The sequence below is a fragment of the Hirundo rustica genome, chromosome 2 (genome assembly GCF_015227805.2).
Source record: "Hirundo rustica isolate bHirRus1 chromosome 2, bHirRus1.pri.v3, whole genome shotgun sequence".
NCBI classification, from domain to species: domain Eukaryota; kingdom Metazoa; phylum Chordata; class Aves; order Passeriformes; family Hirundinidae; genus Hirundo; species Hirundo rustica.
Genome location: NC_053451.1, coordinates 93,627,714 through 93,871,962, shown reverse-complemented (window position 1 = coordinate 93,871,962; position 244,249 = coordinate 93,627,714). Strand labels below are relative to the sequence as shown.

General features: G+C 40.6%; 1 protein-coding gene across 4 annotated transcripts; it reads left to right on the top strand.

The window, feature by feature from the left end:
* The first annotated feature begins 10,646 nt into the window (after window positions 1–10,646).
* ARHGEF7 (Rho guanine nucleotide exchange factor 7) lies at window positions 10,647–127,801 on the top strand. Of its 4 annotated transcripts, none has more exons than XM_040090624.2 (22): window positions 10,647–10,850; window positions 25,714–25,800; window positions 56,114–56,198; window positions 60,383–60,513; window positions 62,939–63,140; window positions 71,964–72,052; window positions 78,862–78,956; window positions 79,237–79,332; window positions 85,333–85,455; window positions 93,922–94,060; window positions 94,924–94,983; window positions 96,223–96,369; window positions 98,271–98,357; window positions 101,782–101,860; window positions 103,227–103,366; window positions 103,996–104,220; window positions 105,222–105,315; window positions 108,137–108,226; window positions 111,396–111,572; window positions 120,765–120,864; window positions 121,505–121,559; window positions 124,696–127,801. In XM_040090624.2, exons 1-22 carry the CDS (start codon window positions 10,686–10,688, stop codon window positions 124,816–124,818), a joined length of 2,589 nt encoding a protein of 862 aa, XP_039946558.1. In that variant the 5' UTR covers window positions 10,647–10,685; the 3' UTR covers window positions 124,819–127,801. The 4 variants fall into 4 exon arrangements, with proteins under 4 accessions (XP_039946558.1, XP_039946566.1, XP_039946585.1 ...); XM_040090651.2 differs by lacking the exon at window positions 10,647–10,850 and adding an exon at window positions 25,485–25,622; XM_040090632.2 differs by lacking the exon at window positions 111,396–111,572 and having other exon boundaries at window positions 10,648–10,850.
* The last annotated feature ends 116,448 nt before the right edge of the window (window positions 127,802–244,249 follow it).

Below are 244,249 nucleotides of genomic sequence, written 5' to 3'. Positions count from 1 at the left end.
ATCCTTCCTGGGAGGATGTTAAGTACAGGTTCAGAGGGTTGTGTCCTCACTGGCACTGGTAAACAGTCCAGTTCCTCTTTTCAGGCAACAGCAGCAGTGAATGCTGTCTCTAACTTCTCATTTGCTGATTCAGAGCTGTATGAATGGCAGGAAATGGCAATGCTTGCCTTTTCCTTTGAAATATTTCATATATGTATGGAAGTTTTGTTTAAAAAACTAATTTTGTATTTGTTTGAACAAAAAGAGTACAGCTGTACAGGAGTGACAGTAGCCAATGGCATTTTTCTCCCTGCTGGTTTAGAAAACACCTCCAAACTTGGAGTTAACTTCTGATCAGCTTTCTTGTCAAGAACAAAATGTTAAAACTGCACAGGGGAGCCCATTTGTGAAAGACCTGCTTTCTGAACTCAGCCTCACCTGCATCATATCAGTTAAGTTGTCTGAGCTTGAAATTAAAGGTGGAATAGAGGTGCTGAAAGTTTGTCTCTCATGTGTCTGCTTACACAGGTTTATATGATCAACTCCTCAGCCTGGGAAACTGCACCCCAAAAAATTATTTTTTAAATATTATTCAGCTATTTATAGAATGGTTTACTCTCATCCACAGAAGTTGCCACAGTTGAAATTTGTCTGCTGCAGTGGCATCTTTTGAATAAATAATAATATGAGATTTTATACTTCATGTTTAGGACGGTATTTTTCTTTTTGTTTTGTACTGAAATTTAGGATAGAATAAAAACCAGAAGTGGGCTTTGAATTTTTTTGTTACTTCTTCCTCATGTAAAACTCCTGTTTATTTAGTGCAAATTTGCTTGAGCATGAACTTTGGTGTTTTGACTTCTGTGTTAGCTAATTAAATAATTCTATTTTCAAGAAGGACTTGACCGGTAGGCACTAATCTTTATAATGTAATGTAGTGATGTAAAAGTAATCATTACTGGTCCAGAGAGTCTTGTGAGTTTGGGTGGAAGAAACTCATGAGAAAACAGTGCGGGTTTGAAAGCTTCTCTTTCAGAAGCTTTTTTTTACCTCCACACCAACTTTTTTCTTTCTTTCTTTCTTTCTTTCTTTCTTTCTTTCTTTCTTTCTTTCTTTCTTTCTTTCTTTTTTTTTTTTTTTTTTTTTTTTTTTTTTTTTTTTTTTTTTTTTCCTTTTTCTTTATCTCATGTCCTAGTATATATTTGGAAGGTTAAGTAGGTGGATCAAGTTATTTTGGTGGTGCTATTTCTTCCCAGTGTCATTAAGCTGTGACATTCAAGCCACAGCAGAACAGCAAAGGAGCATTTGAGCATCTCTGTGTACATTATCTTTGTCAACATCAAAGCAGAAGGCTCACATTTAGGTCTGACCCCTCCCATATTATTAAATTTTAAGATTATGTTGATACTGTTGGGAGTTAAACATAAAATATAAATTGGTTACAAACATTTCTTAACGTTAAACTACCTCAGATTGCCTCAATTGGTGTAATTAGAGTGTGAATGTAATTTACATGTTGAACAGTAGAAAAATTCTTCCTTGTACTAACGAGGATACGTTGAACAATGTCTGCAGCAAATTTCCTTCCCTTAACATCCTTTGCTTCTTAAGTTATTGTTTAATACACTTCCTAATCTTAAATTAGTGCTGGTAGTACTGATTTAGTACTGTTTGGCATTGATGCATTTTCTTCTGACAGACATACATGGTAAGGAGATTTTAATTTCTGAAATGAACAATTACAGACTTGTTTTGCTGTTGAACTGAATATGCAAATAATTATGAGGAAAATAGGCAATGCTCCCAGAAAAGCCTCTGATCTCCAAGTCCAGTCCAATTAGTTAAAAAGGAAGCTTTTTTTACACAGCTTTTATCTGTTTTCACTGATCAGATAGAGATTCTTGACAGAGATGGGACTGAACACTCTTCAGGTTGAAAGATAACTAGGCAGGGAGTCAATCCATTATATTGATTACTGATTAATCTAGTACAGGTTTATAAATATCGTCACATCAAGGCATCACACGTAACACGCTGAAAATAGAGAGATCTGCAGTGCTTTGAAGGTGCCTTAGAAAATTCAAGGTAAACACTGAAAAACGTTGTTAAATTAAAAAAACTATTTTGTCTTACCTATGCAATGTTCTTCCTTTCTGTAGCTGTATCCAATAAGCAGCTGGAATATGCCTTCTGGAAATTGGCCTGAAACGCCTGGCAGCAATGGCTGCAGAGCTGTCTTCAAGGTAGGCTTTACATGGATACAGAAACTCTCTGTTGGGAGCATAGAAAACATGGACAAAGAAAAACAAGACAAAAATTTCAGGCAATCTTCACCCCAGGTTTTTTTTCAATGTTTCATAGCTCAGTTCCTGTGTTTAAAAGCAGGAATATCCCATTACTTGGTTGGAACATAAGATTGACACAAGGCCATCGAGTAATGAAAGCCTGACACTCTCCTTATAAGGGACATTTTTATATGGGGTAATAACTTCAGTAGGATTACACCTATAATCCTACAATCATGAAACCACTATGGTTGGAAAAGACCTCCAAGACCATCAATTCCAACCTTGGGTTGAATATCACCATGGCCACTAAACCAGATTGTGAAGTGCCATGACTACTTATTTTTTGAACACTTCCAGGGATGGTGACTCCCTGGAAGAGAGCCTGTTCCAAGTCAAATAGGAAAGATTGTAAGGAAAATATGGCATGGGAGAATATGGCCTATGAGGAAAGACCTTACAGAGAGTTTGTTTGCTAAATGGTGGTGTCACTTGAGCTTGAGAACTCTAGGAAATTCAGTACATGAGTGATGCCTATTTCTCCTTTCAAATCAGCTCTGGTGTAACCATATGTGCACCTTGGCTTTTATAACATTGTAGATCTTTAGGATTCATGCCTTCTGGAAGACTCTGGTAAGATGCTTGTCAAGTAACTACTAATTTATCAGAGTATACTTAGTAGTTTTATTCGGACAAAACTAAGAGCACTGAAAGTTATAATCACTGCCAACTATAAAGGACTATAAAGACCAAGGAAAAATACACAAGGTTAATGTCCTTAAACAATGGGAGCTTAAAGAGAAAATGGCAGAGAGCTGAGCCAAATAATAATAATAATCCATATTCGTTGGGTGGCTGTAGTTTTAATCAGCAAAAAAGAAATTAGCCACAGGTGCCCAGAGATTCCAGGGCAAAGCACAAGATTTCAGCTGTTGCCACCTCTGTATGTTCTGAGAAGCTTCCACAACTGGCCTTCCACCCTCCTCTTGGTACCTGGTGACAGCACCCCTGAAAGCCCTCAAGTGTAGGGAGATGAGGCTCCCATAAGTTAGGTAAGCCTTCAGCAGGACTTAGTATTTGGTTTCTTTCAAAAGGAGCACTAGAAGACCACCTTACTACTGATTGAGAGTGTCACAATTAAATCTGAAGTCAACTGGTGATGATACAAAGGTCTATAACCTAAACTGATATATTATATGATATGATATGATATGATATGATATTTATTATTATATTATATTATATTATATTATATTATATTATATTATATTATATTATATTATATTATATTATATTATATTATATTATATAACATAAATACAGGCTGGAAGAATGCAGATGCTAACTGTAAGGCAGATGGTGACATTTATTGACTGTAACATCTATTGATGGATCATTAGAAGGCTTCTAGTGCCTTGGCCTTTCAGTGCCTACTGCACAGGAAACAGCCACAGTCAACAAATAGTACTGTAGGACTAAAAATAACAGCTCCATCAGCTCACATGGTCTCTTGCAAAAGTGGTCCAGAGAGCTCTTGCAAGCCTGGTCGAGCCGTAGATGTTCTGCCGAGCGCTGCTGCGTGCCAGGCTGGGGCTCCAGCCAGGTGCCAGGGGAGCAGGGTCCCAAAGCCCTCCCCTCAGTGACAGCAAGTGCAACCCCCACACCCAAAAAAGTGCAAGGGTGACCCAGCAGGTGGTGACACTTACTGTGCTACAGGGAGATAGCAATTTCCCCTGTGAATGGGGACAGTTTTACAGTTTTATCAAATGTATCCAGTAAGTTGACCACTCATACAACTGTGAATAAGAATTCTCTTGCAAACCTCACCAGCTAACCAATCCCATCAAAATCAGTTCTCTTTCTCTTTACTTGAGTAAAGTGTGGAAATCTTGTCATAAATACACTGATGGAAGACCTATATATTTTGATGCTCCTGCTTAATGCATTGACTAAGAGCTTCTATCACCTGTGTTCTCTTCCTCTCTTTCATTCCCTGTGCTACCCTTCCATCCTCCCGCACTTCAAAAATGTCTTCAAAACTGTTTGTCTGCTGCCAAAGATTTTGGAGTAAAGAGGAGGACAGGCGGTGAAGCAGCAAGATGCTACTTCAGCCTGGTAACTGCTGTGTGTTTAAAAACAAAAGACACATAGATCTATTGCAAAACTTTTATAGGATTGAAAAAGTTGACTACAAAAGGGCTCTAAGAAACCATCCAAGGGTCACTACTTGTAGCCTCCAACTCTGTGGGCCTATATCTCAGAGAAGAGGGATTTCTTCCATTAACCTAGTTTGCTAAGCATATTTTCCAAGCGGCAGTGAGCGAGTGTCATTAGCATTCACTCAGAGTGAGAGAATGGCTTTGACTGTGGTTCTGCTTATTTGACTTCTCTCACTAAGCCTTATCCATCATGATGAATGCTTGGCCCACTTTGATTCTGGTAGGCGTAATGCACAGTCTGCTGGGGAACGGATCCTGGGCGATGTCCAGTTCCTGCTACTGCAGTCAAACCATAGAATCACTGTAACCTGCACGTTATACAGCCCTCTATAAACAACTAGGTTATTTGCCCTGCTCTTTCTTATCAGCATTGAACATTTTTATGGCTACAAGAAGCAAATATATTTCTCTGATTTCCAGCATAAATTTATTCAGGACCAGTTTATATCCCTTCGCTCTTGTGCTAGCATTGTCCTGAAGCTTAAATAGCAGCATGCCTATCTGTGATATTTACCCACTGGTGTATTTATAGATGGGCCTCCTGTACCCTTTCTCAGGCTTTATTTCACCAGGGCAAACAAGCGAGTTCCCATAAGATCACTGTCAGTCTTCTAATGACTCTATTGCCATGTGATTTTGTTTTTCCAGAGAGCAAGTGTCCAAGTTTCTGTGCTATAATCCAAACGAGTTTCTACTGATGACTCAGTAATACTCTTACATTTACTCTGCCCAAAATTCTTCATCAGATACAATTTAGAATTCAGTTTACCTTTTTTTATGGATCATCATGTCAGTCCCCTGCGATCAGAGCTCTTTGCAAATTGTTGAGCTCGCTGTTTAAAAATGTCATAGATTCATCAGCTTTAGGGTAGCTGTGACTTCCACCAGCTGGGGATCTGCATCTGATATTTCAGCTTGCAGGACGCAGCTCTCTCTGCGTCTGGCCTGAAACGGTGGAGCTCACTGCCAGCTCCCCTCCCCCAAGTCCTTCCACGGGGGAACCACTGATTTGCTTCTGTCCAGCCTGCAATGTTAAAAAAGGACTTACCCCAACTCATGCTAACAAAATATAGGGCAAAATGTGGAAAATACTGTTTGCTCATTATGCATTTGTTTAAAAACATCCAAGAATTTCAGCTCCTTTTTGTTTGTTTAAATTCAAAACATTTTCATTCATTTTAGTGATTTTGATTCCTTGCCGTTCAGTTCTTGTCCTTCATTTCTTTCTCAGACCTTATTAAATGTGAAAAAACCTTTTGAAATGGCAATTAAAATAGGTTTCTTCACGTGGAGAGAGCCTAAGTGTGACTGTGCTGCTGCCTATTGTCCTGCTTCATTTCTTCCTTTCTCAGGTCTATCCTTCATCTTCCATGATCTGTGCTTTAGACTGAGCCCTCTGTGGCAAGGACCTTCATTTTATATTCATCTCTGCTGAAAGCAGTGACACTTACTGGTTTCTGAAAGTATAAAGAATGTAGTGGATCAATTCCATTATCCTGAGCTGCACTTGGAAGACAAAAGCAGCTCTTGAAATAATGTTCTCTGGAGCGCAGAAGCAGAGCTGCATTTTGGGCTACTGCAGACTTGCCAGAGGACTCTCAGTATACTTCCTAAATATCTTAGCCAGGGTGAAAGCTACAAAAGCATGAGTGACTATGATAAAGCTTGTAACACAGGATTGCCTCATCAAATCAAGCAAATGCTAACAAAAAATTTCACTGTTAGGATTAAGATAACCAAAGACTTGGCAGCAGCCTGGACTCTGATCTCAATCAGAGCAGGGTGTCAATAGGTTGCATTGATTTAATGTAAAGATGTAGTGACACTATTTCAGCTTTTGAGTAGGCCCTAAGGGAACTTGCACAGGAAGCAGTAGAGCAAGTACACTAGATCCTCGAGAGATTTGAGATCTGTGATCGGGGGAAATAAATGAGGAACTAGATCTCTGGGTCATCTCTCTCCCGGCTAAAAGTTTTCATGATGCTAAGCACCCCTGTTTTCCCTCAAATTCTGCAACAGGTGCCTGCAGCCTCCATGAAAGAAAGAGGTTTTAAAGCATATTATTATTATTATTATTATTATTATTATTATTATTATTATTATTAATTTCCTTTTTGGAGATGGCTTGGACGTTGGTGTATTCAATGCAGTGCATTGTGTGACCCCTGTTTGAGAGGCCCAAGACTGCCTGGGCACCCATCATGCTGCCCTGGAGCTGAGCACTGCAGTCCGGAGCATCATGCTGCTGTCACCCTTGGTCAAACATCTGCTCTCAGAGCCCTGGATTTGTGTTTCTGCATCAGCACTGTAGCTGCTCCCTGGATGGTACTCATTTATTTATGCTTAATTGACAGGCCTCTCAGGACAAAAACTTTGCATCTGCCTATTAAAACACGTTGCAACTTAGAATATAATGAAATAATTTGCACTGTGGTGTTTTTTGTTTGTTTGTTTGTTTTCTTTTTTGTTTTCTTTTTGTTTTGTTTTGTTTTGTTTTTTGGGGGTGCATTTTTTTTTTTTTTAATTCATTGACACTTGTGCCAGCACCATGCAGTTCACTGATCTGCCTTCCCGAGTTCACCAACACAATCTTTGGTGTATGGGTTTTAACTGACGCCTTCAGCTGACAGTCAATCAACAGCAGAGAGAGATGGTGATACTGAACTTGTGATAGCTGGTTTCAGGGGTTTCAGGAACTGCAAAAGACTTGCTCCGTTACAAGCCTTAAGATTGTTTTGAAAGGTAGGTTTAAATGACATGGAAATACTTCTCTGAGGTTAACACAGAAGTGTGCTTTGTTGGGGTGAGGCTTCACTACAGAGAGATGTAAACCTCCCTAGGCTAAAACGACAAAGATAATTACATATAGCATGGGAACCCCAGCATAGCAATTGATCCAGTATGACCCCTATCTAGCTAATTACAGATTGTCAAGGCAATTTCTGTTCAAGCCAGACTGATAATTAATTAGTCACCTCCACATTGAAATCCTGACCTTGGCTTGGCACAGGGGAAACAGAGACTTTTGTATCTGGCTAAAACATGCTGGCCAGGAGCAGGTAGACAAGGTATGAACAGCTGAGAATGGAAAATGGCAAATGAGAGTCCAAAATGAAAGAGCAGCTTTCTTTACCTGCTCTTTCCTTTCTCTCCTGCTCTTCCTCCTCCCAAAACAATTGTGCAGGTTAAAAGAATAAATAAACCCCATAGAAGTATAACAGTCTTTTGGAGACTTTGAGTTAATTCATACTGTAGAATAGAGAAAATATCTCTACTGGTAACTTTTTGGTCAAATTGCAAACTGTCAATTTGTGGTTTGTCTTTCAACCACGCACTAATTCATGGCAGAAATTTACCTTCTATCTCATGCCTACCTGGTTTCCTTAGTAACTTCTCATAAGAAAATGACAAAATAAATTGTCAACTGCTTAATCTTTATTTAAAGAAAAGGATGTATTGTTCAATCTACTAGATCTCTGCCAAAGCTGCCTGATGTACTTCATAGAACATTGATTTCCTTCTTGTTCAAAAGAGGTCCAGATATTATTAAACTGAGACACCTCCTCCTCCCGCCTCCTCCCAACCCCAACCAAATATAAGACACTTTTTGCTTGTGTGAACAGATTTAAGGCCTAGAAGTTACATGAACCTGTATACATGGTTAATATATATCCTTTGTTTATGAGAGTCAGTACCAAAACTACTTTTTCAGCTTTGCATAAATTTAAAATGTTTTGCAGAAAAAGTTGTTTAAATCACCCCTCTATGATGCCTTCAGAAAGAATTGAGATTATTTAAATACTAACAAAAAGGATGCTTGAATAAAGATGTCATGAATTTATGATCTAGAAGCAACAGTGGAACCAGAGTCAGGACACAAGAGAATCAGAACATCGCCTTGCCTTTAACTGTGAAACAGGGAAGAAGAAGGAGTGTAGACTTGCAATAATCATATGTTTGATTGTTTGTGTTGCTTCAAAACTCCCACCATGGCATGGGCTCCACTCTCCAGATAGTGTAGAAGCAAAATATCTGTCTGTCCTACAAGGCTGCAGTGTAAATTGATAGTACTGGGACATGCAGGAGGAAAGAATAAAACAAGGGAGCTGTGCAGAGAGTTCAGGTGCTTTGCAGTGAATATCTTGTAGGGGAAAGTCTGACAAGAAAGGAAGCCAGGAAGGGAGTGACATGCTCCTAAATCTTTTGGGCACTTCCAATTTTTTTTTTTTTTTCCCCCTTAAAAATCTGGAAATAGTTTCCTGACCTGTGTCAAGCTTCCTTCAAAAGTCTCGAGGCAATCCACCCACATGGCTTTCCAATGGCAAAGAATTGCCATGTTTGTGTTCCTCATAGCTGGCAAATCATTGGATCGGAAGCTGTTGCTCAAAATAAATATGGAAGGGTGTACAGTTGAATGCAGAAGAATGGTGAGGAGATAGGTGATGGATGTCAGTCAGTGATTACCCAGACACTGCTTATAATGAAACCCTTTATGCATTAACATCACTATTCTGTAATATGTTGTTACTTCCATTGCCTTTGGATGGGTTTTCCCACAACGTCACGCTCTCTACCATAATTACTTTGTGTTTTTCACTTTGTTCATGTACTCATCACATCTCTCACGTGAAACTCATGCCCATTGTTTTCGGCCATGGGCCAGTGCCAGGGATGTCCCCACTTGCTCCTTACCTTGCTCAGGAAGCTACTGGGGAACCTCTGCGGGGGATGCCAAGGCAATAAATGCCTTCTGACCACTGCGTGCATTGTACTTGTTTATCCCATATTGCTTGAGTCCAAGTGGGCATTAATAATGGCAGAGGCCAGTCTACTGCTCTCACCTTGACCAAAACAAGGAGCAAAAGGAAAAACAAATTTTGGAAGAGAGATCTACCCAAAGTGTCAGGATTTAAGAAAATATGCACCTAATATGGGTTAGAAGGAGATTAAGTGTTGAAGTTCAATTATCTTGTCTCAAATCGAAATGCACCTCTGTCTTTCTGGGCTGGCCAGTGGTTTGCGAGGAGATTCTGGGTCAGAAGAACCTACCAGAGCTGCTGCTCAGGGATTGCGGTGGTGCAGGATGCAGTACACCAGGTTGGAAGCAGACCGGCAGAGATGAGTTTGGGCTAGCATTATTCCCTCTACCTCTGCCTTGAAGGCGTTTTGCCCCTCGAGGGGGTCAGGTGGGGCGAGAAGGGAGAGCAGGGGCTGTGGTGGTATCGCCTCTCCTGGCGTGCGTGCTGCATTAGGGAGGCTGATGGCAACAGCGGGACCCTGGGAGCGCACACCAGCCAGCTCCTAACAAAAAAATACTGATTGCTCATGGTGTCCGGTCCAAGCGAAGCCTTGAGGAATGGTTGTTGACAGAGTAAAAGGCACAGGAAGGCTCTGCTTCAGGTTAGCCTTCGCAGCCCTTGTGAGTATTTCCGCTGGCTTCCCAGGCGGTGCCGCAGACCATCGGGGTGGAAGCTGGCGGGAGGCGCTCCGGGGATGGAGCATCCCGGCAGGCGCACGGCGGGGATGGCGCGCAGCGGGGCGAGCCCGCGACCCGGCCGCTGGGCCGAGGCTCCCGAACGGATGTCCTCGCGCACGGGAGCGACGGGCCAAGGCAAGAGATCGCGTTCACGCGGCCGGTCGGGCCGGAACCCGCTGCCGGTGTTCCCAGAGGTAGATGGTCCGGAACCAGTCCCCCCCGAGCCTGGCGCCGAAGGCTTGTGGGGGTTCGTTTCCCCGCGCCGCGGCGCCGTCCGAGGAGGAAACGAGGGGCCGGGGTATCCCGCAACTTTTCCCCGCCGCCGGCGGTGGCCGGCGGCTCCCGCTCCCGGCTCCCGCCCCGCTGCGCGCCCGCGGAGGCGCCGGCCGCCCGGCAGGGGGCGCGCGGCGGCCGCCCCTCGGTGCGCGCAGCGGGCGCGGAGCGGTGCGCGGGTCTCCGCGGGCGCGCGGCCCCCGCCCGCCGCCGCTGCCAGTGATGTCATGGGGCGGCGGCGGCGGCGGCGGCGGCGGCGGCGGCGGCGGCGGGGGGGCGGGGAGGAGGCGGCACTGCAGCTGCATGTGTCTGTAGCGGCGGGGCCGGGGCGTCGTCATCTGCATTCACGTGGGGGCGGCGCCGCCGGCCTCCGCCTGAAGCCCCCGCCGGGGGAGACGCAAAGCCCACGCGAGGCGCGGGGCGCCGCGACCCCCGCCCGCCGCCGCCATCGCCATGAATTCGGCGGAGCAGACCGTTACGTGGCTGATCGCCCTGGGCGTGCTGGAGTCGCCCAAAAAGACGATCTCCGACCCCGAGGGCTTCCTTCAGTCCTCCCTGAAGGACGGCGTGGTGCTGTGCCGCCTGCTCGACCGCCTGCTCCCGGGCACCATAGACAAAGTAAGTGCCCGGCGCCCCCCGCCCCGCCGCCCTTTGTGAAGCCGGGCCCGCGGCCCCCGGCCCCGGCCCCGCCCGCGCCGTCCCCCTCGCCCGAGGGGGGAGCCCCGGGCCCAGGGAGGACGGCGGGGGGCGAGGGGGGCGGAGCGGGGGCCGGTCCCCGTCGGGGGCCCGGGGGAGAGCGGGGAGCGGCAGCGGGGCTGCAGGGGCTACCCCCCCGAGGGGCCACTGCTCTGCAAGTGTTTTACAAAGGCTCCGCTCCCCAAAGCGGAGTCCTGGCTGTGCACAGGAGACGCGTTAATTTTGGGGGGTGGACTACGGACCCTTTCTTGAGTGCCACGAGCCGGCTGCAAACTTATCTACGCAACTGCTGAAACAGCCGGTGCCTCACCTCGCTTGGGAGGTGATTCAGCTTATGCCTTCCAGCCTCTGAAGGACATTTTAGCGTTTGATGCTTCATTTTCTTGAAGGCTGTTTTAGTGTTATTTGGGTCCTTTACTGTTCGATAGCCTGTGGAAAAAAAAAAAATCTCATCCTTTTTTGGGGGTGCTGAAAAAACGCGTTGCTGCTCTAGTCTGCGCTGTGTTTGGAGAAAACGTACTCTGTCAGGTAACTTTTATGTGTTCTGTGTGAGTGCATAATTCCCGTCGTAGCTCAGCTAGAGGGAGAGGGGTTTGGTTGTGCCTCAAAACTTGGGACAGTACTGTTGTCTCACCTGATGTTCAGTAACGTAATGCACACAGAGATCCACATATTGACAAAAAACTTTCCTTGCGTGCCAGTCCAAGGTGGTGAGGAGAAGATTGATGAAGGTCATCTGCTATGCTGATGGGATGACTTCTTGCTTGAAAACAACGCCGTATTTTTCACCTTTTGCGGTTGGCAGAGCACTCCAATTGTTGGAGCCTGCTGACAGTGGGCTTTAGTTACCTTTTGTGGCTCTATTTCAAGTACTTCTCAGATCCACAAAGTTGAAACCTGTGCCTTGAGCTCGGCAGGAACACTGGGCTGGGCTGTCCCCCTTCAGTTCTTCAGTTTGCAACCCCCTGGGGCTGTTACTGATTCGTGTTGTACTCTAGCATGGAGGTCTTGGCTCTGGACTGGAGTCCCATTCTGCAGATGTAGTAGATCATTCCTGTCTCCCAAATTCACAGGTCCATTAGGAGGTGCCATGGGGATATGGAAAGCCCACAGGAGCCCGCGGTGCTATTGGCAGGCGATGGAAGTGATGAGAGCGGGCACAGTGTGTCAGTGGCTCTGTGAGCACTGGTCACTCAGGGACCACCATGGTGGCCAGTGGGGCTAGCTGGGACAGCTGAAGCCCCTGCCACTGCTGCTGCCAGCTTTCCCTGCCACCATTTTCGCCTGAGTGGCTGTTCAGGCTGTAGAGCTGAAGAGGATGTCCCTGCTCCCAAGGGGCTTCAGCTTTGTGTAGGTTGTACATGAGGGACAAATTGTCCAGTGCACTGGGCTGCGAAGTGGGGCGCCAGAGCAAGTGAATGTCCTGTTCTGCCATCCACGGTGACACATGTGACGTGGGGCAGGGGGGACTCTTCCACCTAGCTATTCACTGGCTCTGACAGGCTCTGCCCATGCCTCCTTGTCCCCAGGCTCTTTTGCCTGTTGGCTCCAAGCCCAAGGAGGGTTTTGGCAGCCTGTCCCACACTGCTGCTCCAGGCACGCTCCCTGAGCACCTCTTGCACTTTGGCTTCTGAGCTGTAGGGCAGAAAAGGTCTTTCCCTTTCGTGTAGATGTCAAACCTAGCAAAATGGGGTCCTGCACTCAATCTGGGAAAGAGGCTCTACTGAAAAACAAAGTAAACAAAAAAGTGTAACAGAAATAAGCATTGAAAGAGTGTTTCCCAACTCATGTTCTTTCTTGTTACAGTGTAGTTGGGGACAACTGAGTAACTGAATGAAAGGCTCTCTTTTCATCTCAGAGGAGCAAACACCCCTCATGTCCGGGAGGGGGTCCCTTCACAGCACCCACATGCAGAGGAGGCTTTGCAGAGGTGCACAGCTCCCCACAGCTAACAAGGACACCAGCCTGGCGTGCAAGGAGCTGTCAGTGGCACTTCTCGTGGAGCTGGTGGTGCAGCCGCACGGGGTTTGCCGCGGGTGGTGTGCAGGCTGGGATGGCAGCCAGGGCGGCAGGAACACTGGCACCTCGCAGCCCCCCACCTCCCTGAATTCACCCCGTGTTGAGCAGGCTGCTGGGACGGGCGGCCACCCTAGACATCCCTGCTGACCCCGTGTGTCTCCTCTGGCTCTGACTTAGTTGTAAGTCTGGGGAGAAAGAGCCCTTTAAAAATTTTTTTAGGAGGATCTCTGGTTTTGTGAGGTTAATTGTACTTATTTCCATGCACCATGCACAAAGCACTTTCTAATTCATAGATGTGTCTGACAGATTCACAAACTCATTTTTCCATCTAACTCTGTAAATATTTTTCTTCTGTAGACTCAGAATTTATACCCCATACATCTTTCACGTTCTCATCTATGTTATGTCTGAGCTGTTTCCGTGTTGCTTTGTTAATTTTCTTTGTTAGTAAACAGATACAGAATTTACATCCTTTCCTGTTCCATGATATTTTTCCAAATCTTTTTGGCTACTGCTGTTTGTTACTTTTTTTTTTCTACTGAGTGCATTTAAAAAATGAGTCTTTTTATTCCTTATTTGCCCTAAAAGTCTCCAGTTAAAACTGGACCTTTTTGAAGTCTAAAAGATGCAAGGTTTGTCCCATGGATGTAGACTGATTCAGTTCTTAAAAATCATTTGAGATCATAACTTTCTATAAATATCTGACATTAGCAGACACTTTGAAGACTCACAGAGCTCATTTTTTTCTGTAAATAAAAAATAGTAACTAAACCCAAAGAGAATATTTAAAAAAAAAAAACAACACCAAAAAAAACAAAACAAAACAAAACAAATTATAAATATGAAGGAATGTTTATCAGCTTGGGATGCTTTTAAAAATGTTTTCTAGAAAATGTGATAAATGTATTTCTTTCTTTAAAAAACAGATTAGAAAGAGGATTCAATATATGCAGGAATGTAGTAATGTATTTTTTGGCATTTTCTGCTTTTTAGAGCCTCTGGTTACCTGGAGAGTAATTAGTAGGAGATTTTTAATAAATAAAGATGGTGCGACCATAAAAGGGATCAAGCCCTTGAAGGTCAAAGAACAGAATATTCATAAGTCGATAAAACAAATTGCTGGGTTTCAAGGCTGATTAATATATTCTTTCTTTAAATTGTATACCAGCATTCCACAGAACAACCTACAGAGCTTCTTGCCATGAAGTTTTGGCTGAATTTTTTTGCATTACAAAATTTTCTATCTTGAACAGGAAAGTACAGATATTAAATTCACTGGATTTCTGGAAGTCAGAATGAAAATACCTTGGAAAGTAATGTTGCTACAGACTGTTTCTTATTTTTGGGCTCCCATTTAATGTCATAATAATTTCTTTCCATTTTGAAAGAGACCATGACAGGGTAAAACAAAATAGTTGGGATAGGCAGTGTGATGATACTGCACAATAGTCCTCAACACAGGAAATGAGCAAAAGTGAAGGCAATTATTAAAAAAATAATAAAATAATAATAATAATAATAATAAAAAAATCAACAAAACTGACAACAGCTTCCCCCTGTCCAAACCCAGCCATGTCTTAGTTTTTAAAGCATGGAGATCTGTGCTGAGACATGGTTAATTTGTTCTAAAAGACAGGGAATTGCTGAATTTAAGTAATTGAAATAAAAAGCCATAATTTCAAGTTACAAGATTTCAACCTTGTGTGGTAAAACTGAATTACTTTGATGGCAGGGAAGGGATCCCCGTGGAAGCATTGCAGTGCAGTTGTCTGCCGCTTAGATGTTTTTTTTTTCTCTCCGAGATCATTTTCCAAACAGATTCCTCCATCGCAGACCCGTTTGACCCACTTTCAACGCTGTAAACAGAGATCAGAATTGGAGCGGGAATTTTCCTTGCCATACGAGGCTTCGCGCTCCATTAAGTTTTGTTCGTACTTTTATTTTTGGTCAGCTGCGCGACAGAAAGCGTCGTTTTGAGGACAGCTTTGTTCTTTTTTGGGGGGAAATAGGGAAGAGGCATCTGGGAATGCGATGCGGCAGCCATTTGACACCCCGGGGTGCCCCGCTCCCGTCGGGGGCTCCTGGAGGGCGCAGAGCAGCTGGCGGGGCGCTTTGGAGCGGGGCGTGGGGAGCCGGCCGGCCGTGCGGCTGGGTCGGACGGCCCGGCCCCAGCCCTTGCACCGCGCGTGGGATTGAAGAACCCAGAAGCTGCTCTGCTGAGCGTGGGAGGCTGGTCCAAAACACAGCCGCTTCCTCTTGCTGCTCCCGCGTCGCCGAGGTGGGAGACGGACCGCGCAGGGCTGGCCCCCGGGAAACAGATACAGCTCTCTCTCCTGCTGGATGAGACCTGGTGCACGGCTGAAAGGAAACGTCATTCCTGTTCCCTGTGGATGATTGGGTACCGGCGTTGACATTAATTTGGTTATTAATTAGGGTAGTACCAGGTCTGATGGCAGCAAAGATTAAGAGCTTTGTACAAATACCTCACACATCCGTATGATTCTCTTCTTAATGAGAGAGGTCTTTGACTAAATGAGGCATTCTGAATTGTAATTTAGGAATAAATTAACCCTTTGGGATTCACAAGGCAAATGAATTGTTGTGTACGAGCACAAGCACTGAGAGTATTCAAAGGGAGGGTTTGGGCTGCCACGTGTGGCAGCCATGTCACCAGCCTTGTCCCCGCGATGAGTGTGTGCGCCTACGGCTCGGGCAAAGGGAGATTTATGCTCACTTATCTCTGATTTCACACACGTAAATATCAGGGCTACGTATGCTTTTCTCCTGTTGTGACAAGGTGTGACCTGAAAGTTGTATTTCACATGTTGTGAAGGAAGAAGAGAGGAAAGGTGTTTTGGACCCAGAATTAATAAAAAGTGACAAATTTTGTAGCCCAGTATCATTGCAGAGGGTACAATGTTGGCTGTGAGCTGAATGTGGAGCCCAGACAGAGCTTGAGAACATTCTACCAGGAGTACAGACATTACTCCTAAGCCAGAAATTTCCAGGTGCTAGTTACCTACATTTGGGAAGTTCTGGCAGGATGTTCTCACCCTGAAGCCTTGGTGTGCTTGTTGGGGGTCTGCTTGGCTGATCCCAAAGGCTGTCCTGCCTTCGCTCACTGGATTCTATTGGGAAGGCATTGTGGTTGGAGGTATTGTAGCAGCAGGTCATCACAGGACTAGACCTGGGAGGCAGGAAGCAAAACCTGCATTTTAATGTGCATATGCTCTCCTCCTTCAGCAACAGTCCTCCCAGGGAGATTATTGTGCTTCTGGCAAGAATAATCTGTGTCTGACAGGTGTGCCTGCCGTGGCTGTGTGCTCGGGGAACGCCGGTGTGTGTATGAATGCTGTTGCTCCAGGGTGGAAGCACTGCAAGGACGAGCTGAGAGCCTGGGGAGAAGTTGTCCCAAACAAAGTCATTAGAGTGCCTTTTTCCTGAATACCTGCTGTTCTTATCGGCGATGCTGTGAGCTTTGTAGGATATTTTGGTCCTGTTGACTGTATTACTCCTACTGCCTTGTGAGAGCAGGGATGCATGAATGCTTTGAAGGAAAATGCCCTTGCTTTTCCTGTCTATGTACTGGCTCTGTAATTCTGGTGATTAGGATATTATCCAAAGAAATATGGTCTGCCTGTGCTCACTGAGGAAGCAGAGGACTGGCATCTATGTGTGCTGCTTTTTTCCTTGAAAACCAGATCCTGTCAATGCATAAAGATCTAGACTGAGTTAAATAAGCATGTGCCAGATCCCGAGAATAGGGAGTGGTGATTAAATTTTTTTTTTTGTGAGAAAATGTGGAAGAATAACGTAGTTCTGCTTGTCTTACTCTCATTTTCACTGTTTTTATATGCATTCTTTCTATGCCCGTACATAATATGGACAACAGAAAAAGTGATTCTTTAGCCCTCAGGTGCCCTACTGCTACCCAGACTATCCTCCAAATGCTGCATCTCTGTGGAGAAAGGGAAGAACTGTGGGGATGCCACCAGAACACTCCCTTCTGGTTGCACTGCAGGCTAGTGGCTGATGGCACTACATTGTTCAGCTGAAAACATTTAATTCCAGCCTTAGAAAACTGGAAGTCTGGCTTTAAAATTGAAGTTTGCAGACTAAGTATGTATGTAAGTGTATTTATACATGCACACACACATATATTTATATATTATATTTATATATAATATATATATTATATAATATATGCATACATAATATTAAAATCTGGCTATGCATCACTGAGGGGAATTCAATATGCATCTTCCTTAAATAACCATTTTAATTAGTAGTTATCCAGTGGCTGTGATTTGAAGACCTGGAACCTTAAAATATTTCAAGCATGTCAGGGCTTGCAAAAATACTGTGAGCTGGCAGCATGGAAGCAGTGTCTTGCACCTTGGCTGGCTGAGCTTTACTCCCTGATCCTCAGCCAGTGTGACACTTCTACTCTCGCCTTCACTTTGCTGCCTAGAGCAAAGCCGTTTTCTCTCCACATCTCTCAGTACGATGTGGTTGCTGCCATTACCCACCACCAGAGTCATAGAACCATAGAATGTTTGGGTTGGAAAGATCTTCTAGTTCCAGCTCCCCTGCCATGGGACACCTTCCATCAGACAGGTTGCTCAAAACCCCATCCAGCCTAGCCTTGAACCCTTCCAGGGATGAGGCATCCATGACTTATCTGGGCAACATGTTTTAGTGCCTCAGCACTGTAATCATGGTGGGGAGTTGAGCAGGGGTGGCCAGCTTCATCTGCAAGAAGTTTCCTTCATGTCACTCTTCATCACGGATCACTGAGACCCTGTGGGCAAGAGGCTCCTGTCCCTTCTTGGCCGATGAAACACTGCTTGGGTCTAAGTGCATTTAATACGGGTCTCCATTTTCCTGCTCTGCAGTGAGTGCTATTGGATGATGTTGGCAGCTTGCCCAGAAGAGAATCCATCCCTTCTGTAGGGCTTTGGTAGTCCTATGGAACATTTTCGTGGGGTGGGGGGAGGGGGAAAGCAGTAAAAATCATATACCCCCCACTGGTGCAGCTGTGCTGTCAGAGAGCTGCTTTTGTTGGCTTTGTTAATGTCACTGGGGGAAGTGGTACTGTTAGACTGGCAGAGGAATTCCCTCTCTGGCATATGTTACATCCACACTGAGGAGCGATGCCAGCATATCTAGCAGCAGAGCTCTCCCAGTGTAAACAAACCCTGAGTGATTGGACTCCTGAAGCCTGAGCTTGCGCTGCATCAAAACAGCGATGCTCCACAGGAAACGCTGCAGGGTTTACGTGACAAGGGGTGCAAAATCCTTCCCCATCAGCTCTCCTTCATGAGGGAATCTCTTTGGTTCAGTTCCTGCCAAGCCCACACCTGGAGCTGCACTTCATTAGGCTTTTTCCATGCACTGACTTTGGGGAAATACACATCTTCCTGTGGACGCTAAATGCTGGCACTCCTGGAGCTCTGCAGCCTGAGGCTGATGATACTGCTTGGGGTTGGGGTCAGTTGTGTGCTAGCTGATTTCCTCTTTTTCTTCAAAATAGCAAGAAAATAAGCAAAACCACAGGAATTAGGAATGTTCTTCACTTTTAGGAAGGAAGGGAAAGCAGATTACTGCTGCAGCTGCAACCACTCTCTTATGTGTGTATATCACATCCTTCAGGCACACTCACGTGCATGTGTTCTGGTAGGACTCCTGCCTAGTTCAGGTCACAGAGGGAGGGCCTGCAAGGATCCTAATAGCAGTTGAAAAGACAGCTTGTAAGTTTTACATGCATGGAATTCTCATTTTCTTAATGCTGTGTCAACCTATGTTTTCTGTATGAAATATAAAAATTTGATGGAAACTTGAGAAAACAAAAGTACTGTACGGACTTCACTGGTGCCCTTATAGACTATCATGTTTGCATCTTAGGGTTGGGTTAAAGCCTGCCTCGTGGGAGTCAGTTTATAGACTTCCACAAAATCACAGAATCAATTAAGTTGGAAGAGACCTCTGAGATCATCGAGTCTTTGACTGAACACCACCTTGTTAACTAGACCTTGGCACTAAGTGCCCCATCCAGTCTTTTCTTAAACAGCTTCAGGGAGGGTGACTCCACCACCTCCCTGGGCAGCCCATTCCAATGTTTAATCACTCTTTCTGTGAAGAAAAACCTCCTAATGTCCAACCTGAACCTTCCCTGATGCAACTTGAGTCTATGTGCTTTGATGAGAATTTAATCAGGGTCCAAGGGAAGTGGCAAAAATTCTGTACTTCTACTGCAAAATAATGTACTGTTTTCCTGAATATTGTTTAATTCAGGTGCATATCTGAAAAGATGAGCTCAAACAGCTGAATCAGTTTTACAGAGTAATTTTTGGAGGGCAGACTAATGGAAAAAAGCAGATCAAATTTTTGCATAAGGTCCCATTTAGAAAGGCTGCCACAAGTCCCGGCTGGCATTTTAACCAAACTGTACATTTCATTTGCAAACTTAGCTGAACTTAGGTTTTGAGGAATATTACAGTAAAGAACTGAAGCAGCTAAAGCAGAGGATTTGTGTGTTTGAATGTAGGTCACTGTTAATGATGGCTAGTCAGGCAGAGGAGCATTTCTGAACATGTGCAAAGGAAGAAATCAGAAGAGCTGGAGGAGTCTTCAGACAACCAAATGTGCTCATGGTTTCAGATAGCATAGTAAAGTGGAGGCTGAGGGAGCACAGAGTGGTGGCTGATGAGTTGGGGAGGCCTGTTGGACAGTAAGGAAAAGGTGGTGGGTTATGTATGTGTGGCTAAATGTGGGATTAGATTTGTTGGTTTGGAAGGTGATGGTGTGTGGTCCGAGGTGGGAGAGATGGAAAGATGGAATACAGGGACTGGTGTGGGGATGTAGAATGTAAAGTAGAGGAGTCATGCTGATGGCTTTGGAACGAGGCAATGAGACCCAAGAGCTGCCTCTGTGGCTGTCACCAATAGAGGTATCCAAGGGCAAGAGGTTTGGGAACCTTTATGCTCTATTGTTAATAAAAAACGGACACTAACCTCTTTTCAGAGAGTTCTTCCAAATGACACTCAAAGAACTCTTGTAAGTCTAGGAGATGACTGGAGTTTGGGACACTAAATAAATACTGCTTTTACCTTCTGCTGTGTCTCGATTATCTTCCTGGCTGGGTATCCTTTTCAGCAAATAAGAATTTTAGGGCATATTGTAAGGCACCTTCCTTCCTCTTTGTATTGTATGAAGAGCCTAGGTTAATTGTGGAAGTATAAAATTTTGGCATCTTAGTGCATGACCGGTAGGAGCTTCAGTCTTTTGCTGGATCTAGCCCTTACTATCTGTGTGACTGTCTGCTGCTGTGCTTTCAGAGCATGGGTTCCCTCAAGCCAAAATACAGGTGTCTAATCCATGCTGGCATCTGTGCAGATTATTATTGAAAAGGTTGTAAGTTGCAGGTTTTGTAGGGTAGGAAAAGTCAGTACTGCAGAAACTGTCATGCTGAGGTCTGGTGCTCTCTCAAGACACCTGATTTTAAAACAAAACTGCACTTTGTTGAGAATCCTGATCTGTGTTTTAATTTAGTTCTAGCATCCTGCTAACGTGCCATCAGTACGATGTGCAGCGCTTTATGCGGTCGGGCTCGACTGCAGAGTGCTCCTTACTTAGAGATGTGGAAGATGCGATCCTGTGAAGCGCAGCTGTGCCTCCTGCTGTCCTGGGAGGAGCACAGGGCTCTGTCTGCAGTCCTCTCTGCCCACCTGCTCAGTGTCTGTGGAGGAAGTGCTGCACCTGCCATTGGTCCCTAGCGGTGGATGCTCCCTCGAGAAGTAGCGGATGTCCCCCCGTGTAGCTGTGTAGCCACTCTTTCTTTCCCATCCCTGCTGGGTGCGATCTGTGAGGGCCGATGGTCTGGGACAGAGCAGGACACCCGAGCGCAGAAAGGAATGGGCCCTGCTGGGCCTGGATGGAGGCGCAGGCAGCAGGCAACAGCTGGGAGGAGGGGCGGCGAGGGAAGGAACCTGCAGTTGTTGGACAGTTAATCGCCTGCAGCTTCGCCACCCGGGCTGGTGTGAGAATGGCCAGGCTTCCTCCTCATGATGTTTTTAATCTCGTTTTTATCCCTGAACACAAACCCTGGCAACAGCCCCCAGCCTGTAGTGCTTGTGCAGGAGGTGTTTGCCCCACTGGAAGATCATTTGCCCTTGACCAGTCAGAGGGACTGGAAGCAAGAGAAACACAGCTGCTGTGAGACTGAACGTGATCAATAGGACCCTTTAGTTAGCTTTGCTGCATTGTGCAATTATGGTAATTTTACTGATTAGTTTGCAGTAATACTCTGTGTGTACAAGGTGTTCTGAAACATGGAGAGAAAACTGTTTCGTGCTGTGGGGGGAATCTGATGTAAAAGGCTTTAGGCAGGATGAATAGGCTATCACGCTACTTAAGGGCTCAGTCTTTAAACTTCAGGCTCGAGCGGCTGTACACCCGAACAGGACGTTTTTAAGTGTCAGCTGAACTTGGCTACAAGCTTGCAGTTAGTGTTACTTTTCCTGTTAGTTTCTGCTTTCTAGTAACTGAGATAGTCTCCTCACATAGTAAACCATGTTGCACTTATTATATGTTGTGCTAAGTAGATTATTGATGTAATTTGCATGTAGAAACTGTTGTTACTTAGTCCATCTAGTATATTCCCGTTTCTCTATAAAGACGTACACTTCTTGCTCTGTCATCCGGTTTGTCAACTTGTTCAGCAGATGAATGCAAGTAAATAGCTTATTTCCCATACATATAGCTGAGGATGTCTCCTACTTTTTATTAATGTCTCATGTTTACTCGAGTTTGCAATCAAAGATCTGTGGGTTTGCTTTTTTTTTTTTTTTTTTTTTTTTTAATTCATTTTTATACACATTCGTTGCTTATTTTCTTCATATAATTTCCCTGTCTGAATGAACTAGCCTTTTTAGTTTTTTTCTGAGACCACCCCGTCATACTTTTTCCTGATGCAGCCTCTCTGCATTGCCCTTTTTTAGCCACTTGTTATGTTGTTTAAAACCAGATTTAAAATGATCAAAAGGGATGTAACACTTAACTAGGTACCACCTATTTGCATTGCACAATGTTCCCCACTTTTTCTGGATGGTGGGAAATGTACTCTGCTCCTTGATAGCTGCAGTGCATCACATATGTGTCCTCAGTGAACTAGCTGTGGTTTCTAGCACTGCTCCCCAAGAGATTAAATCTTAATCAGAACCTGTCCCTGAACCACAAAGAAGTGGTTTAAACAGTGGCTTCTCTGCATATTACCTTCCTCTCATCTCTTTGGATTCCACTGTGGCACCACGGTCCCTAATTAAGAATCTGTCATGCCCCTCTGGAATCTTTTTCTTTTCTAATTACTATTAACCTTTTTTATTTGTATTAGTAGGGCACGCAGTGGTTCCAGTTGGACACTGAGGCCTCTTTGTACTAAGAGCTGTGTGTACATATAAGAAGTAGACAACCCCCATTAATGAACTGATGGTGTTGGTCTAGGAAAAGGATGAAGGAAATACTGGAGAGGAAAATACATAACCTCTTTATTTCACTGACTTTATGTACATGCAACCAATTTTTTGTTAAGCTAAGTAATTTGGGAATATGACCCTACTTTAATTTTGTTTATCCTTTGTCTCTGAATGTATTTGCTGCCTTTCAGGCAGACTAGGACTTACCTGCCTGCGGTCTGCTTGCATGACGTTCTGATACATTTTGAATAGTCTGTGAGGCTATAAATGCGATCTGTGTGAGAGGTCATGCTCCTGAGTTTCCTGTGACTGTAAAGTATATCATGTACCATGTGTGTGATTTTATCAGGGGCCTGGCCCATATAACTGCACTTTAACATTCTATCGCAGGGCTGATGTTGTTCTTCAGGTCCTTTACTGTGTTTCTCAGCTGTCTGTAGAAGGTTGCCAGAATCACATTAAGATTTTCCAGGTAAATAACGGGTTTGCTTCATTTTATGGGATCATTAATGCTCTACATTCCTGCATTTCTAGGATGCAAATGCTAAGATATTTTTAAATTCTTTACCCATATGCTTCTGTCTTCTGTTGTATAAAAATGCCATTGTAGCCACAGAGCTGAGAAAATACACCCTGCTTCCTTTATCACTCCAAAGTATTTTCCCTTGTTTTGAAGGAAGAAACCGCATTTCTAAAGATTTACTGTAACTTATTTTATTGAGGAAGATGATTTTTAAGTGGAAACATGCATCAGTATGCTGGTGAGGCTAAGGTCTCAGTGGTGTATTTGGCTTGTAATTTTAGTTTCCAGACCTAACAGGGAACAATTTGCAGGGTTTGGGTTTTCTTTGCTTGTTCTTCTTTAATCTTCAGTTGAAAGTTTTTGCCATCGCTAATCATGTCTCACCTTACCCTCTTCCCTTTCTCCCTCTCAACCTTTTTTTTTTTTTTTTTTTTTTTTTTTTTTTTTTTTTTTTTTTTGCCTCTTTCCATTTATTGTTCAGACTTTCACGAATTATGTGCAGCTTCTTATGAGGTGTTTGAAGGACAGAAGTAATATTAAGGTTTCTGAGAATGAAATGAGGTCTTGATGAACAAAGTAGATGAAAAGAAAATGGTGGTCTCAAAAAAGAGGGGTTTCTTAGAATTACTGAGTTTAATTTGTTGGGGACTTTGGGACATTATGTGTTAATGTGGGTTACGTTATGAGACAAGACATTTGCTTCTTTTAAGAGAAACCTGGATTTACTGTGATTTCTTGGGAGATGTTATTCGTGTTTGAAGAGCAGAAGCAATGTTAAGGCTTCTCAGAATGAAATGTGGCCTTGATGAGCAAAGTAGATGAAAAGAAATTGGTGGTCTCAAAAAAGAGACAAGGAAGTAGCATGTGTGAAAGGAGATAAACCCCAGTTATTATTCAGATAGTTTAAGATAAAACAGTTATAAATTGCAACTGTATCACTGTTGTGTGAATATGAAGAACATATAGGAGAGAGCATACTGAAAGCATCAACATTGAAAAAATTTCCCAGCACCTTATTCTAACAAGGGATTTTGGCATGATAGCTTTAGATTTCTTACTAGAATTAAGAAATAAATTAATGCAGCAATCAAAAAGTATTTCAAGCAAGAGACACAAAGGTCATGGTGTTTTCAGGAGAGCTGTCTCACCTCTTGTGTCCTTCAAACTTACTGAATAGATCTTTTGGGCTGTAGTATTTCCATGGGGCTTTTTTAGGATTCCCTTTATGTTTTAGCGTAGTAAAGGGTAATTCTTAACCCACAGTGATTTATTGTAGTACCAAACAATTTGAGGATTTTGGAGGGGTGTGTGTATGTGTGCTTTCCTTGAGGAAAGGAAAATTCTTCAACTCATATTGTTACCAAATTCCTTGTATTACAGACTAGTGGTTTTCATTTAAGTCTCATCTGAATTTTGTTTAGAAAATGATAGTGACTTGTGTTTTAAATTTCTTTATGCCAGGTTCACCATGTCATGGTATCACATTTGTTAATCTTATGGTATTATGGGGTCAGAGGTATCTTTAATATCTTATAATCATGTGGGAAGGCACTAGCTTGGTTTCAGCTTGATGGAACATTTGGAGTCAACCTTATGTGAAGTTTCCAGTACTATGCAAGTGGATTATGCTGTGAGTTTGTGTAAGCTTGGCATACATGTGTGTTTAACAAAACCTCCTCTGAGTGTAATGCACAATCGAAGGCCGTGACACTGTGTGTTGCAACACCTCCAGTGCACTTCTGTACTAGGCTTTCCCCTTCTGACAGAACGAGGTGTCCAGTTTGGGCAATGATTTGCTTGCTAAACTACTTCACAGAAATCAATGAATTTATCGTGAAACGATGCCAATGTGCACACAGAATTTAGTTGAGCTGAGGTGAGTTAAGCCGTGTCCCTAAAGTTGCTTTTCCGTGGAAGTTTGCTTTCGGGGTAGACAGAGGTTGAGCTGAAGGCACCGCGAGTGCGGCCGCAGAGAGCAGACGGCTGCCTTGCCAAAAACTGTCTTAGATTCAGTCAAGGTTTTCCTCTCCGTGAAGCCGTTTTTCTTCTGGGGTAGGAAGGGGCTGTTTAATAAACTACAGATAAAGGTCGTTAACATTAGACCCTGGAATTGGTAGATTATTAACTCCGGGGGCTGGTGTTTCCCGCGGAGGTCTTCGGAGCATTTTTGATGCATTTCCTCGTTAGAAAACCGATACCCAAGGGTGGTCCGGAGTCAGAACGAGGGCACCGACAGGCCCCACTGGCGACACCGGCCCCGGTGCGCGTTGTACCCTGTGCGCGGTCACCGCTCGTCCCCAGGAGGGGCTGTCCCCGGGCTGCCCGCCTCGTCCTGCGGCCAAACCCGTCCGGGCACCGCGGTCTGTGTGTCAGCATCCCGAAAAACTGCGAAGCCCGGCGCGGCGGGGCCCGGGGCCGCTCCCAGGGGCGCTCCCGCCCGCAGCGGGGCGGGGCTGGGGCGGGCCGAGCGGGGCCGCGCCTCCCTCGCTCGCTCCCTCCCTCCGCCCGCCCCGCCGGGGCAGAGCCGCCCGCGACCGCGCCTGGCCGGGGCACCCCTGCCCGCGCTCCTGCCCGCCGCCCCCCGCCCTCGCACGCCATTTCCTGTGCTCCGTGTTTACTTCCCGGTTCAAACCCTCCAGTGGGAGCGATCGGCGCCGCTGCCTGCGGAGGGAGCGGGAGGTGAGGGGAGCGGCGGGGTGGGGGACGCCGCCCCGCCGCGGTGCGGTCCCGTCTCCTCCCCGCGCTGAGCCGCCCGCCTCTTCTCTTGCAGGTGTACCCGGAGCCGCGGACGGAGGGCGAGTGCCTGAGCAACATCCGCGAGTTCCTGCGGGGCTGCGGTGCTTCCCTGCGCCTGGAGGTGAGTCGGGGCTGGGGGCGCCCGGCTCGGTCCCGGCGGCGGGGGGTGGTTCTCGCCCTCCCTTTGTGCCCGGGGACGCGGCTGACAAGATGGTGGCGGCCGCCCCTCCCCCGGCCGCGGGTCCGGGGGGCTGCGGGGAAGCCCTCGGCGTTGTCGGCGCTGCCCGGTGCGGCGCGGTGCGGCCGCGCCCCGGCCGAGCCGCGTGGAAGGGCCGCGCCGCTCCTCGGCCAGCGCCGGGCGGGCAGGGCGCGCCCCGCGCCTCTCGCGGCGCACGCCGAGTGCCGGGGACCGGGCTCGCCCGGCCCCGGGGCGGCCGAAACCGCTGCCGTTCTGTCCCAGCCGATTCTTGGTGCGTATCGATTGCGTCCGGTTTGTTCGTGGAATCGCTTTGGAAGGGCAGCGGTCGGCTCAGAGAAATTAAGATGCCTACAGCCGAGTGAAATGCTAATCGAAGAAATGGCAGGTGCCGTTTCTTCTATTTAAATTTGCGTTACATAAAAGCCCAGCAATCTGCCATCTTTTCTGAACGTATGTTCGCAGGGTTGCAGATTAGGTTCTCGAATATTGCTGGTATATTTAGCTGTAGCAAGTACGTAACTGCTGTCGAGTTTACTTGATGTTGGTGTGTGGGAAGGAACTGATGAGATTAAAAACAGGTTTCAGCTTCTCTGCATTGGAAAGTGAGAGGTAATTTCAGTTCTTGGAGACATTTTTTTGGGGCGAAAAGATTGGTTTCTAGTGCTTCTGAACCTAAATTAATATAGTATTGCCTTAATTCATTTGCAGGGTCTTATAGTGTATCTCTGGTCTTGCCTATGATTCTGCCAAGCAGTAACTAAATGTCATTTAAAAAGGCTCTGCTTTCCTGAGGCTGTTACACAGTGAAATATCATCAATGAAAAATATCATACTTGCAGGACTTGCCCTTAATCTTAGGTTCCCTCATGGATTAAGATGGAAATTAAGACTGCTTTTAGCACTCCTCTTGTGAATAAGTCCTTACATTTTTACCTGCTTTCCCTTCTCCCCTCCAAATACATAGAAAATCCCTTAGGATTTCTTGGGAGAAAAACCAAATTAAATTCTGAAATAGTCAGAAACCAGGTTCTGGGGTGAACAGTGCATAATGTCAAGCATTCTTTTTTGCTTTGGAGCACCTGTCACTCCCATTTGTCTTTTCTTGGGCCACAGTGGGGTTTTTTATGTTTTGAACCTTCATGTGTGCAAGCAGATCTGGATTTCAAGTGGTAGACATTCATGAGCTGGGGAGGACTGGGGGAGGAGGTGCTTCAGGTCTCAATGCAGAAATAAATTGAGTGTTGTAAATGTCAAAGAGGGGGAAAATAGCATTAATATCGTCACCTCCCCTTTACTAATTTCCTTCATCAGGTCTCTCACAAAGCTTGGAGCTACTGCAGTTGTGACAGGCCGGGAATACTTATAGCGTTGCAGTTTGGTCTCTTTTCTAGCTGCAGAAAGCTTTTGTCAGCTCTTTTCCTTGGGATGATGAGAAAATGAAGAAAAGTGATTAAAAGAAAAGATAATTTTGGCCTTGTTCTGAGAGCCTGAATATTTTTGGGAATAGTCAAATTGTTAACCTGGCCTCAGGGGCTTCTCAGCAAGACTGCCGGAAACACCTTTCTTACGTGGAGGTAACTGGCAGCAGTAGCTTCCAGCTCAGCATGTTGGAACAGGAATTATTCCCAAGCTACCAGAGAGTTCAGAAGCTGGCAAGAAGGGGCACAAATGCTTGGGCTAATGGAGCTTTTGTGCACGTATTTATGGTTTGTATGTTGTCTGTTCCCTGTTGTTTTCTCATTAATTTTTTCAAACCCCTCACTGCGGCCAAAGATGAGAGCAATGGCAACCTGGATTCAACCAGGGAGTAGCTGGCAGGGGCCTCTTGGCCATCCGCTACTCCTGGGCTCTTTCCTGTCCCTCTGTTAACAAGGTGTGAGTCAGCCCTGGAGAAGCTGTGCCTTCCTCTCTGTGGGAGCTGGGGAGATGGCCCAGCTCCCCCGTGCAGGTCTGTGTAATGCTTCCTGAGTCGCAGTCGAGGGTTAGAGATTGCGTTGAGCTAAGAGTGTGAGGAGCGGAGCGTCTCTGGAGCTGCTTTAGCGGGTATTTTCAGAGAGGGCAGGGGAGCTAGCAAGGAGTTAGTGGTGAGTACAAATATTTGACAAAGGGGTGGATGTGTATGTGGTACCTTCAATAATAGAAACATTTGGACAATAGGAGTATCAGTGGAAGCTCTAGGGTGGCGTGGGGAGATGTGACATTATTCTGTGCACTAATGTGGTGCTTTTCCTAAAAAGTATTCCACAATGTGGAGTTTTCTGTGACCTGTAAGAGTTGCACTTGAGCCTTACATTGAATGTGAACTATATGTAGCTGGACCAGATGATTTCTCTGTGTGTAGTTTTGTGAGCCGGGTGACAGCACGGTTGTGGTTTGACTAGCCTAAGATCAGCATTGCACAAGCACTTTTTGTTCCCAGATCTGAGCTCATCTTGGAAGCGGTGGTGGTGTATTTTTATGAAGCCATGTCGCAGCTCCTTGCCTTGCTGGAGCTCTGTAGGTCTCCAGTTTTGGAGACTTTTTTACGGCATGCTTGAATTTGATAAACTGCTGTGATTAATGGAAAGTTGCACAGCAGTAGATGGCTTCTTAGAGATGCTTTCATCTGTGGATCCTTTTATTTAGAGGACATGATAACTTTGGTTGTTTTTCTACATATAAAATAAGGGGCAGAGATGAGAAAATCTGTTGATTTGGAAAAGTGCTGGTGTCTGAAATTTGTTCTTATTTTCTTCCTCTTGCTTCCCAGTAAGTTTGGGTTGTTAGAAAGATAATAAAACATTCAGAAAGGATATTTCAAATTCTAATGAGGAGGATTGCTGTTCCTCAGAGGAAACCAATGGCTCCCTTCCCACACCCCCCAGTATTTTTTGATATTTAAGTGTTACAGGGAAAAGAGAATACTTAATTTGGAGCTTGCAGCAATCTTTATAACGCAAAACATGATTCCAGAAATAACCAGAAGAATGTGCTGCAAGTATTGGGTTTTTAAAATTATTTTTAATACAGTTTTCTTGTATGCGGATACAAGGAACTGAGACCTATTAATGAAAAAATGTTCCTAAGACCTCTACCAGGGACTGAATTTCCATATTTTTTTCCCTTCTGAAAGCCATTAGTGCTTCCGTAGAATAATTGTAATATTGAGTAGTTTATTCTACTTTGAGCCTTCAGTGCTGTTGCTGAATGTCTGTGTCAATGGAGGGGACTGTAGAATAGTTGCCTGTGTTTTCAGTTCACATCTTACAGTTCACCTTTTCCTTAGGCAAATAGAATATTTGCTATGTACTGTTCTTGCCATTTTTGCATTAGGGGCTGTTTTCCCACCCAGTTTTCTCTTTGGGTGGGAAGACATTTAACTGTACTCGCTTCTGAGGAGCATCATCTGCTTTTCAAAAAGTAATGGCTTATTTCTACCTGAGCTCTGGGAAGTTTGGCCATTATGATTATCTTGTACCTGTGTCATGTTACTCTAGTTTTTTTCTCTTTCAAAGGAGCTTGAGCTTCCTGAATATAATGTTGTCTTTTCATATTCTTTGGCTAGAGCTGTTTGACAGCTTGCAGGACCAAAAACAAGCCCTAGAGAAATCACTGTATAGTTCAACAGCAGTGAAATTTGTTGGGGGAGCAGCTGAATGTAGAATAGTAAACAAAAACAGGTTAATAGAAAACCATGTTAGTATCTGCTGCTTAAAGGGCAGAATGCTTGATATATCCTGCGAACAATGTCACAGTCTGTATGATCAAATTCTGTAACTAGCATCTTGCAGGATTGTTTTGCTGGCTTTCATCAGCAAATAAAAGATTAATGCTTGCTTGTCTGCAAATATCTAATGCTAACAGGTTTCTTGAGCCCAAAAATATTTTGTATTTCTGACTTCTATACTGATGGATAAGATAGCAACTGCTTAATGAAAAAAGAGAAGCCATGGGTCTGAGAACCTTTTCTCTACCTGCCAAGAGACCTGCTCACCTCTAGGATTCAAGGGTGGTCATTTTATTACAAAGGCAGCAATGCCAAACTCAGGACTTTATTTCTATAATAAACTAACCAATGAAGAAATAAAGCAAACCTGGCAGTCTTACATAGTCTGAGGAGATCCTGCATTTGTATATTATAAAATCTCTTGTACAAGAGGGATTTGCCCTTAAGGTTCAGAACACTGCATGCAAATTTATAAAATATAATTCACAGCACTCAGGATTTCATCAAGATATACAAATATCTGTGAACGTCTATACTGGAGCTGTGGCCTTGCAGAAAAGTCTGTAAGGGGTTCTGGTGTCACTCTGTTAGAGCAGGTAATCTTTTGGGAGCAAGGGTACCTGTCTGTTTTTCCCTCACACCCACCCCTAACAGCCATTCATCTGTCAGGTGATGCTTCTTTCCCCTGAGCCTTGCCCACTTTAGATAGTTATGGCTAAAATCCTACTACCAGTGTGGACTTGGACAGGTATTATGCCAGTTGCCTTTCAAAGACCTGTTGGTATAAGGAAGGTGCAGAGCTATGCTGCTAGCGTGGATGGACTTGGCTGACATTTACTTGTCATTGAATTAGGAGTAAATAGGTTTCTAGTACTGAAGAGCTTTATGCCAGTCTTAGGACGATGATACAGAAATTAAATCATCCACCTATTCCTTTCAGCCCTTGTTCAGACTATCATCTTTATTTTGTCAAGAACATTATTCCTCAGGTTTGCTCCTGAATTTATTCCAACACAATGTCTTTCTAACCCAGAAGGTGGGCTGCCAAATACCTTCATGATTCTTAAATGTCATAAGCATTTTCCAGAATTTTAATATTTTAAAGTTACCATTCTTTGCTTACATACCACACATTGTGAAGTTTTATTTCAAGGCTGAGATCTTACTGATATATTTTTCAATGGGGAAAAGTTGTATCTTTTAATTAAGATGTGTCTCCTGTACTCGTTCCTCCAACTCCCACCCTGATTTCTACTTGTTCACAAAGCTATTCTGAATATATTTTAGATATTGCTTACAGTGAAGTGTTGCTGCAACTTGTCTTGTACATACATACCTCCAACATGTGACTGCTTCCCTCTCCCTCACGCCCTCAATTTCTATCCTTTTTCTCGTGTGTAAATGTGTTTTTAAGACAGGGAGATGCTGTTACTTGACTTACATTATTTTCATAAGAATGGCTTCTTGTGATACAAAGAATTTTTATGATGCACAGAGTAGCAGGCCTAGTACTGAGACTGTGTTTCATATGTTTACCAATCCTTTGTATTCCTATTTAAGAGAAGCCTTTGAATACTACTTTAAGGGTGTCTTACAGACAGAATGACGGAAAAATATTTTTTTTTTTCTGAGATTAAGCCAGTTCCTCATCCTGTGTGCCATTTGTGCATAGTGTCATGCTAGCTGAGAAGGTGACACAGAGAGGCAGGAACATATGGTGTTGGACAGGGAGGAACGGTAGTATCAGAAATTTTTACAGTTTTATTCAGTAAAACCCAGTCTAAACCACAAATGCACATGGTAGCTTCTCAAATCCTTACATGGTTCCCTTTTCACTTAAGCCTTCCTTCTCTTTCAGTGAGGATTTATTTCTTGTGATTCTGCCTTGTGTGAGCTTGTTGCATCAGCAGTAGCATAGTATTGTGCTATCACCTCTTGACTAAAGTGATTCCAGTGGCTGTCATTAAAGAGGAAGAATAAACCTCCTTATTAGGATACATACTCAAAATCACCCGATATATGGTGATTTTAAAAAGACTTAGAAAAAAGCTATATAGAAACAGGTGGATTTACAAACGTGTCTTTGTAACAAATAATGTAGCAAATAGCTGGGGAACATGCAAGTACTTTCTTTGCTACTGGAGGTCTATGTTCAGTACTTTCCAAGTAAAAAATAATTTTGAAAATTTGAATTCAACCATGAGTATTTTAATTCCTGCCAGTTCTTTTGATTGCATGATTTGTGGTGCTTTGAGCACAAACATATGAGACAGCGCATGTAGTCTGGCACAATGGATCTATCATGGGTGCAGATTCCTTTCTTTGCTGCATGAAGCATACGTGAGGGTGAGTCTAGCGTGTCAGAATATGTTTCAGTCGTGTCTTGGTGGTCAGCATGTACAAGGCAGGTTGCAGTGACCCAGTAAATATTAACTAGTCCTCCTGGTTTTGGCTGGGATTGAGTTAATTTTATTCTTAGGAGCTAGCATAGTGCTGAATTTTGGATTTAGAATGAGAATAATGTTAATAACTCACTATTTTAGTTGTTTCTCAGCAGTGCTTACCCTCAAGCAAGGACTATTTAGATTTTTGTGCTGTGCTGCCAGGGAGGAGATTGGGGGACAGGAAGCTGGAACGGGACCCAGCCAGGACAGCTGATCCCAGCTGACCAAAGGGATATTCCCACACTGGGGGAAGGTGGCCAGGGCTTGTCCACCTGCTGGGGACTGGCTGAGCCCTGGTCAACAGGTGCTTGTGCATCACTTCTTTTCTATATGCTCTTATTGTTATTTTCTCTTCCTTTTCTGTTGTATTAAACTGCCTTTTTCTCAACCCATGAGTTTAACAATTCTTTCCAATTCTCTCCCCTATCCCACTTGGGAGAGGGCTGGGAGATGAGTGAGTGATGGCTCAGTGGTGTTCAGCTGCCTGCCAGGATAAACCACAGTTCTGGTATAGATCTGTTCAGAACAGTTTTGCAAATGAGTTGCTCTGTGGTTTGGGAGAGGCTTCTGTGTAACTGCTTCATTTGTGGTGTTTGTTTGGATCTTGAGAATAAAATGAACCTTCATCTAGCAATTAGAATGTATTGCACTATTAATTGAGAATGCACAGAAGACTTCCATGTTATGCTCAGATATAGCAAACAGTTATCACAAGAAGATTTTATTGCTTCTTTGATAGAAGAGGAGTTAATCATCTGAGGAAAGGTGTGGAAACTAGGAAAGTTGGGAGAAAAGGGCAGGTAGAGAGAGTTGGAGGGTTTTGAGCAGAACTTTGGAGTCCTTAAGGCTTAAAAAGGGAGAGGAGTCTGCTTCCTGATTACACACTGTTTTCCTGACTTGTCAGAGGAGTTCTTGCTCTCTGGTTTCTTTAGCCCTCTTGTGCCCTCCTTTGTTGTGAAGCACAGTAAGGAAGGGCTCATCTGCTGATTTTCTGAAGGGTGGGAGCTGGGGCAAGGGGGGCCCTTCTGATTAGCCCTGAGCAGGGAGCAAGCTGTGCAGAGGGAGGGGGTGTGAAGGCAGGTCCTGGGAGCAGAGCAGGGGAGCTGCTCTGTCCCTCTCAGCAAGAGAGCAGCAGGGACACTAGAGAGGGATGGAGATGGCATCAGGACAGTGGCACCTGCTGTGTGCTCAGTGCTCAGCAGAGAAGTGCATTTCAGAAGTGAGGTCTTGTTCCTGTCTGGACCTGCCCGCCTTTTTACTTCCCAGAGGGAGGCTGTGGTCTGGTTAGTTGCTGTTGTGGTTTTCACGAATGCCTTGTGAAGCTGGACTTAGGACGTCTCAGACTCCCTACATGCATACTTTTTCTCTTGAATAGTTTTGAAGAGATTTTTTAGCAGGCAAACATACTAAAAATAGCAATGTAGATAAATCTTGCACTAAATATAGATAATCTTGAGCTAAACAATTGCTACAATTGTGTATACTGAACACAGCTACATTGTTATTAGGTGTCAGATTATTTCCCAAGAGTGTGTGTGACAGAGGAGAAGCAAAAAATACGCAGAATAGGTTATAGGTGGTGGTATATTGTGTGAAGAAAACTTGAGTACCTCAGACCTTAGTGACATAATGTTGTATTTTCTTAGCATATGCGTTTGGACTAAGAAGGTCCTTGGAGCTGAAGTGCATCCTGCAGTATGCGAGATGATGGTGCTCAATCTCTTCAGGAACCTGGAAAACTTTCTCCTCTTGTGACAATGACTGTATTGCATCATTTTGGCAAGGGAGGAATTCTGGCAGAACTGTTGCTTTGAAGCTTACCTCAAATGAGGACTATGCAGAAGAGAGTCCAGCCTGGCAAAGCAGGCTGCTCCTTTTGTTTACTGTCATCTCGCCAGAATACTTTGATTTTACTTTGAACTTAAGAGCCGACATAAATCACTTCAATTATCTGTTAATGATGGAGTACCAAATCTAGGTCTTTTGTGAGTTGCTCTGAATTTTAAAGTGCTTCCAGCTTTGCAACTGTTCCTGACTTCTACTTGCATGTAAATATTCTGGCATGTGTGGGGAAGGTGATATGCATTCTGCTGTGGAGAGTAGTTTTCACAGGCTTGATTTTGAAAGATGATGTTGATGAGAGGGGAAAAGCACCTTGCTCTAATTAAAAGAAAAATATTAGAATATGATGATTTCTCCATTTCCTTAAGGGGAGTTGTCTTACTGTGCTCAGCTGAATACACAAATGGCTCTAGCACTTGCATGTTTCAGCTTGAGCCCTCTATTTCACTATAGTTAACTGAGTTTAGATGGTTCATCAGATGCTGGGCTGGTCCTGTCAGTATTACTGAGAGCTGGAGTTTGCCTGTTTTTCAGGAAATACTGAAAAATTCTAGGTAATGGGGAAAATTGTCTGAGGCTGAAAACCTCGGACTCTTGTTACTGAAAAAAAGGTGCCTGCAGCTGTGTACCTCATACTCCATCTCTTGGATGAAGCCAGCAGGATCCAGCTGGTTGGGTAACTTGTGGGCAGGTGAGGAGGGAGATTCAGCTATGTGGGAAAATGATATGGTGTTTTCAGTAGGTGGCAGTCCTTCTCTGAATCAGTCCAGGGCAGTGGTGAGCCTGGTGACAGAGGGAGGCAAGGGAGAGAGCTAAAAAGAGGGAGCAAAGTTTTTCTGTCAGTGCCATCTTGTGGGCCAGGTGTAAATACACGAGCCTGAGCAGTGGTGCCTTGGGAAGAAGAGGGATGGGGTATTCCTTCTGGTCCAGGGCTGTCTGCCTGAGTGGTGTCCTGAGGTGGCTCTGCCTTGCTGGCAGCTTTTGCTGGGAGCCTGTGTGTGGGCAGCCCAGCAGCTGCCCTCTTTACTTTTGGCGCCAGCGGGGAGAGGGTGAAGCACTCTTGGGGTACCCTTTGCTTTCTGAAGGGCTGGGGCTAGAGGCTTATCTTTAGTAGATGAAATCTACTGTTTAATTCTTTCCCCCCCAAACTTCAGCTGAAGTCATTGCCTTGTTCCAGTTTTTTGACTGTTGTTGGCCACGCTTCTTTGAATGGAGTGTTTAGAAACTGTTAAGTAGCAGTTGCTTTTGAGTTCCGTTTACAAATAAAGCATTAAATACTGAGCCAAGCTCCTTTGATACAATTACTCAATGCTGCTTGCTTCAGCCCAATGAAACATAGTAGCGCAACCTTAGGCTGTGAAATAGTGAAGGAAAAACTAGAGGTGGGGGAACCCAAAAACAAATACATGCTATTACTAGCTGATGTAAGGCTATCCTCACAGATCTTCTCCTGCTAGTGCTGAGTGATTTTTTTTTTTAATATCTTGATTTTTAAAAAATTGTCCCCATGCTCTCCACTCTTATTTTCTACCCTCTACCCCTGACACATTTTCCTTCAGGAGGGTAGAAGTCTTGTTGTCAGAGAAGGGACTAGTGATGGTTAGTGAGACTGTGGTGATGATATGCTTAATAGTTTTTGCCAGATATATACTTGTTAAATAACTTGCAGATCCTGCCTGATCAAGTTTTCTCAATGTGATGTCCTCTCTTGCTTTACAGCAGTCCCTAGGCTGTTTTGCACAATGTTTCTAGGAGAGTTGGCTGGAAGTGCCAGCAGAAGCAGTTGTCCTAGGCAAGTACTGCTGAACACCAAACCACTGCCCTAGCTTTAATTAAATTATCTCTCCTGTTTCCTCCCCTCCCCCATTCTTTAAATTCTGCTCTGAAATGTTTCATGAATTGATATTCTGGGTATCTGTTTTCTTGTTGCTCACCTGCTTGGCAGTGACTGAGTGTGGCAGAGAAGGGCGCACTTGTTCAGATCAATGGGAGTTGCAATGGAATACCTCTAGCAAGGTATCAGTTCCCTGTTTTACTTTCCTAACAGAGTTCTAAACTCTCAGCAAGTGTGTATTGTCTGTGTATTATTTTTACATTGTCTAGATGAGTTTACATTGTGTTTCATGATTATTTATACAGAAATATGAGCAGGAACACCATCTTGCTTTGTTTTCAGATTATCTGACAGACTCCCAGTGAATTGTCCATTGCTTCCCTGCCATCTATGTGTTAGATTTTTCTTCCCGTTGTAACTGACCCTCAGAACTGGATCGGTTGAGTGGTTGGCACAGAGGACACAGTGGAGAAGGGAGGAGTCTGGGATCCCTCTTTTGACAGCAGCAACCTGATCTGAAATAAATAGACTTTTACCTACTTTTTTAGCTGGAGCACCCTGTTCCTCAAATGTAATGACTGAATGAACCTCAAAACAAAGCAAAGTGACTGGGAGAGGGGGTGGAATTTAGCACACCCCCCACACTTGTTCACTTAATTAATGAATAAAAATTAGGTAAGAAAAATACAGTTCTGAATTATTAAGTCTCTTAGCAGGAAGTGCCTGGAAGCACTTGGTTTTAAGATGTCAAACACAAAAATTCCTACTTGTTAAATGAACTGGTTTTCTGTTCAAAACATACTGAAGTGCCTTTTTTTTTTAATGTTTGTATGTTTATTAGCTTCATAGTGTGCCCTCAAAATGTAAGCTTTAAGCAATTACCATGCTTTGTCTAAAAGCAAGCTTCTGCAGAAATCATGATGTAGTTCATCATATTTTGTTGTTCGATCAAAGTCTTTGTTGTTAACGCATTTGAAATCAAGTTTGTTAAAGCATTTAAGTGTGTGGAGAGAGAGTAATCGCTCACTTTTTTTCCCATAAAAATTGATGCCAAATGTTTAGGAAAGTGCTTGGATTACATGGAACAGGATGTTAATCTATACTAATCTAATCATTATTTGAATAGGCCATTTAAATCCATCCACCCTGTGGGCTTGGGAGCAGCATAAAGTAAATTAGAAGAAAATGCATTTTCACACCCTTTGCCTTAGGCTAGTTCTTCACCCTGGTGTCACATGAACATTTTGCAAAAGATAAATTTCATGGATAAATGCAGCTCAAGTTATTTTCTGTACTTGGCAATAAAACTGAAAGAGCAATTCTTCATTGTTAAAATATAAAGTTGTAGTAATTGCCTGACTTTGATATTGTAAACTGCTGATAGTTAAATTGACCACATCTACATATTATTTATGGCCTAAGTTAATTAGTTGGCTTGGAGCGCTCAGCAGTTTTGGGGATGCCAGTCAGCTAGTTGTTTTCTTTCCTGCCTGTACTTGTTTATTAAGATGGCTTATCTCTTAATATTTTTGTTAATATTTCTTGCTAGAGGTATTTCAAATGTCACTATAGCATTCAAAACTAAGTGAGTGAGTGTAATTTTTTTATTTATAGCTGTTGTCAGCAAATGCAGAAGAATGTACATATGCCTTTAGAGCACTCCAAAAATTCTCAAGTCTTGGGGAAGTACACTTTGAGACTGAAATGAAAGACTGTTATAACTTAGAATGCTGCAGTCTGTTGCCCTCAATTGACACACTCAAAAGCATGTAATTTAGGGTTGTTTTGTGCAGGTGTAAATAATTCAGCTTTTGTATTAGTTTAGTTTAAAATAGGTAAGTAGAATACTTATCTTTGTATTGCAAAAGCATTGCAAGACTAGAACAACTGTAGGCTTAACTCTTCAACACCACACTTTCCTCAATTCCATTTTTAATGTGGATATTTCTAAAGAAATTTGGTCTGTTTGATCAAAGTTATTGCTGTGCCAAGCCCAAAGAGCGTTATTGGACCCCCTCTATATGTGCATTGTGCTTAGTAGGTAATTGCTCCATTTTTTCTAGGAACCTTGCCTGGTTCCAGCTGGAAAGCTGTTCATTGCCCTTCCTTTGCTCTTGGATGGTCTCAGACTTGGATTTAAGTATGAGTTTGGAGGCAGAATCAGCTGCAGTATGAAATGTAGTCCTTCCCACAATACTTTTTTTTTTTTTTTTTTTTTTTTCCTCTGGTTTGGTTTCTGAAGGAGTGGCATTACCCTTGTTTCACAGTGCTTGAGCTGCAGCCTCGAGTGTCTGTGGTTTGAGACAGCTCCTCTGGGCCTCAGTTGGAGCTGTGAGAGCAGAACATGGCACAGAGCAGGCTGAAGCCAGGCTGTGGTCCTAGGGTAGATAAACCACTGTGGCAGTAGAGCAGCAGTGACACATGCCATCACTTAGGTATTCCTTGCCCATCCATCAACTAGCATGGATGCTTGGCAGGCTCAAGGTGAGATGGAGCAGGAAGGTCAGCTGGTAGAAATAACCCTGCTAACCTGCTTTCTTTCCTACCAAATTGACCTTGTGGAGGTCAAAAAGGAGCCGGGGCTGGTATGAAGCGCGAGGATAGATTATTGTACAGTGAATATGTAGATCGTCTTTAGGTGATCTTACACTTCAGGAAAGTGGGGAGAAAGGAAGTTCTCTGTGGCAGCTTGGTGATGTGTGGGTGATCTGCTGTGTCTACGTCTCAGCCTCTGCACCTGAGCTGTCAGCTTATCTGCCAGTGGTGATAAGCTCAGGTTTCTGCTTTGTGCTGAGCTAGGGAGAGATGGGCATGTTCTCAGCTGCTGTGTTTTCTAAGTGTTGATAGCAGAGGGATGATACGACTTGGCTTCTACACCAAGTTCTTAGTAACTGTTTGTTTCTCCTCTCCCATTCTCTCTTTCTCGTTGGCTCTGTTTTTCTACTTGTGTTTTAAGTTCTGATCTTCCTTTCTACAGTGTTTTCCTACGTGCCTTGCCTCTGTTTCTTCATTCCTGTTATTCCTAGCTTAGCATCAGCTGTCTAACCCTAATTTTCTGATGTTTCCAAGGTCAGTGCTGTGTCTGGTCAAAGAGACAAATATTTTTCTACCTATTGCAACTGCTTACTGTAGACCCTCTGTGGTGCTGGTCAGGTGCTTGAAACACTGAGAACTACTCCAGGAAAAAAACTGCATTGCTTTAGTTTTCGGCCAGTTCAGTTTGTTACAGCAAAGGGGGTGATGGGCTCAAAAACTTGTGGGAAAGGGAGAGTGCAACTTTGTAGCTGAGAGCGTAGTCAAAGCAAATAGGTTTTGCTAAGGCTGCAGGTGTCTGTAACATTACGCTTTCCTCCCCTTGGCTTCAGCGCGTCTCATAGATCCCAGCTAAAGTTAATTACAGAGAGGCTTCCTGTTACAGTCAACAACAGGAGCCTCTCCAGAGGATAACCTATAGTGGGTGAGATTAAGTCTTTAGGGATACAAAAGAAGACAGCATTGACCCAGACATCCAAAAACTACTTCCCTAAATTTAGGTGAAACTTATTATTGGCAGTGTTCTTTGTCTGGGGTGCTCCCCTTCCTCCTTTCCCAATGTAGCTTTTGTTTTACATAGTTTGAATTGGGCCGTTCCTTTCTCTTGGAGGTAAAGCTTGTCAGACTGCTACTTGCACCTCTTAAGAGACTCTTATCTGTTGGGGCGATGTACTTCAGTGCTCAGTCCTTCAAACACAGTCTTAATTGTTTTACTTCACCACTGGAAGTGCTGAAGCTGGATTGAATTCTAATTGCTGCCTGTAATTGCTATCAAGTTCAGTCTGTTCTTGGTAGTATTAAGGCAGGTCTCATCTAGGAGCGTCCTCACTACCTACTGAATACTAATAGTTTCACTAGATAAACAACCCAAGGGAAATAATTATATTTTCATGGCAGTGTCTACCCTCAGGTAACTGTGGTGATGCTTGAAGTGAGATACACTGAGGTTTGTTTTAAATAGTCCTGATTTTAATATTAAGACAACTTTTTCATCTTTGTGCATTTTTTTCTTCTGTAGAATAGGGAGGCTTTGTAGTCCAAAAGAGGAAGCCTTGGGTGCCCTTCTTGTGAGTTAATGAAGGATGTGAAATCACAGCATGAAACTCTTTCCTCCTTTGTTTTCCTGCCTTTTAAAAAGCCTCTCTGAGGGAATTTATGCAAGCAAATGCAGCATCCTCACAGGCAGTGAGCTGTGGCTTGTTTGACATTCAGAGAACTTGCTCTCAAATAGCTTGGAGGGAGCACGGCTGCTCACCTGCTGTCATGGCTTGAAGAGTTTTTGACAGAATACCTTGACCATTAGTTGGGGTGGCAGGGTGGCACTGGGAAGGAGATACTCCTATGTTGGAAGAACCAGTGGCTTCTAGTTCTTGGAAATTAAATTGTTTAGAAAGCACTAGAATCATGGAGTTCAGGGTGGTGAATTGCCATGAAGCAGGACTTGAATTGCTTTGGTACAATCCAGATATTGCGTTATGGCTTGACTCCATTTTAAAAGGCGGCGTGAAGTTTGGCATTATGGTTTGAATGTCTGTCTGAAAGGAATTGTGTGTAAAAGATAATGTGGAAACCACTGCTGCAGGCTTTGAGCACAGTCTTCATGGGTGGATTTATTGTTGGGGTACACTAAAACTAGTGAAGTTGCAGGGCACAAATGTGAGGAGTGTGTGCTGAACTTGTACAGTATATGTGTATTGTTTTATCAGATTGTATTGTATTGTTTTATCAGTGTTGTATTGAGCAACAGTCCAGTTGGTGCAAAATAAAGCAGGCTCTTCTAGAAGCCTGGCAAAGGCTTGGGCGAAAATAAATTCTGTTTGGCAGATTGGCTGTACAGAACAAGCGTATTCAGTCAGTTTTTAACAAATGAGAAGTGCTTTTTAATAGTTACTTTGTGTCAGATTTTTTAAAACTATGTTTTTTTTCTAGAGCTACTGTTACTATTTAGAGGTTAAAAAGAGTGTTCTCTTGATACTGTTCACTGGGGGTTGTGATCTGTTGGAAAACTTCAATGTTGTCCTAACTCATGCTTTGTTTGCTTTGCATTGTTTCTTGCAGTCTATTTGAAAGGATTTCTCATCCACAGATGGTGATTTTTTTTTTTTCCCCTCCATTTTTTTTGGAACATGAGTCACTTTCTTGATGATGTCGTCCGTAAAGATAAGATGCTGGCAGTACCATTTTGAGTAGTAGTAACATTTTGGGGGAACTTCGCTGAAGATTTTTGAGCAATTCCACTTTGTTGGAGCCATGTCTTTGCATTTCTAAATGCTTCTGGAGCATCCAATTGGAAAGATTTGCTTTTTTGTTTAACCTGTTTCTAGAGTGGCACATATTCCATTATCCACACAGGATGTGATGCTTCCTTTTGCCACACACACAAAGCACCTCTGAGTGTGCTCCTCTGAAGCTGGATCTTTGTGATCACTATCCTAGTTACTGCTTTTCTATTTTGTGGCATTGGCATATTTTGTGCTGATAAATCAGTATGCTTTGAAGTCTGCTTGTCTTGTAGAAGTTAGATTTCCAGTGCTGCATGACTCTGTAAATAACTGGATCTCTGCTTTGGTGTCACAGCTAAAAGGTTGATGCCTAGAGACTGATGTTAGTCACATTAGTGACCTCAGCAGGAATTTTACGTGGGATTTTCGGGGAGTGTAATGGAAATAATAATCTGAAAAGGGTTTATGTGTCCTCTTAATTTGGCTTTTTCTGAGACTTGTGTTGAATGCCAGTGTTACAGCTGTTTGTGGGCTTTACTGTGATGAATTGTTTCTGAGGATGCTGTAGATCCATGTGGTTTGGTTGGTATCCTTTTATCTGAAATATTATGTAAATCACAGTTTCAGTTTTAAATGCTTCCCTGTAGGGGTTTCATTTTTACTTGAAGCCTCATCGTTAACTCAGCAAACTTGCAACTTTGCTTATTAGAGAATGATGGGCCTCCCACAGAAGTCCCATTAGCATCAACTTCACAGTATCAACTGTGAAGATGGGTCAGTCAAATAATCCATAACTTGTTCTTCTAAACTAAGGCTGACTTTTTTGTGGTATTTAAATAGCAAAGATTAAGTGAGGAGAAAACTCCTACGTGTTAATGTATCATGTGACATTTTAAAAACAAAATGCTGCTTCTGTACCATAACTTTAACATATTGGTATAGTGATATTTGGAGCTGTTTCTTCTTACTAATCTCCTTGCTATCATTTAAGCCTAGACAAAATTGCTAACTGATTTTGAAGTGGTGCAAAGTTATGTCTGTGTTTAGGTGGTGCATTTAGTGGTATTAACATTACAGTGTTTGTCTCTCTTAGCAAGGTTTGTTGCACATCTTTTGCTGCGGCTATGGACTGCTGGTGTGAACTTGGGTAATCCCAAGAGTGCACAGCCTTAGACACGGCCCTGCCACTTTCTGTGGCTCACCCAGTGATGGTGTGATCTGTGACCAGATCCCACACTGGAGAGGTGTGGGGGGCACACCTGTGGGAGGCATTGAGTCAGCACTGGCCCTTGGAGTAGCAGGGTGCAGTTGGACTCAGCTAGGTACAATGTTCTCTATCTTCTCAGAAGAAAATCCTGTGATAATGTTTCTGTGTCTTCCAATATGACAATTTAATTGTCTAGCTCAACTTTTAAATCCTGTAGTAACTGTGAAACAAAATTTGGTGCAAGGTTTTGAGAATTTGGGGAATAAATGCTAATTACTTGTACTCAAGCTGCGTTATACAGAGGACTTTTTGTAGTAATTACACTAGCACAAAAAACTTCTTAGTTAACTTGGTTTTGGACATTAAAAATGTAGAAATAGTCTTACTGTCTTCAATGACCTAAGGATAACTCTGCAAGTTCAGATCAAAGGCTAGCTTATGTTATCATGTGAGATGCAGGTCTGAAGTAGTTACCTGGAAGAAAAGGTGAAAAAACCCAGACAGGCTGGTAAAAATAGAGTATGATACCTGCTGTCAAAGCTTTCCAGCTTCTGACAGTCCATAGCTGAGGGGCTTCTTGTGGAGTTGGGGATGTATCCCTACATACTTAACAGCTCAATGGACCTCCTTCTATTGCTTATTTAAATAGCTTTCTAAACCTATTTTGAGCTCTCTTTACCTTCACAGCATCCTATGGCAGTAAATTCCATTACTAAATTATGCATTTTATAATAATTTCCTTTTGTTTGTTCAGCTGCTGCAGCTGCTGGCAGTGGGTACCTTTGTTTTTGTGTCAGAGTTGTTCTCCATGCTATATGTGAGTTCATATGGCATTAGGGTACTGCACTACATCCCATCTCTTTCCAAGATGAACACATTTAGTTTATTTTTTTCCTCAGTTGAATACCATTGCATTAATTTAGTTGGTTTAAACAGTTTGCATTTCTGTACCCTTTCTTGTTTTGTAGTATCACACTGGACCACAGCTGTATTTAGGCTGTAGAAATACTGTGGAAATAGTTTAAAAGTCTGTTTGTTGCCTCTGTCTTTTCTAATTTTCCAGTATTGTTTTTCTTGGAGTTCATGACTTGGCTGATTAATGACCTGAGGCTGTTACCTCACTGTCTTCTTTTACCTATCAATGTAAATAGCTGAGAACTCATTTCTGTGCAGGTATAATGATGGAGTTTGGGGGTGGTTTTTTCTATTACTTTGTCTTGGGGTAAGCTTTGCATTTATTGACACTGGATTTCATCCTCCACTTTATTGTTTGGCAATTGACAACATTGTACGGTGGCTGTTCTGTGAGTTCAAGCTCTGACTAATTCAAATAATTCCATATCCTCATCAAAGTTCTCTCTTGGTGCCTTTTGTGAAATTATGGGTACGTTGTGTTGAATAATGTGGCTCCCAAGTTGGATCTCTGTGGGTCACTTGTGATACTCCCTTCACAGTGAAACCCAGTTGTTTGTATACAGCTGTTGTTTGTTTCTCCTGTAGCACGTCTGAATCTTCAAGAGGAGTCTCCTAGCTCAAATTACCTTTGTTTAAAATAAAACCCTTGTTGTGTTGTCTTTTCAAAGGATATCCAGATATATTGTATTAACTGAACTACCCTTTGTTTAGCTAATTGCTTTAAGATGCATAGAAACATTTTGTAAAGGCTCCTTCCTTCTACCAAGGCAGTGTTAATTCTTTTCTATTTCCCTATTTATGCAAACCTCACCAATTTTTTTTTTTTTTTTTTTTTTTTTTTTTTTTTTTTTTTTTTTTTTAAATCACGTCTTTTCTCAGTTTACCAGGCTTAGGCACTTGCTTTACTGGTCTATAGATCTCTTTATTTCTTTCCTTCTTTCCTTCCTTTATCTTTAAAGGCTTGGTTCATGTTTGCTGCCTTCCATTCCGCTGCTGCTGAGGCTGTGCCAAGTATTTCTGTTGCTTGCTGTAGTTAAAATTTCAGTTTAGTGTCTGAGTTCTTTTACTGACAGGTGTCATGGAGTCCTAGCAGATCACAAAGATGCTGTGCTTGGTCACTCACTGTTCTGTGCATTATAGCATCAAGATGAATTATATTTACAGCAGTGCCTGGTAGAAATGCTATATTTAAAGGAAATGGAATAAGTCTGCCATTTCAAGACTTAACAGAACTTGTTACAAGAAGATGAAGGAATTGAGTCCATATGAAGTGCAGATAAATTGACTCTTCTGTGAACAGAAGAGATGAGTATGTGTGGTCAATAGGATCTTGGTAACAGGCAGCATGGAGAAAGTAGGAAGGTTGTTTTCTATTTCTCTTTGCACAGGAGCTAAGGGTAACTCAGAAAAAAACAAGCAATTGGCAAGGTCATAACAAATGAAAGGAAGTGATTCTTCACCCTGTAACTAAGCTGTGCAAATTATTTCTGTGATTTTTTTTTAGAAGTTGAAATTGCATCATTTACGAAGTGACTAAAGAAATCTAAAAAATCCATTTAAGGTCTTTACCTGCAGATAGTCCCTGAGACAAACCACTGGAAAAAACCTTGAAGTATTACTATGTAATATTTGCCTTCATCTATTCTTCCTTATTGGCAAATCTGAGATGCAGGTTTTGGGCCTGAATAGGCTGTCACTGATTTTTCTTAAGTGCTTGTCCTGGTTCCACACATGGCATCCCTAGCTGCTGCTTGGAGGATTGTATGGCCCTCTGCTAGAAATTCTTGCTCTCAAGGAGCAGCAGTTACATTAGCAAAAGAGCTCACACCAAAGCAATCTTTGCCAGTCACTGAACTGCTGTAACTCGTAAAAGGACAAGGTAGCATACCTGAGTCTTCCACCAGATTCCAAGCTCTTGTGCCTGGGGACAGGCACATTCCTGCCCATATGGGAATAAACCAAGGGCCTGGACTCCTCGGCATTGGGTGCCTGCATTCAGCGATAGGATGGGGATGTCTCTGTGGTTACCAGTGAGCCGATGGTGGCCGAGGCTCGCTGTAGTGAGCCCAGGATGTGCCTGCTGCATCGGGGCCCTGGATCAGGGCCCAGCGGCACTGTGTGTGTTACCTGTGAGAGGCTGGACACAGACTCTGTTCTGTGAGGGTGGGAGTGGGAGCAGTTGTGTTTTGGAGAGGGCATTGAAGTTAAGGTATCTGCAGTGTGGAAGGTGACGAGGCTGGAAGAGCCCTGGACTGTGGAGATGAGACTCTTAAGAAGGAATTAAGATAAACTGTCAGGCCTGACTGCTCACAATATCACCTCTAGCTGCCCTTGTCAGCTTGGCTGCCCAAGCCCATCGTATAGTGGATCACCTGATGAACCAGAACTATCAAATTCTTGCAATAGCTAGTTTCTTGAAGGAAGTTATCTATCTTTCTTTCCGATTGAATTCCCAGACATCACTATGAATAAGCAGAATTGATGTGGATTGAATTTTTGTGTTTGCTTGCAACCTGCTGGAGGGCATCTTTTATTAGTTTGGAATGGGGAAATTTTTATAGGTATTCCCATTAAAGTTTGAATTTCTTACAGAAACTTACTACTGAATGATGCTGGATGATTGACTGTGGCTGGTCTTGTCTGATTCTGGACTGGTTTAGCTCATGAAATTCGCAGCAAGCTTTCCACTTGCTGGATAAGTTTTCTGTGAGTTCACTTTAATGGCCCCCTGAGTGAAAAGAGTATAAGGTGATGTGAGAGAAAGTCTGGGAGATTTTACTCCTGAAATCTTGCACTGATCTGTGAGCTTGCAAAGCCTGAGCAGGTGTGGTTTTACCTAGATGTGTGCTGCATGTCTCTCCCTGAGGTGTCTGCCTCGTCCTTCAGAGGGATGATTTGTCTGCTGGCCTGGCAGCTGCTGGATGCCCTCAGCTTACAGGCTGTTGCATTAAATTGGTTTCAGTTTTCTGTCTTCCTTGGCCGGTGACACTGGGTCCCACGGCTGCCCAGGCAGCTCCACCAGCCCTGCCACGGCAGGAGGGGTTGGTCACCGCAGCAGGTGATGGTGAAGCTTGTCCCTGTGCCCTGGATAAAGTCCTGTGCCTGCTCTTTCAGAATGAGCGCTAATAAATGGTGGAGGATGCTGGATCACATTGTTGCAGGTACCTGCCAGAGAGGGAGAGATCCAGCCCTAGGCCCCTTTTGAAAGAGTATTTGTACTGGCTGGAGTCATAGTGCTAACCTATGGATCAAGAAGGGTGTGCTTGGGAGGAGCTCAGGGATTTGCCTACAGCTTTGTGTTCTTCAATTGAGTTTTAAAGGGGAAGTATTGAAATGAATTTACTCTAGTTGAAACTTGAAGTGTTGGTTTTGGGACTTGTTCATTTTTGCTAACTACTTGAGAATTACTTTTTTTATTTTGTGATTCTAAATTAAATGAAAGTTTCAACAACTATATGAAAATTGAGTAAGCCTTTATTCTTAATTTTTGGCACTTTCCACAGTGTATTAAGGAAGCAATTGAGATTTCTGATTAAATCCCTTCTTACCAGAAGGGTGTAACATTTCTTTTTTTCCTTTTTTTTTTTCTTTTTCTTTTTTTTTTTTTTTTTGCCCCCTTCTTCTTGCATTTCTTTGTTATCTTTATTCCCCTCTCCCAATTTTTTTTCCAGGTACTTAATCACGCTTAGTCAAATTCTGACTGTTGTCAGAATACCAATTCCCCCTCAGTCTTTCTTCTTTGGCTAATAGTACATATTTAATGCTAAAAGGATTTTCCTATTTCTTTTGTTAATATGTTTATTTTAAAAAGTATGTGTGCACACAGCAAAATGAGACTCCTAAGCTGATAAGCAGTGGGGGAAATAAGTGCACTTGAGGTCAGTGGGTCTGTGCTTCTGGCTCGTGCTGTCTGTAGTTCATTCTCCATTGATGCTGAATCTGTGCATCATCTGATCGCTTGGCTGCGCACATTTGTTCCAGATGAAATGTGAGCATGTGATGGCATTTAAGTTGTGGTTGGAGCACGTGGTGGTGTAGTAAAACAGCCAGCAGGCTATTTTAGGGGGGAGATGATAACCTCGTGTAGTACAAAATCTCCTGCAAGAGGATGCCTCCTTTCAGCCACCTCCACCTCTTGCTCTCTGACATGCTCTGGGTGTGCCTGTCTCTGAACACTGCTGTTCTGAAGCAAGTCTGTCTCAGTAATCCTGCTGTGTGCCTGTGGTACTCGGACTTCATGGAAATCTGCATTTGTTTTGCAAATGGAGATTTGGATTGCAGGTAATAATCCCTACTTTGGAAGCAGGTTTTCCTAGGGGCTTTTTTTGGTTGTTTTTTTTTTTCTCTCAAAAATTTTCATTATATAAATCAAGCTTTCTCCTTCATTATGTAGGCCTCTCTTCATCTCTCCATACATCTCTCTCTTTTGAAACTAAGCTGATACTTCAGAAATTAGTTGAGAAATGCTGGCAGAATGTGAATCTAGACAGAAGGCATCTGAAATCAGTTGTGGCAAGCCATCCTTCCTGTGTTTTTAGGTGAGAGTATAGAGATGTTCACAGTTTAACTGATATGTACTTTTTTTTTAATTTTAGAAAATAAATCTACAATTCAAGTATGCCAGAAGCAAACTCTCCCTTCATAATGTTTGAAACCTAGTTGAAAGTTTCCTGAATATATCAACTTCCTCTTCCTTAGGAACTGGTTTAATCTGAGCCTTAAAATATTTATTGTGTCACTACTCAGTTCAGCCATTGGGAAAGAGATGATTTCGACTGCTTGTGTTCAGTAACTACCTCCAGACCCTGGCCAGGCCCTTTGGGCGTCCTGTTTTGGTAGTCTTAAGCACTGTCCTGTTGCTCTCATGTCATTTTTGTTCCTACTGTGACTGACTGATCTGTTTCAGGTCAGTTTTCCTTTCCAGTGCTTCCAATATTTTTACTTAGCATGAAGTGTTGGTCAGGAGTTTTTGCCAGAGACCTTTTTTTAGACTGTTCTTTTATCAAGGCTTTTTCCTAACTTGTTTCTTTTAAACTTGCTACTGAGCTACTCCCATTACTCACAGTTGTTCATGTCTAAGAGGGATTGTAGTCTTGGGAAAGTGCCCAGTTGATAGCGTTGCAGACATCACATGGATTTGGAAGACCAAAATCCACCAAATCTTCTGGTTTTTTGTAATTGCAAGTTATTGACAAACTTACTCAAATAGATCACCAACATCTGTCTTTTAGGCAGCCCTAAAAACTGACTTTCCCAGGCTTTCTCCTGCGAATTGATCTTTAATGAACTATTCCTACAAGAAGGCACTGGTTTCATGAAATAGGTGTGTCTACTCTCAGAATCAGCATCACAGTCCTGGAGTAGATGATAGCTTTGTTCTTGTGATGGGTAGGGTTGAGGGGAGAGTAGTGAGGCTGAGAAGCTGCTTTCCTTCTCTACAGTCTATTTCATTTGGGAAAATCTTTTACCATGTTCATGGGATTTTCCCCGAGAGAATGACTATTAAACCATGTTCTTACTTAAAAGATGTACTGGCAGTGTCTGCCTTGTGCAGTTACTAGTGGAAATTAAGTTTTACCATTTTTAAAGACTGTTTACTCTGCTTCATAGAAGCATTTATTTGTTTATGTATTTATTTCCAAATGCATACTTGTTTTTTCTTTTTCTCAGTGCTGGGTGTCTTCTTACTTGGACACATTTGTTCCAGATGAAATGTGCATTTTGGGCTGGATTTCCACAGCTGTGTTTCCTGGAATATTTTAGTAGAGTAGCTTACATAGTTGTAATTGTGTATATCAGGAAGAGAGGTGGGTTTTTCTGGGCTGAATCTTGCTCAGGGTATGTTTCTGGCCAATTTTTCCTCTTGAGTTGCCTCTGTTCATTGGCACTAGAAGGTGCTTATGCAACTGCTCTGTTTCAGCCAAGCATGTAGGTATAACCTGTTACATTGGGAAGACCTGAGACATCTGAACTTCAAGTCCCGATCAAATTTTCTGTGGTAATTTAATTCCAACAACTTTTATTTTTTGCCTGTAGTTCCAGGAGTGTGAGCTTTCGTAAGCCGTGGTACTCAATTGTGTATTAATACTGTGTGCTACTGAATGTCTTTCTCTATGTCACATGAGATTATCATTTTGTGATATCATCTATAATCCAAAACCTCCAAAGCAATTTGAAAGTGTTTTAGGATGAAGGTGTGATAAATGGAGTTTTTGTTTTGCAGTGCAGGTAGAAATTTGGAGTAGGCTTGTTCTTATGTTTTCATACTTACACAAGTGTAAGCAGTACACTTGCTTACACTAATCTGTTTCTGCTTTTTAAATTACATCTTGCTTTGCTACTACTAGGTGTTTATGCTCAAAAATACTAAATTCCATGACGTCTTACAAAAGAATTTATTTGAGGATACTAACTTGCGGTGTTACATTCTAAAAACAGATTTGGAAAGCTTAAGAAATTGTAGAGTTCATTTCCAAAAGGAAACATAGCATTTCTTTGTGTTTCTTTTTGTTTTTAAATGATGTTTTTCTTGTGTTGATGAAAGCCAGGTTGTGTATGTTTAGTTTCAGGAATGTTTAGAAGTTTACTTTGAAGCACTTTCTTAGGTGAAATGTTGTTTAGTATTTGAAATTAATGTTCTGTAGAATCCTTAGCGCTTTGATGTGTCTGGTTTGGGCAAAAATTCTGAAAAGCTTTAGGACTCTAAACCAGGTTTTTTTAACCTTTGTCCTCTTTGGATTTGTGTTTTAAATGTGTATTTGGATGCATGCATACACAGATGTGCACACAGACACTACAAACTTCCATATACATTTTTACAGCTGTTTCTGCTTGTTTTTGTAACATGTTATGTGTTAAAAGTACTACTAGTTGCAGGAATTAAAGCTTTCTAGGTGATGTGGTGGTTTTACTACAGTTATTTACCTTTGAGGATTAGATTTATATGAGCAGCAAAATTTATTTCAGACCCCTCTTAAGTTTTATTTATTCTTTACCACTGATGTTTTTCTTGTGAAATGTTACCAAATGGCTCAGAAATCTTGTACTGCAGGTCTCTTCTTCCAGTTATTTGCAAACCTTTCCTTTTATCTTACTCTTAGTTTTTGAAACAGAATTTGTTTTTTTTTTTCTTTTAGCTCCCCTTTGTGCTGTGCAGTGCTACATTTGGGCAACAGTATGCTCCACAGAGATTTCCAGAACATTTGTAATCATCTCTTCTCCCCTCACCCCTTCCTTTCCTCTCAGTTGTCATAGTTCCCTGCTTTTCTTATCTCTCCTTTTACTGCTGCAGCTTTCAGATGATAATGCACAGCTCGAGCAGCAGCTGCTGCATAATAGCTGCAGCACCGCTTAGAGCTGACCTAATCTGAGAATAAATGAACAAATCTGTGATTTGCATGTGGGTTTACCTATGGGATCTTTTTTCAGCTTGGGTGTACGAGGTGTCATCACTGGAAGGTGAACCGTGGGTGCCCTCCGTGCCTTCCTCTTGCCAGCTGCTCCAAGGATTGTGCCACTCTGGGGGTGGTGGCACAACAAAGCGATGTGCTGGGATCCTTAGTGGTTTTTAAGATCGCCTGTTTCTAAACATGAGTTGCATTTTTTTTTTCCCCTACCACTCCTTTATTCATGCTACCATGGCCAAAAACACAGTGGCGTGTGCCGTAGGAGCAGGTGGGGCGACACGTTGTCGTGTCACGCTGTGCTTTGTCGAAGCCACTCTGCTCATTTCCTTTCATTTCCGCCGGGTGAGTGAGCCAATGTTCCCCTGATGTGCTGTACGAGGGGCCCGAGGCTGCCGAACGGAGCTGGTTTGGTGCACGCAGCCCAGGGGTGGCAGCTCGTTTTGGGGCTGCCTGGTGAGGTTAGCAGCAGCTATCAGCCCTATCTGTGCTGCACAATGCCTGGGCTGCTCCTAGGTCAGCTCCTCAGCTGCTGCAGCTGATGCTGCAGTACTGCAAAGAGAGCTCACACCTATTTTTGTCGGATGATTTAAGTGTTAATACTCACTGGGAATATACTTGTGTATATTCAAGGCAGGAGTTTACAAGGAAAAACGTTTCTATTTTACTCTATTCTATTCTTAACCAGTATATGAACTTTTCTCCTTAGGACTCTTAGATCCAACCTTACTGATCCTGGTCTCCTTAAACTGCTGGTTTAAGGAGACAAGCAAGTTAAGGTTTGTAGAAGACATATTTGAAGAATGTGTTTGTCAGAAGAAAGCTTAACTGAACTACCCCTGATTTTTTTTTTTTTTTTCCCACCTCCAGTTGTAGACCTTGCTTTATCAGGTGAAGTACCTTTATTTTAAAAATACGTCGTCCATAACTGGATTCTGACTTTAAAGTCTAGAAGGGGGAAATAAAATAATGATTTACATGAGGCCTTAAAACTGACTGATTTGAAAAAAAGAATCCTACTGCATGCTGTAGTCTGCTCTCACCAGGTATATTTTCAGCTGTATTTTCTTATTTCCTTTTTCTTTCATCAAGGTCTCTGGTAGTGTTTTTTGTTTTCAGTGGGTACTGGTTGTTGCAGGGATATGAGGGATAAGCATTGTTATGTTAATCTTATTTCCTTATTGCTATTAGATGAGAAACACTGAACAGAAGTCTCCATCCTCTGTGGGTTAGATGACTTAAAATAGCCCTAATAATACATTGTGGTAGTTTCAAATGTTGTGGAGTTTAAGCAGATCCATGCAGTTTAGTCTTGTTTAAAATCAGAGGGCGGATGTGGTAGTTGAACAGCCAGTACGTGGATTAAATGAATCCTGAAGTTTTGTTTGGTATTGAGGAAATGTCAATGATGGAAAAATGAAAATGGCTCTCATGAAGTGAGGTTTAAAAACTGGCTTATTAATACACTTAATTATCGCTCCAAATGCAGAATGACCATCCAGTGTATATCTTGTTGTAGAGGTTTTGCTAGGGTCATAAAATTGTTACCAATAAAGTGTATTGAAATCTGGGGGTAGAAAATGCATGTGTAGTTGTGGGAATCCAAATTTGTGTGTTTGGAATTAGTGTGGTGTGTGGAAGGGAAGCCAGGATCCGTGGGTGGGGGTAGGCAATTGGCAGGCCTTGCAGTCAGTGACCAAAAGTGCCAGAGTGCTCTTATTGCTTTGCATAGTGTTGTTTATAGGTCCCTGTTAGCCTGGTCTCTGCCTTTAGAACACGGTATCCATCTGGGATATTGCTGTGCTTCGAGCCCATCCAGCAGCACAGCTCAAGGCAGCCACACTCTCACTTTTCCCTGGTGGGGTGCGGGAGAGATTCGGAAAGGTGGGAGTGAGAGAAACGTCCCCAGCTGAGACAAAGGTGGTGTAATGGGCACAGCTGAAGCTGAACAAGGAATGGATCCATTACTTCCCATGAGCTGGCAGATGGATGTTCAGCTATCTCCAGGAAAGCCAGGCTCTATCGCTCCTAGTGGTAGCTTGGGAAGACGAACACCATCGCTCTGAGCGTCACCCCATTCTCCTCCTCTCATCTTAGTGCTTGTGTAATGCATATGTGCATGTGGGCAATTCTATGGTATTTAAAAACAAAGGTATGTCAGTTAAATAGTTTGTTCAAAAGATTTGGCTTAGCTGGGTCCTCATCTGATCTGATCTATGATGGTTTTATTGTTGTATTCCTGCCAATGTTTAATCCTGCCTTGGTGGAAGGAAGGTAAGGATTGAATGAACAAGAGGGTGAATTAGTCACGGGTAGAGTCTCTACAGAGACTAAATCTTGTTTGCCTGAAAATCAAGGACATATTGGAAATAATTTTTTTCATAAAGCATTGTTTAATGCCTAAGTATATACCTGTTGCATACTGTTCAAAAGACAAATCTTAATATTTGCAGAGTCATACCTTTAAGTGTTTGTGGTTTTAGGTTTAAAGAGCAGTAAGGATGTGCAAGTTTGAATTCATGTTGTGCCTCTGCTGTCATTAGAAAAGTGGGTTATTGCCAGTATTATAGAAGGTAATTTAGCATGCGGACCTTATTATTTGGTAATATATTGTGTTATAAAAATAGTTTTGCTTGATATTTGGATCTCAAAATTCAGCTTTGATTTTTGCAATTGAGGAATTGGGAGTGATGTATGGTGCAGGGGAGTTGGTTGTCATCCAGTTCACTGAATGAGAAGTTATTCTTTTTAACAGCAAGATAAATTTCGAGAGTCAGTTCTACAACTCATGTGTCCATAATCTTCCATAATGAAGATTACATGCCACATGTAAGTCAGACTTCTCTTGAAAACAGTCTGGAGTAGACTGTTTTCTCTGGCTACTTGATGCTCTTACTCTGTCAAAATTTTCAAATATATTGTGAAATGGACAAACTGCCACCAAGATAGAAGAAGGGTGTAAGTGGTTGGCGGGGGGGGGTTTGTTTGGTTGATTTTTAGTTTTGTTCTGGCAGGGTCTTTTTTTTTTTTAGGGGTTCTTTATTTGACATAAGGGTTTTATAATTGAGAATTAGCCTCAAAACTTTAGAACACTTACGCTATTTCCTCACCTTTTCCCTCTCTAGGTTAGCTATTTCTTAAACATTTTCTGTGTTAGGAGAAGATCCCTTTGGAGGGTGTCATGTCCCCCTCCCCCTTTATTGCAGGCTGCTGCTGAATGTACTGGCTGTGAGCTGCTGATGGTGGCTTCCTGTCAGAATTGCTTCATGTAAAATCACAAGGAAGCAAATGTTTCTTGCATCCTCCCATTGTGTTGTTTCCTGTGGAGCAGACTGGATGCATGTCCTGGATACTGGTTTTTTATGGCACTATACGTGTTGGGATGATCCAATCAAATTGTTCTTGGTATCCCCTATAGTCAGAGCATAGCAGGAAACGAGGCTTCCTCTCAACCTTTTGTTCTCAAGTTAGCCTGACTTTGGAGAGCTCTCTGCTCTATCAGAATCCAGAATGAAGGTGAGCTTAAAATGGATTTAGGGTTGGGTTGTTTTTAAGTTTTTGTAAGTTCAAGCTATAATTTTTAACCTTTTAAAAAAATGTTCCTTTGCTTAGTCATCCTCTTTTTCCCTTGCTGTCGCTTTCTGATCCAGCTCTGGTTTCTGCCTGAGCACCTGTCTCATGTATTTAATTTTTTACGATCAGGGCTAGGCTTTTGTGGTTCTGTTCACACTTCAAGTTTACTTGTTTAAAAACTACCACAATAAGCATGTAGTAACAATGGAAATTTCACACTCTTAATACTTTCTTGTTCCATAGCAGCTTAATTTTTTTCCCCAGTTTGAGCAGTGGTTAAGCTGATCTCCAGCCTGGTTTTGACTTTATAAATTATGCTGTTTATAAAATTTATCATGTCTTCTTGTTAAATCAGATTATTTTTTATTTCCTTAATGCCTTTTTTTGTGTACATAGTCTTTTAATCTTCCTTGTGTTTGAGGAAAAGCCTTACAAAATCCACGTCCAGGCAATTCCCTGGAGCCTCTCCTTATTCCTTACAGCTTCAAATAACTAAGAGAAGTCTTTTAAAATTATCTGTAGTCCAGTGAAACTTGTTGAAATAGTTATTTTACCTAATTTATGTGAGCAATAACTGCTTGGAGTATCCTGGTGTGTGTGTTGTGTGGCGTTGCTTTTCTGAGCTGTGTAAATGCTACTCAAGCTTGAGAGATGTTGGCACCTTTACAGCTCAGCTGGAACTGCTGCTTTCTGGAGAGATCCAGAGGTGATCCTCAGCCTGAGGGGGGGAGAAATGAGTGTATTAATGTATGCAGATACCTCAGATACTGTGGATGCATTGGCAGGTATTTTTTTTTTACTAACATGGTCATTAAATGTTTCCTATATCTGTTCTACCTTCACTGTGATATTACATCACCAGTCAGAACTGGCCTGGCAGCCCCTTGTATGGTTACTTGCATAGCTATTGTTAACTTTTTTGCTTCTATTGGGTTAAACTTGCCCTTCTTTGTTGCTTTCTTGCTTTTCCCCTGGGTTTGAGTTTTTCCCCTCCTGTCTGTGAAGGCTGTTTTCTGGGGTAAGGGCTTTCTGATAGTGTCTGTGGGATGGGTCTGTTACCACGAAAGTGAACAGGGTTTTGTTGACTTTTTAGATAAAAACTGCTGCATTGCAGAAAATGAAATCTCCTTCTGTTTTTTAAATCAGTTGGAAGAACTGTAGCAGCTGTCTTTTATTGTCAGCTTTGTAGTCTTGCACAAAGGAGTACTTTGAGTCCTTTCAACCTATGCAGAATCTATTGCAAAACTATGATTTTGAGACTTGGGATGAATGTTTCAGTTTCCTCGGGCAAATATGGGTTTGTGGAGCTTTTTCCTTTATTTAAAAAATGTCCTCTTTCCCTCCAAAAATCCAGATGTTTAATGTAATCACCCAGTGCTTGCAAGTTGCTGGAGTGTTTTCTGCAAGATAATTCAAGGTTTGGATCACATTACCATAGTTAAAAAAATAAAAATAAAATAAACCTCTCTTTTCATCTGTCCCCTTCCTGAACTTCATCCTTGATCTAACCTATCCAGCTATTCAGTTCTTTTTAAAATTCATTAATGTTCAGGAATGCTGCTTTCCTCTGTGTCTTGTAAAGAGATAGCATGTAGATTGTAGTGCCTCTTAAAGTATTTGTAGTTATTTTCATAGTACATTATGAAAAATCCTGTACAATGCCTGTGCACTGCTACAGAAAAAGAAGAGTATGCCAAGAGTAATGGTACCCAGTAACTTTTTTTGGCCAAAATGTCTTAGGAAAACTTCTGATACTTTTTATATTCAACTTTCTTATAACTTAAGTGATACTCGATATTGTTATTTTCTCTGTTCTTCTTTTTTTCTTAAATGCAGCTGTTGCTATATTATCTTTCCATTTAAAAGTGTCATAGTTTGTTGGAGATTTTGCTTTTTTTTAAAATAGAAAAAAACCCGACACAGTTTTACTGGTTCATAACATCCACTAAAAGACTGATGCCTTGATTATGCAATCGCTTCTACAGTTGTGGTTTGTATGTCCAAGCTTAAAGGCTTGTTTCTATGACTTAACTACATGTTTTTTTTGTTTTTTCAGACTTTTGATGCAAATGACCTGTATCAGGGACAGAATTTCAGCAAAGTTCTTAGCTCTCTTGTGGCTTTAAATAAAGTGACTGCAGGTAAGTAGACTGTTCTGTCTTGTGCTGTCTTACTTCTATTTTCACCTTGTATTGGTGTGTGTTTATACCTATGCTGTACCCATGATGAGGTGAACATATGCAGAATTTTAAAAGAGCTTTTGTTGAAGTTCATGTTTTTAAAACTTTGCAGTGGCTCTGGGTTCTCTAGTCCTGTGTTCTGCTGAGGGAGGACTTGTGGTGGAGCTAAGGCTAAGCCTTTAGGCTGGCAGGCAATTTAGAAAAAAGGCCTGGTTTTTAGGTTGTTTTTCTTTTTTTTTCCCCACGTTTGAAATACTAAAGTTGACTTTTGCTCCGTTCTGTCATTCTCCTATTTGCCTCCAACTTGGCAACATTTTTGCCCTCCCCAGCCTACATTTCCCAGTGCTATCCTTTCTTGCCAATAACAAAAGGATAGCCAACATCTTTGATCCCTTAAGCCACATATTTCATTTATTTAGCAGCTAGAAGTCATGAACCACTCACCTCAGGTTCTTTGGTGGGATGGGAGAGAGCTGTAGAAATAACAGACAGGTGAGAGCTGTCCATCCATCATTGTAGGGTGAGGCTGTGCTAAATTATGCCAGCTGGACCCTGGGACACTCAAAAATTTTAACATTGGTCTGTTTGGTTTCCTCCTGTTCCACCATCAGCAGCAAGTTTCAGTACTGCCATCAGGTCAAGGTCTGAGAGAGAGTCTAAAATTGAACCATATGTGTCAGTTTTTGTGTGAGGAGGAGAAGGAAGGTGATAGAAAAGTCAGTGTTGCATAAGTGTTATCTCATTTGTATTAAATGAAGTAAGCATATTGTCACATTTATAATACTTCTCTGATCTGTTTCAAGAGAGATTTTTTTTGTTTTGGTGGCTTTTTTCCTTGCATTAGAAAGCACCCCTTAAAATAAAGTTTTGCAGCCAAATCTTAGTTTTAATGAATGGGCCTGGAGAAATACCTTTGACTTCTTTGAAGCTGTTTAGACCAGTTGGAGATGCTGTCTCTCATCTCAAGTGTAAGTGCAAATGCAGACCAGTGCAGTGCATCCTTAAAACTGCTGTACACTGGCCATTGCTGCCTTTGCTGTGGTTATAGTGGAGAAGAAGTGTGGCTGTTTTGCCCAGATGTCTATGGGTTAATGCCCATGTCAGAAAGCCACAACTGCACCTGGTTACAAGGGACCTGGCCTGATCCCTTTCACGGTGGGGGCAAGTGGTATGGAAACCAAAAATCAAAACCCCATGCAAACAGTGATGTTGTCTCATTCCTAGGAACAAGCATAAACCTTCTTGTTCTTCCTGACAATTTTCATTAACTGGGTAATTGTGTAGCAGGCGTTTTAGGCTCTGTCTCTGTGCTCTGGTGTTGGAGGATGGCTTTCAGATCCCCATGTGGGTCTGAAGAATTTCAGGCATACACAGGTTCTTCTGAGACTGGCCTTCCTACAGTATGAGGAATGTGAGTAATGGGCATGATTACTGATGAAGGACTTCTGTGGGTTTTCACTCCATCAAAGTATTAATTTCTGGAGTGGTGCGATCAAGGAAGCAGTTGTTGTTTGTAGACAGATAAGGAGAAAGGAACTGGTATAGAAAAGTTGAGATAGTGGTATGAGGGAGAAAGGGTTTTACAAACACTATAAATCTTTAAATGGATGGGAAAATGAAGCTTGTGAGGAAATGATCAAATTAATATTTGTTAAACATGCACATTCGGTTGCCATTCAAGATACTTTGAGTTTTTAGTAGCAGAGTTGATTTTTTTACAATAATACCATTGAGAAATTAATCAAAATTGTTTATTAAGTATTTTAATAGAAATTTAATGGATACCTGGAGTCTGTAAGCCTTTTAAATGTATCAGCATTTCAGATAGATTTGAAAGTATTCAGATATTAATGGTGGAAATACTTTCAATTTGCATGTGGCTTGTTTGTAGTAATTTTGTTTTCACCTCAGACACATGCAGTTTCTAATTCATGCCTAAAAATAAGATCTTGATGTATTAGCTCTGCTGCTGTGAAATTAGAATATTTCAGGAATCATTCCACACTTAAATTTTAGAGAGCGTTTTAGAGTTGCCCAGAAGCTGCAACACACTGTCATAAGCCAACTTGATCCTGTTTTTCTAGGCAAGCTATATCAAGGTATAATTCTGGATTAGGTGGCTGTGTGTCCTTGGACTTGACTACACTTAGGAAACATAGAAAATGACATGGAGATGTTTCAGGTTACTTTTAATCCTTACACTCTATTGCGTAATGAGGGTTATGGCAATTTAAAGGTTTCTGGGAGCATTAGGGTTGGTCATATAGTTATGATTTACAAACTAAGCCCATAATCCAGTCCCACTTCTCTCCTGGTAGTCTGTGAAAATATGTCATGTATGACCTTTTTGTAATGGACTATAATCACCAGTGTTTCTCTTAATACCATGGCCCTTAAATGCTTTTAGGAACTCAGTTTCACAGAGAGTGATGTCTTTTATTACTTTGATGTATTAAGGGATACTGCAGATACAAAATACTCAATATGTGTAGTTCTAGTATTGCACTTCTTGACTAGGGAGTGTCGATTTATAGGGTTTTTTTTTTTTTTTTTGAAGAATGATGATATTTGAAGGACATCAATGAGTCATTTAAAAAGATACAGCAGGGAAGTTGTTTTCCTCTCAGTGTAGACTTGGATCATCCTTTGTCAACACTGCTGTTTGTTCTCAATCCCAATCCCTTTGCCTCCTCCTGCATCTCTTATGCTGTTGGATGCTGTGCTGGAGTTTAAAGATTTGTCGGTTCCTATGGATTGAGTGGTCTCTTCAGGTTAGTTGTGGAACAGGAGATACACCTTATTCACTGGTGTCCATGGATCTGAGCCCTGTGTATGTTATTTCCTTTGGACAAAAAATAATTTGGATTTGCAGAATTGTGGTCTACTTCAGTCTGAAAGTAACTATTAGGGACTACAGCTGTGTGCTTACCTCACTGTGGATGAAAAGCAAACTACTAGGAAAGAGAGTAACAAGCCAGGAGAGCAGTTGGGAGTCTTGTGTAGTCTGGTGAAAACATCTAGGTTTGGGACAGAAAATACCGTATTGCTTTCGGGGCTTTTTAAGCTCTGATGCTCACTGAATAATTTCCTTGTATGCAGAAAACATGAGAGAAAGAAATGACTTGCCGTGCTTGCACAAAGCTGTTGAAGGATCCTGGGAGCAGCCCGCTCCTGGGGCTCTGGCTGTGAGGATGGGGGAATGCTGGTGCAGCCAGGAGCACCCCCTGTCCCCCTGTGACCTGGGGAGAGGCTCCCAGCAGGGCTGTGGGAGGCTGCAGCCAGCACTGAACGTGGCTCTTGGGGGCTGCTTTTGGTGCAGCCCGTGGCTGCCTGAGCCACAGGGCACAGCGCCCTTGTTGGCTGGCACCATCCCATCCCGGGGAGGTGCCAGCCCAGTGTCCAGGGCCGGGGCTGCCCTGGTGGCCCCAGCTGCCCCACTCCTGGCTGGCATGGTGGGATGAGCCCTGTGCTGCTGCTCCCTCGGTGCCTCCCGGCCCACAGGGGACCGCAGCTGCCCTGATGGCACACGGCCCTTGGGGTGGATGTATCACATGGGTGTGCTGCTCAGGGGAGAGACAAATGGGAGAGGGGGGATGTTTTGGGAGGGTGTTGTTTACTCGAGGTGCAACATTTTCCTTTTTTCTATTCCTAGTCCAAAGAAGAAAAAATAGCTTAGTTGGCAAAAAGAAAAACATGGGATGAGGCAAAGGAATGTAGGAAAAAAAGACAGTGGAAGGAATGTTTTAATTGAGAAGATGGGGGGCTGTGGGAAGAGCTAAGAAACAGATGTGGCTGGCTTCACTTCAAGCAAGTTTTATGCATTCAAAATTCTTGGCTGCTAGCTAAAATGATGCTTGTTAATTACATTTAAATAGACTGGTAGTGAGTAGGAATAGAGAAATACAACCCTAACCCTCCTCTCTAAACAGGCAATGTCGTTTTCTTGACTGTGTGGGGAAGAAATTGTTGATGTCTCAGGATTTTAGATTATTTTTTTGCTATCATTTTTTAAATCTTGAATTATTGAATAACTGCAGATAAATCAAATCTGCTTTAAGAATGTGAATTTTATGGAGGTAAGCAGAAGTTATAGATGAAGATTTTTAAAATTCTAATATTTGCTTTTTTCTCCCACCCTCCTACAGACATAGGACTGGGCAGTGACTCTGTATGTGCACGTCCCTCATCTCATCGGATAAAATCCTTTGATTCTCTGGGATCCCAGTCTTCACACAGCAGAACTTCAAAACTCTTTCAGGGACAGTATCGGAGTTTGGTAAGTTCTGGAAGAATGTAACATGCTGTGGTGTGATATTTTTTTTCCCCCTTTCTTTTCCCCTTTTTTAAAAATGAGTTTTGAAAGTAGATTATAGTGTAGTAAAGTACCTGTTTTCTCTCTTTCAGTTCTGTATTTTTAGCCTGTGAGTTTGTTTTTGCAGCTTTTCATATGATGTTTCAAAAATACATGCAGCTTTTTGTGAACTTTGAACTATTTTTTCCTCCTTTAGTGCTCCGTGTTGTCTGCATAGACAGTATCTTCCTGGATTTATGTTTTTTCCTTTCAGTAAGGACTTGCTTTTCCAAAGGCAAAAATCTCATTTTCTCTCTGAGTTTAGGGGTGATGATTGAAGGTTATTCAAACCTCTGTGAAGGTGGTATTTCGAATGTTGGCAGTAGTGGTAGTTGTTTCTGTTTTCTGTTATATTTGGAAGTTAATCCTTCAACTTGCCTTTGGGTAACTGAGTCGTATGGGCCATTGCTTTATTGTACAGCTGAAATCAGGGTTGCATACCTCATGGAAATTGTGATAAAACGTATTTTTAGTCACTGAATGTTTGCAAGGAGGGTTCCAGATCCCTAAAGAAAGCTGCTTTATCTGTGGCTTTCTTAGGTGTGGTGTGATGTGTTTTCTCTGCTAGCAGAGCCTGTGCAAGTTTTTGCCCTAGGCCACTAATTTGAGCTCCCATTCTGCTGTTCACAGCCCACTCAGTTTTGCAGATGCAGCAGCTGGTGGGATTAGCTGTTGCTGGATCACTGAAGTAATCAGAGTTCTCAGTATTTCTGTCACTTTGGTGATCTGAGTTGCTCTATGCAAAGTTAGTGCAGAGAAGTGCAAGAAGGAGGGAAAAGGAGCTAGTGTCCAAACCCAGGAAATTTCTGGTTTGGTTTTGTTGGTGTAGATGATCTGTTTGGAAGCGCTCTCACGGAGTTTGTACTCATTTCCTCTGCTGGAAAGCTGTACTGGCAGAGCACAGGGTTTGTAGTTGATCTCACTGTGCAATGTTTATGCTTAACTTGTGGCTTTTTACCGTTTACTAAACCAAAACATCTTCTCTTGAAATTTAGCGGAGAGGATGAAAGCGCATAATATACAAGCAAAGGACTAAGGCAGAGGCACTTGTATGAAAATGTGCTGATCTAATTGTCAGACACTGGGACTTAGACTATCTTGGTGCTTTCTGCATGTTTTCAAAGTTGTGATTGCCCTAGTTTTCCTGTAGTTTCTCAGCTGCTAACGCTGATGAAAGTCATACTGAGTTGTGATACAATAACGTGATTTCTGGGGTTATGAATTAAGCTGACATGTTGTAAGTTCCTAGTGACAACATGCAGTCTTTTCATCATCTCACCTATATAGGCAACATGTAGGTGAAATTCTTCTACCTGGATGGCTGACTAGGACTGCTTACACAGTCATTTTCTCACTAAGCTACTTTTTTAGCTGTACAGGTATTGATCCTTAGTTAGGATAGAGACAAACATGATTTGTAGTGCTATGCTCTCCGTTCCAGTGAAATGTTTTTGAAGTTGTCCAGGTATTGAACTTTTTTTAGCCCAAAGGTTTGTCCAAACTCTCATGAAATGCTTGAATGGTGCAGATACCCAAAATTGACATCTGAGGACAAAATGCTGAATTTGAAAATCGTTAATGTGAAAGGCTTATTAGTTACTTTAAAGAACATTCAGTTGTTAGGACAGAGTGATAATGTGCCTTCACATCCGTGGTAGGGGATGAGGATGCATACATAGCATATATGGACAGCTGCAAGTCTGACCTGCTGCAGGCTTCCAGCTTTGCTAACCTTGAGAGAAATGATTTAGGAGTACTTACTCAAGGTAAGTTGCATAACTCTGTGGTTGGTTTTGTGAAATAAGACTCCTTTGCTGGCAGGCCATGGAGACTTGTATCTGCAACTGTGGAAGCCACCAACCTGATCTGTTACAGGAAGAAATAAAAGGAAAAGGTTTTGAGCTGCAAACTCCCTATATATCCAAAATTAAATTAAACCAAACTCAGTATCTCCTTCCTTGCAGCACAGAGAATTTTAGGAAAAAACTCTCTAATGTAAAGCCTTTGTTTCTTTGTAGTTGTCAAAAGCAGTTTTGATTTATGCTAGTTATAGAAAATGTATATGTTTAATTATTGCTCTCACAAAAAAAAAAAAATCTCATTTTAGCTCTGTCAACCCCTTGTGATTTGAAGGGGTAATAAGTAAAATACTTACTCCCATGGCTGATGTAAACCTATAGATTAAAAATGTCTGAAGTACTGGAAGTGCCAAATCTCTCCTTATAAAGGCTTTTAAGTAAAAATGTGTGGAGGAAAGGCTATTTCCATTTTATGGACATTTCTGTTTTGCTCATGGAAATATTGTTTAAGTCTCTAATGATGATTTTTATTCTTTGTTTTCTCTTACTAGGACATGACAGATAACGGCAACCATCAGTTGGTGGTCAGAGCCAAATTTAATTTTCAACAGAAAAATGAAGATGAACTTTCTTTTTCGAAAGGCGATATTATTCATGTTACAAGAGTGGAAGAAGGAGGCTGGTGGGAAGGAACTTTAAATGGAAAAACAGGGTGGTTTCCAAGTAACTACGTACGAGAAATTAAATCAAATGGTGAGTTTTGAAGGGCAGAACAGTAGAACATATTAGCAGAAGTTCTTGCTTTCTGTAGAGGTTGATGGTTGATTCATTAAAACTTGTAATGCTTCTTGTTTAAGCTGGATTTTATTTACTGAATGTCATTTACAGCAGTGATTAATGCTCAGGAACTTGCAGTTCCCCATCCCAGCTCACTGTATAGAGTGGATTCTGAATTAGCAGTAAGTGTGCAGAAAACTCCTCATTCTCTTTGCTTTTCTGTCACGTTTGAGCTGCTCTCACTTCCTTGGTCTGAATTCCTAGAATGTGGGATTTTGACTCAAATGTTGACAGACTTTGAATCGGTGCTTTGGGTTGGGATAGTGAGATACAACAACCAAAAAAATGAACAAGAAAAAAACTCTAAACCAAACAAAAGTTTACTCAATACATCTCATTACTTAGAAGTAAGCAACTGCAGGAAAGAAACCCAATTCTATCAAAATCTACTTTTGAAAGATAATCTTTGTGATTTTTCTTTTCCTTTCTTGTTCATGTGCATTCAGCTTTTCATACTGGCTTTACCCTTCCACTGAAGGTTTATTTTGAGCTATATAAAGTGCCTTCTGTAAATGTCATCTGAATATCAGAAGTAGCATTCCTTTTTAATCCACTAGGATGTTGCTGTGGGTGACATAATTTCTTGGTCTCCTTTATTTCCTTTTTTTTACCCCATGTCTTTCCTTGTCTTGGCTTATTTTCAGAGATTAGGGATAAGCCTGGTAGGGTAAAATTACCCAGGGTCTCTGGAAGGCTTTACCACTGTTTCCTTTGTTACAGCTCCAGTGAAAACACGCATCTTCTGGGGCCATGCTAAAGTCTTTGGCAAGGCTTTTCCCCCCCACCCCCCTTTATGAGGCAGCTTTTCAGATGACTGATTGCAGTGAGGTTGTGGGAGAAAAAGTCCTTTTAAACATACCTTTTTTCTTTTGGTTGCATCCTCTTATTTTTTTCCTTGATTTAATATCTCCAGTCTGTTGCTGCAAAATGCTGGTCTTAGATCTGCAGCTTCATTATCCTTTTCAACCAACTTCTCTCAGACATAGTCACGATGTAAGACTTGGCTTTAATGTTCTTTAGAGAATCTCTCAGATGCAGCTTATCCTGAGAAGCATTTCTTGAAGCCTGTTTTTGGTTTGTAGTGTTGTAGCATCAGCCATGATGACCCTCTTGTCTCATTGTTATTCATTTAAATCCTTGCTGCTGAGATTTTGTTTGAATTTCATCAGTTTTGACCTCTTCCAGCTTCTGGAACGTGGGTAGGCAATTAAGCTCCAGAACAGAAATGCTTTAACAGTGAACATGCAGAAACCAGAAGTTGCCAGTAACCAGAATTAAGTGGTTCTCGTTTTATTAAGAATGCTGCACTTGGGTGAAGTAACTCTTCTGAGGAGGAAGAGACAAGATGTAGTGTACCAAGTGCAGTCTGATGCTTGTGACTCCTTGTAGCCCTGTCTGATCCCTGGGGCTGACATGGCTTTTACTTTTACTTCTTGCCCTCTGACGAATTTTCTCCTAAGTCCTTTTCCCTCCACTGTATAGTGTATTCTCTCTGCCTTAACAGTTTATTCCTTCTGGCTTCTGCAAAACTTCCTGTGTTCTTGAACCGCTGTCTCATGTGTTCAGTTTCTTCTCTGGGAGTTTCTTCTGTTTGTGCCCATGCCTTTCTCTTCTCAGGAAGTTTAGTTCATTGAGTATTACAGAGTCAAAATGACTGGGCTGTAGCTCACTAGCTTTCTCTGTTTTCCTCCTCCATTTTAAAATTACTGGGTTTGGCTTTTTCCTGTGCTTTATGGAACTTCACTTGTCCTTTCTGGTTTCAGATATGGCTATAGCTAGTTCTCTTACTATCAAATCAGCACAACAGGTACTGTGTAATTTATCAATAGTGATTTTAACCTTTTATGCATTTGTAGGTATACGTTTGAGTTGTCTGAAGCTGACTTTTCTATGAGGCAGATAGGGGGTTGGTGGAAGGAAGCATGACAGTTTCTTAGTGTGTTAGTAAACTGGATTTGCAGATTAGCTTTACCCCTTCATGTATGTATGCATGCTGTGGAATGCTTTGTTGCTACTACCCTCATGACCATGTTAGTTGTATTTTTAATGGTGACCTGACTTGTGCTTACTTTTGCTTCTTTTTGTGTGTTGGTGGTCAGTGTAGCTATTTGTGATATTTGCTCCATGTCAGTTTCCATCCACTTTTTCTGTTCTTTCTTTATCATGCCTCTAATTTTTAAAGGACGTGCCATTCTTGTGAGCCTTTTCTGCTTATGTTGTTAAAAGTGGGGCTTCTTCTTTACCTGTATTTTTAAGTTTACTGAATTCTTCTTACTTGAAGTTCATTGTTGTAATTTTGCTGAACGTTTTTTATTTTATTGGTTGTTTCCATGAAACTTGTTTATTGAAACTTGAATATTTTTATTTTCAACGGAGTTTTACTGTGGTGGTGCAGAACTTTTACTTTATGGGTATTGTTGAAGATCTTAAAGGGATGGCTTTTCTGGAATTCTCCTCCCTTCTGTATCCAAATGCATTGCTGCTGTGTCCTGCTGCTGCACTTTCTTTGTTCTGCTGTCCTTGTTCAAACAAGGATGTAATGCTGTTTGTCACAAAGCTCTGAAGTTACTTAACTAGGTGAGTGTTCATGAGAAGCTTCATCTAGGTTATATGCAATTTCTGTTGCCTTCCTGTGTCCCTGCTCTTCTTAGTTCATCTTCATTAGGAGGGTTGGCATTTCTTGAGTTCATAATCTTACACTGTCCATTTTTCTAGACTTCCTAGTAACTAGATATGTACCTTATTTCAGGATTTTCCTAATTCAGAAGTATTTTAAGTGCCTTCATGCCTTAAGCATAAGGTTGAAATATAAAAGTGCTCTTTTTTGCCTTATGTATTTTAAAAGTAGTTAGGAGAACTTGCAGCCTTGCTAGCTTAAATTACCAAGCAAAACAAAATATGTTTTCTGTCAGTGTTACAAGAGATTAATTAAAAAAAAAAAAAAAACAACAGATAGGATTGTTGAAATACATGCTCTTGATTAAGGTCTCTGAAAAAAACATTCATCCTGGACATCTCTCTGTTTTCAGAATACTCTGTAAAACGTTCTGGCAATTGGCAGAACGGCACTTTTTTCTCTGAAATGTAGCTGAAAATACTGTAAATAGTTAGAAATTTTGCATAGGATGATGCATTATATGGAGAGCACCCAGGACTTGACTAAATAAGCTCCTGGTTTTCACTAAATTAAATATCCTCAGTCTGCTGCAACCTGGCTTCTGCAAATTGAGTAAAAGAAGAAATGAGCAAAGTTACTTTTATGCACGTGTTTTTCTTTTAATTCTCACAAATCTCATAGGCATTAGATGTTTAGATAAATTGATTTTGTTCTAAATTAAAATCCTCTTGTGTAAAAAACCTGTAGATATGTAATCTTAGCTTTTACAGAGGCTCTGAAGTTATATATTCAAGGAATGGAAGAAAGATACGTGGCAATGGAACTGCCTTTACCCACATTGATTTCTTGAAGAGTTTAGAAGAGAAGAAAGCTGCATTACATAAATTACATCAGCAGAGCATATCACATTATAAGGTATCTCACAGTGGTCGTGCTCTGGTTGTTTATTTAGCTGTGCCCTAGTGATTAGAGCTAGCACACAGTGCTAATGTATGTATGAGGTGAGCTGCCAATGGTTGTAGGACACATACTGAGATTATTGAGCAAAGCACAGCATTTCATTTTCTTAGGCTGGACAATGACTATTTTGGGGAAAATAAATTTGGCTGAGATGGAAAACTGTTTTTGTTTTGCTTTTGAGTGTGTATTTATTCAGTCCCTTTCCCTGACCCAAGGGGAAAAAGAGGTTATATTTAAAGTTATGATAGTTACGTTCAAACATGTAAATATATTTTAAAAAAGGTAGTATTTTCTATTCAGATACATGCTTGCACTGTGAGCTTCAAAAAAATGGTCCATTTGTCTCTCCCTCCCCCCTGTGGCTGTGTTTTCATTTCCCTTTTCAGACCCTGTAGCATCTTACATTTTTAAATGTTCTTTGGTCACTAGTTAGGAAGTACTTTGAAGTGAAAGGATTTCTTTTTTTTATCCTGCTCTACTGTTACATGGGACAGAGGGTAAAAAATAATGTGTAAACTTGTTAAGATGCTTGACAGTGGGGCCTTTCTGAGGTTGTTTTAGCTTACATAAATTGGAACAGGAAGGGGTGAAGGTGTAGGTGGAGTCTTGTCTCTTACAGTGCTGCTTTTGTCTCACACAGTGGTTAGAGATTTGGAGACCTAGTTTTGAGGGTTTCCTTGCAATGAAAAGAGGAGTGGTTGGCCAGAATGGGATGCACTTGCTTAGCTACTGTTGGATGTTAATCAGATTTTTAAAAAAATATCACATGATCAGTTACTGAGTTTTATCCAAGCATGATCCCTTTAAATGACATGAGATTACACAGGAGGGAATATAACTTTGTTAAAACTACATTTGATATGTCACAAATTCTCTGCAGAAATCAATGTATTGTTACTGCCCTGTGCTCTGTTATGCTTTCTTGACAGTTGTTAGTATCAGGCCCAGTGCAAATTACAGTGATAGTGTTTCTTTTGATTGGATGTTTAAAAACCGAAATCAGTGTGGGGAAAAGGTCAGAATATAGTGGAGGAGTAGAGTGTCAGCTGTTTCCATCTTGTGGTGTGTGAGGGAATGAGAAATTACACTTTTGGCTTTAAAAAAAAAAAAAGGAAAGGGAAAAATAACAAAACCCCATGAAGAATGTTAGTTTTTCTCTCCCCAACCACGTACACTCGGAGGAGTATTGTGTTCGCTTGTCAAGTGTAATTCTACAGACATCAATAAAATAGAGGTTGGGAGCAGGGAATACTGTTGGGGCAGAAGTGTTGGTAGTGTCTGTATTGCAGAGTGGAGCACTGCAGCAGTGCCTGAACCATCTTGAGAACTGGGAAGAAGATTAGGTCTGCCCTCCGGATGCTGGACCTGAACTGATTAGTCTAGGAAGATGGAGTTTGCTTGTAGCGCTTTGCTGATGGGGACCACATAGCTTTTGGTGCTCGTGTTGGCACATCTTTCCTCCCCTAATATAGGATGAAATAGCCCCAGTTGGATTTTTTTTTATCTAGATTATGCACCATGCCACAGTAATCACTGAAACACACAGGGGTGTTCTTGTAGCAGAAGGGACAAAGAGCTTTGGTCAAGTATGTTCTGAAGGGAATAAATACTCTGTGGAGTTGCACGAAGTAGTGTTGCATGAAAATGAATATGGTATAAAGTGAAGACATGACAGAGGAGAGAATGTGGGAATATCAAGTAGTTTGAAGGCATGTAAGTTAAAATAGAAGGAAACAAAGTATTGGGAAGGATTGGGCAAATTGTCTTTTTACAGCCAATAAATAAACATATGTAAAGAATAAGATCGTTTCATTTTAGGGAGTTTGTGACATCTTCTGTTAAATATTGCTTCCACTGAGGAAAATGATTTGGTGGAAGAGTAGTGTTAAAAAGCCTTTGCTACCCCCATTCTTCACCCAAAGATGATCTGTTAAGTGAAGTCCATCTGGTTCATCACTAGACAGTGCATTATCAAGCGTGGCTGAGGGCAGTTGAATGCGATGTTTGATCACAAGAGAGAGGGACAGTGGTAACTCAGCTCTCGGTTTCAGTCACCAGCAGGATACCATCTCTTCCTGCACTTGAGCAGATGCCTGCCAGCTTTGGATTTGACCATATGCTGAGCCATTTTCATTGTGCCTTCAGTGTTAACATAAGGGAGTGTAGCTGGGAGAAGAGTGGGGAGATGCAAAAATCTTCTGTGTGGGAAAAGCTGGTGTCTGGCTCAGGTCACTCTCTTCCAGGGCTTTGAGAAATAGAGTCTCTGTGGAGTGGGCAAGGTGTTAGGGTTTTGCTGCTGATTCAAAAACCTGTGGACTTTATATATAAAGAGGTAGTGTGCTGAATGGGGGTGGTACCTCGAAATGTTTAATGGAATATGCTCTGTTTGCAAAATACTCTAGTGTTCTATTACCAAGGATAAAAAATGACACTTAACTTAGCATAAACAAAGAAAATGATTTCTTATGTGCAAGATCGGGATTTTCTTCTGTGTAATGCATTGTGCAATAAGTTAATTGCAACAAGACTGTTTCTTATTCCTCCTTATGAAGCAAGGCACTGCTTGAAGGCAGAATACCAGACGTCATAGACAGCTGGACTAATTTGCTGTGTCTGATTCTGCATTTCTGCAATAGAAATGGCCTTTATATTTTAAAAGCTAAATGTTGATTATGACTGTTCAGGCAAAACGATATGAATGTGAGATTCTTTTTTTCTGTCTTGTCTAAATCTGAATTTGGACATGTGAGTGTCTCTGATGGATAACTGAATCAGCTTAACAGCTGGGAATATAAATGACTATATGTTTCAGCAAAAAAAATCTCTCACTTTTTTCAGCAGCTTAAGGGAGGAGAGGTATTTTTGCATCCTTTAAGATAACAAAAAACCAGAAAGCTCTGATCAGCCAGCTTAACAATGGTCAGCCATCTGTATTATGATAAATTCAGTGACAAGTGTTTACTTTTTCCTTACATAATTCTGGTTTCTCCTTTCATGCTTTTTGGCACATGATTAATAAACTTTAAGGTATTTAGTGAACCTGAAAGTCACTAGAAATTGCAGGATAAGTCCAAGAGCTTCCACAGAGAATGAAAGCAAATTACCGCGTCTGTGGGAATTACATCATTTTTATAATTCAGTACAAAGAAAAGAATTTTAATTGTCCCATCTAGAGTAGCATTATAGATGAATATATGAATGAGTAGCCATACATATGACATGATTTTAGATTCTTTCACACTGAGTGTTTGATGGCAAATCTGCTTGAGTTTACAGCTTCATTCTGAGGGGGTGGGAGGAGTCCTGCCATTTGGAATTACTTGGCTGTCTAGCAGAGCACATATGTATTGCAGGGCTGGTGGCTGAGAGTATCAGTGTTCCCAGCTGGATAACTGCTGGGTCTGATAGCTTTTGTGCTGTCAGCTTAGATCTGTCCTGAGGTGAGTAGGCAGGGGATATTAACCAAAAGAGTTTTACTGTCACCCCTGAATCTGGTAAGGAGAATATATATTTTTTTTCTTTGCTCATGTTTGGCAGTTTTAAGACTCTATTTTATTTTTAGATTAGCTTCTTTGAGGTGAGTTCCAGTGCAACACAGAGCAAATGCCCTTAAAGATACTTGTATTTATGTGCTCCTGGGGCCTGAGCTGCCCTTCATGGGCTGGTAGCTAAAGCCACTGGCCTGCCAGGCTGTCCTGGTACTGGAGATGAAAGGGTGACCTGCAGCTGGAGTCAGCTTGCTTGGGATGGCATCATCCATGGGGCAGCAGCTGGCAGCCTGAAGAAGCCCTAGATTGCTCAGGAGAGGCTGGTACCACAGGGAGTGTTGTGCTTATGATGGTGCTTCCCTGGTCACTCTGCTGTCCATGGGAATTTTCCGTAGCTGACCCTTAGCTCGGCTGACTAGGCTTCTCCTGGAAAGGTGTTTGAGACTTGCATAATTTATTCTTAGCCTGAGGTATCAGGTAAACTAGAGTTAAATTATTCATATAACTTTATTAGAATGTGTTTGAAACAGGAGCTTGCTTTTAAAATAAAGGTAGAGCTTCAGTAGGCATGTCTCGGTGATACTTCTGTGGTTTTACTTGGGGCAGTTCAGGTGACAATTTGCTTTTTTATAGCTTGGATGCAAATTACCCCAATGCTTATTTGAGATTTGCATATTAGACAAGCCTGATTATTTAAGAAGCACACAAGTGGACAAATCTAAACACCAAAATGTCCTGATAAACACAGTCTCACAAGCATTTTCAGTTGGTTGAGTGCACAGTCAAGTGCGAGAGATCGAAAAGAGATGCTGCAAATCTTTCTTGCTGTTTCTGAAGCATGCAGCTTTTGATTTTCTCTCACCTCATGTTTTGCTCCTCTGTGATTGACTTAGAGGAGTGGTAGTGGTGGGAGGGAAGGCTTTAGGAGTGTGTTTTCTCTGCCTCTCTGTTGTGGGCCAGCACTTGGGTAACTCCCAGGACTGTTGTTTTGATCTTGCAGATTAATGTTTTTCTAGGAAGACCATACATTACTGAGGGATAGATTCCCTATGGGTTATAGGAAGGATTTATTGTTATGAATAACCCTATTCTCAGGTGCATAAGCATTTTTGTTCTCTACTTCACTAATAACAAAAGATAATTGTTTTGAAAGATGATTTTCTGGGCATAAGGTAAGTCACTACACTAGTGTAGTGTTTTGAGACTGAGTGTAATGTCTCACCTCTGGAGTGTTCAGCTTTTGATTGGTCAGTTGCTTTCACAGAGTTCATTAAATCGGTATTAAAACTTAATACTACTTTTGTTTTTAAGTGCATATATGGTTTGGAAATGCCTGTTACTGATTTTTCTTTCCTTATTTGTTTTTTTTAATTGCAGTCTATGACAACATCTTGTTTTTAAAAAATAAATTTGGAAAGGCCAGTTTTATTAACTGATTTTCTGGTTCCAGGAAAAAGAACAGGAGTTTTTCTGCTTGCCTTCGATGAGGCTAGAGTTTCATTCATTGTGAACCTATTGATTCTTTACCAGTAATTTAAAGTACTATTATGTGTGTTTCTCAGTGAAGCACCATTTTCACTGTAGCTTAATAAATATTTTAAAGCAGTTTGTTTGACCTCTAGTGTTGAGCTGTGAAATTGCACCCCATTGACCCCAAAATATCTTATATTTCAGAAAAACCAGTCTCCCCCAAATCAGGTACCTTGAAGAGTCCACCTAAAGGTTTTGATACGTCTGCAATTAACAAAAGTTACTACAATGTGGTGAGTGCTCATTTCTTCTTCCATGTGAGCTATTATATACAGTAGAATGTCATTTAACTAAATGCTCTTTATTTGCACAAAAAATAGGCAGTCTTGCCAGGAAGTACCAAAACTAGATAGGGGTATTGGTATATTCTCATATAAACAAGATTATTATTAGTTTAATAGAATTTCACGTATGTGGATTCTTAAACATGCTGCAAAAATTATTGCCTAAAGTAAGTGAATGATTGGGATTTATGTAATATGCTCATTTTACTTGTTTTGCTAGTTGTTAATTTCCTTTTTCTCTCCCATCCCCCACATGTGCCATCAATATTCTCCAATCTATGAGATAGTGAAATTCTGCTGTATTAAATTGCTTGAGTATATTTTTGTCCTTTTTGTTGAATAAGAGATAATTTCAAAATGTTTAATTAGCTTACTTTGTATTCATGCTTGTAAATCAACTCTGTTGTTAACTTAAGAAACCTCTCCCTTACACTGGTGAGTAAATTTCACAGCAAGGCAGTACAGGCAGAGTGAGCCTTTAGCACACTCCCAGGAATTCTTAACCTGGTACTCAGACCTGTTTAGCAGATGCATGTAAGAAACATACCCAACTCCCTCTTTAAGCGTAGTGTAACCATGTTGAGAATCATTTATTTATTGAGTAGATACATGGGAAGCAAAAAAAAATCTTACTGTTTTGGTTAAGCACTGCTCCCTGCTGGTATAAAACCAAACCACAACCTTTCTTTCCCTTTTCTTCCAAGCAGGCGTCAATGGGTTTTCATTTTATGTGTCAGTTTTTAAAAAGGATCATAAAGTATCATCTTCTCTTTTCATCTTGTGTGGTTGTGGCTTGAATAGCACCTGGAAGAATGGAGGTGTTTTGTCTGTAGTCCCTAATTGAAAGCTATGAAGAAACCTCCTGCTCCTCCATCTGGCTCTGTTCCTACCTGTCAGTAGCTGCAGTTCTGCAGTCAAGGGAGAGCTGCAGTTCCCTGGCTACTGCATCCCACAACTGCTGGTCACAATGGAAAGTACCCCTGCAGGCACACCCTGCCCTCTAACTGCAGCAAGTAATCATCTTGCTGTGGTATATCCAGTGACTAAATAGCGAATTGATATAATTTATTTTTGTTTTTACTGTATCTCTTTATAGTGTTTTTGGTTTTTTGTTGAAGTTATTATAGTGTGTGGATGCAGCTTTGAGAGGTGAAAGTGTACTTAAGTGAAAATAAGAGAATGTAAATGTTGAATTTGTTCAGGCACCTAAGTTATACCGTACAATTTTGAAAGATCACCTTTGGTTTGTGTAATTTTTTTAATTGTGCCCTGGATAACCACTTCTAATTGTGGAGGCTCAAGCTACTATGCTTTGGGGAATTCAGCTGTGGCTGACTTTTAAACTAGTTTAATTAAAAAAACAAACAAACAAAAATACCCCCAAACCCTAGCGACCATCATATACCTGCTCTTAGGATTAGTTTATTTTTCATCTTGCTCAGGTGCAACTTTCTTGGTACAATTAATGTGATGTAATGAGATACCAACTGCTTTGACCTCTAGTTACTTAATAACTGTTGTAGGGGTTGAAAATGTGAAAATTGTAGGGGATAAAAATGACCAGTTCATAATAGTATACAGATATGTTGTAAACTACGGCACTGACCCTAGTGTGTTGTTCTTAAGTCTGTTTGAAGTGAATTGTATAATTGCCTTGTTTTCACATTTTTTTCAGTGTGGCACAAATACCTCTACTTTTTTTTTAACTCACCATTTTATTCTTCTGGTTTAAAAAGTAAGAGGCCGTACTGTAGCATGCTCATTGTTTCAGGGAAGTAAGACTGTACTGCTGTGTCTGAAACTTAAACCAGATATGTTGACATTTAGACATTTTGACATTTTATTGAAATACGTTATGTGCTTCTGATGGCAATATATCTACAAAATACTTTCAATTATCATTAAATAGGTATGGTTTTTAGGTGTTTTACGTGTAGATAAGACAAACAGTAAATCCCTTCGCTGAAGTGACCTTGTGAATTGAGTTTTTGTTCTTAATACCTAAACTGCAGACATGGGCATCATCAGTCTGTACTGATAACAAGTTGAGGAAAAAGCAGAAGAGCTCCAAAAAACACTTTTGGCAACTGGTAGCTGAAAGGATGTAGCTTGAGTGAAGGAGTAAATGTTTAAATCTGTGTTTAAGGCTCTCCTGGCTAGCAAGCTTGAGTACTCTGGGACTATGTATTATTTTTGAGTTGTGGCTGTCCCCACATAGGGATGTGCTGAGACTCTGTAGTCCTCACGGTTATTTATTGCTGTTTACCCCAGGGAGGCAGGCAGCACCTGAGGATACCTTTGTTGGACTGAGGACAAAATCAAAGGGCAGTTCAGAGAGTGTTAGGAGAGGCTCCCTTTCTGGGAGGAGGACTGGGATAGGCTAAGGGAAAAGTTCATAATGTAACGAAGGAGACTGCTTTCACTACCCTCCTCTGCTCTTCACCCCCTTGTAAGCATGTTCTTTATTTCTGTGGATTCATGGCTCAGTCTGGAGTTCCTGAGACAAATCACATGCCTTCTAGTCTCAGTGTGCTTAATTAATTGCTCCTTGCACTACGTGTTGCTGACAAGACAGACATTTGTTATGTATGTATTTGGCTTGGCTCAGGAGTTCAGGTTAGTAGAGAATGCTGAGGTTTTGCCCTCCATAAAATGGTACATGTCTGTAGTAATGTGTATTATGAACCAGACTTGTGATGAAGCATTTTTCATGTAGATGTAATTTAGTAGCCTATTACTGAAGTGGGTGTATTGTTGCACATTATTCCCTGAAGACAGAGCAGTCCTTACTCTTGAGTTTTATTTTTATTTCAGATCCCTTGAGAGTTTATAACTTTGTATCCAGAATAAAATCATTTACAGTTGCTTTAGTTTAGGTAGCTGTTCTAAAAGTAGGTGAAGAAATGGGCAAATTTCTCCACAGTTATGAGTATTTGGATGACCTTGTTTCCTTCTAAGTGTTTGAGAAGTAGTAGAAAATAAACACTCCTTTTGAGGCCAGGCTTTTAAAATTGGATCAAGTTGTCTACTGAAGTTCTAAGAAGTTTTTGAGGACCCTCAAGATATAGTATACTTGTGAAGTGCTTTACACTGCCTCCCCCTCAAGGGCCTGTTTTAAGGAGTTCCTCATGCAAATTCTCGTGATCCAGGACAATCACATACTGATCATGATTTTGCTCAACTAGGTGATGTTTTGTTTAAGTGCCATAGTACTGTGATAAAATGTGAATGTGCTACAGGATCACGCCCAAGTGTATCTCTGGACTCTGCCTTTTCTCCCACCAGCTTGGAAGGTGATCATCTTCACGTACTGACGCCAAGATTTTGGCGCAGCTTCGTTGAAGACCAGAAGCTGGGGAGTTGTAAAAGTAAAGTCCTTTGTTGCATGGCTTCATCAGGCTCAGGAAGGCAAAGGTGTTACAGTTCGTGCCAGTATGCATAAAGTGCCCGTGTCCCAAACAGAAGCAGTTGTGTCTTAGCAGCAGTGACAGTGCCCACAATCTGTGTTCCATGAGCGTGCTAGCATTCTCAAAGCAGTGCATTTTATTCTATTTTTAACCAATCTGGTACAAACACGAGTCTACTATTGCCTTGCTGGACCTATCCTAAGCTAAGATTGATGTGCAAAAGTAATTGTAATTTCTTACACAAATTCTACATATACAACTCTGTCTTGTTCTATCTAGGAGTGCTGGCAAGGCCACATTGTTTTCATTATGTCTAGAGTTTAGTTAACTTAGTAAAAGGTAAAGCTACTGAACTTTAAACTAGGTCTTAGGTCCTTTTCTTACGAATTAATTCAGTCTCTTATTTGCTGAAGGCACTTAAAAATTCTCTACTTATTTAAAACTAAACTTGCATTTCTACCTCATGTCTTCGTGGATTTAGGTATTTTAGTTTCTCTGAAGGTTTTAATTCAGCCCTCACATTTCTGGACACCCCTGGGCCTGTGTGGATGGGCCCCAGAGGGATTTGTGTCCTGACAACGTAGGTAATTTAAAATCCATTTTTGAGTGGTAGTTCTGACCTTAGGGAGAAGGCTGAGGTTTTGTGCGATAAAATTGTTAACCATGCTTGAATTTTGTATGCCATGTGATTGAGAGAGCTGGTGCTGTATGAGCTCAGTTGTCTGTGCCTGCCATTCATCAGTGTTACAGACTGCAAAGGCAGTCACTTCAGTGCTGCTCCTTTGGTACTCGGTCACATCTGTGCAAATGTTGTGGTGGAGTTGTGGAAACAAGGTCTTCGAGGTCTCATGGGGTCCTGCAGCAGCCAGAATGCGCAGAAAGCAGGAAGGGGAAGAAAGGTGATTATTAGATCATGTGGACAAGATGTGGATATGAAGAATGTGAGGGGTTTCTGGTGCCAAAATACTGAGTTGCAGTAATGACTACTTGTCACTTCAATGCACAGTCCAAGAGTTTAATCCTCATAACTTCTCAGTAAGGTAGGTAAGTCAACCTGGAAGAATGCAGGATATCACAGAAATTGTTTTAGTACTATGTAAGCAAGGTTATTCTTTAAAAGATAGATTCAAAGCTAAAAAAAAAAAAGTTATATGCAGTGAAAACGGTACTTGTTAAAAAGAAAGGGTAATAGATTTAATGTGTTCTGGGGACTGTTGAAACTGTATATATCTCAAGTATTGTATAACACTGTGAACTGCTAGAATAAAACAATGTGCAATTGCATTTGGTGCTCTGCACAGGTTTTGTAGCATAGCTTCATTTACAGTGGCCTTAAATTTCCTTTTTCTCTAATTGTTGTGTTACTAATTCTAGTTTCTAAGCTTTCTTGTTATTACCTCCCCCTGCCCTTAAGTTTTTTTCCTTTAATCCCATGTTCTCCATATGGCAAAGAAAATCCTCAAAGAAAAATCCCAGAATCTCAAACCAGAAAAATTCCCAAACAAGGAAAATAATGAAGTGTGTCCAACATGAAACTAGTTTTATTTCAAGCTTTTCAGACAGCTGTTTATAGCACAGAATGGAAGTAGTCTTTGAGAAAATGCAATAGTGGTGCAGTCTTTCAAGATCTTTAGCAAATTTGTTGATTTTTGTCTTTCAGTGTCTTTTAATACTGTTTGGTTTTTCATCAGGACACTGTGGTTTTGTCCCTGGCTTTTAGTCTCCTTTTCCCTACTAATTTTTCCTGCCAGTGTAACGACTTTGGGCTGGAAGATTTTTGGGGGGAAAACCCATATTGAAGAAGATTGGTTTTGCACTTTGTTTTGAACCTCATGGATGCCAAGTATTTTTACATTACCACTAGAACGATTTGCTTTCTTTGTTTTATATATATGAAAGAGAATATGGGGGTTAGTTAGTGCTACGATTGGCAGAGGTATTTTATTTCCCTGGTCTAAATGGTCAAAAGAACCCCTTAGCTTTTAAAAAAATTGTGTGCCCATATTGTACTTTATGCTGTAATTTCCCAGTTAGTAGCCATAACTTTGCCTGTGACATTCTTCTGTCACAGTGTTTAGCAGAGAATGGAGACATTTTAATCTTCAGTTCAAGATTCAGACATGCAACAAAAGAATGGACTCAAAAATGGTTTCTCTCTCTCTCTCTCCCCCCCCAAATGAATAGAAGCATTCAAGGAATAAGCAGAATCAATGACACCAATGAAAGGAACAGTGAATTCTTCATTGACATACTGAACTATTTAAAGTTATTTCATCAGGTTTGCATTTAGGAATGAATGGCTTTTTTTATTTCCTAAGAAAGAGTATTGACTACAACAGTGAATAATGCACTCTATTACAGTCATTCCTGTAAATGCTGAAATGAGATATTACTGTAGGCTTGACAAATACAGCGTGTAACAAAATGAGGTTTGTGGTGTGGCTTATGAGCAGTGAATTGCAGTAAGTTTTCAAAGTTCAACTCTGTTCAAAACTGCATTTAAGTCTGATGATTCTCTTCCTAAATAACTTTTTGGAGGCAAAAAATAAGTTTCCTTCTAAAAGCACAGTAGAACCTGATACGATTATATTGGAGGATATCCTAAAGCAGGCTCCCAACAAACGGTCCAGTGAAATGTTTTCCTATGTGTACTTAGGGTTAGTCTACTTGTTTGATTTTTATTCAGCCAAAACCCAAGTGTGTGCTGTATTTTACAAATACCTGGCTTTGCATCAGTCTATTGTAATTTTTTTATGGTAGTGTACTCCCAGCATGAGGTTAGGCAGCACTATTTAAAAATAATGTAATAGTGCTAATTGTATTGGTAAGTGAAGTTGGAAATTACTTGATCTTTGTAGATCTGTTAATAGTCAGGTATTCTAGCAGGTTATTTAGTGCATCTGAACACTCCACTAGCAACATTAGTTGTAATGTGTTGTAATTGATACTGAGAAAATGACACTGTTCATTTCTCTTGTAACTTCTATTACGCTTTACCATCCTCTGATCTGTGGCTGTTCTGAAGTACATAGGGGGAATAATTACTCCTGGCTTTGGAATAAAGCTCTGTGTAACTCGAATTTCACAACAAAATGTGTAGTGATAATCCTGTCAGCTTACCATTTTTTTTGTATATAGCTAAAGTATAGCTCATCTTGTGTGTAGTGTTGTTTTTTTTCCCCCCGTGAATTTATAGCTGTATACTATTCAGTGTTTTCTTGCTGATATTTGCATTTTTAAAGTAGGAACTCTCATTTAAGTTTTTCTCATGCTAAATAAATTTTAGTATGCTTTAAAACTGGTATTGATATATCTTAAAAAGTACCAATTAGCAATTGTCATTTATTGTAGGTGCTACAAAATATATTAGAAACAGAAAATGAATATGCTAAGGAGCTACAAACAATGCTTTCAAACTACCTGCGACCATTACAAGCCAGTGAAAAGTATGTGAGTTTGTCCTGTGTTTTCAATTGAGCTTGAGATCTCTCGTGTATTGGGGAGGGTTAACATGGTCAAAATGTCGATGTCAGTGTGAATTTACCTCTGTGAACTGTGTGATTCTTGAGGCAGGGATTGTTTTTATTCAGTTTGCTTTCTGACTGAAACAGTCTGGTCCTTGATCTAAGAACCAGTAAGCGTTTTCTTTTAATGCAATAGATAGTGGTAATGCAAAATTAGTCAATAGCTGCAAACCTAAACATGTTTTATTTGCTTTGGCTCCAGGTTAACCTTGACAAATACTTCATACTTAATGGGAAACCTGGAAGAAATAAGTTCTTTCCAGCAAATGCTTGTACAGTCTTTAGAAGAATGCACCAAGTAAGTACCATGCATACTGGAGAGAGTAAATGCTAACATGCAAATATCTTCTATTACTTTACTTGTTGCATATTTTTTGGGGCATAGATTTTTGTTTGTTTGTTTTACTTCAAGAGTTGTTGCCAGAGCAGGACAGTAGTAGATGTTGGGAGAATATATTGATTGTTTCTACAGATACATATTGGCCCTAGCATGCAGCTGCAAAAGTAGAAATTTTGATAAAGCTTAAAAGAAATTTTGAACTTGCATGATGCAAAGGTCTACTAGTAGGAAAGTGGTGGGTTTTGGGGGCATGAATTTTAAGTATTTTCTTGAAAGTAAGAGAAAGAAAGAAAGAGCGGTGGAACCTTATGTGATAGTGGAACAATGGAGAAGGAGGTAAATGACTTGGATGAAGGACACTGTACGAGAATGCTTGTATCAGTATTCTTCTGGCCTGAACTAAATTGGTCATCAAAGTAAGCTGGGAGAAGTCTGCAGGATGGGCAAAAAGAGCAACCTGAATTAAATGAAATCCCTCAATTCTTGTCCTGCACCATATAGGAAGCATGGAGCACAGAAAGAAGGGCATGAAGACACTAGTCTTCCTTCCATAATTTAGGTTGAAGTGGTAACTTGGTATTTTTCAGTTTATTACCTCAACACTTGGGTATGTAAGAAAGAAGGTGGTGATATAGCCTTTGGATTGTCCTAACAATTTTCTGAAACTCTACTGAAAGTGTAATTTACATTGCTAACCTCAGTTGTCATTTTCCTTGCCTATATTGTAGTTTTGTCTGACCACATGGTGAGTTAAGGTAACTTCCTAACCCAAATTTTCTTGGTTCCTGCCAAGTTAGTAATTTGGATTGCTACTGAGGGCTTAACAAGTTTCATTTTGCTGTGAGAACAAATTAATGTCTTGGATGGAAGAGAAAATACCTCTTTTGGCAACAGTGAGCTTTGGATCGCCTCAGTATGTCTTGTTTGGACCTCTCCCTCCTCTCCCCTGAGCTGCTATGTGTGAAGAAGCAGCCATGTCATGACAAAGTATAAGCTGAATCTCCAATAGCAGTAACATATGCCTGGTACTGTTGCTGACTTCAGATCCCATGCCCTCCAACCACCTGCCTTCTGTCCCTCTCTCCTGCCCCTAGATAACTTAGACCAGAGAGAGGGGAAGGGAGGGTGGTGTGTAGGTCAGAGGACGATTTAGTGGTGTAATGGAAACGTTCTTGAAATGGTCTGTCTCTCATGCCATGGGAAAGAAGGATAGTCATTCTGGCAAGTTTGACTTGGTCAATTAAATATCTGAATCTCTGAAAATGTCCATTTGTCATACTGGACATACTCAGATGTTTCCTTTTGTTTCTTGTCACTGCTCTTTGTTGTCTCATTTGCTTGCTACCATGATTGTGTGTCTTTGTATCAGAGGTTAGGGAAATTAAATGGAACAGACTGTCATCTTTTAAAACTTTAAGACGGTCTCAAAAATGAGAGGAAAAGAGTATATACCTTTAAACAAATATTAATGCAAATTGCATTTTAACCTGCAGTGTAGGTTAATGTGATATTATAATGGAGCTTCAAGCTCAAAAATCTTCATTAATAACTCTGGCTTAAATTCTTTTAAAGCACCTTTACATAATGTCCTTTAGTTCTTCTTTCGCTAAGTGAAATATTACTCTATAATAAACTAGGAACGTACTGGATGCTAGTAGGTGGGCAGAGAAAGTGATGCCCTAGAGTTACTGAAGTGTTATTGCGAACATATTGTCTTTTATTCGTTTCGTAAATATGCTCATCATGCGGAGTTGTATTTTCAGTTTAATTTTCATCATAGCGCATTAACTGGAGCATACAGCATCCTCCTGTTTGGAATCTAATCCACTAATCCATCATGATTCCCATCGTGTAGAAGAATGCTTGCTCTGGTGCCTTTTTATTTTTTTAAAATTTTTTTTTCTGACATTTTGCCATGGTTTTTTGGCTGGCGAACCAGTTCTGTAAACTCAGACTAGCTCCTGGGCTGAAAATAGATTTATCATTTTATTTTGTTTTTGGCAGAGAGCTTATAGTTCCATCACTGAAGCACTTCATATTGCGACATCCGGTGTGGTGTTTTATTCTAACTTGACATATGAGAATGACCAAATGCTGTCATCCTGCCAGTTGTAATGCTACCAACCTACCCTGCCTCACAGATTCCTTTTCTTGGGCATGAGAGTTAAATGTTTTTTGAATTCCACACTCACCTTGAGACAGTTTGTCATTTGAATTTTCTCTTTAACAAATCCTGGCATGTACTTCAGTGGCAGAAACTTTCCTATGCTTTCCTCCTTTTTGCCTGCACCACTTCGGCTTATTTAATCCTTGTGATGTAGAACTTTGGGTTGTGGGTCTTTTTCAGAACATATCATGCTGTTGTGGGTTCTTTCTGTGTTTTGGGGGAAATGGTTGTTTGGATATGGTTTGGGTTTAGTTGTGTGCCACCCTCCCACCCCACCCATAGCCTTGAAAATCTTCCAGTTCATTGCTAAAAGTTTGTCCTCTTTGAACTTGTCCAGGTTGGCATTATTTCCACCTCCATAACTTCTCTTCTTAATTTACTGAACAAAAGTGGTGCATGGAATGAATCTAACACTGAGTGAGAATCTTCTAGCTAATAGGTTACAAAGGCGCTTTTTTTTTGGCTGATCAGCTTCCACTGCACTTGGTTCATGGATGGAAAAGAACTGTGACAGACAAGGCAGAGAGATGCTGTTGGAGTATTCAGTTGTGAAAGAGCAGATTTCTGACAGTGAAACATAGCAAGAGTGCTCCATGCTCTGGTCTGTTGAAGACAAAAAGTGGTCCAGGTCTCATTCCACGTCTGTGGTCCTCTGCTGAAGATCAGTTCTGCAGTAGTTCACAGAGCAGAAGAGTCTCTGAACAAAGTCGGTGTCCATAGGGGATCTCTGGCCTGATCTAAATGATCTCTATTGGAAGTGTTGCTCTATTGGTATTTTTGTAGCAGGAGAGTGAACTTGATTTGATCTCATGCTCCAGAAAAGATTCTTCCATTCACTTGGAAGTAGAAGCTGTCATTCCATGGCTGTATTTCTCAGTAAGGAGGGGCACATGACACCCAGCTGGCTGGTGACACCAGCCTACATGTACTCCTAGACAGGATCTCTGTAGCAAATTGAAGTCATTTATGTAGTATCACAGGCTTACCTCCTTGCCCTGTAACAGCCATAGCTGGGGTTTGTCCTGTCTTTCCCTCATGTCCCTTCTCTTGTAGTCACAGCAACTGTTGTCTTCTTCTGTGTTTAAGTGCAAGCAGATACTTCATTTTTGGGGATGATCCCGAAGTGGAATGGAGTTTAAAAAAACCCCAAAACCCAAGCAACAGAAACAGAGGGGAGAGGCCAGAGTGTGAGGGGAAGACTATTTAAGTCTAGTCCAAAACTCACTAGTATTTCAGGTTTGGTTTTGGAATGTAGATCCAAATTAGGTTAAGTCCTTTTGGTTATCCTTAGTCTCAACAGAAATAATGCTATTGATATTAAGGGAATTTGAATGCAGTGTCTTTAGATATCCTGAAACAAACATGCATAGTGACTGATATCTGAGTGCTGAGACAATTAGACAATTAGTGGATGGTGTGGTAGTAAAGGTGGTGAAAATTAGACTGAAGGATTGTGAATAACTTGAGCAGTGCCTCAGTTTGTGCAAACAGTAGCTCAGAAAGTTGCCAAGCAGCCCCTTATTTCAGTGACCTTTTTAACTGAGACGTCTCAGGAGACAGTATTTTGTTTCCTCATAAACTACACCCTTTGGAGATCAACTGCACTTAGTTTTTATTTCTTTCTTCAAATTGCCATGCTCTGCATGCCCATTCTAAGTCTGGAGAATCAGAACTGATAGCTGTTGGATGCAACTCCAACAAGCAGACAATGTTAGGTAGTTTAGAAGTAGTCACATTCTGATTCCTCTAGCATGTGTACAACAGCAGAGGCTTTGTTATGGTTCCTTCACATTTGCAAATAGAATTAAAACATGTATCTAGCCTTTTTTTTTTAACTGAAGTGGGTATAACTTAAATATATGTGTAAATATTTAAATGTGATTCCTTTTTAATTAAAGTGCCAAATATGAGAAGAATGTTGGGAGGATAACTTCAGAATAAATCATAAAATAACTAAAGTCTTTACAGGACACATTAATTACTAAAAGGTTTATATGATGTGGTGATAGGCATTAAAGTGTTGGCTTTTTCATCAGGTAAAGGAGATATAGACAGTTTATCTGCTGAAAATAGTAGAGCACTTGCAACTAAAATGCATGGATTAGAAAAGTCAAAGGGGGTGAGTTACCACCCCCTTACAAAGTCTTATTAATCATCTTAATTCAACAAAGAATGTGCAGTATAAAGTGGCAATGCATGTGCAACATGTGAAAGAAAATAATGTCAGTCTTTGATTCTGCTAAAAGAGCAGCAGACTGAGAAGACACAGATGTCTGCTTGGTGCAAACAGCCATAATTCAGCCTCCACCCCCATCACTACAGTATGAAATGGGAATTTAACCATTTTTAGCAACTGTTTATTGGAGCCTCTTGCTATTTAATACCGAGTTATATGCCTTGAGTATGTCTTCAGAGTTTGAGACTTTGGCTGCATCTATTACTTGAAGAATGTATTATTAGCTCATGCTAGATTTAATAAAGGGGGCCAGCTGCTAGGCAGGAAATGCTGCTTGACAAGGCTCTAAGTGTGCAAGGGAATGCCCTTGGTTTTCCCCTAAACACCTGCAAAAGCAGCCAGTCTATTGACTTCAGAATTAGTTTTTTTTTTTTTTTTAAATGCAAACTTAAAATATGAGCCCTAGCCTTTGATATACGTTGATACTGTGACCTGAGTGTGTCTGCTGTGATGTGTTAGCTGGGGATGCAGCTGTCATTTTCTGGGTCTGTAACAAGCGTTGCTCTCAAATCAGGGAGTGTGTTTCCTCTGACTCACATTGGGAACACCTCTACAGTCAATTTTAACTTCATTTTGGGTAGTCTTCCCATACTGTGCTTAATAGGAGACAGACTTACTCTTTTGGCATTTGCGGGAGAATTTCTTGGAATGAACTTTGAATTTTGACTGCTGTCAGCAAACCTAAGGACTGGGACAAGATGGCTGTGTTTGAGCAGAATGGGAACATCCCATGCCTGCAGGAGTGGTTGTCCTGGAAAGCTGAACAGTTTCTTTCCTACTGAAGTTCACTGGAGCATCTCTCACTTTTTTCTAAAGGGAATGCTGAATATTGATGTTTAGGAACTTTATGTACATATCTGGGACAACTAGAGAAAATACTGACTTTAAAAAAATAATATTTTCAGGAAAGAAAATATTCTTCAAGAAAGAACTGTTGGAACTAATCTTAGAATGAAGCTCTTGACCTGTGCGAACAGTATGTGCATAGAATACTCAGTGAGGGCTCATTGAGCTTTACAGGTGATGTGAAGAGTGAAGTACTGGTTTGAGGAGTGGGTAAAAAGATTAACAGCAATAGTAAAATCCATTGTCATATCTTGCAAAGAAGCAAAAATTCAGCATATTTGTGTTAGGCAATGCAGCCTTTATGGAAGGAGAGCAAGTGCATGGAGAAATTGTAACATTTTATCTTGCACATGTTGTACAATGGTTTAGACAATGTGTCAGGAATAAGTTTGTAATCTAGGACTGATGAAAACTAGTGCCCCATCTTCTGGTTAACTTCATCGTGGGTTATACAGTTGGCCCTACAGCCTTCTGCTGAAGAGGCTTAGTCCTTCAAGTGGGAGCTGCTCTGTAGAAAAGAAGAGTTTCATCCCTTTGTTAACGTTATTGCACAAATCCAAAACATGCTCCCCTACCAGCCACTGTGAAGAAAATTAACTCTACCCCAGCCAAACCCAGCATACAATATACACTGCTTTTCTGAGCTTTAATTTATTTCTCTGTCTGGATGGTATTACAGTATTTTCATCTTTATTTGCTCTGTTTTTAGGTTGCCTGAAGCTCAGCAGAGGGTTGGAGGATGTTTTCTAAATTTAATGCCACAAATGAAAAGCTTATACCTTACATACTGTGCCAACCACCCATCAGCAGTAAATGTTCTTACAGAACACAGGTATGTTAACTTTCTGGTCTTTTAAGTCTGATACAAAAATGTATGTAGCATACACTTAGGTTGTAAAGCTGGGACGTCTCTTTTGACATGTTTGGTGTAACAACTTGTTGGAGAAAAAAAAATTACACTTTTTAAAAAAAGACAGAGTGCTCAATAAAATAAAACTGTTTCATGTGATCAGGACAGCTTGTCACTTTTGGCAGTGTCTTATCAACAATTTGAGATATTTTTTTCTTTGAAAGAACCCGTGCTGGACTCTGGATATGTAAGCCAAACTTGTTGTCTTTGTTTTAAAAATGTTGAGATCAAAACAAGTTTATGAAATTATGGCATAACTGACACGACTTAGGCTTTTTAGACAGTTGGCTTGTTGTAACTTAGCCCTGTAAAAGCATGTATGTACTTAACTTCATAATAGTATTGTACCCTTAGCTTTACTTTTGAGTGTTATGAAAGAGGTGTGAGTTTTACAAGATGATTGTTTTCTTTAAAAAGTAGGATGCTTAGTTAGCATGATGTAGGTTGCTCAGCTTTTGGACAGACCTTAACTTTGGATAGAGGATACCTTGTGTCACCTTGAGAGAAAAGTACTGAGGCGAGAATTTGATGAAAGAAGTCAGCTTTCATAACTTCTTGGAGGTTAGCTGTAGGATACATCATAGCAGTATATGCATTCTTTTTTGCTTCACACACCCTTCTCCTTTTTATCTTGTTGCATTGGATTAAAGTAAAGGTATTTTGAATACTCTTAACACATAGAAAACAAAGAGGATCACAATAGATTTTTTCCTATAGTGTTAGCTTCTTTCAGGAACTCAAATTTCATTTTAACAGCTGTGTATTGGCATGTTTGTGAGCTTTACTCATAGTATTATGAAGGCAAAAAACCTTCTAGTTACCAAATATTCTGAACTTTCGCTTGTTATTAATACATGAGCTATGTTCCAATTCCAGATGCAATAAATCAAGCTGCACATTCATAGTACAGTATAGGCAGAAAGAAGGTAAGTTTTTGTCATTAAAATTCAGCAAGACAAAAGTATTTTTAAACCCCCCTGTGAAATCCCTAAGTGTTTGCTTTCTTTCAAATTACCTTCTTCTTAATACCATTTTCTGTGAATGGTTTTGGATACTCTTGGGCTTAGAATATTTTTTCTGTTGTTTGAGTCTTTGTGCTCTTTCCATACAGAGGTCTGAGATTTAACCTATAGATGGAAGATGGCATGTGATTGCAAAGTGATCATCTACACTTCTTTTGATTCAGGGATATCTGTAAAGGATTATCTCAGAACTCAGAGAAACAGTGATAGAAATGTGAGAGAGGAAAGCTGTTTGTTTTGTAAATGGAGAAGAGAAGCATTTCTTCTCTTTCATGTTTCTTTGTGTGTAAGATGTCCTGAGAAAAATTCAGCTTCAGGTCTCTAAAGTCAGCTTGGCATCAAATCCTGGTGGAGACAATATAGGTATCATAGAGGAGTTAAGTAATTTGGTTGTGGAAGTTTGTTTGTATCAGATAGCTCAAGGGAAGAGTAGTTGAGATAGACAGTTTTTTGTCTAATGCTATTGTGTCACTAGGCATGAATCAACAGAATTGCATCCTATCCTTTCTAATTGCCCCTATTTTATTATTCTAATACCTTAATTCTTGTTTAAAATTAGGTAGCTGTAGGTAGCAAGTGGCCTGATTGAATATTTTGCTTGAGACAACTGTTATAAAGAAATCAGAAGGTGGCTTTAAGCAGTTCTGAATCTCTTCCTCTTAGAATGCTGGGAAACTTTTAATTACATTGTTTCAAAGCAGAGAGAAAGAAATAACAATCTAGTTTGAGACATTGAGAAATGTAAAATACTCAGAACTGTCTCTTTGTTTTGATGAAATGATTTTTAGTGTGTAAAAAATCCCCTATAAACCTTAATTTTAAAATTGCCATGAGGTTTGAGGATGACCTTGACTGTAGTAATGGTGAAGCAATTACACTGCAGTTTATGCTGGGTAAAATACGAAGGTTTAAGGTTTTTAAGAAAGGGCAATGTTAGTTGACTGTTTTGTCAGTACAGTTTTAGAAGAGGGTCCAAACCCATGTGTTTTAATACTAGCAAAAATAGGGCAAAGAAATATGTGGAATGCTTGGACTTCAAGATCATGTTTGTAGCATCTGTGCTATTCAGTAGCATTTTAAAAATGAGAAGGGAACTGTTTAGAGCAGTTTGATTTGGAACATAAATTCTTACTGTCTACAGAAGGTTGTTTCTTGCCATAAGCTCTGTGCAATTCATAAACTGAACACATATGCAATAACTGTACCTCTGAAAGCCTTTTTTATGAAAAAAAACCTAGCAAATGTCAAATTCTTATATCACAAAATTAGTATTTTCTACTCAGTTTATTAGGCTGCTTCTTTTTCTGGGAACAGATACCAACAAAAAGAAGTCTCCTAGATAATTGCTCTAGGTGAAGATACTACTTTTTTTTTTTTTTTTTTTTTTTTTACTGTCACTGGCTTAAAAATACTTTTGGGAAATTGGCTGAGGCATTAACTGTACTCTTTCTTCAGAGTGATTGGATTACTTACATTAAAATTATAAGCAGTTGTCTGGTTTGGTGGAGCATTATACATGGAGGTTTTATATGTCATTTTCTGAGCTATCCAGGGTGCTCTTTAAGTAGTATTCTAAGACCTATTAAAATGTTGTTGACACCTTGTAAAGGCTCTGTGTGTATGTATAGGTAAAACTCAATATTAATGTGCTCAGAATTACTGTGCACTTCTAGACAAAAACTTCCTTTGAATAGCATTCTTGTGCAGGAGATTCTAAATAGCAGTCCTAGGGATGTGGTTGGAGATTTAAAAGGGGCATTCAGCTGGAATGTGACTCTTTTTTTTTTTTCCTTTCTTTTAAATGCCATCCAGTATGAATGCAAATCTGTTTTCATGTTGTCTTTTGCCATTTGTTTCTTGATCATATGCAACAGCAACATGGGGACTTTTATTCAATTAATATAGATTAAGGGTTTTGGTGTGCATGTATGTTCATGTATGTTCGTGTAAATACAGTTGGACTGAAGGGTATCAGTTATGTTATTTTAAGAATAAGATATTTATCATGTTCAAATCTTCAGAGCCACAAACATCTTTCATTTCATTAAGTTAAATTATTAATAATCAGACAGTTAAAAGACCATTAAAATAGTAGGAGACCTGAGCATATGTGAACATGAAGAAATGGGAGTGAAGCTTAATGCAGCCCATACATGAGTTCAGGTTTCAGAGCTGTGTATTTCTGAAGTTGTATTTGCCACTGATAATCACAGCAACAACAAAATCTTTCTGTTAAGCTTGGGAACAGATTCTCTTTTTGGCTCCAGTTGTGGCTTTGTAAGTTTTACCCAGGTGTTAAAGTTGGTACGCAACATAATTTCTCCAATTTTATACTGTCTTGAAATTTGGTAGGTACTTCTTGTCTCCGGAATTGTTTTGGAGCTATTGCATACTTCTTTCCAGAGTTTAAATTCCTTCTGCTTAATGAATCAAGAATTTTGAAGGATTAAGTATTTTTTCCTCAGATCTGTCATTGTATCTTGTAATTGTGTCTTAAGCCACTGGCTAGAGCTGGAGAGGTGGAGTTTGCTGGGTACCGTTGCGTGGTGCTCTGGCAGAGCTCAGAGTTTTGCATAATCGCTTCTCATAGTGGCTGTAGTGCCACTGTACACCATCCCTATTTCATTTACTTTATTCCACAACAGTCCCACCTTTCTGGCTCCATTGTATCAGGTTTGGCTTTACTATTTACAGTTTTGCTTGAAGATCCCAGTTGAGGTCTCGGGATAGGTGTTCCAATATGTGGTATTATTTTAGGAGATAATTTTGCTTGCTGGTGAGACCAGTACTGCCTTGAGGGTATAGAGTTTAGTCAAACTAGCACTGTTCCTGTGTGTGCTTCTGATCATAGACATATGCTTGCCTTCCAGTAAGAGAAGGAACAGAATGAACAACTGAAGGCGTGAAAGAGTGATTTTCCTGCAGATTAAAAAACTCAATTGGATACAAAGTACAGAAATGGGTAATTGCAGCAGGATAAGGAGTGCCAGGATCACGAAATGTTACCTAGCTGGGAGAGATCACAAGCAACAAAGTTCAGTGGAACAAGAAAGTCTAGCGAAAGAGCAGGCAGAAGCTAGGACTGCAACTTTCTATGGATTGTATCCCAAAATGGCAAGAGAAAAGACATTTGAGTATGGGATTTACTGAAGGTTGGATAACATAATTAAAAAAAAATAAAATATATGTAACAGGCCCCACTTATCTGTGGACAAAATTCTTTTGAGGAAATATGGACAGACCCAGTGTAACCAGCATCAGGTATGTAATTGGAGGGGTAGAGTGGGGAGTTAAACTTTTTTACTTTGTTTAAACAGCAGTATATTTATTTTAAAATAGGCAGAAGAAAAATCTTGCCAGATGAAAATTTAATTTGATGAAAATGTAATTGAAAATTGCTGACACACACCTGCTTTTTTTTTATTTTGCAAAGTGGCAAATAATAAGCAGCAAGAAAGCTATTCACAAATCTTTACTTGTTGAAACATTAATTTTGCTAGATTTTTCTGTTCTCTCGGATAACACGTCCCAAACATATTCTACACTTGCATCACAGACCTAGCGGTCTGGATAAAATTTGTGGAGCTGGAACATCGCAATTACTCCGAGTAACTGGAGCATGGAATACAGATCAGCTTGACTCAGAGAACTCTTTGTGCCTCCCCCACTTTGGTGGATCCCTGAGCCTGCAAGTGTGCAGGCTGATGTCATACGCCGAGCAGCAGTCCCTGGGAGAGGAGCTTGACTGGGAGGTTTCGCCCTAGGGAATTAGAAGCTGCAGCTGAGGGGTTGCTGAGCTAAGCTGTGTCACGACGCTCTCAAAATGCGGTGCCTGTGTGCAGTCCTCAGGCCCCTCAGCAGTGATAGCTCGTGCTCCATCTATTACAAACAGAGACCTCCTTCAGAAGTGTAAGTTGTGATTTTAAATGTATGCACTTTTAGTTCTTGGATCCGTTTTCCTCAAGGTTCAGTGGCTTCTCTTTTTTTCTTTCTGTTACTTGTAGGCACATCTGAACTTTGTTTTCTTCCTTCTTCCAATGTGATTTGCAGCTTTTGAGGCAGCTGTTCTGAGAAAGATTTGAATTAGTTAGTAGGGCTTAAAGACACTTTTCATGGTGACCTTTAAAATATCTCAAGCTGTGAACCAGCTCTAGTCTAGAGTGGGAAGGACTCTTCAGCTTGAGATTTCAGAATAAACGAAGCGCAGCACTTTCGTATGCGTCTCTACGTTTTATTGAGGAAAGTGATGCAAGTAGTAAATTAAAGTCTCATCTGCCCCTTTCTGAAAAGCTACTTGCTTAGGCAGTTGTGACTGAGTTGATGATTTCACTGTTCAAAAGATTTTCCTGTTCAGCTAAATGATAGCTTTTTATTAAAACATACCCTTAGCTGTGGGCTGGAGTTTCATTTAGGGTGTACTGCCTAGGAGACTGTGGTACTTGCAGCCATCAGTTGAAATTGTGACATGAAAGAGCCATTGTCTTTGGAAAGCAGCTGACACAGACTTTTTTAATGTTGCAATTAATGAAAAAACGGTTGTGAGCTGTTGCCATGTTCAAACAGTATTTTAACCCGCTCATATGTTTTTGAAAGTAAAAGTAAACCCTTTCATTATGTCCTGTACTCTGTCTTTCATGACTAAATGAAAGATACTCGCTTTGAGCTTAAGTAACGTCGACATTTTGATGGATATTTTATGTCCACAAAGCTGCAGAGGCAGTGGTTTGGTATAGCATGAGCAGAATGCCGAGGTGGTCTGCACGATGGAACTGCTCAGACAAAATTTTGGGTACTGTTGTATTAAGGGGGTGTGTGCCTGTGTTCAGACTAGAGCTTGAACAAGCAGGCATGTCAAAACTTGTCAGAAGGAAAGATAGAAATGTATGAAAGAAAACATTGTCCTCTTGGGAATGTTGGGAGGAACGTCATTCTGTTTTAATTACACCAATTTACACTGCTCCCTGTTAAAGGCTTCTTGATGATGCCATTGCTAAGCCTGTTTTTCAGGACATTTGTGTACATTTCAAGCGGGCTGAGGTTTAAACTCGCTCCACAGATTCCTATATTGTGATAAAGTAAAAAAGGCTATGATCAACACCAATTGTCACTTGAGCAGAGAATGGCATAACCACAGAATGTGTTTAGTTAAAGAGATTGCAGAGTAGACAGTGAAAACGATACCAGGTTTTATTTCAGGTTTCCAAGAGGTCAATTTTAATTCAAGCTATACTGAATTTTCCCATTTTTTCACACATCTCTTTCATGATGCTGAAGTTGAAGAAACAGAACAATGATAATGAAAATTAGCAATGTGAATATGGGTGAAATGGTAACCAAAGTTTCTCCTACACTAAAAGCATTGAAATAAAAAAAAAAAAAGGCAGGGTGGGGGAAGTGCAAGCATTGTCTGGGTGGATAGCTCAGCAAATACTATTTGTAGAATGCATTTTTATGCACCCAACAGTAAGGAGATGGCTGAAGTAATTAGGAATGGGGGGTTTTGCCCCATAGCAGTCTATGAGGACTGTTCAGAACAGTGTTAACTTGAGTGGCCTGTGGTATTTGAGATTGGTACTTCCTATGGAAAATGCAACTTTGTAGTAGTGAAAGAGAATCTATGTAATACACTTGTGGATTGTGCTGCTGAAATGGGGAAGAGTAGTAGATACTGTAAAAGGGCAGAGTTGGTAGAATGAGGCAGCAGGGCTGTGTGTGACTGAAGCAAACAAAATGCACAGAATTAGTTTAAACAGCTACTTTCTCTTGGTTCTTGTAGGAACTGTCTTTAACATTAAGAAGATAAGGTATGATGAAGTTCTGTGTGTAACCTGGCTTTACTGTGCTGAAATGGGTGGGGGCAATGAATGGACAAAGCAGAAAAGCAATGCATGTGCTCAGTGCCATGTACACACGGAATTGAAATTTAAAACCAATGAGTGCCTTCTGGCAGGAGGGCTTTCTCAGGTGAACTTTGGTAAAGCTTCCTGTGTAAACTGGGTGTCATACCTTTATTACTTACTGGAAACAGTTTCTTTCCTTTTAACTGAGTCAGGAGGAGAGCAGGTGCCAGCAGGCTGTAGCCATGCAGTCTGTTTCGGAGAATTACCCTGAGTGCTTGACCTTGAAGGATGCCACAGTAAACGCAAGACACAGTTACAAGTCAAAATCTTTCGTCTTGCCCCATGCCCCATGTTTGTGTTCTTGTTCTGTTGTCTTCATCTATTTGGACAAATGACGTTAATGAGTGGCATCACTTGTTCTGAAATGGGAAGGGGTGTATGTGTGTCTTGAATGCAGTAAGTTGTTACTTTTTAATAAATTACTTTCTGTATTTCTTTTCTTTAGATTTTTGCCTTTAGAATTCTGTGTTCTTTGGCAACTTGTATTTTATGAAGCCTGGCAATCAGCCCAGATGCTGCCATATCTTTGATTCTGAATGGAGAGGGTTCATTTTGTTCTTGGTAGTTTAAACTACTGAAAAGCTAATCTTCTAAAATCTCTGCATTATAAGCAGTAGATGTAGCTGTTTTGTTTCCTCGATAGCAAAGGGAGCTGAAATTCTCAGATCTGGTATTTTAACTGAGTTGCTGTAAAAATTGAGGTGCTGGGGCCAGTTCTGAATTATTCAAATACCAAAAAATGTCTGGAGAGGGGAAGTAGCAATTCATGATACATGGAGGATACATGGAGAGAATGGATTTTTTACAGTGGCTTTGCTGTGAAAAGAAGTGTGTTTAAGTCCACACTTAATGAAACCTTAGCACATTAGAGAATAGACTACATGTAGATTATTTCTGCAATTTGTAGGGAATTTTTTTTTTTTTTTTTTTTTCATTTACACCTTGGATGTGAGGTGAGGTCATTAAACATGTAAGTGGGGGAGAGAAAAAACTTCTGAACTGTTCTGTCTTCTTATTAGTGTCTGACACCATAAAAATACCTATATTTAATTATATATGAAGCATTTGACTCTTGTTTGTATAATGCTTGTGTAAACCACCTCTAAGGTCACGTGTAATTTTACTAGAATAAAGAGCTAAGTAATAAAATTTATTCTGTAATTGTTGGTTGAATGGTGCAATATTTAGGAATTGTCTTTGAGAACTGGTTTTCCAGAACAGTGGATTTGATCCCATGTATGTTTTTCCCTGGCTGGATGCCAAATCTACACATGGCTTTGTTCCTGTATTCTATTTAATACACAACGGGTCACGGCACTTAAGTTGTACTTAAATTAATTTTTTTATTTGGCCTCTTGTTTTATTGGCATACTTCATTGCAGGTGAAAGACTGAATCGTGAATCCAGTGTAATTTATTTGTTTTGATGATTTAATCTTAATTTGCTTAAATATCTTGTGTACACAGTGAGGAGCTAGGAGAATTCATGGAGATGAAAGGTGCAAACAGCCCTGGGATCCTTGTACTGACCACGGGCCTCAGCAAACCTTTTATGCGTCTGGATAAATACCCCACGTTACTCAAAGAACTTGAAAGGCACATGGAGGTATATCTTATCAGCATTTATGTTCCAGCTTAATGATGATTTGACAACAATTATTTTAAAGGTACATGTCCATCATGATGGGACCCAGAATTATGTTTGTTTGATCTTCTGTCAGCCTTCTAAACTACAGGCTGCAGGGGTTTATGTAAAAGTCATTGCAGTAAAACTTCCTGTAAAAGCTAAACATTTAAAGTAAAACTATCCAGAGAAGCTAATCCTTCCTAGAGTAGTCTTAGCAGGGGCTCTAATTGACTTGACATTGAATGTGTCTACTGCACACTATTTGAGGCCACTTTATCTTGTAGAGGGAGTACTGCTTTTCACCTTGGCACGTCCAACACATTGGCAAAATAGTCCCTCTGACTTCTAATGAACACTGTCCAAAAGTGATCTTTACAGGACTAGAAGGTGTTTGAGGACCTACTTTTTTCATCTTTGCTTTTAATAGGTTAGATGTATGGAGTGTGAAAAAAAGAAAGCGGGAGGGGGTCTTGTCACACAGATTGGTTTGTCAGCCAGTGGCAGCAGAACATGCTAGTTAGTCTGTAGGGAATCACCTTTGTGACAAAGCTAACCTGCTAAACAAAACTCTATAAATACTTTCCTCTTGGGATTTCAAAATCTGTTATCCACTATGTCTTATAAAACTGTATTTTAAGTATAACTGGGATTGTGCTAAGTAACTGCAGTTTTACTAGAAGCCAGACCCACCAGTGTTTGATATAAGAAGGCCATGAAGAGACCAGATTAGTCTACCACTTCAATTTGCATAATTTTTTGGTTTTAGTTAAGCCTCTAACATTTTTTAAAATTAATTTTGCTAGAGCTGAACCTTTCATGTATGTTTTCTCCATTGTTTTTAGGATTATCATCCGGATCGTCCAGATATTCAAAAATCCATGACTGCCTTCAAAAATCTTTCTGTAAGAGTGATAAAAGAATAGATTATATATTTTATATATTTTACATATTTTTAATATATTATATATATATATTAGTAGAATGCTTTCTAGTTTTATCTCCCTCTATTCCTTAAAAAAGTGAAGCTTTTTTGTAAACGTGTACTAAATTTTTAAAACCCTGGAAATTAATGCTGTATGTGGGCAGAGCTAAGGAGGATAATTTGCTGGGGCGTTATAGCAGATAGACTTTTGGGGTAAGAGCTGAGCAAGCTATTCTGCACCTCTGCCCTCTCATCATACTTCATCTCCCTTTCTACTAGTGCTTGCATGACTAGTGTCCTGAAGAAGCTCTTCTTTACAACAAATGAGTACATGTTCTGATTTTTTTTTTTCGAAGTGCATTCCTTCTAGGGGAATGGTGTTGGTTTTGAGAGAGAGGGATTGAAGAGGAGAGTGCTAGTGAAGTTCAGAAGATGCAAAATTTCTAGCAATAATAGGAACAGGAAGCCTAACTTGAACAGATAAGCTGTCTGCTACAGTATTTACAAAAAATGAAAATCTATGCCTCAACTGTGACAAGCATATAATTAATACAGTCTCAGTTACAAAAAACTGTGTTGTGCTTCCTGTTAGGAGTGTGTGCTGATGATAACCTGGCATTTTTAAATTTTTTAAACCAGAAATTGAGTGTTATCAGTGTTCAGAAGAGTTTTATGTTCTACATCCTGTTGGGTGCTATACAAACAAGAGGAAAGAATTGTGTTCAGAAAAATGTAAATGAATCGAAGTAGAGCAGGTTGGAGTTAGTTTATAAAAGTAGTAACACAAAGTTCTAGATACTCATGGTTTGCATAGGTGGCATGTCTCCTTTTACTGAAAGAAGATGCTTTGTGGTATAGGCATGTATTTCTGACAGCTGTGTTACTCTTTGCTGTTGAACATGTCCATTTTTGGTGAGTCATACCAAGAATTGAAATACAAAGGAAGGAGAAATTTGAGTAGCAGAGCCATGACTGCATTTGGAAGGGTAATTGAAGTCAGTGTATTGAAAAGCCGTAGTATTTAAATTAGTAAAACTGGCTTATCAAAAATATTGGTAATAGTCATCTAAATGAAAATGCTTCAAGTAAAGTGTATTCTTCTGTATTACAAGCATTGCATTAAATACAACTGTAGTGTTATTTCTAAGGGCATTTCTACCCTTAACCCTTCCAATGTGGTAGAGTTTATAGAGATGATATTTTTCCCAATGTTTGTTAGGCACAATGTCAAGAAGTACGGAAACGGAAAGAACTCGAACTGCAGATACTGACGGAAGCTATTCGTTGTTGGGAGGGAGAGGATATCAAAACACTTGGCAATGTGATTTACATGTCCCAAGTCATGATTCAGTGTGCTGGAAGTGAGGTAATGTCCTTCTCTTCTTTATTGTCACTCTTCCAATTTTCAATAAAATTCATTATGGTCATTGTACAACAGAAATAAAGAGAACGCTTCAGAGATGGTTGTCTAAGCTAAAGTCTTTCACTGTTGATTTAAGGCATTTTTTACAAACCCTGAGCTAAAATTCCTTGAAGATGGATGGTCTCATCTGTAAAATTTACTGAAAAGTGACTGAATACAGCAGTTCTAAATATTGTAAGATGATTTTTGCAGGGCTTTTTTCAAAATGCATAATTAAACAAGATTTTCCATGTGTTGTTATGTTACAGGATCATTGTGCATAGCAGTTATTACAGTGTGTTTTAAATAGCAAAAAGTTTAAATTTTTATGTTGTAAGGTGTCTGAGACAAACTCTTTTTTGACTGTTTTGGGTACATTGCTCAAGTAGTAGATTTTGAAATATACAAGCTTGAGTACCAAATGATCTTTGAGAAATAGAATAAGAAGATACATTAGAAAGTTAAAAGTGACAAAGTCAGGTGATTTTTTTTTTTTCTAAACAAAGAAGTAAATAAAACATAAAGAAAAACTTGTCCTACCAGAAATAAGGTTAAAATAATCTTAAAAGCAAGTGCTAACAGAAAGGCAACATTATACAGGTTACTGAGATGTTTTTGTTTGTTGTTCTCCTGAAAAATCAGTGAGGCTTTGAACCTGATGAGGGCTTTTGAATTGCAACCTCATTCAGTCCATTTCTTCCCTTAGAACAGAGGTCCATAAATATGAAGAAAAATAAAAATATTTATGCAACTGAATATTTAAAAGTTAGTCTTGATAGACTTGATATCTTTTCTCTCAGGTATTTTGTTAGGTGCTAAAGTAAATCGATAAGATTCTGTAGAGCTGATAGTGCGTCTTCTGCATTTATGTCTCTTTTTGAAGCCAGCAAAACAATTCTCCATCCCCCCACTCTCATCATGAGGTAAAATGTCAAATGCAATGGACTTCTAGAAGGTTCTGTTTAGCATTACAGCTTTTTGGTGAAATACAGGACAGCTCCATTTGTGCAACAGCAACTGGGCTTGGTTTTGTCTTTCTGAAAATGATACAGACATACGCAAATGTTTACTTAAAAACATTAAAACTTGCTAAGGACTTGTAATTTTGCAAAGATGCTTGAAGTTAGGATGGTGGCTTTGTCAGTTGATTTACTTATTTTGTCATTAAACTCTTACACTTTAGTGCTTCTCCCTTTTGTTGTGTATAGCAGCAGATTCAGGGTAAACTTATTCCTCCTTCCATAAAAATACCCCAAAACAAAACCACAGTGGATAACTTCATACATGAAACCAGCAAATTAAAACCAGAGCAAAGTAATGAGTGCTTTTGTTGTGACTATAGCAATTACTCCTTTGCTTTTTCTACTTCTGGGCATAATCGAGTGTTTAAAAATCTGATCTCCAATTTGAGAGACCACAGTCTCGATACGACTGTAACAGTATCCATCTAAATTATAGGAAGAAATAGATCCAGTATGTAATTTTGGTTTTACTGAAATTGGCCAAACAGTTGTTATCGTATTAAACAAGGTCAGTATTTCACCCAGACTGTAGAATTTCTGTTTTAAAATATAAGGCTGTACTCTTCTGGAAAAAGTATACACATGTGTTAGTAGCACTTTTCAAATAGAAAATAAGTAATTCTGTTGTTTTTTTTGTTTGTTTGTTTGTTTGTTTGTTTTTGTTTGGTTTTGGGTTTTTTTGGTGGTTTTTTTTTCTAAATACAATGGAGAGAGAGTTTTGCACTGAGCAAATATTTGTGGAGTAATCATCCAGTTATAATGCTGGTAACTTTTAGTAATAGAAAAATGGGAGAAGGGACTTGTGATGGTGTATTTACTTTTTCATTTTCTTCTTTTAACAAGGAAAAGAATGAAAGGTATCTTCTTCTCTTCCCTAACATTTTGCTAATGTTGTCTGCCAGTCCAAGAATGAGTGGGTTTATCTACCAGGTAAAGTAATACATTTACATATGTGTACGATTATGTTGGGGGTTATGTTCTTTCCAAATGATATTTCATAGGAAACTTGGAAGGGTTATTAAAGTTTTGCATTTATAAAGATAAAAGGTAATATCTGCAATAAGAAGTGTCATCTGTCTTATAAAATTCTGGCCTAGAAGCCCTCGATTTGATTTTCTTTGTAGCTGTGACTATCACCAAGGAGACATTGTTTTTTTACCTTGTTAGCAGTAGCTGATGAGAGGAAGTATTGGTAGCTTTTTAGGTCTGTGTGGTAAACCAGTGTTGCTGCATAGGTTTGTTAGTGCTCTTTGACTGCTGCTGAGACTTAGCAAAATTGCAGAGTCCCCTTAAGCTTTTGTTGGTGTGAATTAACAGTGTGAACTGTTACCATCAGTTTTTTTAGAGGCTTCTACATTAGTGTTTTATCTTGGAATCAGTGGCACACTTTTAAAATTCATCTTTTTGATTTTTTCTGTTTAAGGAGCACTGAGTCACAGAGTAGAAGTTGTTTTGGGGCTGACAGACTAGATTCCCTCTGGATCAAGTTGAAGTGGAAGGCACACTCCAAATGTGTATGCTTGATATTCTCTAACTATGGGAAAAGATCACAGGGAATGCCATTCAGTCCCTGGCCCCAGCCTCGGGCTCCCCAGTGTAGCACCACCTGAAATGCACAGTGTGGCCCTAGGACCTTAGCACCAGGTGTTTCACTTCACAAATCCTCTGCTCACAGCTGGTAGACACAGTCTTTGAGCTCTCTCCCAAGTTTCCTAGCTGAGTGCTTGTGGCTGTTGCTCTACAGGCCTGTTCCAGAGGTAGAACAGCTGCTGTAGTGCAGGAGTGCCATTTGTCTTGGCTCCCCTGTAGCTCTAGTGTTTCACAGAATCACTTGCATCTTGGGTATATGGTTTCAAAGACTCCTCAGAGAGGCAAATGTGCAATCCATGACTTCCAAAGTCTTGTAAAATTTCAAGTAATGCCATGCGGGTTTGGGATATCACAGTAAAACACCAAAAGACAGGGAAAAACTGCCACAAAGTTCTAAAAGGAGATAGAGATTTCACCTACTAGAAATACTTCTGTAAAACAGACACTTGAACAGTTCATTCCTTTCTCCTGAGCAGTGATTTGCCTGCTTCAAAGGAATGCTGAAGATAGGTCATTTGGTGTTCCCATGTGATCAACCACAGTCAGTCACAAAATGTGACTTCTTTTTCTTTTAATTAAGAGCAATTAAATTCCAGAATTTGTTTGGATTCATACCTTACCTACCACAGTTGTAGATGGATTTGTCTGAAAAGCTGCTGCATTAGGTGGTTCAAGTGGACAGCCAGGTTTGTTAACTTTGTGCCACTTCAAATTATCCCAATGTTGATGGGAAAAGATACTAGAAAAGGTAGGGTAGTACTGTGTTCTAAGTGGCCCAGTCAGAATTTCTGGTGAGGATAGATTCTTCTGTACTGATTAAAAGGCAGCTGACTGTAATTTAGGATGTTACAAGCAACATTAAATTAAACAGTCCGTCAAGCTTTATTTTTCCTCTCCTATCACTTGCATTTCTTCTTCTTCCCACCCACTTTATTCCCTAGGTGCACAGCATTATTCAATATATAAATAAGCCATTTTCTGTGATTTGTCTTCAGCTTCTATTCAGAATGGCCACAGCCCTTTCTTAGTGTTCACTATCCAACCATCTCTTGAAAGCAAAACTCTTACTTTCCTCACAACCTCATGTGTGGCAGTCCCATTACTGAGAATGTCTCAGATTTAATGACTACATGTTCACAGCCAGGTGAAATTGTTTCATCCCTGTGTGAGTCTGAGATAGTTCCTCAGAATCCATGTCTAGAGTGCACGATGTGGATCTCCTGGATGTTTTTTCCTGAGGTTCAGGTGTCAGAACTGGAACGGATATAGGCAGAAGATGATGCAGTTCCCTCAGTCATTCTTGGGGAAATGATGCCACTAGAGGCATCATCCAACATAGCACCTTCCCTGCATTTCTGAATAGCCCAGTTGTTGCCAGGCTTCAGATTTTCTGGTTGATAATGCTGATAGCTACCATGTGAGCTAATGGGAACAACTTTTATCAGTGGTAACCTGAAGTCACAAGGAGCAAGGATCATACTTCTTAGGAGGGCTACATAATTGTTTGTTAAAAGAAGGGAAATATAGATGATTCACAAGTTCACTTCAGTTTTCTGCTTTGCTGACTTTGTACTTTTCCTTGCCGTGTGATTCAGGGGATCTCTATCACCAGTGTACCAGTGACACCTGTGTCATCAATTCTTGCACATCTCTCTTGTTGTGGTGGTGGGCTGTGTTATTCATGAACCAGGAAACACTGGAAAAAAGGGAAAAGAGCAAATTTTAAGCGTGTTGTATAGTGCACATGGCCACCATGTTTCCTGCAGTGGGGAAGCTGCCACAAGGAAAGTCCTCCTTTCTCTTTGGTATCTTGGGCCTGAGCATGCTCTGTGCCCGCAAAATACCAAGGGATTTTTCATTTTCAAGCTTCTAAGAAACCTTTGTCCATTCTGCTGTCTTTAGGAAAGAAGAAAACATAAGTTGTTTATTATTCTTTTTGCTTTGTTGGAGCCAAAATTCCACAGTACATAGTATTTGTGCTTTTGCCAGTATTTGCTGAATAGTGTTCCTGTGCAGGAGAATACAGGATCTGTCTTAAAGAACTTTTATTGAAGTTTCATTTTCATCCCCAAAATACTCTGTTTTATTTATCTTCCATGTTTCTAAAGGGTCAAAAAGTTATCCTAAACTGACATTTTTTTTTCCTGTTTCACTGGGTTTAAAATGGGATCTTCTGCAAAATTAGTATGTTCTTCTGAAGAAAATTTACATGAATTTAAATGAAGGTGTTCACGGCTTTTTTTCCCCCTCAAAGTGTTTCTGTGGGGGAATTCAGTAGTGGCATTATTAGAGAAATAAATCTTCAGTAAGTAATTAATGCATTTATTTAGTGAAATACTACTTTATAAATTTACTTGTTCTACAGACCTTATTCTGGGAGCTAATCAAACAGTTTGCAAACAAATGTGCTTAAAGAAGAGTCACTATTGCCTCCAGTCATGTAATATGGATGATCTGAAGGTCTCAGTTTCAGGAATCCGAGACTCAGGAATGATGACTGTTGTATTTGTATGGATTTTGTAGCCTGAGTAGGTATCAGCTAGATGTGCTGACATCACAGATGTTGTTTGCAGAAGTTGGACAAATGAAAAACTCCCGTTGTGAGATGTTTGTATGGATTTTTGAATGTTTTTAAACCCATTGGGGTGTATATGTCAATTTGCTATGAATGTCTTTTTTCAGAGCCTAAAGTTAATATTTTCTTTAATTGGTAATGTTTCTATGTGTTTTGTATTTAATGTCAATGTTACCGTTTTTTTTAAAGGGAAAACTGCCTATGACGGGGATGACTATTACAAAGCTAGAAGACAGTGAAAACCATAAAAATGCGTTTGAAATATCAGGTATTGCCCAGTAGTATTTTTATTTACTAGTTATTCCAGGATATATTGTTTCAAACATCAAATGCTCACTCTGAACAGAGGAATAAACTTTTTCATTGTGAGGGTGATCAAGCACTGGCACGGGGTGCCTGGGGAGGTGGCTGTCCCTGGAGGTACTGGAAAGCTCCCTGGCCATGATCCCAGGAAACCAGCTCCAGGTATCTGTGCTTGAGCAGTGGGGAGTGTGACCCACGGAGGTCTCTTACAGCCTCAGCCATCCTGTGGTTATACAAACTCCGTAACACAGCTACCCAGGGCCTCACTTGAAGGCTGCTTTTTAATGCTTCTCCTAAGCAGTTAAGGAGCTCTTTGCATAGGATTCCTCCTGGAATTTCTGTATCTTAATGAATGGAGGCAGTAGCCTTGGAGAAGATCTTTTGTGATGAAGCAGTTCAAAAGTACACTGTTTACTGAAAGAGTAGGAATTCAAGAGGCTCTGGAACAGCTTTGAGCAGGAGTTCTCTTCTAGAAATTTTCCACCTCTTTCCTGAGAAAATGAGATGTTCCTTTAGCATCTCTGATGTTAATGATTGTTGCCATTATGTTTATATTGGTTAATTTCTATCTGTTTAGTCATTCATTTCATTCTGTGTGTCCTAAGACAATTTAAAGGACAGTGCAGGGTCCCCATGGTGGAGTTTCATATCTTCCTTCAATTTCTGGATCAGTTCTACCTCCAAGCAGGTTGCATTTAAATAAATTAATTTTGACTGTCTCAAGTACGATATCAATGCCATGAGTCACTGGGGAAACGATTGTTTATGCTCAGAAAAGAATGTTTTTTTGCAATAATTGCTGTGAAGCTGACCTCAAGGGGAATGCGATGGGTTAAGTGGTGTTAAGTGCAGAAATGAAAATTATCTTTGGTTGAGATTAAAGTTAGGGCAAAAGTCACTTGGAAATGTAATTTTATGCCTTCCTCTGAGAGAAGATTGGTGAATTCTTATTTTATAACTTTTCCTGTGTTGTAGTGTAAGGAGTCAAGAATGACAGTTTAGACTCTGTGCTGGCTTTACTGGGGAAGATGGAGAAACAGCAGGGTAGTAGATGAGGCTGTCTCCTACTCTTGTCATTTAAGGTTGTGCTTAATTACTAGAGCTAGGGGAAAAAGGTAGAGTTCCTGTGCTTGGCTAAGAATAAATTCATGGAGGCGATGTGTGTTACAACCTGGAAAAGTGGGATGCTGATGCACTGAAAATACGATTTAAATTTTTGCTTAATATTGACAGGGCATAATCTTTTAGGAAATTACTGTCTTTAAATCATGTCAGATCAACTAAATTGTTATTTTTTTGTTCCCTATGTCTTTCTGGTATCTATCACCTAGGAAATATGATTGAAAGGATATTAGTATCTTGTAACAACCAACAAGATTTGCATGAATGGGTGGATCACCTGCAGAAGCAAACCAAAGTCACAACTGTTGGGAATCCCACCATTAAACCTCACTCTGTGCCATCTCACACGGTAAGAAGGAGCTTCTGGACTGAAGTGAATGAGCAGAATTTTGATGCCTGGCAAATGTAACACCATGGAAAGCCTTTTTATTTTTAGCCATTAGTAACAGGAACTGAACTGTGTCACTGTAGTTTAATAGGTAAAAAGATAATTCTGTTTTTAATTGTGTGAACAAAGAATAAAATGCTTAAAACTCTGTGTAACAGTTTAATGGGGTGAAAGAAAGTTCATTATCATTACTTTTTCTGTTTTGACCAAGTGCATATATCACCATCTTTTACGTTTACTTAGAACAGTAGGTTATAATTGGTGATGTACTTCACAGGCTGTGAAGAAACAGTAATTTCTTTTGAGTTCTGCATTTGAATTGTTGGATATGAATGGTTCTAAATTTAGCTCCACCCTTAGTGGTGAGAGAAGTGGGAGCAGTTCTTTAGTTTGTGCTCCATCTGTGGTAGACAATAAAAAAATGTTAATCTTCTTTTTTTTCCTAAAAATAATTTAGTGTAAAATTTTTGGAAGGCCAGCTGTAATAAACAGAAATGCTATAGCAGGTGGAATTATTTCACCAGTCCTTGATGACACAATGTCTCCATTATGATAATATGCTTTCTTTCCTTTCCCATCATGTTTGACAGCTTCCTTCCCACCCAGTGACTCCCTCCAGCAAGCATTCAGACAGCAAGCCGATACCACTGACTCCTGCCTACCATACTCTTCCTCATCCATCACATCATGGGACTCCACATACCACAATAAACTGGGGACCACTGGAACCTCCAAAGACGCCCAAGCCTTGGAGTCTGAGCTGCCTGCGGCCCGCACCTCCACTACGGCCGTCAGCAGCTCTCTGCTATAAAGAGGTGAGATACAGCAGCCAAGAAAAAAAACAGGGTGGCAGGCCTTCAGTAGAAACTTGTGAATTTTTTTGTGGTGGCTATGTCTATCTGACTTTCCTTTAATTTTGTAAATCTCCTAATCAACAGGGAAAAAGTGAGAGTTGATCTGCAATGCGAGATTTATATTGAGACTTAACTGCTAGAAGAGGTTCTTCTGTTTGGTTGTATCAGTTGGCTGTACTATATGCTCATTCTGTAATTTAACTTAAAATCTTTTTATGCTTTCATGTGTAGGCCACTAAATTCTCCAATGTATTAAAATTTCAATCCTCTTTATAGTGTTCAGCATACAATAACATTCAAAATCTATCTTGATCATCTTTGGTAGGTCCTGCTTAGTCACCTTTTTACTTTCTTGTTCTGTATTTTCACAGAAGATATATTATATCCTTCAGGTAAAGGGTAGACCAGCATATTCCTTTTGCTCCTGAAACTTAGTATTGTTCCTGTAAATTATCATGACCACATTTTGAGCAGAAATACTGCTGGGTTTGTCATTTGTTTGCTTGTAGACCTCTGTAAAAACAGACCTAAACTTTTACAAATTTTGGCTTTGAAGAGTGTAGTACCTGCCAAGCTTCTTGTTAGGTCCTTTTTTCTTGCTTCCCAGTAGACAAGTGAAATGGGTTGTCTCTTCAACTGTTCAGGAAAAAGACCTGGTAATATGTTCCTGCCCATTCCTTTCATCCTTCACTAGCTCCCAAACAGGCTGAAAGTCTTTGCAGCAGGTTTTATCTATATTTCTGTTAATAGAACAGATAAAATACTTGGCTGTGTGTATAGCTGGAGAAAGCATAGAGAAGGAATCAGCCAATTCAGGCAAATTGAACATGGCAAAAAATATTAGTAAACTGAATTTTGGTGCTGTTAAAAGGTTTTTAGATAGTAATTCCTGTGTGCATCTTAGAAGTGAAATTCTTGAAATACTGTCTAGAAGCTCTACTCTTTTTATTTTTCCTGTACAGGATCTCAGTAAAAGCCCTAAAACCATGAAAAAGCTGCTTCCCAAACGCAAGCCAGAGCGGAAGCCATCGGATGAAGAGTTTGCACTGAGAAAAAGTAAGAGAGACTTGAACAAATATGTGCATAATACAAAGGGTGGAATCAACATCAGTTTAAATTCTTTACGAGTTAGGTGTAACGTGTAAGCAAGTCACCTGGTTTCCTCTCTCATGTCAGGGGAGAGGGATAGGATGGCTTGTTATGCTCATCTTGTGCTGCGATGGCTTGTTATGCTCATCTTGTGCTGCGATGGCTTTGTAGAGCTTTACTGCTTGCTACAGTGGATGTCTGCTTGTGAAGTGCCTATTTCTGTTTGTTACAGAGCCATGTGAAGTTCAGTGAGGTAAACCTGTCTTTTAGGGCTGTAAACAACAATGTGAAGATACTGAACCAATGTTGCAGAATACTTTGTAGCTATGTTCTTAAGCTGGTCTTTGTAGGAGCTTCTGTTGTCTTCGGTGTTGGAAAGCTGGTTATTGCTGCTGATTTGAAGACAAGCTGCTTCCGCAATTACTCCTTCTAGGATCCAACAGTCTTCTCTTACCTCCTGTAAACACAGTAATTTGCTCATGTCTGTATCTAAATAAATTGCAGATATTTAGGCTGCCTGAAGTCTGAAGAAAAACGCTGATGTGAGAAAGACTGAGTAATGTACAGAAAGAGAGAGATCAAAATCTGGATGTTGGGATAATTTGAAGTGGAGGGAGCTTTAATTGTTATCAAGCAAACACAGTATTCACTTAGTTGTCAGTGTTGCTGTAATTCTTCCTTGGAAATTTGTGTGAATGAATGATCTAATTACTTGTATCAATAAAAGACAGGGTGTTTTGTTGGACAGATTTTTCCTGTAGCGTTTGCTTCTCTGTGTTTGTCCTTTGCTCATGGGCTTTTTAAGAATAGAGTCTGTGCCATGAGCGTTCAGTGCATGAAGTGTGTTATTGTGGCAGTTGTCTCTCACAGGCTTATATAGAGTTGGTGAGAAAAAGCTTTTCCTCCAGGTGCTCTTGGTTTATCTGAGGTGTTAGTCCTTCTGAATGTTCTGTGAATTTTGTGTGGCAAAGGTTAAGGTAGCGAGTAGAACAAGTCTTTGTTCATGGATGTGCAGGTGGATGATGTAGTTGAGGATGTTTTATCCTTACAGGAAGGCATCTAGGAAAAATGAAAGTACTGTAATGCCATATCGTTTGAGATGCTGGAGAATGGAGATTCAGTTGTTGTAATGATGATGATGAAGCTGTCAACTTGAAGGTTTAGCAGTTGTTAAAGAACACAGTGGGAAGAGTTAAGAGTTCTTAGTTGGGGAAGGAAGGAGTCTGTAGCTTGCAAATATATTGTTCTATTCCTGATTTGATAACTTTTATTCAAAGGGGTTTTTTTTTTGTAGCTTTTAGTGAAAGAGTGTTTCTTACAGATTCTTGATATTCATCTTCCCTTAATCAGTAATTAGAAGTTTCTGTTAGTGTTCTTTCAACTTTCTCAACTTTTTTGTGGAGCTATAAAAGTTTCCCACTTGTATTGAACTTAAAGCATGTTGATAGAGAGCTCTGGGTTTTGTTACTTCCCTTCTCAGGAATCTAGAGGATCTATGTTTTGAGATCTGCTGTGTCAAATGAGCATTTCAACAGACAAAATAACTGAGATGTTTCAACTGAGTGTCCTCAAAATGCTGTTACAGAAATGTAGTATTTGCCCTGCTGCTGTAATAATATGGTGCTTCATTCTAACTACAAAATCCAAATATTTTTCCTGCCTTGAAAGAAGGATAACCCATACTTTGGAGTTCCTACATCTCTTAAACTGTAGGAAAATTATATTGGGTCAAGATAATTTCTGCAGTAGCTAGCGTGTCCCAACAAATGTTTGGAACGTTGGCTTTGTTCTGGTGATAATAAATCACAAAACCCAAGAGGATGCATTGGCTGGCAGAGAATACAGCTGCATTGTGATGTTGAAGCCTACTCAGATTCATGTAGCAGGAACTCTTCAAACCTAATTATCTCATGGGGGAAAAGAGGAAAAATGTTTTTAAAACAACGAATTGTCTTGCCTTGTGCATAGACTTCTGGTTTCATCTAAACTAATAATGGTAGAGGCACCTCTAGATTTCTGATTGTAATTTCACTCTACTGCGAGTGAACAGTTTGACAGTATTTTTACTGAATCACTCAATGAGATTTGCTGTGGAGCTTTTACCTTTTGGAAAATGCTGCCATGTTAAGCTTGAATAGTTAAATTTGTTCAGTAGTGCTCTTTCTACGTTGAAGTCTGAGTAGTTTAGAGTAGTCACTTTTCACAGATATATGTACACAGTAGTGGTAACTTTCCTTCTGCATGCTGAAGTTACGCTGTTAATTCTGAGTTTTACTTTCAATTGTGTGCTGTTGAAAGGGGTAAATCTGATTTTATATATACACACATTTATATGCACAAATGCAAAAAGATTTCAAGGTGCTTTCTGTGAATTAGTATTCTGTTTCTTGATTTCTTTGGTTAAATAGTGGAATCGTATGCATATTGAATTGTATGTTTTTATATAAACTTGAGTATATAGGGGTTTTCAGTAAAATGACTGTTTTAGAATAAGAGTCTTCGCGCTTCAAAACACATTCTGTCCAACATTAGATGCTCAGAAAATTTCTTGAATGTGTGTGGTTACTCTGAATTGAATTTTTTCTAAGCATTTCAAAATAGTATTTGTCTTTTTAAACTGTTACTTTTGTTCATTGAAGTTTGATTTTTAAAATGGTATGATTAAAAGAATTTAAAGGGTTAATTAGACTGAACTTTGGACCCAACTGAACTGTACTGATTTATAAAGGCTTTTCTATATTAATAAATATGCCCACGTTTAAAATTCTATTTTCCTCATTGATTCTAGGTACAGCTGCTTTAGAAGAAGATGCTCAAATTCTTAAAGTCATTGAAGCATATTGCACAAGTGCCAAAACACGTCAAACACTAAATTCAAGTAAGTTAGAAAGTACTTTAAAGGGTAGAAATGGCTAACTAAAACACAAGTAATATTGTTTGCAAAAGAGAGTGCTGTATATTCTCAGGCCTTTGCAAATAGCAAGTTGGACCTGCAAATAATAATAATAATAACCTCTTTCTGGTTTAACATCAGTGCCAGGTGTTTATGTATTGGATGCCAAGGAGCATGGTTAGAGACTATAAGTTTTTCAGTATTTTGAAACAATCTGAAACAACAAAAACCCAAATGTGACTGCTTGTCATGGTTTAAAATCGTACTAAAACTTCACCAATGAATAAAGGGTGTCTGAACTGAATATAACAGCTATCAGTACGCTTTTGGATAAATTTCAAGAAGTAAGTAGGTAAGTAGGAGGAACGAAGAAGTCATCGTAGTTTTGTGCTGTGTTCTGTTCAAAGACTTTCTCCATGGAAAAGTAACCTACACCTGTTAAAATTTATTTAATTTTATTGCCACTAGTTGTTTTTAGTATTCATTACAAATTTTTATCCCGTCTCATAATTTCAGGAGAAATTGTTCTCAGATGTGTGTTGCTTAAAGCCATTTTTAGTTTCTCAGATCAATACCTAGCATATTGAAAACCTGTAACGTGCCTCTGGGGTCCTACTTCATTTAATCCAAATCAAGGTTGCCTTGTGGAGTTCCTCTGTATTGTAAGTAAAACATTGCTCAAAGCAGGGGAGTCCACCAGCATGTGTTCCATTTACACAAGGAAGGAGAAAATGCTGTTGCGTTTGTTCCTTTTGCACTGTTGAATACAACTTTAATTTGGAGATCCTTGGAACACAGTATAATGATTTTGAAGTACTTGGCTGGTTTTGCTGCAACTAGAAGACTGGATATCATAACTTCTTGTCCACTAAAGCTATTTAAATTTTGCAATATTGATCACTCTTACTGCTGCCTACAGTGCTCTAGGCCCATTTTGCTTCCAAGCAAAAGCACTTCATGCTGACAATTGAAGTCTTAAAATGCAATTGTGGACTTAGTTCTTTGATTTTCCTAATACACATTCATTTGCTATTGCCACCTTGAAAAAAACACAGCTACTTTGCATTCCCATGTAACTTACAATGGGAATATGGCAGCTATATTAGACTGTAAAAACTTCTCAAGTAACAACAAAAGCCTTAATTTTAATTTTTCTGTCTTAATGAACTGTAGATCTCCAAGATCACAAATTCAGCTACTACTATTATTTTTTTATTAATACTAATATTTTTTATAGCCCTACAGTCATTACAGTAGTGTGTTTAATTGAATAAAGGGAATGAATGAGTTCAAAGTTCTGAAGATATACTGTTGTTCCAAACAAAATCAAATGAGATGATTGCCGTTTAAACACCTCAACTGTGATCTGTTATTTCCAAGGATAACATGACAAGAAATGGTTGGGAAAACATTTGCACTTGCACAGTAGTGTGTGTGTGTGCAGATATGAAGTGAACACAATTTTTTTTGCTTGCCTATTTTTCCTGTCTATGTATATTTAAGAAATATACATAGTGCTGTGGGTATCATTTGCATACATCAGAAGTCAGCAGCTTTTATTTGCTCTTAATTGCAGCAAGAAACAATTTTTTATTGATTAGGCACACAGCTGCTTTGTTTGGGAAGCGTAGTGTTGTCACCTAAGACTAGGTTTCAGAAGGTTCATTTGTAAACTGGAATTGGGAATGGGGAAAGAACCAATAAAGCTGGAGTTGCTTCTGTTAGGGCAGTAGCCAGTGTAGAATAATAGAATGAGAGAGTTGCCTGTCACCTGTGCAGTATGGTGGTTTTTACATACTCCATTCTTACCTCCCTGTTAATATTCTGTCCGTCCCTCTCAGCACCCACTGGGCAATTCCCCTACCTGCACCTTAACCTGCTGCTTTTGGCAGTGTCAGTACAGCAGAGCTCTGGCACCAGTGTAAACTGGTAAGATGTGGCACTAGAGGTAGCAGAGCAGCTTTTTATCAGTTGTTTGGGTGGGAAAGAAGTGGGATTTAATTTGGGTAGATAGATGGAAATGAAAGAGCAGAGTCTGACTTTCTTGTGCTTTTTGAACACTGATCTTATTTTGCATTTCTGCTTCAAATGAAGACTTAAAGTCCTTTGCAATGTCATGTGTGTGGTGGCTCATAACATGGCCACTTACATGGCTTCAGTCCTTGGATATTGCCAGGCCTTGAAAAATAACAAACCTGTCCTTACTAAGTTTGACCAACTACCCTGGCGATCTAAAAGTATTTAACTGGGGGGGTGGACTCAGGTGTGAGGGGTCAGAATGGGCTAGGCTGTGTCACTGTTAGGTTCTTGGCCCTTTTTTTCTGTGAGGTAATTTACCACATGGCTTAACAAATAACAAGGTGTATAGGCACAGAAAAAAATGTACTTTGACAATCTCCCTTCAACGGTTGCTCAAGATGTTGCTGCTGATACAGTAATCAGCAGCCCTGCTCTGCATGAGAACCTTTGCTTTTCTTTTTCCCCCTTCATTTTCCTCTTCATAGTGGTGACACAAGCACTTCTGTTGGCTGTGTTCTGAGCTGGTGGGAAAATTATCTGCTTGAAAAAACTAACCCTCCCAAAGATTTTTTTCATCTGAAGCTGTTTCCTGGCTTGGCTCATGAAGCAGCTGTACAAAAGACTGTGTCATTGCAAGGGAGGGAAAGGATGAGGTACAGATATGTGATGGGGAAGGGGCTGTTGCTTTTCACATTGGTGCTGGATCATGCTGGCTTACTGTGTTTGTTTACTGCTCTGTGCCCGGTCAAATCCTCCCCAGACCAGAACTGACTCTGCTTCTAAAGAACTTCCTCTTCAAAAAATTCTACTTTCAGACTATATTTTGCTAGTCAAAATTCTCAACTGAGACTGCCTAGAAACTTAAAAAAACACTTCAAAATTGTATTGTAACCGTTCAAACATTTTTATGTGCTAAGTGTAATTTATACCTAAACTCCAAACAAAATTTGAGAAAAAAAAAAAGAAAAAAACCAATTTTGGTGCCTTTTTAACAATATTTTCTCTTTTCCTTCTCTTCCCATCACCTTTTTGCTTTTATTTCATGTGTTTGGTTGTGGCTATTCCTTACGTTCTCCTCCTCATCCCACCTCTGCCTATCCACATCCACCATTTCATTTCACCTATACATCCTTAGCATGGCAAGGCACTGACCTGATGCATAATCACGTCTTGGCTGATGATGACCAATCAAGTCTAGACTCCTTGGGTCGTCGCAGTAGTCTTTCTCGTTTGGAGCCTTCAGACCTCTCAGAAGACTCTGACTATGACAGTATATGGACAGCCCATAGTTACAGAATGGGGTCTACATCTCGTAAGAGCTGTTGCTCATATATCTCTCACCAGAACTAATGCACTTCTGAGCTTTTTCTTAACAAATGCTTGTTGTATCACAGCCTGCTTTTCTTAGATGTTTTCTTGCTGTTCCTTGTCTCTTTAATGTGATATTTTAACAACTTCTGAGGGAGCTCCTGAAACTTCAGTTATACCTGGTGGAAGGCTCTATTGTCAATTCAGTACACATACAAATAAGTCATTCTAAAAAGTGTAAATCCTGTTAAGGATGATACTTCTTGAGGGTTTTTTTAACTGATAGATGTTAATTTGTAGCTCTGAATGGTCTTTTTTTTTCTTTTGACTTTGTCAGTGTAGTGACAGGTCCTTTATTTTCTTTCTTTTGTTTTTTTTTTTTAATTTTGGATAAGCGCATTTTTATATTTTGTACTGAAACCATACTGGTTTGAGAGCTGAGTGCCAGCTATATGGAAATACCTTAGTGGTAGTGGTTGAATTTTCTACATATTATTAAAAAAGTACATAGCTGGTAGCATAGGTGAAACGCAGCTTAAAAGTAAGCAGTACAAGAGCTGTAAAATCATTCAGATATTCACGTATCCGGTCTGTTTGTTTGGAAGAGCGTTTGCTAATCCATAAAAATTTCTGGTTTTATACTGCTGTCTTTTGCTCATTGCTTAAAACGTTTATATGAAGGACCTCACTGCTCTTTCCCCACCCCAGTCCGGCAGTTGTCATGAAAACCTGGCAGTCCATGCTCATTACATGCAGTGTTTTGGTACTCCCATGTTGCCTGTGGTCATACTGTCACTTTACTGTATGCAGTAGTGTGGCAGAAAGAGGGTTTAGATGTTTACATGCCTGTTAAAATACTGTCAACTGTCAACTCTCAATTGACCATTCTTCTTGAAAAGACGAGATGAAAATGATTCCCCTGATGGAAGCTCCAGTGTTCAGCGTCTGAAACTCTAGGTACAACTGTGATCAAATTGGCTTGCTTGAAGTTCTGAATAATAGAATGCTTGGATTTTGGGTTGTACTGTTTGGAGCATGTCTGTGACAGATTTTACTGTGTCTTGTAACTTCTCTCATAAGCAGGTTTGTTTTCAGCAGCAGCTCTTCACTTACAGTCATGCTGGCTTTTTCAGAGAACTGTGACATGCTGTGCACAGCTGAAGGTCTCAAACCTGCACCTGGGGCACTGCTGGGGTGAACTCTGTGTGTGTGTGTGTTCTGTCTTGTTGCTAACGTAATTGGCATCAAAACAAAAATGGCATGTTTTCCAAATCTCTGTAAGCGTTAGGGAAAAGTGTGGTGAAGGCGATGAAAGGACAGAAACAGTTCTCAGTTTCGCCGGGGTTCCCAAGTGCAACACCCTTATCACCCTTCACTCAAGCATGTTATCCAGCGTTCAGATACTACTCTATGAATAAGTTCAGGGTAATCATGATGAAATTTAAATGCAGCCTGGGAACTTGATCACACTGTTTAAAAGGTAATCAATACCTTTCTGCAGGTTACATGATCAGGAAGTTGCATTTGCTAGAGGTGCACAATTCCAGAATGTGGTCAATGTGGAGAAGATATTTCAAGGCTGTTCATGTCTTCAATTTACATCCAGTTGTTTGATCCCCTGCTTTATCCTCTCCCACTGTTGTTTGCATTCTGTAATGTGACCAACAAAAGCAGTAGTGCTTACCAAGGAGAGTTTTCAGGGGTACATTTTACTGCTGGTCATATGTTAGTGTAATGACCAGGAACTTGTGTATGTTGAACCTTTTGCAAATGGAGGAGTCTTGCTTAGAGAAATGAGATAAGTATACGTGCTCCATATCATTTCATAGCACATTTGTAACCCACTTCACTCCCTTCTTCTTTTCAGTCAGTTCTTTTGTTTTGTTTTATTATTATTATTTTTTAATATATGGATAGTATGGATTTTTTTTTCGCCGTGTTTCTTATGCTGTGGTGTTCTAGTTAAATAATGTTTTCTGCACTGGATAAATGATAATTCCTTTATGTCTGTTTCATGTTATATAGTGTAAATATGAGTTTGTAATACAGTTGTTGCACTTGAACTTTCCTTATCACACAGAAAGTTTTGTTATCCAGATCTGAAGATTTTGACTTTCTATGCACCAAAGCTTTGACAGTTTACCACCATTAAATATTGTAGCATTTAAGTTAAGTACTATCATAATTAGGATCTCTCATATTGTGTATTCTCATATTAACATCACAGCACATTTAAAACCATTCTACGTCTTCAGTGTTACAGGCTGTAAACTATTGTGAACTAATCAAGGGTATTAATGCAAAATGCTTGAAACAAACAAACAAAAAAAGGCAAATGTGAAAATGGTGGTATTCAGTCCAAAGGTTCAGTGTTTCTATTTTTGTGGAACTTTAGTCACGGTAATAAGAGTACCTTCTGTTTATGCAATTCTGTAAATTGTATGTGTACAGTTACAAATACACTGGAAGGAAGGAGAACGTGAATCAGAAGGTAGGTTCAAGCCATTGTCAGGCCTTTTCTCATGGCTCATGCAGTGTTTCCACAAAAATCAGTCCTTACCATAAACTGAAGCCAACCAACATTGATTGGGTGTTTTGCATAATCTTGCCAAAACACAGTAATGTGTATATGGTGACATAAAACATAGAAAGAATAATATATATTGTGCACTTCATTTGTGAACGGGAGAAGCCATCTTTAGTAGGTGACTGCCTTTGGAAAATACAAAAATGGATGTATATCTGAATGTCTCATTGTACTGTACAGTATGCATATTGTTTGTGGTTGCATATATCAATTAAGTGTTTTGTTTTATATGAAAAGGACATCTGTTATGTACAGTTGAAATAAATTTTGCATTTGCTAGACTGTGACTTTAATATTTAATTATTACACAGGGGGAAAGGACAGCAGAACTTGTAATTTGACACATCCTCTTCTCCCTCTGTCTCCTTTCTCTTCCTCCCTTCTTCCCAGAGGAATCAAATGCTGCCGTTAAAGACCTTTTTTGACATAAGTGTGTAATCTTTGTTTGATGTAGTTGACATCTGCAGGAAATTCAATGTAATGTGAAGTATGTATTCTTCTGTATCCTCTTTTTTGTTAAAATTAATTTCAGAGACACTACCACCTATAGATTGTTTTTCTGTTACCATCCTCTCCTGTTAAATTGATTTTATTTTCTTCCTTTTAGGTGTTTGGGGGTTTTTTTGTTTGTTTGTTTTTGGCTTTGATTGATATATTCTCAGTAAAAGCATGGGCTGGATTATTGGAACAATCGAAAACCTACTTCTGAAGGTCTTATAGCCAGAGAGAAATTTTATGAATATACTAAGGGTGTATGTAACCTTATGTGTTTTCGTGATTTAATATGGCAACATTTTTTTTAAAAAGCAAGAGTTATCTTTAATGTTTCTACTTTAAAAATGCTTACATATGAGTGAATTTAAACAAATCAATAAGCTAATTTATCTGCTAAATTGTTTACATCGGAATAAATTTAATAATCACTCCTCTCCATTAAAAGGTCATAACTTTGTTTTGCTATGATTGTAGCAACTCTAGTCCTGCAGCCATCTTCTTGGAAGTTTTTGTACTGGTTAGCTAAATACAGGCAGTTTAGTGGAGTAGCTCTTTCTAAATGTTGTCTTAGGCATCTCCCATGTCTTCAGGTGGTGTATCTGTTTTTTCAAACTATTCATTCTGTTCTTATATGACTAACACATAATGAAGTTATATTTCGGTCCACTGTAATGGTTTCTGTTTTACTCATCTAAATGTATTGCTGTAAACTGCCTAAAAAACAGTCATCTGAGTCATGTGGGGTTTTATTCCTGTTTGTGTATCCCTATTAGTTAAAAAAAAAAAAAAAAAGACAAAACAACTTCATGCCCAAACCTTTTTATTATTCCCAAGAATTTGCAAACAATGGTGTATCTTATACAGTGAACTAATGTTTAGCTGAAATTTGGGTTCTGATTTGTGTTTTATTTACAAAGATAGTAAAGGATACCCTTTTGATTTTGGCAGATACATAGCGCAGATTTTTCCAGTTTTTAAATCTCAACACATGCAGAGTCTGGGAGCAGCATTTTTAGAATTCTTTTTATTAGGACCTCATAAAAATTTATCAAGAAAAAGAAGGTTAATTTTACAGGTCTGCTTTAACATCTTTAATATAACAAATGCAGTGAAACACTGAGTATTTAAAATGACAAGTAATTCTTTTGTGTAACATTTGCTTCACTAGGAAATGTACATGTCTGTACATGCCAGCAGTTAATGGTAGATCTAAACAGTTCTGTATACACACACTTGTTTTTCAGTGACAAGTCACACTCCTTTCATTGAAACTCATTTACTTTCATTGAAAGTAATTTCTGAGAGCTTCTTAGCCTGTAAAGTTGGTGAAAAACAGAACTGTATATTTACAAGTAATATTTCAAATTTTTGACCTTTGTTCCTGCCTTGTTCCACTCCTTACCTGTCCTAATCACAGTAAAGGTAATAAAGAAATGAATAAAACAGCAATACTTAAAATCTGTGCATCAGAGTCTTGGCTCACGGCCTCAGATAATGCTGTTCACCTCTTGAAATTGCCACTATCTCACAAATCTGACTTCTATACCTTAAATTAGGACGTTCATAGTCTTCTATGACTATGAGCCTTCTCCTCCCATTCACCAGCTGGAGGAAGCTGTTCTTAGTTGACTGGGGAGAGCTGTCTTTTAACTGATGCCCTGAAATTAGCTACTTGAAGCAGATGATGTGAATACCCACCTCCATTTTACTCTTGGCTTAAACGGTTCCTGGACAGACAAGGTCTTTGAACATAGGCAGAGATTTAATAGCCAGTTAAAGTGGAAAGGTTTCTGAATTTCACCCCCCTTTTCTTACTTCCCTCCTGCAAAACTTCTGAACTCCCTTCATATTTGTCTGCCAAATTATTCAAAGCAAACGACCGGATTGTTTACCACTACAGCTCATTCTGAAACCTGGTTTCTATCAGGAACCAGCGTGGTGCCATATAAAAATAGCATGGTGCCCAGAGAAATTGTGGATGCCCCATCCCTGGGGGTGCTCAAGGCCTGTTTGGATGGGGCTTTGAGCAGCCTGGTCTAGGGGAAGGTGTCTCTGCCCTCGGCAGGGGGGTTGACTCTGTATCAACCATTTTGTAAAGATGTCATGCTCCTTTTGGGGGAAAGTGAATAAAAGGCTGAGGTTGTGAGTTAGGATTGCAAACAGACCTCAGTGAGAGCCTCTGTGACATTCAGTCTCTGCTATGGTATCTTCCTGGTTTGGTGTTGGGACCATGCTCCAGGGCTAGGAGTGATACTCTACCTGTTTTAGGAAGGTATAAAGTGAACTTCTGTTATGCAGTCTTCCAACCATGTAAATACCCAAACAGGTTTCAGCTTTCATTATTTCTAGAAATGCTCAGAACTTCTTGCTTGTTTTTGACCGATTGATTTAGCTGGAAAGGGGCTCAGACACTGAAAACCAAAAGCTGGGGGCTATTCTTGTATTTCAGGTGTTCTACCACATCATGTAGGGGGTATTGCTAAAGGCTGTAGCCCTGGTCTGAATGTCAGGTGGGCTGTATTGTTACTGGCTTTACTCTGGAGGCTAAATTTGCTAAACGTACAATTTAAGGTATGGTTTTCTCAAAAAGTATTGTAATTCTTTATTCTCTTCTCTAGAGCTGAGAGGTGTTGATATTGAATAGATATCTTTATTTTTTTTCATGGAATTTAATTTGTGGAAACTTAGTTGAATCTTGATTGTAGGGGTCAGTAGTTTGCCTTAATTGTTCAACAGACTTCTGAACAGGGGGATCATTCTTCCAAGACCCTGGATTTGAGAGTTCCCTGTTGAGAAGTTATGGCAACTTACTTTGGCCTTAATATTTGTTTGCTAAACCTGAAGTAATTGTTTGTGTTTGTCGAACATACTTTCTTCTCCCATCTACCTTACTTCCCTCAATAACCACCCCCTCCAAAAAAACCCCAAAACCAAATGAAACCCTGTTTTGTGTAGCTTGAGGTACAGGGTGTCCATATTAAAAAACAAAACAAAAAACCAAAAAACCCAACAGAAAAAAAATCCCACCCCAAAACAAACAATAAAAAAACCCCACCTCCACACCCAAACTAAGCTAAAAAAAACCAACAACAAATCCCCACATGAAAAACTCCAACAAATAACTGACTAGTACTTGTGGTTATTTCTCTCAAGGTGGATTAGGCAGTTGTTTGATGTCCATTTAAATATACTCATTTGGCCTTTTTGACTTGGAATATAGTGTCTTGTAATAAAATTCAGTGTGGAACTTGGATGCTTAGGGTTGAGGAATAGCAGATATGGCAAACTAAAGTAACTTGATTCTTCCACCCTATTGCATGAAAATGTGGAGTATGTGGTGTTTAGGGTTATCTGAGCTGTACGAAATTCCTAGACTATCCTTTCAGTATTATTTCAGTGGGAAGTGCCCACTGTACTGTAACACAACCCTCTCTTCATGTCCTAAAGCTGCAGCTTTTGCAGAGGGAAATGGTTACACAGAGGGTAGGCATAAAGAACTTGATGAAGGCACAAGGTTGAATTTAGGGGATATTGCTGAGCACCAGTGATGATTCTGTTTGAATTTACTTCCAGGTGTGTAATTGCAAAAAAAAGCACCTTAAAATAGAAAAAAGGATAGCTGCTGGTGTAAGTGGTGCAGAAAAGCAGGACTTTGAAATAGCTTCCTTTTGCCTTTAGAACTTGACACCTCCTGTCTGATGCTACTGTGCATGTACTCATTTGATGACTGGATCGTTTGTAGCAGGTTAGATGTGCTGTGTGTTTGTACCTTTGATACTCAGCAAGTGCTTGTGGAGTTTAGGAAAAAACATCTACAATAAAGAAAAACTCTCACAAAACCCAGACCATGGTCAAGGAGAAAGTGTGGGGGTTTTGGATAAGTACACACCATAAGAGCAGCAAGAGTTCTGACATGCAAATAAGAGTTTGTGTGACCAAGGGTATTGGAGCAGTGAAGGCAAGAGTGAAACTTGTGCTCCACGGTAGTTTCTGTCCTGTGGCACAGGAAGGTCAGTGTTCACAGCAGTTTTCCTTTGTGTTTGTGTAGTGTGGGGTCTCCTTGTGTGGATAATGTTGTTGAACTGCTTTGTGTGTCCCTGCAGCGTTGTGTGCTGTGCTCTGCTGTACATTCATCAGGATGTGCTGCTGTAGACATCTGCTTCACGTGCATGAGTGTGTATAATGGAACAGCTGGGACATTTGTTGTCAGGCTGTCTCCTCCATGCTATTTGTGCTTTGCAAGGACCTGTGTTACCCTGCCCAGGCAGACAGTTGGATGCTGCTCTATACAAAGGGAAAGATAATGTGTGCTCCATTTGGGTGGAGGGAGTCACGGGTGAGAAATGTGTGGCAGTTCTCTCCCCTTGGCCTGTGCTGGGCTGAGGTGTGTTCCACATCAGTACAGAGACCCCAGAATGCAGTGATCTGGTAGCAGCTGCTGCCAACTAATTCCTAATAGAACATTTAATTCAGTTCTGTGTTAGCTGCAAGGCCAATAAAGCTGAGCAGTAAGCAATTAACTGAAATAAACGTGAGAGAGCTTTTTACAGTTAGAGATTGACAGCGCAAACAGGGAAGTGTCCTTGAGCTCCCTACAGAATTTGGATGTGTTTGTTTTATAGGTTGTTCCTCCTGGAAAATAAGTGGAAGTGTATTAACCCTTAAAAGATTTCTTCGCTCCGTAAGAAGAACTTACAGCTTTCAAGGACAAGATTCTTTCTCAAATCTGCTGTTCTCTTTATTCTATATAATTTTGACAATCACATACTGATACATTATATCTTTACTGTAAGCTTAAGGAAACTTTTTTCTTCATTTAAGACATTTGTCATTGCTTGCTAAAATAGTTAAAATAGCTAAACATGTACAGCTAAGATAGGGTCCTTACAAACTCACTGTTCAGAACTCAAGACTGCAGCTGTTTGGGAAGCTAGTATTTTGTAATAAGTGTGGTTTATTCAACATTTTTATTTACTTGTTTATATTACAAATTTTACCATGAACCTTAAAAGAAAAGCACTGTTAGCACAAAGCAGCTGTTCAGCACCTAATTTCTCTGGATAGGCATTTGCTCTGTAGTACCAAGTTATCAGTTCAAACTCAATGAGACTTGAGAAATTCCTGGTTAATGAAAGTTCACTACAGTGAAGTGGTGGGCAGGTGTACCTTGTTTGTTAAAACCGATGTCTTAGTTAAAAAATGTAAGAACTTTAATGCTTTATCTGCAGTGTTTGAATTCTGAACAAATGCTTAGACACCAATTTATTTACAGACCTTAAAAAAAACACCAACCTTGTAATTTGTTGCAGCCTAATTGAATAATGTTTATAGAATACGTACCTATGGGTGGATGCACATTTCTGAGTTGTAGCATTTCTAGTCAGAACTGTTTTTATATGTTTTATCTTGATGTTATAAATTGTAATGTGTGGAATAAGTTCTGAAGATACTGGAATGTTTTAAGTTTTTATCATCAAACCATGAAGTGTTTTTTAAAACATTTATTAAATACAAGGAGTGTGTGTCATTTTGTAGGAATGTATTCTAGGACTAAAAGGCTATCTGTCAGAGTATTTGCATGTACACGTGTGCACACACAAAGTGTTTTGGGGGAAAGGGTTTCTACTTCTTTTTCTTTAATTGCTGTGTCATTTGATTCCACTATTCTGCTCCTTACTGAGAGAGTAATGGGTTTAGAGCAGAATTATATCTTGGCTTTGTATCAGTGTGAGATTAGAATCTGTCCTCGACGCTTAAATCGCTGTTACTTAAACACAGCTACGTCTTTCTCAGTCTGCTGTGGGGAATTTGCAGAGCTTTTACTGGTGGTTGAAAAGTACGCTGCTCCTTAAACAGTGTAACTAACATCTCCATCAGTGACTTGGGAGTGATGTCACCAGTGGGATAAGAATGTCAGACAACCTTTTGTTGTTGTAAGGCTGTGGTTTCAAAAGTAAAAAATGTGTCAGCATCTCATGTGTACAGGGAAGGGGGAAATGGACAGTGGTATACCTTGGTCATGGGGGTGTGTCATGCAGTGAATGAGAGAATAATCTTTAAAATGCCCCACTGGTATTTTGGAGTTGCTTATTTTGTAATTTATTTTTACAACAGGTTCCCGTAAAGAATCAGCTCCTCAAGTCCTGCTTCCAGAAGAAGAAAAAATTATTGTAGAAGAAACTAAAAGTAATGGTCAGACTGTTATAGAAGAGAAGTAAGAAAACGTTTAATGAGTGATGAATTAAAGTAGTAAACTTTGCACTCTTCTTCCTCCTCCTGTCTCCCATTATAGTAGGGTGTATATGGTATGTTTGTAGTTGGAATAGAGCTGTTTGGAGTATGCTGCCAGTCCTCAAAGGGCAGCTGGCCTTCATTTGAATGTCTGGTTTCTTTGTATATGCTGTGCAACCTATTCCACCCATGCCAAGAAGTGATGTGCTTCACTTATAAGTAATTTTTCCAAGTGCTGTCAGATTTCAGTATTAAATTGGTGTTCTGCTTTTAGTTAGCATGTGGTATCGTTCTACTTTTTTGGGAAGGTGTATGTTGGAAATGAAACTATGTATGTTGTGTTGTTGTAGGAAGCTGTAATACAGAAACCAGTAGAGGTCTGTAAGTGCTTGAGAGGTGTTTCTTGTCACAGAAACTGGTAACAAGTCCTTGCCTTACTGAATATAAATAAGGATTAGAAACAGGTTGTATTTTTTTTCTTTTAACACTGATTTGAAATTAGCTATTAGGTGTGGGGTGGTTTTTATTTAATTGCATTTCATTAAATTGTTTTTTCTAATAATAGATTTATATGCGTATTTCTGAAAACTGTTGTTACAGATGATCTTCTTTTTTCATTTTAGAAGCCTTGTTGACACAGTATATGCATTAAAGGATGAAGTACAGGAGTTAAGACAGGTTGGTAACTTGCTGCATTTATAGCAACATGGAGAAAGAAAAGATGGAAGGCTTGTTATAAAACTAAATATGGCTTGCAAGTTCACTTTGATAGTTACAAACTTGAATTTTGGACTAGATTTACTTTTAAAAGTAAAATATAATTTGTCAAGAAGCACTCCCTGCTGTTGTCATCAGTCTTTTGAGAATAGCATTGAGGATTGCTTCTCTGAAGTGAATTGTTAAGCTGGTTTTGGATGTTGCAGTTTCTGAAATGGTGGAAGTGTTAAGCAAATTCAGTTGTGCTGTATCACCAGCAAAGTAAGCTTACAGAGACTGAGAAATCGTAGTTTCTCAAGAATGCTAATAAAGGCCTAAATAGAACCAGATATTTATAGTTCTAAAATTATAGAATCCTAAAGTAACTGGAACACCTCTTATGAATCAGTTCTTAAAACTGCTCATTTCCAGAGACAAAAGTCCTTTTCAGTGCCTATCTGATCAACAAATCTAATGTCCACATGGCTTTTTTTAAATGAGGGCTTCACAGTAGCTCTGGGTGCTTTTTGTCACTTGTTCTAAATATCCACCATGAATAAACAAAAACATAATCTTATCAGGATGTAGCTTGTTTTAACCATGTTAATGGTGCTGTGTGTAGTCTTTGCTTAATCTATAGGTGAAAAGAAGCATTGGATTTTCCTCACTGTGCAAGGTGTGAATTTGCTTACCAGTCTGACTTCTGGAAGTTGGATAAAATTTATTGTGTTAATGTAAAAAGGATTTGTATTCAAATTTCTTCAGGTCTGGTGCTATAAATGTAATTTTTTTTTTTTTTTTTTTTGCCATCTGTAAGCATACCTAGTATTTCTAAAGATGTCCTGCATATCCCTTGAAACAGGGCAGCTGATATGTTGCATACTTAAATTCTGTTGTGTTCAGGACATAAAAAAATTAGTATCCCAGGTTAGATCTGAATTTGGCAGTCTTTTAAAAACTACAAGTCATATAATAAAAGCAGCAATTATAGCCCACTAATACACCTGTGGCTTCCTGCTTTTAGTACAAAGAATAAATGTGCTGCCTCACTGCGGCTCTGTACAGCTCCATGACCCTTAAACAAAAAGTCACCTTCTCCTGAGCCTCATGCAACAGCTCTTTTTTGGTGCCTTTCCAAATAGATGTTCTTCAGAATCTTTTATCTTCCAAGCCAAGGCATATTAAAGCCTGATTTTATTTTCTTATGTATCAGGAATTCAGGAATCTTAAAAGCATTTATTGGTCTGCTGCTGTGATGCTGCCAACTAGAGAAGTGGCAGAAATAATCTGAGCTGGCAATGGCTTTTTGGATAAAGGCTCTCTGGGAGTACATAGTGTCCTGGTTGGTGTAGACACCACTGCAAAGTGGGATCCTTCCTATAGCAGCTTCCATCAGTTATTCATAGCTGTAGTTCCACAGGCAATACACTGGAACTGGTCCTGAACTGGCAGACTTAACAACTTAAATCTGTTCCAAGATAAAATAATGAGCTTTCCGAGTTTCTCAACAGACTTGAGGAGGGCATGAGGTTAATGAGGTGACCGACCATGGTGGTGTGTATAGACTGGGGAACGAGAAGCTGCAAAGCAGTGCCACAGAAAGGGACCTGGGGATCCTGGTTGATGGCAAGTTGAACATGAGCCAGCAGTGCCCTGGCAGCCAGGAGAGCCAACCCTGTCCTGGGGGCATCAGGCACAGCATGGCCAGCAGGGCAAGGGAGGGGATTGTCCCCTCTGCTCTGAGCTGGGATGGCCTCACCTCAAGGGCTGGGGGCAGTTTTGGGTGCCACAATAAAAGTACGATACTGAACTCCTGGAGAGCGTCCAAAGGAGGGCAACAAAGATGGGGAAGGGTCTTGAGGAGGAAGCCATATGGGCTGAGGTCACCTGGTTCGTTCAGCCTGGAGAAGAAAAGACTGAGGGGGGGATCCCACTGTGGGGTGGGAACCCCATTGTGGTCTACAACTTCCTTGTGAGGGGAAGAAGAGGAGCAGGTACCAATCTCCTCTGGCAACCAGTATCAGGACTAGAGGAAACAGGATGAAGCTGAGTCAGGGGAGGCTTAGGTTGGCTATTAGGAAAAGGTTTTTCACCCAGTGGGTAATTGGGCACTGGAACAGGCTCCCCAAGGGAGCCCAGCACCCCAGGTCACAGCACCAAGCATGTCTGTATTCAGGAAGCATTTGTACAATGGTCTCAAGCACATGGTGTAATTTTTTTTTTTGGCGGGGGGGTGTCCTTTGCAAGGTCAGGATATGGACTTAATGATCTTGATGAGTCCCTCCAACTCAACTCAGCTTCTGTGATTTTATGATCCCATCCTATTTCTAAAATGTCTGTAAATGACAGCTAATGGGAGTCCAGTTGGACCCATGGATTGAAGGCCTGTGTTTGTTAAACACCATTAGACTTGTCTTGGGGTCTTAATTCAATGTTATTTTACCTTCTGGTTGCTTCCCTACTGTTCCCAGCATCACCTTGACCTGTATAGGATTAAATAGTGTAAGCATCCCTGTGGATTGGTCCCTGTCATCCTTACGGTCCTGTTGTTCATTTATTTAATATTGCCTGATGGCACTAAACAGTGAGAACTCACGTGTTAGTATATGTGTATAGAGATGGTGTTCCTTGAAATTCAGACTCCTCTTAGACTGCTGGTAGTCATCAGTCTAGTTTAAAATTTAGTCACAAAACACTTTTCAGAGATTGTAATGGTTTTCAGGATACTCCTTTCAACTATATACATTCCTAATGAAGCGAGTTAATTTGCATAAAGTTTTAAGAGGCTTTAGCAACAAATATATTCTACTCCTCATTGATAGATTTGAGCAGAAGAATTCAAATCTGTTAGTGGCCATCTGTTACTAGCACTTGCTGTATAAAAGTCCCCTAAAGTACAAATAGGAAGTAGCTCAGTTTCCATTTGGTAGCTTTTGTTGCATTGTGTGAAATAACTGTGTGTAACTTGTGAAGATTCAATAGAAGCTTTGTTTTTGAACAACTAATATTGGTTTTACTGAGAAGAGCCTTCAGAGTTTGTAACTGACAGTGTATGTGTAGTCAGATCTGTTAAAAGCCCCCAAAACAAACCAGTAATATCTCTGTCTCTGTTAAACAGGATAACAAAAAGATGAAGAAGTCATTAGAAGAGGAGCAAAGAGCTCGCAAGGACTTGGAGAAGCTTGTTAGAAAAGTTTTAAAGAATATGAATGATCCATCTTGGGATGAAACCAACTTATAACCACTTCTTTTTTTTTTTCTTTTCCTTCTTCTTTCTATTGAAAGACCAGTTGTAAAACTGAGCTGGGAAGCCTTCTGACATTAGTCAGTGTTGCATCAAGAGCACTATAAAACAGGATTTAACTGGATCTAGTGATTTCTTGCTCTGAACATACAGAAAGAGTCAAGCCATTTACTGAAGCAATCTGTACTTTAAGCATGGAGACCATGGATCCTGAACTCTACTCAACTTAATTTGTTCGCATCCAAATTACCTCATTTTGCAGGAAGTGCAGCACCTGACTAAAAGTCCATGGTTTTCAGTGGCTTTTTAATTAAATATATATTTTTCATGTAAATAGCTGTAATTTAGAATGCATATGTGATTGATGTATCTGGGCTGATATGTTGGGGTTTTTTTCTTGTGTTATTATAACGGTCACAAGTGTTAGAAATGATGGCAGTACTGTCTTACCTAAGAACGGTCAGAGTTCTTTGTGGACGATTATGAATTAGTTCCAAATTACCTACTCACCACACATGCAAATTTAAACCCCTATTTTTCCTATTTACCACTATATTTAAATCCTTTACGGTTACCTGTTACTTTAAACAGTTTATGGTTCCTTGAGAACAGTATTAAAATACAGGAAATTGTTTATTGACAGTTGAAACAATTTTTAACAAATCTAATGTCCACAATTTACGTTCACATACACTTGTTTGGCAGACTAATCTTGTGCTTTGGCCATCAAAAGACTGATGTACCTGCCTGCTTTTTATGACTGTGATTTTTAGGTGTTTCTGTACTACATTTTCTATTGTTGTGCTTAAACATATGGCTGGCTGATGACAGATCATACAGCTTCTTAAAGGAAAAAATCAATCTAATCCAGATTTTTGTGAATAAATTGTTGCTATTTATATTTTATGTTCACGGCAATTAAATTTTAGCTAACCTTTGTGCATAAGACACATGGGCTAGGCCAAAATTCGTTCAGAGCTTTGTTTCTATACCACTATATAAGACTCTTTGTTTGGAGTTCCCATACTGTGGAAGCAGTCCTTCCTTTTGCACCCTGTTTTTTTTTTTTTTTTGCATGTTGCTGATTTCTGTCCTGCTAGGATTTAAATGGAAAGAAATGTGGAAGTAAGATTTCTTTTTTTAATCGTACTGTAACTCATAATTTGCACTGCTGACAGATTTTAAATTACATAAAGAAACATGAATTCCCTAGTCTGATAGGTGCAATCCCTGCAGTTTCTCGTATTTAAGATAGATGATACATCACTGCAAACAGTGAGCTTCAGATGGAGTGCTTAAAATACTAATCCCATTAAAGCTCATTGTTTTCATGGATTTCATCAGACTTTCATCCAGACAGTGCTGCTTTCTGAGGGGTTTGTGTTCAGTTGAGTCAGAAGTGCAGGTATAGCACAGACTTGAGTCACACCTTTTGTCATTCTGATTTTCTAGTGCCCTTTAACTCCTGCTAAATGTAATGCTCAGACTTAAGCAAATGTTTGTATGAACTTTTAGTGAGTTGGAGCCAGGATGATTTGGGTTGTAGGAATTGTCATGCACATTTTGAATCTAATGAAAAATCTACTTTTAAAGCTACCCACTTCTTTCAGTCAAGAACAGCTTTTGTTAAATAGGAAATTCTGTCAATGATTACATACTTGAGAAACAATTCTGTGGGAATGGATGCTTCATAACCTGAGTAGATAAGTTGTCTCTTTTAGAAAGCTGAATATATTTGTAGGTGTCTTGTGTACCTGCAATTTAAAAATGTTTTCCTTTAATTCTAAAGTAGGAGAAAATAAAAAACATCTACATGAACAGAGCCACATATATTCACAGAATTTTAAATTTATTAATTCTTGATACCAAAATATTTCCTTGATGTTTGCAGTTACACAAAATTGTGGACTGATATTATATTTATCTTTGCAGTTAGAAAACATCCTCACTAAAAACTAAATTATACTAACCCCTGAATGCATATTATCATGGCCAAATTTAGACTTGGGAAAGCCAATATAATTAGAATTTTGCTAACATTTTCACTTTCTGACATCCAGGGTATTTTCAGAGTGATTTTTAATTTTCAGTTGAGCATATGTGAAAGGATATTCCAGAGGAAGAAGTATAAAAGGAAAACATTAACCTTAGCAGTGTTTAGCAAATTTTAACTCAGGAACAACTTCCATCATAACAATTTGTGTTACTTTATATTGTAAAGAGTGGTGTTGCCATGTAAATCTGCTGACTCTTAGTACCTGTGATACTATAATTTCTGACAGTACCCCTACACTGACATCTAATGAACATGCCTTAAACACTGGGATGAAGCAGTTGTTAAATATGACCAGGACTTGGGGACTTGTTTTATTCAAGGTGGATTGAGAGGACTAATTTTTACACAAACACACACGCAAAAATAAAGAGAGACAAAACAGAAAACTGACCTAATGTTGTAAGTAGCTTTTATCTCTATAGTGCAGAGAGCAGCTTCTGACTTTTGGGAACCAAGAAGTACCTGAACTTGTTTTCATTGACAATTTGTTACAGTGTATATAGATTGTAAATGTCACCATGGACCTTCTGAATTGTTGGAACCTTTAAATAAGCATGGATAAATGGGGCACTGTTTATTTAACCTATTAAAGGGTTGTTTGTTTGCTCTCATCATTTAGGGATGAGGAGATGAAGCCATTTCTTATCCTATAGATGTGAAGCACTTTCAGTTCTGAACTGTCCAAAATGTAGCATAACATTTCTCTGTACTTACTGATGTATGTGTGTTTGTCATGACATCCTAAAGATTGAATACTGACTGCTTTTGTATAAACCTTTTTAATGCAAATCATTTAGGGAATTTAGAGTATCTGTTTACAGTGTCTGTGGAGAACTCTAGTTTAGATGTCACAATAATATCCTGGTATCCACTGCTAAAGCGTTTATGCTACATTGTAATTAAACCATGAATTTTTTTCCCCTACCATATGAAGTCTTATGTTTCATCTAATATGTGGGCTATGAGATAAAGAAGGGAAATTGCTTTATTTTTTTTTTGCCTTTCATATGACTAACCACCTCTCCAATTTAGTAGCTGCTATGCTGTCTTGAAAGAGCTTTTTCATGGTCTTTTATAATAGTAAATTGATGCCTGGGGAAAAAAAAAAAAAAAAAAAAAAAAGGACAACAACAAAAAAGCAAGGGTTGTTGAGAGGAGGGGTGAGAAGGAGGATCTTAACTGTCTTACATTGAGAAATGTTCGCTTTCTTTTGCAATCTGACCTGCGCAGGTAATGTAAGAAATGGAAGAAATCAAAGACACAAAATAGTGGAAGGAAAGAAAGCAAGAAACACTAGAAACTGCATCAGTTGAGTAAAATATGCCTGATTTATCTGAATAGACAGAAATTAGTGATGTGTGTGTTACAGAGACTTTTTGTGGTTGGTGCTGCCTGAAGTAGGGGAGAGGGATGATTTTTATGGCAGCAAAACCGTCAGTATGGCTTTATGCCAGATGGTGGGATGGGTTAAGGAAAGTGCAGGGAGCCACTTGTTTGAAAAGATGGTTTCAGTCTTTGGACAAGGCATTTGAAGGGATTAGTAACATTTTGGGGGTGTGAAGTGATATATTTATTCCAGCTTAGTTCAGCAAGGAGATATACTTAGAACAGAGGACTTTAATTGAACTAGTTTATAATTATTCTCAGAAGTCTCACTTTCCAAATTTCTCTGGGTTTGTCACTGTAAAGATGGGTATTTTAAACAATTTGAAATGCTCATTTCCTTGTCACCTGAAGTGTTTCGAGGATTTTTCTTTTTGAATGTTTTTTATTGTGGTGGGTTGACCATTGCTGGCTGCCAGACCCAACTGCTCTCCTATTCCTCTCCCTCAGCAGAAGACGGGGGAAGGAATAAGATGGAAAATCTTGTGCATTTAGATAAAAACCACGCATCTCTTAGCGTTAACAAACAAAAAGTAAACCACCTTTCCCTTACCCTACTTCTTAGGCTGAACTTGACTCTTCCATTTCTGTTGTCCCTGTCTTCCCCTCTCCCCCCACCAAGCAGTGCAGGAGTGTAGGAATGGGGATTTGGGTCTGTCTATAACAATTCCTCTTTGCTGCTCCCCCTTCATGCTTTTCCCTGCTCCAGTACTGGTCTTCTCCACAGCTGGCAGACCTCCAAGGATAGGTATGCTCCAAGGTGGGTTGGTTCATCCTGGGCTGCAGTTCCTGCCAATGATCCTGCCCCACTCAGGGCTCACTGTGCACTGCAGATTCCCTCAGTGCATCTGCTGCAGTGTGGAGTCCTCCATGGGCTGTGTTCTCCACAGGCTGCAGGAGAGCCTTCTCCAGCACCTGTGGCATCTTGTTCACCTCCTCCAACCCGGGTGTTCACAGGACTTTTTGTCACACTTTTCCCTCACATCTGTGCTCTGAAATGGATGTTCCTCAAGGCATGACCATGTTGTCTGATGCTTAGCTGTGTCCTGATTGTCCAAGGGATGTCTCAGTTCATCCTGTTGGACCTGCTACACCTACCAGGCTCAGAAATTCAGGTGCAGAACGCTGTTACCCACTTCCAGTGGACACCTTTGCTCGCTGTGATAGTCATGAGAAGGGAAAAGAAGGAGCAGTAACCCTTGATTATGGGAGTGAGAGACTTACAATAGTCGGGGTGGTGTGCTTAATGTGTGTGTGTATCTGTAGATAATTCCCTGAGTCCCACAGGGCTGATGCTGAAGGGTCTCAGAAAAGGGGGGTTTGCACTTCAGAGAAATGCTGAGATGAAATTTGTGATGAATTTGCTCTGCAAGACATGCTTTATCATCTGGAAAAGGGATGAAGGCTTGCCATATTTTTACCTTGTGTGCTCTGCACTTGAGCTTTCTCTTTAATACACGAATCAAATACTGTCTTGGAAGGGGAGCTGAGCCTGGAGTTGGAGCTAAGTTAACCTCAAAAGCTCTTCAATAATTTGAGTGGTTGCCTTAAAGGCACTGTCCAGGCCTAAATCTAAATGTTGTGATTTAGAAATGAGAGCTACAGTTCCGCAAGTTACTATGAATAGTTACAACTGTGATACCAAGCACTTAGTGCAGGTCTTCACAGTCCAAAATTTGCTCAGGTTCTCCCATTAGTTCCTGCATGTTCTCACTGATCTCACTCCCTTTCTCTGTTGAACGTGCACAGGCTCTCCTTTGTGCATGGCAGAGCTCACTTCTGTGGTATGCTTTTCCCCATCCACTGTCTTGGATCCGTCCCATGCCCCGTTTTTGTGGGTGTGCACACCTGCAGGCATATCTGCTGGCTTTCCAATAACATGGCACTGCTAACCAGCCCGGGCAAGGAAGCACGTTCTGCTGAATCCAAAACTTCGCCCTGTACCAACTAATGAGAAGAAAATGAGCTCTGTCCCAGCTGAAACCAGGACAAACCTTCTCCTAATGTCCATTCTGCTGTCATATGTAGGCCTGGCAAGATTCCCCAAACAATTTATTTTTTTCTTAGTGTATTGCTAGCTACCTCTTGTTAGTCAAGCAGCCTATGATAGCTGTGTGTTTGCAGTAGACAGAGATGAACAATACAGAAATAGCATGTTTTTGCAGTATTTTTCCAGCAGGGGACCGTGTTAGCTTCTGCTATGTCAGACGCTACTCACTTTGCCTGAATTTGTTAATATTTCTACTTTTGTATGCATTTATAAACAAATGGAGTTCGATTTTTGTATATTTTGGAGCAGCTTTTCAAGCTCCAGGAGGTACAGTCTATTAAATACATTTTGTCCTGTAGTACAGAGGTAGACAGTCACAGTTGAAAGTGTTAATGAGCTGTGCCTATGGGATTTGTGTGGGTTTTTAACACTTCCCCACAGCATGTGACTTATTATAGCATCTGTACATTCAGCATCACAAGGGTTCTTCCAGCATAATGCAGTGTTGAGGTAACACAGGATCAGGTTTATCGTCAGGAATTTGTGGTCACTAACACATTTATATCTCTGGCCTTGCTCTACAACAGGCAGAATTTCACAGGAGCTGAGCAAAATCTACTGCTACAACATCTAACACATGAAATCTCCATTCTGAGACTGAATTGAGAAAACACTGGGGTGATGCAACGCACACTCCATCCACTGCACTTGATTTCACCACTGCTGGGAATTTGATATAGGACTATTATATATATTATGATATAAGGCTATTAAAAGTGCTGGGAAGGGCAAAGAGCTGTGCATTGAGGGAGCATGATAACTTCCCTGTGCTTGAAGATAAGCATTTGAAAATACAGGTTCAAGAAAAAGCATTCCTACCCTGCCATGACCACCAGATTTTCAGCAGGATTTCTGCCACTGCATCCAGACCTGGCTGCATGTTCCGCTGTCTGTCTCATCTTTACTTGTCATGTTCCCACTGAGCCTTCTTTACCAGGCCAAACAGTTCCAGCTCCCTCAGCCACTCCTATGGTTCCTTCTCCAGAACCTTCACCAGCTCTGTTGCCCTTCCCTGAACACGCTCCCGAGCCTCAATGTCCCGTAGTGAGGGCCCAGAACAGAACACAGGGTTTGAGGTGTGGACCATCACTGTCCTGCTCCTGCTGGCCACACTATTGCTCATGCAAGCCAGCCTGCCATTGGCCTTTTTGGCCACCTGGGTGCTGCTGGCTCATGTTCAGCTGCTGTTGACCAGCCCTCCCAGTCCTTTTCTCTCTTCTTCCAGCCTCTCTGCTGTGCAGCACTGCCTGGGGTTGTTGTGACTCAGGGGCAGGACCTGACACTTGGCCTTGTTGAACCTCATACCATTGGCCTTGACCCATCAAACCAACCTGTCCAGATCCCTCTGCAGAGCCTTCCTGCCCTCCAGCAGATCAATATCCTGCCCAACATGGTGTTGGCTGCAAACTGACTGAGGGTGCACTTGAAGGTATTAAATACAACTTGCCCCAGTGCTGAGCCCTGGGGAACACCACTTGTGACCATCCAGCAGCTGGCTGTAACTCCGCTCACAATGGTTCTCTGGGCCTGGCCATCCAGCCAGTTTATTGCCCCTGGAGCAGTGCACCCATCTGTGCCACGAGCAGCCGGTTTCTCCAGGAAAATGCCGCAGGAGACAGTTTCAAAAGTTTTACCAAAGTCCAGGTAAACAACACCCCCAGCAGGGATGTTGGACTAGATGGCCTGCTGGTGGTACTTTTAAATCTTGGCCTGTCTGTGAAATGATGGAAAGTGTGTCAATGAGGGCTTCCATCAGTTCCCCCAGTATGCTCAGGTGATCCCATTCAGCCCCACAGACTTGTGTGACTAAGTGGTGTAGCAGGTCTCCTCAGATTATGGGAGCTTCCTTCTGCTCCCCATCTCCCTCTTCTCATTTTGGGTGCTGGTATTTTGGAATCTGGTTAGATGTGACTTTAACACAGTTCAGATGAACTGGGTTCTATTAGGGAGTGAAAGAAAACTTCAATGCAAGAAATAAGGTAACATTTCAATGCGTTTCCATGTATTTCCCACTAGTAGGGAAGCACTGGATTAAAATAATAAGCGTAGGCTTCTCTGGCTATCCTGAATGACATCCTGCTCATTAAGAGCATCAGATTTTATCAGCATCCACCATGAAATACTTAACATGAAGAGTTCTGTGTTCTGCAAATCCGTAGATAAAGAGCTCAGATGTGTCTGTGTAACTGCAGAGGCACTGGTGTGTGGCAGGAGGAAAAGCAATTTCTGCCTTAATCATTATACATGTCTGTAGGGCTGGATTCACGTGCACTGCCTGATGTGGTGTGTGCCACAAGGATTCTTCTCAGCAGAGACTTTTAAAGGCTAGTTCAACCACCCCGTGGAAACAACAGTCATGCTTTGAGCTGCACTCCAAACCAAAAGCATGGTAGAAGTCGGTTTGCATGCAGGTAAAGTAGGCAGCCTTGTGCAAAGGTGTGCTATGAAGGGGGAAATGACAAAGGAAACAGGGACCTGTGACATGGGCCTGACTTGTAGCATGAGAAAACCACAGTGAAAATGCCCTTGTCTCATGATCCTGGCAGGGGAAATCCTGATGTGCTCCTTCAGCAAGGCAGCATGTCCTGTGTGCTGTGCACACTATGAAGAACAGAGTGTGAAAACTTGAGTGGGGAGTGGCAGACAAATTGTTGCTTGGCATTACTGAAAACCCTGGCTATTGGAAAACATTGGGGTGGCAGGCTTTCTTTGATGGGGAAGCAGGACTGAAAACACTGTGCAACTCACAGGCATTGTCCCAGATGTGGTGGAAATTTTGGAGGGTTTTTGTCCACAGAATATGAGTTCTTCATTCTGCTCTTTTCTGCTAGTGTTCTCTTCTATATTATGCCTCCCACGTCCATGTGCTGACAACTATGATGCTATGTGGAACCTCACATGACCTCACTGAGCATCAGCCCACATTGTGGGGAAAGAAGAGTGAGACACAGGTTTTGAGCACCTGGAAAAGATTCTACCCCTAAACTTCAAGCTACTGATCTTGGCTGCGCTGAGCACTTCATTTTTTCTCAGCCACATTAGAATTCCTTGTTTTGCTTTTCTGTTTAATTTCCAACTGAACCCATGGCTTTCCAGAATCTTCTCCTCATAGCTTTGTAAACAGAGTCAGCAGACTGCCATGAAGAAGCACTTTTTGTTAGTGTGATTCCTCACAGCTTCCCTTCGGCTTGCAGGCTTGGCCTCTCCCTCTAAGTCACACGTCATCATTGACCACAAACTCACTGTCTGTGTTCAGGCAAGACCTCCACAGGGGAGATCTGGATCTCTGTCTATAGGGAAGCTTTTCCAGTAAGATTAGAAAGCAGAGATGTCATTTGCTCTGTGATTCACGCATTGTGCAGGCAGTGAGTGTGCACATTGTAATACACTAAACTACTCAGTGAGCTGTTACTTTGTTCTTAGGCAAAAACATGCTCCTGAAAGACTGTTCTCCATCTTGCCTTGACTGTGTCTTGCAGCATTTGGGAGTGCTCTGTGATCAGCCTTAATAAGGTGGAATCTTTTCCTAATCTTGATTTAAGGAGAATATAGTGGTTTTTGGATCTAATGAGTGTTGGTTTATGGAAAATTAAAGAACTCATTCCCTTTATCACACATGGTTTTGACATGATGAGGAACCTCCATCAGGAAGTTCAGAAATCGTTCAGATTTGGAGTAAGGAAAGCAGAGGAGTTGGCCATTTTTGCCAGATTTTATGGCTTTTGCAGGTACCTTAGGAAAGTGAAATAAAAAACTACATACAGACTTGTAATGAATCAAGTAATTACTTGTCAGCCTTGAAACAAGTGAAAATTACATGATGAAGCAGGGCAACATCTGACATCTCTATGAGACACTGGAACAGGTGGCCCATAGAAGCTGTGGATGCCCCATCCCTGGAAGTGTTCAAAGCCAGGTTGGATGGGACTCTGAGCAACCTGGTCTAAGTGAAAGTGTCCCTGTCTATAGCAAGGGCTTGGAACTAGATGATCCCTAGGATCCCTTCTAACCCTAGCCTCTCTATGATTTTATGGTGCTGGGCTGTGGGTGCCTATGTGGTAGTGGCTGCTGCCCAGCACAGCTGCAGTCTGCCAGCTGCTGGAGGCTGTGCCTGTGGACAGCCAGAAGGTTATGTGGATGTTTGCAGTTTTGCTAAAATCCTCTTTATAAAGCCAGTAACACTTTGCTTGTTTAGTTGCCAATTTCTATTTTAAGAACAGCTGCCCAGCAATTTTGGAATGTTGTTGCTGGACTTCTGTCCCCCTATTCAGAGGGAAGTAATGCTATGGATATGTAAAGGAAAAAAAAATATATATAAAATTGAGGCATATTGATTGAGGGAATTCCACTGACTTACAGAAACTATCTACAATTTGAACAAAAGTGACTAGAGCAAAACTAAACTTCTAAACCCCCTCCATGAACTTGTCACAGACTTGCACCCTCTTGTCTCTGGTGCATTGTCCCTCCTGCTCATGGCTCCGGGTCTGTCTCTGCCATCAAACTCTTTCTCCCTCTGATTGCTGGCTCTTGACTGCACAGAGTCCATGCATTTTGTGCTGGCTGATGTGGTCCTGGACAAACTCTTTTATCCAGCTCAATGCCTCTGCAGGAGCTGTTCTCCAGGCAACCCTCATCAAATCACTTTCTGAACCTGCCTCTTCTTCATCTCTCCAAGAAAGCCCCTGGTCTGAACCAAACACGCACAACTGGCTGCTTAGATGCAGTCCTGGAGCAGCAATTGTGGGGCATTGTTTGGGTGTGTTCTACAGTTGTTCACAGAAAAATATTTTAAATTAATCTGATTAAATGGATATGAAATAGACATGACTGTCCACATTAGGCTGAGAAGTGAATGAAATGTTGTGTAAAACAAAAAATAAAACCCTTCCTGCGTGACAGTTCTCTTCTTCAGCCTCTGTTTTGTGAGGTATTGTTTTCTGGAAGTGATACATGTACAGGTGAAAACTGCAAAAAGGGAATATTTGAGGGACTGAATCTAGCCATTTACTGTAGCTGGTACTGGTGTGCAGGTAAGTATTTCCCTATTCTCTGCCAAATTTGGGATACTAAAACATACCTGGAATAAAATGACTGACAATCCTTTGACTTTCCCTTCCTGCCAGGCTTTGGAAATGCCTCAAAGTAAGTTATTTCTGAGCCTTTGGCTTTGAAATAGATGGGACAGGTTGTTACTTTGTAAGTTGTGGTATAGGAAGCAAACTGCTTTGGATGAAATATTTACTTTGGGCTTACATGCTTAAAGTGCAAAAAGAAAATGCTGTATTTCCATTATGTGAGGCCCCAGGAGAATACACAACCTGTCTTCAGGGCCAGAAAAAGCCACACTGGATGAGAGATCATTCTGAAATACAAAGTCAGTATTACAGCACTTCACCACAAAAAGGTACGTATTGTAAATGAGTCGTGCCACTACTTAAAACTGTGGTAAAGCGGGAAACAGGATCCAGAAGGGCAATGGTGCAGTTCAGTCATGCACTCATTAGAAAACAAAAAAGAAGGAGAGTTTTTGCAAAAGCTGCGTGCTTCTGAATTCTGGTGCAACTGACAACACTTTGAAACATGACGGACTGATAAGATTTGCAAAACATTTCAACAAAGTCAATTTATCTTTGTTCACTATGTGGGACATTGCATCATGAGGAGATTTTGTGGTTTGGTGAATAATCCTATATAATACATTTTCAATGTGGACAAATTTGTAGAAAAAGAAAATTTCTGTGAGTGCCTGCAGTGGTGACTCCAAGCGCGGCTGTTCACCAGCCGGGGCAGGAATGACTTTGTTTCACTACACAAAGACAGGGAGCAGCGGCGCGTAGGAGCGGGAGTGGGAAGAGAAAAAGCCCATGAAGAAGATGTAAACTAAGGACAGCTCACAGAGTACAAGTAGAACAAAGAAATATCTTGAGAACTCAGCTCGGGTCCCCAGGGGACGGAGAAGACGCTGCTGTCGGTAAGGTTTTCTGTGCTCGACCTGAGGGCAGTAGGACTTGGAGGAATCACATCAGTCGGGAGCCGCAAAGCAGCATCATGTGCTGCACTGTACTCGTGCCTCCAAATTAGATGCCGAAGGCGCTAAGAAACTCCTAAATCCAGGGAGACCCCTTTCCATACATTTTCCTGCAAGACTGGCAAAATCCCACCTGCTGTGCTACATGGGAGCGCCTTTAGCACGCTGGGCTGGGGGAACAGCGCGCTCGGCTTCTGTCGCTGGGGTTTCCTGGATGTATTCTTTTACCCCTGGCCGAAAGCAGAGCACACCGGCCCCGCCGGCAGCGGGCGGCTTTTCCCGGGGAGCCGCGCCTTCGCGTCCGCGGCGGGCGCGCTCCTCCTGCTGGCAGCGGGGAGCGCCCGGGAAATGAGGGGTTAAACGGCACCGTGCCCGCAATCCTCCCGAATAATCCCCTCTCTCAGGACCTCTTCCTGTCGCTCTGGCACTCTCTTCATTGCTCTCTGTCTGCCTTCCTGTGGTTGAACCCCGTCCAGCAGCCCAGCCCCAGGCAGCCGCTCACTCGCTCTCCCTCGCTGGGACTGGGGAGAGAATCAGAGGGGTAAAAGTGAGAACACTCGTGGGCTGAGATAGAGACAGCTTAACAGGCAAAGCAAATCTACACACAGCAGCAAAGCAGAGCAAAGGATTCATCCACCACTTCCTGTGAGCAGGCATGTGCTCAGGCATCTCCAGGAAAACCAGGCTGCACAGCCCCTGATGGTGGTTTCAGAAGAAAAAGACCATCTCTCCGAATGTCCCCCTGCCCCTTCCTCCTTCTTAGCCCAGCTTTTATATGCTGAGCATGACACCATGTGGTGTGGGGCATCCCTCTGGTCACTTGGGGTCAGCTGTTTTGGCTGGGTCCTCTCCCATCTCCTTTGGGGTGGGGTGAGAGGCAGAAAAGGCCCTAACACTGTGCAAGCCCTGCTCAGCAATAACAGTGTATTAACACTGTTTTCATCACAAATCTAAACATAGCACCACCATATGTACCACTACGAAGAGAAAGAACTAGATTCTGGTCAAACCAAGTACAGCTTTCAGATACTTCACAGGCTTCTAGAGGCTGCATTTGACTGGATCCCGCCTTCTGCGTGTCCACTGTCCATTTTCGACAGAAAATTCTTTTGTTGGTCCTCATCAATTGGCAGATCTGTGGTATTGAGTGGTAGTTTCTATCACCATTGCTCTCATTTTCTCAAAAAAGATGACCCTAATTTTTTCCTGCAGCTATCATTAAGGATAGCTGCAGCCCAAAAAGTGGTATTGAAAACTCCTGGGGAGTTTTATTCCTAGTTGGAACTGGGATTTGGAACCACTATTTAGTGTTAATAGTGAGGTGCAGAAAACCTGAACCCATATTGAAAAAGAAAAATGTCTTTCCAGTTTATGGCTCCTGTTTCAGCTCAAGGATATTTAAGTATCTAAATCCTAATAGTTCTTCAGAAATTTTCCACTTTGGCCAGGAGGAAGACAGCAAGCTGGTCAAGCTGGTCTTTTCATCCTTTTTTATTTCTTTTTTGGACTTAGCTTTCTTGCTTGATCAAAATTTGACTCTGGGAAGACAGACATTAAACCCATATCACGTACACTCCAAAGTTAGGCTGAGTTCCCAGGTGCTTACGTAAAAAACCAAGAGCCTTTGGTCACAATTGTCATAGTTACTACATTTCACAGCTCATAGGCCAATATTGGGATTAGAAATTTGACTGTAGCAGAGAGAAACAAGCCTGAACTTGACTACATCATCATCTCCACCTGGGCACTGATGGTAGAATCAGCTAAAGCAGTACAGGCTTTTTAATGGGCCAGGTACATTATTAAAAATATTCGGGCCAGAAGGGACCTTGAAAGGTCTTCAGTCCAGCCTCCTGCTCAGAGCAGGGATAACTCTGAGATCCAACCTGATTGCTCAAAGCTTTGTCCAGTCAGGTCTCAAAACCCCACAAGGATGAAAAACTCACCAGAGAACCCAGTGAGCTTGAACTGCTCCTGCTGCTGAAGGAACTTTACCCAAACCAGCAGGAGCACAGCTAGGCTGGGCACATCTGTAGGGCTGCAGTGCAGCTGGTGTTGGTCCCAGCTCAAATGGAAATGTGGGGCTCACTTGTCTGCTTCGTGTTGGGAATCAGGGTATGTACCCCTATACCACAGCCACGTTGTGTACTGCAGCATAAAATACCCTGAGATGATGCACTACAATGCCTCTACTTCCATAATATACATATAATTTTTAAAATGGGACCGAGCTAATTTGGAATGGGCTTTCCATTTCTTCTCAGTGGTTGTGGGGAGGCAGGTTTGCGGGTCATGCCGATGGTTCTGGACCACAGACACCTTCAAAAGTGCAGCTCCAAAGGGCTTCCATTGAAACAAAATCCTTTTAAAAATTTGATCTGTTAAGGTTTGTGTTCCATTAATATTAGCTCTGCATCTGGGAGGGGTTCCCTGATGTGGGTTCAGTGTGTTCTTTCCTGCTGCAGGCAGTGTCCTGTGTGAGCACCTCAATGTGCCAGCACATAGCTTTCCCCCAGTTTTAGTTTTTTACCTAGCTGTAGTGATTTCACAATTCTATTTCCACTTAATATTATAAAAAGATTTCTTGTTTAAAATGTTGAACTACTTGTAAATATATTGAAATTGGTCAGTCGCAGAGCTGTACTTTTCTTTATTCTTCTTCTGCAGTACATATTCATTATCTTCCTCCTTTCCTGTCAGAATGGGAGTAAAAAATTCTATTCTATTACGCAGACTTGAAATACTAAAACCTCTGATGTGGATAATTTAAACTTGTAACACAGCAAAATATAAAATAATTATATATTACAAATCGAATCTCAACATTTCCATTGTATTCAGTCTGTCTTGTGTTCCGCTGGACTATTCAGACTGGCATCAGCAAGAGTCTTCCACTGAAGTCTATTATGACTTGAAGACCATGTTGTTATGAACAGCCAATTCTACCTTTATTTGTTTGCTTCAAACTTTAAATTATTTTACACATGCATTACAGATTTCACTTTCAGTGATTATGATTATGCAGCCACTTGCAGTGAAGTTAAATGAAAAGCTAATGTTAGATCCACTGCCTTTTTTTCCTCTCTTCTTTTTTTTTTTTTTTTTTTTTTGCTTTCTATTTTCTACTTTTTGAACTCCATGTTTATAGAATATATCACCAAAAAGTTCCAGGAGAGGTGTACATAAGCACAGACTGCTCCTTCTGTGGGTGAGACAGTTATCTGAAAATTAACTGTTCAGATGTCAGACTCTGCTTCTAATTTGGGGATTAATGTCTTTTCATGGACCAACTTTGTGGTGTTCATGTCTCAAGCAGAAAGAGATGGACCTGTGCCAGTGAAGTTCTCCACCGTCTTTCTGTTCTCATTTGGAGTTATTGATGCCCTTGTGCCTCTGCATCCTCCTCTGATGACTGGCATCCCATTGTTCATACTAAATGAACCAAGAGAACTTCACCAACTGTGGCTAATGTGGGAGGGGAATTTGCAGGAAAAATACCCAGATTCCAATAAAAAAATAATTAAAGGTTCATTATAAAAATGTCCAGTACAGGCTATGCATGATAATTGTTGAGAAATCAGCCTGTTTGGAGGCAGCAAAGGACTGATTAGTGTTTCAGTTCTGTCCAAAATGTAAGCTGGTATTCAAAAGTTGACTTGTACTTGCATTTATGAGGGCTGGTTTCAGCTTCCTCTCATGGAGTCACAGGACAAGGAGACATGTTAGAGAACAAAATTTTTATGAGTAAAGGGGCAGAAATAAGTTTACTCAGAAAAATTACTGAAGAGGTCTGTAAAAATGTAGAGCAGGCATGTTTTCTCCATGAAGGAGAAAGAAGCCTGCAAAAGAGCACCTTCAGAGAGAAGTGGGATAGACAATTTTCCTTCACCTTTTCTTCTATGGGTTATGCACATTAAAGTTAGATCTGTATTTATGCAATTCTGTGATTCTTTAAATACTGTGTTGTTAAAAATCTTGTTGAAAATATCTGGTTTCCATATAAGAAGTTTACCTGGACTGACTGAACAGGAGAAAGTTAACTGGATCAGCGCAAGAATTGGACAGAGGACTTCCAGGGATACTGAGCAAGTTCACAGATGATAAAAAACTGAGAGGAGCTGTTGATTCCCTTGAAGGCAGAAAGGCTCTGGAGAGAGACCTCAACAAATTAGAGGGCTGGGCAATCACCAACTCTAGTAAGTTCAACAAGGGAAGGTGCTGGATTGTGCACTTGGGATGAGGCAGCCCTGGATGTACTGGGGTAGGAGATGCTGCAGAGCAGTTCCACAGAAAGGGACCTGGGGATCCTGGTCGATGGCAAGTTGAACATGAGCCAGCAGAGCCCTGGCAGCCAGGAGAGCCAACCCTGTCCTGGGGGCATCAGGCACAGCATGGCCAGCAGGGCAAGGGAGGGATTGTCCCCTCTGCTCTGAGCTGGGATGGCCTCACCTCAAGGGCTGGGGGCAGTTCTGGGTGCCACAGCATAAAGGTCCAAAGGAGGGCAGAGGATGGTGAAGGGCCTTGAGAGGAAGCTGTGTAAGAAGTGGCTGAGGTCACTTGGTCTGTTCAGCCTGGAGGAGACTGAGGGGAGACCTCACTGCAGTTACAGCTTCCTTGTGAGGGGAAGTGCAGGAGCAGGCACTGATCTCTTCTCTCTGGTGACCAGTGACAGGATCCAAGGGAATGGCCTGCAGTTGTGTCAGGGGAGGTTCAGGTTAGATGTCAGGAAAAGGTTCTTCACCCAGAGGGTGGTGGGGCACAGGAACAGCTCCCCAGGGAAGTGGTCACAGCACCAGCCTGACAGAGTTCAAGTGTTTGGACAATGCTCTCAGGCACAGGGTGTGACTCACAGGTGCTGGGTGCAGGGCTGGGTGTTGGACATCATGATCCTGATGTGTCCCTTCCAACTCAGCATATTCTGTGCAAAGCTTGGACAAATAATAATGAAGAATAAAAATACAAAAGGTCTAAAGCCAGAGGTAGGAAAGTAATTTAAAAAAAATTAAAATGAAAACAGTATCTCTGTGAAAGTGAGTAATGGGATAAAATGAAACTTGAAAGGGGGAAAATTACTGACCTATAACTCTTCAGCCTGGAGAGTCTTGCAAGAGAGGAACTCATCTTTGCTCAACGGATTTTAATTTCCGACTGAAAAAAAAGGTTTCTGACTTACAATTTAGGGTATTCAAGGAAGACCAAAATGAGCTGCACAGGCGTGTTTTCATTTTCAGAAAAATGTCCCTGCCCATAGAAGTGGGATTGGAACTGAATGACCTTTATGGTCCCTTCCAACCCAGGCTGTTCTATGATCACAGCATTAATGAGTTTACCAAACTCAATGTGCCCCTCACTTTATTTTTTTTTCTCCTCCTACTTCCTTTCCTTTTGTGAAACAAGTGTGAAACACACACATAAGTGTATGCATGTCCTTCAGCACCCTTTTCTGAGATCTGGGTTATTTCACGTGTTACAACATTTACTTCTCTGCATTTCCCCATTTATTTTAATTTACTCACTGTTGAAGTAGCAGGTTCATGCTGAGTGCAGGGAAGATGCTGTGTGGTATTGTTTCTTCTGGCACAGGGCACCTTTAACTCAGACTCAGTATGAGGCTTTGCTGAAAGAACTGTTGCACACAGAAAAGGGTATTGTTTTCCATACAAATCTCTTTGCCAAAAAAGTGCTGCTTCATTGAGGCTGCTCAGAGTTTCACATCCTGACTGAATTACATGAATAGTTTTGGCCAGAAGAGGGGGAAATACATGACATTTTGCAATGCTTGATTCAAATGACCCATAAAAAACATCACAGTGCTTCAGGATGGGTTTGTAGAGAAGTGCAGGTCTGTGCAGGGAGGATGCAGTGCTGCTTTTCTCCCTTACTGAGCGGTAACCCCAGGAGGGATCTGCTGGCTGGTGGGGACATGGGGTTCAAACCTCCCTTGTCCTGATGCCAGTGAGTCTGTAAAGCAGGGATAAAAATCCCTTGACTCTTTGCCTTGGCTGGGTAAATAGAACACTGAAATGCTTCCTATTTTATGTAAGTTTATTTACAGGACATATATTGTACTGTATGCCAATACAAAGATATTCAGGGACTTGATTCCTTCATGGCAAAAGAAATGTGTTTTAAGTTGCCTTTGTGACTTTGCCAGTGTTCAGCAGTCAAACTGCAGCCTTTTAAAAACTGGGGTTTTTTTAAAATGTCATGGCAGTTAAGATAACAATATTAACAGCACCTCTAATGACAAATATGGGGGTTCTTTTATTAGGCATCTTTTAGCATAAGCTTCTTGATATTTTTTTCCTCAATGAGCAAGGCTAAAAAGTATGAATTTGTAGAGGGTTCCCAGAGGTAGAATTATCTCCCAGATTGAAGGGAAAAAAAAAAAAGAAAAGTCTTGTAAGATCCTAAATAATGATTTTTTTGCACTTTTCCCCCCCTGTGTCTATCTCAAAGGAATCAGTCACCTAATCTTCTAATCAAGATAATTCCCTTGTTATAAGTCAAAGGTGGAGACCAGACTCTTCTTTTAAGGAAAATGAAAAGGAAGTTGCAGCTAAGGGTCTAAACCACCCATATCTATTCCAATAGTACCCTACAAGTGTCTCAAGCTTGTGAGCAAGTGTCACGCGTTGGAAGAGGAAAACTATTCCAGTGATACCTAATATTAATCACACCACTAAGTGCGTGCTGTCCAGGCCACTCCTGTATGTAATGTGCAGGCTGCTGCCATCATTATTTAGAGGAGGAAGAAATAATGTTGAGTTGTAGATGACAAAGTGTAATTGTTTTTCAGCCGATGTGAAAGTGCTTGCCAGCTTGATAATACGTGTCGTGGGCGTCTTCATCGTATTTATGTATACAGCAAGCAAGTGCTTTTACTCTATAAAGAAAATGTAATTCTATTGACTTTGCCAAAATTGAATTAGTACCATACATAACTTGATTTCAAGCCTATAGGGGCTTTCACAGATATTGAACTTTTTTTTTTTTTTTTTTTTTTTAATCCCCAGAAATGTCTGTGCTGCTGGCCCAGGGAATACAGAACGAAGATAGGACATATGAGTAAACTGTGTGGTGAGGCACAACCAGGCTATTTAGAGTATCCTGTCCTACAAGGTGGTCATTCAATGTGACTCACTCCCTTCAGCCATGGAAAAAGGATGATGGACAGGTTATGGCTTTATTCCACTGTAGGGGGGGGGTTGAGAAAAATGATTTATGCCCTTTTGGACAGGCTTGAGCTGCTCTAGCAGCTAGATCCTGCCCTGGCTGTGTGGTTCAGCTGCAATTAAGACATCTAAATGTGGGCACCTTTGTGAGTGTGCTAGGTGTCTAAGCTCTCCTGACAGCAAGTCACTGTAGTCTGTGGAGCCTAGAGAACCATCCATCTCAGGTTTGCTTTAGAATGGGAGTTGAGCCTGGCTCCAGGATCCCATTACTTTGCTGATTAGTGGAACTCGTTCCAGTTACCAAAATAAAATATAAGCATGTCTTGACAAATGTAGTGTGCTAAGGCAGTAAGGCATCTTCATCCCCATGCAGATGTTTTAGAGGACCTGTGGGAAATCTCTGCCCTGCTAGAGACCACTCAGAAAACCCAGCTCATCTCAATGACAGTAGTCACACTGACTGCCATCTACATAGGTCCTGAAATATTCCTGACACCAATAAAACCTACTGAGAAGATTGTAGTTTCCCTCATTCATTCATTCATAGAAGTCATTTGTCTATAAGGTACTGGTCACCACTTCAAAGTGATCCTGTTTCAGTGTGTTCTCTGGGGTTTGTGAGGGAATTGTGTTAGTGTATTGGTCCTATTGGTCCCGTGGTAAGACATAACTTGTTTATGGACTTCTAGTACTCATAAATGATTTTTCAAATTATTATTTATAAAAACTCGGAGCCAAATGGATACTTGTTTCAGCAAAGGTTTTTGAGAATTCCTAGATGGGACAATGGGGAAAGAGGCAGTGAACTTGTTTATAATATCTTCTTTTGGTCTTAGAAGTACTGAGAGTTGTGAGGTGTGAGGCTATGGAAAGGCTGAGTGTTGTGATGCTTACTCGTGGCTCAACAGTGGTTGAAGCCTTTCACCTGGTACACAGCTTAAACCAATGACAACAAATTTGCCTTCTCCACACTGTAATTTTTGCTGCATTGTACAGTGATTAAGGTGCACAGGCAATATTTACCTCTGTTTTCCTATGCCTTAGGCTTCCACTCATTAATAACAGTCTCTCTCTGCTCCATGGGATGTAACACTTACTTCTACAATGACTGGAAGAATTGAGGGTCACTAGGGGATGAGTGCAAGGTAAGATGTTTCAAATGTTGTAAGTTCCAGCATTTCTAGAGAGGGTTTGGCCCTAAAGAAGTTACTCCACCTGGATTGACTGATTTCAATTTTGTCATTCCTGACAGAGGTTTTAGTTTTTAAAGTCACCTTCCTTTTCAGTTTCTGCCCAAAGTTGCCTATTACATGTTGTTTGATATCTTGTATAAAGAGCTTATATGAAAAATGTAGAATTTTGGTTAAAATACTTTCTCCAGGAATTAAAAAACAAACACCTGGGACTTGTTTTGTGGTGCATCATAAATCCATAATCAATATTCATAATCTATATTCATAGAGGCAGACTTTAGCAATTATTCCAGGGATACACTTTCATCAAACATATTTTGATGCTGAAATAATTAAATTGTCCAGAGAAATTTAGAGCAGTATCAGATCAAAGTCAAACTAATATGGAACCATTGGCAGCATTATGTAATCTCATTATAAACTGGTCATTAATGCCTGGTTAAATGATATATAGAGACTTGGAACGTTTATCCAAATAAATTGTTGTTTTTAAAGTCAATTAAGCGATAGCTGGAAAAGAAAACAATGTGATTGCTGTTAAAACACTGGCTTGTATTCATGAGATAATGGCCATGTCATTCACACTGCCTGCCTGCCTGCCTGATGAATTTCAGGTTTTTTTTTTGTTTTATATACTTAGAAAACCCACATGCCTTAACAATGTGATGAGATATCATCATAGAAACTCCTGTTGGTAGGTTCAAAGACACAAATATTTATTATCACTAGAAATCAGGTTTTCAATTTCTTATGTTCTTAAACTAGGTGTTTCCCAGTATTTTCCCAGAATGCTTATCTGTAGAGTCACATCACAGCAGGAGGATGTAATTTGTTACCTAGATGAATAAGCCAAAGCAGACGTCTTCAAGATTGTAAGCATGGAATCAGCAGTAGTAACAGCATATATTTAATTTCCTTAGTGTTGGGAATCTATAAAAGGAGGGGCTTTTCTAGCAACAGGTTTGAAATAAAGATGAGGAGTTACCTGGTTGTCCTTGATTCCCTAAAGACAGGGACCAGCCCAGACCTAGGCGTTCTGAAACTCTGGCTCTGCAGCTGGTACCTACAACAGAGGCTTTTATGACAATGGGACCTATTTGAGGGCTGAGAAGAGAGATGATTCACCTGACCAAGGGGGAAAATGCATCACAGCCAACAAATTGACTAACCTGGTATGAAGACCTTTACGAAGGAGTAACAGAAGTGGCAGGTGATGGCCATATTCAAGTGAGGTGGTGGTTGGCAAGTAAAAGGTGCAGGGTGATATTGTCAAGACAGACCCTGCAAACAGCAAAAGAGGAGTGAAAGGACCTCCGAGTGTATACACATGAATGAAGAAATGCCCACAGGACAGCATGGTGGGCAAAGCCCTTACTTTTTCTGGGCTGTCAGTGCACTTGTGTGCCTCTCTGGAGTGCCTGTACAGTCATGCATGCAGTGGGGGAACAAACTGCAGGGTTTCGAGGTCTGTGTGCACTTGCACAGAGATGTGGTGTCGTGCTCCTGGAGCGCTGCAGTGGAGGGACACAGGCTCTGTAGATGGGCAGGCTAGGAAGGCAAGGAGAGAGACACAGCATTTGTGAGAGAGGACAGCAGGACTGCATGGAGCTCTGTCTAGGAAAGGATGAGGAGCCAGCCTAGCACTTACAGGATCAGGGTTAGTGGGTGGTGCTGCAGTGGGTGTCTGCTGCACACTGCCTGATCAGGAAGAAGTAGACGAAGCAGCTTTTTCAGAAAAATGAAAAAAAAAAAATGGACTTCAGGATCCTCAGAAGAGGGAACAAGTCAAAAAGCCAGAAAATAAGCCCAGATATCAGAAATTCAGTATTTGGCTTCCTCAGGGATATGCTTAGAACAATCCTATGGAAGATGGCCCTGGAGATAAAAAGGGTTTAGGAGACTTGGTTGATATTGGAGGATTGCTTCCTTCTAGTTTGAGAATGGTCTCTTCCACTGGTACTGAGTGCATACTTTTTAATAGTAAGATCCTACTTCAGAAATGTGGGAAAATTTGTCCTTCCAGAGAACAGTGGGAAAGTTTGGAGCAAGAAAGTATTTTCTACCTTTGGTAGAAAAAAAGACAGATTAGAGAATACTTAAGCAAACCAGACCTACATAAACACATGGGGACTGATAGGATGCACCCATGAGTGCTGGGGAAGCTACCATTGAGAGACCACTGTCTATTATCTTTGAATAACATGACTGGGAGAGGTGCCTGAATTCTGGAGGAGAGCAAATGTCCCTCATATCTTCAAGCAGGGCAAGGAAGAGGGCCCAGGAAACTGTAAGCTTATCAGCCTCACCTTGGTCTCCATGAAGGTAAAGGAAAGATCCTGGAAGCCATTTCCAGGTGCATGTAAGACCAAAAAATAATTTGGAGTAGTTAGTATGGATTCACCAGTCTGATAAATGGTGAAGTGATCGGCTTGGTAAGTGAGTGGAAAGCAGCAAGTACTGTCTACCTAGACTTCAGCAAGGCTTTTGGTACTCTCTTCATTGAAATGCTAAAGAGGTGTGGGCTGGATATGCAGACAGTAAAGCCAGCTGTGTCTGGGCTCAGAGAGTGGAAGTCAGTGGTATGAAGTCTACATGAAGACCAGCAGCCAGTAGTGTATCCCAGGAACCAGTCCTGGCTCTGACCCTGTTTGACATCATGAGGAGAGAGTGCAACCCCAGCAAATTTGCAGATGATATCCAACAGGGAAGGGTGTCTTACAGGCCAGAGGGACCTTGACAGGCTGGAGAAGTGGGTTGATAAAAACCTCATGAAGTTCAACAAAGAGAAGAGCAAAGTCCTGCTCCTGGGGGGAGGAGCCCCATTAGCAGAGCTGGGGCTGCCCAGCTGGGGAGCAGCTCTGCAGCAAGAACCTGGGGCCCTGAGCTGGGAATATGCCCTCACCCCAAGGAGGCTCAGCGGCATCTTGGATCCTTCCCTTCTACTCAGCACTGGTGAGGACTCACCTGAAGTGCTGGGTGCAGTCCAGCCTCTGAATGTTGCTGTTCCTCTGCGCTTTGCATCTTTGTGTGTGCATAGGGACGCTTTATAAGCTGACTGTATTTCTGTATATCTGACTAATTTTAGTCAGATAAAAATGCTCTGTGCACGTGCCTGTCTGCCTTGGTTATGGAGAAAGCTGAAAGTGGCCAACAGAGATTTGGGCATGGTACTTGTAGGTCTTCCAGACCAAGGCAGAAGAACCTGCCTCTAGACTGATTGCGGAGAAGTATTCAGACTGAAAAACATCCCAAGAAACGCCTACAACATCAAAGGAAAGAGCTGAGTTCACTTCCCAAGGTGAGAACTCGTCCCACCTCCTTGCTTTAGGACATCCCAGCTGAGAGCTAGCCAACTTCTATGCATGAATGTGAGCTGCTGTGCTGTGCCACGCTGCACTTATTATTCTGTGCTGTGATGTTAACTATTAGAAGAGGATTGTTCTTTGACTTTTATAGTTTGGTTTAAAATGCCTTAAAACAAAGGAAAAAGTCACCTGATACTTGACACTGTGGTGCTGGGGTTTGTTAGATGTGTTCCAAGCCTTGAAGGTTACAAAAGGAGGGATTGTTCTGGACATGACATGACTTCAGGCTGCAGCATCTTGCCATGGCAAGGTCTTCTCTGAGTAAGGGCAGGCTTGTCCCATGAGGCTTCCAGAGAAGTTCAGCATGGAAAGGGGCATGTTCATGGTCTATGCCCAGAGTCAAGAAGCCGTGAAGAGAATTAGAAAGATGGTTGAAGTTTTAGAACTCCAATTTAATACTCTGAATGTCAAGCTATATGTTAACGGGTGATTTGAAGTTCCTGTCCTTAAATATACCAACATTACCAGGAAAAGTAGATTGAAAATATTTATGGTATTAATTTGTATGTCTAGTTGCAGAATGTTTCAGTCTGTAACACTTCTTTTAACGGCTTATTTTCCAGGTATGCTCCAGGAAAGGAAGAGACAGAGAGTGAAGAAGGCAGAGATCCTTATTTGCCATCCTCAGTTCCTTGCTGAGTTTTTCTATTGAATGGCTCAATACGGTACAGATGATGAAGTAATTTCTAAGAATAAAATTATCTATTGTGCTCTAATGTAGTTTTTCAAGGAAAATCCCTTCTGAATCATCACATATATTGTGTAATAGTTATTAGAGGACCTATTTTGCATCCATAAATATTTTCTTTTATACTTAACTTCAAACCAAGTATCCTTCCAGCTTGAATTAAAGTGTTGCTTTGTCAGACCATTTGTTGTTGCAGTAGCTGGTTGATTACAGATGTACATCTTTTTTTTTTTTTCCTCTGGTCTTTTTAGAGGGCAAATCGCTATGGTAACCACATTACAGAAAATTGCTTGTTCTCCTTAAAATACCCTTCAGAAAAAGGTCATTTGTTATTAACATTTTCTGACTAAATCTAAAGTATTAACAACATCAAGAACATTATCACTGTTTCTATACCTACATGTTTCTTTTCTTTACCATGCGCCTATCAGTTAACTATCAAAACAGGGCAAAATATTGAGACTCCAAAACAATTGCAAAGCTTCAGACTTTTATGTATGTTTTGAAATATCAAGATTCACTCACGCCGCAGTGTTTCAGCTGCCGGCGTGCATGGCTTTGTTCAATTGTTTTCAGTTCTCTGATTCTGAGAAGAATCCAGGCTGAAGTTACTCCTTCAACCTCTGTGTGCTATGACTGAAAGGAAGGACAGGCAGGCATATGACTGTTATGGGCAGCTCTCTGTTGTTGAATTATGAAATAGCTGTTCTGGATAGTGGTTCAAAAGCCTGGAAATGGCTGGTTAAAGGTTTCTACTCTCAGGGTAAAATGTGTCCAAGGGGTGTTAGATGGGAAAAATCAGGTCTGATTGTAATAATAGGGTCCTAGCCTGTGAAGAGAGAACATACAAAGTTGATCTCTTTCTGGCACATGCCACTTGTGTTCTGCCTGATTGGACATGTTGTTTCTTTGCTGTTTTACATTATCTACATTGCCTACAAGGAATCTTCACATTTGTATAGTTTTTTTGGTTTGCAGATAGCTATTTGCAGCTTTTATCCAAGCCCAGTAAACATCAACAACAAAAGAAAATCCCCTTTCTTGGAGTTCCATCATTTTGGAATTGACAAACAAGTTAAAAAGGCTGCCAAAAGAAAGCAGGAGTTGGAGGAAGTTAATTCACATTGATGTGTGCATGCCACTGATAGCAAGTTATGTCTATGACATTCTGACATTGCCTCTCAAAAAAGAGAAAGAGTGGAGTGGAGTGAAAGACTAAGAGGATGTTCATTTAATTGGAAAGCCTACTGAGATCTGAGACAGCTGAGGCAAAGGATGCACCCTTTTTCTGCACAATGGCATTGGCTGAAGGTTGTATATAAGGTGGCCTTATTAAAGTGACAAGGCAATTTAATTCTTTTGTGCACAATGATTCTACTTCATTGATTTACAATGGGAAGGATATAATTTTGCTAGTGTTGGCAAAAAGCTCAAATGTCAGGCTTTTCAAATTGCCATACTTGCCTTGTTCAGGATGAATAATGAATAAGTCACCTTTTGTCTAGAGTTAAATATTCTTGAATAAATACAAAGAACATAAAAGACATAAATGATTGCCTGATTTATATTTAAAATAAAGATCAACATTGTGATAAATGGTTGGAAATGCTTAGTGTGAAGTAATATGACTATGGTGATAATTACATTATCAATTAAGGGGCAGCCCAGGTGTGGAGTGCTATAGAATGGATGCCAGAGAGAAACCCCCAGAGTGGAACATGCCAAACTTGTCTATCTGGAAAATGAGGGTGAGGGAGTGAAGAGATCCTTAGCTATGCAGAGTATCACATGTTTAAAATTGGACCATTTCATGTACTGAAACATCCATTCTCTCAGGAATCTGTGGCTCTTGCTTTGTCATTAGCAGGATGTACTCATCTTGTTTCTGGAAACAGATATTGCTTCATTTATTCCCGATGGTTTGAGTGGTCAGAGAAGGCTAACAATTTCTCAGGATCTGTCCTGAGAATCTGTCTGTCATAATTTCTCAGAATCTGTCTTTAGTCAGAGAAAAACAGATCTTAAATACCTGCTGAGTCAAATGTTTATAGCTGGCAAAGTTGTCAACACCTCCATAAAATCTGGAACAACTTTGAAGAAAAAAAAATACAAAAATATACTGATTACTCTTCATCATGTGACTCCTAGACCACGAGCAGCAAGGCTTGCCTCCACCTGCACAAACATACAGGTCTCAGTGTACCTAAAGTAATTGTGTTAACACTATGCCTAACCCTAATCTGTTGGGTTTTTTTTCTTTTAGAAAGATTTCTTTGTCTTTATTTAATTTCTCAATGTCTTAAGAGGATCAGAAAGATGGTGCTGACCACAAGAGCGTGGTAAAATTCCTCAGCCTCATGCAGGGACAGCATGTACTCTTCTCTTACTCTCTTCTGTGGCAACTTTGATTGTACCTTGTCCATCCAGGCTCTCCTAATCTCATATTCTCATTCTTCCACACTTTTCCTTGCTTAGTGAGTACAAATATTCTCCTTTTAATCCCTTGTCCCAAATCTCTAATCTTCAGAACTAGCCTTGGTTTCCACGTATATATGCTCCCATTTCTTTCATCCTTCCACATTTCTCACTCTCATGGGATGTGTTGCAATGAAAAGTGGGAAAGAGGTATTTCACTCCCTTTCCTGTCTATTCGCTCTAAAAGCCCAACAAAACCCAGCAGCTGAAAGCAAAGTGCTCCTGCCTTACCCACTCTCAGTGTGCTGCTTGTTTATCTCCACATGGGGTGATGGCAATGGCCAGTACTAGTCCAGGAGCAGAAGCTGCCTTCCTCCAGTCCGTCCTGGAGTTTTAAACCAGATGTTGAGAGGGACTGGTTTTTCTCTTGCTGTTAAGAGTTCCTGTGGATGTCCTTCAGACCCTCTGTTGCAGGTTTCTTACTACTTGACTGTTTTCTGAAGGAGTTTGTGTTTTGGCAGCTGCCCTGTAAAAGCTTTAGGTGTTCCCTGTTTTTTCTAGCATTTCCAGCTTTATCTAAAATATTGTTGGCTGGAGATTCCTGTAGTACCTCTTTCTGACATGGCTTTTAATTCCTAGGGCTGAGTAGTTTAAAAGGTATGTTAAATAACTCTTTTGCAGTGGGTTACTGTTCAAAAATAAAATCTATTTTCTTATCATATAATCTGAAAAAATATAGTGACAGGGATTTATCATTCTGAAGCTTCCAGGTGTGTTTCTTTCTTTGTTTTCACTCACCTACTATTGAATAGGATGAGGTTATGCTATAAAAAAAGAAGCACATGAGAAGATTATGAGCATTGAATGCTACTTTTAGAGATCCTGAATGATTTTAAGCTACATATGGCTTAAAAATCTTTATTGGGCAAAAATGCATCTAGTGTGTGCTTCCATTTATCCATGTTGTATGGAATATCATAGCCTTGGCTGTGCCTTTTTGTTCAAAGTTGCTGCTACAGATTTAAATGATAGAGAAGCTGCTGTACTTCTGGATTTGTGGAAACAAATTGCTTTATGATTTCTTTAGATCTTGTGATAACAGTACAGTTACAGGGGCTTTACTTGCAAAAGAAGTCCTGTATGAGTAAGTGTGGTGAGCTACAAGGGGCAATGGAGATTGGAAAACACAGTGTGCAGTAACACTCCTCTTGGATCCTGGGCAGAGTCAATCAGTGCTTTATCTACAGCAGTTGCAACACCATTCTGTCAATAAGGCTGCATGAGCTGCATGGGCCAGCTTCTGCTCAAACCTTGCTTCTTCTGGTTATGTTCCAGGTCCATCTGAGATATTACGTTCTTCCTGAAGGAAGAGATTATGATAAATCTTTTTCACTGCTATTTTTGGTTAACTCCAGCTTCACAATATGACCATGAGATGGAGGAGTGAGGTGTGTTTTCTGTATAATAAAAGCATCAGACTCTTCATCAAAAACTTTCAAGAGACTGAAATAGTGCGTCTGTATTAACACATCCATTCGTTATGGTTAATAAGAACCCCCATGGGATTGCTCTTCATTCTTTTTTTTTTTTTTTTTGGTCACTTTCTATCACAAAAAGCAAATGTATCATCCTGGACTTAACTGATAGGATAAACAGAATAATACGCTTAGTTTGGACACTACTCCTCTGCAGAGGAAGAATGGGCAGATGAGACATACACCTGCTATTCCAGTGAGGACCAAATCGGCACCAAATTTTGATTTTCACCCAAAAGGAGACTTACAGAGGGAAATTATTTCCAACTCAAGATCCATTAAGCAAGAGAGTTCAGTATGCAATGACCCCTTCACAGAATCATAGACTAGCTTGTGTTGGAAGGGACCTCAAAAAATCACCTGGTCCAACTTTTTGGTGTAGTGCAAAGGCTGATAGAAAAGATAGCATGATTAGAGTTCTTTCTTAATGCCACATACTTGCCACGCATCCAGAAAATGTTGAAAGAATGGACTATTTAAAAGATTCACATACCTATCAATGCATTTCAGGACTTCTTTGCTAGGTTTGTTTTTACAAGAATAGGCATTAAGGGATGTATTTTAGTACTGGGGACTATTAGTGCCATGAGTCCAAAGGAGTCTTGCCAATAGCATCAGTTTCTGCCATCCTCGCCTCTCCCAGGTCCATTCATTCACCATAAGAAATGTCCTATAAGATCCTTAAAAAAGAAAAAAATGAAACATTTAATAAGGTGGTTTATATTTCAAAAATAAAGACTGAGAAACTGGAAATACAAAGGTGAATACTGTTTTTTACTCACTTATGTAATTCTAGCATCTCTTTTTGTTTTGACATTAAACCAAGTCTCCTGAGCAGAAACTGGACATTATACTTGCAAGATGACATTTTTAGGAAGGATTCATAAAGCACTGTTCAGGTAAATGGCTCTCCAAATGTCCTTTGTGTGATCAATGTGTGAGAAACCACTGGAGTAACAAGCAGAAAGTAGACTACACTTTCTCCATCCTTCTTTAAGAAAAATCCAGAGAGCCGTGCAAACTCCTGGACTTATGTGAACTGCATTTTTCAGGTTATTCAATTACTCTGACCTGTCAGGATAGTTTAGGTATAATTTGTGGTCTGGGAAGAGATCAGTGATTGCTGATCAGAAACTGTCCTGTATGTATACGAGGATTATTTTATAACTGAAAAACTCAGTTAAAACTAAAAATTAATTCAGTTCAGAATAAGAAGTCAATGTATCTTTTTTTCCCAGGTGGAAGTGGGTTGTTTTCCTTGTGCTTTAAGGATATGCTGAAGTAAAGCAGTGTGTGATGAATATTACACAAGTCAATATGATACTTTGCCTCTTCTATTTATCTCTGTGGCTGACTTGTGATAAATATTTAATGTTTGAATCGTATTTTTTTTAAAGAAGGAGATAATGTGGAGGAGGTAATGGTGCATATATGTCAGGATAGGAGGCCCCCAGAAGAAGCTCCTGCAATGCCATTGCAGAACAGAGCTTTGGCTGTTGTGAAACAGTACTGTGAGGAGGTAGGCTAGCAAAGGGTGGCTGGGAGGGTGTGGTGGTGTGAGAATTGTTTTTATTAAGTTATTAAGTTATTTTTGTAAGATTTTAAAGTTATTTTATAATTGTTTAGTTCACTGTATACCCCTGTGTTCTGCATTGGTTTTCCCTTCTGCATTGGTTGTTTTGTCTACTGTAAAACCAGACGTTTTCTGTCATTCATCCCTTCCCTGCACCTGTCGCTGTCAATCCCCCCCCCTCTCCTCGTGGTCGCCCTGTCACTCAGAGACCCTTCCCTGGCTTCTAGAAAACTCCAGGAAGGGTGCCGAGTGATAGGCTGGGGCCCGGGAGACCCCCTCCCATCATTTTGTGGTTGGTCCCCAGTTCTATGGTTCACACCCCCGGTTAACCCCCCGATTCCTGTGACTGGCTGACCGGTTGTCGCCACCCCCATTTCCACCCCCCCTTAAAAACTGCCGCACGCCTGCCCTCAGGGTCTCTCCTGGGCAGCAGGTGCAGAGTGCAGAGCCCCACATCCCTCTGCCTCAATAAACCTACGTTACATCCTGCTCGGGAGAGTCCGCCTTTCATTAGCTGCCAGGGTCGCTTACGTCATCTACGTGCCTGTCACTGACGGTGGGATCCAAGTTCCCACAGAGAGGAAGCGGCGCGCTTCGTCCGCCGCTCCGACCTTACCACACTGCCACAGTGAAAGTCTGAGCTAGCCTGTGGTCGCGCGGGTCAGCGCGAATTGGACACTGTGACAGGAGGGCACTTATTTGCTCTCAATCTTGTCCCCTCATAGGATTAATTTCTGGCCCTCACGGGAGCATGGGCAGGAGCACATGTAGAAGCTGAAGAGGTGTGAGGGGTCTTTGCAGGGACTTGAATTTCAGCGCTTGGATTTCTCCTGAAACCATGGGAAAGGAGGAATTGATGTGAAAGGTGATTGCCAAGGGCTTCAACTCATTTTCTGGGAGAGAGAGAATGGCTGTGACTGTCAGCCCTTTCTTGTGTGAACACCAGGTGACATGAAGGTGTAGTATGGGTGAGAGACAGCTTAACTCCCTACAAGCTTTTGCATCATCGGGACCAGCAATGAGGGATCGTGCTCTGAGGCCACTAGAGGAGCACAGCTCAAGTTCTGCATTCAACCTGTTAGGTGAGAGAGAATTTTGCACATGGATAAAAGTGATTTTAAGACTCTGTTTGAAGGCTGCCTTTGACTGATACGGTACAAAAGCTAATGCACATGTTGACTCCCTGTAAGACCAACATTTGTTCTAATTTGATTTGTTCATAGGAAGCCCACACAAGATTTAATGAACAAAGGTCTATCTTGCCAGTAAGTAAAGACCTAAGAGCAGATATGCAACAGGCAGAAAGAAAAATAATGAGCAGCTCCTCCTTCTCTACCCAAGAGTCATCTGTAAATTCTGTCCCAGACACAGTTTTCCATGTTTTCTGAGCCTGGTTGCGAGATCAGACTGTCAATAGGGTAGCCTAAAAGATGATCCCTTAGCAATGAATTCTCTTCCCTCCTTTTCAGCACTTGCTTTGCCTTTTGCCTTTTTTTTGGATTTAAATGTTTGTGATTTTCACCTCTTTATCCATCATAGCATACCATTGACTGAATAATACACTTTTATTAAGCTGCTCTCTTTCTGTGAAATAAATGCCAGTAATAATCAGTCAATCATTCATTTCATATGAATGTGGAATTTAGATGTGGCTGTTTGAATTGGGTTTATAATATACCATTTCTTAGTACAGCACGTTCTTTGATAGTATTCTTTTAAATGACTGTTTCCAACTGCACTGGAAAGCACCTATGAAAGAAATTGTTTGCCATGCTATACTTAGTTTAAACCTCATTTTTTCTTCAGCATTTCTGTCTCTATTTCATTTCTATGCAAATTATATCTTTGTGAGTTAGTAAAATTTTACAAACCAGTTGAAATGCAGCTATGGAATGAATTATCAGAGAAAATTTGGAAAATATGCCCATGAAAGGAAAATTGAGGAAAACATTTAAATCTAATTGTGTATTATTCAAAGAGCATTCCAGAGCAACTCTTGGGCAAATATTACATAAATGTATACCTACATTAAATGATTAATTTACTGCAGGTAATATACTTGAAGGTTCAGGGACTATTTTCCCATTAGCCTGTTCATGTAGCACTTCTCAGCTGAAATACAACTTGGGTACATAAAAGCACTTCACTTGCTCATGAGGAATTGCAGAGAAGGAACTGAGTGTAGTCAGCAGCTACAGAGCAGTGGCACTGCTCCCAACTATCCCAGTGCTTCGTCTCCATTAGAGCAACAGTGACTGAGTTTAACCTTGAAGGAAGCGAACCCTTGATGACCAAGAATCATTTCATCTCCTCCCAAATATAAAGTATCCAGCTCCTCTAAATTCATTAACAGCTGGCAGATCAACTATGAATACTCTGAATAACTACCAGACTCTGAGCAATTGATCTCCAAAATGGGACACTTGATAGCTGTGTATTTGTCAGCCAAGAATAATTTCCATGATTTGTGCTCCATGAGATATATGCTTCCCCTCATGAGACAGACTGGCTTTGTGAGTGGCTTCACCTCTCTTTACCATTTGCCTAGGAACACTGTGGGCTGATGTGCAGAGGCAAAGGTACTAAAGGTCCTTCAGTACTTTCAGAGCTACCCGGGGAGAAAGCAACTGAAGTCCAATCCAAAGGTTGTGTTGGTGTCTCCAGAATCCAGGAGATACTGTAGCAAAGCTCAACATGAACCTTTTTGTAATATGTATTTTAAAAATAGCTAGTTGTACTTGTGCCTCCCTATTCACAAATCCTGAGCTGCGTGTCCAGAGAGCCTGGCTGGAGCAGGAGGATGATGGGTGCCAATTATCTTCCACTCCCTGGGTCTCCTGGGCTCTTCAGCATGTGGTCAATAAGTTGAGGTCACCAAAATGCTCCTTTAAGGAATTGACTGCAACCGTGGTCTTTTGAGACACCCTGACCCATTTGTATAACTCATTAATACTTGTTCCCTTTTAGCTCTTTATGTTTGTATCTTAACATTCCAGTTGTCCATTACCTTTCTGTCATCTCCTCATAATGCCCACTGTCCTCTGTTGAAGTCCATGTGCTTCCTCTGCCTGGGTGTTCTGTGAAGGTGTGTGTCTGGATGTTGGGAGCTGGAATATCTGGGTACTGTTGATGCCTGCCACCCTTACAGCTCTGCTTCTGGTTTTCCTTTCTTTTCCTTCCTTTCCCTCTGCACCCAGATATGCCCATTCACTCTCCATTCCTACCAGTCTTAATACTTTCATTATAAATCTTATTTTCGTGGATGAGTTTAATTGGTTTGGGTTTCTACACCCAGCAGAATGTCTCCTTGTTTCTTGTAGACTGTTAGTGATGGGACTATTTCTTCTGTGGCACAAATACACCTCAGAATCCTGAATTTCCCGTGGTTCCCATGTAGCTAAGGACCAGGATTGAGTAGAGCACCTGGGGACAAACTGAAGTGCAGGAAGATTTAAGGCACTGAAGGATAACATTGCACCCCCAGCTCCCTCCTTCTAGTAGCCCACTCAGCCTGAAGGCTTAAATGGTGTTCCCAGCTTGAGTTCCAAGTTTCATTGAAGGTTCCTGGTTTGAGCAGATGGGTGATTAAATGATGCTTAATATGGCTGAAGGTCTATCAACACCTACATCTGCCTCTGAAGAACTTGGTCTTCAAGGAACTGTGCAACACACAGACAACTCTGTCCCCTGTGAAAATGCATAGGAATTCTGCCTTGAGGGGCTGGTTTGGAGCTGTTAAGGCCACTGCTTTGGGACTCCCAGCTCAGCCTGTTGCTCTGAAAGGAACTGTGGTGCTGAACAAGTCATTCTGGCTGACACTTCAGGGGCTGGGTACCCTACACTGGGCATTCTAATGAAGCAGAAATGATATGTACAGAGCTTCCACTAAAAACATGTGCCACAGCTTTGCAGTGAAATACCTGTTTATGAATTGTTGTCGACTGTAGGAACACTTATGCTGAACAAAGATGACATGAAACTTCCGCATTCCTCTTATTCAAATAGTCACAGTCATCCTCATCAGCAGTAGCTCTAGCATGGTATTTTCCATATTTTTTTAATGAATGGCAAAGGAAATTTAATCTTTGAGTTTCCATCAAGCATAACTCACATTGTAAGCTAGCAGTGAGGTTTCAGTGTCTATCAGTATGTGAAGGGAGTGTCAGAGGATGGACCAGGGTCTGCTCAGGGGACGAGAGGCAATGGGCAGAAACTGAGGTACAGGAAGTTCCACCTGAACATGAGGAATAACTTTTTTACTGGGAACAGATTGTCCAGAGAGGTTGTGGGTTGTTCCTCATTGGAGATATTCAAGAACCATCTGGACACCATCCTGAGCAATGTGCTCTGGTGTGACCGTGCTCGAGCAGGGAGGTTGGGCCAGATGAGCCACTGTGATCCCTTCCAACCTGACCCACTCCGTGATTCGGTTTCCATAACACAGAATAGAGGGTTATGTGTGTGTGTGCGTGTGTGTGTGTGTGTGTGTTAGGGTTTTATCTACAGTATTATTTCTACAGTTATTTCTACAGGTTTATTCTACAGTACCTAGCTACGATAGGTATGAAAAAAGGTAATGTTTTCAAAAAGGCTCTTAATTCTGTACTGAAAGCATAAGTTTGTAGATCCAGTATATTAATTATGTGGTGAATATAATGCACATAAACTTGTAGGTATTAGACTTTATGTTAATTTTCAATGCTCTCGAAAAACCAAGGGGATTTAGTTGGATGCAATTCAACAAAATCATAAAAAATTAATCAGTGTTCAAATAGTAGCCACATTCAGACAATATTTTTCAGGGCAGTAAGAAACAGGATTATCTTCCTTAATTTTAGGAAGTTTAAATTAGATGTCCAAGTCCAACTTCAAGGTTTCTCCAAGTCTTTTAGGTTTTCTGTAGGAAGCGTTTAGAGACAGTAATTTCCAACTGAATTAGAATGGATGACTGTAAATTTGCAGATAATCTAGAAAGATGACAAGGCAATTATTACTCATTTTTCACAAGAACAGGGCTATGGAACACATAACTAAGTCAACATTCTGTCTTTAAAATGAACATGGTGTGTAATTATATCATCTGTCACAGGATGCAGTAAAATGATTTAAAAATTATTTTAAAAGATGTGGAGAAGTTCAAGAATAGGTCTGTTGCTGGGTTATTGCATGTACTTATTTGACTGGGATGCTTGCCTTGGGAAACCCCTGTGCTTCTCAGTGAGATGGAGAGGACAAACTGGTGACAAATATTTCCATCTGTTGGCCAGCATCAGAAACAGGATATTGTTCTGAACTGATTTTTGCCCTGATCAGTTTTGGGATTTTATGTTCCTTTGTCTTCTTAGGTCTAAAGAGCTTCACTGTAATAACACTGCAGTAATACTGAGTAATCTCAGAGCTGTCAAAATTTTTGTAAGCATTATGTTGCAAGAACAATTTATTATAAAATTTCTGAAGGTAGTTCTGAGTTTGTTATTCCAAGGGGCCCATGACAGTAAGAGCAAAAGCTGACTTCCTCCAACTCAGCGACCCTGGATTTATGAAGTGAGCATAAATGGTGGGTTTTGATGCCAGGTTCCAACCAAAGCCTTCTATCAGTCCTTCCTTAGCTGGACAGGGAGGAGAAAGTAAAATGAAAGGTTCATGGTTTGAGGTAGGGACAGGGAGGGATAACTTATCAGTCACTCTCATGGGCAAAACAGACAAGACTTTGGGTAAAAAATTCATTTACATTATTACCAATGAAATCAGACTAGGATAATGAAAGGTAAACCTAAATCTTAAAAAAAAAAAAATCTTCCCCCATCCATCCCTCCTTCTTGGACTTAAATTTCCTCCTGATTCTCTACTTCATACTTCTTCAATTGCTCAGGTGGAGGGGAAATTGGGGCTGCAGTCAGTTTGTTACATGATGTCCTGCCCCACTGGCCCTCCATGGGCTGCAGGGCACAGCTACCTTGCCATGGTCTGCACCACAGGCTGCAGGTGAATCTCTGCTCTGCCTGGAGCACCTCCACCTCCTCCTTGACTGACCTGGCTGTCTGCAGGGCTGTTGCTCTCACACATTTTCACTCCTTACTCTATCTGCAACTGCTCTTGCACAGCAACTTTTTTACCTTCTTAAATCTATGGCTCCCTGTTGTAATGCATTAATTGGGTTTATATTGTGTTTCATCGGATTTGTAATCTGTATCACCTGGTTTGTCCTTGCTCAGCTGTAACCCAACTCTGTTCCACTCCCACTTTATCCCTGATTGGGTAGTGCTTTGTCCCTGCCTCTGGGCCCTGCCCCCTGGGGAAAAAGCCCCGGCATGGGCAGGGCCGAGGGTCTCCGGCACCGGTGAGCCACTGGGAAAGAGCTCCACCAAGGCAGGGCAGGACTCGAGAATAAAGCTGTTATATCCCACCTGGTGAGAGAGAGCAGGCTCTTTTCCTTTTGCCAGCGGCGGTCGTCTAGTCTCACAAAGAAATACCGCAGCTCCCAAGGTGCTACCACCATCACAGATGGACTCAGCCTTAGTCAGTGGTAGGTCTGTCTTGGAGCAAGTTGGAACTGCCTACATTGGACATGGGGGAAGCTTCTGGCACCTTCACAGACAAACCACCCCTATAGTCCTCTGCTATCAAAACCTGGCCACACAAACTCAATACAGAGAAGTATGTAATTCTACATTGGGCATCTGATTGTAACTTCAGTTTGCCTGACTGTCAGATGACAATGTTTCCACTCAGAGTGTTGATTCTTGAACAAGATATGGAGGTGAGCTGGGAAAAGTATTACGGAGTTTACAAGAAGGGCCTTCAAGAGGGATATCTTCTATGCACAGTCCTTGGTTTCTCACCTTGGAAAAGTGTTGAAATGGAGCAAAGTCACCCACAACTTGCTGTGGAGGTATGAACATTCCGAGGTATGAACATTCCAAGGTATGAACTGAAGATTTTGGTTCTTTTTCTTTCTTGTTTCTAAATATGGGATGCATGGGATAGTAGAATAACAGGATAAAAATCTGGTGAACTTTGGCTACTACAGTTTGAGTAGTTCTCTCTGTGAATGTCACTCTCTGCTGACAAAGTCTGTACCTTCAACTTTCACTTTCCTTCTGAGAAATCTGACCTTGGTGTAGAGTCCTACTCTGCTACATACTTTACATTCGTATGAAGGAAAAATCCAGAATGGTTTGATAATCTAGACTATTAGAGCAAAATATGCCATTTGCAGCAGCCCAGGGGAGGTGAGGATGCTGCAGCTATGTGCTCACAGCTTGTCCCAGTAGTGAGGCTGGAAATGTACTTGCAGGAGTCAGAGACACATGGAGCACACATATAAACCACATCTGTGTGTACATGGCTGGCCACACAGGTCACAGACAGACACACAGAGCACTCACACAATCACAGGCAATAACAACAGCCTCATCCTGCTCGTCCCTGAGCAGTACCAGGAGGTCTCTAGTGAGAGCATACCTATCCATACAGGATGGACCACTCCAGTGGCTGGGCTCAGACACTCAGTCTGCCTCGCAGATGGCTGCTGGATCCCAGTCCCCCAGCTGCTGGCCCCTGGATGTATGAGACCCCCTGGATGGCTGCTGGCAAAGACCACATCACTTGTCCCCCCTCTACAGCCTGAGCTGGCTGGTTCTCCTCTGGGCCCACAGCCACCACCACACATGGTGTCACCCTTAGAGACACACACAAAATGGGTCTCACTCCTAGAGACCCCACCAACTCTGGAAGCTGGTGAGAATCCATGGGCCCAATCTATAACCTGCTCCTCCCCTGGTCTCACCCTTACAGACAGACAGACACCTGGCTCAAACTTCATGTACCCACAGGTATCTCTGCTTGTGCTCACACACTCACCAGAACACCCACACTCATTGTCCACCATGGACATACGGACCCCCTGCAACCCGAGGTCACCTCTGGTTGCCTCACTCAGACCCCATAACACACATGTACTCAGAAAGCAGAGAAACTACACCCAGGAAAGGAGAAAGGATTTTAATTAGGGAATAAACTGGACTGTATTTATCAGGCAAAAGACATAGACAGACAAGTGTGCCGACCAGCTCGCTATTTACATGTATCCAGCCCTTTACATCTGCCTATACCTCTATTTTCATCTATCTGCCCTCATTTGTTCCTTCCTCAAATCACCTAGATGTCTTTCTCCACCACTGTTTTCTATCCTAAGCATCTCATAATAAATCCCAGATGATCCCCAAGTACTTCTTCCCTGCACTCCATATGCTCCACCCCTTGGCAGCACCTCCCCCGAGTCAGAAGGATGACATGGAGAGCTCTTCCTGATGGACTCATCCTATGGAATCCATGTCTGGGCACCTGGGTTGGTGGCTCTGCTGGGTCCACTTGGGAGGGGCCTGGATAGGGCATCCATGCTTTAGGAGTTCTTCAGTCAGGATCCCTGCCTTCTGTTGTGTCTCTCCATTCCTTTGTGGGAACTTTTATCACTTAACCTAACTTGCAACGCTTTTCTGTGTAGCAGGAAGCAGTGGAAAGTCTTGGATTTCTACCTCTCTGCACTGCAGCCAGGGAAGTTGGAACTCTGGTCCATGCAATTGTCTGGCCAGTCTGTTCTCCATCTGCCATGTTCCAGTTTCTCCTCATGCACCCATTGCACAAGCTCTGGGTACCATAGGCCATGCTTTGTATGCATAGTGGGACAGGACCAAGACATTTTCTCTAGAAATACAATTATGAAGAACATAAACACCAGAACATGACAACATCTCAGAATAGAAATGGAAATTTTTGCTCCAGGCCCCCAGCAGACTGCTATTCATCCCAACAGCTGCTCTTCTCCCCAAATATAGATAACTTGATTTACAATTTTTAGAAAAATATTCAAACTTTATTCTTCTTTGGAGCATCATGGTCAGTTTAGAGTTCTTGGAATCTGGACATGTAGGATTTCTTAAATTGCGCCACAGAAGAGGATGAATGAGCTGGCTAAGGTCACAAAGGGAATCCTTTGCTGTGTCATTTTCCTGGAGGAAGCTTTGCAAAAGTGAAAATTCCAGTTACATCTTTGCAAAGTTGGGTCTTGCCAATGCCACTCCACATTTCTACCAGACTGCTTGAGGCCTACATCTGGCTAGCTGCCAGTGGGCTGGGAGGACAAGTGACTTATTCAAGTGTGCTGGGGATGTGTGTAGTACAGAAAAAGAGAGTGAGCAGCACTGCTAGTTCAGATGTATTTGTCCTCAGAATAGGAACAAAATCAGGACACGTTCTTGCTGCAGAGGCTTGAATAGAGTCTTTCTCTTTACAGTGGCTGAAAGACAAATTCAGCCTAAAAGTAAAAATATGATGAAGGAAAATCTAACAGTATAGAAAATTAACCATTGTTGTAATTTATCAAGGGCAGCAATGCCCTTCATTGAACAAATTCTCGTTCAGTATTCAGGCATACATTCCAGTACAAGAAAGGCTTTTGAGCTTCAAGTAACACACAGAAAAACAATCTTGTAGTGCCATAATGCACAAGGTTGGACTAGAGGATTTTTTTTTGTCCTTCATGTCTGTGAGCTTTGCATAGTTCCTGTCTGCAAGAAAGAGAAGCCTTTTTAGTACATGCTTAAGGTTTAGTGTTTTTCAAATGAGCACATGTGCAAATGGGTTGACTGTGATGGGAATTGGGGAGACTGGTTATAGGGTGATAAAAAACCAGCTGGTGCTAGGATATTAAGATACATTAAAAATACACCTTTCTCCATTATTAAAGAAAAAGCAACACAATTTGCATAAACAGGAAGTTAATGGATTGTGGCAATGAACAAATGCTGAGGGAAAGAGGGAAACACAATAGAAGAGAGGTCAACAGAACAGAAAGGGATGTAGGATAGTGAGAAGCAGTGGACAGGAAGAAGTGATTGTGCTTGCCACAGATGCTGCTGTGATACCTGTGAGTGTGCAGAGTCTCATTCAGTGGGAAGAACTGGATCATCATTCTTTGAAATGTCTTTTTTTTTTTTTTTTTTTTTTTGTGCTTGACAGCATCACTTAAGATTCACATGTCTGGTACATCACACATACCTTCTTGAATGCCTTTCTCCATGAGAAAAATTGTATCTTTCATCAAGGTAATGTATTTTTTTTTAAACTGTCAGAATCATTCGAATGAAATGCCTGAAGAAATCAATAGCAGAATTGTATTAAAGAGAAGCCACAGCTTTGTTCACAGTTAAAGGTTTCAAGTTCAATAATGTTGGACTTTAAAGAGAAGGAAAGAATTTTCCTTCATTTTTACTATAATGCACTTAATGCGCCATACAGAGAAGAATAGAAGTGCTGTCCAATAGACCCTTTGTGTTTTTCTCAACCTTTGCTATCAGCCTCCTTCTCCATTTCTTTTCAATTCTCCTTCATTTTCTAAAAAGATCCCTCCACTGCAAATGAATATAATTCCTTCCAGTGGCACTGCACCAGATATCACTGTATCCTGTCACAAACCATATCTGTGATGTTTAGAGAACTATCTTTTATTTTGAAATATTGGTTGAAAATATATTCCTGGTTCTGTTCTTCCTGAGGTAAGAAAGAAAAAAGAAAGATAAAAGAGTGGGCTGCTGCCACAATAAATACATTTTTTTCAAACGAACCTATTCTCAGTATGTTTATACACAGTGAAGAAAAGAACTAGATAAGCAAGATGTAATTTCCTACTGTCACAAACAAGACTGTTTATTGAGGATTATTTTCTTTGGCAGTCCTTTTATGTCAGAAATGCAAGACTGCCCTAAAACAGCTGCTTCTGCTTGGAACTATTCTCAGCTACCTAGCTGTGATTCCTGGCTATACCTCAAGGATTGCTATCCTTGTTTGTCTCTTTGGTGTCTCTAAGTTGTCTCTTATCCTAGTGTTTGTCTCTTTGGTGTCTCTAAGTTGTCTTCTTCCATTTAAGTGTACTTCAGGCAGTCATTTATCACAACCTCCCTTTGAACTGAGCTCGCTTTTTCCCCTTCCTGCATTTGAATATTCCTCTCACCGACAGTTACTCGTGGGTTTTCCTTCCAGCTACCTCTTACAAGAAAGTTTTGCTTTCTGAGTTTAAATAGCATTTCTAATAAATACTATTTCTTTTTCTAAAGTAAACACTTTTCTGGTGAGGGAGAAAGGATATCTGCCATGGAGCAGACAATTTCCTGTATCCTTCAAATACTTAAACTGGGGTTTAGGTTCACATGGTTTAGGTTCTGATCATCTCTGTGTTAATAAATGGCATAGTGGCTCAACACTTCCCTGCCCCACTCTAGCTGAAAAACTGGTTATCTTCCACCAGGAACAAACTCTGATCTGGTTTCCAGCTGAAAATCAGAGTCTCTAGGAATACTTATGGAGACATGAATGAAATTAAAGATGTCCAGGGAGACCAGTCAATAGGACTGAATGATAATAAAGCCTTATCTTCACTTGCTCCCACATCCATGGTATTGTTTTAGGCTCTTCACACCTCACACCAGAGAGCAGTTTCTATTTGATATTATGGGCTCTGAGTTGCATCAGCAGTTTTCCCACCTCCTGCAATAATACAGACAACAATGACAAGGTTCCTTTTAGCTCTTTCTCCAAAGATCGCATCAAAACGCCCCTCCTTTTGGGAGAGGGGAAAAAAGGTGCTGGTGAACCCTTATTTTTATCCTCACATGCACAATAGTAATGCTGCTTGTTTTACCAACTTCTCTCTTCATGGGCTTAGAGGCATGGTCTCTGCATGAGATCCCCAATCTAGTGAAAAAATGAGCAGCTGTGCTGGCTCAAAGGCTGCTGGAATGTTTACCATGGTAGAATTATGAAAATTGAGAGGATGTTTACTTTTAATTTAGTAGTAAGCCCAAGGCCTTTCCTAGAGAGCAGACAAAAAAAAAAAAAGGTGTGAATAATAAAAATTCAAAAATTAATTAATCTGAATAGCATTTATCTGATCCTAGTTGAATTGGAGATAATATCAAAAGAGTAACTTAATTTGTAGTTTGAAGTTCTGCAGTGCCTACCCTTCCCCCTTCACCTGTAAAAAGCCTGTGTGGTCTCCTATGGGTAACAGCATCAAAGTGCTGGGGTGCAGGCTGAACTGGGATCTGGGAGAGTAGATGGATGACTGACAGTGCTTTGACCCACACTTGTAAGGCAATGATGAAAAAGTGAGCCTGTCTCTAAAATAGCAGGGATTGCCTAGTACTAGCTGGTTCAAACAGTTTAAAATGGACTGTGTCACCGCCTTTTGCAAAGCAACAGTTTCTCAGTATTGGCCAAGTAGTGAATTTATTACTCCTGTTTTAACAGGTCGGACCCTCTAGCTTTTTTTTATTTCAAGTTAAGGGCAGGTTTACATCCTAGCTTTGCACCCAGAGACACATTCCCTGTCTCTCCTGTGCCAGCACACTCCACTCTCACTGCAGTCACTTAAGTCAGTGGAGGTGAAGGGAACAGGAGGGTCAAGATTTGCAGGGAGAGTCAAAGCACAGCCTTTACCTGTGGGGGAGGATGTGATGGGACAAAATTCAAGGCTGCTGCTGAAGTTTAGATCTGACGAGGAGCACACTGGTCTGGTGGAAGGTGTCCCTGACCATGGCAGGGGGGTTGGAACTAGAAGATCTTTAAAGTCCTTTCCAGCACAATCAATTCTGTGATTCTATGAAACACTGAAAGGGCCAATGGCAAAGGCTTGTGGAAATATTAAAGATCAGGAAGACACCTGGAGCAAGGTAGTGTCTGCTAGAAACCCTGCGTTGGTATTGCTCTTCTGTGTGCCCAAGGGTATCTTGGTCATATTTTGTCCACGGATGAAGGCATGGGAGGGATAACTCTGTATCATCATTCTTGTGGAAAGATTAATGATGAAGACCAGGTACAGGCAAGACCATTTGCTTTCAATAAACTCTTGTACTTAACTGGTGGCTTGGCAGCTTCCCTTGGTTTTTCCTGTGTAATGCTCTAATGAAATCAAGTGGACAAATCCTGTGACTATTTCCCTAGTTACTGTTTTCCTGGCAGAGTGCTTAATGCACATTCATGACCACAGCGTTCAAAGACATCTCCCAGCTCCACAGCATCAGCCTCTTTTGTGTGCTGAGGGATTAAGAACTATTGTGGGTTTCCACCCCCGGTCTTTTACATGGGAACTGTCTACTGGTGAAGCGCCAGTGTGCCAGCCATTCCTGCATTCCTGCAGTGGGGGTTTACCAAGGAGACAGCAGGCTGTCTGCTCCTGGTTTGCATGGTGCCTTGTGTGAAGGACTTTCTACACCTGCCCTGAGGACTACCTGTCCCAAAAGAAGACAGTAAATGTTAACAAGTGGGAAAAGAGATAGGGTGCAGCCATGGATTATCAGAAGGGTCCAAACCCACTGTCAGCTCAGCCTTTCAGGGAGCAGCAATATATTAAAATACTGTCTATTTGTAAGACTTCCCTAGTCTGTCAGATCCTCTATGTTTAAAAAATGTGGGATATGAGACAATACATATTTTCAGAAAACATCTGCTGTAACCAAAACTGTGCACATGTACGTGACTGTGTATAGTGGTTACACACAATTTATGAGAGCGCTGCAAAACCAGCTAGATTTTGTGTGCATATATATATGGAGACCACTTTTATAGTCTGCATGTGTGTGTGCCCACATTTAAATAGACAGCAGTATGAGATCTCTTTTGGTGTGCAATACTCTCCTGATCTTCACTAGTTTTTTCATTTAGAAATGGTGCCAAGAATAACAGAATTTGTGGTTAAAAATTGTGTGCCCGGGCAGTGGTATTGTACCAGGTGCTCTTACTGCCTTGATGTGCCAACAAACCTCGTGACTAGGAGCTGGAATTGCTCTATGTGGACAAATAGTCTTTACTAGTTACAGTATACTTCCCTTAAAAAATACTGTTTTTCCAAATGTAAGTGGTTGTAGCCATCCTATCTTTACTCAAACATACCTACACAAGTATACAACATTCTCAATGTTTTATGGGTATTAAATTACTGTGGAATTAGGACTTCTTGAATTTGAAAACTGTTTGAGTAATTGTTCTTGGTCTGTGGTCTGTGCCATTCTCTTTTTTGTTGGCTTTTTTCTTTTTTTTCTTTCCTTGGTTTGGGTTGCAAAATTTTCCAGGTCCCACATCAGTTTGTCAGAGTTTGGTTGTGTCTCAAGGGAATACTTAACCATTGCCACCAACTCTTGAGAAAAGTTTCAAACACAATAAAAAATAAAAATTAAATCATGAGAACACTTGAAGATGTAAGTTGAGACTGTGTAGCAAGGTGTATGTTGGAATTTTGAAATACTCCTTTGTACTCAGCTCCTGTGAGCCGACAGTGGTCTGTGTGTACACTGAATTTCGTAGGGAGACACCCGACTGTCAGAAACAGCTGTAAAAAAATCAAAACTGCAGTATTTCATGCAAAAGCGGTTATTTTTATGTACATGCTCTTTCTTTCTGGCACTGAAAGAGGGGTTTTCAGTCTTCTTTGCTTTTATAAACTCTCCAGATATTTTTCAGTGAGAATACTCCATATGGACTTTTGTCCATAATAAAATGTACAAGAACAGGTTATTTTTTTAGTCTTCATTGCAATTCACAAAGGACTTTTGCGGTCAGACCATGCCAATACAGAAAGTCTGACTGACTGAAATGAGCATCAAGAATCAAAACCCCTTTGGACATAGAGATGAACCTCAGGAGTAGTATCTGCCTTTAACCAGAGCTTAAACCCTTCATCTTTTTGGTGCAAGCTGTGCCCATTCTGAAAGAGAACCAGAAAGGAAGTTAAGATTATTCTGAAATTCCAGGTTTGGACTCCACCAAAACCTAAAGATAACCTTTTCTTTCCCCCTGAAATCTATATGAGATTAAGAGGAATGTCTGAAATGTGAATCTCTGCTCAGGACAGATAATGTTAAAAAATGCACAATGAAGTAAAAGATATAAACACACTATGAGCTGAGACTTGTTGGTTTACTTGTAAAACTAATACAGTCGGTTGTTTTTTTTCAAAGTTTCCGTGTTAAACAAAGAGCCCTATTGGGCCCTATGGTAGCAACTACAGCTTATTTTCCACTTTAGCTTTTCAAAAGTTGATGTCAAACCATCAAAAGATAAAAATGAACTAAATGCATTTTTATTGTAGCTATGGAAAGAGAGAGAAATTGTCTCAGAATTAGTAGCCTTAAATTTGCTGCATTTGAGTCGTTCCAATCCGCTGTATGCGAATTTTTGTGGAGACTTCTTAATTTAGTGACTGAGCCAATTCAAGTTGTAGGAGTACTGAGGCTGCTTTCATAATGTGGCATCCAGGTGTCTCTGACAAAGTCCATGCACTAGCAGTTCAATTCTATTCTTCTATCATGCATGTCCTACAAAACATTAAAAAAAACCAACAACAACAACAACAAAAAAAACCCCTTTCTGTCCAATACAGCAAAACCAATTTACACCCTTTATGGTCTGACAGCTTAATTTTTTATTTCTTGAAGAAAGAAAAATCATCCAATTCCTAAACCCTATTTGGAGTTATACAATCCGTTAAAAGCCTCAGAAATTAGCAAGCAACTTTTAGAAATGTTTAACTTAAAAACAGCCAGGAAGGTTTGGGTTTGGTGTGGTTTTTTTTTTTTTTTTTTTTTTTTTTTTTTTTTTTTTTTTTTTTAATTTGTTTAAAAAAATTATATTCCCTCAAAATGACATCTTTGTGCCAAGTTTTATTCTGGAGCACAGCTTTACAGCTGAGCTAAAACCCCCCATAATAGGAGAAAAGTGACAGACCCTTAACTATAGTAGCATGAACAGCACTGCTATAATTCCTGGGTGAACTTTGTCCCTGGATGTGTGTTTTTGGAGTGTGCCGGGGTGACATTCAGCCTCTACATTCATTTTTATGATAATTCAGAGTAAATTGTGGTGCAATAAACTCTTCAAGCCTGTCTTTCTTGTGAAAGCCATGAATCAATCAGCTGCAGGCTTTTTTGGGTCTTTTCAATGTATAGTGATCATTTAGATTTGACATGCATTGTGAGACCTTGGCTTAGCTCCTCTCTATGGTCTGTCATTAATTCCAGCCTTTACTGTTCTGAAGTACAGTGAAGGATGACTGAGAAATCATTGCCCCTCTTCAGCTCTGTTATTGCACAAAATAGCAGCGCAATAATTTTTTGTCAATGTTTTACTCTAAAAGCTTTCTACATCAGTTTTGAAAAGGAAGCAATAAAGCCCATTCAATGGTATGAATAAAAATCCTTTGAGGTTTAGGCGCAGGGCTGCTTTTCTTCAGCTGGTAATCAAATTGGAGCTAAAATGAAATTGAGTTTTCTTATGAAAATAGCCTTTGTTGCTGGGAAGGCTGGTAATTCATAAACAATAACCTGCTCTTTTGTGTGGATAATAATATATTCATGTTCTTTCAATAGGGTAAAAGCCAGACCTAGTGCATTATGGTACAGTAAAAATAGCAGAAGGAGCTTGCTGGAATAATCTTGAAGAAGAGACGTAGCATTCGGTGACTTAAGCTTTCAGCTCCCGTCTGAAATTGTACTTTGCTTTTATTTGCGAGCGGGGTTTTAGTCGTTGATTTGTTGTCGCTATACAATATTTGGTTAATTGTGGAAGATCTCAAGCTGCGCTCATCACTGCTCCCGCGAAAGCCGCTGCCAGCTGCCAGAACCAGAGCCTGCTGCTACAGGATGTACACTATTCACGGGAGCAGCCTCTCAGCGCTGATTATCGCTGAAGAGTTGCCTGCTCTGGTGGCTGTGCGCCCCGCACGCAGCCCGCCCGCTCCGCTCCGCTCCTCACGGTAAGCCAGGCGGGCGCCGCGGCTGCCGGCGGCGCGCACGGACAACTTGGCTGGGAATCCTCCAAGCGCCGGTGGGGAAACGGGCTCCCAGCCCCTGGGAGGGTGGCGTGGGCTCAGCTCACTCGCTCCGGAGCCGAGCGGGGGCCGGAGGAGGACGTGAGGGGCAGAGAGTGAGGGTTTCCAAGTGCTCTGCGAGGCGCTCTTGGAAATGTTGCTTCGGGGTTCGGTGTTTTTTCCTGCGTTGCCGGGAGAGACTTTGGAGGTTTGGTTCGGCGCTGGTTTTGTTGAATTGGCGTACCTGGCTGTCACGCCTGTGTTTTGTGACTCGATGCTCAAGGTCTTGGTACGGATGGAGGTTGCTCCCCAGATAGGTTGTGTGGGCAGAGGCAAGGGGCTGACAGAAAACTCCGGGAGCGTGTCCTGCCTGTAGTGACTCTTTTTTCTTCGCCTCAGCTTGGGGGGAGTGGAGGGTAAACTTCAGTCTGAGTACCTGAAATTACCTCCTTTCCGCTCCTCTCCATCAGCTAATGCTTTTAAATTGTTGATAGCTTTCATAGTGTTGAGCTTTGAGTGGTGACAAATTTGCATGCAGACACAGACATGCAAAAATGCTGATTTGGAGTCTGTTTATGTGTAAGATGCAGACTTGATCAGCCTCACCAACGCTGAGGTGAGAGATTGCTTAAAGGTTTAGCTGAATTTTGGCTACTCTTCCTGCCTGGATTACAGAACTACTGCTAAAGCCGCTCATCAGAGTGCCCAGGGAGATGCTGGGTGAGACACGATAGCTGGTCAAAACTGTGCCATTACTTCCCGATTTTGGAAGCAGGGGGGACTGGAGGACCGAGTGTGTATTGGTGACAAGTCAGAAGCAGCTTTGCAAAGGGCTTTCTTCCAGTGGAAGGGATTGTAACCCAGACTCTGCAAGCCACACTCTTTTAAACTGAAATAAGGAATGGATTAGTACCAGGTGCATTGTAACTTACCCAAGGGTTTGGAAAAGTTTAACAAACCACCCCCCCCTTGCCAAACCAGAACATATCCAAGGCAGATGAGAATGTAAAGGGCAAAGTCTTCAATGGGGGTTATTTTCAAAGTAACATTGACATTGTATCTTGATGCAAGGCTGTCTTGAAGTAGTTGCAGAGGTTTTTATTCATTTTTAACAGTGAAATTACATGCTTAACAAAAGGAACTTTTAAAGGCACAGTGGTAACTGACAGTCAAAGCAATATATGTCATTATCCAATTAGTACACACAAATGTGTTTTTATTATTCACTTAACATACCTCTGTGTTTGGCTCCCAGAAATACAGTGTTTTATTTCTCAAAGTGTTTTAAGACTAGTATATGTTTTACCGCTGCAGTTGGAATAATATTTGTGCACATTACTAGTATTTATATTGTTGTTGCTCATTGGGTTAACTCTGTCTAGAGAAAAATCTTTAAAATCAAAAATTGTGGGTAAATGCTGGTTAGATAAAATGTAGCATGCACTCAATTCCAGTTTTCTTCACAATGGGAAAATTTGCTTTATATTACATTTAAAGTTGAATTGAGATAAATAATATTGCTTGTATTTAAAAGAATGATAATATAACTAAATTTTCAAGTGCATTTGAATGGGATGTGTGTTAGCATATAAAAGAGCATCTGTTGGTACTTACTAATATGAGAACAGAGAGTCTATTCAACAGAACCAACCTTTTTGTTTTGGTGAAAAATAAACTATCTAGCAATGTGGTTTTGGCATTTGTTTCATTGGGAAACTGACATGTGGTGATGATATTAGCTTTTCAATTACAAGTTCTGGTACATTGCTTTATCAGTTTTCTTTAGGAGGAAACATTTCAGTTGCAGTTGGACAGTGCTGTTGTCCTAGTACCAAATACATACAGCAGCTATAACAAGTTTGCCAAGGAATCTACTTTGTCTACAGCATTAGAAAGACTTTTCCTTCTCTTGTCATATTTGAATGAGATTTAGTGCGTGTGTTTGAAGAAGAGTATCTTTCCTAACGTTTCCGATGCTGGACTCACCTTTGTCAGGGAAATGCATGGTTTCTTTTGGGTTTCATGCAGAAAGGATGCTTCATTTAGGTGTCAGGTTCTCTAATGGAGCTCTGGTATGAGCACAGCCGTCCATGAAAACAAACAACGTCTTTAAATTTCACTAGCATTAGACAATTCCCACACTGATAGCACCAGAGTGGGACAGCTGTACACTAAAGAAAGTACAAGTGTCCCATGAGAGAGCTGCTAATGCATCTCATGCCCAAGTATTATTTCGTTATTTAGCAGTGTTATGAATTAGAAATAATTACCTAACAGAGAAACACTGTAAGACCTCCAAACTAATTTCATGATGCCTATTTTAGACTATAAGTAAACATGATGTTTATCAATGTTAACCTTATGTACTGCTGTAACTCACAAAAGCACATATTTTCAATTGCAGTTAGCATTTCTGAGTTTATGAAGGAACACATTTGCAGTCTATGCAGCCATAAGTTACAGGCTACTTAAAACACACAAAGTTGTCCCCTGTTGACACAGCTGGCTGGATCATGCTCTGTACATTTGTCTTGAAATTTTAAGTTTCTGCTGATGCTGGAACCTAAATCCTTTACTGAGTATGGTTTCCCCTAGAGATACAAGGCAAATGATAGTAATTATTTTGCAATAAAAAGCAAGTTCCAACCATTGCAGACAATAGTGTAACTGAAGGCCATCAAACCCTGTAGTAATTAAATATTTTAAATATATTAAAAAATACTTTAAATACATTAAAAATTTAATATATTCAGGTTTGGCATATCTTAACTAATGAATGCACCATACCACCAGGGAAAAAAAAAGTCCTGACCTTTTACACAAGAAGGTAAACTAAGTGAATGAAATATAAACATATTTTTACATATTCACTGTCTCTGTACTAAATGTATTTAAAATTTCCAACCTTGGCTGGATTTGCATGTAGTTGTTTTTTTAAAAAGTCTTCAGTAAAGGCATATATGGATAATTTATTCATATTAGAAATCTGGTGGTAGAATAGCCCTGACGCCAGGCTTACCTGATAGGCTTCATTTTAGAAATAATACTTAAGATGAAAAATAAGTTAAAGGCCTTTTATCAATAACTATGATAATGAAGGTCACAAAGTGCGACCCATATTTTGTGGATGACTGTCTGTAGAGTGCTGTTTCGTAGACCTTCCTGCTTTTGCTCTTCTGATTGTTATGTTTACTTACGCTTTGTAGATTTAAGTATAATGTTGTACTTCTTTACGTAAATCACAGAGATAAAAGTTGAGAGCAGCCTGAAGCTTCAATACTTTCGTGTCTGTCTACTTCAATCCTTGAAAACTGAGAGCTTGTTTATGGGTGTCTTTTTATTTTCAAGTTAGGTGTAAGGTTAGCAGACTTCAATGTTTATTGTGTTCTCAGCTTTCAATGCACTCTGCCTTATCAATGTGCTTGAACCCACGTGGTGCCTATAAAATGAAAAGCTTTGAGTATTTTTATTAAGACATCCAGGAAGAGCTCTGTAAACAAGGCTTTGCCTTCTAGAGTTCAGGCTTTGCATTGTCACCTGTTGTGAACACACTCTCGCTTCCTCATTATGGAAATGTGGCCAGAAGAAAAAAGCAGATCTCTAATATGTGTGGTGCTTTCTTAATGGGGCTATTTGAATGCCAGTGTTCTGCTTTGAAATAGAAATTTTCTGCTTTATGAGGAGAGCTGGTTCTTCAGCTTTTCTTAGTGTGATGGCCTGAGGGTAGGGTTATTTTACAGTGTAATTCAGCTCAGTTTATCCAAACTGGTCTTAAAGATGGTTGGAGCAGCATCTTTCTGCTTTAAGGCTCTGAAACACAGTACAAATAAATCAGTAAGTGTAAAATTTTTTGCTGGCAGTTGAGCTATCTAATGGGCTTCAGCAGTTGAAAGAAAGGAGGGATTCCACTTTAATAGCTTCTAGTGGCTCAAAATGGGCTGGAAATAAGCAGAGGTAGATCAACTAAATAGTGATCTGGAGCAACATTCTCCAATTTGCTGTTACAAATGGGAAACCAGGATCCCAACTCTCCACCACCTGGTACGTTGCTGTTTCTCTGGTGGTTTCAGAAAGTAGGTAAAAAATGGAGGCTGGCATGGCAGCTGGGTGACAGTTCAAAGGCCTGGGCATCCTCCAGGTTAGATGATGAAACTGGAGGAGGAGGAAAAGGTGGCTGGACACAAGTTTCTGGGATCGCATGCTAGCCCACAATAATAGTGGTATAAATGTACAAAAAAAGCACCCGCTGCAACTGTAGGGAGTTTTAAGTCACTCTGCACAGCTGTGAAGAATCAGATGTTTAAGGAAGTAAACTCTTGATGAAATGATCTCTCAGAATATTTCTAGCATCATCTCTGATACCACCGGCCAAACAGAATACATGCTGAGAAATCAGACCAATGCATATTGGGTGTATTGAGTACGTACAGAGAGGAGGAAATATAAACTGGCAGTCCTTAGGAATCTAGAGAAGACTACCACAAAGCATGAAACAGTCAATTTATTTTAAATTTTTCCTTGTGCCTTTGTGATGACAGTATTTTTTTCTTTATCCCTACATGGGGCTTTTTTCCATTGGTTTTCTTACCTCTCTAAAAACAATTTAATCTTCTCTTCATTTTAGCTTATCATTACTCAAAGCACTGGTCCTCATTTCCCCAGAGCGTTCAGCCACTTAAATATCTGTAACTAAATAGAAATCAGACATGAAAGTGATGGGAAACACTGGGAAATCAGATGTGCACTCTGAGTAAAATGCTAGCTTTGCAAAAGATTTTCAGGTCTCTTTTTTTGTCAAAAGTAAAAGCATTGAAGCTGAACAGCCTTTCTCTTTTGCTCTTTAAGCCATCCATGTTTGCTGGTGTTAAGGTCATCTATAAAAAATTACGTTCCCACTGCCACACTGAAGCCAAAGAGGAACCATCATTTCAGAAAAACAGGAGCAAGAAGTAATTGGTGTGTCCACTACACAGTACCATAGAAAACAGAAAAAAATTAAGGGTACTCATCATTATAACGGTTATGGGCACCCATTTTCATGGTCTAGGCTTGTAGCTCATCTGAAGCATCAAACAGCCATCCTCAGACAATTACACAGCCTTTTCTCAAACACTGCTTACACTGAAGAAAGAGCACACTTTATACTTCCACCAATCAGCAAAGATACAAAACTTAGAGAGTGTTACAAAAATGTCATTACAGTCTCCCTGGGAAATGGAACATCCAGCTGCAAAGCATTTATAAAGTACATCAAATACTTCATATCTCATAGCATCTAGCAAAATGTGTCTTGATTTATCTGTTTGAGAGCTCATCTCCAGTATCTCTTTGGAGCTGGTCTTAATCTTTCATCAAGGTCTTTCATGGAAGTTTTAACCATATTGGGATTGTGAAAATGTTGCATTTAAACCATTTTGGAAATGTGGCACTATGTTGCTTTAACTGACAATTTTTTACAAAATCCATGTAAACATGCCCATAAATGTTAAAGGATAAAATGACATTGGACTCTCCAGTCATTTTATTAGGCTGTGCTGCAAATATGTAGGATGAATAATGGACTACTGATTAACACTTGACTTCATAAGCTGACATAACTGTACTGAAATCATTAATATAATTTGTCAGTTCATAAGAAAATCTACTGTAATGAGTTTTTAAAGTCAACTGAATAGTTTCAATAGGCCTCTGAACCAGAATAGCATTTTAAATGAGACTCTACTGCCTGTTAATTTAATAAAGCATTTCAGCATTTAAAATCAGGTAATACTCTAACAGAATATTACCTGTTAGTCTAACAGAATAAGAATCTGGGAGTTGAGTTACTCAAGTTTGAGATGTGCATCAGAGACTTTGACATTGATGGCCAGCATCCTTGTCAGTCTTGAGGCCGGAGTATAAAAGCACTGTGTTGAATGGATATAGAAAAAGGTCCAGTTGATACAGATCTCTAATCTAGTGGGAGTCTTGCCATTTCAAGTTCAATTCTGGGTGACCAATTTTTGTCTTCTATTGATGGTTGAAAGCACATTTTGCTGAAGATCCTTCCTCAATGTCTCAACACTAGTCTAATCCAGAACAGACCAGAATTTTTTGTGGTACTAGGTAGATAAACATTCAACTTTGGAGATGTCTGAATTCTTATCCCCCTGAAAAACTCCTTGGGACTCAGTTTTTTGATGTCAACCCACTTCAGAATAACACCAGTACATCATCTTATAGAAATTCTGTCCAGTTAGGTATTTGTAGCTCACACTGTGTGAGTAGGGGAAAGAGGGCGTTGATCCTCTTTCAGTATTCTTCTCAACATTGAATGACAGCTTAGAAAAATGAACGTTTAGTTATTTATAAAGACAAAGCCAAAGTTTTTCCTGTAATAATGGAGCTCATTTTTTGGAACACGGAGTTCCTGTTGTCCCTAGGGATCAAGATTTCGTGTGTGTAAACGCTGCCTAGGATGGCAGCACAGCAAAAGGAAAAAGTCCTGTTCAAAGAAGCAAAGAGTCTTTAAGCTGCAAGAGTCCACGATTTCAAAATAATGGCCTGTCTGAAAGTAGGGGTGTAGCTGTGTGCCGATGACCTGAATCAAAGGACACACATGGTGATGAAAGGCTCTTGAAAGTCCCACCCAAAAGCCACTGTAAAAACTGGCAAACTGTGAACTTTTGCGAACTTCCTGACACGTTTTTGGGGACGTGTCTTTTCATGGGCATTACACACATTCTGTGGATGTACTGTGGGTTTTTAAAGGCTGTCTCTACCTGGTCAGATGTGCTCAAGCAAAGTATTCTTTGTTATGTCATTCATCATATGAACAAGACATGGTGGGTAGTGCAGGCTTGAGCAGGAAGTCAGTAACATGGCTGCACAGCTTGTGTCATGGATCCAGCACTGAAAGGGAAAAGGAATATTTAAAATACCACTGAATAGAACATGAGAGATTGAGCTTTATAACACGGGAAGGGGATGTGTCAACTCTGTGATCGAATAATTGTATTCATTTTCCATGTAGCTGGGAGAGTGTGGCTGCGCAAAACTGACACAGTAAAAAATCCTCTGAAGACAACAGTAGACTTGTTTGGAAAGGTGGATCCAACTGTATCTTTTGTGTTATAAAAATATGTGTGAATCTAAAACCTATGAGCTCTTTTCTTTTTTCAACTTAAGAAAATCACAAGTGACTATTTTCCTGGGTAATGTTGACAAATAGAAATGCTTCGAGACTAGCTGCTCCTAAGGGATAGCCCGTGGCACAATCATAGGTGGCAATAATTTACAGCTGCTCTCATCCCAGACTGGATATGACATACAAAACTAAAGATAGAAAGATATTTGTTCAGTTACTAAGCTCTAGCAGCAGTCATAAGCTGTAGTAGTTCTGTATCTGACAACTGCATTTCTTTTCTGAGTGTCCAGGGGACATAATGCTTCCCACGATTTTCATTCTGCAAGGGAGTGAAATATCTACTAGCTTTATACAATAATACCTCTCTTAGTAGATGATGGGCTAATGTCTCATGCTCCACTGAAGCTGATTGTCAAAAGCAGCAATGAGGGCTTGCGAATTCTTTGGTAGCCTGTCATGTGGATGCCAACCTTGTGCAGCAGGGGCATTGCATCATCTGGGTACAGGACACCGGCAGTCTACACAGGAATTAGCATTCCCTGGGAGGCTGATGCAAACATAGTCTTGCAGAACACTACAGTGGGCTCCCCTCCTACTGGCACCCCCCTCACTCAGTGCTTTCCTTGTTTTAGTTTGTGCTGGATCCTTAAATGAAGAGAAGAAAATGCTGTCAGGGCTTACCTAATTTTATTATTGAGGAAGAAGAGGAGAAAGCAACGAGTGTCTCTGTTTTCTGCCTGACTTCTGCATGAGAAAAGGGAAAGCCAGCAAGCACACAGGACTTGATTGAAAAGCAAACAATCCCCTCTCTTAATCAGGACAGTCTCCTTTTTCTTTGCTCTCTCTTCTATTGCCAGCTTAATGTTACCTGCTGCAAGGAAGTGTTGGGATCCTTTAAGCTCCACAGAGATGATCTTTCTTTTGATCTTCTACCTTCTTTGCTTTTAGAAAAGGAATAGACAAATCTCTGCATTGTTTTAATTTCCTTAAAATCCTGCTAGGTCTTTCTAGGCCCTTAAGCTGTTGACAATCTAGTGCCAGTCTGAATTCATGCTGTCGTCTCTAACCTGCTAGGAAGATGCTGTGATCTGGGGCTCTGCAGTCACACTGGCAGAGCATCTTGAGCTTCTTTAATATGTTTGTGGGCATGACTTTCTAAAGTGCCTTCAGCTGTTCATTGACAGCAAGAAGAGAGCTTTTCCATGCTACTGACTCATACTCTGATGTAGGATGGAGCTCTGCAAAAGCTGTCTCCTGACTTGAACAGAGCTGTGAGTCTGTGAGGTGCAAGATGTTTTGCTTGCTGAACCTGACAGGCCCTTGTTTCGTTGCAGTTAAAGTGTGCCTGCTTTGGGTTCATATTAAGACACTATTAGGGCTGAAGTTCCATGTAGAACTTTAAGCAGGCTCTAAGTATGTTTCAGAAGAGGCATCCACTACATCTGCTGGCACAAAGAAGTGAGTTCAGACAAGGAACATGATCTTTAAATCAAAGCAACTGAACTGGGCTATCTATAGAAAGTTTGTAATGTCATGTCACATTATTATTATTATTATTATTATCATCATCATCATCATCATCATCATCATCATCATCATCATCATCATTATCATAAATTGACCACTTGGGGAAAATCTCTAAGTCACTAGCCTTCAAAACTTTCTGTAATCAGATTTTTCAAAGCAACATGTGTCTGAGCATCAGAAGCATCTTTGGATTTCTGTCAAACCACCTAGCAGGCACATCACATGGCCTATAGAAGCAACAGGAAAGTTATGTTTTCCCCATATGCTTATTTTTGCTTTTTAGTATTTTTATTCCCTAAAAACTGTGAAGAAATAAATACAGATGAGGATGAACTCACGTTGTTGGAGAGGTTTCATGTTATGCCAGTAACTTAATTTTCCTTCATTGAAGAATAAAACCTGCTCATCTCTCTTAACTGATTAATGTGCAGTTTTCAATAATTTTTTTTTTCAATGACCTTGTACATTTTTGTAATCAAAAATACTTGACACAAACAACTAAGGGCCATAAACACATGCATCTCCTTGCTTGGTCTTGACTGAGACTGGGTGTTGTGCTGACCCTCTACTCAGGAGAAAAGCAGATTTGGGCAAATGACTTGTATATTCTTCATTCTGAGCATAGCTTAACAAGGTGTAGCTATTCACTGTTTTCCTCTGTACATTGAAGCTAAGTAGTGTTGCCATGTTTTCACAAAGGTTGGTCTCAGGAGAATAACTTTTCAAGCATTTCTCAATGAAATATGCATGATGAAACCCAGCAGCAATTAGAAACAAATACCTCTGGCTTGTGACTGAAGGTGTGTTACAAGTGACAACAGGAATATTCCTGAAATAGACTGATTTTCTTCAAGTCATTGTAAGATTAAACAACATAAGCCACATGATCAAAAATGATATTTTATTAATATCATTGTTGTTATAATAACTTGTGCATCCAGTACAGGACTTTTGTGTAACACTATGAAATACAGTTTTAATAACATTTCCATAAGGATTTGTTAAAACCAGGTAGTGCTGCTGAGGCTGTCCAGTCAGGTGCTGATGTGTGCAAGAAGATAGAGCTCTGCAGGTCACTCTGATGTCTCCAACTGCTTGTACCAAGACAGGTACTGTATTTGTCTGTGGTTGGACAACTGATTTTAGGGCTCATGAAGCCTCATATAGGATGGTTTCAGTAAGAAAAGGAGCTCGAAACCCCTGTGCAGTGATGAAGAATGAGGTTTGATGGAGTGTGTTTTAGTGTAAAGGTGTTCCCCTGACGTTAAACTCCATTAACTTCTGTTCCTTTTAGCTTTTCACAACTTCTTACAGTGTCAGAAGAAATGTTTCACTTGCTTTTGGTTTGAAGTAAGGGTCTATGGTATTGTCTGCCCTATTCCTTCATGAAGTGTGAGAAGCCCTCTCCACTCCCAAGTTTTCAAGCTTAACTTTTTAGAGGCATCTGTGACCTCACTTTTTATTTTTTGCTTTGTTCTCTCCTTCCCTGGTAGACTTATCAGAAAGAGAGTGATTGACTAGAATACAGTTTTGGAGGTTACTGATTGCACAGGAGTGAAATGTATGGAGAGACAGGAAAAAAATAAAATGCAAGTAGTTTTATTCTCTTTCTGATACATCAAATATAAACCTAAAGATGGAGGGTTATGCTGAGATGCCATCCTTGTTCCCGGGATTGGAAGAGCTTGGATGCTATGTTATTTAATACACTCAATCCTATATGCTTTGCAGGCATGACACGAGTCCCTCTCTGTACGCTTTGGTAACTTTTGAGCTGGATGTTTGTTGTTGAGGACTGTCTGAAAGCCAGTTTGGTTATCAGGTCACTGTGCAGGGTCCTCAGACAGATGGCAGGCAGGTGGTACAATGGGGATCCAGGATGTGAGAGGGCCAGGACAGTAACTCTATGTAGCTACTGAAAAATTTTGTACGTGAGAGAGTGTTGGACTGATCTGTAGGAGCATGAGGCCAACAGACCTATTTTTCAGACAGGCTAGGACAGACCATCAAACTAGGAATAAAGTTCAGCCTCATGGAGAACCAGTAGAAAGGCAACTTGATATTGTAACACTTAAAAATTTATGGTTCATTTCTGTCCCTTGCCCAGCTTCACAGTGGGGACAAAAATAAGTTTGCAAGGATTGTTTAGATCTGTAGAGCTTAGAGGGGCCTTGTCTCCTTCCAGTTTCTCATGTTTGTGTTTTTCTGAGAGGAGTGTGTTTAGCAATGCAGTACTAAGGCTGGTCTGGTCTAAGAAAACTTAGAAATCTTTCTGTAGCCGAAATGCTGTGACTTATATCTGAGGAAATGGCTGATATGGTGCCGTGCTCAGCCTCTCCTCATATGATTCAAGCTCTTTATCATCTTTCTGGCCCTTTTCTGTACCCACCTTTCTGTGTAAGTCTATGTCATCGTTGCACCAAGGAGCCCAGCTCTGGGGCCAGCACATCAGATGGATCTCACCATTGTGAGCTCAAGAGGGGGATCCCCTTTTGTCACCTACAGACAACATGCAGCCCCTAATGCAGAGCAGGAAGCGAATATTGTCTTATTTCTAGAAAAATCAGTGATCCCAAACCACTGGTCCACTACCTCCCAGGGGCTGAATTATTTTCAGAAAGTAATTCTTTAAAAGTCCTTGTGCTCTATTGCTGCTCCAGGTGCATAGGCCACTCAAGCCTGTGTACAGATGCTTATTAGTGTTAGGTGGAAGTATTGTAATGAAGCAAATGTAGTGACTTTGTACTGGAAAGCGTGCTAAAAGTAGAAAGCTGGTTATCTTTCTCTGTTTATACATAGTAAGGCATGAAGACCATGTCAATGTGTAGCAGTTGCATCTTCTGTATTATCTGAGGGTCCTCTGTGTGATAGAGAAACCGGTGATCTTAATTTTTGCTTTTTTGTGCTGATTTTATATTAGTGAAACTTCCAGTAAATTGGTGGAGTTACATAGATACATATCACAGTATAGCAGAATATTCATTGGGCCCCTAAAACCCCACTGAAAGCATCCTCTAAGATCTCCTGCTGTCAGCATCGTAGGACTAAGGGGCTACAGTCAGTCTACCTAAATTTCTTAAATTAAGTGTAAGCACTGGTAATTAAACTGTTGGGGACCCACCCAGGGACGCCAGATGTCGGGGCTTTTCTCTGAGATTCAGGTGGTTTTAGAGTCCTTTGCCCTCTTGCACAGCTCTGTGCCAAACCGATGAAAGAGACGGAGTCTTCAGGTTTAGATTTTTCAAAGTTGCATACTTCGTTTATTGCTTCTTATCTTACAATTTTCTCAGTCTAACTAGATCTTTGCAGCTGCCTGGACTTTTCACGACTCCTCCTGAACTAGGCTGTTGTTATCTTTTATACTAATGGCTATGCATTCTTTATTTAATATTTCTTACTAATGCCTATTACTAATACTAAAAAGGTCATCTCTACTCTGACTTAATCCTCGTGCCAACATCGCTGCTGAAATGGAGTGAGGGAAGAAGAAGGAAGAAGTTGGAGACAACGCTCCAAATTCTCCATCTTGCCCCCATTCACTTCAACGTTAGCAACCTAAATTTATTGTTTTTTCACTCTGTAATATACTAAACTACTATATTTCACACTCTTGTGGCCTGCAACCCATCCTGCAGTGCAAGAAGCCTCTCCCATGGACTGAGATCAAAGCCAGTGTCTCTCTGAGCTCTGGGCCGGGGTCCCAGACCCCCCTGTCCAGGTCTCTGACCCTCCAGGGCAGCCAAAGGAATGCCCTGGACTCCAATATTAAATGAAAGGCTGTCCCAAACAGAGGTGCATCAAACCCAGTTTTGGATTCACCAGGACATACATAGATAGCAGTCCAGCTGCAATAATGAGGGCAGATGTCTGGAAGAAAATGACCTCCAAGCAGATATTCCCTAAGATTATCCTGCTGGGAAACTGTGAAACAAGTCCAGTATTTATATGGGAAACAGGTCTTGAATCTACGGATGGTGTTTTCCACTTCTGGTGCAAAATTGGAATATGCAGCTACATAATTTACAGTCATATGGGGAAAAGCAATATTTTGAAAACAAGTCATTTTTAGAATGTGTTTGAATCAGTTTCAGCCTTGCTTCTCAAATATTACAGGCTTTTACATCTTGTTACAGACCAGAAGTTTTTTGAAAATGTTGTATTTTATAAAAATAAAATGTACACAGCAGCCACGTACACAAACCCATGTTCTAAAGACACCGAGGAATAACCCGCTGATGCTTCTCAGCGTGTGTAAAATATTGAACCATGAGGTGGTGGGACAGTAGTAAAGGATGGCATGGGTAGCTGCTGATTTCCTGGGAGTGTCCAATGGAGAATGTCCCCTTGAGAAAGTACAGAAGAGATAAGCATGCAATTTGGACTCAACAAATTTTGGTTGACTTTTCACAGGCCTTTAGGAAAGCTAATTGGAGATATGGCTATCTGGATGTATGTTGGGGATGTTGTAGTCATGAGCAAGCAAGAAGACAGACCTTATCTCAGTAAAGAAATGAACTGCATGTAAGGGAAAGACAGGAAGAAAACAGGAAAATTAAGCTGGAGTGCAGGAGAGCACAGGATAATGATTTTCACAGAAAAGCAAAGATTCCAGCTCATCTTTTGCCTTGTTTATGTCAGAAAGGTTGATGGTTTTTAAGAGAATGTCTGAGGTACTGAGAGACTTAAAGCCAATAAGTACATTTAAACTGCTTGAAAAAGTGGGGAAATACTTTGGAAAGAAGCAAGAAAACAATGTGTACTGTGGCATTACTGTCAGGGTAAGGATCAGAGGTGTGTTAGGGTACTCCATGGGGTGCTGGTCCTATTGTAAGAGCCTGTTACTGAGGCAATCCATCACTCCAGCAAAGGAGCTGGAAGAGTGGATCACAGCAGTTGGGATGATGAATTTGAAGGTTGGTCCTAGTAGTAGGGATGTGAACAGCTTTTAAAAAGCCCGAGGTGATATCAAGTGCAGAAAGGAGGAAATTCTTGGAACCAGGACAAAAACTAGTGCAAAGCAGGAGATAGAGACTTGAAGGTGCAGATAGTCGCCAAATGTAAAGCTGTAGAGACACAGCAAAGACAAGATTGGTCCAAATTTAAAATTATGTTTTATCTTCGTAGACAGGCAATCCCTAAACAAGACCCAAGGGGAAGGGCAGCAATGATGTGTACAAAGTGGCTGAAGGACTATAGCAGAGTTCAGGTGGGTTTAGCAAAGACTGATGGGTTGCAAGGAAAATTCACTTTTACTCTTTCAGTAATAAAAGAGAGGTGCTTAGCATTGCTTAAAATCAGGAGGCAGTATCTTAGTAAAATGCAATTTATGTTTTAAAAAAGAAACATATTAAAGACTTCAAAACATTGGTGTTCCATGATATTTGAGCTGTATTAGTTAATCAGAAATACAGATGAGGAACCTTACAGCAACCATGTACCATAGTTTAGCATGTCTCCCAATATAGGTGAAAAAAAAATGGCAGAAAGAAGCTTAACACCTCAGAGTACTTGGAAAATGCATGAATGGTGAAATAGGCTCATTGACTGCAACTACACTGCTTTTTCTCAAAGTTACACAGGGACATAAGTGCCTTGCTGAATTGAGAGCCTGAGGGTAGGGATTAGAACCTGTGTTTTCTTGGCTCTCTGCCTGAGCAAAATTGGTTATGCCACACCGATCCTGAAACAAAACTTCTGTCTGTATTATTTTCAGAGTGTTGTGGGGAAATGAAAGCTGGTAAGGCATAATTTTATTTGTGTGCTTTGAAATTTTATATTATCATGTATTTCTTGTTGCACTGTAATGAAGCTCTGATTTCCATATTAAAATTAATAAAATGAGAATAACATGAATGCAATATTCCTGCTGAATGCACGCTGAGTAGAGAAGGTTCTTCATATTATTCCACAGGCATGGTTATGACAGCCTATTTCTCTGTGTCTTGAGAAGGCTACAGATCCAAAGGAACGTCTACCATTCACGTTTTGTTTACTCAGTTACCACAGAATTCACATGTGATCCACGCTTGAATATACCACTTTTAAGCAAAGAAGTAAGAGAATAAATTCCTTTGTAATGATGTATAAGCATTTTTTTGCATGTTGCTCGCTTATAATGGGTGAGTTTTAAAAAACAATAGCACTTACTGGAAAGAAATAATCTTCTTAAGTAGAACTTATATTTCATAATGAATAGTCCTTTGCTTCATCATGGATATTGGGCAGAGAATAAGAGCGTCACAGCTTTGATTTGGGTTCGCCAAGTATATCAAATTCATTCAGCTGTGACTTTGCTATATGGGCCTCTCAACTTAGCACAGACCAAACAGTTTGCAATAAGTAAAATCAGTGCTCTGTAGGGCTTGGCAAATGTGTTGTGCATTCCGAAGGGGTAGTGGTTTGAAAGTTGTGGTTGTCAGTCATCACTGGTTATTCCTGATGAAAGCAGGGATCATGGGTTGTTCCTTACATCCCTGCAAAGGTACCATAACCCACATTGCTCTGCAGTATATTAGGCAGTCCTCTGCTCAGTGTGCAGTTACACAGCAAGCAGACCAGCAGGAAGAGCACGAACATCTCTACAGCATGTAGAGGTTTATATTAGATAACAGGAAAAAATTCTCCATTGAAAGGATAATTGGACATCAAAACAGGATGCCAAGCAAAGTGGTGCAATTCCCATCCCTGGAAGTGTTTGAAAAACATGTGGATGTGGTTTGGTGCTAAATGTGGCACTGCTTAGTTTACTTCACCTGTTAGTTTTGGGATGAAAACTGAAATTTTCTAGAGATGCCTGTCTTTGTCCATTAGCTGTAGAAAGAGCTAAAGGGATCACCTACAGAGAGCTCATCCACTGTATGCCTCCTAAATTTTAGGTCGTAGTAATTCCATTCAGTAGCAGTGCTCTCCAAATCGAGTGTCTCACAAATCAGTCTTCATGCAACTATCCAGCTTTTTAGTGGTAGATCTAGTGTCCATCCAGTTTGGAGAAGCAGAGCAGTACATTCATCTTTATACCTTCATTTAGACACTGCCTTTGTTAGGGAGCATCTTTCCCCAGCACTCCCAGGGTACCCCTCAGCAGGAGTTTCTGCTGTTGGCCTTTCCCAAATTAACTGGGACTTCCCTTCCAGATCTATCACATTGTACCTTTGCCAGCTGGCTATAACCTGTGCTGTTTTTCAGTCTTCTCCACACCTGTATGTTGTTAGTGCATTTTTTATCAGTGGAGCAGCCCATCTGCCATCATCATGGCACCTTCAGGAGGCTGGGGTGGGTGACAGGCACGTGCCCACCTCAAAGGTACACAAAAAGTGTGCAGGTTTGGCATGGCAGCTGATGATGCATAAGCACAGTCTTGCTCAGCCCCCTTACACGTGTTTCCTTGTGGAGGTGGAGTTTTAGACGGCTGTGAAACCTCCTCTTCGAGAGAAGAGCCTTCTCTGGAGAGCGGGCATTCAGAACTGGGAAGCAGGTCTTGGGTGGAAAAATCTAAGGATCTATTTTACTTCAGCTTTATGCACTCAGGCTCCCTTTGGAATATGCTTTTCAGTGAGTGCTTTTCTTCTTTCGCAAATACAGGGGGATCAAATAGACGCCAAAAAAGAGGGCAAGTTAATTGATGGTCAAAACCTTGTCTTTCAAATACCTGATTACAGGTGTTTTTTTAAATATTACAGAGGCTGGTAGGCATAAATGAAACTGGGCAACTGTGCATAGATACTTAAAAGCCTACCTGCCTGAAATGCAAAATATCTTGCATTGAATTTTGGGGAGAATTTTTAAGTGGTCATTAGCTTTGTTTTCAGAATTATGTTTGGCTGCTCACTAAAACCCACAGGAAATATGGAAATATTTGTATCTTTGAATGACAGGAGTGTTAAATCTTTCCCATCACTGTGAAATGTTACAGGTCAACCATTAAGGAATAAGAATGCAGTGAAGTTTGCATGCTGTGAATGTTCTCAAACAGATCATTAAACATTACTGTGCACTGTGGTAATTTCACCAGTCAGTAGAATGTGCCTCAGTGTTAGCCTGAAAAAAAAACCCAAACAAACAAACTTGAGCCACATATAACATTTACAAAGATTCTTAAGTCACTCTATAATCAAAGCCTTATATATGTTGTGATGCTTTTATACACAGTCTTGAAGTAAGATTTAGTGAAGTTGCTGCCTGCTTTTCCCCATGGACTGCATTGTGAGAAAAAGCCCAGGATACCTGTTTCTGCACCCATCTCTATTTCTAGGTCCCTATGGAACTTCACATCACTACTTTTTCATGGTGTTAATTTTCTGTGTGTTTGTATTACAATTACACTGAGTTGGATTACTTTAGGTAGGCTATCTGGCATGTACATACCTTGCTAAGGTGGATTTTTTTTGTCCTTTGAAACTTGTGTGGTATGCAAAAAAATCTTCACTGTTTTGCAACAATAACTTGCATGAATTTTTGCTTTTGCTCAAAATGGAAAACCTCTCTATTTAATACTCTGCTAGAAAAGCTTTAAGACAATATTCTTACAGAGAGCTGGGTAAAGCCATTTGCTTTGCTGTATCTGAAGTATATTTGTTTTAAAATTTGTTTCTTTACAACAAATTGGCCAGGTGCAAATCAGTCACCCGTTTTAACAACTGTTGAGATTTACAGCACTTTCATTCACAACTCCATCAAAAATTGCAGATGTTTATCTGCAAATAAAAAGCTGTAGGGAAAAATATAACTTTGCATTTAAGAGCCTCATATTTTGTTAGTTTTCCTGGAAAGGGAGATGGATGTGGAGATAGCTGCAGTAGTGTTTCAAAATCCTTCTCTCATTCTGTGGGGTTTTTTTGATGATTTTTTTAGACTTTCATTGAAATTATGTTTCCTAACTCATACAGGCTTTTTTTTTTTTTTTTTTTTTTTTTTTTTTTTTTTTTTTTTAGCATGTATTAAAATGAACTTGGGGGGAAAAAAAACAGAACAAAAATGTGCACATAAGCAGCTGGAAAATCTTGAAAGTATGAAACTACTGACTGAGATTTTGTGACTGTAATTAATAGTTGAAACATCTGATTTCCAAATAAAATGTACCTTACTTTCCTCTCTGAAAGCCCATCCCTTTCAAGATTACTCTTTGAAGTTTGATCCATATGGTTTTGTCATTAGTTTTCTGCAGTTTCTGTAAAGAGTACTTCTACTAGCTTTGTGTAAAAGTCTGGTCTTCCAGAGGAGGAAATTCCCATTTAATTTGCTCCCTGTACCATGCCAAAACATCCTTCAATTTCTATGACTGTGCCCCATAATGACACTGGAATATTGTGTACAGGGAAAGCCGGTTATGATGGCTCTGAGGAATATATCTCGAACAGCTGAGATGACATGACATATCAATAAGTGTCACAAACCAGTAAATTTGTTAGGAAAAGTGAGATATCTTGTTTCTGTATGTTGGGGGTGTTGTGTTGTTGTCATTATTATTATTATTATTATTAATTATACACAGAAGGAAGATGGTTTCAGAATCGAAACCATCTAGGACTTCTTGAATGCAAAAGAAGCTACAACATAATAGGCATCTTTGACATGGACTAGTGTGCTATTTATGCCATTGGCAGTATTTGAATCAGCTTCAGCTGTCTGCAAGAGAAAGAACTTGTGATTAAAGTGTGCATTTTTGTGCCAGAGCAGATAATAATGGCAATATGAATACATGGTAGGGGAACAGGAGCAGAGGAACAGTTGGGAGACAAGAAGAGACTTTATGGGCAAAAATAAGTTCTAGTAGCAGTGGCATTATCTCTGTGCTCCCAGCTCCTGCTGTTCTTGAGGGCAAGGCAGTTGCTAAGCAATGACAGAGTTGGACCGGCAGATTCGGAAGCTGTTAGCGCTCCTTGACATGGGAAGTTCACAGCTGAGGCTGCGTGTCCACTCCAAGGCAAGGATAAGCAGATGAATGAATCCAGCAGCGAACCATCCAGTGCTGTATCTGGTCAATGTCTGAAGAAACCTTTGAAAGTCTGAGTTCCCTGATTGGCACATCCTTTCCAGGTAATGACAATCCTGGAAACATGTATTTGCACTCTGTTGCTCAAGGTGTGGTACAGAGCAGGCCTTTGTTGGTCCACATTAGTCTCTCTCTCTGTGTTCTCAGTATTGTCCTGCAGACACAGGCTCATCTGAGGAGTACTTCCTCCAAACAGAAGGCAGAACTCTCTATGACTTGCATGATCCATACAAAATGCCGTATGTTGACCCGCTGACCTTACCACCCCACCAGTGTGCACATTTACAGCCCTTGCACAGCAAACATCAAGAAACAAGGTAGTCCCTTAAAGGACTGACAGTCTGCGTGGTATTTTGTCCAGCAATGATAAGTAATACACTCAGCATTTAGAAATATCTAAGTACCTATGGCTGGAAAAATAACTTTGAAGCATGGTTTGTCCCAGTAGTGTGAACTGAGATGAAAGATGGGGGGAAAACATGACTTCCTACCTGTAAAGCAAATGAACAGTCCAGGTTTTTGTCATGAGCTCAGTAAAGGTAAAAAAAAAATAATATATATATAACCCTTCTAAAAAGCTCAATACACTTCGATGATTAAAAGATTAGCTCAAAGAAAAAAACAAGTTAACGCCAAATATTTTTTGAGTATACCAGTGCAAAACAAGTAAGATAAAGGAAAGGTGTTACAGAGGAAGTTGGAACGTTAGAACGTGGTGGCAGTGTCAGGATTTCTAAAAAATACAAATAAAACTGAATAGCTATACACAAAAGAATAATAAAAAAGAATTGGTTGTGGTGGGCAGAGATGGAGACAAAAAAGGAGATTCATTGAAAAACTCAGACAATGAAAACTGCCCTGACGTACAGAACACACAATTCAGGCTGAGTCTCATTTTAAAGGAGGTTATAAAAGGATAGCATAAGCAAGAGAAGATAACATCAGAAATGCCAAAGGAACAAAACGAGATATAACTAGCTTGAGACATCCAAAATGTACTGGGAGCGACAGGCACCAAGAGAATAATTAGTCTGCTGCAAAGCAGCAAGAGAAAACTATTGATCAACGAAGTATGAGAACAGCTATAGAGCTGTTTTGTTTATCCTTACTGAAAGTGCCAACTCTGATCAGACCAAACCAAATAACGGGAACCCAGAGCTCTTAGTCTGGCTACACTAAGAATGTAGTTGCACAATGGTGACATTTCCTGCCACTCACGAAAATCTGAATGATGTAATAACTTTTTAGTGCTATAGAAAGTTGACATCTGGTATTCATATACAGTGAAATTTTTAGAGGAACTTGCATGCCCTAAATTTGTCAATGTTTAATGTTAAGAAGGACTTCAGAAAGCTGAAGAAGAAGCCTTTGTTTTGCTCAGGTTAAGTTGATTTCTTATTTCATATTTCATGGAAAGATGTCTGCTTGGCTGGACTGTGGAATGTTTTAGTGCTAGCAATTTGGTATCTATTTGATATGCGAAATATTGTACTAAGCCCAGGTACTCAAGGTTTTCCCTACTGTAGAATAGAAGAAAAATTGCAACAGCAATCTAATTCCATCAGCCTTCCCAATCACTTCAAACAATTAGTTCTGAAGACTTTTCCCTGAAATTTACATAAACACATACTTTTCTCTAATCCATTTTACAAGTGATAGATTATTTCTTGCTTAGCACTGCCGAAGGTGAGGAGTGGGAAGGGTCGGAGTTCTTGGGCTGCAACGGGCGCTGAGAATGACTCCAAGAAGTGCAAGCTCCTGGCTTCCCTCATGGCTCTCAGTAGGTTGGTAGGATGGGAATGAGAGATTAGTTAGTGATCCTGATCCTTGTTAGTGAAAGGAAGTAATCCATAAATGCTCAGAAAATGGATGGTGGCTAGGTTTTTAGATCTGGAATTGGCAGACAATGAGAAAATGTTACATAATTGTCACGGGTAGACCAGGGCCTCTGTAAGTGTTTGGATGGCAAAGTAGTTGAGGGGATGAGAGTACAGCTTACTTGCATTCACTCAGTTTCTGTGCCTGAAATTTGCAGGAATGGAAGCTAAACAGTCAATCATGATGCTCACAGACTGGTTCTAGCAGTGTTGAAGTACCAGAGGCTATCCTGTGTATGAAAATACATGTTCCAAATCCAGGACTTTAAATGATTTATGTTACTTGGGTTTTTTTCTCTCTTGGTGTGGACCAAAGACATGTTAGAGATCACTTCATGGAGTTCACAGTCTGAGTAGTAAATATTGCAATGGTATTATCCTAGAATCACACATAAAATTGTTTTTCATTTCATGCTGTTCTAGGACTCAAAGGAATCCTGCTCTAAGGTAGATTGTATTGCCTGTCTGGTTTTCAAAATGTCTAAGAGAATGGTACAACAAGAAGGATTGGTTAGGCTGAAAATTCTCTTATGTGCTTCTTTAATGATCATATTTCCTTTTATTTTGAGCTCTTGTATGGATTGTTTATATTATAGATATACAGAATATTTTTTTTTTATGATGGGTCAGTGCATTTAGAGTAGTTACAACTGTTCTAGTGAAACTATCCTGCCTGGTGTTGAGAGAGGGAATAAAGTCTCCTTTACCCTTCCCAGGAACTTCATACTGGACAACTGCTGATGCAAGAGCAGTTATCCAGCTTTATGCTGGAGCAGACTCAAATTCAGTCCTTGTACTCTAGCATTCACAGAAGGGAGATCCCATGGTTAGACCTAGTTGTTTTTCCCCAGCATCCAATGTGATCTTGTTAGAAAATTTAGTGCCAGATTCCCAGATGCTATTTAGGCAAAGTACCCTGGGCTTCAGTTTTGTTGGAATGGGGAAGAAGATATCCATAGATTTTGTGATAGAGGATTGCAAAAATGGGGATAACCAACTCCCAATCAAGAGCCCATGGATGTAAGTGATGCAGTCCAGTACTGAAGAAATAGTAAATAATGGAGATAGGTTAAAAATGTGTCTTCAAACACACAAAGCTAAAACCTATTGCCTTTCTGTTAAATTGTGTTCTCTAGAAATGCTTTGACATAACTAAGTATATTTTAAGGAATTTTAGATATGCTTCTGAAGAAACATGACAGATGCGTTGTGGAAAGTTTTTCTGACTCACCTTCTGTTTTTCTGCATGACCTAACAATATGAAGGAACTCAGTGCCCTGCATCATGCATATTCTTGATTACTTGTTAACCTGCATTTGCTTTTCTAATACTTCAGTATGGGCATTTCTGGAGGATAGATATGTCTTGATATGCCAGTGTAGGCATTCATGGAGTGACATGAAAACATACGACATTTATGTTTTATAATTTCATAATTGCTAAGTTTTGAGTGCTCTAGCATGATAGAATTCAAATTACATTGGAGGCAAATTCACATGCTAATAATTTCTGGTGCATTTGACCAGCATGACATTTTAAAACCAAGAAAAAAGTATATGGTAAAAGCTGTATGCATAGGTACAACTTTAAAAAAATGCAGGGGAAAAAAGAAAAAAAAAGGAATAGATGGAATTTACTCTAAGGCCTTTGAACTTCTTTCCCATCTTTGTTTTAAATTTGAGTGTTAAATGTGTAACTGGAGAGAGAAAATGGGGATTATAGTGTTACATTTGCTACTGTTTCTAGAAGTTTTCTCTCTGCATATATAAAAAAAGATTTCAAGAGTTTTCATACAAATCAAAATTGAAAATTCTGGAGAGTTTCTCCTTTTTAAAAATAATAATAATAATAATAATAACCCACACCAAAAAAACTGTGGATTGATTCTTCCCAATTGATTCTTACCAATCCCCCCTTCACCCCTCTCTTTGTTTTATGTTTTATTTTGCCAAAGAAATTAACTAAAATCTCACATTACTGCCCAAAACAGCTTTTCAGCAAAGGTTCCATTTGCTGTTAAAGTAACAGGATTTTTTCATTCACATCATGTACCTGGTAAAATTTGAGTAAGTCATTGTCAATTACAAGGTATGGGATATCAGCATCTATTTGGACAAAACAAGTAACTATATAGAGGGATTTAGAGCTTTCACACTGGATTTGATATAGTCAGAACAGATTATCTGGTTTTATTTTAACTTTATCATGCGAACTGGGTATTCTTGGTGACTTCAAGTGTTATGACGACAACAGACAAAAATAAACATATTGAATTTGCAGTGGCACCAAAACAGTTTACTCAAAGCAAATAGGAGTTCATGTCTCAGTGATTTTTTTGGTCTCAAGTTTATGTCCCAGTTATTTCTTATCTCAACTTCTGGCTGTGATGGCTTATCTTATGGCAAGTTCCTTCTGTAGCCCTGGCAATGTTTGAGGCAGTTGTGATCCTTAAGTCTCTTACAGCAGCAGGGAAGGTAGCAAGAGGACATCTTCCATGAGACGATTTAGAACTGAATGCTGAAAAATTTGTGTTGAAAAATCCCATACTATGCCTCAGAGCTACTCACAGCACCTCCAGTATATCCTCCATTGTTTCTTGGCGTCATTATTTCCCATAGGCTGAGTTTCCAGTTAAGAGGTAGTATTCTGATACATCATGGAGTTTCTTTCTCAAGACCAGAGCCATAAATCATGACCGATGGTAACGTACATTAAGTTGCAGTTACAGATGGGAGGCTAAAACCACACAGGTACTTTCAGTAGACAGTGAATAATTCATACAAAATCCATATTCCAGTTTTCTACAAAAAATGTGGAAAGGAAATTAATTTAATCAAGCTTTTCTTTTCTCAATGTTTTGCTTTCCTAGTTACCTTAGTTTAGGTAGAAACTTTTTCAACAGTCTTCCTAGTCTTCACTCTTGAAAGTACCGATGTTCTCTTGTGAAACAACATTGCTGAAAGCAAACGCGAGTTTCCTATAAAATAGAACCGAGAAATATATTAGTGATACTGTAACTTAAACTCAGAAAAGTTGAGTTTTAAGTATATTAAAGTATTTTAATCTGGAATCTGAGGTGTTGGAACCCAAGGAATAAAGTTCTTTGAGAGAAACCCAAGGAAGAAGCTTTTACAAAAAGATTACCAAATGCTTTGAGTTTTACAGTCTTACTTGAAAACCAAATACCATTTTTGCTTGATTTTTCCAGGGGACGTTGTGGGAAATTGTGTGTGTAAAGAAAGGGGTGATTTGAACTGGTTAAATCTGTTTCACCAGAAGGTCACTTGACAGCTGGTTTGAAAAACAATGGAGTTGACTCTTGCAGAAGAATTTTCCATCTCCCATGTTGCCAGCTGTTTCTGATTTGACTGGAAAGTTTCCTTTTCTTAAAAGCCATACAGGTACTGTGTATTTGACTCAGTCTTTGAGTCATCAATTTTATCATTATGGGGATGGCATCCATTTATAATTTATGAAGCAGCACTAGGAATTGGAACATTGTCATCCTTGGCTGAGCCTGGTAATGCAATCAGACCTTGGTAAACTTGTAGGCTGTGCTTTTGACAGGGTTATGTCAGTATCTTTTTCAGAATGGAGCTTTAGGAATTTAAGTGTGTGAGGAAGTCAGAGAAACTTTGAAGCCTGTACTCTGATCCAAAGAGATAATAGTTTTGGATTATTTTGGGGTGTATAATAATTTCACAGAATCACAGAATTACTAGGTTGGAAACAAGCTCTAAGATCATTGAGTCCAACACCTCCAACACTCCAACACCTAAAGCAATCACCACCTTGTCAACTATAGCATGGTACTAAGTGCCATATCCAGTTGTTTCCTGACACCACCAGGGATGGCGACTTCATCACCTCTCTGGACAGTCCCTTCCAATGTTTAACAACCCTTTCTGTGAATAAACTCTTTCTGATGTCCGACCTGAAGCACCACAGCCCAGTTTGAAACTATATTCTCTTATCCTGTCACTGGTTGCCTAGGAGAAGAGACTGATCCCTACCTGGCTATAACTTCCTTTCAGGTAGAAAATATTCTAATATTCTGCTAATATTCTCCGTATTGCTCCAATTTTAGTATATGTGCTTGATAACCTAAGGTTAAGATTAAAATGTTAATTTCAAATGTACTCAGGTTATGCTTGGATATAAGCTGCATTGAAATGTATATTCAGCATGGCTGTGCTTCTTTCTGGTTGTGTTTGGGAGCAGAACTTTACATGACTAAAGATGATGACCCTCCAAAGTTGTAGATCTTGCTAGTGTTTGGGTCCCAAACAAAGTGAAAGTGGGCCACAGAGATCCATTTGTGGGTTGAGTCTAGACTTCTAAGTCAATCCTTAGTGACTCATATTTTCCAAGGTATGGTGGTGGTACATCAGGACTCTGATCTGATCTGATCTGTACCTTAGTGGATGATCAAACAGCTGTGTGGCAAAAACATATCTTCTGCAGCAGGCTGAGTGATGGCTTCTCATCTCACCTTCTCCCGAACATCTCCAATACAGTCCTTATACATAGACTCAAGTCTTGAGTCAAGCTATTCACTCTGAAGGGTATAAAATATAGATGCTGAACTTTTTGTTTAAGTAGAGCAAAACTGAGCAATATTAAGTTTTTAGGATGGAAAATGTTCTTTGCACTTTAAAATACAAATCAGTAGATTTTTTTTTCAATTATAAAAGTGTTTGTGTTTGAGATCATTCTTCAGTCTGAAGTGCTACATGGGTTAGAACAAGCTGCAAGTATAAGTGTCTCACAGTTTCTGACTATCACAACTTGGGGAATTTTGGTTTTGAGAGGAGTGACTGTTGGCAGCTGGGGGCAATTCAGAAGTATTGGGACAAAACCTTGGATTTCCAATTGTCTGATAGGGTTTGGTTTGATTTGATGATAGCTTGAGTAACTGAAATATTTCTGATAAACTCAAATCTATTTACTTTAGACTGCTCCTAATAAATATATTTTGAACATTGCTGCAGTTCTGGAAGATCAACATCATATCTTAAAGGAAGGTTGCAGATATCATTCCCATTTTTTCCCCTGCTCAGTGTAAACAAATATTTTTCCTTGAAATTCTTTATGTTTTTCTTTAAAGTATAAGAGAATGCATAATTTTTGCTTGCTTATTTAGAGATTGAAGGCAAAATGCACTATTAAAAAGGACTTCAGCAAGTTCTTCCAAATTCGGGCTCCTCAGAGAGATGCCCATGTAAAGAGTCTGTGTAGTCAATAAAAAGATGAAAACGGGGTTCTCAGAAGGAAATTTATTCTACCATCTAACAGGGGGACTCTGTTCCAGACTAGGCAGTCTCTTAGATGCTTACAGTGAAGTGGAGAGAGAGGAAAGCCTCACAAATTGAGATATGAAATACTGTATTACACTACCTTGAAAATTCCAGAGACTGAAATGTTAGGAAGACAATGGCAATCTTTCCCTTTGACCGAATGTGAGCTGTGTCCATGGGCCATCAGTTATCAAATCTGTGTTAGATCAGCTGATGGACACTAGGGAAGAGGGATCACTGCATACTTTCCTTGTTTTTTGTGCTCTTTACTCCATCTGTTCCTGGGCTATGCCCACATAATCAGCCATCCATGGCTGAGTCTGTCCTATGACTTGCAAAGATCTCTCACATATGCAATTAATCTTATGTAGACATTCAAGTTGAAGAGGCAAGAAGGTGACAAACTTTGAGGAAGAGTCTCAACGTCTCAGTCTTAAGCTTCAAATTTGGTTTTGTCACAAGCACCAATGAAAGAAATCTATCCTTAAATACTGGATCAACTAAATTGTGAACTTGGATTAGATGCATTTTTTCCTATAATTTAATTAAACATTAAATAGCTGTGACGTTACAAGACTGTATGTATGTATGTAGTGAAAGGAAATACTTTTGAAAAGATTATTCTTTAGTCTTATGATGTATATTTTGTATAATTATATGCTAAACATTCTCAGCAATACAACAGATATTTATTTTAACAAACATGATTTCTTTCACTTTATTAGTCTTAGGTTTAGATCTTACCGTGTATATCCAATGTGTACCTTGTGCTCAGCTCTGTAAGATGTGTTCTGAACCGACATGCAGAGTTAGATGGAGTTTCTTCTAAGCAGGTTTTCGTTCTGCTCTGAGCTTCAGGACCAGAGTAAGCTACCTTCGCACCCTTGCTGATGTCACTAAGTTGGCATCCGGGGCTAAACTTTGAATTTGCTCCAGATCTGCTGTGATCTCAATAGTGTGGTTAAAGCTGGGAGTCTGCACAGTCCCTTTGCCACTTGAGGAGATCTGTTCTGTGTCACTGTGCCCCAGCTTTAGCACAGCAATGACAGAGACAAAATGCCCAGCAGTTGTTACTCAGTTCCTGAGGCTCATGACTGCTTCCTCATGAAGCGGATGTGCCTTTCCTATGCTAGGTCAGATGATGGATGCAGGACTTGCGGTAAAAGTCTGCTACTGGGATGCATGCGTCTTCCAGATAGGTACTTCAGACCACGTGTGCCGAGTGGCATCAGATTCTGGGCTTCTGCAGTACTAGAGCTGCTTCTCGGCCCCAGGTTCCCATGTGTGACATACCTTTGACTGACAGGTCAGTGAAATGCCAGTAGCAATGCAGGCTTTTGGTTCAGGACATAAATGACAATACTCCCGTGACTTGCAAGAGAGGGCAGGAGGGAATGTGAAACTTGGCCAAGGGAGTGAATATCACAAGTGTGGCACTTGGCAGGTGTGTTAGGGCCAAAGGACTTTCTGAGTAGATGTGGAAGACCTGTTACATAGGTGTGCTTTTTTTGTGATTTGTATTTTTTTCCCTATACATTGAGTGAAAAGACTTCTGTAAGCAGATAGAAAAATTAACGGTAACTTGAATGAAAAGGGATGACTTCACAGAATTTTCTCTGATGGGATAGTCCCATGAAAATAACAGGTGAACTGCAAAAGTGATTGATCTGTATGAAGGGTACAAGCATTCTCTCCATACAGACTTGAGTATAAAAACAGAAATCGGATGCAAGCTCAGATCAGGATGTCTGTTCTCTGTTCAGCCAGATAGGGTTTATTTCAAAGGCATAATGCAGTTTTAGTGAAACATACTTTTATTTTTCAGAATACCTGTACTGAAAAACAGACCTACGTGGTTGTTTGCAAAGGCATTCTGCAAAAAAACCTGTTATGTAGAAAAGAAAGCAGTTCTAGTGGTTTTGAAAGAGAAAAAGCGGGGATTTGGCAAGCGCTTTTGAGAATAAAGCGCTCATTGATTAGAAATTTGTGAAGGTCGCCGCCATCTAGTGATCAGATGTTGAAGATGTTGCTCAGAGTGAAACAGTACCCAAACACGAGGCGTCTTTTCTAGCTACGGCTGTATTTACTCATCAGGCTGGCTGCACCCTGAGCCAGTGGGTGTTTTCACTGTGTGCCCTGTGGCACATGCATTACCTGTACCACAGGGCACACAGCTCACTGTGACACCGTGTGTGCCGAGGCTGGGAGGGGCTGTGGAGCTGTGCTGCTTCAGGGGGCTGTGGCTCAGAGGAGCTGCACGAAGGGGTGGCAGCACCTTTTCACCACGACCCTCCTGAACCAAGTGGCTGTACTTCTGCCACATAACCCAGCCACATGTATACTCACATCCTGGCTCCCTGTATGGGTGTCTGGTCCTGGAGAAGTAACAGAGGAATATGTGGGAACAGGGACAGCTTTCTGCTGTAGAACTTTGCTTCCCAAACTCTGCCACTGGGAACTGACTGGGGAGCAGCTCCACTGACAGAGGTGAAAGCATTGCCATAGGAAATTACAGTTCTGAGTAAGGTTGCGATGCTTAGTCCAGTGTACGTACAAATTCTGAACCCCCTGCAAGCCGCAGGCACTGGGAAGGTCCTGCTAGGACAGAATTACAATAATCAAGCCTTCTGGCCCCAAGGGTGTGTGTTGCTGTTATTAGGTCACCACATTACCAAAAAGGGACACTTTGTGTCTCTGAAATTTGCTGCTTTTCCAAAGCTGGCTGCCAACCACCAGCCAAAATCTGATGACCTTTCTGAGGAAGGAGCGTAATCAAATGTGTCACATCATCAAGATAATTAATCTGATTCATTATCTAAGCATGCATTGCTTAAACAGCAGGGGCATGAAGGAAGGGAGCATCTTTTAGTCATCTATAATTACACAAAGCTGACAAAAAAGTTGTTGGGATTGTATTCTAATAACTGAGGAAAAGAGACAGGGTCAATAGAGTCAAGCAGAAAGCAGTTCTAGAGGTCTAGCAATGACCTTGACCAATCTGCTAGACTTCTGATTTCCCTGAACAAAATTATGCCAACAGAATGCATTACAGCAGTCAGACTCAATTTGTTTTGTATCACTAGTCTAAGTTTATTAGGGTTGACTTGCAGTTCTAGAGGGCCTGTTGCCCAGTCATCTAGTTTAAATATTATTCCAGGGACAAAGCTAAGTGGTACTAAACCAATGAGAGGCCTGAGTATGATGTAGTGTCTTATAGCTGCTTCTATGTAAACAGACCTCTGCTTTTGTTTTCTGCTGGAGGTCAGCAAAGGAGATTATGTTTTTAATAATACTGCAATTTTATAATTTAATAATACTGAGATTATATTTTTAATAATACTGTTTGGGTGAATCAGTGAAAAAGGAGCAAATCCATCCAGCATAAGGACTAGCTCTGCAGTCCTTACAAGAATAACTGAAATTTGATAAGCTGAACAAATATCAAATTGCAAACAGGAACATTGTTGAACTTTGTGCGTTGACAAATCATGATTATGACCTTGAATGACCAAAGCAAAAGACCCTACATTTCTTAATGTCTATGGAAAAGCATAAGGGCCTTTTAATTCTCCAGCTACTCACTTGCTGGCAGCCTTTGTATTCACAATGCCCCCTGGGCTGGCACCACTCAGGATTTTCAGTGCTGATGGAAGTGGTGTGGTAGTCTTTGCAAGCAGTGTTAAAGGGGAAAGGATGCTCAGAAGAAGGAAGGACAGTGTCAAATCAAAATTGTTTTAATGAATACTGGAAAAGTGCTCTGGACAAACAAACAAACAAAAAGCCACCAAAAAACCCCCAAAGGAAATCATGAACAGGATGAACTTTGGTGTCATGAAATACAGGATACCAAATGAAGGCAGGGCTAGAAAGTGGCAAACCCCCACATTTGGAAAAAACAAAGTAAGGATGAGAAGCATGGTAAAAAAGGACTAGAAGATTATGCTGATTCGGCTGGACCACAGCATAGAGATCTAGTGGAAAGAGAAAGTGATGGGAATTATTTGCATACTGTGAAGTAGTCGTTTGCTCTACTTGGTGTGAGGAGGGCTCTGCTGAAATGCTCAATAAACTGCGAGGGAGGCATCAAAACTAAAGTTCATTGAAAAACCATGAGCCTAGTAATGACAGAATAAAATCTTATGACTAAATATTGAAGAATTTGGAATTATTTAATCTACAAAAATGGAAAGAGGAACAGGTCTTCAAACAGATGAAAAAGTTGCAAAACCAGGAGAAACTATTTTCTAAATGCTGTGCTGACAGGATAAGAAATTGTGAACTTAAACTGCATCAAACTTCAAGGTAGACAAACTGCAATATATTTTAATAGTAAATATAAGCACATACTAGCACATGTGACTGTTCTGGGAGAAGATAATGCAGTCTAGGGTTTTGAAAATAGACCAGACAAAAACCTATTATGAATGCTTTGGAGAGGTCTTATTTTAAAGAAAGGGATCAGAGAAATGGAAAAAAAAAAAATCTACTTCCTTTAAATTTCTCCCATTCTTATCTTCTATCATGAAAACGTGACCTTCTCAGGTAAGTGCATATATTTTACCTTCCCTGTAAACTCAGCAGCTCATTGAGAGAGCAGACCATTGTTTCAATATTTTAAACTCAAGGAGAACACAAAGACTGAAAATCAGTTCTTTACATATATATAGCCTCCAAAATGACTCACACTTGCCAAATTTAGCAGGTTTCGCTGATGATCGTAATCAGGGAAGGTAAGTCATGTGGGGGCATTCCTGTCATGCTCAGATGGTAACATGCCTTCAGGAGTATAGCACAGCGCATATTCCTGCCCCTCGCTGCTCTGAGTGAAACTTTAGGCTGTAGCTCATAGCAGTCATAATTGAAACAGTTCAAAAGTAGCTGTTATATGTGAGAGCTTTAAAGAACAATCTACAGCTACAGAGTCTTTAATATCAGTGTTTCTTCACATTAAACACCCAAAAGCTGGCATTTGAGATACTGTTGTGGATGCCCTGTACCTGGAGCTGTTCAAGGCCAGGTTGGACAAGGCTTTGAGTAATCTGACCTGGTGGAAGTTAGGGGAGTTGGAAATCAATGACTTCTAAGATCCCTTCCAACCCAAGCCTTTCTATGAGATTATGGGGTGCTGGGATGTGGGTGCCGGTGCAGCAGTGGCTGCCTTTCGGGCTTAGGAATTTGTAATGCTCCTCTGCTCGTTGAGCATCTTCTGTAACATGTTATTCTACAAAATAAAACAAGAATGCAAAGGAATCATGATGTCAGCTTTGTTAGTGAAGTGGGCTCAGATGGAGAGAAGGGTCTCCTGTTCCAGGTCTATCTGCAGTCAGGAGCTTCTCTTGAGGTGTGACACACTGAGTTCTGTCCTCATGAGGGAGCAACTGGACTGAGACATCCTGTTTCTTACAACCAAACTGGGAGTTTGCTATGTCCAGGTAGGCATAAATGCCTTATGGTCTTGTCTTTAAAAGCAGAGTAGACAAGAAGGCAATTTTTGTCTATGAAGTTCAGCTTCATGCTGGCAGAAATGCACTTTTCTCTGTGGTGCTGCTGCCTGGCATCCTGCTGCTCAGCCTCCTGGCTTCTGGGACATCCACAACCGTACATGGCCAGCTGTATGGAGACCAGGGACCTCAGGTGGTGGTTACAGCACTTTCTGCCTAAGGTCAATGTCATCCTCAAGCTCTTGTCCTTAGAAAAAAACCTCTAAAATAAAGTCTGCATATGCTTTAAGTGTCCAGCCTAAACACACGTGCTGTTACCTTGGGCACTGTCTCTTTTCAGCTTTGCTTCAAAGAAAAATGCTACTGGCTGAGTTTCTGCTGCTTATGTGACTTCTGCTGGATCAGGTTCAAGGATTCCTCTGACCTCTCTTTTAGCACTGCCTGTAGTTTTTTGAAGTTTCCAATGGAGCAAAGACAGCAACTGAGTGGTTTTCTGTACAGTTGACAAGAGTTAGGGCTGTGCTCTGCTTTAAGCAATCCCATTTCAGTTTTGCCACAGAAATACAAGAATTGTGTAAGTTAGGAGAAGCAGGTGATGATCTGGGTCATTTAGCCCTTTTCCTTTGTGATTAAGCCCAGTTTTAAGCAATACCTCTTGGTAATCTTGTGTGGACTAATTTTAGATTTTCTGGACTTAAAAGCGGAGCTAATGCAGTTTCCTTAGCCTTAGCAATCTCTAATGGATGATGCTAATCCAACCTTGAAGTGCAAGACAATTTCACTAAGGTATAGCTATAGTGTATTTTTGATGTTTTGTGCGGATGTAGTCAAACCATAAACAGCAAAGATTTTATTAGGGAAAACATGCACATTGAAATACCTGGTACAAAGGTTAGGTTTTACCTCTGTGTTATGCATTTCCACAAAACATCACAGATACTGCATGCAAGAGATTTAGAAGGCATTTGCCACCTGGTTTACACACGAATCCAGGCTTTTTTCTTTTTTGTTTCCTCTTTCTCTTGTGACAGATTGAAAGCAAGTTCATGATTTTGTGCACTCACTGTCACTGTCATTAAATTTTGACACTTTTATTGGATTCATTTTGTGTAGTGTAGACCCAAATGTTTGTGCCCTCATCTCTTTTTTTTCCAGATGGCAAGTGCTTTTAATGTGTTTTCAGGGTGAGGCGTGCCAGAACCTACCACTTAACTGATTGTCTTTTACACGCAAGGCATTTAATCATTTAATTAGGCAATAATACATTAAGCCATTAATGTGTGCCTTGGGTGTGCTGGGAGACACAAGACTAAAGGCAGAGTGACTTCAGTCACCTCAGCAGTGCTTTCATGCTTTGGTAATGTGCATCCTGGCCAGTTGCTGTCATAATAAGGACTTTCTGTATTTGGAAAAGCTTTTAAATTTTTTAAATGCTTTTTTAAAATGTTTTATTGACTACATTTCTCCTTTGGAAAAGTAGGTTATTGATGTTGGTCTGTTGACATGTCTGCATGACTCTACTGACCCTGTCTCTTTTTCTCAATTATTAGAATACAATCCCAACAACCTTTTTGTCAGCTTAGTGTAATTATAGATGACTAAAAGATGCCAGACTGAAAAATTTCTGATGAAAGCAGGGTCACAGTTTGGGGCTTAATTTTTCTCATTTTTTATTGGTTCTGTTAATAAGATATAAAAAACACTATTAACATATGTTGAGGTATGATGTTAATAAATATACACAATATCATTACGTATAAATAAAATTATGCTAGTCACACTTGCACTTTTCAAATAGCTTAGCAGGTGTTTGAGTAGGTTTCACAACAACTGTACACAGTAGACAGGAATGCTGTAAATTGGGGTGTCACTTGCAGCATCCTTCTCAGAGCAGCTGCTCCTTCCACCCAAGCTAGCTCGACACTGCGATCAGACTCCTCTGGATCCTGGGAACCAGAGGAGCGGCTAAGGGGGTTTTCCCCTTATCACGGGAGAGGCCTCGCTGAAGGAGTCAGACTCAGTTGGAGGGCAAAGTCCAAGGTGTTTATTCAGTCCCACCTGGGGACACCTGAACCTCAGGGAATCTCTCCAGCCGAGCCGCCTGGGACAATGAGCTCCAGGATTAAATACAGGGGAGAGACTAAGGGAGGAGACAAACCAACATCCAATGAGGGACAAGGTGAGAGGGGAACGGGGCTGGAGGGACATTTAAAGAAACCAATGAGAACATAAAGGGAGGAACCTCCTCGGCTCCTGCCCTATCACTTAACGTCCTTACCCGAACTCTCCAGAAGCCGGGAGGAACAACTGAATGACAGGCAGAGCCTGTAGGAGGGGACTGGAGGAGTGTGGGAGGATTGACAGGGAAGAGGGGCAGGGACAAATATCAGAACATCACATTTCTCAGGAGAACAGGGGATGCAGAACAAACCATTATAACAAAAATAAATAACATAAAATACAATATGAAAATAAGTAACACAGAGCACAATGCAACATTGAGGTATAGAGAAAATAAGGTACTGGTAAACACTGATCTTGTTAGCAGTATTTTGACTGTCTGTTTTACTTTTCCAAGGCAGCAGAGAAAAAATCACATAGGAAAATAAAGAATAAAATATTGAACTTATATTTAAGCAGTGCAATGATTCATGTCCAACTAAAACCAGAAGGTGTAACTGCTCTGTACCCTGAGGAAAATGTAGTGTACCCTTGATTCAGTTTAAATCTGTTACTGATTTTCCTACCCCAAAGGATATATTCTCTATTTGCAGTAACCGCTTGCATTTTTGAAGACAGTTCATGGACTGCATTTTCTGTTTTCTCTTTTCTGAGGAAAATTGTTGCCTCAGGTTATGTTTTCTACACTTCATTCTTATTACTTCTCTGGACTCTCTTCATTTGGCTCCCATCTTTCTTGAAGTGCTGTGACCAAAACTAGACATCACACTCATGCTGCTGCCTTAGCAGCGCTGAGTAGAGCTGAAGTCCCAGTCAGGCAAGACGGAGTGGCTCACAAAGTACTTCAATCTGTATCAGCTGCCAGCAGTGTCAATAGGCCACTCCAACAGTCAAGACTCACTGAGATGCAAGAGAGTCCTTGTCATGTTCTCTCCTTCACCCCCACTCTTAGCAACGTACCTACCACTATAGAGAAAAGCATTCCCTACTCCTTGATTTCTAACTGTGGATTATTCACAGCACGCTGGAGTCAAGGCTTCAGTGATTATATAGGGCTGACTCATTGTTGCCTTCTTTGAAAAGTGGAAACACATCAATTCTGTCATTCCCAAGTTTCCAACTGTACTTTCCTCTCTTTGTAATGTCTGCGATTCCTGGAAAGCCATACACATTTGGTACCTTGATCTATGGAGGAAACTTAAACAAAAGAATTCTCTGGGAATATCTATTTCAAGTAAGTCCTAACTGCCCTGAACAAGATCCTCTCTCCTACAGTTCAGAGAAACAAAGGACCCTTTTTTTTTTTTTTTTTTTTTTTTTTTTTTTTTTCTTTTCTTTTCTTTTCTTTTCTTTTTTTCTGTTCCCAGCTTAGAAGACCTTTACAGCATTCGGGCAAAGAATTTGTCCTTCATCTTAACCATGTTATAGTCCATTCCTCAGGGCATTTCTCAAGTGAAGTTCAAACTCTGTTTAGATAGTAATTGTACTTTCTCTTCTCTATATTTCGCAAGTGATGGTTCCAGATTCAAGTGGAGGTGTTGAAAGTACCAGGAAGGGTAACCTCAAAATGCCTCTGATTTTTAGCTGTTCTATGGACATGAGGTTCAGTTATAGCATCTAAGTGGCTAGAGGTTTAATGGAATATTTATGATGTTCAAATCTAAGTAATGTATGGATATGACTGATTATTAAGTAACTACAGCTCCTCTGAAAGTTCATCTAAGGTCTCTAAGGTAGAAAATCTCCTAGCTGTCGATGTGTGGGGATTCTGGCAGTGCTTCTAACAAGAGATAGAACTGAGAAACTTGTTTGCCTAAAATTTCCATTTTCCTCAGCATGACCTTGGAAGGTCAGCTGGCCCGTGTTATGAATCCAGATGAGGAAGGATTCAATAGACCTAGTTCATGTTTGAAAGATGTGTGCGCAGGTGTTCTTAGTGACCTCCAATGGCTATCAGTTTTGGGGAGGAAGTGTTCATGATTTCATAGCAGTCAATGTACTGATATCATAGAATCATAGAACGGTTTGGGTTGAAGGGACCTTAAAGATCATCTTGTTCCAACCCCCCAGCCATAGACAGGGACCTTCACCTTTCACTAGACCAGGTTGCTCAGAGACTTATTCAACCTGGTCTTGAACACTTCCAGGGATGGGACATCCACAACTTCTCCAGGAAAACTAGATGTAATCTAGAGTCTGACATAAGAATCCTATGAATTTCATTGGTTATGATGGTAAAACTCATCAATTTTGTCTGAGGTTTCCTTTGCAGCATGAGAGTCAATCAGACATGGCGTTTAAACTGAAAAAATATGCTGAAAACTACAGCTGGGAAGCTGACTAATAGCTGTTCCTTCAGGATGCCTACAAATTGTTTACTCTTTTGCTTTGTTTTGGAAGCAGAATGATGTTTCCATGACAGTCTTAAACTCTTATATGCTTGCTGTGTTTGAAATAAACACCTAGTTTGTGTGCGATTTACATTTCCAGTAAAATCATGATTATTTTTTAAAGTAAGTTCTTTCTTCACTGAAAGATGTTCTGTATCTTGGCATGATGAGACACAGCCTGTTAGAGTTTAGAACTCACACCCAGGTTCAGACCTCTTATTTGCCGTGGCTGCATTACAAGAAGAACACAAAGGGGGTAGTTATTGAGTTATAGAATGGAATGACCTTAAAGATTGTCTAGTTCCAACCACCCTGATAGTAAGATTGTTCTTGTTATCTGACCTTGGAGTTCCCTATGATGTTGAACTTGCTTGGAGCCCCTACACTATTTAGGCCAAAGATATTTTTTCGTCTCATCATCTGTCCTGGTTTTGGTTGGCATGCTGTAAACTTATCTATTTTTTATTATTTTTTTTCCCCTCAGGAGCTGGGACAGTGCTGTGTTTTGAATTCAGTATGAGGGTAATGTTGATAACACACTGATGTTTTGCTTGTTGCTGAAAAGTGTTTGCCCTAAGTCAGGGTCTTTTCAGTGTCTCACACTCTGCCGAGAAGCAGGTGCACAAGAAGCTGGGAGGGAGCACGGCCAGAGGGGTTACCTGAACAGACGAAAAGGATATTCCTTTCCAGAGAATGTCATGCTCAGTGTTAAATGGAGCGATGAGCGGGCTGAGAGCCACTGCTCACTGCTCAGGAACGGGCTGGACATCAGTCAGTGCGTGGCAAGCAACTTGTCTCTCTCGGGTTTTATTCCTCTCTCTCCTTTTAATTACAATTATTATTTTTGCTATTATAATATCTTACTTTGCTTCATTTATTAAAACGTTCCTATCTCAGCCCACGAAGTTTACTTCCCCCCACCTTGATTCTCTGTGGGTGTGAGCGGCGGCTGGAGTGGGACTGAGGCAGCACCTCCTGCCCTGGTCTCATCCCGCGTCTCCCCACCGGCCATCCCGCGTTCCCGCGGCCATCCCGCGTTCCCCCGGCCATCCCGCTTTTCCCCGGCCATCCCGCTTTTCCCCGGCCATCCCGCGTTCCCGCGGCCATCCCACTTTTCCCCGGCCATCCCGCGTCTCCCCGGCCATCCCGCGTTCCCGCGGCCATCCCGCTTTTCCCGGGCCATCCCACGTTCCCGTGGCCATCCCGCGTCTCCCCGGCCATCCCGCGTTTCTCCGGCCATCCCGCTTTTCCCGGGCCATCCCACGTTCCCGTGGCCATCCCGCGTCTCCCCGGCCACCCGCGTTTCCCCGGCCATCCCGCGTTCCCCCGGCCATCCCGCGTTTCTCCGGCCATCCCGCGTTCCCGTGGCCATCCCGCTTTTCCCCGGCCATCCCGCTTTTTCCCGGCCATCCCGCGTTCCCCCGGCCACCCGCGTTTCTCCGGCCATCCCGCGTTTCTCCGGCCATCCCGCGTTCCCGTGGCCATCCCGCGTTTCCCCGGCCATCCCGCGTTTCTCCGGCCATCCCGCGTTCCCGTGGCCATCCCGCTTTTCCCCGGCCATCCTGCTTTTCCCCGGCCATCCCGCTTTCCCCCGGCCATCCCGCTTTTCCCCGGCCATCCCGCTTTTCCCCGGCCATCCCGCGTTCCCCCGGCCCCCCGCGTTCCCGCGGCCATCCCGCTTTTCTCCGGCCATCCCGCGTTTCCCCGGCCATCCCGCGTTTCCCCGGCCATCCCGCGTTCCCGTGGCCATCCCGCGTTTCCCCGGCCATTCCGCGTTCCCGTGGCCATCCCGCGTTTCCCCGGCCATCCCGCGTTCCCCCGGCCATCCCGCGTTTCTCCGGCCATCCCGCGTTCCCGTGGCCATCCCGCTTTTCCCCGGCCATCCCGCTTTTTCCCGGCCATCCCGCGTTCCCCCGGCCATCCCGCGTTTCTCCGGCCATCCCGCGTTCCCGTGGCCATCCCGCGTTTCCCCGGCCATCCCGCGTTTCTCCGGCCATCCCGCGTTCCCCCGGCCATCCCGCGTCTCCCCGGCCCCCTGCGCCCACTCCTGCCGGCCGGGGCGTCCCTCCCGGCGCCACCAGATGTCGCCAGCATCCCTCTGGAAAAGCGGCCGGGCTGCGGGCTGCGGGCTGCGGGCTGCGGGCTGCGGGCTGCGGGCTGCGGGCTGCGGGCTGCGGGCTCGGGGCTCCGTGTCGCTCCAGCGCTGCCGCCCATGGCAGGACGGGAGGCTCACCAGGAAATTCCGGGAATTTGGAACCCCCCGTGGCCCGGCTGGAACCGGGTGGCGGCGGGATGGGGAGCGCAAGGGCCGCTGGCTTCAGCGAGTTTCGCTCCTGCAGATCCACACCTGTAGGTTTTGCTGAGGACGCGAGGGAAAAAATGGCAAACTTTGAGTAAAACAATACTAAGTTTGCTTACCATGACCCTGCCCACTCTGTGCTCAGCCTGGGACTCCGCTCCAGCCGGTGTGACGCAGGTCTTGACCCCCAGGCACTTTGTCCCTCAGGAGCCTCCGAGCACAGGGCCTTTGTTAGATTGCTCAGCTGGGGATAAAATGCTCCCTGAGCATCAAAATGCATTTTTAAATGAAGTTCTTTTGCTTTCTCTGCTTTTGTTCTGAAAGAAGGTGGTTATGGACATTAAAGACACACAGGCCTGTGTCTAAATCAGTGTTGGTCGTCTCCTGAATCCCTGGAGTTGCTTTTTTCTTATTCTGGAATCAAATTCTGTATCCTCAACTTCCAATTCATGTTTTTTTCTTCTTTAGTGCCTTTATCTCAGCTAGCTTTTCATCCCACCTGATCCCTTCGTCCTGCTTTTATCACAATTTCTTAACTTTTTATTTTATTTTATTTTATTTTATTTTATTTTATTTTATTTTATTTTATTTTATTTTATTTTATTATTAGTATTTTTCTTATCAGGGTTAGTCTGGAATTCTAGATAGGAGCCTTGCCTAATTTTTTTCTTCTGATCTAAACTTTGGCACAGAGCTAGTGTTAGACTATTTTACCTCAGCAGAGGGAGGGGTTTTCTGTGTTTAATTCCAGATGCTCTTGCCCCAGTGCTTTTTGTTCAACTTTTTCTCTTTAGAAAAATCTAGTTGAAGCAAAGAGATACAGAATGCAAATCAGAAGCAGTGTATTAAGTTGTGTAATAGCAAAGAACTGCACTATGCTCAACATTTTTAGTTGCTATAATATGCTTTTTTTCCCTATGAATTCTTATTAAAAGCTAATATTTAAAAGTGTAAATGGGAGAAAAAATAGATCGTGTTTGTTGCTTATCTTTTTCAATATGCAAAACTGGATGAGAACAGAGACAAGTACAGATAATTAGATAAATGATTCATTCTTGATGCATTAGGATATGACTTCTGCTTAAATAATCCCAGCTGGAATGATGACCGTCTCAGTCACATTGAAAGCAGGAAAAAATGTAGTGGATGAATATCTCACAGTTCCAATTTTCAGCTGATACAAGCCATCATCCTAAAGTGCATGTCGCTTGAACTTGCTTCTCCTTTCTCCTCAAAAGCAAGTGTTCACTGTCTTTCTTTTTTCCTAACATGATTTCCTTGAAATAAAAGGTTAACTCAAGAGAAGAAAAAAAAAAAAAAAAAAAAAAAAAAAGCCTGTTGGGGTTCAAAGACATTGTGTTCTGTCAGGTGGAAAGACTGTGTCTAACTCCATTTTAGGGACCTCAGGTGTAACCTTTGATCACACTTGGATGCAGCACAAGCATGTACTGCCCTTCTGCAGCTGCCTCCAGCTGCCAGCATGTCTGTGCAGGGCTCAGTGTGTACAAAGTGATTGGGGTGCCTGCCCACACAGCATCACCTGTGCTGGAGGACATCTCGGTGATCTCCTTCTGCACCCATCAGTCCTGGCAGGAGAGGGATCTTGGGAAACCTATGGAGCTGCAGCTGTAGCTGCTGACAGCACCTTCTGCTGACTGTATAAACAGCCCTATGGTGTGTATTTTCTGATCTCTGAATGCTTGAGTAGGCTGTTTGAACATTATTTTAACATGGGGCTTTTTTTGTTTTTTGTCCTTAATGGAGTATTTATTATACACTCCTGCATCTATTGTGCCTTTAGTTCCACTGTGCTCTGGTGTACAGTGCATGTTTACTTGTCTTTGTTTGAAATAAGATATAAATAAATTAGGCAACGTGCACTGTCAAATAGCAGTGCTATTTGTGGTTTGCAATCCTTGCAAATTGTGCCAGATCCCATTATTGAGCTAGAAACCAATAGCTGCTCCTTTTGTCTCCTTTCTGTTGCACAACCAGGAACCTGTTCAGTGATACCCTTGTATGTCAGAGATGTGGAAGATGTTCGAGACCAGAGGGTGCGGAGCTTAGTATTCACTCCTGCGTGTTGCAGAGATAATGTGTCAAAAAAGTGTTTCATGGCGGGGGGGAAAATGCTGTATTCTTTGAAACCAGAAAGCTTGACAGGACAGGTTGGTTTGAGAGAAGTTATTTAGAAGAGAAACTGGTGTGAGAAGCACCTGCAGGCCTTAGGGTTTCAGTGCTCAAAGTGCTTCCTATGGTGCAGAGCTCCAGTACATAAGGGTTACATGGTTTTGGTCAGTCCTCTCTGGTGCTGGAAGTCCTTCAGGCTCAGCTGATCCCAGGGGACAGCAGGGAAATGTGAGACTCTCACCACCAGCCTTTGGACATTCTCAGACCTCCTGAGCCTCCTGGGAATGCTTACCTCCAGGGTGGCTAAATCAGCACAAACTGGCTGTGTAACTGGGCTGGATGTCTTAGATTACATGTCAGGTTGACAAAACAAAGTCAAGTCAATAAGGAGGCCTGAGGCTAAAACTAAAATGTTGCTTTACAGTCCTGAACTGAAAATGCCCTTATTGCAATACAGACTTGAAGCAATGATGGTCTTCAAAGCGCCTTATCCTCTCTCCATGCTAGGCTCCCTCCTCCTGCAGTATCTCTGGAGAGGAGGTGCCCATGCTCTGCAAACAAACTGTTCAGCAGGTTCATTCAGCCCTGCTGGCTTGAGTTGGGTTTGTTCTGTAGTTTAGGAGACTTTAGTCTCAGAAAGGTGGGCTGTAGTTGTCCCAAAAGGCCCTATTCAATGACACCACTGAAAAGATATATTCCTATGATAAGCCAAAATATATGAGCCAAGAGCTACTTTCATGTTATCTGTATTTCTGAAGAAATCTCAAAGAAAGTATGTCATCAACCGCCTTTATAATAGGAAACACATAGTCATTGTCTGCAAATGTGTTAATATAATAAATCATCAGTGGAAAGCAAACAGCAGTGCATTGTCCACCTTCATTATCTGTCTTCTGGAGCTCTAAAAGAATTAAATGAACATTTATTAAATGTTCCTATGAGAAAATTATGCTAAAAAGTTGGGTGGCTTGTCCCACGGAAACAGGATGGATATTATAGTGCAAGAATAGCCTTGCGTGTCCTGCACTGTGTCTTAAAACCAGAATTAATTGTACCAGCTATTTCAAAACCTTGAAATAACTTAAACTCTACTCAGAATATTTATATTCTTTGTCCACTGCATTCTCCAAAGAAACTGCTTGGTTTCAAATGTATTTTCAGGTTGTAAATAGTGGTGTGAGATGGTGAAAATGCAGGCTTTCCCCCCAAATCAATTGTTCAATGAAATATGCTCTGAGGACACTGAGTTGCTTGAAGAGTTTCTGAGCTGTGCCTTGATCTGCAGCAGCTGCTATAGTTAGACATGCTGTATCATGATTTCTGGGATGTTAGCAATAGGGATAAAGCCAGGCCAGTGAGAATAGAAGTATCTGTAAATAAAAACAGACTGGTGGAGGTAGGATCATTGCAAACAGAAGCAATACATGCTGTTCAGCTGAGCAAATATCTGTCACACAATGCAGCTGACACGAGACTCACCATAATTAGTGGGATTAATAAGGTAATCCAACTGATAAAATGTAAAATGGCTAATTCCTGTGACATCTGAATTTGGTTTAACCTGTGAATAGCAGTTTATTTTAGAAAAAAACCTCTTTCATAACACTGCAGAGTATTTAGGGTAACTCACCAAAACAAGTATTTACTAGTAAATAAAAATAAACAAAAGCAATATTAATTTTCTTTATGCTTCCCCAGTGTCAATATTTAACATGTTCTATTGTTCTGACATCTGGGCCATTAAATAGATAAAGATAATAGGGACTGGAAAAATGGCCAGCTAAGCTACCCACAAAGTTGGGGTATTATGATACTGATTGCAACTATGATGCCTGAATTTGAATTTGTAATCAAGCCTCTAGAGGTATAAAAAGAAAAACAAATCCAACCCAACAGTGACAAAAAACATTCCCCTCAAAAAACCCCAGCTTCTCCAGAAAATTAGTAAAAAACCTACATAACTGCATAAGCAAAGTGGCATCTGTGCATGCAGTTCTGTATTCCTCAATATCAGCTTTTGGAGCATGGCAAGTGTATACGTTTATTTAGTAAACTAAGCCAGACATTTGACTTGGTCACATGAGGTCAGTTCGCTTTTGCTGCCATGTGAAGTGTGTGGGACAAACAGGGCAGCAATAAGCAATGGAGTGGAGAACTGTGCACATGCATTTCCCACACAGGACAGAATGGAGGTCTGCAGGATGTAAATGCTCTTCTGACAATGAGGCTGCCTGGCTTTTTCCTCTCTCTTTACTTCAGGGTCTCTGAAGAATGCACTAATTTATCCTGATGACCTGTTTTATGATTTTACCTCCTATCTTTTCTTTCGTTTCTAGACACCTATATGTATGAACGTTTTCTTCATACAATGTTACAAGTGCTTTTCGTTCTCTTTGTATGGAGTCCTCCAAAACTCACAACAGTAATGCTCAAGGGCAAAAGCTTGATAGCAGCAAAAAGTTACATCGCCTTTTTTGTTTTGTTTTGTGGTTTTGTTTGTTTGTTTGTTTGTTTTGTTTTGGGTTTTTTGTCATTTACATCGGTTTCCCAAATAACTTATATTCTCTGGATGTATCTGAAGTCAAAGTAATCATTAAGACTAATTTTATAAAACATACAAAGTCTCTTTGCTTCCATTCATGGGGGTTTCTAAATTGTGAATCACCTCTGTCTTGTGTGGGTGACCATGCACTGGAACAGATTCTTCAGAGAGTTTGTGTATCTCCCTCACAGGAGATATTCAAGAACTGTCTGGACACAATCCTGTGCCACGTGCTCTGAAATGATCCCTCTTGAGCAGACGGGTTGGAGCAGATGACCCACTGTGGTGCCTTCCAATCCGACCCATTCTGATTCTGTGAAAGATTGGAGCCCCAAGATGGTTTCTGAGTCGTATACCTACAAGTAGTGTCTTTTGCAGATACATGGAGATGTAGGTAAGCAACCACACACAGAATATATGAGTGACTGTCATTTTTGCTTTTCCCAAGTGTAAAATCTAAGAATTAAATCTCAGTGCACTGACTTCATACTGTTGTGTCCACAATAAACACCTTGGTGAAGTGTGTCTGGTTCCGTCCCACACCGGGCGGGAGATGACCTCCGGCTAGCTCGAGTCAACACAGCCACAGAAGGTCCCAGTTCGTTTCGGCTTCTCGGCTTAGCAGCTGGACCCAATAGTGTTGTGACAGCCAACAGCAGCAGAAAAGGCTGGCTCTCAGTGTAGCAGGTTAAAAGATGTTTATTAGCTCAAGAGCTGAGGAGCGGAGAGAGAGCTCCGAGCTGAGAGCTGAGCGGCTAGAGGCTGAGAGAGTTTTTTCCTCCCCCCTACCCCCTATAAGCGGGGGAGGGGTTCCAGGGAGGATACAACAAGACAACAAATCAGGGGATTCAGGGGGTAACAAGGTGTGCCCACCCCCAAGCCTTGGACCACTAAAATCCAAAGCTAAAGGAATTCCCCTGAGGGGACCTATCACCTGAAGCCCTCTCCCTGAGATTTCGCAACCTGGGAGGGCTCCTCAAAGTGATAGACAAGCTGCCTCAGAGAGGGGGTTGGGGCAGAGGGGATGTTACAAGTCAGGTGAGGAGTGGGAGGCCTGACACAAAACACCTTATTATACAGACAACACAAAAAGGGTTACAACATTGGGGATACAGTGAAATGAACCGTACCGTAAACTTCTTATAAAAACCTAATAAAACAGTTCTGCACCACCACAGTGAAGAAATAAGGGTGACATTTAAACTGCTCATTTACACAGGAGAGATTGTACGTGGTATGCAAAAGCATGAGTTTACAGTGAATCAGCTACTCTGTACTAACTCCCATGGATGTTGCTGGTGAGATCTACACATCCCAACTCCACTTGCAGAAGTAGGGCCTTTGAGGGGACAGCAAGAGGGACAAACCCTATGGACTGGAAAAAGGAATACACCTTCAAAGGGAATGTGCCTTCACAGTGCATTGGTCCTGCCAGAATGCCCTTCACGCCTGCCAGAGTGGAGGCTCCCTGCCTGCATGGGACACACTGCTAGTCCTCAGCTCTCACTGTGGGCTGGGGCTGCTCTACGGGGATCCCTGGTTCCCACTGCCAGAGCTGTAATAGGCCCCATGCAGCCTGGAGGAAGGGGTTTTGGTTTCTGGATGAAGGTGCAGTTGAGTCAAATCTGTTTTGACAAAGCAGAATGTGTTTGTTGTGAAAGCACTTACAAACTAATGGCAGTAGCTAGGTTAATAGTGGAGCCAATGCAACAGGCTTGCTTGACTTGACTTGATCCAACAGCCCAATGTACCCATTGAACAAACCACTGAACATTCCCCCAACCTTCTCCTTTCATCTTTGTGGGACTTAGTGCATTTTGCTGCCTTAACTCTTCTAAAACGGGTGAAAGTACCAGTTTAGCTTGCAGTGAACCTTTCTTCCCTGCCTGTCTGTAGTGGTATTACCTATGGCAAAGTCTAATTTTCTGCTTGTTTCTAAGTTGAGGGATATAGATTATTGTCTCAGTTCCCTGTATTTTCAATATGTACATTCAATTTGATTTCATGTGTAAAATAATTACACAAGTTTTTATTTTCCTGGCTTCTCAGAACTTCAGTGCTGTTTTTTCCATAAACTGTTATTAATTCAATTCTGCCTTTATCAGCTAGTCTTGCAATACAGACAAAAAATATTTTCTCAGATGCCACAGGTATGGCTTGTTTTTTGCAAAAAATCTTGTGTTTATTGTGTGCCCCTCCTTGCAACACCTGGTGTTGCCTTTGCTGTGAGGAGAGGAGAGCCGGGCACCTCCTTGTTGTGACTCTTTGCTATCAGGACTCAGGCTGACAGTGGGGGACAACTGATTATCACTGGGAAAGTTGTGGTGCTCTTGAAGACAAGCAGTTAGCTCATGGTGAATGCATGGCACTGTTTGGGGAGTGGTGGCATCAATTCACAACTAAATGAGTTGTCTGGAGGAGAGGGCCAAAGAAGCTGCTTTTGTCAGAGAAAGGGAGCCTTGGCTAGGGACTAGTGGAACTTGTGAATGAGGTCTGAGAGCCCCAGCCAGGTAATCAGATGCTGAAAGCAGACTGTGATTGCATGTTGAGCAGTGTTCATACCCACCTGATGCTACACTGATGTAAGCTGCCGCCTCACTGAGGGGCAAATGTGCATAATATCATCCTGTTTTGAAAGCATGTTGGCAGGGCTGTCTGTGCCTGTTTTGATTTCTTCTATTTTCTTGATTGTTACAAAATGAGGAATGCTTTGCCTTTTGGATCAGTTGTTAAACAGATGTTTGCTCCTTGAGTGAATGACAGGACTTTTTGTTTGCTTCTTTTGTTGAGGGTCTGCTTTGCACCTATGACTATAGGCTATATGGCTAACAGGTAGAAGAGAAACTCCAGTAGGGAGCTGGAAAAGGTGACTTCTTCACCAAGTACCTGGGCCATAAATGCCTGCAAACACTTAATCATGGTGAGTACTCTCTCTGTACAGCAGCTGTTCAGAAGTGCCAGTGCAAGTTGACACTTCATCAGTAACACTGATCTAACCATTGGTGATAAGATAATGCTCTACTGGCCTCCACTTCAGGAAGAAGTGTAACGGGACCTCAGGGCACAAAACACAGAGAACATAACTGTGAGGTAATTGGACGGAAGTTTACCCCTCCATGTTGTAGTGTTACAGATTCTTATCTGTAACAAACATGAATTCAGAAAGACCTGATGGCTGAAAGGTATCAAAAGAAGATAATGACATCTTTGTATAAAGTCATGCTTGTCGTTCTCTTGCTTGGAAATTTTCAAGGAAGAGAGAGGAAAAAATGTCTAAGTAAAAAGCGTGACTGATGTGGAAGAGGACACTTCAGGAAATAGGTGGACCTCAGGTCTGTAAACTTACCTACTATAATCTGAAGAAGCACAAATGCCAGGTAATGAAATTTAATGAGAGGTCTGGCCGAACAAAGGCAGGGCCAGAGTAGTTTGCATGTGGCTGGCACCACCCTGAGGACCTGTTTGAGTATATTCAGTTCAGTACTTTACGTTTTAAAACAAAACAAAACAAAACAAAACAAAACAAACCAAAACAAACCAAAACAAAACAAACCAAACCAAAACAAAACAAAACAAAACAAAACAAAACAGTAGGCTTATGGGCTTGTGCTATTTTTTTTTTTTTTTTGGTTGGTTGGTTGTTTTTTTTTGGTTTTTTGGGGGTTTTTTTTCCAATTGTTTTTTAGTAAAACTTTAAAAAATACTTTAGGAGTGTTTTTCAGGATTGTCATTGGAAACCTTGTACTGATGTGTCTACTGTAAGTCTATTAAATTATGGTTGTTCATCCTTTAAAGACAAGGCAAACAAAATGGAGGAGAGAGAGTCGGAGACTAAAATAAGATGATAAATCCATCCCTGTTTTACTTACCATTCTTAATTTTTTGTTCAAGTTTGATATTCACAGAATGTACTTTCCCTATGTTAGGATAATTTTCCTAACAGCTATACTTAGCTCTTTCTTTTGATTAACCTGCCCTCCTAATGGTGCTCTTCATTAGACATAAACATACATAAATATTTTATTTGATAGAGAAGACCAATGCAGTTGCCTGCATTGTCCTGCACTGAAAAAAGTTGAAAGATATCTATGGGAAAACCTAGAGAGAGTGGAAGCAGCACTGCTGGAAGAAGTGTCCTTATGCCTTCTGGTAACAAAGAACTTATTCCAGGTAGTGAGCACAAGGTCTAGTAAACAGTTTGGTCCTGGATGTCTTCTGAAATATTGAAAGGCTTTGCTGGTTTGCTGAACTCTTACACAGCTAAAGCTCTGTCCTTCTCATCTGTACCTGAGGTGCTGTGTGACATAGCATGCTTATTAAGTGACATGTTTATATGGAGAGACATGCCACTGTCCTGACAGAGAAGATATACAGGTGGCATGTTTTCTTCCATGTTTGCTCTTGGTGTCTGCTCTTGCTTATTTTTCCATCAGCCACTGTTTTCCAGCCTTTGTTCAGCCTCCAAGAGCACTATCTCCCCTGAAACAGTGAACTAATTGTAAACTAATTGCAAACTCCATATTCCCTCCTCCTTCCTTCATTAAATCTCTTTACATCAGACAGGAAAATAAGAAGGCATTTTTTCTGTAGCTTTGAACTTCTGCAGCTACTATTGAATGTTTGGATGTTTGGGCACTCAGCACCTCAGAAAATCCTATTTCAGGTGTTTAAAGTAATCTTTTATTGCTGAGTTGCTTCAAGCTGTGGGTAAGCAGATAAACTGAGTGCATATTTCTCAGTGGCATTAGGAATTAGCAGATTTAAATACAGACCCTTTCCACAGCAAGGAAGTAAAATTCAAACGTTTTAGATCCTACATGATCCTATGTGAGCTTTGAAAAACTATACATGTAAGACATAGATAAGTAAAACAAATCTGTCAGGAAAAGAGTGTGTACTATACCTCAGTGTTCTGTGAAACACATCAAACAGTTTCTTGCACTGTGACTTTAACATCAGGACCTTAACGCTAGTAAATACTCTGCTTTACTAAAAAACAACTGTTGATTTAATAATTGTGTGGTGATCTGCTGCCTGCACTTAGGCCATTTCCCTTGGCACCAAGAAATGCAGACAGCCCATTGCTTTGAATGATCTTTCCTGTGATGTCTGTGCCAGACTACTTGAGGATCCCCAACTGCCACACAGCCATTAATGCTGCTGTGGAGTAGCCAGTGGATAAGTGATGTTACCTCTGTTTTAGAGGAGAGGTGGACATGGGAGACAAAGGTGCATCATTAAAGGACGTGCTGTAGGACACATTATTTTTGTGCAGCTGACTCTTCCATTGGCTCCAGCCCCAACATTTCACAATGACATTCCTCATGGTGAACAGGAAAATGGGCTAAGCACAGGGAATCTCATGCTGGCTTGTAATAATGCAAATCGTTAGCCTGTTGCTTCATAGTTGAAAAGGGCTCAAAGGGCTCAAAGTAGCAAAATTACTGACTTGTTTTAGTTTAGAACCTCTGTTCTCTCCTTGACACTTTCCCAGAGGTAGGGATATGTGATTAGCAGTGGTTACCCATACCCTGCTTCCCAGCTTCCAGTGCCAACCTGGGCTGAACAGGCAAAGGTTACATTTTTGTCCCTTGTTTTATATATTGGCTTCCTTGAAACAGCAGGAAGAAGAACATGAAGTGTGACTCCAAGGCAGCAGATTCAATGTTTTGGCATGACTATGGCAAGAGTATTTTATTTTATTTTTCAGTGAGATTCCACTTAGTTTGTTCGAACATTTTTGTCCCCTCTAAATTTCTTTAATGTATTTATTTTTAAATATTCTTTGATCATGATGCCTTAATGTTGTTTATCTCACAGAGTGTAGCCCTTTGTCTCACAAGAGCAGGTTCACTCCCTCCCCGCCTTGACACATGCTGCCAAACCCAGCTGATTTCTTGCTGTGCAGCAGATCTATTCCTGGTTTTATGAGTGGAAAGGGCTGTTTGCCATGTGGAGTCCAGCAGGGCTAATAGCATTTTTTTTTTCCCCTGAGCTATTATCCCATTTGATTACTATCTGCCTTTTTTACTATTTTGCAGGCTATTTACATGGTCAGCTGGTAAGTGATAGGTAAGCTTACTACTAATTGAATTCCCTTTTTAGTAGTGCAATTTGGGATGGACAGACCCCATACAAGGCAAAAAAATAATTTCCCAAGAACATGTAGGTTCTGACTCACATCAGTTATCAAACAAACAGCAAACTCCATGTGCTGTGTAACTTCATACAAAATATTCCCCTCCAAGAAGCAGCACTGTTCTTTATGGCAGAAGGTTCTAGAAAGATGATACAGCCTTGAAGAGGGAAGGTACAGCTGAGGTTGTATATTCACTCAGCTACTCCTCTGTGTCAAAGCACTCCGTTTCCAGGAGCAGACAGCTATAATTTTCACACTTGACACTTACAATCAAAACCTCTTTACACATTTTTTCCAAGTTCACAATCAGCTATGTTTGGTCCCCATTGCTTCCATAGAAAATTTGGGGTAGGAGAGGTACTGATGATAGGCTTTCAGAAAAAAAAAAAAAGAAAAAAAAAAAAAAAAATTAAAAAAAAAAAAAAAAAAAAAAAGTTAATCATTATCCAGCCACCAACATTAGAGGCAAACTTTAGAAGCTTCTAATAAAGACCCATCTAGCCCCACATTCCAATTGCTGAGTAGGAAGCTTCCTCCACTCATTCAGAGCATGGTCAGCAGTGCTTCAGTGGTTAATATTGTTTGATAAGTTGTTTCAGTTTTCCTTAATAAAATTACTCATTTCAGACCAGGCAATTATCACAGGTTTATACATCTTGTTTTTATATTTATACTATATTTTCAGGGTGCCCATTCAGAACTCAAACTGTCCTAATCCTTGTATTCAAAGCTGAAACTTTGAAACATCCAGGGTTACTCCCAGTGCTCTCTCATAAACCTTCCATCAATGAGGAAAATAACACTGAAGTGTTCCTTAGAGGGTGTAATAAACATAAGGAATGCAGGGCTTTTGCTGTAGGAGTCTGACCAATATTTTTTGGCCCATGTCCTACTACTGACTATCCAAGACCAAACTCTGCTCATCTTGCTCTCTTCATTGAGTTGTTGACTAGTGAAAAATAGAAAAAAATTACTTCAATAATTGAAGAAGCTCATGGGAAGGAAAGAATAAAAGGGATAGAAAGAAAAGAATAAAAGGTAAATAAAAAAGAGAAAGGAAAGAGAGAAAAATTCTGATGGGAGAAGCCCATGATTGGGAAAATTTCATTTCATTTCATTTCATTTCATTTCATTTCATTTCATTTCATTTCATTTCATTTCATTTCATTTCTTATTTCTTTCTTTTTCCTATCAGAAACATCTCTGATAATATGATACCAAATTAAGAAGCTCAACACCTTATTTAGTTTGAAAGTTTTTACAACTATGTCTAAGCAGCAAATAATTTCTAGATATTATTTTCATTGTATTGCTATTAGTAATGTTTTTAATCTAATTAACAAAATAAATGCATCAGGAAAATGAGAAAGAGAATACAGAGTTGCCACATACCAGCTCCTTTTTGGATTGAGACTTATTCTTTTCAACATGTCCCATGTGTAACTACTTTGGCCAGGAGAAGAGAATGGTATGAAATGCTGGTTCTGATCACATCAATGTTCTGCCATGAATTTTAATGGTAGAAGTTTTCCCTTCCCAGTCCCAGGTTTACTGCCTCTCCCAATATATCTTGTGTCATATTCTAGTATGAGATGTTTTCTGAGGTAATTAAACATAATTCCAAGTGTTAGAGTCTCCAAAGCTTATTCCTCTGAACTTTACAGCTGTTTCTACTTGGTTAGCTTCTTATGTCACTGAGGATTGTGCACCAGTGCTGACAATGCTGCTGCTTTTAAGCCTTGAATAGTGATGATGTAATTAACAACAGTGACAAACACAGCTCTGTGATTAGTCACAGAGTTATCAATCCTTGCAGTGAATGAGGTAACCTACATCTCTGAACCGGTGTTTCAGGCTCTCTTCAGATTCTGGAAGACATTTTCAGAAATGCATTATTCAAGTAATATTTCAAAAATTGTGATCTACCTACTTTCTTAGAAAAACGAAGGGAAAATAGGGTGTTAGAAGCCAACCATCATAATTTTGTCTTTTTAAAAAGGAGGCAAAGGAAGTGGAAATTTCAGTGATCAAATCAGATTCTTGTTATAAATGCACAGTGTGAAAGTATGATTTATGAGCTACAAGTATGAAATAAAGATAGAACATACCTACATAATGACCTAATTCAGTATCCCTGAGACCAAGAGAAAACAATTAAGCATTTTTGCATTAATATGAGTTGAAAAATAAATACTGTTAGTAGTAGAATTGAAAAGGCTACCTTAAAACAGCTGCAATTAGCTGTTGCAATGAACTTGCTGGACAATTTTCTGTCCTTATCTTTTAATTGTTCTTTCATCCCTTGCATCCTTTTCTTTTTGCATTGAGAGAAACAATGTAAAACATTTATTTTCAGGGTTTTGAAGAGAGCTATTATTCATTTATCCTTAAAGAAGGTGTCAGTACTTTGCACAATGAGTTCTTCCTCATTTGCAGAAAAATTCTAGTCCTGTTAACTGGGAAACTTATCACTGTTTTATGTGTTTAAAAAAAAGCAAATAGAACTCGTTTTAGTCCTCAAATGTCCTTGCTAAAACATAAATAGTACTGAAAGGCATTGACATTGGAGAGAAGGTCCTGTTATTAGTATTCAAATAAATCATCTAGCCGTTGGGAGTTCCTGCATGCGTGGTCTTTATGCATTTAGTTTGGGTAATCTCTTCCATAAATCACAACTCTTTTTTGGGTCTTGTTAAGGCTGAATCTTATCTTGTGGTCAACAGGAAATCCATCTCCATGGGACCAAGGTATGGATGAGAATTACATAAAAGCTCTGTCTTGTGTAAAAATAAATACTTAATGGGAGTTTAAAACCATGGTAAATAACCAAGGTCAGTTTGGCCTTACTTCTTTGGCTCAGATTTCTTCTAGTCACTACCCCAGCTGCCTCATGCCTTGCTATCTTGTAGTCCCCTTGCAGTTCTTCTGCACAATGGTGGCAAAAGGATTCAGAGTGAATTCATCCTGTTTGAGGTCTCCAGGCCTTACTGCTGATGCTTTGCATGCTTATTTCTCTTTAGATACTGTCAATCTGCGAGTGCAGCCTTCCCTTCCTGAGTGAGGGAAAGAAAACCCAAATTGATGGTCAGTCCTCTCTTGTATTTTTAAGAATAACTGCATTATTATTCTCTGCCCCTTGAAACCCGGCTGCTTTTTCAGTATGACGGCAAGTCTAGGATTCAATTTTAGCTTGCTTGCTTTAATAATTGAGCAATTCTCAGGGTAGTTTTTAATAACCAGAGAGCTGCTGCAAATTGCTGCAGAGCTTCTGCTCCTGAAAGAGGCAGCTTTGACCATGAAGGTGCAAAAGATAGCAGGAGATGGATAGGCTCCAGAGGAAGATCACATTGACCAAATTTGGCAAGGGTTACTTTTTACCCTGGTATGAATTCTATGTTGTTGGAATTCAGTAAAAAGTTTTCACCTGTCCTGATTTTCTAGCTAGAAAAAGGGGAATGAAGGTTTGTTAGACTTCTCTTTTGAAGGCTCTAGGAAACTCACAATTCAAGGAATTTCCCTCCAGTTAATGAAGTCTTTTGAAATGGAAATCCCCAGACACCCAAGCCAGCTCATCAATTTTGAAATGAGCCATTATAAAAGGTCCTAGAATAACTTAGAACAAACAAATTTTAAATTTCACAGTAATTTTCCTCCAAAGTAAAACACAAGAGGTGTTATGTGCATGGAGAATACATGAAGAGTGTATAAAAGCAAGGACAGTATTTTGGAGGTATTTTACGTCTGTATCCACAGGCCACTGTTAGTCTGTCTTTGGATGAGCATTTTGAGGAAAAATTTGAAAAACATCATTGGGGTTGCTTTGTAATCATTCATGCAGGGGTCAACCTAACCATAAAAATTGTAAAAAGCACATAAGAAAAACTACTTGGAAAAAATCACACATTTAGGGTGATTGTCTGTTAGAGTGAAGAGATTTCCCCTTCCTGCTATCAAATAAAAAATAGTGGCTATGGTAGATGGACCTGTGGGTTTCCTGAGAAACACCAGATCAAGGTAAGAGTGAAGCTGAGGGGAGCAGAGGGTTTCACTTAGTAGAGCCCTGAGCAAAGGGAAAGCTGGGGACATGATGGATGGCAGGAACAGGGAAAGAGCAGTCATGAGAGAGGGAGCATCAAAATTTGGGCTGAGGTAGACTTTGCTGTATACTTAGCCATCAAGCAATTAGTGTTACTGGAATGCATTTGCTGGAAGGTACAAGCAGGAGGAAGCAAAGCTCTACAGGCTGTTCTTGCACAGGTATTTACAAATGGGTTATGGGCAGTCACAAGACAGTATCACACTTGCAAAATAGGTGCATGTGAGATGTGTTTTTTGTTTCATTTAGGAGTGCAGACCTGAAATAAGAAGTTTGCTTTCTGATTAAAGAATCTTATGAGGCTTCAACACTGGAGTGTCACCACTCCCTCCCTTTCAGTTCCCTGGGATGTGAACATGAGGCTCCAAGCATTCATGCTATCTCCTTGGAAACTAATTATGGGGGGAAAAAGGAGAGGATGATATGTGGGTCTGTGATTAAAGGTACCCCCAAATGTTCTATGAAACTCCCTGGAGTCTGAGCCCAGATGATCAGACTCCCTTTGAGTTTCCTCAGGACTCAGCCCGATGGCGACTTAATGGAGAGAGAGCCAGCTTCAGTCCAGTGGTTTCAAGTTCGCTAAATTCTGGTTACTAAACTTAGTGTGGTGGTCCTAGTGTTTATTCTCTTTCTGTGGGAGAGAGAGATTAGGAGAAAAGCAAAGTAGGCTCAAGCTTAAAAATAAAGAAATAGTTTTATTAACACACACTAAAAGAATGGAAAAAGAAAGTTGGGGAAAAAAACTAAAACAAAACAGAATGAAACTCCAAAACACTCTTCCCTCCCCCTACAAACTCTTAACTTTCCTACAAAACAACATAAAGAGACAAAACCTGTAATTTTCAGTCAGTTTCACCATTTGAAAATAATCTATCATTTTTTTTAGGAAAAGAGTCTCTCAGAGTCATGGATTCTACTGACAACCTAAAACAGCTCTCTTGTGGGTTTTTTAACTGTCACAAAAGCAGCCACCCAGGAAAATCTGCTTTTGTGACCCTTCCCAGCAGCAGTTTCCCAAGCTGCTTATGGGTCATGGGTCTTAGATTTTTGCATGCTGGGGTGTCACTATTTAAAGATGAATAACTCCAAAAGCAAAGGATTCTTCACATCAAGGTACAGAGATATCTTCTCACTTCTTCACTGGTGCAGAGGACTTCCTATTTCTATCTCTGTTCAAGCATCTTATATGATTAATGTCACTTAGTCCATCACAAATACCTTCACTCAAATCCACACACAAATCTAAACAATCATATCCCCAAATACATATCTTTCCCATGATTTAAAAGGATAATTTACATATAAAGTTCATTTCCACGGCTCAATAAGGATAGAATGACAAACTCCTCAACCCCCTGTCCTAATAGTCTTTTTACTTTTGCTTCACTGACTTCATGCTGTTTCTTCTCTATGTTCACTCTGCCCCTTTCTTTTCTCTCTCAGGGAAGGGTTAGGCCTTGGAAGTTTCATGTTGCCAGGAAAGGGTTAAATCTGCTCAGAGTCTTTTCTCTCTCCATACAGCTCATGGTGTTGGATGTTCAAGGCCGTGATGGTGAGGGGAGAAAGAACTCACACAGAAACATCAGAGATCAGAGCACCCAGGCAGTCCGGAATCAAAAAAATAAAAAACCCAGGCAGGATCATAAATGCCTTCTCAGCCCACCTCTCGGTGTAAATTGGGGCGGCCTCAGCTTAAATGGTGCCCATAGCTCTTATCAGGGCCCAGCAGAGATCCCTTCCTGCTCCAGGGAAGTTTAGAGAAAGTAGTTGTTGTAAAGCAGCGACCTCTCCTTCTCACCCCTTCACCCGGGAGCCGATGGAATCCGGCCAGGCCTCAGGCCAGCTCCCCCCAAAAGAGGGGAGCAGCAGGCCCAGCTCGATGTTACCTGTCTCTCTCTGGCCAAAGGGAAAAAGGGCTGACCTGTATGAAGTCAGGGTTTTATACTGCCCAAAGTGACATTCTTAGTGGTTAAAACAGAAGCCAATATCCCAACTAACCTTCTGATAGGTCCCTGTCCTTTCTAAAGCAATTCCCAGGTCCTGACCAGGAAATACATTCCACGTTTCTCTATAACTAAAAACTAAACTGTGCCAACCTATGACAGGTCCATCGTCTGAAATGTAAATTTAATAATACCAAAATAGCAAACAGTAAGGCATCCACTGTATTGGAGCTAACTGGATAAAAGCAGTAACAGGGAGCAAAAGGCACGATGCCAAAGGCGAGGTTTAGGGTCGGACAGGAGTACTTATACACCCTGGTGTGGGTGGGGAGTTAAGGTGGGGTCTGAGGGAAGGGCCCAATGGGGGACAATGATTAAGAATATTAAAATTCTTGCACCAAAAATCAACCTATGATAACACAATGAATGAGGAACCTTCTAGTAGCATTTGCATGCTTGAACATTTGAATAAGCTTCTTGCTGCTGGCATTTTGAATGGGGTTTCCCAAGGCATTTTTCTAGGGTTCTCTTCTCCCTGGGTAAATGGCTCTCTACAGTTCTATTATTAAATAAAATCATATTCAAGTAAAGATACAGAGGAAATAGGTAAAGAAGCATTAAGTTTGATCACACAGATCTCTGCAGCCAATTCCCTATCCTTTTAGTCAGTGTTTAGACCACTAAATCAGGATCTTTCACTTGTGTGGAAGAGGTGACTGCACTGTGTCTTCCGCTTTGTGTCCTTTGACCATCCATCCTCCTGCAATATCCCTTGCTCATACAGAGACTGAGAAAGAATTATAGGCATGTGATGCAACATAGTCAGACAGAAGCAGGTAAATTAAGGTATGTGCAACATGTTCAGTCTCCCTAATTTACCAGTATTTGTCATCCAGTGTTCATCTGAAATTGCTATGACTGAGACTTCCAAGAGTATTTCAAAAGACAGAGGTGTCTGTATTTCACAATTGCATAATGAAAAGAACCTCACTTCCCAGAATTTAGAAGTATTTCTTACTGATCTGCTCTCTTCGCAGCATCAGATGTCAATTGCAAACTCTTTTTATCAGACTGCAAACTTTTTGGAAACAAATTTTGTACTGAGTTAGTCTACACAGGGTGGTCAGTTGTCACTGAAGCTCATTGGTACTGTGATGCTGTCCTTAAAGAACAACACTGGGTATTTCTTATGTTGAAGTGAGTAAAGGTGCACCTATACACATCTGCAAAAAGAAGTCATGCTCTCAATGATGTGAGCATTGGAGACATCTCTTAATCCTTCACTTGGTGTGCTTATCATTTCCTAATCTGTTCTTCAAATAGTACCTTAGTTTAATACCAACTAGTATCCAACAAGTTTTGTTTTCTTTCTTAAGAAAAAGTTGGTTTGTTTGGGTTTGGTTCTGGTTGTGGGTTTTTTTGTTGTTGTTGTTTGTTTGTTTGTTTGTTTTGTTTTTTCCTGTTGTTGTTGTTTTGTTTGGGGTTGTTTTTGTTTTTGTTTTTGTTTTTAACATGGCAAAGAAAACTGTGCAGAACAAAAGGGCACACTTAATTGCATCAAAGCAGTCTCCATTTTTGCCACCAGCATGGTGGCTCCAACTATGCTGAAGCACTCACATGCCATAAGAAAAAGAAAAAGGAAAATCTCATCAGTGACAGCTGTACAGGGATGATTTTTCACTCATTGGAGAGACTGTCATAACTCACAGTCCTAGGAGAGTGCCTGTTTCTCACTGTCACTGGTGAGATAAGCTATATTTAATGCTGCAACATCAAAGCTGCCAATTTTACATTTGCATTTAGCTCTACAGTTATGAATTAAATACACTGCCTGCCTGGTTTTGGTTTGCAGAGAGTAGTGATGTAATTACATTAGAAGGAAAAAAAGTCCACTCAAAAAAAGTTTCAAAGTATGGGGCTTGGCATTTTAGGAACACTAGGCACTTATGGATTTAAAAGATGTCAATTTATATTTTATAAGCAATGCTACACTGAAATACATGTATGAGTGTATTGAGGTCAGTCTTATTCTGCAGATTACTATAGAGTAACCTTGGATAGCTCAGTGCTAAATATAAAAGAAAATCAACAACCCATCTGCTGTAACTAGTATTGAAAAAAGGCATTTTCATTATTGACAATGGAGATGAAATATATATTTGTGACTGTAAGCAGTGGTGGGGTATGATTAGAATGAGAATATCGTGGTTGATTATCTGTTTGTTTAAATGAGGAAAAATACATCAAGTTCCTATCAGGTGGTGGACTATATAACAAAGTACCGATCAGGATTAAGCATCACTTCTTATTTTCTTTAAAGGACTAGTGAAGTAATTGAAAAACACCGGATAGAGCCTGTTGTACTAAGACAGCATAAATCTAAAGTATGGGAGACAAACATACAATGGTTACACTATTTCACTATCCATGTGTCCTGTGTCTGAACTGTTTATTAACTGAAATGTGAATGGGCAATGAAGGGCCAATTTATATGTTACACCAAGAGATGTATTATAACTGCCTTAGACATTGATTTCCTTCCTTTGCCTATTCTTGATTGGGATATACACACATAGAACGGCAATAATGTGGGGTTTCCTTATCAGATCTTGGATATTTCCCCAGACTGTCTGCAACCATTAACCTTGCATATTATCTGACTTTAGTGATTAGTACAAGCCACATAAAACCGTATTGATGGCCTGCCCTGGGTTAGAATGGTGAGCTGAATTATTGGAGGTTAGATTTTGCTGACTTTGTGATACAAATGATAGTATTATGCTAGTCCTGTGAAATTGCTAATTTGTCATTTCTTTCATGGTCTAGTCAATGATGTGGTAATAATGAATGAGCCACATAATTGTGTGATACCGAACTGCATCTTCTTGCCTTCTGCGTCTGTGTTAAGAGGAAGCGAATGTCAAGTCTCTCTTTGTTCACTCACTAGTTCCTCTTGCATTTCTGTGCCCTGCTGCTAGATGAACAGAAACTGGGCTTGTATGCAAAGTTAAGGGTGTTGCAGTTCTGTTTACAAGCCTAATTTTGTTTGATTGTGACCTTTACTTTTATTAGATGCTTTTGGTAGGAACCTGTCACTTCCTTATTTGTGCAGTTCAGCACTGAGAGGTGTGTGCTGCATCTGCAGTGAACTTCAGCCAATGAAGTCCTGAAACCATCCAGGATTTTACAGCTGCTGCCATTCTGAGATCCCCTCAAGATGTTTTTTTACCAGTGTACATCTCAGAGACTATCCAGCAAAGTGTGCCCCCAAAAGGATTTGGAAGATAAACTGAAGTGGGTGGATTGGGTCAGTGTTTGAAACAGGTTTTTTTTGTCTACTCTTGTAGTTTTTATTAAGTGTAAGGAGACCTAACCAGATTAACACATTGCAGTGCTCAAGGAAAATCCTTCTCATCCTTATGATTAGTTTGGCATTTGCTGTCTTTTTTTAATAATACCCTTCTTCTTATTCTCTAAACATTTTATTACAAAGAAAAATGAGGATCAGGAGGAAAAGGGAAAAAACCCCCCAAACTCCACAAACAAAAGGGAACTATGTATTTTCTTTTAATTGATAAATCAGAGTTCATAAGTACAATTCCAGCTCGTGTTATTAAATGTTTTTTAATGCTTAAAAAATCATATAATGTATTATGTTGGATGGGACATTAAAAATTATCTAGGTCCAAGGCTTTGATGAAATAACTGTACAGATATCTCTTTTCTTTCAAACTGGCATCAGAAAGAAGTTGGGTCAGACCTTTAGTTTACTTGTGCAGTGGTGGATATCCCTAGTAGCCTGAAGTGGGGCACGTTTTCCTGCAGTGAGACTGCTGCCTTCAGGAGCATTTTGACAGTCCCATGTCATCTAGTATTGTACCTAAAATTCCAGCTTCAGGAAATAAAGAAAATATTGGAGAGCCTCAGCCTGCATTAAAATAAGGCAGAAAGATGGATACAGAACAAGAAATTGTATTTATTATTTTAAAAAACCAACCAAAAAACAAACAAACAAAAAAACCCAAACAAAACCCTAATCATGGTGGGTTGAGGAATTTGAAGAACAGACCAAACTGGATTTTGAAGGCTTGAAACCCAAAAAGAGTGTGCAGTCGAGATAGATCCCAGGGTTTACATTATCATATATTTTTTAAAAATCTCGGTTTTGCTATTTAGGTGCTTGTTGTAGGCTGTGTTGATGAATTTTACCGATTTGAAGTCCCAGAATCTACTTTAGTGCTGCATGGCTTGGTCTCATGTTTGTGTGTTATGACTGAGTTAAAAACAATTAATGACATGCCCCCCTCCCCACCCCCCTGGCCAGTCTGAGAATTTTAATCTTGAGAAAATAACTTTGAAAATCAGCTTTTTGCCTTCTTAATGTGTAATAAATATGATTCACCAAATTCGATAAATCAAAATTTTGGAATTTTATTGAGAGACAAAATGACAGTCTCGGACAGCCACAGTTAAAAGGACAGCGTTGAGCCTGGGATCGGCGCTGGGTGAACACAGCAACACACTTAGCCAGTATGTCACCCCCCAAGTTCACATTTCTGGCTTGGAGCAGTATCTTTTTATACACTGGATCACTGAGAGAAACTTGGGACTTCGAGGTTCTTCCTTCCGAGGCAGCCTCATTAGACATTGATGTTCTAGTTCTGGGATTCTGAATAGAGTTGCTTGAGAGGACAATGCCTCTAATCGTTGTGTCCAGGTGTGGTGTGGAGATGTTAATTTCAGGAGGAGACGGATGAGATATCGATCTGATGTAACCATCTGGCTCTCCGGGCTCCCATCTCCTTTTTCTGTTGTCTTTGTTCTCCCCTTAACGATTCCCGGCAGAGGCATCTTTGTGTCCCTTTTTCGAGTAATTCCGATCATAGTTTCTTCGTGTCCCCTCCTACATCTTTGCTGGCAAGGGGTTATATTTATAGGGGTTGAATTACATCTTACATCTTTTAACACAAATTAACTTTAGGACATATATCACAATGTAAAATGAAAATATCAACATTTGTTAATGTCTGAAAGGTATTTTTCAATTTTATATAAGAATGACTCAATGTCCAGCTGTTAGTGAATAGTGCGATGAAACTATTCTGCTTCCCCCGATGAAATTTACAGTGGCAGAAATACACACTGTCCAAATGAAAGTGCCAAGATGCCAATTAATTTGATATGCTTAGATTTAATTATAAGCACCTTCAGTCTTTTTAGGCTTATAATTCTGTTCCCTGGTTCTTCACCATGTACATCTCACAGTGCTGTAACAAGCTTTCACTGATGCCATTGCTATATTTCTTTAAAATTACACCAGTATAAATAGTCTTCTTTGGTAACAAACTGAATTTATTGCACTGGTCTCCAAGTCACTACTCATGCTGTTCTAAAATGGTGTTGTTAACCTGTGTCTGATGTCCTCCTCCTGCTGCCTCTGCCTTGCCTTTCCATGGATCAAGAGGCGTGGGAGTTGGACTCTTGAACAGTACGGTCCTTCTTTCAAGACTCATTCCCGTGTTGCTGAGCCCCACCAAGGCCAAACTGAGTCTCATGCTAGCATGAATCATCAGCTGTAGTCTGGCAAACACATAATCTGTATGCTATGTCCCTGCCCTTGGGCATAAGCTGCAAAAAATTATCTCTATAAGTTGCTGAGAAGGTAGCTGAGTCTTTCCCCAAATCTGCTCATTCAGCCCCTATATATATTGCTGATGGGTCTTGCTGTTGTGATAGCAGAGGATTCAAAGAGAACTGGCTTGTTAACAGTTTATTTGAATAAAGAAAGGATATTTTTGATCCCAAAATACTGTGCATTACTTGTTCAACTGATAAAAGGTGCCATTGTAGCTACAAATTATCTATTTTGTCCACAGTAAAATATAAAACATTTCTGTTGAAGGAAAATACAGTGCTATAAATAATTAAAACTATTCCAATTGACTTTTTTGATCAATTTTAATCTGAGCTTAAATCACAATGGTCAGCCGTTTTATTTATTTTTTTAATTACTGATTATTTAGAGAGATTACTCTAAGCAATTACTAGTTAATATCCTTAATAGCCAGTTTTACATGTAGTCCATTGCTATTTTGCTTCTGGCCCTGTTTGAGAAATACAATACGCTCAATATCAGATCACATCCTGTATGTCCCCAGTATTAAAGAGAACAAAATGAAAGTAATATGAATTTCACTGATAAGGACCACTTTTCCTATGATTATAGTTCTATCAAAATGCACCAGTCTAATATTAAACACGGCTTTACATACCTTTGAAATAATGCAATTATATATGAGAAACCTTGCTTCTGCGATTAAGACAATGAGTTCTGCCCCATGATGTTATAGGGAGAAGTCAACTTTTTTTTTTTTGATCCAGAGTGGGTTTTTTCTCTTCTTGATATTGTTGAAACTATGTGAGGCAACAGCCCTTTTTTTTTCCTGGAAGGTTGCAGTTGTTGTGCCAGTGATACTTGAGTTACATATTAAATGACCTTGTGGAGGTTCCTGTTTTATTGTAATCAACCATTTAGCAGCAACTGGATGGTATATTTAAGCCTCAGAGTTAGTTGTTTCACTGACCTTAAGGAACTGCAGACCTTCTATATGCGTTATTGTTTATCGAACCATGTTTGAAGAAATTCGTCTACTGCTTTTTATTGATGGGAATTTCTGGCTAACAGCACTTTAAATAAGTGGAAAATGCTCAGTTATCACCCAATGTGAACAGGATCAATAATAGTTTAGTAGTGTCTGATAATTGCAGTGGCTGTTATATACAAGAGCTTGCATCTTCTTGAGTGACTCTTATCAATCTATTGTCCATCATCATCTGATAATCAGACCGAAAATATAGTAGGGAATTATCCTTTTTTGAATCAAGCTTGTGAAAAACATTTGAAATAATGGTAAAAAAATTCTCATTGTTCCACTCAGCAGGGAGAAAAATTTAGTATCCGGGTGACTATGGTGAGAAAGGGATCAAAAAGCAAACAAATCCAGTTTGCACTTGCTAAGTAGAAAAATGTGTATAGCACAATTATATGAGGGCAAAATATTTTTGCAATATTTGGAGATGGTCTTAAAATATTTGCAGTTATATTCTGAAGGAGTCATGACCCTCTGTAGCTCTTAGGACTATGCTGGTGATTTGAAAGGGAACCACAGGACACCGATGGCAAGAAAGGTATGCTAGAGTGCAGCAGAGTGCAGCTCTTGTCGCTTTGTTCCGGGGGCAGCAGCATCTTCTTTTCGCAGCACAAACAACCAACACTGTTACACTGTGCAGCTTTTTGTGCTTCCCTCTTGCTCTTGAAGTAATCTTGCTCTTGGACACAGAGTTCACTTGCAAAGCCAGAAATATTGACCCCCCCACCTCTTCTTCCCATGTCTTTTTTTTTTTTTTTTTTAATATTCTAATAATCTTCCTGCTTATGTTTCTCTTTTCATTTTCCTTTCCCTTTTTAAATTTATATTTTACCTTGTTACTTGCAAAAACAGGTACAGCTTGGCCATCTTCAGTTTCATGGCCTTTCTTCTCTGCTGACAACAGGCAGAATTGCCAGAAATCTGTCTGGGCACAGGTTTTCATATTGCACTGCCCCTTTAGCTCAGAGAATGCTTTGTCTCTTTTTGTGTATTTGTTAAAGGAATTAAGAAAGCAAACAAAAAACCAAATAAATAAAGCACTTAAATTTTATGTGTTTCTGTAGATCAGTGGCTCTACAAGTGTATTCTGTTATTGAAACAACTTGAGGGTTGCTGTGTTGTCTACTAGCATCGACATCATGTTTTCTTTGGGATAGGTTTGCACCTTTAGTGTCTGTTTTATCAGGCTGCCTGATGCATAAGCTAGGGGCAGAAGCACAACCTTGCGCTCTTGCCCCTTACTGTTGTAATTTTAATTGCTGAATAGTGAAAAAAAAAAATTCCTATTTCACAGGAAATCAGAAAATCTCATATTTCAACTTGTATTCCCTCTTGATTTACCACTGTGCATCTCTGAGGACAGTCCGGCTCCATCTGCTCCATAATCTCCCACTAGTGAGTTACAGATAGCAATAAGGCCCTTACCTTTGTTATCTCAAAGTCAAGCAAGCTGGCTCCTTTAGTGTCCCTGTGTACATCAAGTGCTCCTGCCAACTGACCGGCTTGGTGTCTCTGTGCTGGGATTGCTCCAGTTATGTCAATGTCATTCTTTTACCACAGATGTGGTCTCACCTGTGCTGAGTAGAAGGGACAAACCAGCTCCCTTGACCTGTGGGTTGTCCTCTTGTGTGTGCAGTCCAGTACTGAGTCATTCTTCACTGCAAAGACTAACACCTCACGTTCAAAATGAACATGCTGTGATGTGAGGCCATAAATTTTGTTCAATTATATCTAGCCTTTGGCAGCAAAGTTCTGAATTTTGAGAATTTTTCAGAAGTATTATATCAAGTCGTATCCTAGACTACTGTATTCAGAGTATCTCAAATTAGAAATTATTGAATATTTTTTAGAGAAATCTTAGGTAATATTTAAGCCAAAAGCTTCAGTTACCCTGGTTATACTGTCTTTAAAAAACTCCTTTGTCTACTTTTGGATAAAAACTTGATTTCTGCTATATGGCTTGCAATATGAAAAGTTGAGTTAAATACAGTATTTTTGCACCTTGGCATGCAAATACACTCTCTTCCTTTTCATTTATTTAAAAGGCAGTTTCAGACTTGAGTGTGGTCTGATCTCCTGGGCAATTCAGAATGGAATGAAATTACAACAGCCCCAATTTCCTGAGAAAGAACTTCTGACTGAGCAAATAGGAAACTTAACCTCCGCTGTCTGACCCAGAAAGATTCCAAATTGATGAGTGTGGGTCTCCATTCAGGTAGATAGCTTGGCTGCATCCAGACCAGTTAAATAACTGTTTTACCTAGTCTTTTTATCTTGTAATTGATTTTCCTCTAGTGTGTACTGATTACAATAAAATTTCATTTTTCCTCTGCAGCTTTGTTTTGGAAGATGGGAATAAATTTCTTCTGGATCTAGTCTCTGCTCATCGCAGAGCTGCAGGGAATATTCATCTTATCTTCTCCCATTTTTAATCTAGGGCTGCCAGTCTGACCAATGCAAGGCATAGAACAATCTGAGCCTGAATAGAGGGTTTCAGCAGACCCAAACTGCAAGCTGCCTTCAACGTCTAGGACCATCCCTTTCTACCACCTTTGTTGTCCGATATGTTGATAGCCTGATATCTGATATCCAGAAAGACAGTGGGATGTGAGCTCTTCTATTTCGAATCTCACTAAGTGGGTGTCAATTGTCAATCTTACAGCCAACCTCCAGGATAAACACTATAATCTAAGAGCATTGATATGTTTTCCATCTCTCATATACTTCATAGAACCATAGAATGGTTTAGGTTGGAAAGGATTGTAAAGATCATCTGGTTCTAACCCACCTGCCATGGCCAGGGACAGCTTCCCCAAAACCAGATTGCTCAAATTCCATCCAGCCTGGCCTTGAACACCTCCAGAGATGGGACATCCACATCTAGTCTGGGGACCCTGTTCCAGTGTCTCATCACTTTGACAGTAAAGAGTTACTTCCTAATATCTCATCTGAACCTACTCTCTTTTCAGTTTGAAGTCATGCCCCCTTGTCTTATCACTACATACTCTTGTAAAGCGTCCCTCTCCAGCTTTAGGGCAGAATAGGCCACACAAGTGAACCCAATGTCACTAGAGGACATGAAAAGAATGATACTCACGCAATCTGTTGTCAGAGCAAAAAGAAAGGAAGTTTATTTCTCGACCTTGATTTATATAGATTCTAGACAATGACCAGGGATTGGAGAATGAGGTTGCCACCTCTCCGACCCCACTGGTCAAACTAGAAGTCCATCAATTGTCCCTCCTCCAAAGAGGAATGTGAAAACAATCAGTTTGTTAATGTTACAATGCGTGAGAAACTCCACTACAAAAATGCAAACATTCAGAAGGCTGAAAATGAGGGCAACAACCCAAGACCCCTCTGAGTTAATAGTTTCCCTTTTAAAACAGTACAGTTCACAAGGGATAGAGAACAATACAAAAAATGCAGCTAAACTCGAACTGGGTAAAGGCTTTGATACTAAAGTGCTAAAGGAAACATCAAATGCTCTGAAGCAGCAATTCCAGGTTTTAACAATTTTATCAGGAGTCATGAAAGCAGTAAGTGGCAATTTTACAATTATTACTTTTAGAATAGGGATTTCTCCTTGGCACCGGCAAGGAGTTTGTTTATTTGTTTGTTTATTTAGATATGGGAAACTCCTTTAACGGAGGTGATGCACAACAGGACAGCAGGTGACATCCAAATATGTTACAGTAGTATATTCTGTCTATAACAAAATTTTTCTTTCAAAACTCATGGTATGCAGTAAAGGTTTTAATGGAAATTTCTTTAGGTAAGTTTATAGATGCTTATCAGTAAACAAAAATGCATTCTATTTAGCTGACTAATCCTTTCAACAACTCTTATGTCCATTTTTTTAATTAAATCGCTTGAGATATATCATTCATTTCACCTGGTCTAAGGTCTGGGGCAGGTTTTTGTTTTGCTTTGGTTTTTTTTTAGCTTTTGGAAAGCTGTGAAACTGCCCCTCATGTTCTTTACGTGACTATAATTTATCATTCATCCACTGCTGCATCAGCCCATATCTTCCAAAGTTATGTGGGAGTGCACTGGAGCACTGCTCCCTTACTTTCTTTCTGACAGAAAATACAGTTGAAATATCTCTGTCCAAATTTACTCCAAGGTGGTACTGAAGATTTACATTTCTTAGGCACCATTCATCATCCAGCTTGACATCTGCTGAGACAGTTTCGTGCAGCTGCAATTAATATTCTGGTTCATTTGTTTATTTATAATTCTGGCTGCTCAACAAATGGCGTGATCAGACAGATCATGATATGCAGTCTCCCTGTAAAACACCAATATTACGAAGTTAAATGTGTCCTTGTGTGAGTTGTGTGAAGTTCCACCATAACTTGAGTCCTGTGTAGCATTTAGGGCTCACTCACAAAAAGCACCACAGGCATAATTTTTTTTTTTTAATTTTTTTTTTTTTTTACAAGCAGACTTGTCTGAACAAGTCTTTTGCTTGTCTGAACAAGCAAAATTGGGTCTGGATAAGACCTTCATTACTTTTAGTTTTCAACTGGTTTGCAGCCGGCCTATGTATAACTATCTCAAACAACCAACCATAAGTTTAAAAATTCAAGGAAATCCTATTCTGCTTTGTCACACTTATTCCATTGATATATGAAGTAACATGCCTTTGTAAAGCAGGTGCATACACTAATGGGAGCTTTAACTGTTGATTTCTCTGTTTCTGTCACCATTACATTATTACTTAATCACAACTTTTTGTGTCAAATTTACCCAAGAGTATTTTTAATAGAAGCGTAAAAGAAATTCAGTGCTGGGTATGAAAAGAAAAGGAATTGGGGTCCAGTCTCTTTGGCAAATATTCCATAACAAGGTAATTCTTTAAAGACATTTTGCATAGTTCTGAGAGGATAAAACAAATGCTTCAGGGTAATTTTGGTCTTTCAGATAAATACACAGTTAGATATGATTTGCATTAGGTTATGTTAGTTTACATATGAAAATATGTGAAGCATTCCCAAGGAGTAAGAACAGATCTATATAACTGAAGAGACCTTTAACAAGACCATGCTGCACCCCCATTAAATAATAAACCAGAAATAATGTGTAAGTGTTAGAGCTTCTGTGATATGTTTGAAAGCCTTTCTCAGAAATTATGAATAAAATTAACTGCTACTCATTCTCATGCATGCTATCAAGATTTTAGACACCAATATATCAAGGTTTTTCACATGACAGCATACTAATACATGTATATTATTAACATTCACAAGACACAAATGAACACGTCTAAGAACAAATAGGCAACTGATTTATAGAAGAGTTAAAAAAGTAAATTGGACCATTATGAATATGTCTATTTTTGGATTTGTGAGATATAAATTAGGAATATTCTAGTAACGAAGCATGGGAAAAAAATTCTTGCTACATGATTTTATAAAATACAGTATTTATTCGCACATATCACAGAATCATTTAGGATGAAAAAGATCTCTGAGATCATTGAGTCCAACCTTTAGCTGATCATTACCTTGTCAACTAGACCATGGCACTAAGTGCCATGTCTGGTCAATTCTTAAACACACCCAGGGATGGTGACTCCACCACCTGGGCCCTGGGCAGCCCATTCCGATGTTTAACATATCTTTCTGTGATGAAATTCTTCCTGATGTCCAACCTGAATCTTCCCTGGTGCTACTTAAGACTGTGTCCTCTCATCCTGTCGTTACCTGCCTGGAAGAAGAGGCAGAGCCCCACCTGGCTAAAATCTCCTTTCATGGAGTAGAGGTGTTGTAGAGGATTGATAAATTCTCTTCAGAGCCACCTTTTCTCCAGGATAAACAACCCCAGACCTCTAGATATGCCTATTCCTGGGTATCCCTTAATATTGAGGATGCACGGAGTACAAAAGTGGTGGGAACTATGGTAAGTTTGTGTTTGTTTTTTTTTTTTTTTTCCTGAAAGGCAGCGTAGCAGATAAGTGATTGGACAATAGTGAGTCTTCTCAACTCAATCCAAAAGCCTTTCTTTAGCTGATTCCTTCCTTTAAAGTAAGTGAAGATATTTCAGGTGAATAAAGACTGTAGGAATGACTCCTCTTTGACAGCAACATGTCTAAGAGAGCTCTCCCTCAGTGCTGCCATAATGAAAATATAGTTTATTTTTGGCACATATAATTATCTGTTTATACTTTACAAACCATTCTGAAAGCATTTTTTTTCTTTATGCTGGCACCAGGGACATTTTCCTAGGAATGTTTCAAACTGTGCATCTGATACAGAGTATGGATAGATGGATAGCATTGTGATACAATCAAAAATTATGCTCTACAACATGACATGTAGCACTACATCATAACTTGATTTTATAACACAATCGACCACTCTACCTAGTCTTGACAGTTAAGGTTGCCACTTCTATTTCAAATGAGAGGCAAATCTGACAGATGAGTTAGGAACAAGCCTCATAGCCACTTGCTTCCTGAACTTTATATTTGCAAAAATAAAAGATACAGGGATGTTAGAATTAATGAGATGTCCAGTCTAAACTAAAATTAATCACTAAAATTAGAAGAAAAAATAGGAATCGTGTATGAGGTAATGATCTTTTATTTTTTCCCACTTGCTCTCCTGCACTGACTTGAATGGTTTGTGTAATGAATGATAATTTTATTTTTATTATTATTATCAATTTAAATAGAGAAATGGTATTCTCTGCTTATTCATGTGTGCTGTGTATATGAGTGAAACATTGAGGGTTAAAGGTGTGGTCTGTCTTCAAAATTTCTTGACCAGGCATACGTATGAATGAGGATAGTATATATGTGCATCACTGTAGGTGGGGTAGTCCTATTTTAAGGCATAGAAATTGTTCAATGAGAAGACCAGCAAACCCCCAGATAAATACCAGACCAAGTGAAGGTCTCACATTTTAAGAGGAGTGTAGTTTTGGATTTTTTTCCTACTTCTTTTGTTATAACCACATATACCTGACACAGGTACAGTATCGATTTGCTTACTGGTGGTGAAGCTGGCTTTTTGTTCATCTAGTCGTTGTGTTACCCTAAAGCTGCATGTCAGTTCGTCAAAATCAATTCTCTTTTGATTTTTGCAACAGCAGAGATGGGTCAGCTAACAAATGACAAAGAGCCCTATTCATGATGAAGCGATTGTTACATTACAAGTACAATTTTGTAGGAATTTAACAAAAAAAAGCACAAGAATACAATTTTACTGCACGATTTACTGTCTCACATGATTTCTCAGACCTCTCGAATGTCCATAATGCAGTGTTCAGACTAGACTAGTCACCTTCTTAAAGAGAACCACACTAAGTTCAATAGTATACATTTTTTCAATCAAAAAATGTTCTTAATTCAAATGTATTTCCTAAAATTTTGCAATAAATTCAAGAACACCTTAACTGACCAAACAAAACTTCTTCCCCATTACTCACAATATTGTCTTTTATTTATTTTAATTACTTGGAACTAACTACACAGGTGAGGGAGGAGATCACTGATTCAGTATGTCAACTGGGCATTTCTTCTATTGAGCAGTTACAAATGCCCCTTGAAAGGCTGGCTTGACTGCAAAGCTCAGAGAGAATGAAGATTTTCTTGATAATTTTGCAGAGATTTTTACCAGCTCAGTGCTGACAACTGACGCAAATATATGAATTAGAGGGAGGGTATGAATTAACATTTTCAGGAAACAAACTTTTAAAGCTGACATTTTTTCCTGAATGAGAGTTTGTATTTGAGCAAAACTGAGCTCGCACAGACCATAGATGTCTCTCTTTGTAGACATTTATCAGATGAATGGCAAATCTGCACATAAAAATCTAGTTTAAACACTTCAACTTAGACACAAACATAAATGTGAAAGTTTTCCATGGAGTGGGAGTGTCCTTACTTGTATCCATATGTAGAACATCCTGGGCAGTTTTAGCTCTGTTGTACTGCAGTAGTTACACCCAAGTTTGGAAAAATGATGACACACTGGTTGGAAGCTTTTGTTTTGGACTAGGTTTTGGATGCCACAGAGTTTAAAGAATTACCCTTGTGATCTCTGTTTTCAACAGCCTGGTGCAGTGTTTTAGGAAAGCAAGGATTCAGCAAGCTGATTGTGCTGGTTCTCTTTCTCTGATGGTTGTTAGCTTTTGTCTCAAGCTGAGATACTGTCACCTACTCAATACCTAACTAGTAGCACTATTTTGCCTAAGACTGGCATGCTTAGAAGAGTTTTGTGCCTAGGAAGTCCTTTGATCAAGTTTTCTGAGATTTTTTCTCCAGCTGAGCTTTTTTTTGTCAAAGAATAATCAATATTTATTTAGCTGTAATGTGGGGCAGAAAGTACTTTCTTGTTGTTAACTTCTCTGAGAGGAGTTTGTAAATATTGCCAGGCTGGTGAAGAGTACTTTTGGAAGTATTGAAGGGGGAGGCATATAACTTCTGGCAGGAGGCAGCCTCCAGCTCTTTGGGCTGTTTTGCAAAGTCTTTTCCTTCTCAATATGGTCAAAGGGTTTCCAAGTGCAGATTTAGCTCTCCCCATCTGCACTGGCATCCAAGACATGTTTCTTGGACATGTAACATGACTGGGGGCTGTGGGACATGCTGGCACCCTCACTGGAATTGGGCTGCATTTACCCCAAATGTCCTCTATCTCCGGAAGTCCAAGGATAGGGCAACTATTAGACCACTCTGGGCTTGTTGTTGTCAGGGTTTTTTAATTGCTGAAGAACTGAAAAGAGAAGCAATTGCTATTCGTCAGTCAAAGGGCATAAAAATGCAAACAGTGACAGTATTATGTCTGTATGGATGTATGATTTGCATTTAGATTTATGCAAATAGCTGTGGAAATTTTGTTGGCACTTCTTTCAATAGGGCACTGGTGTGGCTCAGGGAGTTGCAGAGTTTGAAAAGATGTATTTTAGTTAGTTCCTTTAGTCACAGAAGTAACTCTTGTCTGCTGAGCCAATGAAATTGATCACTATTCCTTTTAATTTTTTTGCAAGAGGTTAAATAAATTTCCCCAGTTAGAATCTCAAACTTGTTTGGTTTTTGACCCAATAGTATCAAACAAGCAGGTGGTGTTTTGTTTTGTTCTGTGGTGGTTTTTTGTTTTTGTTTTTTTTTTTAAACATGTGCGTATTCTTGCATGGTTTAGTTTATATGCACAGAAACATCAATTTACTGATCTCTTCTTCGGGGGGATTAGGTGTCAGTATCCAGCATCATGTTGGGACAACCTTTTCACAGCTCTTTAAGCACAGAATGAAAAGCCTCATTGATTCTACTGAAACACATAAGACATGGCTATTATTATTACATATCTATTTATCCTCTGGTGTTACATTTGTTTTACAGACAACACTTTTTAACCGAGGTGATATCCAGACATGTAGCAAAATGCATTGCTCTGGTAGAGGTGCTACTATTTATGCACTCTACTTCAATCTTTTTCCTGATATGAATGGGAATATCACTAACTTCATCTGCAACAGACTAAGCCTGCCAGGTTTTTTTGAATACATTTTTCAATGTTCCTTTGGGAATTGTACAGCTTTGATGTGCTTTTTCCTTAGGACTAATTTAAGGTCATAGTATCTACCAGTATTTAATCACAGTCGATGCATTCCCTTTGCCTATTAAACATTTTCTGAAATGCTCAATAACATTAGTTTCTTCTCTAATAAAATGTCTAGGTGCCATTCCTTTTCTCTGACAAGCAAGTGATTCAACTTGGGATCTGCATGGTACAGAAAATCTGGGAGTTTATAAGGGCATTTTTTTTTTTCTCCCAGTAGTCTCCTTCTGGGGAGTTTGTCGGTTTGCAAGCTATAATGAGTAGTAGGTTAAAAGAAAAAGGGCATTTTAGTGGAGGAGGGAATTAAAATTCAGCAGCCTAATATCAGCAGTAGTTTATAACAGGGCCTTATAAAAGGCAGCTCTGTGTCTTTTATTTTTGTGTGTGCACTTTTATTTCCTTTGATATCAGCAGGGGAATTTTCTCTGCAAGACCCACTCCCATCTCACTTTTCTGCTTTCAGATCCCTGCTGTTCAGGGTTTTCTCCTTTCATTTTGATATATGTTATATTCTTCAACCTTCCCACTTGAAGGCTGTAGAAAGCTCGATATTGCCCTTAAAATAGAGAACACAACTGACGTCAAAACTTCTTCAAGGAGTGGCCCTGTTTTTCATATATGTTGAAAAGAATACTTCCACTTACTGGGAGGTCTTGGCAGTGGTCGAGGTGAAATCTTCAGGACACTTCACTATGTCAAATGAAAATGGTACTAGAAAGGTTAACTTGCTACTTTCAGTTTCATTTGTACCACATTTTTAACAAGAACACATTTGTGTATTGTATAATTACACAATAATACGACAAAATTATGGGTTTGTGTATATACATCTATCTCTAATGCTGCTATTGATATTTAAAAAGGTGTTGTATTGAATTGCTACTCAGATCTTTTCTTTTCATGCAATGTGGCAAGCTCCCTAGTTTAATTTGAAGTCAGTTCTTTTCTGTGTTCCCAACGGCAGACTAAAAACCCAGTCAGGTATTTCTGCAGGAGTGGGGAATTTCTTTCTAGATGCTGATCATAATGTGATTAACACGTTACAAACAAAAATGGCTTTTAACCCACTATACCAATTCCCTCGAACTATTTTATGGCTCTTCTTTGGCTTCTTAGTGACCCCAGGGTGGGCTGGGAGGCAGCATGCAGGGGAGGAATGTGGTTATCCCACACAACCATCCAGCAGTGGCCTCCGGTGCATTTCTGGCTGTTACAAATAGATGGCACTTTTGACTTGTACTAGAGCAATTCAGTTAGAAGGACGCAATGCCTGAAAAAACCCCACTTGCTGGGGTTTTTGTAAGTCAGGCACATATTTGTTATTACTTATATAGGGGTAAAAGAAATGTGGCAGATTCAAATAGACTGCCATGTATATCTCAGGCAATAAAAGCTTAAAAATACAAAAAACTAAACAGTAGAATGGGCAAATCAAGTACATTTATAACATGTTTTCAGACTCATCCTCTGGATTCTCAGGGCAAGGTGGAAGAGAATTATCTTTTAATACTGAGTTTCTTTAAATGTGAAGGAGGCAATTGCCAGAAAACTCTCTTATTTGCTGCTTTTCTGGTCTACACGTGTGCGCACAGAGACACACACACACACAGGGGGGAAAAAATCAGCCTGTTGTCTTGCAAGTGTTACTTATCATATTAATTAAAATCTGGTGACACGATAACACCAGCAGCTGTGTGGGAAAGCGAGGGAAATTAACAAACGTTTGATTTGTTGTGTTGCTAATGTGACACTTATTATACAGGTCACAGTAAAACAATACCTCAGCCAAAATATGCTAATACTGGTGGAGAACTGTTGCAGTTGTAAAAACATTGATGTTTATTATAATGAGACAAAATAGCACATTACCTTTAGCAGTGTGAATTGCTGCTTCTCAGGGCAAGCATAAAG

What these genes read in the sequence shown, in the direction of transcription:
- ARHGEF7 (XM_040090624.2), top strand. Translation starts at nt 10,686, where the DNA reads ATGAATTCGGCGGAGCAGACCGTTACGTGGCTGATCGCCCTGGGCGTG. An exon ending in GTGCTTCCCTGCGCCTGGAG is followed by an intron (nt 25,801 to 56,113) that starts GTGAGTCGGGGC and finishes TTGTTTTTTCAG; the next exon opens with ACTTTTGATGCAAATGACCT. An exon ending in CAGACTGTTATAGAAGAGAA is followed by an intron (nt 120,865 to 121,504) that starts GTAAGAAAACGT and finishes TTTTCATTTTAG; the next exon opens with AAGCCTTGTTGACACAGTAT.